Raw genomic sequence first — 288358 nt, 5'->3', positions numbered from 1 at the left:
GCTACAGTGACCAAAGACATAGATCACAACATCCAAGTCTTTTTGAATACCCGAAAAGCCTTCCCCAAAAGGGTGGGTACAAATAAGCCCAGACTGCTTACAATAAATACCTAACTTCAATGCCTAGACACTGACAAATATCCACAAGCATCACAACGATCCAGGAAAACAAGACCTCACCAAATGAACTTACTAAGGCACCAGTGACCAATTCTAGAAAGACAGAGATATGTGACCTTTCAGACAGAGAATTCAAAATGGTTGTTTTGAGGGAGCTCAACAAAATACAAGATAACACAGAGAAAGAATTCAGAATCCTATCAGATAAATTAAACAAAAGATAGAAATAATTTAAAAGAATCAAGCAGAAATTCTGGTGTTGAAAAATGCAATTGACCTAATGAAGGATGCATCAGAATCTCTCAACAGCAGGATAGATCAAGTAGAACAAATTGGTGAGCTTCAAAAGATTAAACCAAAAAAGAGTAGGAGTAGCTATACTTGTATTATACAAAGTAGATTTCAAGACAAAAACTATAAAAAGAGACAAGGTCATTACGTAATAATAAAGGAGTCAGTTCGGCAAGAGGATATAACAATTGTACATATATATGCACCCAACACTGGAGCACCTAGGTTTATAAAGCAACTATTACAAGAGCTAAAGGGAAAGATATACCCCAATACATTAATAGCTGGAGACTTCAACACTCCACTTTCAGCACTGGACAGATTATCCAGACAGAAAATCAACAAAAAATATTGGATATAATCTGCACTATCGACCAAATGGACCCAATAGATAGTCATAGAACATTTCATCCAACAGCTACAGATTACATATTCTTCTGCTCAGCATATGGATCATTCTCAAGGATAGACTATATGTTAGGCTACAAAACAAGTCTTAAAGCATTAAAAAAAACTGAAAATAATATCAAGTATCTTCTCTGACAACAATGGAATAAAACTAGAAATCAATAGCAAGAGGAATTTTGGAAACTACACAAACACGTGGAAATTAAATAATATGCTCCTGAATGACCAGTGAGTCAATGAAGAAATTAATAAAGAAATTTAAAAAGTTTTTAAAGCAAATGAAAATAGAAACACAAGATACCAAAATCTATGGGATACAGCAAAAGCAGCACTAAAAGGAAAGCCTACAGCAGTAAATGCCTACATCAAAAAAGTAGAAAAACTTCAAATAACCTAACAGAGCATCTTAAAGAAGTAGAAATGCAAGAGCAAACCAAACCCAAAATTAGTAGATGAAAAGAAATAGTTAACATCAGAGCAGAAATAAATCAAATGGAAATGAAAAAAATACAAAAGATCAATGAAACAACGCGTTGATTTTTTAAAAAGAAAAACAAAACTGACAGATGGTTAATGTGACTAAGAAAGAGAGAAGACCCAAATAAATAAAATCTGAGATAAAAAAGGAGACATTACAACTGATACCACAGAATTTCAAAGGATCATTAGCAGTTACTATGAGCATCTATACGCCAATAAATTGGAAAATTTAGAAGAAATTGGTAAATTCCTGGATACATACAACCTAGCAAGATTGAACTATGAAGAAATCAAAAATCTGAACAGATGAATAACATGTAATGAGATTAAAGACATAAAAAAAGTCTCCCAGCAAAGAAAAGTGCAGGACCCGATGGCTTCACTGCTGAATTTTACTAAATATGTAAAGAAGAACTAATACCAATCTTATTCAGATTATTCCAGATTCAATCTTACTCAGATTATAGAGGAGGAGGGAATACTTTTGAACTCATTCTACAAGGTTAGTATTGCCCTGATACCAAACTCAGACAAAGGTGCATCAAAAAAAGAAAGCTACTGGCCAGTATTCCTGATAAACATTGATGCAAAAATCCTCAACAAAATACTAGCAAACCAAATTCAACAACATAGCAAAAAGATCATTCATCATGACCAAGTGGGATTTATCCAAGGGATGCAATGATGGTTCAACATATGCAAATCAATCAATGTGATCTACCAACAGAATGAAGGACAAAAGCCATATGATCATTTCAATTGATGCTGAAAATGTATTCAATAAAATCCAACATCTCTTTATGATAAAACTCTCAAAAAACTTGGTATAAAAGGACCATATATCGAAACAATAAAAGCCATATATGATAGACCCACAGCTAGCATCATACTGAATGAGGAAAAACTGAAAGCCTTTCCTGTAAGATCTAGAACATGACAAGGATGCCCACTTTTACCACTGTTATTTAACGTAGCACTGGAAGTCCTAGCTAGAGCAATGAGATAGAGAAGGAAATAAAGAACATCCAAATTGGAAAGAAAAAAGTCGAATTATCCTTGTTTGCGAGTGATAGACATATATTTGGAAAAACCTAATAACTCCATCTAAAATTATTAGAATTGATAAATTCAGTAAAGTTGCAGGATACAAAATCAAACATACAAAAATCAGTAGCATTTCTGTATGCCAACAGTGAACAATCTGAAAAAAAATTTAAAAAGGAATCCTATTTACAATAGCTACAAACAAAATAAAATGCCTAGGAATAAACTTAACCAAAGAAGTGAAAGATACCTACAGTGAAAACTATAAAACATTGGTGAAATAAATTCCCAGCCTGGGCAAAATAGTGAGACACTATCTCTACAAAAGATTTTAAAATTTAGCTGGACATGGTGGTGTGCAGCTGTAGTCCTAGCTACTTGGGAGGCTGGGGTGGCAGGATCAGTTGAGCCCAGGAGTTCAAGTTCAAGGCTGCAGTAATCTATGATCACGCCATTGCACTCCAGCCTGGGTGATAGAGCAAGATTCTGTCTCCAAAAAAAAAAAAAAAAAAAAAAAAGGAAAGATATTTAAGAGGACACAAAAAATTGAAAGATATTTCATGTCCATGGATTGGAATTGGAATAATCAATATTGTTAAAATGTCCATACTGCCCAAAGCAATCTATAGATTCAATGCAATCCCTATCAAAATACTAATGACATTCTTCACGGAAATTGAAAAAAAACAAAAACAAAAAAAATCTAAAATGTATATGGAACCACAAAAGACCCAGAATAGCCAAAGCCATCCTGAGCAGAAAGAACAAAACGGAGGAATCACATTACCTGACTTAAAATTTTTTTAATCACAAAACTAACTTTATTATATTTTTCCCACTTAGATTTCTACGTTAAGAATCATCACTGTCCCAGTGACTTCTGGTTCTTCTTTTCTTGAGGCACACAATGTCCTCAGACTTCTTTGGATTTTCTGCACATCTCTTGACACTCCACGTTACTCTCCACTCAGATTCACTCTCCAAAGTGCCTGCTGCAGACTGGCTTTTAGTCTTTCTTGATCTCTCAAACGCATGGAGTCTGAATTTCTTGCTTCTTCTTTCCCTTTCTGACTCTGCATGTGAACCCCTGCACTCTTGTCCCCTGTGTTCTACCTGACTTAAAATTATATTACAGAGCTAGGCATGGTGGCTCATGCCTGTAATCCCAACACTTTGGGAGGCCGAGGCAGGATTGCATAAGCCCAGGAGTTTGAAACCAGCCTGGGCAACATAGTGAGACCCTGTCTCAAAAATTTTTTTTTAAATTATATTACAGAACAGTAGTAACCAGAACAGCAAGGCATAAAAACAGACATGTTGACAAATGAAACAGAAAAGTGAACCCAGAGATAAATCCATACATCTACAGTTAACTCATTTTCAACAAAGGTTCCAAGAACATACACAGAAGAATGAAACTAGATACCTATCTCTCACCAAATACAAAAATCAAATCAAAATGGATTAGAGCCTTATCTAATCATAATGAGTCATGGGAAAATACTTCTCTTCAAGTAACTTAGAACCTAGAATGATATAGGATGGAGAATTGCTGACATCATCTTACCACCTCAAAGTAAATCCTGCCTGAAATAAAACCAACACAGTGGAAACGTAGCCATGAGATGGAGAAGAGAGACTGCGTCTTAATAGCATTATTTGAGTCCCTGGTCACAGCATGCTTGAGGTCTACTCCTAAACTTTTCAGCCACATGTCAACAAATTCTGTATTTTGATTAAGCCAGTTTAATGTAATTTCATTAAGCCAATAATAGCTTGTTAGACTCCTCTTACAAACAAATACCACATGATCTCACTTATATGTGAAACCTCAAAAAATTGAACTCAGAAGCAGAGAGTAGAATAGTGGTTACCAGAGGCTGGGGGAATGAGAGGCAAATTAAGAGAGGTTGGTCAAAGGTTGCAAAATATCAGTTAGACAAGAGGAATAAGTTCAAGAAATCTTTTGCACCATATGGTGACCATTGTCAATAACAATGTATTGCATGCTTGACGATTGCTAAGAGAGTAAATTTTAAGTGCTGTCACCACAAATAAATGATAAATATGTGAGGTAATACATACACTAATAAGCTTGATTGAGCTATTCCACAGTGTATACATATTTCAAAACATCAGGTTGTACACCATAAATATATACAATTATTATTTGTCAATTATAAATAAATAAATGGCACAGAGAGGTTGATTGTAAATGGAAGAACAAATAAATCATGTAAACAAAAAGTCTAAGAAAGCCGACGTTTTTATATTAACATAAGATAAAATAAACCTCAAGACAGGAATACCAGCTGGGTGTGGTCACTCACACTTGTAATCCCAGCACTTTGGGAGGCCGAGGCAGGAGGATCAAGACCAGCCTGGGTAATATAGTGAGACTCAATCTCTACAAAAATAAAAAAAAATTAAAAATAGCCAGGCGTGGTGGCACACATCTGTAGTCCCAGCTACTTGGGAGGCTGAGATGGGAGGATCACTTGAGCCTAGGAGCTCGAGGCTGCAGTGAGCTATAACTGTGCCACTGCACTCCAGCCTGGGCAACAGAGGGAGACCCTGTCTTTAAAAAAAAGATAAGATCACCATTGTCAAAATTAATAAAATTGCATACTTTAAATAGATGCAATATAGTCTTTGCAAATTATTCCTCAATAACATATTTTTAAGGTAAAAGAAAAAATTATTTTAACTTGGGTACTTTTCAGTACTATGTTCATCATTAAGTATGATGCTTAAGAAAATTCATGATATTTTAAAATGCTTATGTATGTAAATGGAAAAATGAGACACGAAATTATATAATTTCATCTCAATTATGAAAATCAAATCAGACGAGACATAGAAAAATACTAGAAGAAAATGCTGCCAGGTGCGGTGGCTCATGCCTATAATCCCAGCACTTTGAGAGGCCAAGGCAGGCAGATCACTTGAGGTCAGGAGTTCGAGACCAGCCTGGCCAACGTGGCAAAACCCTGTCTGTACTAAAAATACAAAAATTAGCCGGGTGTGGTCGTGCGCACCTAGGCAACAGAGCAAGACCCTGTCTCAAAAAAAAAAAAGAAGAAGAAGAAAAAGAAAGCGAAAAATATTAGAAGAAAATGCATCTAAACTTTAACAGTGGGTAGTAGGTAGGGGGTTATAAACTCTATTTTTTCTCTTACTTTTCTGAGCTTCTAAACTCTCCCCATGACATGTTTTCTGTTAATTTTATAATAAAACACCTTACATTTTATTATAAAACTTATTAAACATATTAAAAATATACCTAGAGAAGAGTAGGATGCACTCCTATATATTTATATCCCAGATTCAATCATCATTGAGATTTTGCCCCATTTGCTGAATCTATCCTTTTTTCCTGAAGTATTTTAAAGCAAATTCCAGACATCATATCATTTCACCTACAAGTACTTGGTAAGAATCTTTTTTTTTTAATGGATATTTTCTGTCATTACCGCAATGCCTTTATAGTACTTACCTAAATTAACAATAATCCCTTGGTTTCCTCTAATACCATCTAATCCCCATAATCCTACTTTCAAAATTGTCTCTAAATATCTTTTTTTAGTTGGTTTATTCAAATTCAGGTACAAAGAAGGTCTATATATTACAAGTGGTTGTTTTGTTTCTCAGATTTCTTTTCATTTAGAGAAAATTCCCCCTCCCTGCCAACACACACATGCGCACCCGAGTGCACACACACACATGCACGCACACACATTAATCATGTCATCGATTTGTTGCAAAAATTGTGTTAACCGTTGTACAGAATATTATGCATTATGGATGTGTGTATTTGCTTCCCTGTGGTATCATTTAACTTATTCCTCTACCCTTTTTATTTCCTCTAAATGGAAGTTAGCTCTAAAAATCCAATTTTATTCTGATTCAACATTTTTGGCAGGAATACTTTATAGGTAATGCTCTGAAAATTCTTGGGTTTAAAATAAATATTTATCTCAACATGCTGGAATTAGTCTCAAATCAAGAAGATTAAATTAACCAGAATAAGATTTTAAAAGACTCTGTTTTAGGTTTAAACATTAAATCACAAAGTACAAATTGAAGACACCTGGATAAGCATTCGGGAAGAAGACCAGAAAATTTTAACTGAACATGAGTTCAAAATAAGAAAACTGTATGAGCCGGGTGCGTTGGCTCATGCCTGTAATCCCAGCACTTTGGGAGGCCGAGGCAGGCGGATCACAAGGTCAGGAGATCGAGACCATCCTGGCTAACAAGGTGAAACCCCATCTCTACTAAAAATACAAAAGTTAGCCAGGCGTGGTGGCGGGCACCTGTAGTCCCAGCTACTTGGGAGGCTGAGGCAGGAGAATGGCGTGAACCCGGGAGGCAGAGCTTGCAGTGAGCCGAGAATGCACCACTGCACTCCAGCCTGGGCAACAGAGTAAGACTCCATCTCAAAAAAAAAAAGAAAACTGTATGATATAATTGGTTAAAGGTAATGTTTCACTGCACTTTTCTAGTATATCCTTTGCAGGTGGTGAAACAGGTTTTTGTTTTAGTTTTTTGGAGAGTCTTGCGTCTTGCTCTATCGCCCAGTGGTGTGGCCTCACTCACTGCAACCTCTGCCTCCCGGGATCAAACGATTCTCCTGCCTCAGCTTCCTGAGTAGCTGGAATTACAAGCACTTTCCACCATGTCCAGCCTTTTTTCTTTTCTTTTCTTTTTGTACTTTTAGTAGAGACATGGTTTCGTCATGTTGGCCAGGCTGGTCTGGAACTACCAACCTCAGGTGATCTGCCCACCTCGGCCTCCCAAAGTGCTGGGATTACAGGTGTCAGCCACCGCGCCTGGCCTTGGTGAAACAGTTTTTTGTTTGTTTGTTTGTTTGTTTGTTTGTTTTAGACAGGGTCTCACTCTGTTGCTCAGCTGGAGTGCAGTGGTGAGATCTTGGGTCACTGCATCCTCTGCCTCCCAGGTTCAAGCGATTCTCCTGCATCAATCTCCCGAGTAGCTGGGATTACAGGCATGTACCACCACACCTGGCTAATTTTTGTATTTTTGGTAGAGACAGGGTTTCACCATGTTGGCCAGGCTGGTCTGGAACTCCTGATCTCAGGCAATCTGCCCCCACCTCCCGGGTTCAAGCGATTCTCCTGCCTCAACCTACTGAGTAGCTGGGATTACAGGCACACGCCACCACACCAGGCTAATTTTTGTATTTTTGGTAGAGACGGGATTTCACCATGTTGGCCAGGCTGGTCTGGAACTCCTGACCTCAGGTGATCTGCCCGCCTCAGCCTCCCAAAGTGCTGGGATTACAGGCATGAGCCACTACCTCTGGCCAATGAAACAGTTTTTTATCCGACTGCTGGAGGCAACCATGTGCTGCAGTGGATAATAATGCAGATGCTGGAGCTGGATATGATAGGTTTGATTAGCTATGTGACCTTTGGCAAGTAAGCTAACTTCTCAGTTTTCTCACCAATCATAGTAATATTACAGTCAGCTCTCAGGAAATATTGACAGCTAGTATTTTGATTACTTCTAGGTCTAGGAAATACTACACTAGAAAAACTTGTATGTGCACAAGTCACATACAAGGATATTAATTGCAGCAAGCTTTGTAACAGTAAAAAAAAATCGAAATGTTCATAAGTTGGGGAAGGGATAAATAAAATGTGACATATTAATATAATAGAATTCTATGCAGTATTAGAGGAACTAGTTCTCTATGTATTAGTTTGGATGGATCTCAAAATTGGAATGTTGAGTAAGCAGGCAAGTTTGCAGAATGACACTTTCAGGATGATACTACCTATGGAAAAGAAACATACAGCAATCAATAGTATGAATTTTATATAGGAACATATATGCATTTAGTGGATACTTTTCAATTTGGCTTCTTAACTTTTTAATAATTATAAATAAACAGAAATTGCAAAAAATAGTACAGGGAGGTCCCACATCCCCTTCATTCAGTTTCCTCCAGTGATAATATATTACATAAGCACAGTTCAATATCAAAACTATTAAATTGACATTGATATAATCCACAACCTCATTCAAATTTCACGTGTTATATGCACTCATTTGTGTGTGTACTTCTATGCAATTTTTATCATATGTGTAGATTTGTGTAACCACCACCACAGTCAAGATACAGAACTGCTTCATCATCACAAAGATTCCTCATGCTACCTGTTTATAGTCACATCCATCCCACTCCCTGCCTCCCACATCCTAATGCCTGGCAACCACTAATTTGTTCTCCATCTCTATAATTTTGTCACTTCAAGAATGTTATAGAATATAAAGTCCCTCTCTCATTTATTTTAACTCCCACCCCCATTTCTATTCCCCGACTTCCCATGTGCAACCTTCCTAATATGTTTGATACGCATCTTTTTGTTTGTATGTATTTTTAGAAAATGTTTATTGTTTTTGTATGCAAAAAAAATTAATTAAAAAAAAAAGAAAAAAAAAAAGAATGTTATAGAAATGGAAGTATACAGTATGTCAGTATGTAACTTTTTAAGAATTAATTTTTAAAAACTTAGCATAATTACTTTGGGATCTATTCAAGTTGTGTGTATCAATAGTTTCTTTCTTTTTATTGCTGTGTAGTACTCCATGGGATGAGTGTATCACATTTTGTTTAACCATTCATTCATTGAAGGACAAAAACCAGTTGTTTCCAGTTTTTGGTTATTGCAAATAGAACTGTTATGAACATTCATGCATACATTTCCGTGTGAATAAATGTTTTCATTTCTCTGGGGTAAATGCCCAATTGTACAGTTGCTGGGTTGTATGGTAAGTGCACGTCAGTTGTACAGTTGCTGAGCTGTATGGTAAGTGCATGTTTAGTTTTATAAGAAATGGTATTTTCCACACTGAGTGTATCATTTCACAGGCTGATCAGAAATATATGAGAAATACAGTTTCTGTATTTGGTATTTCAATAGCATTTGGCATTATTTTTAAAAATTTTAGTTACTCAAATATTTTAATAGGTATGTAGTGGTATATCGTTGTGTTTTGTTCATTTTTTTGTTTGTTTTAGAGACAGAGTCTTGCTCCACTGTCCAGGCTGGAGTGCAGCTTACAGCTCACTGCAGCCTCAATCTCCTGTGCTCAAGTGATCTTCCCACCTCAGCCTCCTGAGAAGCTGGGACTACAGGTGCATACCACCACGTCCAGCTAACATTTACATTTTTTGTAGAGATGAGGTCTCACTATGTTGCCCAGGTTGGTTTTAAACTCCTGGGCTCAAATGATCCTCCCACCTCAGCCCCCCAAGTAGCTGGGATCACAGGTGTGAGCCACCATTCCCGGCTAATTTTTTATTTTTTGTAGAGATGGGGGCCTCACTATGTTGCCCGGGCTGGTCTCCAATTCCTGGGCTCAAATTATTTTTCTGCCTTGGCCTCCTGAAGTGCTGGGATTAAAGGTGTGAGCCACCATGCCCGGCCTCATTGTGGTTTTAATTTGCATTTCCATAATGGCTCATGGTGTTGAACATCTTTTCATGTGTACCTAATGAGTGTTTTTTTTTAAATGGTCTCTAAGAACTCATCACGATTTAAGGCACTACTACTTCTTGGGAAAGTGAGAGGAAACTGGGAGTGATACTGGGAAGAAAAGGGGACTCATGGTACATCTAAAATGCTCTATATGTTAAAAAAAGAACAAACTTGGCCAGGCGTGGTTGCTCACGCCTGTAATCCCAGCACTTCGGGAGGCCGAGACAGGCAGATCACCTGAGGTCAGGAGTTTGAGACCAGCTTGCACAACGTGGTGAAACCCTGTCTCTACTAAGAATACAAAAATTAGCCGGGCGTGGTGGCGGGTGCCTGTAATCCCAGCTACTCGGGAGGTTGAGGCAGGAGAATATCTTGAACCCGGGAGGCAGAAGTTGCAGTGAGCTGAGATCAAGCCATTGCACTCTAGCCTGGGCAACAAAAACAAAACTCCATCTCCAAAAAAAACCAAAAAAAACAGAACTGATAAATGTTTGAGGTGATGGATATCCCAATTACCCTGATGTCATCATTACATATTGCATGTATGCATCAAAATATCACCTGTATCCATGAATATGTACAATTACTATGTATCAAGTAAAGAAAAAGAAGTAATCCCCCAGGGAGGTTGACAACATAGACCTTAGGCTTCCAGGCCAATGAAAGAGGCAGGATCTGAGCTTAGTTTTACTAGGCTCTATTTCTATTTCCACAAATTCACATATTTTTTATTTTAGACGTGTTTGTTAAGCTTCAAGGCCTGAAACAGCTTGTGAAAAAAAGCTCATTCTGCTCCAGGCACACTGCCTTTGGGGGACTTGGCCATGGAATATATTCCTTTTTAATTTTTCATTAGAGATGTAAATGTATCACTGAACACACAAGTCTTCTGTGTACATGGCTATCCAGAACAAGAGTCTCACTGTGTCGCCCAGGATGGAGTGCAGTGGTGTGAGCTCGGCTCACTGCAACCTCCACCTCCCAGGCTCAAGCAATTCTTGCGCCTCAGCCACCTAAGTAGCTGAGACCACAGGCATGCACTGTTATGCCTAGCTAATCTTTGTATTTTTAATAGAGACAGTGTTTTGCCATGTTGGCCAGGGTGGTCTCAAGCTCCTGGGCTCAAGTGATCCGCCCACCTCGACCTCCTAAAGTACTGGGATTACAGGTGTGAGCCACCATGCCTGGTCTGTTCTCTTTTCATTTTTTTTTTTTCTTAAACGGTGTCTTGATATATTGCCCAGGCAGGTCTCGAACTCCTGGGCTTAAGCTATCCTCCCACCTCTGCCTCCCTAAGAGCTGGGATTACAGGTATGAGCCACCGCACCCAGACTGTTCTCTTTTCAATTGCAAACTATTATATAAGATTTTAATCACAAAGTTGAGACTATAGCATATTTTATTTAGGTTAAAGATTTATAAATTCTGAATTTAATCACATTTTATACATCTTATCTAGATAGTCCAAATGATTCTTAAGTTTAAACATTTGCAATTGCTGTGATCATTTACTTTTCTTTTAGTGATGACAGATCATGTGGAGGTCAGAAGTTCACATTTTGATGTTGAATACTGTTGTCAACCTTTTCTTTTTTCCTTAAAATCACATGAAAAGAGAAACTCAAATTTATTTATCTTTAAAACTAGGGGCACTGGACATTTATTGAAAAGTCAGCTACTAGAAGTCAAATTCTGAGAGCAATAAAAATGATACATAATTGTGTAATAGATCCTATAGGCATAAGTTTTATCATCTATGTGTTTTATTGCATATATGTTTATATTTATAGGAGTGATAGACATTTAATTAGTGTAGACCTATTACACAACTTACAATAAAACTTAAACAACAGGAGCATCATTGTTCACTTGTTGGACAGCACATTGGGTCAGCAGGCCTCAAGGACAAAAAAATTAAACTTGGAAACAAAAGCCTAAAAGAATCAACAGTAAGTGGCTGAGTTTTGGTAGCAACACGTATTAAAATGTTGCAAAGGTTTGTAAAAGTGCTGTTGATGAATTTATAGTAGAGTGTCTTCCATATTTTATCCAGAAGCCCAAGGGAGCTCTAGGCTTAACATTTAACTAAACAGGATACACTATCGTCTTGCAATTTATAGTGTGTAAGGTAATGGAGCCTTGACAAAAAGAGAAACAAAAAGCAAAAAATCTGCCATTGTTTATTTAGTACTGAGTATTCCATCCACAACCTACCTACCTACCTACAAATATGTACGCATACGCATATGCGCGCACACACACACGTGCGCGTTAGAAAGTTAAATGGTTTAACAAGATTTAGAAAGATGAGCATCAGACCCCTGCCTTATTCTCTCTACTCCTAATTTCTTATTCTCCCTACTCCTAATTTCTCATTCTCTTTACTTCTAATTTCTGCTCCCATAAGGCAACAACTTTAACTCCTTTAGTTGTTTCTTCTGATATTTAACCCTCTAATTCTAAACATCCTTATTTGACTATTTCTTGATCTTTTCCAGTGTAGACATCGTCTATTAACCATCTACTGTGGAAGATCATTTAATTATCGTAGGACACCTCTCCAACACACATTTCCTTTCCCCTTATCATCCTAACACCAATATATCATATTGGATTAGACCAGTATTCAATATTTACATTCATACTGAGTCATATAGTCCATAAGATGACATTTCCTTGGTATTACAATTTTATTTATTTATTTATTTTTGACATGGAATCTCACTCTGCCACCCAGACTGGAATGCAGTGGTGGGATCTTGGCTCACTGCAACCTCTGCTTCCCGGGTTCAAGAGCGTCTCCTGCCTCAGCCTCCTGAGTAGCTGGGATTACAGGCGCGTGCCACCATGCCCAGCTAATTTTTGTATTGTTAGTAGAGACAGGGTTTCACCATCTTGGCTCGTCTCGAACTCCTGACCTCCAGTGATCTGCCTGCTTCGGCCTCCCAATATGCTGGGATTACAAGTGTGAGCCATATGCGCGGCCTACAGTTCTAAAATTCTTTCCTAGACTTAATCATTTCATAGACTTAATCATTTTTCCCTTAGGTTTTCTTTTCTTTTCTTTCTTTTTTTTTTTTTTTTGAGATGGAGTTTCTCTCTTGTTGCCTGAGCTTGAGTACAGTGGCGCAATCTTGGCTCGCTGCAACCTCTGCCTCCCGTGTTCAAGAGATTCTCCTGCCTCAGCCTCCCGAGTAGCTGGGATTATAGGCATGCACCACAATGCTCAGCTAATTTTTTGTATTTTCTTTTTTAGTAGAAACAAGGTTTCACCATGTTTGCCAGGCTGGTCTTGAACTCCTGACGTCAGGTGATCTGCCCGCCTCGGCCTCCCAAAGTGCTGGGATTATAGGCGTGAGCCACTGTGCCCGGCCCTTAGTTTTTCTTTGTTCTTGCTGTCACTAATTCATCACCAAACTACAAGTATATATTTCTCGAAGTTTTAAAATACATCAGAAAATCTATTGTGTGTGTGAGTAAGAGTGAATGAAAGAGAGAGAGAGAGAGAGAGAGGTTGATTTCCTTCCTTGGGATTTTTGTTCCATCAGCATTCATGGAATTCTTGTCTCCCTCCTGTATTGGATCCCCGGCCTCCTAGTTCCTTTGATTTCATTATTTCTTGAGTAACTCCCCCACTTCCCTTCAGTAACTATCTGAGGAAGAGAGCATATCTAGAAAATTGTTTCTAGACTCTTGAAAATAATATTTTGTTTTTCTCAAATAATTTTTTATCGCTGCTTTCTGCTCTTTCTTTCTAGAAATAATATTCTGATATTGGTCTGATGAGTTTAGGCTGTCATGCCCGTAATCCCAGCACACTGGGAGACCGAGGTGGGAGGATTACTTGAGGCCAGGAGTTCAAAACTGCAGTGAGCTCTGATTGAGCCACTGCACTCCAGCCTGGCTGACAGATCAAGACTCTGTCTCTAAAGAAGGAAAGAAAGAGAAGAAAAAAAAGAAAAGAAAAGAAAAGAAAAGAAAAGAAAAGAAAAGAAAGAAAATAAATGAAACACTAAAAATGAAACAAAACCAAAAAAGCCCCACTGATTGGAAGCTGTGTATTGAATGCTGAGTCTTGCTGACTAGTGGCTTTCACTGTCAGCAGGGGTTTGACTACTTTTGTTAGGGGACCACCAGCTGTCAGTATCTGATGATGTTGTCTCTGAATAGGTTTTTTGTTTTTTTTTTTCCACCAAAAGAGAAAGATGAATGAGGTAGGGTGGAAGTGGAAAATTGACTACTGGCTTATTGGGAAGGAGATAAGGTTTCTCATCCTTTGGATATAGACTTCTCATTACCTCCCTGTTTTTAATAAGGCTCTCATCCTCAGATATGCGTGTCCCTGAGAACAGACTGCCTTTTTCTTCAACTAACCTGAGAGTAAAACTGCTCTATTCCATTACAGAGGAGTGGGTCATTGGCTGCAAGGGCTGAAGGAGGTTATTTAAGGGTCCAACTGATTTGGGCATGTTTTCAACCAGGTCCTTTTTGGGATTCTGCTTCATGAACAGGCTTGCTTTTTTTTCCTCCATTTTCACCTCAGGCATTAAGTTTTCAGCCTTCTAAAGTTTTCTTAGTTAATTATCATTCCTTCATCTGCTCTCCAGTTTATATTTGCTGATCATCTTCTTTTCTCTCTTTTCCATGTCTTTTCCATGTCTTTTTGTCTTCTTGTGGGCTTTGTTTTTTTAAAAAACCCAAAACCTTAGCTGTCATTTTGTTGGAATCAAGGAAAGAGTGGAGAAAATGTGTCATGCTTGACCAGATGTCATTATTTCTCAAAGTCTAGTTTTAAAACAAAACCTGCCAAAGGTATGCCACTCTTATTGGACTAGAAGCTAATCTTACTATGGTTTACAAAGCCCTCCATCTACCACTCTTCCCTTTACTTAGTATAGTCTAGCCCCACGAGCCTTCTTCCATTCCTTGAATGAACACACTAAACTAATTTTTTTTTATTTCACTCTTTCTTTCTTTTCTTCAAAGCAAAGATCACTAGTTGTCCCCCAATATCCATCCTTCCCTCTTTCTTGGAAATAAAACTCCTAATATTATCTCGGCACATGGCTATCCAGAACAAAGACTACATTTTCCAGCTTCTCTGACAGGTAAATAGGACTAGCAAAGTTCTAGGTAGTGAGATGGAACTAGAAACATAGAAATATGGAGCTTCCAGAAACAGTCCTTAAAAGGAAGAAGCTTGTACTTCATCATCTCTATGTCCCAAACCCCACCCTTTCCTCTTTCTTACTGGCTGAGATGTAAAAATGATAACAGTAGCACAAACAACCATTATATACTATGAAGCAGAAGCTGTATGATGAAGATGGCAAAGCCACAAGGACAGGAGGCCAGATCCCTGTTACTGTGGAGTGTCATTCGGCCCTAGAATGTTTACCTACCAACTTCATTTAGGTGGCAGAGAAATAAACATCGATGTTCTAAGACACTGTTACCAGGGTCTTCTGTCGCTCATAGCTGAATCTAACAGTGACAAAATGTTCAGGTTGTGTGCTACCTCCTTAGAGCGGTGTTCCCCATTCGAAGTCACTTTTAATTATTTTTCCTTATAGCACTTCTCATTATCTGAATTTATCACATTTTTTAAGTTTGCTTATTCAATATGTCTCTCCCAACAAGAATGTAAGTTTCATAAAGGCAAAAACCATGCCCAGGTCCTAGAATGGAGCCTGGCATACCGTGGGTGTTCTGTACATATCTGTTGACTAATAACACCTGGTTGGGTCAGAACTCTACTGGTGTTAGGAAGAGAGGGAGATTCTCTAAGCTCTCTCTGCATGGAATAGTTCCAGCCTCTCTGTTCAGATACCACACTTGCCTATCAATTTTCTGATTATGAATTCAACTCTTCAAGTGTTTTAAAACCAGAAAATGAGGCTTCTGAAGAGATGGCTCACATCTGTTGATTAATAAAAGGTATGGGCCAGGCGTGGTGGCTCACATCTGTAATCCCAGCACTTTGGGAGGCCGAGGATGGAGGATTGCTTGAGCTTAGGAGTTCAAGACCAGCCTGGCCAACATGGTGAAACCCCGTATCTACCAAAAAAAAAAAAAAAAAAAAAAAACCCAAAATTAGCTGGGCCTTGGAAATTAGCTGGGCCTTGGTGGTGCCTGCCTGTAGTCCCAGCTACTGGCTGAAGTGGAAGGATTGTCTCAGCCTAGGAGGCAGAGGTTGCAGTGAGCCGAGATTGCACCACTGCACTCCAGCCTGGGTGACAGAGCCAGACCCTGTCTGAAATAAATAAATAAATAAATAAATAAATAAATAAATAAAATGTCTTCCATTCTAAATTGATAAACTGGGATGATTATGTTTATAATTGATTAGGATGCACAGTTTTGGAGGTACATAGACAAAGCTATGAACAGCAGTTTTACTGTTTATGGAAGTGTGAACTTGACCAGTTACTTAAATTTGCTGAGCTTTAGTTTTGTCATTTGTTTAAAAAAAAAATAAACTTTGGGAGGCCAAGGCGGGCGGATCACGAGGTCAGGAGATCGAGACCACGGTGAAACCCCGTCTCTACTAAAAATACAAAAAAAAATTAGCCGGGCGTAGTGGCGGGCACCTGTAGTCCCAGCTACTCGGAGAGGCTGAGGCAGGAGAATGGCGTGAACCCGGGAGGCGGAGCTTGCAGTGAGCCGAGATTGCGCCACTGCACTCCAGTCTGGGCGACAGAGCGAGACTCCGTCTCAAAAATAAATAAATAAATAAATAAATAAATAAATAAACAAATAAAAATTAAAAAAACACAAACAAACAAAAAAAAAAAACGGAGAGGAATAGTAATACCCGCATTTCAGGACCAATGGGAGTATCAAATGAGACAATCCATTAAGAGATTAAGCAATTTCCTCAAGGAGAGAGCTAAGAAGTAGGGGGTCCAGTTTTTAAATTCAAGTCTTCGATATGATGCTGGGTTCTTTGCTCTTAGCCTCTATACTGTGCCACCACTAAAAAGGCCTCTGTGACGTCCTTGTCAGAGTTGGATCATCACTTCAACTGGCTTAAAGAGAATATTTTTTTTCTCTCTAAAAATCTCAGCTTTATTTGGTGAAGCAAGACTCAGCATTTAGGATTTGGAGTTAGTTCAGTCACAGAATCAGAGTATTTGGTAGGAAAGATAACTTTTGGATTGGAAAAAGTACTGACAAAATCAATGAATCAAGTTCTAGTCCTAACAGCGGAGCAGCGGATCCCTGAATGAAGTGCTTTAACTTTCATCCCCAAATTTCTTTTCCTGAAATAATATTAATAGCTTTATTGAGATACAATTAACATATCATATAATTCACTCATTTGAAGTGTATAATTCAATGGTAAAGTTGTGCAACCATCACCACAATCAATTTTAGAACATTTTCATTATCGCAAAATGAAATTTCATACCCGTTAGCAGTCACTCCCTATTTCTCTGCCACCTGCTCCCCTCCCACCCAGTTCAAGCAACCACTAGTATACTTTCTGTCTTTATAGATTTGCCTATTCTGGAAACTTAATATAAATGTAATCATACAATATGTGGCCTCTTGCGACCAGCTTCTTTCCCTCAGCACAAGTTTTGGAGGTTCATCCATGCTGTGGCATGTATCGGTACTTCATTCCCTTTTATGGCCGAAGATAGTCTATTATATGGATATATGAGCACCACATTTTATCCCCTCACCAGGTAATGGACATTTGGGTTGTTTCCACTTTTTGGGTATTATGATGAATGTTGCTATGAATCTTTGTGTAAAAGTTTTTGTATGGACACGTTTTCATTTCCCTTGGGTATATACCTAGGAGTAAAATTATTGAGTCATATGGTAAATCTATGTTAAACCTTTTGGGGAACTGCCAGACTGCTTTCCAAAGTGGCTGCACCATTTTGCATTTCCACCAGCAATGCATGAGGGTTCCAGTTTCTCCACACCCTCATTAACATTTACTGTCCTTTGGCTGGGAGCGGTGGCTCACGCCTGTAATCCCAGCACTTTGGGAGGCCGAGGCGGGTGGATCACGAGGTCAGGAGATTGAGACCATACTGGCTAACACGGTGAAACTCCGACTCTACCAAAAATACAAAAAAAGAAATTAGCCGGGCGTGGTGGCTGGCGCCTGTAGTCCCAGCTACTCGGGAGGCTGAGGCAGGAGGATGGCGTGAACCTGGGCGGTGGAGCTTGCAGTGAGCCGAGATCGCGCCACTGCACTCCAGCTTGGGCGACAGAGTGAGACTCCGTCTCAAGAAAAAAACAAAAAACATAAAACATTTACTGTCCTTTTGATGACAGCCCACCTAGTGGGTATGAAATGTAATCTTGCTATTTTGATTTGCATTTACCTGATGGCTAATGATTCGTGTACTTATCGGCCATTTTTATATCTTCTTTGGCCAAATGTCTGCTCAAATTGTTTGGCCCATTTTAAAATTTTGGTTGTTTGTTTTTTTATTTTTAGAGTTGGGATGTCGCTGTCACCCAGACTGGAGTACAGCAGTGGTGTGATAATGGCTCATTGCAGCCTCAAACTCCTGGGCTCAAGTGATGCTCCCAACTTAGCCTCCCAAGTAGCTGGGATTACAGATGCCAGCCACTGTGCCTGGCTATTTTGTTTTGTTTTTTGGCTGTTTTGTTCACTGAGTTGTAAAAGTTCTTTGTATATTCTACATACACGTCCCTTATAGGATATATGATTTGCTGATATTTTCTACCTTTCTGTGAGTTGTCTTTTCACTGTCTTGATGGAGTCATTTGCAGTGCACACATTGTAAATTTTGATGAAGTCCAATTTATCTATTTTTTCTTTTGTTGTTGTACCCTTGGTGTTATATCTAAAAATCTATTGCCTAACCTGAAGTCATAAACATTTATACCTATCCCTTTTACGTTTATGATTTTAGCTCTTATATTTAGGTCTTTGATCCATTTTGAGTTAGTTTCTGTAGATGATGTGAGGTGAGAGAGAGATAAAAGAATGAGGGGCCAGGCGCAGTGGCTCACACCTATAATCCTAGCTCTTTAGGAAGCTGAGGCAGGAGGATCCCTTGAGACCAGGAGTTTGAGACCAGCCTGGCCAACCTCATCTCTACTAAAAATACAAAAATTAGCTGTATATGGTGGCACACACCTGTAGTCCCAGCTACTTGGAAGGCTGAGGCAAAATGGATCAAAGACCTAATGGACCATGTTGGCGAGGCTGGTCTCAAACTCCTGACCTCAGGTGATCCACTCGCCTCAGTCTCCCAAAGTGCTGGGATTACAGGCGTGAGCCACTGCGCCTGGCCCTTTTGCTTTATTTTCTACTTTTTTTTTTTTAATTGCTTTTTGCCTAAGACAGATCAAGATTTTTTGTTTTTTTTTTTGTTTTCTTTTCTTCTTCTTTTTTTTATTTTTTTGAGATAGGGTCTGGCTGTGTCACCCAGGCTGCAGCGTAGTAGCGCAATCTCAGCTCACTGCAAACTCTGCCTCCTGGGCTCAAATCATCTTCCCACCTCTGCCTCCCAAGTAGCTGGGACTATAGGCACGGCTAATTTTTGTATTTTTTTTTGTAGAGACGGGGTTTCACCATCTGGCCTAGGCTGGTCTTGAACTCCTGAGCTCAAGTGATCCACCCACCTTGGCCTCCCAAAGTGCTGGGATTACAGATGTGAGCCATTGTCCCAGTCTAGATTTTTTGTTTCAATACATGAACTAAAAGCTTTAAATTTCTATTATGTCAATTATCAATTTTTTCTTTTATAGATCATGATTTTAGTGTCATATCTAAGCAAACTTTGCTTAACTTAATGTCAAAAGATTTTCCTGTTTTTTTTTCTGAAATTTATAGTTTTAGCTTTTATATTTAGGTCTATGAGCCACTTAAATCAATTTTTATGTGTGATGTGAGGTAAGAATCAAAGTTCTTTTTTTTCCCTCCCACACCATTCGTTGAAAAGATTACCCTTTCCCCATGGATTGTTTTAGCACCATTGTTGAAAATCAATTGACCATAATGTAAAGGTTTATTTGTGGACTATTTGATTCCATTGATTGATATAACTGCCTCTGTGCCAGTATTACAGTCTTCATTACTGTAGCTTTATAATAAGTTTTGAATTCAGGTAGTGGAAGTTCTCCATCTTTATCTGTTTCAAAATCCCTTTATTCTGGTTCCTTTTCATTTCATATAAATTTTAGGGCCAAACTTGCCAATTTTTTTTTTTTTTTTTTGAGATGGAGTCTTGCTCTGTCACCAGGCTGGAGTGCAGTGGTGAGATCTCTCTCACTGCAACCTCTGCCTCCCGGGTTCAAGCGATTCTCCTGCCTCAGCTTCCTGAGTGGCTGGGATTACAGGTGAGTGCCAACATGCCCAGCTAATTTTTGTATTTTTAGTAGAGACGGGGTTTTGCCATGTTGGCCAGGCTTGTCTTGAACTCCTGATCTCAGGTGATCTGCCCTCCTTGGCCTCCCCAAGTGCTGGGATTACAGGCGTGAGCCACTGCGCCCGGAATCATGTTCTTTCTTTAAAAATACAAATTAGCAATCCCCTTAATTCCACAAAGAGGAAAAGTAAAAGAACACAGAAATGCTTGAGTTCAATTGGCTGAGACCAATGCACTTTCAAGAAAACTGCACAGCACTAGCATTGGAGGCTACAAAAAAAAGATATGGACTCTATACTCAAGGAATTTATGAACAGATAAATTTTTCTGCTGGCTGAGGTACTTCTCTGACTGTTAAAGCAGGTAAAAGGAAGAAATGTTCCTCCGAGACTTCCTACCTATTCTAACCTCTCAAACTTCCAATTGCAACAATGGCAGCTTTATTTTTATCTTAGTATTTATGTGTTGAGGGTTCCATATAAGATTAAATTTGAATAAAGCACTGTATGCCTTTAAAAAGCTTTGAAAGTCACTGGTCTAATGAAAGAACAGTGAAAACTGACAGGCAGCTATATTATAAAAAGAATACTGGATTGAGGGTTCATGATGCCTGTTTTATTCTAGTTGTTGAACATGTACAGCCATGTAGAAGGAAAAGTTCTAGTTCTCACCTCTCATAAAGGATGGCATTTTAAAGGTGAATTTTAATGTCATTCATCTAATAAATATTTGTTGCATGTAATAAGCACAATGTTATTCATATATTCATAGTAAAGTAATAGGGAGAAAGGAAGTAAGGAACATCCTGAGGATATCAGCCGTCATCAGAGATGTGATAAGCTGGGTCTCAGAGCACAAGTTTGCCAATTGACTAAAAAGGAAAAAAAAATGAGGCATCGTAGATAGAATCATAGGTCCAGAAGAACAGAATTAGAAATAGTTACCACTGAATGAACATTTCCTCTATGCATAGACTTTTATCCTTACCACACCTACGGAGATAGAAGTTATTATCCCCATGCAGACAGGGGTATGCCAAAATCACAAAACTCGTGAGTGGCAGCGCCACGTTTGAAACTGAGGTTGTCTGATTTCAAAGCCAAGGCTCTGGGTTCACAGAACTACATGTACTTTAGAGGTGTGATGCAACATGGGACTACTAGAAGAAGGAGGCGGTGGGCCACGAGACTGGAAATGCAGGCACCTGCTCTCGCTCACTTGACCATGGAGCAACTTGGGCAAAGAAGGGGTGGGCTGACATTGGAGTACGGAACAAACGCATGATTTCAAATAAGCATGTGTGTATCCACCCCAGTTCTGTCCGCTGAAAAGGCCTAGAAGCAATGACACACCAAGCCCTGTCGAATGGTGGGGTCCGCCAGGACCTCCAGGCTTGCTCCTCGCCCTACCCGCCAGCTTCTCCGCCACATTCCACTGCCGCAGCAGAACCGGTGTCCTTCACCTGCCTGCGTCTTCTGCAGTTCGTTAAGCGACGCCCTTAGCTCCTGTGACACTTTAGGGATAAAGCCTCAGCACCCGCGATGTTGGCCGCCATTAACGCCCGGCAAAGCGCCGGGAACTAGAAGCAGCGAAGAACCCGGGTGGGCACCGACCGTGACGGCCGAGCCGGAAGCGGAGCTGCGGGCGGGGCCTCGACGCTCCTCCGTCTTTTATTGGAGCTCACCGCTGCCAGTCGCGCTGCCCGCCCATCCCACCCTTTTCGTGCGGGCATTCAGCTAAATGACGGGCGGAGCCCGACGGCGGCTTCCGGTCGGGGGAAAAAAGTTGGGCCGAAGGAGGGGCCGGGAAGACGCAGGAGGAAGAAGAGAAAACGGCCGGACGGCGGTGGCTGTAGGTTGTGCGGCTGCAGCGGCTCTTCCCTGGGCGGACGATGGACAGCCAGGGCAGGAAGGTGGTGGTGTGCGACAACGGCACCGGGGTAAGCGCCGGGCGAGGAGGCCTTGGCGGCTACAGACGCGGGCGGGTACGAGCAGCGGGTGCGCGGGCCCTCGGCCCCCTGGGCTGCACCTCCGGGCCCTCGGGGCGAAGGGGCGCGGGGCGGTGCCTCCCACCTCCGCGGGCATGGGAGCGAGCCGGCAGTTCCCTGGTCTCCCTTGAGCCTGCTACCCATTTAGCCTGCCACCCCCTCCAACCTTCCGGGTCGGGGCGGCGGGCGAGACCGGCACTGGACGCGGAGCCTACTGGCCGCCTGGCAGGGACCTGCTCCGCGCTTATGCGGGGGCAATTGGGCTAAAGCGAACGGAGGGGTAAAAGGCTCGGTTTGTGTGTTCCGAGAAGGGTTCTTTTCCCCAGGGCCGCCGGTTTGTAAAAAGGAGAAAGACCTAGAGGCCTTCCTCTTCCTGTATAGTTGAAGATACACCAAACGAGAAGCAGGAAGCGGGTTTACTTTAAAAAAAAAAAAAAAAAAAAAGGGAAGTGCTGTCATGGAGTGTGGACATCAGCCCTTTCGCTGTGTTTGTTGGGCTTTTTATTAGTTTTTTCGAGGGAAGGGGTCCAGATCGGCAGCGCATCGTTCACTTTTTGTTCTACTTACTGGTGATTTGGCCCAGGAGCAGGCCGGCGGAGACCAGCATGTTCCATTGAGTGGTTTTGGGTGACCTAGGACCCCGCAAGACTCAAGTGTTAATTCCACTGGCCTTAGGGGAAGTTAATTAGTGTTGGTTATCCCACCCCCAGCCCCCTTTTTCCCCTTCGTTTCAGAATACAGGTAATGTTAGCCTTTAAGATTAAAAAATTGTAAAATCTGACTAAAGCACTGATTTAGAAACTATTTGAAAATTGTTTCTGTAATCCCAGCACTTTGGGAGGCCCAGGCGGGCGGATCACCTGAGGTTAGGATTCGAGACCAGCCTAGCCAACGTGGTGAAACCCCGGTCTCTACTAAAAATACAAAAATTAGCCGGCCGTGGTGGCGCATGCCTGTAATCCCAGCTACTTGGGAGGCTGAGGCAGGAGAATCGCTTGAAGCCAGGAAGCGGAGGGTGCAGTGAGCCAAGATTGCGCCACTGCACTCCAGCCTGGGCGACAGGAGTGAAACTCCATCTCAATTAAAAAAAAAAAAAAAAAAGTTGTTTCATTCAGACCTCCCTCTTGCCAGATTTAAAAAAAAAAAAATGTATTTTGGGTAGCAAAGTCAGCAAATTAGAAGATGGAAATATTATTTATTCTGGATGACTTCTATAGTGATTTCTAACCATTTTGTGACTTTTCTCCCCTCCCTCCCATAAATATGATATATGAATTAAAGTACATTTTACTTGAACAAAACACTTTGGAATCTGAATTGTTGAGGGGGAAAAGAGCTGGTATTTACTGCCATAATACTGCCCTTGATTAGATTTGTTACAGAATTTTACAAGCAATAATTATGGTAGCTTCATCTGAACTGTGTTAAAAATGGACTAGAGTAAAAAGAGTGTTAACATACAATGAGGCCAGGCGCGGTGGCTCATGCCTGTAATCCCAGCACTTTGAGAGGTCGAGGCGGGCGGATCACCTGAGGTCAGGAGTTCGAGACCAGGCTGGCCAACATGGTGAAACCGCGTCTCTACTAAAAATACAAAAATTAGCCAGGCATGGTGGTGGGCGTCTGTAATCCCAGCTACCCGGGAGGCTGAGGCAGGAGAATCACTTGAACCCGGTAGGCGGAGGTTGCAGTGAGCCGAGATCGCACCACTCCAGCCTGGGCGACAGAGCAAGACTCCGTCTCAAAAAAAAAAAAAAAAAAAAACACACACCAAAAAATATATTAATGGGACGGTTTTTAAGAATGTAATACTTTTAAAAAGGCAGATCCACTGCTATGGAAACATGTCTAAGATTTTAAGTTGAAAAAGGTTTTAGAATGATTAAGTTTAAGTGTGTGTTCCTTATTAAAGACGTATGTCCACAAACTTGTATCTGCATATGAAAGTTTTGGAGGGATACATAAGAAATGTTCATAATGGTTACCTATGAGACAGAGGATAAGGGAGTGAGGGAAGATGGAGAGGACTTCATGACCTTTCTGAATTATTGGAAAAATGTTCTTTATTTGAACAAAGCAAGTATTATTAAACTATATTTAAACTAAATTAACCGTAAACGCATGTTACATGTGCAGTTAAAATTCAGTTAAATGTGCTTTTTAAAAAAGTATTAGCCTGATTTCCACTATAGTTTCAAATTGGCCTCTAAATAAATTCAAAACTTTAAAAATTGAATTTAAAATTTTTTGTGTTGTGATCGTGTCAGATATTCTTTTTAGAAAGTCAAGCCAGTTATATTTTAATGAATTCTTCTCTTTTAGTGGTTCAAGGTAATGAGCCCTGTATTTGTAGTATATATGAGTTTTTAAATATTAAATTAGAATGGGAATGTTAACTGTAAGCTGATTTTTTTTTTTTTTTTTTTTTTTTGGACACAGGATCTAGCTCTGTTGCCCAGCCTGGAGAGCAATGGCATGATCTCGGCTCTCTGCAACCTCTGCCTCCTGGGCTCAAGAGGTTCTCCTGTTTCAGCTTCTCGAGTAGCTGGGTCTACAGGCTTGTGCCACCACACCCAGCTAATTTTTTCACTTTTGTAGAGACTGGGTCTCCCTATGTTACCCAGGCTGGTCTTGAACTCCTGGGCTTAAGAGATCTGCCCAGCTGGGCCTCCTAAAGTGCTAGGAATACAGGCTTGAGCCACTGCACCCTGCTGTCAGAAGCTAATGTTATGTTACTATTCCATTAGTTAGCTAACATTAGAAAGCTGATTTTAGGCTGGGCGTTGTGGCTTATGCCTGTAATCCCAGCACTTTGGGAGGCTGAGGTAGGAGGATCACTTGAGGTCAGGAGTTTGAGACCAGCATGGCCATCATGGTGAAACCCCGTGTCTACTAAAAATACAAAAATTAGCTGGGCGTGGTGGCTGATGCCTGTAATCCCAGATACTTGGGAAGCTGAGGCAGGAGAATTGCTTGAACCTGGGAGGCGGAGGTTGCAGTGAGGCAAGATCACGCCACTGCACTCCAGCCTGGGCGACAGAGTGAGGCTCTGTCACAAAAAAAAAAAAAAAAAAGAAAGAAAGCTGATTGTAATATGTTATTGGTTAGTCTTGTGTCTAATCCATATTTTTAAGATTCTTTTCCTTAAGACAAATGATCAATTCCTGTCATAAATGAAAAAAGTGAGTGTAATTAATTCAAATAAACTTTATTTGTTCTTATGCTTCTAGTTATTTTGAAATTTTATGCAGATTTTCTATGGACATGATTGGTTTCAAATGAAGAAACAGTGCTGATAAAATACATGAATCATATAACAGGAATGCTGTAATAGTTCTGAGTATGTAGAGGACTGGGAACCGCTTAGATTGTGTATTCTGTTTCTTACCATTTGTAGACATGAATAATCATCTTGATTTTATTTAGATACCTGAAGTTATAATGACTCCTTTATAATTAAATATTAAAGAAGATATCAGATGTAATTTTGAACATTTATGGAAATAGTTGTTATCCTAAGGTGTTTTCATTTGCTCCTTACATGCCTTAGGTTTTAAAATTGTAGGCTGGCTGGATGTGGTTCCTCATGCCTGCATTTCCAGCATTTTGGGAGGCCGAGGTGAGAGGATTTCTTGAGGCCAAGAGTTTGAGACCAGCCTGGGTTAGTATAACAAGACCCCATATCTAGTAAAAACAAAAATAAAAATAAAATTATAGGCTTTTTAAAAAGTTGATGATTCTTTTAACCTCTCTGGCAGACCCAAATTAAATATTCTAGGGCGGGAGTGTCCAGTCTTTTGGCTTCCCTGGGCCACATTGGAAGAAGAATTGTCTTGGGCCACACATAAAATACACTAACAATAGCTGATGAACTAAAAAAATCGCCAAAAAAATTTCATAATGTTTTAAGAAAGTTTATGAATTTGTGTTGGGCCTCATGTGGGCCATGGGTTGGACAAGCTTCCCTGGAAACAAGTTTGTTCTTAACGATCACATGCCCAATGTTGGTCCCGCCCGATTTTCTATCTCCCAGGTTGACCAGTGTCTCAGTAGGGTTGCCCAGAGGAGGAAAACTCATTTGATCCAATAATTTATGTGGATTTTAACCATTCAAACCTCCTTCTGAAATCAAGCCACTTAAAGTGGCCCAGATAGGTGAAAATCTGGAGGTCTGTGAAACTCTAGGTTTAGGTCCTCTTCATGAGCTAGGCCCAGGCCCCTGGTGTTATGTGTCTTGTTACCAGACTAGGGTGATTTCATCCGCATTGAGTTAGATCACCAACAAAATGAACGTTTCCCCAGTGCTTGCTGTGTTGCTGGCACAGTGCTTAATAAGGTCCAGTTGTACAGAGTTTATAGCGCTAGAATAATTGCATTTGCATTTATGTAATTGACATTTGTAGTTGATTGTGGCCTGCTTTATCAGGCTTATGCTACTTTATATGTTGAATTTAGGAGTGTTTGAAACAGAAACAAACCAAAACCAAATTTGGTTTCATCTTGGAAAATGCTTTGGGATAAGTAGAATAAATATTTTGGTGGCCTAAGATCAGAACAGTCACTGTGCAGTTAACTTACTAAATAATATCAGTACCATGAGATAAAACTAGTAAGGGGAAAATAAATATTAAATAAACCCAAATGGGGCTTTATAAATCCCAGGTTATTATTTTTTTGAAGAGAAAAAAATGTACTTTTAGAGCAGATGTAGATAGAATTTTTCATTTTTGCTTGAACATTATACTGTTCATATTCTTACCATTTGATGACTCAGTGGGAAGTAAGGGAACGAGTTTAAACCACACTGCTATGAAGAGGAAACTATATATGGTAAAATCTATTTCTTAAACACAGCCTTACTGCACACAATGAAAGAACGAAGTCACCAAGTCTTAAAATGATTGACATGGGGGAGGAATTTCAAGGATTAAGATGATACCAATGATACCAAATGATAGTTTAGAAAAGAATGTTTTCTTTGTATTTTATCACATCATGGTTTAGATTTTTTTTTTTTTTTAAGATGGAGTCTTACTCTGTTGCCCAGGCTGGAGTGCAGTGGTGTGATCTTGGCTTACTGCAGCCTCCATCTCCCGGGTTCAAGCAATTCTCCTGCCTTAGCCTCCCCAGTAGCTGGGATCACAGGTGTGCACCACCATGCCCAGCTAATTTTTGTATTTTTAGTAGAGATGGGGTTTCTCCATGTTGGTCAGGCTGGTCTCCAACTCCTGACGTCAGGTGATCTGCCTGCCTCAGCCTCCCAAAGTGCTGGGATTATAGACGTGAGCACTGTGCCTGGCCTAGATTTTTTTTAAATACTGATTATTATTATTATTATTATTATTATTTGCAGAAGTAATCAGGTTGTCAGTTTTATATTATTGAAAAATTGGGGCCAGGCACAGTGGCTGATGCCTATAATCCCAGCACTTTGGGAGGTAAAGGTGGGAGGATTGCTTGAGGCTGGGAGTTCAAGACCAGCCTGAGCAACAGCGAGACCCGTCTCTACAAAAAAAATATAATTTTAAAATTATAATTTTTATTTTTTCTTTACTGCTTCTTGCAGAGCAGGACTACCCCATAGGCAGTGTGCCCAGAGTAGCCAGTATAATTTTTTTTTAAATTATTTTATTTTATTATTGTTTTTGAGACAGAGTCTCACTCTGTCGCCCAGGCTGGAGTGTATTCATGTAATCTCGGCTCACTGCAACCTCTGCCTCCCAGGTTCAAGTGATTCTTGTGCCCCAGCCTCCCGAGTAGCTGGGATTATAGGCATGCACCACCATGCCCAGCCAATTTTGTAGTTTTAGTAGAGATGGGGTTTCACCATATTGGCCAGGCTGGTTTTGAACTCCTGACCTCAAATGATCCTCCTGCCTCGGCCTCCTAAAGTGCTGGGATTACAGGTGTGAGCCCCCACACTCAGCCTTTTTTTTTTTTTTTTTTTTTTTCCTGACAGGGTCTCACTCTGTCGCCTAGGCTGGAGTGCAGTGGTACAATCATGACTCAAGGCTCAGCGTAGCCTCGACCTCCCTGGGCTCAGGTGATCCTCCCACCTCAGCCTCCCGAGTTTCTGGGGCTACAGGTGCGTGTCACCATGCCTGGCTAATTTTTGTATTTTTTGTAGAAATGGGGTTTTGCTCTGTAGCTTCAGGCTGGTCTCGAACTCCTGGGCCCAAGCAATCCACCCACTTTGGCTTCCTACAGTGCCGAGATTACAGGTGTGAGCCACCATTCCCAGCCAATTATTTTAATTCTTGTTATTATAACTGTTAATGTTTTCACATTTGAAGTAATGTGAAATAGTGTGATTTTTGCTATCTTGCTGGATTAATAAATACCCTGTATGAAAGCTGGTGCTGAATTCTATGGCAACATCTGCTACCAATAAACTACTGCTCAAGCAGAATAGTTTTATTAATAAGTGATTGATAATCTTTAATTTGAATAAAAAGCCTTTTTTTGTTAAGCAGTAATAGTAGGTTTACAGTTTTTATAGTTTCAGGGATTTCAGTGTTTGTCTTCTAACTTGGGAAATGTTTGTTGCTTAAAATATACTCACAAGAATGTTAAGATACGAACTACCATCTGAACGATTATAATCGGAAGACTTTGAGTGATGTGATTATTTGCCACTTTGCCATGTTGTGTGTCCAGTGTGTGTAGCTCTGAAGGAGAGGGGAGATGTGTCAACCTTAGCACCCTCTTCCCTGCACTAGGATTAGACCTATGCTCCATCCCAGGCTCCTCCTGCCACCTCCAGCTTCTCTTATGATTTCTCACTTAGTAAACTTATTTATTTACATTCAGCATGCCAAAAATGAACCTTACAAACTGGTAGATTCTCTTTTCATTCATTCATTCTATAATTTTTTTGAGATAATTTATACCCATATAAGTGAGCATTTTCATCCTGATAAATGGATACTTTTGACTATATCTGTTTATTACTTGGAGGTAGGCATAATAATTTAATATCAAAATAGTATTTAATTCCCATATTTGAGATATTTGTGTAAATTATGACTGACATTAGGCTGGTGATCATGACAGATGTTATACAGAAATGTGGGAACAATTGGGATAATGACGAGAACAGATTCTCTTCCCTATCATTTAAGTTTGTATCAAGTAAACTGGATTTTGACTTAAAAAAGAGTGTGATTTGGGAGAGAAGAGTGTGTGAGAGCTGTGTGTGTGTGTGTGTATGTGTGTATGTTTTAGTTTGAAAATACTAAAAAATACTAGATGTTATTCTTCTCTGAGGTCGTTTTTCCTCCAAGTCTCAGGTCACATTATTTAAGAAGACATTGAGAAAAAATGAACTAGTACTCCTGAATTCTGTTCATTTTAAGGGTGGGAAGTGTATTCCAGTTCATCACTATCAACCACTGCCAAGGGGAAGTAGCTGTGAGCAACTGGGTTATCTATTGCATATGCTATCATATCATGCTAACTTCTGCCTTAAAAAGTAATCCAGGCTGGGTGCCATGGCTCACGCCTATAATCCCAGCACTTTGGGAGGCTGAGGCAAGTGGATCACGAGGTCAGGAGATTGCGACCATCCTGACCAACTTGGTGAAACCCCTTCTCTATTAAAAATACAAAAATTAGCCAGATGCAGTGGCGAGCGCCTGTAATCCCAGCTACTCGGAAGGCTGAGGCAAGAGAATCGCTTGAACCCGGGAGGCAGAGGTTGCAATGAGCCGAGATCACGCCACTGCACTCCAGCCTAGACTACAGAGTGAGACTCAGTCTCAATAAAATAAAATAGAATAAAATAAAATAATCCAAAAGAATTGTATTATACTTTTAGAAATGGGTAGCTGTATCTGAAAAATGCTGTTACCTTGGTGGCTCAGTATAAACTAAGACTAGGTTTTGGGGGCTTGTAAGAAGACATCTGAATAATATGTTTTATGTAGTTTCTATTAATAAAATGTAAACATGAGGTGAAAGGATAGGAATTGAGGTGGCTTGGGAGTGTGAACCTTCCTCATTTCAGACAAATTTTTCATAAAAGCTTCTGATTTTATGAAATCTGATTGTCATGACTCTAACATATTTGAAAAAACTCTGTTTTTAAAAGACTAAGTGGGGCCGGGTGCGGTGGCTTACGCCCGTAAGCCCCAGCCTGGTGGATTACATGAGGTCAGGAGTTAAGAGACCAGCCTGGCCAACATGGTGAAACCCCGTCTCTACTAAAAATACAAAAATTAGCTGGGCATGGTGGCAGGTGCCTGTAGTCCCAACTACTTGGGAGGCTGAGGCAGAATTGCTGGAACCTAGGAGGCAGAGGTTGCAGTGAGCTGCGATGATGCCACTGCACTCCAGCCTGGATGACAGAGTGAGACTACATCTCAAAAAAAAAAAAAAAAAAAAAAAAAAAAAAAAAAAAAAAGACAAGTGAAATTCTGGATGGCAGAATGTCCTAGGCTATTTATAATTAAATGTGGTTCATCAACGTCATCTCCAACAGGTCTGCTGTAGAGATCTTTGAAAATATCAAATTTTTATGTTTGGAGAGCTACATAAGATCTTGCTAAGTTTTACCACATTAAACAAAAGAGTTTCTTGTAGATAGTAGCTTTCTTTTGTTTGTTTGTTTGTTTTGTTTTTTGGTTTGTTTTGTTTTGTTTTTGAGACGGGGTCTCATTCTGTTGCCCAGGCTGGAGCGCAGTGGCGTGATCTCAGCTCACTGCAACCTCCATCTCCCAGGTTCAAGTGATTCTCATACCTCAGCCTCCCAAGTAACTGGGATTACAGGCATGCACCACCATACCTGGCTAATTTTTGTTGGTTTTAGTAGAGATGGGTTTCCATCACGTTGGTCAGGCTGATCTCAAACTTCTGGCCTCATGTGATTCAAGTGATGTACATAGTAGCTTTCTATCAAGAGGTACATTGCTATTTTCTGTCTACCTTTGTTTTATTACTGTCATGTATCACATTCAGGTTCTATTTTTCATCTTTAATTCTAAGAATGTGTGGTGCCTGGAGCCATAGAAAAATAGACTTTTTCTGAATATTAAATATATTTTTAAACAATCATGGTATCATACTGTTAAGTCAATAGCAAAACTTTTAATATTTATTGATCATTTACTGTGTACCTATTATGTGCCAGACACTGTTCTAGGCAGTTGGAATTCATCAGTAAACACAGTGTAGCTAACATTAAATAAATGCTTGTTAATGAGGGTGCAGACTATGATTACATTTCCTTTCTTATATAGCTTCCTCCTCCCACCCTGAAATTTTTAATTGCCCTTTCCTTGCAATGTCTGCTCTTACTAAATAGACTATATATTATTTATTTTTTATATGTTTTTTGAGACAGGGTCTCACATGATCACGGCAGCCTTGACCTCCCAGGCTCAAGTGATCCTCCCACCTCTGTCTCCGGAGTAGCTGGGACTATAGCATATGCCACAATGCCTGGTCAATTTTAAAATTTTTTGTAGTTTTTTTTGGGGGGGAGTCTTGCCATGTTGCCCATACTGGTCTCGAGCTTCTGGGCTCAAGTGATCTACCCGCCTAAGCCTCCCAAAGTGCTGGAATTACAGGTGTGAGCCACTGGGACCAGCGTAAACAGACTGTACAAGAATTTGTAACTGCCAGGCACAGTGGCTCATGCCTGTAATCCCAGCAACTGAGGAGGCTGAGACAGGAAGATCACTGGAGGCCAGGAGTTCCAGACCGGCCCGTGCAACATAGTGAGACCCCATCTCTACAAAAAATTTTAAAACTTACGCTGGGCATGGCGGCTCATTCCTGTAATCCCAGCACTTTGGGAGGCCGAGGCAGGTGGACCACTTGAGGTCAGGAGTTTGAGGACAACATGGTGAAACCCCGTCTCTACTAAAAAAGAATTACCTGGGGGTGGTGAGGTACACCTGTAGTCCCAGCTACTCAGAAGGCTGAGGCACGAAAATCACTTGAACCCGTGGGGGGGCAGGGGGGAGGCCAAGGTTGCAATGATCTGAGATAGAGCCACTGCACTCCAGCCTGGGCGACAGAGTGAGACTGTCTCAAAAAATAATAATGAAAATAAAAACTTGTTCAGGCCTGGTGGCACATACCTGTAGTCCCAGCTACTTGGGAGGCTGAGGTGGGAGCATCACTTGAGCCCAGGAGTTAGAGGCCACAGTGAGCTGCAGTTGTGCCACTGCACTCCAGCCTAGGCAACATACAAGACCCCAACTCTAAATTTTAAATATTTTTTGCCAGGTGCAGTGGCTCACGCCTTTAATCCCAGCACTTTGGGAGGCCGAGGCAGGTGGATCACGAGGTCAGGAGATCGAGACCATGGTGAAACCCCGTCTCTACTAAAAATACAAAAAATTAGCTGGGCGCAGTGGCAGGCGCCTGTAGTCCCAGCTACTCGGAGAGGCTGAGGCGGGAGAATGGCGTGAACCCGGGAGGCGGAGCTTGCAGTGAGCCGAGATTGCGCCACTGCACTCCGGCCTGGGCGACAGAGCGAGACTCTGTCTCAAAAAATATATGTATATATTTTTTAAATTAAAAAAGTATTAAAAGCTCTTGATTCTCTCAAGTTCTACTGTAGTTAAATCCTGCAGAATATCAGTTTCTTATGTATAAAATGGAAGTTTTATCACAATGATATGTTCTCCTTGGAGCAGTACACAGAGAATGAAATTATGTTACCTGGTATTACTAAATACGTTTATCTAAATATAAAAATGTAAATAGGGCCAGCGCAGTGGCTCACGCCTGTAATCCCAGCACTTTGGGAAGCTGAGGCGGGCAGATCACGAGGTCAGGAGATCGAGATCATCCTGGCTAACACAGTGAAACCCCGTCTCTACTAAAAATACAAAAAATTAGCCGGGTGTGGTAGTGGGTGCCTGTAGTCTCAGCTACTCGGAATGCTGAGTCGGGAGAATGGCGTGAACCTGGGAGGTGGAGCTTGCAGTGAGCCGAGATGGCGCCACTGCACTCCAGCCTGGGCAACAGAGCGAGACTCTGTCTCAAAAAAAAAAAAAAAAAAAAAATTAAATAAATAAATAAATAAATAAATAAATAAATAGCTAGCTAGCCAGGCGCGGTGACTCAACGCCTGCCAGCCCAGCACTTTGGGAGGCCAAGGTGGGCAGATTACCTGAGGTCAGGAGTTCGAGACCAGCATGGCCAACATGCTGAAACCCTGTCTCTACTAAAAATGCAAAAATTAGCTGGGCGTGGTGGCGGGTGCCTGTAATCCCAGCTACTTGGGAGGCTAAGGCAGGAGAATTGCTTGGACCCGGCAGGCAGAGGTTGCAGTGAGCTGAGATCATGCCACTGCACTCCAGCCTGGGCGACAAGAGTGAAACTCCGTCTCAAACAAATAGCCAAAAATGCCTAATAAATTTTATTTTCATAATATAGTGATATTAGTTTAAATGACACTTGGTTTTCCCATTTTGGAAAATGACATTGTCTAAGTGATTTGCCCAAAATGAATGAAAGTCTGTTTTAGAATTGAAGCTTTAGTTCTGTTCATTTTCTCACATTTCTCTTTCTAAAAATACTTAGCATTTGGCCGGGCACGGTGGCTCACGCCTGTAATCCCAGCACTTTGGGACGCTGAGGCAGGCGGATCACCTGAGGTCAGGAGTTTGAGACCAGCCTGACCAACATGGAGAAACCCCGTCTCTACTAAAAATACAAAATTAGCTGGGCTTAGTGGCGCATGCCTGTAATCCCAGCTACTCAGGAGGCTGAGGCAGGAGAATCACTTGAACCCAGGAGGCGGAGGTTGCAGTGAGCCGAGATCATGCCATTGCACTTCTGCCTGGGCAAAAAGAGTGAAACTCCATCTCAAAACAAAAACAAAAAAAACCTTAGCATTTGTTCAGCGAATTTGTCCATCCCACAGATACTTCTGGAGTGAGCACTGTGTGCCAGGAGCTCTGTTAGGTATCGGATTCCAGCACAAACTGATCAGCTTAGCTCCCTGCTCTTACGAGGCTTTTGCTCTAGTGAGGGAACTTAGGCACTAATTTAGAGTAAATAAACATGAACCCTGGAAGTAGGCAATGCCATGAAAGAAGTAAAAAGGAGATGTTGCGATAGATTGAGTGGCTACTTCGGGTGGACTGAAAGCACCAAAAGTTTAAAATGTTATATAAATGCAAAGTGGTATTTTTCAGATGCTGTCTTAAAATATAGTAAATATCCTGATGCTAACCCACTTTTATTTTACTGTTTCATTCCAGTTTGTGAAGTGTGGATATGCAGGCTCTAACTTTCCAGAACACATCTTCCCAGCTTTGGTTGGAAGACCTATAATCAGATCAACCACCAAAGTGGGAAACATTGAAATCAAGGTAATATTTTATTTATTGATAAATGATAATCAAGACATGTGAGGTGTTCTTATAAAAGTAGTTTAACAGTTCTTTTAAGTAGTTTTAAAATATGTTGCCATGAAAAGCAAAGGGGAGGGCAGAAGTTCTCATATTTTTAATTTATATCAACACCTGAACAAGGGCACAAAAATTGAAGTTAATTTCATCTGATTTTGTTTATGTATGGCTTGATGCCATTACTCTTTGGAGTAAAATACTTAAGTTTATTACATTAATGTGAAACACTGTGTTAGTGACTTAAGTCCTATTACATAATATAATTTTTAAAAGAAATTGGCCCGGTATTTTTATGTCTTTCAATTCCATATATTTGTCATTGTATGTGAGTGTCTCTTTCGCACCTTAGACTTTTTCTTTTCATGTTTTTATGACCTGATCCCTCTACTTTTTTATATAGCCATTTAGGAAGACAGGGTGTAAATCTCATTGATTCCTCTTTTCATTAATGTAACTTATTTCCATAATGTGCAGAAGGAAGCCATTCAAGCCTTTATTTGGCCTTGCATTATGTATCTTACCATAAAGAGGAAGGAAAGTTTTCATTGCCTACTCGCTGTATTTAAGATGAAAGACTACATGTAAAGATGATAGATTTTTCTCCCATATTAAAGGGATCAGAAATCAAGTAGGAGTTACAGTATTTGAGAAGAAAGAGAACAGTGAGAGGGCAGTAGTCACCAGTTGGCTTTAAGTTCTTCAGGTGACTGAGGGATCAAGTTATACAGAATGCCGTAGAATTTAGGGTCTTTTTTAGTGAATTATTTGTGAACATGCTAGCATTGTTGGTCCTATCTGGATAGTCTTTAGCAAGCCTTCAGTGTAAGGTTATGAGTCATTTGAAATATGCATTAGGGCGTATCTCTTTGGGACATTTGTTTTATGTAGGTAGGTGGTAATAGGTGGTAGAGATTTGCTATGTAGCCCTCTGCTTTTGGGATAGAGAGTTGAGTTACACAATGAATAAAAATACAAGCTGAAACTTGGGTTCTGTGTTAGTTTTTTTTTTTTTAAGAGTTAAAGTAGCAAATTTTTCTGGCCTCTCCTGTTAACAAAAAAAATAAAATGGGACACTCAATATAAGTTTTTTCTTTTTAAGGAGCTTTTGGAATATTTGTGGGATTCCTTACTTGCTTATTGTGAACTCCTTTCATTCCAAATGAATTCTATCTTAAATGAACTTTGACTGGAAATTAGCTAATAATAGTGATAAGGATAAACTGTTTAATGAAGCTGAAGGCTATACTTTTTATTCAGTGTCAGGTTTTTAAAGAATGGCTTTTTTATATACTGGACAATAAAATTTTTGAGATATGAAGAAATATCATGTATAGCCATAAATTTATTTTCCAACATAGGCACAAATAACTACACATCTCTTCATGCCCACTTTCTTCATTTTTAAGGCCAAGTGATAGAAATCAAATTTGTCAATATGCTAATAAAACATTTTTGCCAAGGAATTCCCTAGCAGCATTTGCTTGTATGGTTTGTCTTTCTGTATTCTATTGGCTCAATTCTGTTCACTCTGTGCAATCTTATAAGCCTATCAAGTTAAATTGTTCTTCGAGTAGAAAACAGCAAAAGATACCTGTGTCAAATAAATTTAACCTGAACACTAGAGCTTGGAAAAACAACCCTGAGCTATCTAACTCTCTGCCTACTCAGCTAGACCTTTGCTGTTATCATTTATTTTTCTTAATTAAAGTTCTTAAGTTCAGTAATGAATTAAAGAAGCTTACTTTTTGGAATTCCTGTGCTTAGTATTTTGACTTATACTTTTTGTGTCTTGTTAGCTAAAATGTGGTAGACTAAAAAATGAAAATTTAAATCGTTTAATGAGTTAATTTGCATTCAGGAATAACTGTCCATGTTAATTTGGCCCTAATTATTAACTCCATTAAATATAGTAGTACTGCATCTGACCTCAACCTAATTGTCTCTATTGCTTGTATGTTTAAACATTTCAGTGAGGATTTTATTTAGGCCTTTTCTGACTCTTACTTCTACCTTCTCTCTCTTCACCTTTCTTGACCCGTTGAAGTAGAATAACAAAAAGATGGTAAGTGAGGTTACACACATGCTCTGTTTATTTTCCACTTTTGCTTGATGGGACAGTAGTTGTTGTTTTGTGTCCCTTTAGTATTGGGGAGGGGGGGTTATTCCATATTTTTATTTTAAGTACTTTGATTTTTAACCTTTTTCATTGCTTCAATTTGATAGCAACTAATTAAGTCCTATACTTTCCTGATTGCGTACAATGGACCAAACAAGAACTAATTACTAACATAGTTTTGAATTGTTTTCCTTGTTTTTCTTGTAGATGAATGTTATAGTTAAAACGGAATGTGTTGTGCATAATATTAGAAACCAAATGGCTTTATATAGGATATGTGTGATCCAGAAAATTCAAGTGAAGTTGTTACATTTGAATAAATTCACTTTATTGACCAGTATTAAATTGAACATTGACTGTCATAGCCTGTATGTATATTTGCATCTAGTATGGTATCATATGTGTACTTAATAAACTGAGTAAAATTTTAATATGTAAATAAACCATAGATAGAAAAAGAGAATTCTTTCCATATCATCCTTACTGATGAGCAGATTTCACAACGTTATCTGAGGATAAATAAGAAAAAGGTAAAGCTTTTCTATAAACAACAGATTTTCCCCCCAAAGAAATAACATTGTGCAGTGCGTTTTTCTTTACAACTATAAGCTTGCTGGGCTTATCTCAGACATTTAACTCTTTCATTGTATTTTTCTGTGATAGTCTAAGTGCTTCTGTAGTAGACACTTTTCAAGTTTGTTTTTAATACTGTTTGTAAGAATCTCTGACAAAAATCAGGCACTTCTAAATATGTTTTCACTAGTAATAGTAACTTTGTGAAGTTTTCTTTTGAACAAACAAAAACATTTAAAAGAGGAAATTTATCCTAAATCGAAGATCATACATTTGTGTTAATATTCTAATGAGATTAAGAAAAGGGTGTGCCTGCTGGGCACGGTGGCTCGTGCCTGTAATCCCAGCACTTTGGGAGGCCCAAGCGGGTGGATCACAAGGTCACAAGTTCAAGACCAGCCTGATGAACATGGTGAAGCCCCGTCTCTACTAAAAATACAAAAATTAGCCAAGTGTGGTGGCGTGTGCCTGTAATTCCAGCTACTCAGGAGGTTGAGGCAGGAGAATCGCTTGAACCTGGGAGGCGGAAGTTGCAGTGAGCCAAGATCACACCACTGCACTCCAGCCTGGGCAAGAGTGATACTGCATCTCAAAAAAAAAGAAAAGGGAAGAGTGTGCTTGTAGAGAACAGTGTAGGCTTATTTTAACAGAAGTTTTTCACCGAGTGAGGTGGTTCATGCCTGTAATCCCAGCACTTTGGCAAGACGAGGTGGGAGGATAGCTTGAGCCCAGGAGTTCAAGACCAGCCTGGGCAACATGGCAAGACCCTGTCTCTACAGAAAGTTTTTTAAAAAGTAACCAGGCATAGTGATATGTGCCTCCCAAGCTACTTGGGAGGTTAAGGCAGGAGTATTGCTTGAGCCCAGAAGTTCGAGGCTGCAGTGGGTGATGACAGGGCCACTGCACTCCACCCTGGGTGACAGAGCAAAACCCTGCCTCTATTAGTTAATTGAACAAACAAATGTTTTCAGTGGAATTTTCTTCTAGGGATTTAATTGTGCTTTTGAACTTGAGTTTACTCTGTATTCTAATTTGAGGTGACATTGCTCAAAATGATTCTTGGCAAATATGATCCCTACTACCCACTTTTCATGAAGTATAAATACCTTTGAAACAGCATCTCAGTTACTGTGATTTTTTTCATTGTTTCAGATAGGTGATGTTCAGTGGTGGGGCAGGTGGTTAAAACCTAAGGTCTGATCTGATCACTTATAACTTGGTTCTGAGTGATGAAGGCAAGTTATATAACACTTAGTAGGATTTTTTGATTAAAATTTTAGCTATGAAAATTTTTTAATTGGATAGCTTGAATAGTCAAACTTTGTACTTCTTAAATAAGTTAATACTCCATTTTAAATGTCCTCTTTGTTCTGAGGAAGGTAAGGATACTCAATTCCAAACATTTCTTTCAGTTAATCCTTTATAGTATGTGTGGTCCCAGAAGTAGATACACGAGGCATTTATTTAGAGTTGGCATTGGGTCACGTAAATGGAAGCCCCTATTCGTACATTAAACAAAAAGTAAATTTCTGTTGAAATCAGATCAGACTTATTTCAAATTGGCTGAAATAATACTGATTATATTATCTAATTATCTAATCTGTTATCTTGTACAACACAAAAGACGTAGAGGAAAGTTAGTAACAAAAATAGTATATATAATTACAGGTATAGATTCCCCCCCAACATTTTATTAAGCAGTATTAAGAAAACAGCAATATTGAAATGATTTTACAATGAAACTTGTATATCCATCACTTAGATTCTGACATTAATATATATCATACTGATTTATTACATATCTGTTCATCCATTCATCAGTGCATCTTGTTTTTTGATGGATTTCAAAGTAAGTTGCAGATACCAGTATACTTCTTCCTGAATACTTCAACATGTGCATGTTATTAACCAGAATTCACAAATACAGATTTTTAGTTTTGCATATTCCTCATAGAAGAATCTAAACGGTTGGGTGTGGTGACTCATGCGTATAATCCTAGCACTTTGGGAGGCTGAGGTGGGTGGATCCCTTGAGCCAGGAGTTCAAGAACAGCCTGGGCAACATGGTGAAACCCTGTCTCTGCTAAAAATACAAGAATTAGCTGGGCATGTAGCCTGTAGTCCCAGCTACTTGGGAGGCTGAGGTGGGAGGATCACCTGAGCCTGGGGAGGTTGAGGCTGTGGTAAGCCATAATGGCACCACTGCACTCCAGCTTGGGTGACAGAGTGAGACTCCATCTCAATAAAAAAAAAAAGGAGTCTAAACATTTAATATTTCAGAAATTTGAGTAGTAAGTTAGTAAGTTATGGTAAATGAACTTCATAAGAAATTGCAACAGAAATTTTTACTGAACATTTCTAGCATCTGTTTTTAACTATGTTATACTTTTTGATGTTGCTTTTAGTGGATTTTCCAGACATCTGTTTGTTTTTTTATTAGAGTCCTCACCTTGGTTTCATCTCTGATATTTTCTTTTTCTTTTTCTTTTTTTTTTTTTGATTTAAAACTCATATATTTTTAAGCCTTCTTTTTAAAACATCTCATGTTGGCCAGGCACGGTGGCTCATGCCTGTAATCCCAACACTTGGGAGGCCAAGATGGGTGAATCACTTGAGGTCAGGAGTTTGAGACCAGCTTGGCCAACATGGTGAAACCCCATCTTTACTAAAAATACAAAAATTAGCCGGGCATGTTGGCAGGTGCCTGTAATCCCAGCTACTCAAGAGGCTGAGGTAGGAGAATCACTTGAACCTGGGAGGCAGAGGTTGTAGTGAGCTGAGATCATGCCACTGCACTGTAGCCTGGGCAGTAGAGCGAGACTCAGTCTCAAAAAAAAATCTTGTGTTAATTTTGCTGCTGCTTTTTTTTTTTGTCTCTCCATCTTTAAAACTTAACATATTGTAGCAAATGTCTACTTCTGATACTAGTTTTTTTAATTGAATTTATCAACATATGTAGAAATTAATATTATTTAACATCTTGACTAGCTGTTTTCTAAAAATAAGTCTAAATGCTAGGACATCCTTACTTATTATATATACAAAATGTGACTTTCAAATGTGGGTCATCTTAAGTATGCTCTCATTGGAGACAAGACTTGTGAGTATTATGCTTCATGTGTGATGGTGTAGTTTTCCAATATACTTTAAGATTGAAAATGTTGCTCAAGAGACAATTTTAAAGGATGGGTTATTTGCCTATATCTTAATATTTTATAACTACAAATTCTCATTCACCTTGGTGAGGCATATGTAGAAACAGTTTAAATTCTTATTCAGGCATATGTAGATAGAAGTTTGTGCCATTTATAAGTTAGTTGGTGTATATATGCGTTATTATAGAGTAATAATCATTTTATTTTTTGCTTCTTTCATTATGCTTTATATTACTTACATTTATCATTTTGATATTTAGTGCAAAGAAATGTGCTGCATGCATTGAGCATTTTTCTACAAGTTTTTTCCCCCGATGTGCTATTTCACATATCACAGGCCTTATTTTTTGAACAATTGAGCAAAAGAAACAGATGAAACCTCATACAAAACCCTCCAAAATATGAAAATGTGGGGTTTATTTGTGCTATTGCTCTTCTTTTGGAAACATTTGTGTTAAAGGTAAGGTCAATTTATTGATTTAAACCACATTGTACGCAAAAATTTATTATCCATGATTAAACTTTCTAAGACATCGTTCTTGATAGAAAAGATTTTCTAACTTGTGGAATAAAAAGATTTATTTTGCAAGTGTCAGAAAGATTAAAATTAATTATTCCCAAGTTTTCTTAAATATTATGCAAAATTTTGATCTACAGCTTTGACATAATTTTCTAGGATCTTATGGTTGGTGATGAGGCAAGTGAATTACGATCAATGTTAGAAGTTAACTACCCTATGGAAAATGGCATAGTACGAAATTGGGATGACATGAAACACCTGTGGGACTACACATTTGGACCAGAGAAACTTAATATAGATACCAGAAATTGTAAAATCTTACTCACAGAACCTCCTATGAACCCAACCAAAAACAGAGAGAAGATTGTAGAGGTGAGTTTTTCTGCAGGATATGCACATGTATTTCTGTGATATTATGTTAAATCAAAAATTTTCTTTTTTCTTACTGTTGCTGTGGATAAAGAGAATAAAAATAATTGTTTTCCTTCAGATCTTATTAAGTATCTACTATGTGCTAGTCATTATTCTAAGTAGGAAAGTAGGATAGATCAGTAAACAAAAAATCCTACTGCCATGGAGTGTATATATTCTAACAGGGTAAAACAGACCAAAAAAATTAAGTTTTTAATTTAGTGAGTTAATTAAGTTAATTTTTTATGGAGGAGCCAGCAGAAGGAGATTTAAAAGGCTAATACAATAAGCAGTTACAGAGTTAATTAAATGGTTTGTTAGAAGGTGAGCGATCCAGTTGACCCATGAGCAATGCAGGGTTAGGGGCACCAACCCTCCCTACTCACGTGCAAAATTAACTACCCCCCGAAATACTTAACTTCTAATAGCCTACTGTTGACCAGAAGCCTTACCGACAACATGATATGTATTGTATACTATATTCTTAAAATAAAGTAAGCTAGAGGAAATGCTGTTAAGAAAATCATAAGGAAGAGAAAATACATTTACTATACCTTAAATGGATGTGGATCATCATAAAGATCTTCATCCTCATTGTCTTCACGCTGACAAAGAAGAGGAGGGGTTAGTCTGGCTGTCTTGGGTGGCAGAGACAGAAGAGGTGGAAGGGGAGGCAGGAAAGATTTATTGACAAAAATGGTGTATAAGTGGACCTGTGTGATTCAAACTTGTTGTTATTCAAGGGTCAGCTGTAGGTATTAAAGGCAAAATAAATCAGGTTAAGGGGGAGTGGGAGGTTGTAATTGTACATAGGTTGTGAGAAGGTGATGTTTAAACAGACAGGGTAAGTGAGTTAGCCAGGATATATAGGAGAATGGTATTCCAGATAAAGGGAGTAGCCAGTGTAAAGGTCTTAAGTTAGGAACAAGCCTGGCATATTAAAGAATAAGCAAGGAAGCCAGTGTGAGGGGAAAGCAACAGAAGATGAGGTCAAATAAGTAATATTGGTGTCTTGTAGGCTCTAATTAGGAATTGGGTGGCTGGACGTGGTGGCTCACACCTGTAATCCCAGCACTTTGGGAGGCCAGGGCGGGCGGATCACAAGGTTAAGAGTTCGAGACCAGCCTGACCAACATAGTGAAACCCCATCTCTACTAAAAATAGAAAAATTAGCTGGGCGTAGTGGCACGCGCCTGTAATCCCAGCTACTTGGGAGGCTGGGGCAGGAGAATCGCTTGAACCCGGGAGGCAGAGGTTGCAGTGAACCGAGATCACACCACTGCATTCCAGCCTGGGTGACAGGGCGAGACTCAGTCTCAAAAAAAAGGGGCGGGGGGGGGAATTGGGCTTTTACTGTGGGTGAAATATGGGGCTGTTACAGGAAAGGGAGATGCTCAGATTTAGATTTCTCTGTTGTGTTGTGAGTTTCCCACAAGGAGGCAAAGATAGAACAGTTGGGGACTTTTTCAGTCATTTAAGCAAAAGATAATGATGGTTAGGGTTGGAGTAATAGTAGTAGAGATAGTGAGAAATTACCAGATTACAGGTCTATTTTGAAGGTAGGGCCAAAGAATTTTCTAATGCATTTGATATGGGTAAGAGAGAGTGAGGAGTCAGAGATGACTCCAAAGGTTTTGGCTTGACTGGAAGATGGAGTTACCATTAACTGAGGTCGGGAGAACAACTGAGAAAAGTAGAGCAGGGTTTGAAGGGGAATGAGCAAGAGTTCAATTTTGGACATGTTAAGTTGGTAGGTCCCTATTAGACATCCAAGCAGAAATGTCAAAACAGGTAGTTATATATATAAGATCAAGTTCAAGAGAAAAGACTGGGCTGGAGATACAAACTTGAGAGTCATCCGGATATAAATAATATGGTTCAACAAAGAAGAGAGGGTGGACGGTGGTGAAAAGGCCAAGGACCAGAGAGATAGGAGGAGCCAGCAGAAGGAGATTGAAAACGCTAATGAGGCCGGGCTAGGTGGCTCCCAGCACTTTGGGAGGCCAAGGCGGGTGGATCACTTGAGACTAGGAATTCGAGACCAGCCTGGCCAACATGGCAAAACTCCATCTCTGCTAAAAACAGTAGAGTAGTAGTGGTGCATGCCTGTAATCCCAGCTACTCGGGAGGCTGAGGCAGGAGAATTGCTTGAACCCAGGAGGTGGAGGTTGCAGTGAGCTGAGATCACCCCACTGCACTCCAGCCTGAGCAACAGAGCGAGACTCTGTCTCAAAAAAAGAAAAAAAAGCTAATGAAATAATGAAATAAGCAGTTACAGAGGAAAGAGAGAGCAAGAGAGCTATGATCCTCATAGTTTAAATAAGTAATTTTTCAAGGTTCTTTTATTTTTGTATATATGAAGTAGAAAATAACTTCTGTAGCTTTCCAGTTACTATTTAATGTACATATTTTATGAATATGTTTAAATGTTGATGGAAATTTTTGAAAGGATTTAGAAGAAAATGTTGTTAGTATTTTTAAAGCCTGTATTAAAACTCAATTTTGTATTGTTTTGAAAATCTAAGATCATGGTTTTAAAGAATCCATATGATTTCTTACAGCTTATATTTTAATATTCTTATTTGTTTATGACTACAAATATGTCTATGACTGATAGTATCCTACCTTAATCTCATTAACATGCTTTCACATTGGTATGTGCATATATATGATCATTCTTCCATTTTCATCCCTGTGGAGGTGGAATAAAGGATGATGGAATAAAATACTATTCAGACTATCTAATTGCTTAATTGATGAGTATGTGTTTCAGAGTTGTAGAATTTAAATTCTGTGTAATTTTCATTGTGGTCAATTGTAAAATTTCTAAATATTTAGATATTCAGAGTGATAGGCAACCCTACCAGTCAAGGAGTGCTCAGTCTAGATCACCAAAAAAAATCATGCAGGATGTTCCCAGCTGACCTGGGCTACAGAGAATGAACATGTGTGTGACCAGTGAGGGCACAAAGGAAACAACTCCTCCTTCCAGGATAGTTCATTTGGAGGTTGTAATTACAGTCTTGATTCAAGTAGGGACTGGGCTCAGCAGCTAAGCCATTTCTGTATCTTCCAGCAATCAGGAATTAACCATTGATTTTTGTCTTTGCCATGCCATTTTACTGTTTTTTTTTTTCCTTCCTTCCTTCCTTCCTTCCTTCCTTCCTTCCTTCCTTCCTTCCTTCATTCATTCATTTTTAAGCTCCTCAGGGTAGACAGAGCTATACTCCTGGCCCAGATTGAGGGAGGGGCTATGAAGCTCTGTAAAGCAATTTCTATATTTTGTCTTTGAATTAAAAGATATTTCCTGTCCAGGCACGGTGGCTCACGCCTATAATCCCAGCACTTTGGGAGGCCAAGGCAGGCAGATCACGAGGTCAGGAGTTCGAGACCAGCCTGGCCAACATAGTGAAACCCTGTCTGTACTAAAAATACAAAAATTAGCCAGGCATGGTGGTGCATGCCTGTAGTCCCAGCTACTCGGGAGGCTGAGGCAGGAGAATCAGTTGAACCTGGGAGGTGGAGGTTGCAGTGAGCCAAGATTGCGCCTCTGCACTCCAGCTTGGGCAACAGAGTGAGACTTCATCTCAAAAAAAAAAAAAAAGAATTTCCCTTAAGGGACGTCAATTAAGAGAGTCTTGTTCAATACAGAGAGCTTTCTTTCACACTAATTAGTTATTAACTAATACACTAAGAAATCTTTGCTTTGTCACGCTTATGAAATGCTTGGGGACTTAGTATGTATCCAGAAATCTGTCTTCAGACTTGGAGCTCTGTGGCAGCAGAACTTTAATAAGAAACAAGAGAAGCTGATGAAAATGGAAGACTATTTCAGGTCCATTTGATTCTATTTTGGGCAATTAATTCACTCTGTGACCATGAAGAAAACATTTATTTATTATGTAATTTTCTAAATACCAGTTTTTTTCTTTCTCTCTGCATTTACAGGTAATGTTTGAAACTTACCAGTTTTCCGGTGTATATGTAGCCATCCAGGCAGTTCTGACTTTGTACGCTCAAGGTAGGTGAAGCTTAACTGTTAGAAAAATCACTTCATCAGACATTTATTATGTACGTTTTATGTCCGAGAATTTGGTTTCTCAGTAAGTTATAAGCCCCAGAAAACTACATTATTTATATACCACACTTTGAAATATTTTCACAGTTTTTAAAATTTGTGAAATAAGATTTTTTTTTTTTTTTTTTTTTTTTTGAGACGGAGTCTCGCTCTGTCACCCAGGCTGGAGTGCAGTGGCGCAATCTCGGCTCACTGCAAGCTCAGCCTCCCGGGTTCACACCATTCTCCTGCCTCAGCCTCTCCGAGTAGCTGGGACTACAGGCGCCCGCCACCACGCCCGGCTAATTTTTTGTATTTTTTTTAGTAGAGACGGGGTTTCACCGTGGTCTCGATCTCCTGACCTCGTGATCCGCCCGCCTCGGCCTCCCAAAGTGCTGGGATTACAAGCGTGAGCCACCGCGCCCGGCCCATAAGATTTTATATACGTTTTTATTTGCTAAATATGGATTTAAGGTTAAAAAAAAAGGCTGAAAGACTTATTTTTTAAAAAATAGGATGTTCTCTCTTTTAAGCTATTTTAATTTTTTTTTTTTGAGATAGATTTTTGCTTTTGTTGCCCAGGCTGGAGTGCAATAGTGCAATCTCGGCTTACCACAACCTCCACCTCCTGGGTTCAAGTGATTTTCCTGCCTCAGCCTCCCGAGTAGTTGGGATTACAGGCATGTGCCACCACACTCGGCTAATTTTGTATTTTTAGTAGAGACAGGGTTTCTCCATATTGGTCAGGCTGGTCTCAAACTCCTGACCTCAGGTAATCTGCCCGCCTCAGCCTCCTGAAGTGCTGGGATTACAGGCATGAGTCACCGTGCCTGGCATTGCTATTTTAATTTTTTATACATGGAATTTGTCCCCAGAATTGGCTTGAGTTAAAAAAAAATACGCAGAGATTTAAAAAGGTAGCATAAAATCATGCCTGTCAAATATATAGTAGATTAAAAAGGAGAAGGTAAACATTTGGGAGTGCATTTCTAACTTTTGAGGTGGGTTTAATGGAGGGGACTACTTATATGTTCTCTTGATATTGCCATTAGCAACTGCCTCCCTCTTTATTGGAAATAAAATATTGGCCATGTTGGGAGAGCTCTTTTTTTTTTTTTATGGCCTTATAAATTCAATGGGAACTTACTGAGAATGTCTGGGCCTGTCAGATACGTGCCAAGGAGTCTTTTAGGCACTTAAGGGGATAATCCAGTGGGAAAAGTGTGTGGCGCTGGAAAGGGGTCAAGTGTGTTTGGAGAAAGGCCAGTATGTAACCTGATGGAAGTGGTAGAAAATAAGGTGAGGTGGGTAGGGAGGGCTCTTTGGGAAATAAAATGTAAATTCTTGGCATTAGTCAGTGTTACTGGGAGTATTTTTGAATTGATGATGGTGTGAATTCCTCTTTTTTTTTTTTTTGTCTTTTTTGCAATGGAAAGCCTCTTCTTTTTAAGAGTACAACATTCAAGGGCTGTATATGAGTTTTATGAGGCTTATTGCATCAAGGAAGGACAAATTATATCAACTTAAAAAGGAGGTAGTTTTAGGCTGGGTGCGGTGGCTCACGCCTGTAATCCCAGCACTTTGGGAGGCCGAGGTGGGTGGATCACAAGGTCAGGAGATCGAGACTGTCCTGACTAACACGGTGAAACCCTGTCTCTACTAAAAAAAAAAAAATACAAAAAATTAGCTGGGCATGGTGGTGTGTGCCTGTAATCCCAGCTACTTGGGAGGCTGAGGCTGGAGAATCACTTGAACCCGGGAAGCAGAGGTTGCAGTGAGCCGAGATTGTGCCATTGCACTCCAGCCTGGGCGACAGAGTGAGACTCTGTCTCAAAAAAATATAAATAAAAATATAAAAAAAGTTTTTTTGACCAGGTATGGTGGCTCATGGCTGTAATCCCAGCACTTTGAGAAGCCAAGGCGGTCAAATGGCTGTATCTCCAGTGTTTGAGACCAGCCTGGGCAACATAGTGAGATCCCTATCTCTATAAAAAATAAAATTAGCTGGGTGTGGTTTCACACACCTATAGTCCCAGAGGCTGAGGTGAGATGATCACGAGCCCAGGAGGTTGAGGAAACATGGGGAACAAAGAAGCTTCTTTGCTGTTCTTTTATTACGAGGTTTAACTGACATTGCCTTTTATTATAAGGTTTCCAGTGAATAATCAAAGTGATGCTTTGGTTAGCCACGTTTAATTTTTCTTAGATTTCTAGCTGTCTGGTATCAATAGGCATTTTTCCAGAGCACACAGTATATGTTATTTGTAGTATATTCAAAACTATCTAAGTTGAAAAAAATAAAGAATTGTACAGAGCTTTAAGAACATGTTTTGCGGCCGGGCGCGGTGGCTCAGGCCTGTAATCCCAGCACTTTGGGAGGCCGAGGCGGGCGGATCACGAGGTCAGGAGATCGAGACCATCCTGGCTAACACGGTGAAACCCCGTCTCTACTAAAAAAAATACAAAAAATTAGCCGGACGTGTTGGCGGGCGCCTGTAGTCCCAGCTACTCGGGAGGCTGAGGCAGGAGAATGGCGTGAACCCGGGAGGCGGAGCTTGCAGTGAGACGAGATCGTGCCACTGCACTCCAGCCTGGGGGACAGAGCAAGACTCTGTCTCAAAAAAAAAAAAAAAAGAACATGTTCTGCTCGGTGTGGTGGCTCATGCCTGTAACCCCAACAGTTTGAGAGGCCAAGGCAGACAGATCACTTGAGGCCAGGAGTTCGAGACCAGCTTGGGCAACATGGCGAAACCCTGTCTCTACAAAAAAATTACAAAAATTAGCCAGGCATGGTGGTGCATGCCTGTAGTCCCAGCTACTCAGGAGGCTAAGGTGGGAGGTATGACTTGAACACAGGAAATGAAGGTTGCAGTGAGCCTAGATTGAGCCACTGTACTCCTCCAGCCTGGGTGACAGAGCCAGACCCTGTCTCAAAAAAAAAAGAAAAAAAAAAAGTCCTGTTTTTCAGTCCTCAGTCTCAGGGTCTGTTTCTTCTCATCTCCTTGGGCAGCACATAATAGTAGACTAAAAGTCTTAAAAGAGAACACTCGCTTTAATACTTATGCATTGGAAACAAACTGCAAAATAAGTAATAAATTCCGGCTTCTAGTTGGTTGCGTTTCTATTTTGGCTTCCCTACTGTATTTGGAACTTGCTGGCTTTGGTTTTTCTGATTTGGCTTTTTATTTAAATCCCCCTGGCTTTTATGCAGGTTTATTGACTGGTGTAGTGGTAGACTCTGGAGATGGTGTGACTCACATTTGCCCAGTATATGAAGGCTTTTCTCTCCCTCATCTTACCAGGAGACTGGATATTGCTGGGAGGGATATAACTAGATATCTTATCAAGGTAAGTGAAAGGAAAATATCATGGAAATTAAATTTTGTAATTTGTTTACCACCCTAACACAGAATTGAATCTGTCGTTTTAGGATTCCAGCAAATCTGTACCACTAGAGAAATTACCCAGTTACCTCCCTTATTTATATAAAAATTCATGTAAGATTTATACACATGAAGAAAAAAAGAAAAAGATACATTAAAAGCAAGAAAAAAAGATGTACACACATGATCTCTGTATACTAATGAGAGTACATTATATCATTACATAATTATATTTGTCATTCCTGAGGAATGAGTAGACAGATATTTCAAGGATAGAAGAGACCCCTAACTTGAAACTTTCTTGGACAGCTCAGGCAGCCTTTTCTGCCATAAATCCTTTCTTTGAGCAGGTGTGTTTTAAGCCATAATCTTGGTTGGGTTGCCTGCTCTTGTCCTTTCCTACAAAATACAGTGATAGCAAATTAATGATAATTTGAGAAAAACAGCCCAAATATGCCAGACTTTAATATTTAGCAGTTTTCATGGAGTAGATCCAGTTTTTAATATTTACTATTTTAGTTCACTTCTGAATATAACTAGTTATAATTTTCTTTAAAACATTACTGGAGAAAGTACATAAGGTGTCTACTTGCTAACATATATCATTTTTAATGTTAAAATAAAATTTAGAAAATTGTTTATACCGGAATTCTATAATCAGTCTATCCTCTCCAGGACAGTGGTTCTCACCAGGGGACAGTGCTGTCCTCTGGGGGATATTAGCAATTTCTGGACACATTTTTGGTTGTCTGAGCTGGGCAGGAATGCTACTGAACATTCTATAGTGAGTAGGGCTGGCTGCACAACAAACAATGTATAGTCTGTCAGTGGTGCTGCTGTTAAGAAACCCTGTCTCTGCATTAAATTGGGTTGCACTGTCTTTACCTTGACATTGGGTTCCTTCAGTCTCATTTAAAGTAATCCTCCTCATGAGGGGAGATTAAATTAATGAGAATTATAATACTCTCATTTTAGGCCAAAATTCAAAGCGTAACCAACAGAATTTCTGGGGTTGTCTTTAGAACACAGACTCAAATATTAGAGGATTTTTTTTTTATTTGTAAAGTCTAGTAATTTTTTTTGTCTCAGTGGGTTTTTAAAAAAATAGTATTTTCTAGCATTTAAGAAATATAACAATGGAGATTATGCCTTTGAGTATCCGAATAATTCCCTTATCATTCGTTAAACAAATGCTATTGTCCTTCTAATATGTGCCAGACACAGTACTAGAAGCTAAAGATAAAACTTTTAAAGACTTGGGGGCATTTCATAAATATGGCATTAATTGTGTGAGCAAACTGCAGGCTACAGGAGTCCAGTACTAAAATAATATTTATTCATTAATATACTTTTGTTTATCAAAACTATCAAAACATTAGTACTCATGCAGTGCTTTTCAAAAACTGACTTTTCTAGTCATTTTACTGACTTATTTATGAATTGTTAATTATTTTACCCTCTCTGAAACTGAAATATAAATCCTTTTATGGCGGGTAAAATCCTACTTCTGAAATAGTAGGAGCTGAGGATCCACTGCCCATTCTGTTTGTTATTGATGTGACATATTTAATGAGCATTATTAATAGCTTTTGCAGAGTAGAACTCATTCAGATGTATTATGAACTTACTGCTATTGTTTTGTACCAGCTACTTCTGTTGCGAGGATACGCCTTCAACCACTCTGCTGATTTTGAAACGGTTCGCATGATTAAAGAAAAACTGTGTTACGTGGGATATAATATTGAGCAAGAGCAGAAACTGGCCTTGGAAACCACAGTATTAGTTGAATCTTACACAGTAAGTGTTTCCAGTGTATAATATATATGTGTTTTAAAGTGGACAGCCATGATTATTGGTGTCAGCTTAAGGAGGTTTTCTTAGAATCAGTATTTTTGTCTTGGGTTGTTGTAATATGTATATGTGTGACTTTTAATGTCTCTTTCTACATTAAGATTCTATTTAATTATTTTAGGGCACCATATAATGCAAATTAAGGCAAGAATCATAAATTACTCTCTATACTAGGATATAAATAGATGCGAGATGTTATTTTGAGATTCTAGTATTTGGCATAGCATTTCTCAACATATGTTTTACAGAACTTTATTTCCCTGAGATGTTAATAAGCATTTCACAAAAATTAAAAAGGATTACATTGTCACATAAGTTTGGGAAAGAGTTGATTTCACTTCACTGTAGAACTCAGAGCCTTTGGTTTGCTAATATATGCACAATTAATATAGTATGCGTGTTTCTCAGACTCATATTCTAGGGCTTTTCAGAATTTCATGGGATTAGTGGTCTAAGAAACATACTTTGGAAATAGTCATTCTAGAGCATTGCTTTACTAATTCAGTAGGTGGCAGCCTTTCCTGACTTAATATTTTTTAATGAGGTATTAAATGTTAACTTGAAAATTGTAACTAATGAAATTTAGGACCTGGTTATAGTTTATAACACCAGAGGAGTTGATCCTACTTGAATTTTTAGTGAATTACCATCTTAAGCCTATTAAATTCATCTGAGTATAAAGTACCTCCAGGTCTCATCTTTGATCTAGTTATTACTAAAATGAAACAGTAATAGGCAATAAAGGCAAGTATTTTAAAACCATATGATTCATACTAGCTCTACATATTCACAAATATGTGCAAAATAGTCATTTTTAAAGTAATTATAAAAAATTTGTTGTTGGCCGGGCGCGGTGGCTCACACCTGTAATCCCAGCACTTTGGGAGATCGAGGTGGGCGGATCACCTGAGGTCAGCAGTTGGAGACCAGCCTGGCCAACATGGTGAAACCCCGTCTTTACTAAAAATACAAAAAATTAGCCAGGCAAGGTGGTGGGCACCTGTAGTCCCAGCTACTCAGGAGGCTGAGGCAGGAGAATTGCTTCAACCCAGGAAGCGGAGGTTGCAGTGAGCTGAGATCATGCCACTGCACTCCAGCCTGGGTGACAGAGCAAGACGCCATGTCGGGAAAAAAAAAAAAAAAAGAGTTGTTAAGATAGTGATCCAAATATTCAGTAAACCCATTTAAAAATTTTTTTAATTTATTTTTTATTATACTTTAAGTTCTGGGATACATGTGCAGAAAATGCAGATTTGTTACATAGGTATACATGTGCCATGGTGGTTTGCTGCACCCATCAACCTGTCATCTGCATTAGATATTTCTCCTAATGCTATACCTCCCTCCCCTTGCCGCCCCCCACCCGACAGGCCCCATGTGTGATGTTCCGCTCCCTGTGCCCGTATGTTCTCACTGTCAGCTCCCACTTATGAGTGAGAACATTTGGTGTTTGGTTTTCTGTTCCTGTGTTAATTTGCTGAGAATGATGGTTTCTAGCTTCACCCATGTCCCTGTAAAGGACATGAACTCATTGATTTTTTTTATGGCTGCATAGTATTCCATGGTGTATATGTGCCACATTTTCTTTATCCAGTCTAACATTGATGGGCATTTGGGTTGGTTCCAAGTCTTTGCTATTGTGAATAGTGCTGCAATAAACATACGTGTGCATGTGTCTTTATAGTAGCATGATTTATAATCCTTTGGGTATATACCCAGTAATGGGATCGCTGGGTCAAATGGTATTTCTAGTTCTAGATCCTTGAGGAATCACCACATTGTTTTCCACAATGGTTGAACTAATTTACTCCCACCAACAGTGTAAAAGCGTTCCTGTTTCTCCATATCCTCTCCAGCATCTGTTGTTTCCTGTCTTTTTAAGGATCGCCATTCTTACTGGCATGAGATTTTGTGGTTTTGATTTGTATTTCTCTAATGACCAGCAATGATGAGCTTTTTTTCATGTTTATTGGCCGCATAAATGTCTTCTTTTGAAAAGTGTCTGTTCATATCCTTTGCCCACTTTTTGATGGGGTTATTTGTCTTTTTCTTGTAAATTTGTTTAAGTTCCTTATAGATTCTGGATATTAAGCCTTTGTCAGATGGATAGATTGCAAAAAATTTTTCCCATTCTGTAGGTTGTCTGTTCACTCTGATGATAGTTTCTTTTGCTGTGCAAGAAGCTCTTTAGTTTAATTAGATCCCATTTGTCAATTTTGGCTTTTGTTGCAATTGCTTTTGGTGTTTTAGTCATGAAGTCTTTGCCCGTGCCTATGTCCTGAATGTTATTGGCTAGGTTTTCTTCTAGGAGTAAACCCATTTTGTAACTTAATCATCTCCAGATTTGCTCTGGAGATTCCTTCCTGAAGTCTTCTTGACAGTTTCTCTAGTTGTCAAATTTTCCATCTACCTGATGATTTTGGAGGAAAGTGGCTGGCACAGGGCAAAAGATAAGCAAACTAGAAATGTAAAACATGTTTTATTTCTTTCTTCTCTCTTTTTCTCAAAGAATTTGAGGTAGGCTACAAAAATATATACAAATAGGCTGGGTGTAGTGGCTCACACATGTAATCCCAGCACTTTGGGAGGCTGAGATAGGAGGATCACTTGAGGCCAGGAGTTCATGGCCAGCCTGGGCAATATAACGAGACCCTGTCTCTACAAAAAAATACAAAGATTTGCCAGGCGTAGTGGCACGTGCCTGTAGTCCTAGCTAGTTGAGAGGCTGAGGTGGGAAGATTGCTTGAGCCCAGGAGTTCAAGGCTCAAGTTTTGAGGCAGGGAGCTAGGATTTCACCACTGCATTCCAGCCTGGGTGAAGGAGCGAGACCCTGTCTCAAAAATAAAACAAAATCCATATATATATATATATATTTGATATATATATACACACACACACATATACACAAGTATAAAGTAACAAGCTGATGAATAAGTGAAGAGGGACATGGGTGGACAAAATACAGAACAGGATAAGATTTGGTGCAAAGAAATGGGATGCCTACAGTTTAACAGTTCATTAAGGTGGTCAGAAAACTTAAACTTGATCCCATGCTGGCCAGCAGCCAGAACATGGAGAGAAGCCACACTATCAGTCTTCAAGTGCTTAAGGAAGGAGGTTTTGCTAATAAGATCTGCTGTGTGAAGTTTTTCCAGGTATTTTGGGTGATTTCATGTGAACCCACCTGAAGGTGGAGGTGGTTTTTTTAAGGGTATAAGTTTTGGTAACCTTTTTTTTTTTTTCTTTCTCTTTTGAGACAGGGTTTCCTCACTCTGTTGCTCAGGCTGCAGTGCAGTGGCATGATCTCGGCTCACTTCAGTCTCAATCTCCCAGGGTTAGGTGATCCTCCCACCTCAGCCTCCTAGGTAGCTGGGACCAAAGCTGGAATCTAAACAATCATTGTAACTGGCCAGGTGCGGTGGCTCTTCCCCGTAATCCCAGCACTTTGGGAGGCCAAGATGGGAGGATCATTTGAGCCCAGGAGTTCAAGACCAGCCTGAGTAACAAAGCAAGACCCCATCTCTACAAAAAATAAAATTAGCCAGACATAGTAGTGTGCATCTGTAGTGCCAGCTACTTGAGAGGCTGGGGTGGGAGAATCACTTGAATCTGGGAGATTGAGGCTGCAGTGAGCCATGATCACACTACTGCCCTCTAGCCTGGACAACAGAGCAAGACCCTATCTCAAAAAATATATATATGTATTGTAGGGCCAGGCATGGTGGCTCATGCCTGTAATCCCAGCACTTTTGGGAGGCCAAACCGGGCAGATCACTTGAGGCCAGGAGCTCAAGACTAGCCCGGCCAACATGCAGAAACTGTCTACTAAAAATACAAAAATTAGCCAGGCGTGGTGGCACATGCCTGTAATCTCAGCTACTTGGGTGGCTGAGGTATGAGAATCATTTGAACCCAGTAGGCAGAGGTTGCACTGAGCCAAGATCAAGCCACTACACTCCAGCCTGGGCAACAGAGTGAGACTCTGTCTCAAAAAAAAATTATAAATGTACTGTTAGACTTGTTAATGTAAAATTAATTCTGGTATCTCGTATGGAAATGTGTCAAATGCCAGCGTACATGGGCGTGCTTATTACTTAAGACAATCCAGTGAAGTGTTAGAGGAAGTTTCTACTTAACACTTCTCATTTAATTAAATATGAACACGATGTGTGACTGACAAGATTTTTTTGTGCAAAGTCGTAGTATGATACCTGATTTGTTTAAATCTTATTTGCTTAAATTGAAATTATATTTATCAGTTATTTAAAATGTATTAGGACCTAGTAGGATACAACAGACTTGCCTAATAAAAAATAGTCTAGATCAGTGTTCTGTAAACTTCTTTGATCATAAAACATTTTTTGGATTAAATGATTTGATAGAAGTGGCATACGTTATAAAGTATTTTGATGGCAAAATAATAGTTTCACAGAGTAATTATTTGATGAAATAAAATTATTTAAAATGTTTAAAGTGGCTGGGTGCAGTGGTTCATGCTTGTAATCCCAACACTTTGGGAGGTCGAGGCGGGCAGATCACCTGAGGCCAGGAGTTCAAGACCAGCCTGGCCAACATGGTGAAACCCCGTCTTTACTAAAAATACAAAAATATGCTGGCATGGTGGCACGTGCCTATAATCCCAGCTACTCAGGAGGCTGAGGCAGGAGAATTGCTTGAACCTAGGAGACAGAGGTTGCAGTGAGCCGAGATCGTGCCATTGCACTCCAGCCTCGGCGACAAGAGCGAAACTCCGTCTCAATCAATCAGTCAATCAATGTTTAACATGTCTATTCTACATAGCAGAAATATCCATAAAATCACAAATATGTTAAAATTATAAAACTGTAGTAACACATACCAGCAATAATCAAAATACAATGGTTGGTCAGTGATGCTTGTTTCTGCTTTGCTGCAAACGTCATGCACTCATGCATCAGTGATTTCTCCAAGAAATTCCTGATATTTGGGGGCGTGGCATACCTTTTTTTTTTTTTTTTTTTTTTTTTGAGACGGAGTCTTGCTCTGTCGCCCAGGCTGGAGTGCAGCGGCGTGATCTTGGCTCACTGCAAGCTCCGCCTCGGTTCACGCCATTCTCCTGCCTCAGCCTCCCGAGTAGCTGGGACTATAGGTGCCCACCACCACGCCTGGCTAATTTTTTGTATTTTTAGTAGAGACGGGATTTCATCGTGTCAGCCAGGATGGTCTCGATCTCCTGACCTTGTGATCCGCCGAACTCGGCCTCCCAAAGTGCTGGGATTACAGGCATGAGCCACCGTGCCAGACCTGGCATACCATTTTTAAAAGCAAAACAGAATGTGATGATAAGAACAGTTACCCAAATCTATTTAATTTACCTTTTTTTCCCCAAAATATATTTTAGGAAAAATTGTTGTTGGTAATGATTTTGGTTAGAGAACAGATGTATTTATAAGTACTAGTGTTCCGGAGAACACTGGGAAATTTTAATCTTTTGCTGATTAGTACCTGATTATTCTTGGTTTCTAGCTCCCAGATGGACGTATCATCAAAGTTGGGGGAGAGAGATTTGAAGCACCAGAAGCTTTATTTCAGCCTCACTTGATCAATGTTGAAGGAGTTGGTGTTGCTGAATTGCTTTTTAACACAATTCAGGCGGCTGACATTGATACCAGGTACATTAGAAATGGTGATTTCAAAGTTATTTATCAGAAAAATAATAAAAAAAGTTTTAAAATTATTTATCAGAAATAGATGGAATTAAATAGAATGACTAAGTTGTTTATAAACTTACTTGTAATTCAGACGTACAGAAAAGTTGCAAGAAAAATGCAGAAAACTTATCTATATCCTTTATCTAGATTTACCATTTTACTAATTCTGATGTTCTTCATGTTTGCTTTTTCATTCTGTTTTTTCTGAACCGTTTGAGGGTAGATTAAATGCATCAATTCTTTACTAGTTGGTGTTTCCTAAGGATAAAGATACTCTCTTACATAGTCATGCTGATTTCAGATCCTTTGGAGATACACCCAGTAGTGGAATTGCTGGATCATGTGGTAGTTCTATTTTTAACTTTCTGAGGAACCTCCATACTGTTTTCTGTAATAGCTGTACTAATTCACACTCCCACCAGCAGTGTACAAGGGTTTCCTTTTCTCCACATCTTCGCCAGTATTTGTTACCTTTCCTCTTTTTGATAATAGCCATTCTAACAGATGTGAGGTGATACCTCATTGTGGTTTAATTTGCATTTATTTCCCTGATGATTAGGGATGCTTAGCATTTTTTCCATTTGTATGTCAAAGGACTATGAAATGTCTGTTCAGGTCCTTTGCCCATTTATTAATTGGGTTATTTGCTTTCTTGGTATTGAGTCATTTGAGATTTGAGTTCCTTATATATTTTGGATATTAACCGCTTATCAGATGTCTGGTTTGCAAATATGTTCTCACATTCTATAGGTTGTATCTTCACTTTGTTGATTATTCCTTTGCTGTGCAGAAACTTCTTTTGTTGTTGTTGTTTGTTTTTTGTTTTTTGAGACGGAATGTCACTCTCTCACCCAGGCTGAAGTGCAGTGGCGCAATCTTGGCTCACTGCAACCTCTGCCTCCCGTTTTCAAGCGATTCTCCTGCCTCAGCCTCCCAAGTAGCTGGGATTACAGGCATGTACCACCGTGCCCAGATTTTTTTTTTTTTTTTTTTTGTATTTTTTAGTAGAGATGGGGTTTTGCCATACTGACCAGGCTGGTCTCGAACTCCTGGCCTCAAGTGATCCACCCCCTTCTCAGCCTACCAAAGTGCTGAGAGAAACTTCTTAGTTTGATGTAAATGCATGTATTTTTGTTAGATATTGCCAAATTTCCCTCTGGCAATTGTATCATTTATCCTTTTCCACCAATCTGATGAGTGAGAAATTATTTCAGTGTAATTTTACTTTTTATTTCTCTCATTAAGAGTGAAGTCAAGCCAGGGGTAGTGGCTTCTGGCTGTAATCGCAGCACTTTGGAAGGCTGAGGCAGGAGGTTTGCTTAAGCCTAGGAGTTTAAGACCAGCTGGGGCAACATATGGAGATCCTGTCTTTACATAAATTTTTTTCAAAAAGATTAGCCAGGTGTGGTGGTGTACTCCTGTAGTCCTAGCTACTCAGAAGGCTGAAGTGGAAGGATAGCTTGAGCCTGAGAGGTAGAGGCTGCAGTGAGCCGTGATTGTGCCACTGCACTCCAGTCTGGGTGACAGAGTGAGACCCTGTCTCTCCCCACTGCCACAAAAAAAAAAGTTACCAAAAAAAAAAAATATATATATATATCTAAAAACATATTTTTATATGTTTAAGGAACTTGTTTGAGATAGAGTCTCGCTCTGTCGCCAGGCTGGAGTGCAGTGGTGCAATCTCGACTCACTGCAACCTGGGTGGAGCGATTCTCCTGCCTCAGCCTCCCAAGTAGCTGGAATTACAGACATGAGCCACCACGCCCGGCCTTAAGGGACATTTTTAACTTTTTTTTTTTTTTTTTTTTTTTTTGCAAATTGTTCCTGGCTTTTTGTCTGTAGATTTTGGAGTTTTTGGTGTTTTTTTCTGTTTCGTTTTGTTTTTTGTTTTGTTTTTGTTTTGTTTTTTTTCCAGTTTTGAAAAGTTTTCTTTTAGCTTTCCGATGTCTTTCACAGATACTTTCTCTGTTTGCCATTTGTCTATTGCTCTTAGTGTTTTGGCCATGCAAAAGTTTGTTTTTATTTAGTCATATAAAAAGATTTATAGTCTTATTACATCTAGAGCTTGAGTCATAGTTAGAAATCCCTTCTCTACACTCAGGTTATAGAGGAATTCACCCAGAAGCATTTTGTACAGCAAGCATTTATTTGTGTAACCCTGAGTTAAATAGCCACCTAATTAATTTTGATGGGATGGCTTTGGAGCCAGGATAGTAATAGAAATTAATAAAAATAGCAATTGACTCATAACAAGCTATAAACCTGGTGGAAGATGATCAGAAATCTAATCTAGCCTTCATAATTATGGTAAATTCTCATGATAGGGATTAGAGAGATGATTTTGTTCTTTGATTTGATGTTCATTCACAGCAAAATTGCATTTAAAAGTTCATGCCAGCTGGGCGCAGTGGCTCATGCCTGTAATCCCAGCACTTTGGGAGGCCGAGGCCGGCGAATCACGAGGCCGGCGAATCACGAGGTCAGGAGTTCGAGACTAGCCTGGCCAACATGGTGAAACCCCGTCTCTACTAAAAATATAAAAAATTAGCTGGGTGTGGTGGTGGGCGCCTGTAATCCCAGCTACTCGGGAGGCTGAGGCAGGAGAATGGCATGAACCTGGGAGGTGAAGGTTACAGTGAGCCGAGATGGCGCCACTGCTCTCTAGCCCCGGCGACAGAGTGAGACTCTGTTTTAAAAAAAAAAAAAAAAAAAAAAAAGAAGTACATGCCTGTTGCTGATTAGAGCTTTGACGTACCTAAAGCGCAGAGTCAGATTCAGTACCTTCTCCACAGAGTTTGCATTGCAAAGTGGAACAACTCAAATTTTGTTTTGTGTGTTCTGCATGTTGAAAATGTACATGTAAATGCTTATGAGGACTTATCACATTAATCTGTATTTCAACTGCTTAGTTTATGTGACATTCACTGGGCTTGCTTTGGCAATTAAATACAAAAGCAATGCTTTGTTAGAGTTGCAGTAGCTTTAGCCATTGAGAACCTGGAAGCCAGGTTGAATAAGGCCAAAATGGGTGCAAATCAGTTCCCAAACTTTACTGTGAGAATTATTCCTCACACCCTCACTCAGATTCTGTTACTTTTACTACATATGCAGTCTTTTTAGATTGGATTATCTGATATCATAGATATCAGAATAGAGGGTACTGCTATCAGTAGATAGCAGGGTACTGTATCAGAAAAGAGGGTACTGCTATAAGAAGCATACACATCAGTCTAGCCAAAAATAACAGCAGACAGCCTCTAAGCAAAGGAACAAAAAAGAGAAAACTACAAAAGATAAATGAAAAATTAAAAAGCAGGAATTCTGGATTAAAGTAGAATAGGGCTAATTATAGTAAACAACCACATCTTAGTGGCTGTAGGGAAGCATGTGATAAAATAGTTTGTAATGTAAATCTTGGTCATTATTAGAAGTCTCAGTTACATTCACAAAAAAGTGTATTATATACTTTTAGAAGTACTTTATTTTCATCAAAATTGTAAAAAGATTTTATATGTAAAGAGGGGTCGTTACTTCACAGTAGTAATAACAGCAAATATTCAGCCCTGTGATTTACATGTGGAATTTTATTTAATTCTCCCAGCAACCCCGAGGCTGACATAAGTAACAGTAACCCTGAGGTACCATTTTCCTAACCTAAAACTCCAAATGAATAACCATTGTGCCTTTCTAGATCTGAATTCTACAAACACATTGTGCTTTCTGGAGGGTCTACTATGTATCCTGGCCTGCCATCACGGTTGGAACGAGAACTTAAACAGCTTTACTTAGAACGAGTTTTGAAGGGTGATGTGGAAAAACTTTCTGTAAGTATTAGCAAATCAGCTATTACTAACATTCTTTTAAAAGGCTATACAGTAGTTTGTGAATCTTGACAACCACCAGAGGGAGCAAGACGTCTTCCAAAACAAATTCCTGCTGCAGTCAAATACATCCTGGAAATGATAGGAAGAAGGAAATAGTTCAAGATAAGCTCTGGTCACCTCTATAGAGTCGATGGATGGAGGCAGTGAGGTCAGGGCCAAAAGTTCTGGTTCATCTGTAACAACCAGCACGGACTCTGAGGCACCTGTATATGCATGAGAAGAACCTGCTGTACTATAGGGAAATAAATGCCCCACTTGAGTTTTGTTCTTTTTTTAAACTTATTTTTTGGATATGCAGTCAGCCTTCAGTGCTTCTCTTGGGCTGTCTCATATTTCTGACTTTATTTGTTGCATATGTTGTCTTCTCAGTCAGATTGAAAAACATCATGCCTCAAATTTTTTTGCATCCCGGTAACTGTCATAGCTCTTGAAACAGACTTTGATTGGTAATTGTTGGTATGTACAGTAGAAAGAAATTTTAAACTAGTAATAGTTGATGTTTCTTTTTTTTTTTTTTTTTTTTGAGACGGAGCCTTGCCCTGTCACCCAGGCTGGAGTGCAGTGGCACACGATCTCGGCTCACTGCAAGCTCCACTTCCCAGGTTCACGCCATCTTCCTGCCTCAGCCTTCCGAGTAGCTGGGACTACAGGCACGCCCGCCACCAGGCCGGCTAATTTTTTGTATTTTTAGTAGAGACGGGGTTTCACCGTGTTAGCCAGGATGGTCTCGATCTCCTGACCTCGTGATCTGCCCGTCTTGGCCTCCCAAAGTGCTGGGATTACAAGCGTGAGCCACCGCACCCGGCCGTAGTTGATGTTTTTTTGGCATAGGTTTTTGTGTTTTTTCCACCAAACTCTGGACTATGTGAAGTATACAGTATGTGCTGTATACTCAACCAAGAGTTATCTAATCCTGAGTTAATCTCTCAGCTTTGTCTCACTGACTTTGATCAACTGTTTTAGATAATGAGATTATGTACAGAGTACTGTATGTTACGTCTTTCATATATGACTCATTGTTGAAATTAAATTGAGTATGGGCTCACATACATTAAACAGATTAACAGACTGGAAAGGAGCCATACTGTCTAAGTACTTCACTCATTTTTCTGATTTTATTGAGTTTTACATATGATTTACAATTAATCTCAGGTGATCATTTATTCAGCAAACATTTCTTGAACTCCTGGGTGCCAGGCATAGGTCTAGGTGCTGGGGACAAACAAAACAATGAAAACAGAATCCCTGCTTTTAGTCTAAATAATGTATTAGTGGTAATAAATGATATGAAGAAAAGTAAGGTGAAGAAATGGAAAATGTTAGTGGTTGGGGAGGTCGTGTGCTCCTTCATAAACTGTGATCAGGAAAGGCCTTTTGGGTGAAGTGACTTTTGATCAGAGACCTAAGTTGAGCGTGAGAGGAGTGAGCCATGTGACTGTCTGGGGGAAGAATCTTCCAGGCAGGAACAATGCAAAAGCCCCAGGCTGGTGGGAGTGTGCCAGTGTGGCTGGAGCAGAGTGAGCAAGGGAGGGGGGCAGGTGGGATATGAGGTCAGAAGGGTAGCAAGAGGGCAGGTCTTGTTCAGCCATGGTAAAGAGTTTGGCTTGACTCCTAGTGAAATGGAAAGTCTGGGGTGCGCGGGCGGTTTAAGCAGAGAAATGATAGGATCTGATGTATATTTTTAAAGGATCATTAAGTCTGGTGTGAATAGACTCTTGGGGGAAGAGGGAACAAAGCTGGGCATAGAGAGACCAGTTAGGAGGCACTGAGAGGAGGGGAGGGGTGGTAGAGTTTTAGAATAGAGGAGGAGGTTGAAATGGTTGTTTTGGAGAATGGAAGAGAGAATAGAGAAATGTAATAGGATTGCCATACAGCAGGAAGGGCTCAATTGAGGTTAGTGATACTTTAAAGCAAGATGTTTTGTTTCTTTCCTATCTTGTTCAGCTGCTTGAGAGCGGGTGCAATTTGTCTGTAGGAATCTGTAGATGAGTTCAGCAAGGAGGGGAATGGTAGATGGAATGATCTGATAGAATGAGTTTCAGTGGGGCTGTGGAATTTTAGGGATGAGCGAGATAGAAGCAGCAATGAAGAGCAAGAACTCATATTACCAAACTTCCAGGATTAAGGTAGTGTGTGAGAGAGAAACAGTAAGCAGTTGAGATATTTACAGAAGCAGTGTCTTCAGGGGCTAGCTAAGTTTCCCTTAGAGTAGAGGTGGGCATCTATAGCCCTTATGCCAAAACTGTTTTTTTTTTTTAAGTTTTATTGGAACACAGCCAAGCCCATTTGTTTACATAATGTTACCTGTTGTCACATATTGTCTGTGGGCACCTTCTAGCTACATGTGGGGTTGGGTACTTGTCACGCCTGCCTCAAGTATCTGGCCCTTCACAAAAAAAGTTTGCTGACCCCTACCTAAGAGCAAGAAAGTTAAAGGAACAATTAAAACAGTCTCAGAATTGGTAAATAAACTGATGTTTTTCTTTATCTTGGATTGTCAGAACCCTTATAGTTCATATATGTGACATAAATATACAAATGATTTAGAATGACGTAGTTACATTGGGTCTTTTTTGCAGGATTGTGACACTGTAAATGAAAAACTTGCTATGTCATTTTAAGGTTTCTCTTTCAGGTGTTGACCAACCATAAAGATAAGGGTGTGTCCTTCCTAGACACTTAATAGTAGCTACAGAGTATAAAACTTTTCCCAATTGCCTTTAATTTTGGTTACTGTGTTCATTTTCTCATAACATCCTGATGATTTGTTTTGACCATATTTGGCCTTGTTTATTTTAAGAACATTTCATTTGATTTTTGAGACAATAGAAAGTAAGCTTTGCTTAAAAGAACTTCAGTTTTACTCTATTGCACTAGACTAGAATCGTAACAGTATGAGACCTTGAAGAAGTCATGCAAGTCCTCTCTTTTTTTTTTGAGGCAGAGTCTCACTCTCGCCCAGGCTGGAGTGCAATGGCGCCATCTCGGCTCACTGCAAGCTCCGCCTCCCAGGTTTACGCCATTCTCCTGCCTCAGCCTCCCGAGTAGCTGGGACTACAGGCACCCGCTACCATGCCCGGCTAATTTTTTTGTATTTTTAGTAGAGACGGTGTTTCACCATGTTAGCCAGGATGGTCTCGATCTCCTGACCTCGTGATCCGCCCGCCTCGGCCTCCCAAAGTGCTGGGATTACAGGCGTGAGCCACCGTGCCCAGCCATGCAAGTCCTCTTATCCAGACTTCGTTTGACAGCAAAGTGACTTTCCCAAGTGGTCATCTGCCAGTGGATGGGAAATTTGCTCTAATTATGTCCCTGATGTTTGGTCTCTCAGTAGGGTGTTAAGTCATGTAATTTACTGATCAAGTTAGGACACTCAAGAATGAAAAGGGTGGTATTAATAATGATGGGACACCACATGTAAATCAGGACTGTTCCAAGCATGCTGGGATGGATGTATTGTCTCCTAAACATGAGCTTTGGGCAAATTACTAAATGTTTCTGTACCTCAGGTACCAAATCCTACTGTTCTACTTAATATCACAGGACTGTTGCAAGGTTGAGCGAGAGCATACATTTAAAAAGTCATTTTCATAAAAGCAGAAAGCACTGTGCACATGTACCATTTCATTATCCTTTCTTTCTCCTTTAGAAATTTAAGATCCGCATTGAAGACCCACCCCGCAGAAAGCACATGGTATTCCTGGGTGGTGCAGTTCTAGCGGATATCATGAAAGACAAAGACAACTTTTGGATGACCCGACAAGAGTACCAAGAAAAGGGTGTCCGTGTGCTAGAGAAACTTGGTGTGACTGTTCGATAAACTCCAAAGCTTGTTCCCATCACACCCGTAATACTTTCTTTTTTCCTTTATTGCCAATCTTTGAACTCATTCAACTCCAGGACATGGAAGAGGCCTCTCTCTACCCTTTGACTGGAAAGGTCAAGTTTTATTCTGGTGTCTTGGGGAAGCTTTGTTAAATTTTTGTTAATGTGGGTAAATCTGAGTTTAATTCAACTGCTTGCCTACATAGACTAGAGGGCTAAGGATTCTGTCTGCTGCTTTGTTTCTTCTAAGTAGGCATTTAGATCATTCCTGTAGGCTTCCTATTTTCACTTTACTGCTCTAATGCTGCTAGTCGTAGTCTTTAGCACACTAGGTGGTATGCCTTTATTAGCATAAGAAAAAAACTTTCAGGAGCTTTTACATATTACTGGGATGGGGGGTGGTTCGGGATGGGTGGGCAGCTGCTGAACCCTTTAGGGCATTTCCTCTGTAATGTGGCGCTTTCAACTGTACTGCTGCAGCTTTAAGTACCTTAAAGCTTCTCCTGTGAACTTCTTAGGGAAATGTTAGGTTCAGAACTAAAGTGTTTTGGGTGGGTTTTGTTGCGGGGGGAGGGTAACAGTGGGTGGTCTTCTAATTTTTATTTTTGAGGTTTTTTCACTGGAGTACATAGAGGAACTTTATTTACAGTACTTTGATTTGGCAGGTTTTCTTCTACTTGTGCTCTGCCTGGAGCTGTTTCCATATGATATAAAAAGCAAGTGTAGTATTCCATTACTTTGTGGCTTAGGGATTTATTTGTTTTTTAAAATCAACCATGTTAGCTGGGACTGGACTCCCTACAATCCTTCAATGTAAAAGCAACATTTAAAAATCCTTTGGGTAATTCAAATTACAGATTTAAAAGTGCTTAAGATCTGGTGTTTTGTTAATGCTTCTGTTTATTCCAGAAGCATTAAGGTAACCCATTGCCAAGTATCATTCTTGCAAATTATTCTTTTATATAACTGACCAGTGCTTAATAAAACAAGCAGGTACTTACAAATAATTACTGGCAGTAGGTTATAATTGGTGGTTTAAAAATAACATTGGAATACAGGACTTGTTGCCAATTGGGTAATTTTCATTAGTTGTTTTGTTTGTTTGTTTTGATTTGAAACCTGGAAATACAGTAAAATTTGACTGTTTAAAATGTTGGCCAAAAAAATTAAGATTTAAATTTTTTATTTGTACTGAAAAACTAATCATAACTGTTAATTCTCAGTCATCTTTGAAGCTTGAAAGAAGAGTCTTTGGTATTTTGTAAACGTTAGCAGACTTTCCTGCCAGTGTCAGAAAATCCTATTTATAAATCCTGTCAGTATTCCTTGGTATCTGAAAAAAATATCAAATAGTACCATACATGAGTTACTAAGTTTGAAAAATAAAAAGAAATTGCATCACACTAATTACAAAATACAAGTTCTGGAAAAAATATTTTTCTTCATTTTAAAACTTTTTTTAACTAATAATGGCTTTGAAAGAAGAGGCTTAATTTGGGGGTAACTAAAAAGAAATGATTGACTTGAGGGTCTCTGGTAAGAATACATCATTAGCTTAAATAAGCAGCAGAAGGTTAGTTTTAATTATGTAGCTTCTGTTAATATTAAGTGTTTTTTGTCTGTTTTACCTCAATTTGAACAGATAAGTTTGCCTGCATGCTGGACATGCCTCAGAACACATGAATAGCCCGTACTAGATCTTGGGAACATGGATCTTAGAGTCACTTTGGAATAAGTTCTTATATAAATATCCCCAGCCTTTTGAGAACGTGGCTTGTTAAAGAACGCGTATATAGGGCCAGTACCTACTGGCAGTTGGGTTCAGGGAAATGGGATTGACTTGGCCTTTGGTCCTTTGGTCATAATTTTAAAATATGGGAGTAGAAAACAACAAAGAATGGAATGGACTCTTACAACAATGAAAGAGCGTTTATCATTTGTCCCTTGAATGTAGAATTTGTTTTTGATTTCATAATTCTGCTGGTAAACGTGACGGTTAAAATGGTGTATTATGTGTATATATTATAATTTAGAAATACCATTTTATAATTTTACTATTCCAAGGTGACATAATGCATTTAAATTTGGGATTTGGTTGGGGTATTATGTTTAACTGGAGTTGTCAAGTATGAATCCCTCAGGAAAAAAAAAATTCTGTTTTAAAAAGCAATCTGATTCTTAGCTCTTGAAACTATTGTTACTTAAATTTCCAATAATTAAAAATTTAAAATTTTTAAATTAGAATTGCCAATACTTCTACCTTTGAGAAGGGTTTCTTAGAAATACATTTAGTAATGTCCCCAAGACATTAGTCTTACATTTAAACTTTTTTCTTTAAAACATGGTATTGGTGGTTAACTTTTACACAGTTCTGAGTACTGTTAATATCTGGAAAGTATCTTGAGATATCAGTGGAAAGCTAAACAGTCTAAATTTAACATGAAATACTTCATTTTGATTCAGAAAATAAAATCAGATTTTTTCAAAGTCAACTTGAATTTTGTCATTTCTTTCTAATAGTTATTTCTTGTTTCATTTTCTTGTTAATACAAGATGAATTAACAGCTTTATGCTAGTCGTTAGGTCAAGTTCATGTCAGTGTTCTATTATTGACAAAACAACTCATTATTTCTGGTATGATTTTATAAATACATAAGAAAATAGAAGAGCGATTTATAGCTACATCAAAGGCTGTTTTCTTCCAACAAACTGTTTTGTCTCCCAAAAGATTTAAGGTGGCTTTCACAGAATTAGAAATGCTAAAGAGACCTGTGTGTAACGTGCCCCCTTTCAAGGACATATTAGCTCATCTGCAGACTTTTAGGCATATTATTTTTAACAAATAAAAGAAGGATGAAAATACGTTTAACTGACCTTTTCTTGTTTTATACTAGCCTTGAGGATGAGGGCTGGAGAGTAGAGAGAGTATTTTTGCCTTTCCTTCTTAATGGACTTGTATGTGCAAACCTCATTGCCCGCTTCAGGGCCGGAGTCCCAGACAACGAACATAAAGGTTGTCTCTGGTGTTTCATCTAGTTTCTTCTGAGTTGCGGAAGAAGAATGTGATGACAGCTATCTCCATATGTAATGGAGGAAGAAAATACCAGGCACTGCATAGTGCCCTTGATGGAATGAATGTCTCTCAGTGCCCTTCATTTTTTTCCTCCACCCACAAACTTTGACCGTTGTACAATTGAGTGAGTTTATTAACTGTATTAATTTTAGAACCATCAAAGAGGGTAGCCAACTAAAGTGAACCAGAAACTCTAGGATTAATCTAAACTCGATTTTTTTTTTCTTTTGAGACGGAGTTTCACTCTTGTTGCCCAGCTGGAGTGCAATGGCGCGATCTTGGCTCACCACAGCCTCCACCTCCCGGGTTCAAGTGATTCTCCTGCCTCAGCCTCCCGAGTAACTGGGATTACAGGCATGTGCCACCACGCCCGGCTAATTTTGTATTTTTAGTAGAGAGGGTTTCTCCATGTTGGTCAGGCTGGTCTCGAACTCCCGACCTCAGATGATCCGCCTGCCTCGTTCTCCCAAAGTGTTAGGATTACAGGCGTGAGCCACTGTGCCCGGCTAAGCTCAATATTTAACATGCTGTCTAACCTTGGACTAATTGGCCAACTACACACAATACTGGGATACTGTTTTCCTCTGGCTCAAAAATCTCTGACCTCTTTGAAGACTGAAAAAATGCTACATCAGAGGTAAGTGGAGGAGGTAAGGGGAAGTACCTGGGAAAGCATGTTTGGATGTGTGAATAACTAAAAGGCTAAAATTAGTGACTTTAACCACTATATTGGAAGTAACTTTTAGTCATAGAAATAAACTTGATTTAGAGGACGTGAAAATAAGGCAGCTATTACATAAATTTCAAGTGATGTTCACATTAATATAACATTTTAAAAGCATTCTAAAGCATTTTTCTTTGTATTAACATCTGAAATTAGGAAGAAAGAAGCTATTGAACCATAGTTACTTTTGTTTAAATTATCTAGACTGGCAGTGACAAAAAGTCTTGTTGCCTATTGTAAGTGTCTCAGTTTGCATTATCTGCAGATGTAAAATATCTGAGTAGGGGGAATTCAAATGATTTATCTCTTCCTTTTGGCAGAATGGAGTTCCTGTCTCTTTCATATCTACCCCCTCAACTCCTCCCACCCACCAGAGGAAAAAAGGAAAGACGGGAAAAGACTTGGCATATAATTTTCCATGAAACATTTGACGTAGGAATAGAAGAATTAGAGAATGTTGGCCGGGCGCGGTGGCTCACGCTTGTAATCCCAGCACTTTGGGAGGCCGAGGCGGGCGGATCACGAGGTCAGGAGATCGAGACCACGGTGAAACCCCGTCTCTACTAAAAATACAAAAAAATTAGCCGAGGCCGGGCGCGGTGGCTCACGCTTGTAATCCCAGCACTTTGGGAGGCCGAGGCGGGCGGATCACGAGGTCAGGAGATCGAGACCACGGTGAAACCCCGTCTCTACTAAAAATACAAAAAAAAAATTAGCCGGGCGAGGTGGCGGGCGCCTGTAGTCCCAGCTACTCAGAGAGGCTGAGGCAGGAGAATGGCGTGAACCCGGGAGGCGGAGCTTGCAGTGAGCCGAGACTGCGCCACTGTACTCCAGCCTGGGTGACAGAGGGAGACTCCGTCTCAAAAAAAAAAAAAAAAAAAAAAAAAAAAAAAAAAAAAATTAGCCGGGCGTGGTGGCGGGCGCCTGTAGTCCCAGCTACTCGGAGAGGCTGAGGCAGGAGAATGGCGTGAACCCGGGAGGCGGAGCTTGCAGTGAGCCGAGATTGCACCACTGCACTCCAGCCTGGGCGACAGAGCGAGACTCCGTCTCAAAAAAAAAAAGAATTAGAGAATGTTGAGTAGATTTTCATGGACCAGTTGAAAGGTTTGGGTTTGGCAAGTGCAGAAAGCAATCACAAAGGTAATACAGAGTGATTCTTATGCCCAGGGTAGCCTTTAAGAACTGTACCCTTTGCCATTCACAGCAAGTGGAGCTTTTGCCTGATGAACGCTTAAAAAAATCAGTAAAAAGAAAACCCCAGTGATTAAAATACTTGTTCTTCCTTAAACATGGGTTTGAAAAAGAGGGCCTCAACTCTCAAGGATAAGGATTCTTAAAATTACACTTTTTGTGCATAAAAGTGTAATTACGACCGAGCACAGTGGCTCAGGCCTGTAATCTCACCACTTTGGGAGGCCGAGGGGGGCAGATAACCTGAGGTCGGAGTTCAAGACCAGCCTGAACAACATGGAGAAACCCTGTCTGTATTTAAAAATAACAAAATTAGCCAGGTGTGGTGGCACAAATCCGTAATCCCAGCTACTTGGGAGGCTGAGGCAGGAGAATCACTTGAACCCGGGAGGCAGAGGTTGTGGTGAGCCGAAATTGCGCCATTGCACTCCAGCCTGGGCGACAGAGCGAGACTCCATCTCAAAAAAAAAAAAAAAAAGGGAAATTGTAAAAGTCTGCCACAATATTAATTGGATCATTTTAAATGAGTACGTTTATGTGAGTGCCTTGATGTTCTGTAGGGGCTGAGATTTTTTTTCGAGGTGTCTGTGCACAAGAAAATTAAGCGATCTATTTTACTTTAGAAAACCAAATCTTGCTGGGCATAGTAGCTCATGCCTGTAATCCCAACAATTTGGGAGGCCGAGGCGGGCGGATCACTTGAGGTCAGGAGTTTGAGACCAGCCTGGCCAACAGCAAAACCTGTCTCCACTAAAAATACAAAAAATTAGGTGTGGTGGCGCATACCTGTAATCCCAGCTACTCAGGAGGCTGAGGCAGGAGAATTGCTTAAACCCAGGAGGCAGAGGCTGCAGTAAGCCAACATCATGCCACTGCACTCCAGCCTGGGCAACAGAGCGAGACTCCATCTCAATAATCATCATCATCATCGTCATAATATTAAAATCTAAGGGTTTCCTGAGTTGTCAATTCTTATATTTTCATATTTTCTTATGTTTACATATATATTTTTATATTTTGTGACAACTTAGTGTTTGAAGAGTAAGAAATTTGGGCCTTAACTGAGGCTCAATTGTTAAATTGATAATACACATTTGACCCCTTTATTGGAAACCTACAATTTACCTCCAAATGTGTTCCCCCCACCGCCCCCAACCCCCCCCAACTTACATCTACATTTGAAAGCTTCTGGCACTAAGTTTTATTTAAGAGCTATTAGGAAAGAGTGGAACCTAAACTATGGTGACAATTTAAAGGACCTTGATTCAAACAATCAATTAAGGAGGCTGTCCTCTTTGTTTTGCTTTTACTTAGTAGTTTAGGTGGAATTCAAGCAGATAATATTCAACCTCTAAGTTCCCTGCTTACACAACTTGGAATTCTAAAGGAGTCTCTAAAATGAAAACATCCCACAGGAAGTGATGTAGCTAAAGTATGATTATCCGTATTTTTAAAACAAATTACTTGTCCTTCAAATGTCTTTTTCAGTATGGGGTCAGAATCACATGTTCCTTTTGTTAAAAATGCAGGCTCTTAGGCGGGGCGCGGTGGCTCACGCCTGTAATCCCAACACTTTGGGAGGCCAAGGCGGGGGGATCACCTGAGGTCAGGAGTTCGAGACCAGCCTGATCAACACGACAAAACTCCGTCTGTACTAAAAGTACAAACCGGGCGTGGTGGCGGTCGCCCGTAATTCCAACTACTCCTGCTCAGGAGGCTGAGGCAGGAGAGTGGCTTGAACCCAGGAGGCGGAGGTTACAGTGAACTGAGATCAGCCACTGCACTCCAGCCTGGGTGACAGAGCGAGACTCCATCTCAAAAAAAAAAAAAAAAAAAGGCTTCCTTGAGCCCCACTCTGGACTACCGAATCGAGCCTGAGGGTTTGCTTGTTTTCCAAGTCTTCCCCCCACAACTCGTATACTCCTGTTGTAGGGGCTTAGAGGACAATCAGGCTTCAAAGTATGAACCACTCTCCTGGGCCCACACCTGCAATGCCCTTCTTTCCTCCTCTTCCTGGGGAAAACTAGAGCCTTTAGCAGATGGATTCAGAAGTGACACAGGAAGCAGCCCTGGGAAGCTGGAACCACTTAGAGACCAACTGTTTTGCCAGTGTGCTGACCTCTGCTCCACCTCCCCCAAATGGATCTTCAGTTCAAATGGATGATAAACACCTTTCATTAAAAAGGCAAATTCTGGGATGGTTAAAGCACCATCAGTCATTTACACATCCATTTGTGTTAAAAGGAAATGCAGAGACTCACTGACACCTAGGGGAGATTAGCAGCTCTTTGTGATGTAAGTGAAAGGAAGGTCTGTAACTTTGGCCTAAGGAGTGCATTGGAGAAAATTGGTAGGTTCCTGAGGAAATTCAGTTTTTAGAGCAAGCTCACTTTTTAGAGCAAGCTCACCTTGGTAGATGAGAGTTGAGTGCTGGAAGTGGTAAAATAACCAAAGCAAACTGCTCATTTCAACATTCCTTTCTCCTCACTTCCGACTTGCAGTGTTCCCAGCTTCCTGAACTCATGCTAGTACAGCTAATGCTACAAGTTTAGCTGCGTGATACATGAAAGTGATTTATAATCAGGCCAAGAAACCCACCTACCATATGTAGCTTTACTTTTAGAGAGCATGTATGTATTTCAAGTTCTATGCAACTGACAAATGAACCTTTGGATGCAACTTGTTCAGTAGTAGAAGTATTGAATTGTTCATGGTGACCAAGAGTCCACACATTAATGACTGCTATAATCATGTTTCTTATGATATCAAAACTGACATGGTCCCCTAATACAGAATGCAGTTCATAATGTGGATTTGGGGAGTGCCAGTGTTCACCATTTGTGTTTTTGAAACACAAGGTATAGGTGGTGTGAGGAAAACTATCTTCTGACTTTAAGCTACTATTTTTTAAATAGTATGACAACTTTATGTTGATTTCTTTTGGTTAATCCGACCAGTCTCAGCGTTGCATGAAAATGATCTTCATCGTTTCCATTTCATAGCAACTCTTTTATGCCTTAAATATTTTTTTTCTGCTCATACCATTCAAAAGAAGCTAAGATTTGTGGTGTGAGCCAACAAAAATCCTCCCTCAGGTGCTTTAATAACAGTAAGACAGGCTTCCTTGAATATCCTAAATGAAAGCTTTGTTTTGTTGCACTTTTGAACAAATATGTGAAGAGAATGATTTATATAATGAAATTCCATGTTTTAAGAGTCTAAAGAGAATTAGATTTATGGTTCTTCCACCCCCATCCCCACCATTGAAACTAGAAAACTTGTGACTTTGGCCCAGATCGCAAAAACCTTTGTTGCTCCCAAGTTCCCTGAACTGTTAGGATAAAATAGAATACTGAAGAGTACCTTAAACGCAAAAGGCATGATTTGCTAACTGGCCACCTAAGCCAAATGGCAGTTCACACCACTAGCTGATTTTATTCAGAAGATAGGGCTAAAGGAGAAACTTTTCCCACTAAATTTCAGTACAGTTATTACTTTCAAGAATACACCCTGTTTTCTTCAGGCTCTGAGCTTGTCTGCTAAAATAATTAGCTGTGAGGCAGACGGGGAAAGAATTGCATCTGCAAAAGGCAGGAAGACAAGGTCAGGAGAAGAGGAGGCAGCTTGACTCACAGCTGCCCACCCTGCAGAGGAGCAGAGCTTGCCAAGAATATCCACATTGATTTATGGAGAAAAAATCAGGAAACCATTCACCCCAGATAGCTTGGATTTGTGACAATATCAGTGTAAATGATTTCCATTTAGACTGAGAATTCCGAGTCTCTGTAGGTGCTCCATCTTTTCCCGCCTTCGCCCCTTCTCCGAGCATTTCTAGCAACACTTGGGCCAGTGATTCTCAAACTTTGGGGTGCCTGAGACTCTCTTGAGCTAGTGACAATGCAGACACCTGGCCCCACTTCCAGAAATTGAGGTGACACTCCTAGGAAGGGGTCTTTTGCACTTAGAAAAACATGGATCAGAAACCAGGGAAATTTTGTAAGATTTAAGCTACAGACTAGATGATATTAATAAAAATCTTGGTATGTTTGTCCAGAAGGTTTCACTTAATTGGGAGTTTCCTAAGAGAATGAAGGCAAAGGCTTTTCCGCCTGGGGACTCTTGAGACTCTTCGGGCTTACTCTCCAGGGTCCCACTGTGTACCTTGAGCAAACTGCTGGCTTTCTTCATTCTTGTGCCTCATCTTGCTCACAAAGGAACATGCTACCGTCTCATCTGCCTCCAAAGGGCTTTGTTTCAAATCCCTTTTGGAAAAGGAGTGCATTTTTCTGCCTTGGTTTACTGCCTTTTGGAGAACAAGAATGCATCTCAAACGTGTTTATTGAACGTTTAAAGTTCCTTGACTTTCAGTGGGCAGAGCCAACCATGGTCTTCAGACCCTGTTAATTAAGAGAGCCAAATAGGAAGCAATGACAACAACAGTGAGGACACGACAAAGCTGTAATGGTCACCATTTATGAGTGTCTGTGAAGTGCCAGGCACTGTACCTTAAGCATTTGCCAGCATTCTCACTTAATGCAAGTAGGAATTATTGCCACTTTATAGATGAGGAGACTGAGACTTAAGAGATAAAGTAACAAGAACAAAGACTCAGAGCTAAAAAGTTGTAGAGCCAGAGTGGAGCTCAAGCATCTTCCTGACTATACAACCCTTGCTTTTCCAACACCCATTGATGGCTCTGTGTGGTGGTCATTGAGCCCTGCCCTACTTCAAAGCCTTGATCAGTTTAGGAGGCTGTCTTGACCCTGCCCTTCATCGCGGGCCTTGGGAAAAGCGCTTGTCCTTTGTGTGCCTTAATTTAACTCAGTGAGTCAAGTGCCCCAAGCCTGGAGTGGTTGGCGTCCCAAGTGCCATTTGAAAAGTGCTTTGATATGAAGTGCCCACAAGGGCTTGCTCTTCTGTTGATAGCAAACCATTTCCATGAAGAAACTTAAGTGGAAGCTCTGGGAGTGAACGAGTGAAAGGAGTGTTGGCCACAGGCATTTGGATCCAGAGGAGCTTGTCGCACTTTTAGGAGTGATCAATTGAGCCTTTTTTCCCCTTGGTAGGTTTAATTTTTGACCAGCAGGTGTACACTCTGGTCCAAGGCCCTGGATTTGGCTCACAGCTTCATAAATGAAGTCAATGGAGTTTACAAACTCTCCACTTGCAAGAGGAAGGCAAGAAATGGAAAGAATGACAGTTACTAAGGTTAGCAGTGGCCCCCGGAATCCAAGTGGCCCTTGAGAATAACACTTGGGGAGGGGAAGCATTTGAATCACCTACATCTGCTAAGAACTTGTCCTGCGTTTGGCGACTACATGAGCTAGCTCTCAGACCAGCTGTCTTCAGACGGGACCACCTAATGGGAGGCCGATGGTAGAGGCTAAAACGTGCAAGTTACCACCTGGGAAACGGTAACAACGCTTCCATGCAGAACAGCTGTGTGTTACTTTAAAAGCAGCTAATTTCACTATCTGAATTCAAGGATGTTTCCCAGATCTCCATGCTGTGAATAGCAGTGTTGTTTGAGATGGCCATTATTGCTTACATCCTCCTCGAGCCAGGAGCAGAGGGAGGAGCCTGGATCTGGGTCTCCTGTCTCACTGCAGCAAGAGGACATGATTAGTGGTTAGCCTATCTCTAAAAGCCCTGGGGAGCAGAGTGTAGGAAGGAAGGAAGGAAGTTGTGTAGGATAAACAAAACAAAGCAAAACCCCAAAAAGCCGCAAGAAAGTACTTCAGATGTGCAAGAATCTGTAATTCACATACTCATGGGATAGTTGAGGGTTAGGACCTGGATTAAATATTTTCACATGGAATGGGAATACCAAGAACAAAGCAACTGAAGAGTGGGGTGACTGGCTTGGTTTTAAAGAGTCCTGGAAACAGAGTCCTCTTATTGTTTCTGGATGTTTAGACACATCAAGGCCGACATATAAATTGTTTTAAAATATATCTGTTCTTCTCAGTCTCACACGAAAAAGAAAAAAGGAAAAATGTATCTAGCAAGTTTTACCATAAGATCATTGCTAATTTGCCTTTAGTTTCCCATGACAAGATTCAATAGTTTGATAATCTTGTGGAAAATAATTCACTTTTTAAGAAAATGTGGTTTAAAATAAGTGAATATACTGATAATTATGAAAGCCTCTCCTGAGTAAGGCAATATTTTAGAGTAACTGGACTGGTTGCTGCATGGCAACTTTCACAATTCAATGAGTTTTTTGTTTGTTTGTTTTTTGAGACAAAGTCTCGCTCTGTAGCCCAGGCTGGAGTGCAGTGACGTGATCTCGGCTCACTGCAACCTCCGCCTCCTGGGTTCAAGCAATTCTCCTGCCTCAGCTTCCCGGGTAGCTGGGATTACAGGTGCGCACCACTGCGCCTTTTTTTTATTTTATTTTTGCTAACTTTTTTTTTGTCTTTTTAGTAGAGACGGGGTTTCACCATGTTGGCCAGGCTGGTCTTGAACTCCTGACCTCAGTAATCTGCCTGACTCAGCCTCCCAAAGTGCTAGGATTACAGGCGTAAGCCACCACGCTTGGCACAATTGAATGTTTTTAAAATAAAAAAGATTTGTCAGGGCTTACTAAACCTCAAAGATGGGTTTTCTCAGTATGTTAATGGTCATTTAGATGGAACCAAACAAATACCTTTAAAAAATAGGAATGGCGGGCATTTTAGTAGGCTGCTAAATATCTCAATATCAAGTGCACCAAGGATTACTAAGCCAAATTGTATGCCGTAGTTGGAAGTGTTAGCCTTGTGCAGCTGTTCTTGTGAAGGGCTTGGGGGCCAGCTCCTGTGGGGGCCAGCTCCTGTGGGGGCCAGCTCCTGTGGGAGCCAAGGATTTTTTTTGCAGGTTTTGTCATCTATATGTGTTAAATTAGTTTGGAGAAGATCTGTCAGGCTTAACTTGGCGATGAATTTTTAAAAAAACAGTTCATGACAATGTTACAGTTTGCGCAAAATAAGCACATTTATAATTTCGTATGTATTAAATTGACTTCGTAGGAGACAAATCTTTTTTCCTCACTGGATAACATTATTTTATCTTGTGTTAGTTACAACCATTTGACCATAAAGCTTACCTGTAAGGGGGCTCTATTGTTTAAAGATTTCAAGTTGCACTTCCTAAGTCAAACGTTGATGGGGTAAAGCAACTTCCCAAGGCATTGCGTTCTCGAGTTAGAGAACTGGAAAGGCACTGGAGTACGGTTCCCTCCTTCCCTTTTTAAAGTAGCCCTCGACTGGGTGCAGTGGCTCATGCCTGTAATCCCGGCACTTTGGGAGGCTGAGGCAGGCAGATCATCTGAGGTACGGAGTTTGAGACCAGTCTGACCAACATGGAGAAACCCCATCTCTACTAAAAATACAAAATTAGCCAGGCATGGTGGCAGGCGCCTGTAATCCCAGCTACTCAGGAGGCCGAGGCAGGAGAATTGCTTGAACCCATGCGGCGGAGGTTGCAGTGAGCTGAGATTTGCACCATTGCACTCCAGCCTGGACAACAAGGGCGAAAGTCTGTCTCAAAATAAAATAAATAAAATAAAATAAATTTTAAAAGTAGCCCTCAACTCATGCCCATGGCTCATGCCTGTAATCCCAGCACTTTGGGATGCTGAGTTGGGTGGATCGTTTGAGCTCAGGAGTTCGAGGCCAGCCTGGGCAAGACGGCGAAACCCCATCTCTACAAAAAATACAAAAATTCACCAGGCATTGTAGTGTGCACCTGTACTCTGAGCTACTTGGGGTGCTGTGGTGGGAGGATGGCTTGAGTCCTGGGGGTGGAGGTTGCAGTGAGCTGAGATTCTGCCACTGCAGTCCAGCCCAGGCATCAGAGCCAGATTATGTTTCAAAAAAATAATAAAGTAGCCCTCAAAAGTGACATTTAAAATTACTTGTATTTGGCCGGCCAGGTGTGGTGTCTCACGCCTGTAATCCCAGCACTTTGGGAAGCCGAGGCGGGCGGATCACCTGAGGTCAGGAGTTCGAGACCAGCCTGGCCAACATGATGAAACCCTGTCTCTACTAAAAATACAAAAAATTAGCCAGGCGTGGTGGTGCACGCCTGTAGTCCCAGCTACTTGGGAGGCTGAGGAAGGGGAATCGCTTGAACCCAGGAGGCGGAGGTTGTAGTGAGCTGAGGTTGCACCACTGCACTCCGGCCTGGGCAACAAGAGCGAAACTGTCTCAGAAAAAAAAAAATTACTTATATTTGCATGAAAATCACTGAGTTTCAATTTGAAGTGTTCTTCTGAGTTCTAACATGCGTAAGAACACAGAGTACTATGATATTTCCCCAAGAGTATTCTGTGAGTCCCAGCTAGATGCCCTACATCCCAAGCGTGCTTTGTGGTTTAAAGAGTTAGAGAAATGCTGGCCGGGCGCGGTGGCTCATGCTTGTAATCTGAGCACTTTGGGAGGCAGAGGCGGGCAGATCACGAGGTCAGGAGATCGAGACCATCCTGGCTAACACAGTGAAACCCCGTCTCTACTAAAAATACAAAAAAATTAGCCGGGCGTGGTGGCAGGTGCCTGTAGTCCCAGCTACTCGGGAGGCTGAGGCAGGAGAATGGCGTGAACCCGGGAGGCCGAGCTTGCAGTGAGCCGAGATTGCGCCACTGCACTCCAGCCTGGGCGACAGAGCGAGACTCCATCTCAAAAAAAAAAAAAAAAGAGTTAGAGAAATGCTGCAGAAACCTTCCCTGCAGCATATTAAAGTCTCAGAGATGTCCTGCAGGGAGAAAACCCAGCCGACTTTATTCAGCAAGGGATCTCTCTCTCTCTCTCTCCCTTTCTCTGCCTCTGTCTGTGTGTCTTTCCTTTCTCTCTCCCCCTCCTTCACTCCATCCGTATCCCTCCCTCTCCCTCTGTGTCCCTCTTTCCCTTTTCCTTTCTCTTTCTTCCCCCACTCTTTCTCCCTCCCTCTCCCTCTCCACTTTTTTACCTCCCCTCCCCCTCCCCCTCCCCCTCCCCCTCCCCCTCCTCTCTGTCTTCCCCTCTTCCTCACACCCTCCCTCTGTGGCCCACTGCCTATTAGCACTATGCAAAGCACATTCTGGGAAATCCGGGTCCTAGCCAGTAGGACAACTGTAGTAGCTATGGTGAAATTTCACATTTCTGGGCCCTGCCTGTTTCCTCCTTTGTCAACAGCAGGTTTCCAGGTGCTAGGAATTGTCATCACTCACACTCCCTTCCTCAAGGGTTCGCTTTAGAACTAACATTCAAGGATTGTCGATGTTTTTAATATAAGAATAAGCTGTAGAACGCCAAATAATAGCAGATAGGAGGAGAGAGAAGACTAAAACTATAACTGACAAATACATTAGACTAATGAATGCAAAGAAAACCTAGAAACTGGAAGGTTATTAGTGGATATTGGTCATGACTTGTGGCCACCAACCATCGTTTGAATTCTCTTCCCATGATTAAGGATTTTTCTACATTACAAATCTTGCTTCCCTGAGGCAGAAGTCCGCAACTCACCCTTCTAGCTTTTCTTGTAGCAAAGATCTGCCCATTAGACACTCCCACTCCAGAAGCAGGTACCCAGAGGAATTGTTTCCTAGCCAGGGGTCACCACAGGCCTGGGGTTTTGAAGCAGAGCTGGGCAAGGCACTTGGTATTCAGTGCCCAGTGTCAGGGGTGTGACTGGCAGAGACGATGTCCAGGAGGGGAGGTGGCAGGAGTCACTGCTGAAGGCCCACAGCATGGTTGGGCCTTGGTCATGACTGGGTGTCCTCCAGCTGGACTCTGCAGCCCTCCTGGAGATTCTGTGAACTCCTACATATTCTTTACTAGTTTATTTCTGCTTAAATCATCCAGGGCAGGGTAGGGTTTGTTGCTTGCAGCTAAGACCCTGACTAATATAGGTAAATCCTGACAATATCTGGCTGGGATGCAATTCTGTCTTAAGGAAGCCAGTGCTTGGCAATGAAAGACACTGGATAGTTCCAAAACATTTAGTTCAGCAATATAGAGTGTGTTTATTCTCTCACATGTCCAAGGTAAGAGCTCTATGTGCCACATGTAGCAGGGCCTCAATATTTATCAAATTAAATATTGAGAGGTGGCATCCATTTGTTCAGTCCCTTCATCCAGTGGAATGAGATGCTGACTTAAGATTTCCATAGGAGCAGACGGTGAAAAGAGCAGACAGTGTGCTCAGCTATATCCTGCCGAGTTTGCTTTTGCACCCCATGAATATGGTAAGATTAATGAAATCCCAAATAAACTTCCAGGAAAGATGAAATAATTTATAAATGGTAATGATGTAAATTCACACTAGGGTTTTCCCCTTTCTTAGAGGAGCTGAGGGTGGGGTGAGGAGGGGGCTGGTAAAGGATCAGGATTTTATTTGTGCCTTCTCTGCAATAAAGCAGAAATGTTAGACACCAAGAAAGCCACTCTGAAAAGTATTTTCCTTGATCTCAGGAAACTGTGGAATTGTTTAATAAATCAACAAGTCCAAGATCAAGGTGCCAGAAAAGTAAAAAAGTATACTGCAGGGAAAAGGCCAAAAAAATTTAAAAAAAATTAAATAGGCAGGCGCCGTGGCTCAAACCTGTAATCCCAGCATTTTGGGAGGCCAAAGCAGGTGGATCACTTGAGTCCAGGAGTTTGAGACCAGCCTGGCCAACATGGTGAAACCCCATCTATACTAAAAATACAAAAATCAGCTGGGTGTGGTGTGCATCTGTAATCCCAGCTACTAGGGAGGCTGAGGCATGAGAATCACTTGAACCTGGGAGGTGGAGGCTGCAGTGAGCCAAGATCACGACACTGCACTCCAGCCAGAGTGACAGAGTGAGACTCAGTAAAAAAAAAAAAATTAATTAAAAATTAAATAATCAACAAATATTTTAAATCCATTACCTGATATGGGCTTAGCTATTTGAGGGTTGCTGTAAAAAAATATTGAAGCACCCGGGCATGGTGGCTCACACCTGTAATCCCAGCACTTTGGGAGGCTGAGGCAGGCTGATTACAAGGTCAGGAGATCAAGACCATCCTGGCTAATATGGTGAAACCCTGTCTCTACTAAAAATACAAAAAATTAGCCAGGCGTGGTGGTGGGCGCCTGTAGTCCCAGCTACTCAGGAGGCTGAGGCGGGAGAATGGCGTGAACCCAGGAGGCGGAGCTTGTAGTGAGCAGAGATTGTGCCACTGCACTCCAGCCTGGGCAACAGAGCGAGACTCTGTCTCCAAAAAAAAATACTGAAGCAGTATTTAGTTTTTCTGAACCATTTGAGAGTAGCTTGAGACATCATGCCCTGTTACCTCTTAATACCTCAGTGTATATTTCCTAAGAACAAGGATATTCACTTACATAGCCACAGTTACCAAATTCGGCAAATTTAACATGGATGCAATTTTTTTATGTTCTACACTCCATATTCCACTTTTGTCAGTTGTCCCATTAGGGCCTCAAAGCAGTTTCCCTATCCTTTGCAGAATCAAATCCGGCATCACATACATTTAGGTATATTCCTTTTGTTTTTGTCGCTCTGGAACAGTTCCTCAGCCTTTCTTTGTCTTTTATGACAGTGAAATGTTTGAAGAAGAGAAGCCAATTATTTCATAGCACAATTTTGGTTCCTCTGATGTTTTCTTGTGATTAGGTTCAGGTTAGGTAGCTCTGGCCACAAAACTGGATGGTGATGTTGAGCAATGGCCATCTGTTAATGCTCATTTTAGTCACCTGGTCAATGTATGGTCATGTTTCTTCATTGCGGAGTTACCATATTTTCGTCCTCGCAATTCATAAGCAAGCTGTGGGGTGATATACTCTTGTTTTTTTGTTTGTATGTTTTTTGAGATGGACTCTTGCTCTGTCGCTCAGGCTGGAGTGTAGTGGCACCATCTCAGCTCCCTGCAACCTCTGCCTCTCTGGTTCAAGTGGTTCTCCTGCCTCAGCCTCCTAAGTAGCTGAGATTACAGGTGTGCACAACCACACCCAGCTAATTTTTGTATTTTTAGTAGAGACGGAGTTTCACCATGTTGGCCAGGCTGGTCTCAAACTCCTGATCTCAGGGCAATCCACCTGCCTTGGCCTCCCAAAGTGATGGGATTACAGGTGTGAGCCACTGTGCCCAGCCATATACTCTTGTCTTTTAAGGGAATGAGACATACCATATTAATGGAGGCTACAGAGGACTGTAGTGAGAACCAGCTCAAACAGTCCTCACTCAGCCGTTCTCTAGCTGTGTGACCTGGACGAATTCTCTAACTTCTCAGAGCCACCATTCCTTTTCTGTGAAATGGGATAATAATAACAATATTTCCTCCCAGTGTTGGAAATATAAGTAAACATATAAGATACTTGGCTCACAGGAGACATTCTACAATGTGAGTGTGCTTCTCATTCTTCTCTGCTTTTTTTTTTTTTTTTGAGATGGAGTCACTCTGTTGCCCAGGTTGGAGTGCAGTGGTGTGATCTTGGCTCACTGCAACTTCTGCCTCCTCAGTTTAAGCGATTCTCCTGAGTAGCTGGGGTTACAGGCACCTGTCACCACGCCTGGCTAATTTTGGTATTTTTAGTAGAGATGGAGTTTCACCGTATTGGCCAGGCTGGTCTCTACCCTCAAGTGATACACCTGCCTTGGCCTCCCAAAGTGCTGGGATTACAGGTGTGAGCCACCGATCTGGCCTTCTCCTCTGCTTTTTTTTTTTTTTTTTTTGAGATGGAGTCTCGCTCTGTCGCCCAGGCTGGAGTGCAGTGGCGCAACCTCGGCTCACTGCAAGCTCCGCCTCCCGGGTTCACGCCATTCTCCTGCCTCAGCCTCTCCGAGTAGCTGGGACTACAGGCGCCCGCCACCACGCCCGGCTAATTTTTTGTATTTTTAGTAGAGACGGGGTTTCACAGTGGTCTCGATCTCCTGACCTCGTGATCCACCCGCTTCGGCCTCCCAAAGTGCTGGGATTACAAGCGTGAGCCACCGCGCCCGGCCAAACTTTGTACTTTTAAAGTTACTTTAAACTCCAAAATGAAGGACAGCAATTTGTTGATCTCTTATTACTGTTTCTAATGCTACGAAGGGACATCAAGGATAAGCGAATCATACAATGCGACCTATGGCAAGAGGCATGAGAAACCAGATATGCAACAGAGGGCCTCTTTGGAAATGGCAGGAGCAGGGGCTGGAGGCAGCAACAAAAGCGTCGTCTTGAAAGGTGTCTTCATGCGCAGCTTGAGAGTCAGCCGTGAGGAAAATAGCCAAGGAGACACAGACTATGAGACTGCTCGTGCCCTAGCGCTCTCTGCAAAATCAAGGTCTCAGGGCTTCACCGCATCCCCTGACCAAAAGCAAGGCATGTGAGGCAGAATCTGCCTTGCTGCCGATTCACTGTGTGTCCCTGGGAAAACCACCAATCTTCTGTAAGTCTCCATTTTCTCATCTGTAAAATGAAGGGTTTTGACCAGATCTGTAGTTCTCCATCTCGGCTGTACATTAGAATCATTAGGGAAATTTTTTGAAAAATTCTAATTCTTGGACCCATCCCCAGAGCACTTGAATCAGAACCCAGATATCAGAATTTTTCAAAAATTCCCCCGGAGGGTTCTGATCTTAACCAAATGTGAGAACCACAGACCTAAATAATCTTAAATAACCTTCCTAGATTTAAGTTTCTATGAATCCATGAATGGAATATTCTGAGGAACTGAGTTTTCTGATGAACTGAGAATTCACCACCAGAAATTCCTTTTTGTTTCTATTTCTATTTTTGAAAACGCTTCTAAAGTGAAAAAGTTTAAATAATCTTGAAGGTCCTTCCTACCTTAAAGTTTCTATGACTACATGAGAAGGATATTTGGAGGAGCTAAATTTTCTGGTGAATTTAGTACTTACTAATTTGCCACCAAAAACTCCTTTTCATTTTTATTTCTATTTTTGAAATCTTTCCTAATGTGTAAAATTCCAACCTCCGTCTAGGGAAGCAGGGACAATAAATTCATAACATGGGGGCCACCACATGCTGTCTTCCCTTGACAGGGCAGACATTACTAATTGATGAAGACACTGACCTCCCACTTGCCATAAAAATCCATCTCACCTCTAGGCAGCCATGACCAATCAGTCAAAGCTGACACTTGAAATGAAACCGATTTGCCATTTTGGGTTTGGTAAATTTAGCTCAGTATTTCTTTCATAATGGGGTATCTTTCAGAGCCTCAAAGGCAGGATTCCAAACAACCCTTCCTCCACTCCATCCTCTCCAAATACACCGGGCTGCAGGACAGGTGGTACGGGGGCTGTGCTGAATGTATACTGAGTTCAGATAAACTTTGGGCATAAATAAAATTTTTATAAAATATGTTTTGCTGCCATTTATGTCTTTTCCTTAAATTTAATACAAAGAAGCCAGTTCTGGGGAAGCAATATGGCAAGTAGAGTAGGAGCATGGGTTCAAATCCTGACTCTGCCACTCACTAGTTGGCCCATTTTGGACAACTTCCCTAAATTCTCCTCTCTGTGCCTCAGCCTTCTCATCTATAAAATGGGGGCTAATAATAGTATCTACCTCATAGGGTTATTGTGAGGTTTGAATGAAATAATAGACCCAACACCCAGGGTCTGACACACAGGGAACTCAACAAACCTTACCTATTTTCCTTGTTAATACCATACATTGAGGACTTCATTAAGTGATTTATGGCAAATCAAAATTGCATAGAAGTTAGAAGTAGTAGCCCGGGCGCGGTGGCTCACGCTTGTAATCCCAGCACTTTGGGAGGCCGAGGTGGGCGGATCACGAGGTCAGGAGATCGAGACCACGGTGAAACCCAGTCTCTACTAAAAATACAAAAAATTAGCCGGGCGTGGTGGCGGGCGCCTGTAGTCCCAGCTACTCGGAGAGGCTGAGGCAGGAGAATGGCGTGAACCCGGGAAGCCGAGCTTGCAGTGAGCCGAGATTGCGCCACTGCACTCCAGCCTGGGCGACAGAGCGAGACTCCATCTCAAAAAAAAAAAAAAAAAAAAAAAAGTAGTAGAAATAATAGTAGAGGAGACAATAGAAATACCTATATTGTGCCGCATTTGCCATCCCTTGGGAGGGAATGAGTCTGCATCCACTCAAAGTGTCTGTGTCCACCCAAAGTGAGTGCCTTGGCAATGTGGTCTTGGGGGGCAGCTCCACATCTGGGGTGTGGTCATGTAAGCTTGAAGCACTTAGCAAGAGCTGTCGTGGCCCAAAGGAGGTGTTTTGAAAATTGGCAGGTGTGCTTTTTTTGTTGAGTCTGCCATTGGCATTTGGGGATGGGGAGGAAGCTAGATGTCCTGCAATGTGTCGGAGAGTCCCAGACAACAAAGAACTGTCTCATGCCCCACAGGACTTTCAAATGTTCCCCTAGGCTAAACTCACTACAAATGTAAATCAGCAGTACTTAGAACACAATGATCCTGAAAATAACTTGAAAGAAGTTACTTGAAAAGCCTGGTAATTTAGAAGACCATTCCATAGAGAGAAACTTTTTGTTTTTTTGAGATGGACTCTCATTCTGTTGCCCAGGCTGGAGTGCAGTGGCATGATCCCAGCTCATTTCAACCTCCGCCTCCCAGGTTCAAACGATTCTCCTGCTTCAGCCTCCCGAGTAGCTGGGATTACATACAGGCCCGCACCACCACACCCGGCTAATTTTGTATTTTTAGTAGAGACGAGGTTTCACCATGTTGGCCAGGCTGGTCTCGAACTCCTGACCTCAAGTGATCCACCCCCTTCAGCCTCCCAAAGAGCTGGGATTACAGGCACGGGCCACTGCGCCCAGCCCATAGAGAGAAACTTAAATGGAAGAAACATCTTGTCTCGAAATGATTAATTTACTCATGCTGTTCTGGTTGCCTGCTCTATGTATTGAGCATTTCTTTTTTTTTCTTTTTTTTTTTTTTTGAGACGGAGTCTCGCTCTGTCGCCCAGACTGGAGTGCAGTGACGCAATCTCGGCTCACTGCAAGCTCCGCCTCCCGGGTTCACGCCATTCTCCTGCCTCAGCCTCTCCAAGTAGCTGGGACTACAGGCGCCCGCCACCACGCCCGGCTAATTTTTTTGTATTTTTAGTAGAGACAGGGTTTCACTGTGGTCTCGATCTCCTGACCTCATGATCCGCCCGCCTCGGCCTCCCAAAGTGCTGGGATTACAAGCGTGAGCCACTGCGCCCGGCCTGTATTGACCATTTCTAATTACAAATTTTACTGAAAAGAGTTTCAATACAGTAGGGAGTTTACTGTACAATGAAACCAACTGAACATAAGAAACAGATTTGAGATTTATTTAAACAAATCTTGAGCCAAATATAAAAGAGCAGACTCATGAAATGCAAGGATCTCATAGGTTTTTTTTTTTTTTTTAAATTTGAGGCAAGGTTTCACTCTGTCGCTGAGTGCAGTGGCTGGAGTGCAGTGGCACGATTTCGGCTCACTGCAACCTCCACCTCCTGGGCTCAAGCAATTCTCCTGCCTCAGTCTCCTGAGTAACTGGGATTAACAGGTTCATGCCACTGTGCCCGGTTAATTTTTTTTTTTTGGTATTTTTTTTTGTGGAAATGGGGCTTTGCCATGTTAGCCAGGCTGGTCTCAAACTCCTGAGCTGTGGTGACCCGCCCACCTTGGCCTCTCCCAAAGTGCTAGGATTGCAGGTGTGAACCACGGCGCCTGGCCTGAGATGTTTTGACACAGGCATGGAATGTGAAATAAGCACGTCATAGAGAATGGGGTATCCATCCCTTCAAGCATTCATCCTTTGAGTTACAAACAATCCAGTTACACTCTTTAAGTTATTTTAAAATGTACAATTAATTTATTATTGACTGTGGGCTGGGCATGGTGACTTACGCCTATAATCCCAGTATTCTGGGAGGCCAAGGTGGGTGGATCACTTGAGGTCAGGAGTTTGAGACCAGCCTGGCCAACACGTTAAAACCCTGTCTCTACTACAAATACAAAAAATCACCTTGGTGTGGTGGTGCATGCTTGTAGTCGCAGCTAATAGGGAGGCCAAGGTGGGTGGATCACTTGAGGTCAGGAGTTTGAGACCAGCCTGGCCAACACGGTAAAACCCTGTCTCTACTACAAATACAAAAAATCACCTGGGTGTGGTGGTGCATGCTTGTAGTCGCAGCTACTAGGGAGGCTGAGGCAGGAGAATCGCTTGAACGCTTGAGTCCGTGAGGCAGAGGTTGCAGTGAGCCGAGATTGCACCACTGCACTCTAGCCTGGGCGACAGAGCGAGACTCTGTCCAAAAAAAAAAAAAGAAAAAACATTACTATTGACTATGATGTGGCCTCTTTCAAATCCATCCTCGTTGTCCTTTGTTTCTCACAGGATGCAGCCCCCAAGTTCATTTTAAGTGCTAGAGACTCTCTCCAAAACATACCCTTATCCCAGGTCGTAAAAACGAGGAACCACAGTGATGCTGTATTTTGTAAATAAGCCCCAGCTCATTCATGACTTTGAGTCTGTAGCTTGTTTTAGTATATTACAGATTGAGTATCCCTTTAATGAAATGCCTGGGATGAGAAATGTTTCAGAGTTTCTGAATTTTGGGATATTAGCAGGTATATAATAAGATATTTTGGGGAATGCGACCCAAGTCTAAACATGAAATTCATTTATGTTTCATATACACTTTATACAGATAGGCTGAAGGTAATTTTATATAACATTTACATAATTTTGTTCATGAAGAACAACATTTTGACTGTGTTTTGACTGTGACCCATCACATGAGGTCAGGTGTGGAATTTCCCATGGTGGTATCATATCGGCACTCAAAAAGATTCAGATTTTGGAGCATTTTGGGTTTTGGATTTTCAGACTAGGGATGCTCAACCTGTATCTCTATTTTAAATAAGATTATTTTATTTTTTTCTTTTATATACAGATAAGTGTTCTCTGTTATTACTTAGCCTAACACTAATTTTTATTTTTTATTCTAATGTCCATTCATACCTCTGATTTTTTTTTTGTTGTTGTTGTTGTTTTTGTTTTTTTTTTTTGAGACAGAGTCTCACTCTGTTGCCCAGGCTGGAGTGTAGTGGCACGATCTCGGCTCACTGCAACCTCCGCCTCCCGGGTTCAAGCCTCCCAAAGTGCTGGGATTACAGGGGTGAGCCACTACGCCCGGTATGTTCTTTTATTTTTTTGTTCTTCTTATAAAAATAGCTTCTGATCTTCTTATTTCCCTTAAATCCAAACCCATTCATTATCAGTAGGTGCAGGCATCTGGTGGCTTCATTGTGTCCTGCTGTGCAGCTATGCCTGAGCATTTATATTTTAAAGTACATGTTATTGGCCGGGCGCGGTGGCTCACGCTTGTAATCCCAGCACTTTGGGAGGCCGAGGCGGGCGGATCACGAGGTCAGGAGATTGAGACCACGGTGAAACCCCGTCTCTATTAAAAAATACAAAAAATTAGCCGGGCGTGGTGGCGGGCGCCTGTAGTCCCAGCTACTTGGAGAGGCTGAGGCAGGAGAATGGCGTGAACCCGGGAGGCGGAGCTTGCAGTGAGCCGAGGTTGCGCCACTGCACTCCAGCCTGGGCGACAGAGCGAGACTCCGTCTCAAAAAAAAAAAAAAAATAAAGTACATGTTATTTTATTATACATTTTTTTAAATCTATCGTTTATGTTAAAGAAGTGATTCTCAGCTGGGGGTATTTTGTCCCACCTTGCCCTGGGACATTCACTTTTGGTTGCCAGAATTGGGGGTGAGGTGCTTCTTGCATCTAGTGGGGAGAGGCCTGGGATGCTGCTGAACATCACACAATGCACAGGACAGCCCCCTCACAAGAGTAAAGTGGCCCAAAATGTCAATAGTGTTGAGGGTGAGAAACCCTGTGTTAGGGTTAGAGTATTACACCTAATTTTAAAAATGTGTGGCCCAGCACAGTGGCTCACCCCTGTAATCCCAGCACTTTGGGAGGCCGAGGCAGGCAGATCACCTGAGGTTGGGAGTTTGAGACCAGCCTGACCAACATGGAGAAACCCCATCTCTACTAAAAGTACAAAATTAGCTGGGCATGGTGGCGCATGCCTGTAATCCCAGCTACTCAGGAGGCTGAGGCAATAGAATCGCTTGAACCCAGGAGGCGGAGGTTCCGGTGAGCCGAGATCACCCCACTGCACTCCAGTCTGGGCAGCAAGATCGAAACTCCGTCTCAAAAAAAAAATGTGTTTAGAGAGGTTATGTAATCCATGAATTTCATCTGGGATGTTAAAGGGAGTTTACAAAATATTTATTATAAAAAGTTATAAACCACTGGCATAAATCAAAATAAGAGGAAGTAGTCTGGGTAGACTTTGGATTCCTCACTTTCACCACAGCCCTTGAACTCATGTAAAGAGAAAATAACTTCAGAAAAGTGTTCTGTCTCTTCATCTCACATGAAAGCCAGAGGTCAAATGTGAAACTCCAGTGTTTCTGAACCGCAGAGCTTCCATCTTTCCAGCTGTGTTTCTCCAGTGTCTTCCACCAAGCGGCCTCATTTCAGGTAATATTTGCTCTCTCCTCCCAGTCTGATGATGACTGTTTAGGGAACACCCAAGAGAGTCTAAATTGCTCACAGGATTTGGTAGAAACCACTCCCGTTTCAGTCACCACCCGGCCCTGGGTCTTTATCACAATTGCTATCCTAGAGGAACACAGCTGCACAAAGTCACCAAGGGCTTCCTCCTCATGCCACAAATATCCTGAGAAGAATGTCTCAGAATTATTTCAAGGTGTGGCACTTAGTGTGGCCAGCATGTGGGAGAAGCGAGTTTGTATACCGTACCATTGAGCACATGCCTTCTCAAGATGCATGAGGAGGTCTTCATTACAAGTGGCGTTAAACAAATGGAATGGAAAATTCCAGAGATTGCAAAACAAAATAGGGGTGAGCAGAGATACTCTCTTCTGATGCAGTATTTAGACCCAGGTTCCGCCATTTATGGGGCTGTGTGGCTTTGGGCAGAACCTTATCCTCTCTGTGCCTAGATGGATGTCCTGTTCTGTGAAAAGGGGATCATGAGGTACGAAGTGACTAGCAGGTGTCGGCACACAAGTTGTGCTGCTAGTTTCTTCGGGTTAATAAATCCACTTGAGGCTGTACTGTATCTCAGCAGGATGCGCCCCGCCCATGTCAGACCTGGAGCTTGCTTTCCATGAGTTACATTTATGGCAGCTCGGTTAGCACTGGGAAAGGGTCCCAGGCCTTAAGCCAGCCATGTACTTTGAGCTACCTGGGGGCTACTCAATTAGGGACTGGCTTTGGACCTTCAAACCACCTTAAGAGATGGTAATTATTAGCACTTGCTATGTGCAGGTTGTCCATGCATCATCTCATTTTATTCTCATGAGATTCCAAAATAGAGTGCCACTGCCCTGCTAATGCCTGAGGGAAGTGGGGCCCAGGGCAGCGAAGCCACTGCCTGGGCTCACAGCGGCGAGAAGCGAAGGAGCCAGGGCAGGACTGAGCCCAGGCACGGCCCTGACCCGCTGCCTCTGAACCTGGTCAGGGCTTTATCCCTTCCTTCTGGAGAAATCGCTGCCAAAGCCTGCTTACACACCTCCTGGGCGGGAGAGGCGAGGTGAAGCCAGGCGGCCCTTCTCCGAGACTTCCAACTCACCCGGCCTGGAGCTCGTCCTCTTCTCAGCGCAGCGCTGAGCCCCCAAGCCTTGGCTCCCGGCTACCACATCTGCTTGGAGAAGAAATGGGTGGGGCCCAAAGAGCAGATTTATGTCGTCCTCAGCGCCTTGGGCTCCATCCCAGCTGCACAGAATTGGATGGATGACAAAGATAAATGTGTTTGGCTCCGGGCTCAGTCACTGAGGATTTATTTAGCACCTGCAATAATAAAAAAAATCGCAATGCTGCAGCGCGCCAGGCACTGCATGGGCATGCGGGGGAAACGGGAGTCTGTAGGGGGGAAGACACTCGCCCGCCTGCTCTCTAGCTGCTTGCAATCTAGCTGTGGGAAAGAGATGAATCCCGCGGCATCTCAGAGGAGGAGGGAGGTGGGATGTCTTTGAGATGAGGAGCCTGAGAGGTTAAGTACTTTGTTTGAGGTTACACAGCTAGTGAGGAACCAAAGGAGAGCTGCCGATTTATTGACACTTAACATGAGTTTTTGTTGTTGCAAACATATGTGAAAAAATAAAATTTAAAAGCACAGCTAAGCAACGCAGGAGAAAAAAGTCACCCCAAATCCCACCACCTAGAGTTAGCCACCAACACCCTCACCTCCATGCGTTTTCTTTCCTTGCGCAGATATGCATGAACATGTCTACAGTGCGTATGCCCTTATTTTATGAAGTTGGATACTGCACAGCATACCGCTCAGGGAACTACTTATCTCCTTTCAGATGCAGATGAGCTATTTTTTTTCTTTTTTAGAGACAGGGTTCTTGCTATAGCGCCCAGGCTGGTTTCGAACTCCTAGGCTGAAGCAGTGCTCCCACCTCAGCCTCCCAAAGTGTGGGATTACAGGCAGTAGCTACCAGCCCACCCTGCATCAGCTATTTAAATCGCTCCCTGCTGCGGCTGTGGAGTTCAGCAGGGGCTGCTGTCAGGCAGGGAGAAGGGGGCGTTTCCAGGATGATTCTCTCCCCTGGAGGCAGCGTTGGGCTCCTGGAAGGAGGAAAACCTCCAAGCCAGAACTCAGGAGGCAGATGGGAGGATAGGCAGGCTTTAAGCGACATCAGAAGGAAAAGCTGGGCCTGGTGAGACAAGTGTTGGGGGGCTGAAGCAAAGAGAGACTGAAGGGAGACATTTCAGGTCTGGGGCATCCAGGGGGTAGCAGAATGTAGAAAGGGGTATGCTTTGGGGTTCCTCTAAAAGATGGGAGGAGCTGGCAAGCCCTGGCCTTAAGGAAGGGAAAAGTCCCATCTCCGGGTTCTTTAGGTAACAAAGCCACTGACCCCCGCAGCTTCCCTGTGCCTGTTCAGAAGGCGCTTCAGCCAGTAAAAAGGCAAAAAAGCAGCGTTTTCCCAAATGTGTCCCTGGAAAGACAAATCCCATAAAAGGACTCACCAGAAAAAAGGCTTAAAACATGTTTGAGAAATGAGATGTACAGTCATTCCATCTCAGAAAATCGCAACACACAGAAACTCACCTGCAGCCCTGAGAAGTAAAAGATCCGCAGAACCTGGGTTTCCCAAGTTTATTTTCTTGGCTAGCTCTCACTGCCTAAGGAATTTCCCTTGTGCTCCCGCCCAGTGATGTTGGAGAAGACACCGCAGAGCCACCGGGCTGGGCATCTCCCCCAACAAGGCAGCCTCCTTAAAATCACAGGAAAGCCCCAGGCCTCGCCACAGGTTTACACCATGTGTGCCCCTGCAGCCCTGTGAAAGGGCAGAAGTCAGTGATCCCAAGGTCTCTTCCAGCTCCAGCACTCTATCCTGTTTCTGCAGCTCATGCCAATCAAATCTCACTTCGGGGGAATATCCATGGAGTGTGGCGGCCTGGGGCAGTCGTATTTGCTGGATAAATTCACTTATTTAATTCGACAAATATTTCTTGAATTCTTACTACGTGCCAGATAACGTTCTAGGCATTGGGGATTCCAAAGTCAGTAAAATAAAATCTGGGGGAAACAGACTACAGACAAATGTAATAAGTATATCATGTATATGTCAGCTAAGGACTATGGAGAGAAATAGAGTATGGTAAACAAAAAGTGTGGGGTGGCAAGGCTGAGACAGGGATACTCTGTTAGAAAAAGTGATCTGGGAAGGCTTTTCTAAAAAGGTGACTTGTGAGCAGAGACTAGGAGGAAGTGAGGGATAAAGCCATGTGGAGACCCCAGGGCTGAGCGTTCAGGCAGAAGAAACAGCAAGGGCAAACGTTCTGAGGCAGGAATGAGGAGGAACACGAGGGGAACATTGTGGCTCCCACCTGCCATGGTGGCAAGAAATTTGATCTCAGTCATATTTCAAGAGGCAGGTCTTCTTTTCACCCATGGCTACACATGAGTCCAGCAACTTACAGGTGCCTGGGAAGGGAAGGGTCTCTGGTCTCCAGTCCCTCATGGATAATGCAACTTTATGCTCATGGTCCAAGTCCATTGGTCTTTTCAAAGGCAAGCAGCTCTATCTTCCACAACCAACAGGGCTTCCAAGATCCTTCTCTTGGGTCCAGGATCCAAGGTATCTACTCAGTCTCCTGGTATCTACTCACCACCCACTGGCAGTCGGGTATTGGTGGATGCTGCATGCATGAGTAAGGCACTGTCACCTTTCCTCAAGCCTCTTATAATCTTTGGTCTAACAGACAAGTACACCAGCATTTATGGTGGGGGAGGCTGGGCTCTCCTGGGGCAATGGGATAGAACGTAATGCTGTTTTCCCTATGAGAAATAAGCCAAAGTAGGATACACAACTCCATGTCTTAAGTGTTTTTATTTTTTATTTTAAATTATTTATTTATTATTATTATTATTTTATTTATTTATTTTTGAGACAGAGTCTCGCTTTTTTCCCAGGCTGGAGTGCAGTGGCGCGATCTCGGCTCACTGCAAGCTCCGCCTCCTGGGTTCACGCCATTCTCCTGACTCAGCTTCCCGAGTAGCTGGGACTACAGGCGCCCGCCAACACGCCCGGCTAATTTTGTTTTTGTATTTTTAGTACTGATGGGGTTTCACCATGTTAGCCAGGATGGTCTCGATCTCCTGACATCGTGATCCACCCACCTCAGCCTCCCAAAATGCCAGGATTACAGGCATAAGCCACTGCGCCCAGTCCTATTTTTTATTTTTTGAGACGGAATCTCACTCTGTCACCCCGGCTGGAGTGCAGCGGCGTGATCTCGGCTTACTGCGACCTCTGTTTCCCAGGCTCAAGCGATCCTCCTGCCTCAGCCTCTCAAGTAGCTGGGACTACAGACATGTACCACCATGCCCGGCTAATTTTTTTGGATTTTTGGTAGACACGGGGTTTCACCATATTGCGCAGGCTGGTCTCAAACCCCTGACCTCAAGTGATTCGCCTTCCTTAGCCTCCCAAAGTGCTGGGATTACAGGTGTCAGCCACCGTATCCGGCCTTAAGATTTTTTAGAAAGATAACTTGAAACTCTGGGTGATGGGAATCAGGCAGGGGCAGGTTCCGACTGAGCCCTGCAACCTCACCTGGACCCTCCGCTCCGCCTGGGAGGAAGACCCAGGTCACCTTAGTCATGAAGCAGGAATGCTGCAATGACCTGCCGCAGTGGAGATTTGTCCTCTTCTGTGTACAACATTCTTTCAGTAAAGGGTACGGTGTCAGCTGGCAGCATTGCTGCAGCACTAATGAAGTTTAGGAAGTGCTTAGCTGAAAAGGGCACGGGCAGGGTAATTGAATTGGTGTCAGACACATAATGGCTTCGAGAGTCTTTTCTCCCTCATTTGATAAGAGGAGCCCTTTCCCTCACATCCTCTGTAAAAGCTCAAGGAGAAAAGGATGTTCACCCAGCTATACATCAATTCTGTCTATTGACTACGAGTTTTGGGAAATCATATGGAGAAGCATACTTTTTACAAACGCTTTGGGGACTGTTAATAGCAGGCTGGGCAAAGCACAGGAAGAGGCTACGAATGAGTGTTTTCCACAAGACGCTGCCAGGTGATAAAATATTAAAACCATTACCAACACTCGCGCTTCAAAGAATGGTCTTAATGATTCTGTCAGATATCTGGGTCCTGTGGTCAAATGGACAGTGAGCTTTTTGGGCCTCATCAAAAATAGCTTACTGGGTGCCAGGTCCTGTGCTAAACACTTATACATTGTCTCCTTTCATCTTCACAACAACCCCAGAGGGAGGCGCTGTTGTTATCCCCATTTCACATACGCAAAAACTGAGGCCTGCCCAAGATCACAGTTATGATGTGGCAAAGCTTGGCTTGAAATCTAAGATTGGGATTCCAAAGCCAATGCTTTCCTTCTTTACTTCTCTGATTAAAAAACGTAAAGGTGGCCTGGTGCGGTGGCTCATGCCTGTTAACTCCAACACTTTGGGATGCGGAGGCAGGCGGATCACCTGTGGTCAGGAGTTCAAGACCAGCCTGGCCAACATGGTGAAACCCTGTCTCTACTAAAAATACAAAAAAATTAGCTGGCCATGGTGGTGGGTGCCTATAATCCCAGCTTCTTGGGAAGCTGAGGCAGGAGGATCGCTTGAACCCAAGAAGTGGAGTTTGAAGTGAGCTGAGACCATGCCATTGCACTCCAGTCTGGGCAACAAGAAAGAAACTCCATCTCAAATAAATAAGTAAATAAATAAATAACCTAAAGGAAAACAGACTATATCCATATATGGTTAAAAAAAAAGTACAAGAGCTTACAATAAAAATTAACTCTCTGTCCCACCAGACCGAAGTCCAGAGGCAATTACCGTTACTGCTTTCTCATTTACCTTCTGACTATAGAGAATACACACACAGATGTGCACACGATTGTGTCTACGTGTATATATATAAAATGAGTGTGCACTATCCACACTGTCTGCACCTTGCTTTTGGCACTTAACATTTCTTGGAAGGCTTTAGCAAAACCTAACAAAGACAGCTGCCTGATTTTAATATGGCTGAATAATGGTTCACAGTATAGATATAGAGGCGCTTAACCAGTCTGCTCCCTAGGAACATTTAGGATGTCTAGATTTTTGCCATCAGCAATAATGCCGCACTGGGCATCTTCAGGGAAATGCCCCTGCACACATGTGTGAGCAACACTGTGCTTTTAACAACAAGAGCAAGATGATATCCCAGGACAGGTGGGTTCACTGGCCTGGTCGCTAGCTCAAAGATTTCACTTGTAGCATCGCCAAGGCATTAAGGATGGCACCAAGAAGGCCATGCAGGCCCTTGGCTTTGGGATATTCCATACGAACGACCCTCCAGGTTTGACAGATACAGACCTGGGCACTCCAGGGACATTTCTGAATGTAAACAAGAATATGGATAGCAGGGGTTCCTCTTTCCAGCCGCCATTTCATCACAGCACCCTTAGCTGCCCTACAGCCAGGAACTGTAAAGGTTGTCTGTGAAGACTGCTGCCTGTGGGGACCTTCATGCCTGGATCACCAAAGGAGGCATGGACCGAAGTCCAGAGAGTTGAAGTAGCTTGCCCAAGGCCACACAGAAGGTGGGGAGGACCTTGGCTCTAGCAGGCCTGCTCAACAGAGGTTTGTCTCGTCTCTGGTTGTTACTAAGGCTCAAGGAGATCCCGATGCCCTCTCTAGGCCCAGGGCAGTGGGTACAGTACCAATGAGTGATGCCTCCCCTGCCGGTAGCAGGCAGTGGTTAGTGTCCTTGTCACTATTTCTTTTCCTTTTTCTTTTTTTGAGGAGTTTTTGCCTGTTGCCCAAGCTGGAGTGCAGTGGCATGATCTCAGCTCACTGTCACCTCCACCTCTTGGGTTCAAGCGATTCTCCTGCCTCAGCCCCTTGAGTAGCTAGGATTACAGGCATCTGCCACCATGCCCGGCTAATTTTTGTATTTTTAGTAGAGATGGGGTTTCACCATGTTAGCCAGGCTGGTCTCAAACTCCTAACCTCAAATGGTCTGCCTGCTTTGGCCTCCCAAAGTGCTGGGATTACAGGCGTGAGCCACTGTAACCGGCCTCGTCACTATTATATAAATTCCCGCTATTTTTTTTATTAGTTAAGATAGTATATGGTGGTAACAAACAAACCTGAAATTGTACTGGCTTATTACCAAAATTTATTTTTCACTTACTCATTCACCCCCGACTCAGGGCACTTCCCTGTCAGCTGTCCTCCCTGTGGTGACTCAGTGACCCAATCTGCTTTCATCTTGTGGCTTGCCACCTCAACGTATGGCCTCTAGAACTGCCCCGGGGGAGGGGCACATCGCTGGGACAGGGTATGGAGGATGCAGGCAGATCACACACTGACCCTCAAATGTCTCAGCTAGGTCACTTACAGCCCACTGGCCAGAATTAGTCACGTGGCCATGCCTAACTGCAAGGGACTTGGAATGGCAGGGAGGGGTCTCCTGGATAGTCTTGAGCAGTATGTGTCTCTGTCAAGCTCCTAGGCTGGTGGGGCTGGCAAACATGGGCTGCTTTAAGCAGGGGAATGACCACAGGTCTGTGGGGGAGGTTGTTAACAGTAGATTTGGGGACCAATATTAGCTTTTAGGTGCTACCCAATTACTAATTCATCTGCAGGGGTCACTTATTTTTCCTAACCATCTTACTGTAGAATAAAACACACATACACAGAAAACCTCACAAAACAAATGTAGAGTTTAAGCTGAGTAAATAAATGCCTCTGAAGGCAAGAAGGACTTAATCGTTTTAGTTTTTGGACTCAGTGCTGTATTTTGCCATAGCATTTCTAACATAGCTTTGGAAAAGTGAAGTTTTGAATTTTAGAGGTATAATATTCCACTTTTAAACAGAGGGCTGTCTAACCTCGACAGCGAACTTGCAATCTGCCTGAGACCAAGGAGTGAGGAAGTCCTCCCCTCGCGGTAAATGTTAGGTTGGAAGGTGGGGTTCCTGGGGCCGGCCAGCCAGTGGCCTGGGAAGCAGCTGAGAGCCTCTCCCCATTTTCCCTAACTGTGGACTTGGTTTCTGGATCATCCTGCTTCTTAGGTCCTGGTGCTCCAAGAGAACATTGAGTTGGCCCCGAGAGGCCACCACACCCACCGTGTGGCCCCTCCTCCAGGCCAAGCTGCAGCCTGGAGGTCAGCCTGACCCTCGGGGACTCCCAGCTCTGGGCAGAAGCCTCATCGCCCCTGCCAAGGTATGCGTCAGCCTCAAGGCAGCACACAATGTTTTGGTAACTTGCAGAGGCTGAATCCTAGAAAGATCGCATGTTCCTGGCCGCTGGACGCTGGCCTTGGTGATGCTCGCCCCCGCCCCGGAAGCCTGATGCACCTGCTGGGAGTCAGCACCGGGCCGGGCCTTCCAGCCAGCTCTGCCAGCACATATTTCTAGGCTCAAGTCAGACTTGGGAAAGCATGGCCCTCTCCTGGCTCCACATCCTGCTCCCCCTGCACCCATGGAGCAGCTGACCCAGTTTTTGGTAGAAAAATGAAAATCTTTACCAGTCAGATGAGAGGAGAGGAAGCAAATGCCACGCTGCCCTAATTTAGCCCAGACACAACCCTCCTTCTGAGGAAGGGACGAGGAGCTTGGGCCTTCTCACTCTCTCTTTTCAGAGCATTTGGAACAAATGCCCAAAATACCAGAGGCTGAGTGCAAACCTCCTTTGCTGTCATCAAGAGGATGAATCATGCAAAACACGCAGTTTCTATCATCCCAAAATACTGCATATATACTTACATTTAGTGTCATTTTACATGTGCGAGGTTTTTAAAAAATTCTTTTCTCTTTCACTCCTTTTTTTTTTTTTTTTTGCTAAACCAAAAACACCAGCTGTAAAACCCACTGCTTCCTTCCCCGCCAAGTCTGCAGTGGCAGGAGGCGGCAGCAGCAGACTGCAGGGCCCCCTGTGCTCTGAGTCAGGCCTCCCTCTCAGTGGCTCTCTGCCTGCAAAACAAACTTAAAAGCTGGTGAATGGGATGTAGGGGCCCGCAAGCATGCAGGGAGGCCTAAAATATTTGCAGAGGCACACACTGTTCGCAGAATGAAAGGCCACTATGTAAATATCTGGGCCCCGGGTGAGGCGAGGCATTCTGAAAGTGGCTTTTCTGTTTGTCGCATCAAGCTGGCGAGGAAGCAAAGGCATTCATTCAAAAACATCATGCAGGAGCCACACCACAACTTCTTGGCCCCAGAGGGTAGACTCGAAAGGGACCACAGTCCTGAGGCCTGTGTTTCAACCTTTCTGCTTTGCTGCACGTTGCACAGGATGGTTCTGTGACAGCCAACAATGTCAGCTTTTAGGGATAGGCAGACAGGATCGATTTTCTCTCCTTTGGCAGGGAAAAGGCTTTTTTGGAAGACACTCAAAAGGCAACCAGTTACTGATGGAGCATGGCAAGCATAAGACAGAGGCAGCTATTACCCAGGCTTGACAAAAGAGGAAAAAACATGGGATGGATTTTGCATCAAGCCCCAAATATTAATTCCAAGGACCCGAGGATGAGTGTAGAAGCAGAGCGGGCACACCTGACACCCCTTGAGGCATCCCCTTCAGATTCCCAGGAAGTCTCACAGAAACATGAAACCTGGCATCAGCTCCCTGACCAAGACGAGAACATAAGCCAGGCAGAATGTTCACTAACCACATTGTCCTGGGGATGCATTTAGAACATTCTTGGATTTCACACCATTCATGTTGCCCCCTCTGAGCCAGAACGGGGCAGACAGGCCCAGGAAGGAAGGAAATAGTTTTGTTTCACTCAATCTCTGTCAGTGGATAGTCTTCCACCTGGGCAGGAATTATCGTCTAGGTCAGACAGAACCCAGTTTCATCTTCTCTTTCCTCCTCTCTCCAAAGCAACAAAGACTGCAATTTCCAGCATACAACAAAGAGAGAGAGAGAGAGAGAGCACTAGCTGAAGACACACATCATCTTTTTCAGGTGTTTAATTGCTAGAGGAAGTATCTTCAACAGTGGTAGAAAGGGGAGGGTGCTAAGAGTGGATGCTCAAAGAAGCTATGTAAACTACATTTGATTCTCTAGTTTAATCAGAGATTTTAAGAGCTGAGCAGAAGATCCAACTGTAGGCTGGCTCAGAAATACCCCAGATAATGCTCACCAGGCATGAACGTCTGAGCTAGACGGGCGTAGATCCACAAGCGGAAGCTGCCAGCACCCAAGTGGGAGGCTTAGGACAAGGCATTTGCCTTGTCTGACGGCCAAGGCCAAGCCTGGATAGAGGGCTCTCCACGCAATGGAAAAAATGCCAACAAGGGGCCAGAGAAAAGAGAGTAGAGCATGAAGGGGAGAAAACTGCCCTCGAGGGCCAGAGGTAGCAGGTCTCTCTGAACATTACTACTCTGCAAGAAACAGAGGCTCATCTTAGATAACTGCAATTTAGGGTCCTCTGAAAGACACAAGAAGATATGGTTTCAACGGAACTGGGCTAAGAAGGAAGGGGAATGACAAAACAGTCTAAGAGATACAAAGGGAGCTGTCTAAAATAAGAAGGCAATACAAAGTAACCAAAAATAGAAGACCAGAGTCAAAGCTGCATTCGAAAAGAATGAGAGCAGAATTGACTACAAAACAGCCTGTTAACCAAAGAGAGGAAGAGGCCACACACTTTGTTCTCAGGATCTCTGTACACTCTTAAAAATTACTAAGAAGGCCGGGCACAGTGGCTCACGCCTCTAATCCCAGTACTTTGGGAGGCCAAGGTGGGAGAGTTGCTTGAGCCCAGGAGTTTGTGGTTAGTGTGCTATGATTGCACCACTACACTCCAGTTGGGGAGACAGAGGGAGACCTTGCTTCAAAAAAAGAGAAAGAAATAACTATATTTTCCAAATAAAAAATATTTTAGAGAAGAGAATTACTGGCTTATATTTTGAAAACCTTTAATTAATAGAAGACAGCTGGGTTCTCATATCTGCTTCTGAGTTCAATCTGTTGTAATATGTTGTTTGGTTGAAGTATATGAAGAAAACCTGACCTTAGATAGATATGTTGTTGGAAAAGGGAAGAGAGTTTAATAGCCTTTTGGGAGATCCTTGTAGGTAGTCTTCCTTGATACTTTGCCAAAACTCATAGGTGATAGTTTCTCAAAGGTTAGTCGTGGGAGCTTGGGCACGGTGGCTCATGCCTGTAATCCCGGCACTTTGGGAGGCCGAGGTGAGCAGATAACCTAAGGTCAGAAGTTCAAGACCAGCCTGGCCAACATGGCAAAACCCCTTCTCTACTAAAAATACAAAAATTAGCTGGGCGTGGTGGCAGGTGCCCATAATCCCAGCTACTCAGGAGTCTGAGGCATGAGAATCGTTTAAATCTGGAAGGTGGAAGCTGCAGTGAGCTGAGATCGCATCACTGCACTCCAGCCAGGAAAAAGAAAGGTTAGTTGTGGAATCTAAAACCACATCACTTGGTTACATCAAAATTCATTATGGGGCCGGGCGTGGTGGCTCACGCTTGTAATCCCAGCACTTTGGGAGGCAGAGGCGGGCGGATCACGAGGTCAGGAGATCGAGACCACGGTGAAACCCCGTCTCTACTAAAAATACAAAAAATTAACCGGGCGTGGTGGCGGGCGCCTGTAGTCCCAGCTACTCGGAGAGGCTGAGGCAGCAGAATGGCGTGAACCCGGGAGGCGGACCTTGCAGTGAGCCGAGATTGCGCCACTGCACTCCAGCCTGGGCGACAGAGCGAGACTCCATCTCTAAAAAAAAAAAAAAAAAAATCATTATGGGGGCTGGGTGCAGTGGCTCACGCCTGTAATCCCAGCACTTTGGGAGGCCAAGGCGGGAGGATCACTTCAGGTCAGGAGTTCGAGACCAGCCTGGGCAACATGGGGGAAATCCTGTTTCTACTAAAAATACAAAGATTAGCCAGGCATGGTGGTGCGTGCCTATAGTCGCAGCTATTTGGGATGCTCAGGCACGAGAATCGCTTGAACCCGGGAGTCAGAGGCTGCAGTGACCCAAGATCACACCACTGCATTCCCCAGCCTGGGTGGCAGAGTGACACTATCTCAAAAACAAACAAACAAACAAGCAAACAAAAAATACTAAAACAAAACCCCAACATTCATTATGGGTCTTTCACTCTGAATGGATCTTTTACCCATGCATGATTTTTTAACAGCAATACATTGGTCATTTGGAAGATATTGACTCTATTGCAGATCTGAAAGTTGACACATATCATTTTCATTATACAATATATATTTTAAAATCACATTTCCTTTGCTCGTCTCCTAGGCTGGAGTGCAATGGCACGATCTTGGCTCACTGTAACCTCCGCCTCCTGGGTTCAAGTGATTCCCCTGCCTCAGCCTCCCGAGTAGCTGGGATTACAGACACCCGCCACCATGCCTGACTAACTTTTGTACTTTTAGTAGAGACGGGGTTTTGCCATGTTGGCCAGGCTGGTGTCGAACTCCTGACTTCGTGATCCGCCCGCCTCAGCCTCCCAAAGTGCTGGGATTATAGGCGTGAGGCACTGTGCCTGGCCAAAATTGCATCTCTTAATATCACCACCAATTTCATGGAAAAAAAAAAAAAAGTCCATTGGGAAACTGTCAAGCCAACAGTAGCAGATACATATTTTACAAAATTCCAATTTTTGCTTGAATGCTCAGATTTTGTCACTGACAACAAAACTGTCTGTTGTCTCTTTGAAGTAATAGGCTCATTTTGCTCATTTTTTTGAGAAAGTGTATGCCAAATACCCCTTCCTGAATAACCATACAACATAACCATAATGACAGTCTGTCACTCTTTCAAGTAAAAGTGGTGTCCCATGACAAAAGCAGCTACTTCAGCTTGCAACTCAAAACAGTTGCACAAAAGCTTTACTTCAAGACAACAATACTTAACTGTGCAACAGAAGTGCTTTACATATATATTCCATTTTGTCACACAAAATATTAAGAAGACGTGAACTCAAGGCCGGGCACAGTGGCTCACGCCTGTTAATCCCAGCACTTTGGGAGGCTGAGGCGGGTGGATCACGAGGTCAGGAGATCGAGACCATCTTGGCTAACGTGGTGAAACCTCGTCTCTATTAAAAATAAAAAAAATAAGCCGGGTGTGGTGGTGGGTGTCTGTAGTCCCAGCTACTCGGGAGGCTGAGGCAGTAGAATGGCGTGAACTCAGAAGGTGGAGCTTGCAGTGAGCCGAGATCGCGCCACTGCACTCCAGCCTGGGCGACAGAGCGAGACTCTGCCTCAAAAAAAAAAAAAAAAAAAAAAAAAAAAAAAAAGATGTGAACTCAAGGGTCAATATGTATTAAAAGTAATCATATTTGTTGCTTCATCAAGTACATTCTTTTTTTTTTTTTGAGACGGAGTTTTGCTCTTGTTACCCAGGCTGGAGTGCAGTGGCGCAATCTCAGCTCACCACAACCTCCACCTCCCAGGTTCAAGCAATTCTCCTGCCTCAGCCTCCGGAGTAGCTGGGATTACAGGTGTGCACCACCATTCCCGGCTAATTTTGTATTTTTAGTAGAGATGGGGTTTCTCCACGTTGGTCAGGCTGGTCTCAAACTCCCAACCTCAGGCGATTCGCCCGCCTCGGCCTCCCAAATTGTGGGGATTACAGGTGTGAGCCACTGCGCTGGGCCTGCTTCATTGAGTACATTCTTAAGTGAAAATGGCATTTTTTTCTAAGAACATGCAATGATTAGACTAGCACAATTTGGTAGTCCGCTTTGACTAGCGATAAGTTTTACCCTTCATTGTTTCTGCACCATCAATGTAAATGTCAACACAGTGGAAAAATCAAACACTGTCTTATTAAGATGATTTTAACCTCAGGGATTCCCAGGGGTCTCTCTGCAGACCACTCTTTGAAAAAGAGTACTATAGCAAAAAAAAAAAAAAAAAAGGAAAAAAAAATCATTTTAAAGAGGACAAAGTTAAGAGTGTAATTTAATAAAAGGGCAAGATGCAAATGATGAGAAAATACAATAGATATGGAAGACTGGAGAGTCAATCTACGAATTACATAACCCAAAGGAAGAAACTTGAACTGTAAGGAGCAGGAGCGATCACTGAAGGCCGGGCATGGTGGCTCACATCTGTAATCCCAGCACTTTGAGAGGCCAAGGTAGGAGGATCGCTTGAGCCAAGGAGTTTGAGATCAGCCTGGGCAACATAGTGCAACCCTGTCTCTACAAAAATAATTAAAAAAAATAATAATAAAAAAAAGAAGTCATCGGCCGGGCGCGGTGGCTCACGCTTCTAATCCCAGCACTTTGGGAGGCCGAGGCGGGCAGATCACGAGGTCAGGAGATCGAGACCATGGTGAAACCCCGTCTCTACTAAAAAAAAAATACAAAAAATTAGCCGGGCGTGGTGGCGGGTGCCTGTAGTCCCAGCTACTCAGAGAGGCTGAGGCAGGAGAATGGCGTGAACCCGGGAGGTGGAGCTTGCAGTGAGCCAGCGCCACTGCACTCCAGCCTGGGTGACAGAGCGAGACTCCGTCTCAAAAAAAAAAGGAAGTCATCAAAGACATACTAGAAAAAAATTCTGAGTTAAAAATCTGATTCTGTATATGAAAGGGCTCACTGAGCTTCAGGAAAAATTAATGCCATACACAAGCCAAAGGGTTTGATGACAAGATCGAGGTTTAAAAAACCATTACTGATGAACAAAAATTGGTCAACACTCACACAGGTCTTTTTCACAACAGTAAATGCCAAGAAACAAAGGTCATCTATATAGGACGTTCAGAGGGAAATGTTGTTGGCCAAGGATTCTGTACTCCACCAAGTCATTGGGTGTGTGTGCATGCAACAAGAAGATATTCTGGGTTATGCAAAACTCAGAAAATAAAAATCACTTTTGTATTCTTCCTGGGTACAAAATCCTCTTGCCCATCCAGTCAACTCATATTCATTGAGAAGATTAAAAATGCTGAGTTCACTGCTGACTTCGGACATTAATGGGAATGCCTTACAACCTTAAGAGGAGAGAACACTGAAGGAATTTACTCTGAATTAATTGGAGAACTCAAGGAAATGGATGAGACATATATCCATTTAACCGAATGGTTGGACTGTTATCTTACCTTTTTCTAACTGGATAAAAAAGTTTTTTCATGTGAAACTGTTAAGAAGAATAAGGTAAATCTGTATGTATTCACATGCAAAGATGTCCAGGATATATTTTTAATTAAAACAAAAGAAACAGGTTTCAGAGCAATAAATATAGGTAGAATACATGACCCTATTTTAGTTCCCCTCCAAAGGGAAAACACACATGTGTACACACACACAAATATACACACACATACATCTGTGTATAAATGCATAGAAAAAAGTCCAGAAGGACACAGAGTGGTTACCTTTTGTGTGACAGAGGAATGTCAGGAGTTGAATTGTGTCCCCCCCTCTACTCCCCAATAAAATTCAAATGTTGGAATTCTAACCTCCAAAACCTCATAATGTGACCATTTGGAGATAACATCTCTATTTGGAGATAACATATCTATTTGGAGATAATCAAGTTAAAATCAGGTCATCAGAGTGGGCCCTAATCCAGTATGACTGCTATCCTTCTAAGAAGGGGACATTTGGACACAGAGACATGCACAGAGGGAAGACGATGAGAACAGGCCTGGAGAAGATGGAGAAGATGTGCAACCCAACGAGGGAGGCCTGGAGCACATCCTGCCCTGGTGGCCCTGCGACACCCTACTTTGGACTTCCAGCCTCCAGACTGCGGGACCACAAATTTCTATTGTTTAAGCCACCCAGTTTGTGGTATTTTGTTATGGCAGCCCCGGCAAAACAACAAGGAGACTGGTATTTTTATATTGTATGACATTTTATTTACTTATTTTATTTATTTAGAGACAGAGTCTTGCGCTGTTGCCCAGGCTGGAGTGCAGTGGCTTGATCTCAGCTCACTGCAGCCTTTGCCTCCCAGGTTCAAGCATTTCTTGTGCCTCAGCTTCCTGAGTAGTTGCAATTACAGGCGTGCACCACCATGCCTGGCTAATTTTTGTATTTTTAGCAGAGACGGGGTTTCACCATGTTGGCCAGGCTGATCTTGAACTCCTGACCTCAAGTGATCCACCCTCTTTGGCCTCCTAAATTGTTGGGATTACAGGTGTGAGCCACTGCACCTGGCCTGTATGACATTTTAATAACTACATATGTTACTTCTATAATCACAACCCTTTCTCAAAAAAAAAAAGACATAATGAGGGGGAAACGGTACCAGGTATGATTATCACATAATAACTGTCTTTTTCCTCCTTTATAAATATATATGCTTTCCCCGACCCCAACAGTGCCCTTTAGGAGCTCAGCTTGCCACCACGGCACCAATAGCACCAGTAGTTGCTCCAGCTGAGGAGATGGGGCAGGCCCTGATTTGCACAGTCACAACTGGTATCTGGTTCTACAAGATGTTAACAGGGTCATCTCCATTCCATGCACCTAGTTCAGTTCTAAACAAAGGAAGAGTGGTTTTTCTAACCATCTCACCCCACGAGTCGGAAAGACCAACGGGCTTCCAGTGAGGTCACCTGCATTGGCGGGCATTTTCACAAGCGTCCTCCCCACACCCCCCACCCCCCGCCATTCACACAGATGGCCCTGTGATCACCTGCTCCAATGCCACGATACATAACTTACAAAACCCAGCCTGTGAGTCCTGTAAAATAGAGCTCCTCTAACGATACTTTTTCCCCTGGGAAGTGTCCTGATTTTCTGGGGGGTGTCCACCGTTCAGGGGAGTGGGTAGTGGACCAGCATCAGGGCAGCAGCAGGGAGGAAGAGCAGAGGCGTGACTTGCAGGAGGCGACCCAAAGGCCAGAGAAGCGGGGTGGGAGGTTCAGGCAGGCAGTACTCTGGAGACAGTGCTCTGACCCAGGGCAAGTGCCGCTGAGCAGGACCCTGCCCTCTCGGCAAAACTGCTCCCACAGAGGCCACCAACCTTTTCCCAGTTGCATGCGTTGGCTCCCAGAAACCCAGCCAGCCTAGTGCACTTCTGCAGCTGTCCTTGGAGCTGTGAACATACCTGGAGGGGTCAGCAAGAAACTGAAATCAAATTCAGATCAAATAAAAGTTAAGAAATAGAAATCTCAACACACAGGATGTAAATCAAAATACTCACAAAAGATTGATAATGCGCTTCAGCCTTCTGTGCTTTGAAAGAGGTTGTTTTCTCGAGTTCCTGATGTTTCCTCAGGGCCTCAGAATAAAAAAGGGACTGAGAAAGGAACTAGCATTTTTGGAGCACCTGCTGCGTACCCCACTGTAACTAAAGCGTATCATTTAACCTTCACGCCAGCTGAGGGTAGGTATTACCCCACTTGTTAAATCTGAGAAAACTCAGAGAGGTGAAGTCACTTGCCCAAGAGCTAATGGCTAGTAATGGCAGAAAGGCTGTCCAGAGACCTTGATGGAGTTAGGTGTAGTCGGTCCTCTGTATCCATGGTTTCTGCATCTGTGGATTCAACCAACCTCACATCAAAAATATATTCATTTAGGCCGGGCATGGTGGTTCACGCCTGTAATCCCAACACTTTGGGAGGCCAAGGTGGGTGGATCAGCTGAGGTCAGGAGTTTGAGACCAGCCTGACCAACATGGTGAAACCCTGTCTCTACTAAAAATACAAAATTAGCCAGGTGTGGTGGCGGATACCTGTAATTACAGCTACTCGGGAGGCTGAGGCAGGAGAATCACTTGAACCCAGGAGGCGAAGGGTGCAGTGAGCTGAGATCATAACACTGCACTCCAGCCTGGGCAACAAGAGCGAAACTCAGTCTCAAAAAAAAAAAAAAAAAATTCATTGAAGTGTTTTAATAGAGGTTAAGAAAAAAACAAAACAAAGAAAGGGCCAGGCATGGTGGTTCATGACTGTAATCCCAGCACTTTGGGAGGCTGAGGTGGGAGGATCTCTTGAGCCCAGGAGGTCAGGATGAGCCTGGGCAACATGGTGAGACCTCCATCTCTATGAAAAAAACTTAAAAACAGTTAGCTGGGCATGGTGATGTGCACCTGTAGTCCTAGCTACTCGAGGGGATGAGGTGGGAGAATCGCTTGAGTCCAGGAGATCAAGGCTACAGTGAGCCATGATTGTGCCACTGCATTCAAGCAAGGGTGACACAGTGAGACCCTGTTTCACAAAAAAAAAAAAAAAAAGGGATGGTTGAACGTGTACAGACTTTTTGTTGTTGTCATTATTCCCTAAACAATACAGTATAACAACTATTCAGCTGGGCGCGGTGGCTCACGCTTGTAATCCCAAACACTTTGGGAGGCCGAGGCAGGCGGATCACGAGGTCAGGAGATCGAGACCACGGTGAAACCCCGTCTCTACTAAAAAATACAAAAAATTAGCCGGGCGTGGTGGCGGGCGCCTGTAGTCCCAGCTACTCGGAGAGGCTGAGGCAGGAGAATGGCGTGAACCCGGGAGGCGGAGCTTGCAGTGAGTCGAGATTGCGCCACTGCACTCCAGCCTGGGCGACAGAGCGAGACTCCGTCTCAAAAAAAACAAAAACAAAAACAAAACAGAACAAAACAAAAAAAACAACTGTTCAACTATTCACATTGTATTAGGTATTATAAGTATGATTTAAAGTATACAGGAAGTGGGAGGTCGAGGCTGCAGTGAGCAGTGTCACACCACTACTCCAGCCTGGGCAAAAGAGTGAGACCCTGTCTCAAAAAAAAAAAAAAAAAAAAAAGGACACAAGAGGGAGGATGTGTATAGGTTATATGCAAATATATCAGGGACTTGAGCATCTGTGGATTTTCCATCTGCAGGGGGTCCTGGAACCAATCCCCCATGCATACTGAGGGTTACTGTTGTTTCTTTACATGTGCTTCCTCACTTGTAAGGTGGAAAAGAATCCTGCATTCCGCAGAAAGTTAAACATGACGTGGTGGTATGCCCAGTTCCTGGCCTAGCACATAGGACACCAAAGACAAACTATACCTGAGGCAGCCTGAGGGTGCCCCAGAGAACCAGACGGACAGGATAAGGCTCTTGACTGCCGCCCACTTGTCAAGGCCACCAGCAGGGAAGGAAGGAACAGAGGCATCAGAGTGAGGCCTGGTAAGGACCTGGGCTCTTCAGTTGGCTAGCCCAGCTCAGCCTGGTTCAGTCCTCGCCTCCTGGGACCGCAGGTTCCCTGTTACTCACCCTTTCTAAGCTTCAGTTGCTCAACTTTGACACAGGGATGACAGGAGGGCCCTGTCTTACAGGGAGCATGGGGGCAAGTGAGCTTGTAGGACTCTTTCCCCACTCCTCCAAGTCCTCCTCTCCCTTCCTAACTTCCATCATCTCTCCATGCTTCTTGCCTTTGCCAGTGGCTTGCGAAAATCACCCCCTTTAGGAAGAGTTAAAACTGAAACGTTAACACTAAGACGCAGGGCCCCTCCTATATATCTCCTTTTAAGGGCCCTATTCCTTTCTCTAGAGAAACTTTTCTCTGTGACCCTCAAAAGACCTCATTCTTTATTTCCTCCTGGGGATTGTCACTGTAGCTCTGGAGCATCCAAAGTGTCCATTTGGAAAGGAAAGTGGGCCAAAGAGAGCTGCTCAGAGGAGACCAAGCATCTTGCAGTGTTAACAATTGTTTTCTGCGAGAAATTGTCCTCCAAACTACACACACACACACACACATCCCTGAGGTTCAGCAGGGATCAGTGGAAAACAACTTAGAGGAAGTACAGCTGTTCCCTCTGAGGAGCGCTCGTTGGGGAAGCCAGGCCTAGGAAGAGGGGGTGTTCCTGGGCGGTGGCCGGCAGCCTTCCTTTCACTGAGGCATCCCAGCCCAAGGAGCTGCAGTCTCCCCTTGGGAATATGACATAACCATAGGAGGAAAGGGCCTTGAAAAAAACAGACCGGTGTCCACATGTCCTTCGGCACAGGAAGCCCTGTCCCATCCTGTATGCGGGAACTCCAAGATCTGCCAACGCTCTAGCATCACCTTGTCTCCTGCCAGACAAATACCCCAAAGCCAGCGATCTGATAGGATGTGTTTATATTTACACAGTACATTTTAAAGCAATGGCTACATTGGTCATACATATTAGAAACCATAAAAAAAAGTTAAGAACTAAAATGTACATCATACACTTGTATATATATTTTTTACACAGAGGTAAAAAGGCTTATTATAAAAAAATCAATACAACAGGGTTTTTAGTATACAGGTAAAGAATGAATTATGCTTCAGGCACTTTAATTTGTTAATGTGAGCAAATAGCTTGGGGGGTCGGGGAGGCTTCTGGACAGAAAATCTTTTGGTTAATGTTTTGTTACCACAGATACAAAAATAAAATCTGAATAATTTCTCTCAAATGATTGACGTCAGTATGGCAAAGCTGACTGGGAAAATACTACACACTGTTCAGCTGCAGTGTGGCAATTAGAGACGTATTTACATAAATGTCCCCATGGCTGTCTTTGTGCCCTTAACCGATGCCTTCACAAACCAAAAAGTATATGTGGAGTAAGATCTGCTAGCATAACTCTTAAAAGGGTGGAAAAGGACAAGGGGTGAAAGAAGAGAGAAACAGGTAACAACTAAATAGAGGTGACAAACAAAAAACAGCTGGGATATGTGCGTTCTTATTGAAATAAATAGGGGCACTCGAACTGAGGTCTAAGGAAACGAACATTAGTGTTGTGCTTTGTAGAGAAGAGACCCTAGAGAAAGACCCCAAGGAGGTGCCTCCGGGTCGGGGGAAGGTGGTCTCTCGACAGCACTGGAGGCTGGCTGAAGGTTTTCTAGATGTTCTCCAGGCATGGATGAGGTTTTCTTTTCTTCCATCAATCCAGATGGACAGCTCTCTGCTCCTTTTCCAAACTGGAAAGCCTAAACCAGTTACTCCAATGAATGAAGACGTCTACTAACTGACTCATAAGCACACTGGGTATTTACACCGGTAATCTACTAAAGAAACGCGATGAGCTTGTGGACGAGCTGGAAACAGCCCCATGAAGGTGAGCACAGCTAGCACTTTCCCAATATGATTGGCAGACTGGAAAAAAGTCCCTTTCCTTGAAGACTGGTGTCCTGTGTGCAATAAAGGAGTGGGGAAAGGGAGTGGGGAGCAGGCCATGTCTTCTGCTGGCCGTTACCACAGAAAGATCGTGGTGGGAAGAACAGCCGGCGTCCACAAGCCCGTCCCCGGTGGTCTCCACGAGGTTCTGATTGTACTATGCTAGGTATAGGTAACCACTCTTCACTTTTCTTCTTTCTTCAATAAGAAGATTTGGCTAATCCTTGCAACGTATTAGAAAAATACTCTTTTCCAGCTAATTAGAAGCCTCCTCCGTGGCAAGGCGACAGGCAGAACCAGTTGGCTGACCTAACCACCTGTGCACCCAAAGTGGCGAGTCTGGGTTTGGAGTTGCAGGAGAAAGACACTTAGGCATTGGAAGGGTTTTTACATATGGCCTTGTTTTTTCCCCAAGTATAAATGAGGAATTTGGTAATGTGAAATTGAGTTCAAAATGAAAACGAAAACATAAACCCATGAAGAAAATGCGACCCACCACTCTTCAAATTTATGACATTTAAAAATCCCCTCTCCCCATTAATATAAAATAGCCAGGGGTTGGGGGGAAGCTCCCTATGGTTTTATTCACCATAACCTTAGTGTTTCTCAACTGGAACTTGTTCGTGGGAACACTGGTTTGTGTTTGAGGAAACTATTTGGTTTGCAAAACAACAAGCAAAATTTCTTACTTCACTAGTATCCTATTCTAATATTGCTAAATTTTTAGAAGTGGTGGCAACACAATTTAAAAAATGTTTTACTTTAGGGGTAACGGGGAGGCTCATAGAAACCTGAAATCCCCATTCTAGCCCTGGTCCAAGAGGATGCAATGCAGTTGAAGGAATTTTCCTGATTCTCACAAGTTAATCTGAAGTTAAGGCTCAATTCTCAGTCTATTACGGGTGAATGTTTTGCATCAGTGAATCATTTCAACAGATTTTGGGGGGGCAGAAAATGATGATGGGCTAAAGATAGAAACTGCAGCTTACACGGGAAATTTGGCTTTAGAAAAGTTAAAGCGATATTGTTTTGTGGTACAAGTTTGTTAACTAGCTCACCTCCTATACATAATAACTGACTGCAGGCTGAGATACTTCTGTCGGGTTTCATCATTCTCACATCCCATTTCCGCAGAACCAGATGCTTGCTAGCGACAGGCAAGGTGAACCAAGAGAAAGAGAGTCTTCGACGCTCTTGGAAAAATCAACTACAAAACCCACCGAAAATCAGCAGTTCCAATTGCAGACTCCTTTGAACTGGAAGAGGCGGGGGAGGAGGAAACAGGAAATCAACACATGGATGAGACAGTTAGCTTGGTTACAGATTGTTAATAGTACAGGAGTCTGTGGCGAAGGTTCCTTCCTCAGAACACTGTGCGAGCGTGTGTGTATGGATGTGGCTGCTGCAGTGTGGGCGGCGGGGGGAGTGGAGAGTCTACCCGGCAGCGTCCCTGGCTGGAATGGTGCCTCAAGGTACCAGGGAGCTGGGAGGCTGCTTGCCCTCCTCGCTCCTTGGAATGGAAGGGAGCGGGGGAGGAGATGAGAGTATGTAAGAGACGAGTTCCCCTGTGGCTGCGGATGGAGGGAGAAGGGAGGGAAACTGAGTCACGCGGCCGCTTTGTGCTTCCCGCCACAGCACCTGCACATCACTCCGCAGTGGTAGCAGGCCCGAAGGGGCAGGTAACAGCACATACAGGGGGCCAGGAAAGACAAGGCAATAAGAGCCATCCACCGGAGGCAAAACTTCTCGTCGCTAGTATCGCACGAGCAAGGGTCTGTATAGTCTCCCTCGGGGTCCGACATACAGTGATAGAGCATGCTGTCCGCGCACCACATGCAGCTCACCCGGCGGATGCAAGTTCTCACGGAGTCGGGCGCGTCCTGGCAGTGGCCCCTGCGGTTCTCCTCGTGGTTGAACATGTCCCTGCAGTACACGCACCGCGAGCGCTCTCCGTCCTCCTTCCGCCGCCGCGACTTGCCCCGGGAGGGCTGCGTCTTGATCACGCTGCCCCCGCGGCCTTTGGGGTCCTCGCCTAGGCCAAAGTCTGAGGAGTCCACGTAGGGGTAGTTGTAGTCATGCTTGGGGACCTCGCCCTTGGCGAAGCGCACGTAGGAGGAGTCAGCATCCTCCGAGGGGTCCGGGTACTTGCCCCTGACGGGTGCGTGCCGGTAATCCTCGTACCCCGTCATCCAGATCTTCTCCCGGGGGTTGATGCGCACGATCTCCTCGTCGTCGTCCGGGAAGCTCACCTGGCGGTAGGGCCTTGGCATCGGCTGTCCCGTAAGAGAGGAGACATTATTTTACAGCAGCGGCCAAAAAACAAACAAACAAACAAAAAAACACCCCACCTTCTCCCTCCCTAGCCATCCAAAATGCACCTTTCTCGATAACTCCATCACGATGCTCCGTGAAGAAACAGACCCCTCCTGAAATTACTGAATATCCTGTCGTCCAGTCAGAGATGTATTTCAAATAGAGTCTCAATCCATTACTGGGCCAGGAAATCAATTTCGTGGGTTGAGACCAGCAGTATTTTCCCTTTCTGGTGACGCACTGCCATACAGGCAGGGGAGTGTGCACATGGCAAGGGCACAGTGTGATGCCTTCTCAGGAGCATGGCACACTCAGATCAAGAGGCAGAACAGGACCTGTGCCCCAGAGTATCTTCCGCCTCCCTCAGGGACCTCCTAGCCCCAGTGTGCGGGCTACACTGACTTCTAAAGGCTTGCATTAGTTTTGCCTATTTTTGTACAGTATGTTCTCTTTTGTAAGACTGGCTTTTTAAAAATTGAAATAGAATAAGGACACTGGAGTGCAATACATGTTAGAAGGTAAGTCCTGTTTTATGAAACTTCATTATCCATATGTGCACAATATGTCCACAAACGTTCACAATAGGAGATGCATTTCTCCCTGTGGGTCTCTCCTTCAAGTGACACGGGACACTAGGAAACACAAGGCCCACCTTGTCATCTGGTGAGATGCAGACAGGAGAAGGATAGAGTGAAGGCTCCGGAAACTGTCTGAAGTTTCACTCCTGCCAGGATCTCACAAATACTGAGCGGCCAGACCAAGAGCCACACCCTCTAGAAACCTGCAAATCTAAGCTGCATTCTCCCTCAGGGTGGAAGAGGCTTTTCTCTGCAGTTAGTCCTGCTACAGGCTGCAACCCTGCCTTGTCCAGAGCAGCAGACACTGAATAAATATTTATTAATTACATGCATATAACCCTGGCTCACCCAGGGCCTCTCAGTGGAGGCAGAGAACAGACTTTTTGCTTTCAAAGTCCTTTGGGCATGAAGGTTTTTCAGGGGTTGAGGAACGTGGCTCTGGAGTGACTCACTGCAGTCAAATGCTGACATTTTCTAGCTAGTACCTAAGGCTCAGGTTCCCTTTCTGTCAAACTGCATAGGACTGTTTTGAGAATGAAGAGAAATAATCTACAGAGGGTGTCAGCTCACAGCCTCGCTCACAGGATGCACTTGATACCTCTCGCCCTCACAGTCATTATCATATTGTTACAGACTTGATGATCATGTGCTTATTAGATTTACCCATCACTTCCTAACAGAGGGCAGGGCCATATCCCACACATTTTGCCTTAATTCCTGTCAAATTCTTGGTATCACAGTTGCCTAGAATTTTGAAAATCATGATTCAGAAGGATTTCAAAACAAATCTCGGAAACTGACACAGGCTTTACTAATTCTTTATTTTGGACAGTAAGGAAAGTAAAAAAGTTAATTTCCATCTACTGCTACCATAATGTGATATTTATTTATTTATTTATTTTTTGAGATGGAGTCTCGCTCTGTCGCCCAGGCTGGAATGCAGTGGCGCAATCTAGGCTCACTGCAAGCTCCACCTCCTGGGTTCACGCCATTCTCTTGCTTCAGCCTCCCGAGTAGCTGGGACTACAGGCGCCCGCCACCACACCCAGCTAATTTTTTGTATTTTTAGTAGACACAGGGTTTCACCGTGTTAGCCAGGATGGTCTCGATCTCCTGACCTTGTGATCTGCCTGCCTCGGCCTCCCAAAGGGTTGGGATTACAGGTGTGAGCCACTGCACCCGGCCAATAATGTGATTTTTAAATAGGACATTTTAATCCCAAAATATTAGGAAGCACAATCTAAAATATTTTTTTCAAAAAGAGTCAAATAAATCTAGTTTTATGTTTAAAAACAAAACAAAACAACTCACTGCCCTTTTTTCTCATTTCAAAGCAGCCTAGTGGCCACAGCACCCCATACAGGCACCAGTCCATGCCCCATGATTTGGGAACTTGCTCTGCAAAGCAGCCACTTGGGAAATATTTGTTGAACTACTGAATTCTGAGCTCCAGCTACATCTGCCTGAGCAAGACTGGGCCTGTGGCCTGTAAGGCTGGGGGCTCGAGCCAAGTGTGCAGCATTCCTTAGTCCTGACTGTGGCTCTGGGCTTCCACACAAAGCCAGGAGGCCCTTTGGACAGAGGAATGCAGGAGGCAGTGTAGCCCCCTGGGTGAGAACAGGCTTGGATTTGAATCTCGTTCCATCAGATGCTCTGCCTCTCTAAGCCTCAGCTTCCTCATCTATAACCAGGGGAGGCTGAAGACTTGCCTTGTGGGGCAGTTTCTGAGGATTAAACCACATAAAGCATATAAAGAGTCTGGCAAGGTGTCTGGCACACAGAAAACACTGGATGAGGCTGAGGTGCTACCACCAATGCCACTTTCAATATGAAGTGGGGGTAAAAGCAGGAGCAGGAGAGGCCTGTGGTCATGGAATTTGGCTGAATAGGAGGGGAAAGAGGCTATTCCAGAATCAGAGGCACCACCCTGATGCCCTCATAGGAACAGGGCTGCTGCTCACCTGATCGAGGTGATAGTGGTCCGTGGGGTATGAGTCGTGGAGGTGGCCCAGGGTATAAATCCTCCGGTGCTCACAGGATGTGGGAGAGGAGATTGTCCGAGTAGGTTGCTCTCTCTTCTGAGAGGAATTAGAAGAACTGTCTGTAGCTGTCTGTGTAGAGGGAGGTAACCAAGAGTCAATTTAAAAACAATAACAAAAACCCCACACAGCAAACCCTGACGTGCACTATTCAAATACTACCTATTCCCCCGTTGTGGCATCTTGCTGCTCTTCCCCAAATCTTGAGTTTGTCTTGGCTACAACAGGAGGACCCCTGAATGGCCAGATTGTCTGAACACAATGTGGCTGGTTCAACAGGCGGAGAAGCCCAGCCACCAGACCCTGGAAAGGTGGGTTTTTCTTAAATGTGGGAATAGTGACTGGGTGCAGGGGGAAAGGCTGGATATACCAGGCTCCCCAAAGGTGTGTTCTAGTTTGATCAAGAATGGTTACCCTGGCCAGGCGCAGTGGCTCATGCCTGTAATCCCAGCACTTTGGGAGGCCAAGGCGGGTGGATCACCTGAGGTAAGGAGTTCAAGACCAGCCTGGCCAATATGGCAAAACCCTGTCTCTACTAAAAATACAAAAATCAGCCAGGCATGGTGGCGGGCGCCTATAATCCCAGCTACTCGGGAGTCTGAGGCAGGAGAATTGTTTGAACCCGGGAAGCAGAGACTGCAGTGAGCCGAGACTGAGCCACTGTACTCCAGCCTGGGTGACAGAGCAAGACTCCATCTCAAACAACAACAACAACGAAACAACAACAACAACAATAAAAAACAGAACATAAATAAAAGAATGGTTATCCCATCTGTGGCCCTGGTTGTGAGGTGTTATGGCAAGCAGGGAAGATGCACATAGGCAAAAATGAAACCCATGTGTTTATATGGAGGGGGGGAAATCTCCACCTGGGAGAGTCTCAGAGGTAAGGATACTTCTGGGGTATCTTGAGTACTGGATTTCCAGGAATACATTTTGTATCTTTGGGGTTGGGAGCAAGACTTGGAGGTCACTTTAAACTGGAAGTGAGATGGATGACTGCATAGAAAAACTGAGGCTGCCTCTGTGAAGGGTGAGTACAGAGCTGTTTTGCCCAGTAGAGATGTCAAGTTAAGACTAGAGTCTCTGTAACCATGTCTTTGGAAGATGATTAGCTATCAGTGCACATTGTACAAGCAGATCCCACAGGCACCCAGTATGCCACCTGATAATGGTTTGGCTGTGTCCCCAACCAAAACTCATCATGAATTTGTGGGAGGGACCTGCTGGGAGGTAAGTGAATCATTGGGAAAAGTCTTTCCCGTGCTGTCCTCGTGATAGTGAGTAGTCTCAGATCTGATGGTTTTAAAAAAACAACCTCTTTTTAAAAAGCTTGTTCCCCGGCACAAGCTCTTTCTTTGCCTGCTGCCATCCGCGTAAGATGTGACTTGCTCCTTCTTGCCTTCCGCCATGATTGTGAGGCCTCCCCAGCCATGTGGAACTGTAAGTCCAATTAAACCTCTTTCTTTTGTAAATTGCCCAGTCTCTGGTATGTCTTTATCAGCAGCGAGAAAATAGACTAATACTCCCACCTGAGACACGACGGAGCAGGCCAGGTGACTGGTGGCCATACTCCACAACCCTCCCGGCCCAGGGGCTATACAGGGGCCTTGTTAGATGCAGCTGGCAACCATCTTTAAAACCAGGACCCCCAGAATCCCTACCCTTCCTTCTGCTTGCTTAGAGTGACATATGTCTCCACCCTCTACCACTCCCCAGCTAAACAGATGAAAAGAAAAGGCTTTTTCTGATCTCTAGACGTTCTCTTTCTGGCAAATCTACAGGAACTTTCCTTTGGCTACTGATTCTTACTTGTATATTCCCCTCATCTCATTTGCTTATATATAATTTTTAAATGTATTTCTTTATGTATTTGGGACAGGATCTTGCTTTGTCACCCAAGCTGCAGTGCCGTGGCATGAACACAGCTCAAATGATCCCCCTGCTTCAGCCTCCTGAGTAGCCGGGACAATAAGAGTGCACCACCACCCCCGGCTAATTTTTGTATTTTTTATAGAGACGGGGGTCTTGCCAAGTTGCCCAGGCTGGTCTTGAACTCCTGGGCTCAAGTGATCCTCCTGCTTTGGCCTCCCAATGTGCTGGGATTACTGCCATGAGCCACCATACCCTGACTTATCTATCACTTTACATGTTTTTGTTAGCTATCATAAATCATTTTAGGGACAAGGTCAAAACAAATAGACTTATAAAAGTTCTTTTTATCCTCCTCTCATTTATAAAGTAGTACAAACTTAGAAAAATAGCACTACAAGAATTTAGGAAAAACACACCCATATTTCTGTTATGCAACATAAGCACTGTTAGTTTTTAAACCTTGGTCCACATGTGCAGCGTCTCTCTGGGGACCCAACCCTCCTGGATGTTTCTCTACTTGGGTTTGGTCTATGCCATGCATGGCTGATGCCTGCTTCTGATCCCCGAAGCCATGGTGACTAATTTCAATATGAACACACAGTGCTCTCTGAAGCAATATAGAGAGACTTTTGACAGAGAGGTCAGAAAAGCAGCTGTCTCCATTTCTGCAATCAAGATCTAAGGGTCCTATAAGCCTTGAATCCTGGCAAGGGTGTGGGGAAAGGACTTGTCTGAGGATAGGAGCAAGAGAAGCCACCCTTAGACCCTTTGAGCTGCTGGATCCAGCCAAGCCTGAATCCTGATCCACTCTAGGATGTCCCAATGATGAATGACACCAATTCTCTTTTGTAACTTAAGCCAGAATACACTGGGTTTGTCACTTGGGTGCACTTTCCCTTCACTCTGGATTCCTTCCAAGGCAGTCCCACAGGCACCACACTCCTGGCTTCTCTCTACCCCTTACTCCTCCCCAGGTTCCCTCCTCTTCCTCGCAAACGACTCTTCTTGGTGTCATACGTGTGAGTGCTTATGGTGTGCCAGCCCTGAGCTACATGTGGACACGGTTCCTCAGCACGGCCAGCAGGTCACAGGTAAAATACCATCTCCATGTCACACACTGGCACTAAGAGACTCTGAGAGATGGTGAATCCAGGCCATGGCAGCACAGAGTCACTGGCAGAGCTGGGACTGAAATGCAGCCTCCCTGACCACAAAGCCCAGGGAGATTTCTTTCTTTTTTTTTTTTTTTTTTTTTTTTTTTGAGACGGAGTTTCTCTCTGTCCCCCAGGCAGGAGTGCAGTGGCGCGATCTCGGCTCACCGCAACCTCCACCTCCTGGGTTCACGTCATTCTCCTGCCTCAGCCTCCCAAGTAGCTGGGAATACAGGCGCCCGCCAACATGCCCGGCTAATTTTTTGTGTTTTTAGTAGAGACGGGGTTTCACCGTGTTAGCCAGGATGGTCTCGATCTCCTGACCTCGTGATCCGCCCGCCTCAGCCTCCCAAAGTGCTGGGATTACAGGCTTGAGCCACCTCGCCCGGCTCCAGGGAGATTTCTAATAGGCCCCACACACTGCTGCCTCTCACACCCAGGTTAAGTCCACTTCCAACTCCTATGCTGAGAGGTATTTTGTTGAGATTAACACAAAACACAACTTCTCCAAGTCACAAGGTACACCCTGCTGTATACAAACCCAAGAGATGAGGAGATGATGTCTCACAGTACAAAGGTTACTACAGATCTCAATAAATACCTCTCAAATGAGTAATCAGGGCCTTTCAGTGTGATTCAAGTCTCAAGAGTTAAATTCTTATCCAACAGCTACGTTACAGTCATCTATTAGGTTAGACGTTACCCTTGTGTTGAACATTGTAATAAGCTCTCAGTACTTAGTTCTCAGAAGCCCATTTAATATACCACGGTCACCACTGCGTTAGTCATCTGTTCACCCTAACCCAGCCTATTTTCTGTGACCCACGTTTGGGTTAACAATGTGTAGAAAGTCCTTCTGAGAAATGAGGCACATCCGGCTTTTCCTAGGATTCATTAGTCGATCAGAAATGCTACCTTCCGATACTCCCATCCCACCTCCCCAACCCTCTCTCCCTGCACAGTCCAGTGCAAAGCTCCCCAGACATTTGTCAGAGGATCTGAGACTGAGAAAGGCCTTATCCGATGAGGAATTTCTACAGTGAAGCAAGAAGGCCAGAAGACCTCGAGAGGCACGTCCACAGTCTACTGCCTCCTGAGGGCAGAGCTGAGATTGCGTCCTAGCCGAGCCTGCAGCCTTCCAGGCCCAGCTGTTCAGGGCTGTCTGAACTCCGGGAAGGTTCCATTGGAAGCCGAGGCTTATTTCAGATCGATACTAACAGACGAATCTTACAAAGCAGCTAGTGTGACGTACAAAGAAAAGGAATGTACTACCAGGGCATCTCCAAGAAAGGCAAGGGGGAAAAAAAATCTCCTTTTACCCTCATGCACCTCTGAACTGGCTCTCCTGTAACTCTGCCCTGGTTTCCTTGTGCTGCAGAAAAGCAGCCCACCTGAGGTATGCACATACCTAGTGCACAAGCAAGATTCTTAAACATCTCTCTGTTATTTCTGTGCACAAGCTACTGACACCTACCAACCTACCAATCTGAGAGCTGTCACCTTCAATGAAAGAGTTGGCAGTCACATGCTCCCAACTGTATCTACACTCCCCTTGCTCTCCAGTGGGGGTCTATGAACTGTTAGGGCTTTGAAGAACAAAAGCAGATGTCTCCTGTGACTACTCTGTGCTCGGGGACTTCAGGCTCCTAGGAGGCATGACTGCAGCATCCTGAGAGAGCAGGTCAGAGTGGGCGTTTAATGTCTCCTGCTGTGGACACTGAGGCTGGCATTGCCATCTGGGCCCAGCTGACACTGGGAGATCTTGTGCCTCTAAAAACACTCTTGCTTCTGGGTTTGACTCTGACTCAATGTCAATGCCTGTTACTAAAAAGATGTCCAGCTGGGTGCAGCCACTTATGCCTGTAATTCCAGCGCTTTGGGAGGCTGAGATAGGATGATCGCTTGAAGCCAAGTGTTCGAGACCAGCCTGGGCAACAAACCAAGACCCTGTCTAAAAAAAAAAAAAAGATGTCCAATTAAGAAGTGTGCAACCTAATATGAGGCACTGAACAACAGAAATGCAGGGGAGTATTACAATGCTAAAAACAACAGGGTCTCAGCCCAGGCAGACTAGATTTGAATAATTCTCTGCTAATTGTAAGATGATTTTGGTCAAGTTAATCTCTAACTCCAGTTTTTACATCTGTAAAATGGGGCCAAAATCTTCCTTGGGGTTATGGCAAAAATAAAATGGGATTTAAAATTTGTATTTTATTATATATTTTTTTGAGACAGAGTCTTATCTGTCACCCAGGCTGGAGTGCAGTGGAGCAATCTCAGCTCACTGCAACCTCCGCCTCCTGGGTTCAAGCGATTCTCATGCCTCAGCCTCCCAAGTGGCTGGGATTACAAGCACGTGCCAACATGTTTGGCTAATTTTTTGATTTTTTTAGTAGAGATGGGGTTTCACCAGGTTGCCCAGGCTGGTCTCCAACTCCTGAGCTCAGGCAATCTGCCGGCCTTGTCTTCCTAAAGTGCTAGGATTACAGGGATGAGCCACCACGCCTGGCCTAAAAATTTCTATTTTAAACTGTGACTGCTGGTATATGAAAGTTACTGATGCTGTATGCTGATCCTGTATCTGGTTGTTTTGCTTAGCTCCCTCATGAAACTAGACTTTTCTCTTTTTTTTTTTTTTTTTGAGACGGAGTCTTTTCTCTTTTGCCCAGTCTGGAGTGCAGTGGCACCATCTCGGCTCACTGCAAGCTCTGCCTCCCGGGTTCACACCATTCTCCTGCCTCAGCCTCCCGAGTAGCTGGGACTACAGGTGCCCGCCACCACGCCCGGCTAATTTTTGTATTTTTTAGTAGAGACGGGGTTTCACCTTGTTAGCCAGGATGGTCTCGATCTCCTGACCTCGTGATCCGCCCACCTCGGCCTCCCAAAGTGCTGGGATTACAGGCGTGAGCCACCACGCCTGGTGAAACTAGATTTTTCTAAGTAAATCATTTTGCTCACAAAAGATAGTTTGGTCTCCCATATATATATATATATATATATATATATATATATATTTTTTTTTTTTTTTTTTTTTTTTTTGAGATGGAGTCTCACTCTGTTGCCCAGGCTGGAGTGCAGTGGCACGATCTCGGCTCACTGTAAGCTCTGCTTCCTGGGTTCACACCATTCTCCTGCCTCAGCCTCCCAAGTAGCTGGGACTACAGGCATTTGCCACCACACCCGGCTAATATTTCGTATTTTTAGTAGAAACGGGGTTTCACCTTGTTAGCCAGTATGGTCTTGATCTCCTGACCTCGTGATCCGCCTGCCTCGGCCTCCTAAAGTGCTGGGATTACAGGTGTGAGCCACCGCGCCCGGCCTCCTTTCCAATATTTATACCATCTTCTTCTTATCTCATTGCATCTTTTGCCGGGGCTTCCAACATGACATGGAAAAACAGAGGGGACAGTGCCCTGCTTGTCTTGAACCTGACTTTGATAGAATTACTTCTAATGAATTTCTATTAGATACAATATTTCTAGGTAATTGGAGTGATTATAAAGTTCCAAAAGTTTCCTTCTATTCTAGATTGCTAAGGATTTTTACCAGATATTAGATGTGATTTATTTATTTATTTTTTGAGACAGAGTCTCGCTCTGTCGCCCAGGCTGGTGTGCAGTGGCGCGATTTTGGCTCACCCCAACCTCCGCCTCCTGGGTTCAAGCGATTCTTGTGCCTCAGCCTCCTGAGTAGCTGGACCACAGGCACGTGCCACCACACCTGGCTAATTTTTTATATTTTTAGTAGAGACAGGGTTTCGCCATGTTGGCCAGGCTGGTCTCCCACTCCTGACCTCAGGTGATCCGCCCGCCTTGGCCTCCCAAAGTGCTGGGATTACAGGCGTGAGCCACTGCACCTGGCCCACTGTCAAATTTTTCTATGGTTACTATAAAAACCCACATACTTTGAGTAGCAAATAACAAGCTTTGTGTGACCTGGTTTCTAAAGGCATTGTGGCTCATGCCTGTAATCTCAGCACTTTGGGAAGCCGAGGTGGGTGGATCACGAGGTCAGGAGATCGAGACCATCCTGGCTAACACGGTGAGACCCCCGTCTCTACTTAAAATACAAAAAATTAGCTGGGTGTGGGGGTGGGAGCCTGTAGTCCCAGCTACTTGGGAGGGTGAGGCAGGAGAATGGCGTGAACCTAGGAGGAAGAGGTTGCAGTGAGCCGAGATCGCGCCACTGCACTCCAGCCTGGGCGACAGAGCAAGACTTTGTCTCAAAAAAATCCACCCCTTCCGAGAAGGGTTTTTGGGTTTGGGTTGGGTGCTTTGTGGGATGTGGGCTCAGACACAGAAAATGACCATGTTGTTGGGGAGATGCCATGTGGCATGGGCAGAGGCAAGGCCAGGTGGGCAGTCCTCACACACCAATGGGCATGGGCCTCAGAGCACTGGTCCGAGTCAGGTGGCTTCCCAGAGGGGTGTGTCTGAGATGGGTCATAGCATTCTAGATGGGTAGACCAGAGGAAGAAAAGGGGGCTCAAGTTTATCGGTGAACATCTGATCAACATCTCCAAAAAAGAGCAGGCTTCCAGTGGCCGGATTCTACAGACATAGGCTGTACTTATTTTGAGAATTCGGATATTTCCCATAACTCTCTACAGTTTGACGACAAATGAGAGCAACTCCATGGAGCTTTAAAACTTGAGACAGAATTTTAAAAAATAATAAGTGACCTTAATGTTATGATGGCTTGACAATAAATCAAAATCTGAGTGCAAAAGACACTGGGCTGAAGCTGCCTGGACTAATGGACTGGCAGTTTCCCCAAGGTCAATGCTGTCTGGTTTGGGTGGGAATCGGCCTGAATGGAGAAAGGAGACTAACAGGGCAACACCTCAGGTTAAACCTGAGCCAGCTCCCTCCTGCTGTATGAGCCTTTTTTGTACAACATGATCTCTTGTTCTTGGAAGCTTGGCTACTCTTCCCTCTCTTATGGAGGGACCTTGAGTTTACTGGGAAATTCATAAAGAAGCAAGTGCAGCAGCTCACATGCCCTGGGTCCAAGAATGAGCCTTCTTCATGTAGAAGGCCACCTCTCTGACCAAGGGAAGCTCAAAGAGGGAGGGAAGGAACAACCAGGCCAGACCAGCTGAGGAGATAGGTTGCTTAAATTGTCCATTCTGGGATGGAATCCTGGCTGCTGACCCAGGAGTTTTTGGGGGCACTTTCTGTGTCTTCAGGATGAGCCGGACAGATTTTAACGTTCACATTTTGCAGGTCTTTTCAGTACTATGTGCATCCCTTCAAGTCCTCTACATTTTGCTGCTAAACCTTTGCTTTCTAAAAGAGGGTAGGGGCAGAGGACAAGAAGGCAGCAGTTGGCAAAAAGCGCTATGGGAAAGAAAAGGTGTGGCTGGGCTGTTTTCTCAAGGACACTTGGGATTATTATCAAGGGGCACCTGGTTCACAGCCTTCTCAAGTAGGATGCTCCCATCCAGTACATGGGTGAGACTATTAGAGGGCTGGCAATGTGTAATTTCTTCCTTCTTCTTAGGGAGGGAGATAAAAGGGACAAAGCCCTCCTCTAGAGAGGCAAGGAAACAAGTACAGCCACTTCATCCTCATGTTCCCAGGAACACAAGGGCTGACTGCAGAAATCACAATGTGCAAAGAGTCAAGCCCTCTCTGACCAGCCCGTTTGGGAGATCAATGGGCCTACGTGTTTTGAATAGGGCCATAGAAAACAATGTTAAGAAACTGCTTAAGGAGCTAGACCACATCATTCAGGAATCATGTAGCACTGCTAAGCAAAAATAGCACTATACAGGGAGATTCGAAAACCTCAATTTCAGGCCAGGCCAGATATCTTGGACAAGTTGTTTAACTTTTGGGGGCCTCAGTTTTCTCTTGTGTAAAATGAGGGGGTTGAACTAGATGATTTCCAAGGTCTGTTTGAGCCCTAATAATTTCATGTGCAATGCTGCTCACCTGCTCCTAAGAACATTACAGGTTAGAGGAGTTTGACTAAGCCCATTGCTTAGTTGGTTCAAGAACTACGGGATTAGGACAGGTGCAGTGGCTCATGCCTATAATCCCAGCACTTTGGGAGGCCAAGGGGGATGGATCACCTGAGGTCAGGAGTTCGAGACCAGCCTGGTCAACATGGTGAAACCCCATCTTTGTAAAATACAAAATATCTTTGTAAAAATACAAAAATTAGCTGGGTGTGGTAGCAGGTGCCTGTAATCCCAGCTACTCAGGAGGCTGAGGCAGGAGAATCACTTGAACCCAGGAGGCGGAAGTTACATTGAGCTGAGATCGTGCCACTGCACTCCAGCCTAGGTGACAGAGCAAGACTGTCTCAAAAAAAAAAAAAAAAAGTTACAGGATTAATTTAGATTGATTAAGTAGAATTTCTGCCTTGTCTACAGATGCTGCTGCTATTTCGAATTTTTAAAGGTAGCTAACTAGTAGTTTGGACTACATTTGCATTATTTTTGCTGCAATCTACCACCAAAATATATCTCAATAGCTGATGTAACTAAGGCAATATGCTTCCTTTTGCAAGAGATTCTCATTTTATATATGAGTATTTACAACTCCCCCCACCCCGTATATAAATATATTCGCTCCTTTCTTAACCTCAGCCTGAGAGTGTCTCAGAAGGCTACTGGCTCAGACTGGATGAGTTGCAAGATTTTCCCCACAATGTCTACTAAGTCTGAGAAACCTATGATTAGTCCTTTCTCCTTTGGCAAACAGGAAGTCGTCTGCCATTTTGTCAACAGGTCTCTGGGAACAGGTAGCTCCGGCTCATCTGTCCTGAGGGCCTACATTGGTTCCAGGTGTTGTCTTTCAAAGAGGCAGCAGATCAGGAAGTAGGCCAGATCTGTGTTCTTTCACAATCCCAGATAGCAGGCGGTTTGAGGCAGCTGCTGGCGGGGCTTTGGGGGAGAGATGACTCTCACTCTGTCCTAGACTCTAGGACATTATCCTCTCTCTAGGACCTAGAGGATTCTTTCATTGTGAAATTAACAACAACAAAAACCAACCAAGAAAAAGAAATAGGGTCTCACTATAGCCCTGGCTGGTCTCAAACTCCTGGGCTCAGGTGATCTTCCTGCCTTGGCCTCCCAAAGTGTTGGGATTACAGGCGTGAGCCACCAGGCCAGGTCAACAAAAACAATTTTGTAAAAAGTTTTGTTTCTTAAAAAAACAATTTTTTTTGAGTTAGGGTCTTGCTGTATTGCCCAGGCTGGAGTACAGTGGTACAATCACAGCTCACTGCAGCCTTGACCTCTCAGGCTCAAGAGATCCTCCCACCTCAGCCTCCTAAGTAGCTGGGACCACAGGAGCACATCACCATGCCTGGCTAATTTTTCTGAAAAAATTTTATGTAGAGACAGGACAGGGTCTCTGTATGTTGCCCAGGCTGGTCTCAAACTCCTGGCCTCAAGCTATCCTCCTGCCTCGCTTGGCCTCCCAAAGTGCTGGGATTACAGTTGTGAGCCACCATGCTCGGCCTCTAAATTTTAAAGTTAGATGATATGTTGATATGAAAGAAAAGGACTCTGATAAACCCACAGTTTGGCTTCACTGGAGGGACGGACTGAGGGGATGGGAGCAGGAAGGCTGGGTTTCAGGTAACCTTGAATAAATACTCTGTATGAATCAGTAAAATGGAAATAAAAGTGTCTCACTGTCCACAGCTTAAAAAGATGAGATGATATATAAGTAAACGAAGCAAGACACAAGTGGTAGGGCTTGCAAAATGCCTTGGGACTTCCTGAAACTGAGAGCATTCCAAAGCTTTTATTTAGATCCTTAGACATCTAATTAATTTAGCCACTATAGGTATTATATGTTGATAAAAAGATCCTCCTCTTACAGAGTAATGTGAGCTTGAGAGTTATTGTCATTTAGAAGATAAAGGAGTCCCCACCCCATCTTCTGAGACCTTCTTCTGACACCCCACCCTGAGTTGGGTCTCAATCAGCAGTAGTTATGGAATGCACTGCTCCCTGGGGTCAGCCAAAACGTGGAGGGCTGCCCTCCCAAAAATATTTTTCTTTTTTTTTTTTTTTTTTGAGACGGAGTCTCGCTCTGTCGCCCAGGCTGGAGTGCAATGGTGCAGTCTCGGCTCACTGCAACCTCTGCCTCCAGGGTTCAAGCGATTCTCCTGCCTCAGCCTCCAGAGCAGCTGGGATTACAGGCATAAGTCACTGTGCCCGGCCCATTTTTGCTTTTCTTGTCCACCATAGATCAGTTTCACTGAACTTTGTAGAAGTAATTTGTATTTTCAAACTATTTTCTCTTTTACTTGTCACCCCTTCCCTCCTCTGGCCCAATCCCTTAATTCTAAAGATAAGGACACCAGAAAATATTTTTGATCAACTGATCTTCTAAAATGAGACTGGGGCTTTCAAGCAGGGACAGGGGAACCTCAGACCTCCAGCAAAGAGATGGCTGAAGTCTTAAGCCAATGTACCAGTTTAAATGCATATCATTTAGGCAGCTTTTCTGCAATAAAAGGAATCTGGTATACTGACCATGTAAAATGTACTGAAACTTAGTTGGAAAACTATTTCCTTTTCTTAAGCTTCTCTGAAAGGCAGCAAGCAGTTTACGGGCTTGCATTCTGGGAGAGCAGAGGGTGGAACTGAGGACAAGTCACTTCATCTCGCTGAGCTGTGGTGGCTTTATCTGCAAAAATGGAAGTGTCAATCTGTACTCACAGGGTAGCTGTGAGGACCAAATGCAGTCACGTATGTAGGAGTGCAGTGCAAAGTGCCAGGGACAGTAATGGTTCCACATCACTATCCTTTTCCTTCCCCTCCCCTTGGGCCAGTGAATGGAGACTCAAAGGAAATATGTCCATCCCAAGAAGGTTTTGAGTCCAAAGCACAGCTAACTAAAAGCAGAATCCAGTTTAGAATGGAGGCCTCTCTTCAGACTCCAAACACAGGGATCACATGCCACCTCACCTGTAAGAAAACACTTAGAAAGCCAGTCAATGAACCTCATTCATTACAAAACTGGTAGATCTGCCCTCAGCTTTAATGTTTGTTGGGGATAGAGTAGGTAGAAAAAAACTCTTCAAGAAAAGGAAGATGTTGTATTCTGTGCCCTTTTACTTCTGTAAATGAAACCTTGATAAGTGCAAAATTCAACAAATTCATTTTTCCACTTAAGAATGAAAAGAAACTCAACTTGCAAATACCCAAAAGCCCATCTAGGACAAAACCAACATTGTCTCGGTGCTTTGGTTTTAACTATGTGCTCTATCCATGCCTTAGACAACACCTGAGGTGGATGGGAGGGGGCTGGGATGTCGTTAGACACAACTGCGCTGAGTTCCAAGTTCTAAATATCTGTCTCACCAGTAAGTTTTAGAACACAACCACACTTTGGGAAGCTGTAGACTACACATGAGCTAAAGCAGTCTCATGTCCCTGGCTCTAGGTCCAGACATTTCATTATCTCAGGACAGAAAATCTAATGACAGGGAGCTCGTAAACGAAGGGGGACCTGGTTTGTAAGCCCCAGTGGACATCCGTTTTCCCATGGAGTGTTTTCCTAAGAGTCAATGGCCTAATGACTGGGCTTTTCTAGGGAAAGGAGGTACTATTGTTAATAGGTCCTTGTTTGTAAACAAATGGAATGAGGGCAATTGATCACAGACACCAGGGTCTATACAGAATACAAGAAATTAAGTGGTGCTCTTTCTGCAGTGAGTCTGCAAGTGCCTGGAAGCAGCAGGGCTGCTTCTGAACTTTCTTCCAGGCATTTGGTGTTAGCCTAGAGTAGCACATGGATCCCCTGTGGATTAAAGGACAAAACCAGGAGGGATTCTGGCTTCCATCATCCCTTTCCCCCTCACCCTCTTCTGATTCTATAAATCACTTCTGGCAGGTAGCTGGGAAGCAGCTGCGAATGACAGGTTTGCTCTGGAGCACAGGAAGCCACCTTTTAACCCGCCTGTTGTTGTTTGTCTCTCAAAACGTGACAAAGGAACAGATGTAAGCAACATGCCAACTGTTGAGAGGATCTGCTCGGAGCACTATAGGAAGCCTGTTTGGAGCCACATCACACCAGCCAATCCAAGGAAGGACAACTGAGTTCATTTCCTGAAATTCCCTCTGCACACTCAGTTCAAGTCAGGTTGGGTCGGTAATGATCAGGCTACGCACCACGCACACCCCTGCTTCCACCTTTGCCCCTATGGCTCCCAGTTCTCAAAGCCCCTTCCTGAACCCCATTCAAATGCAACCGAGAGGTTCAGTCCAGACTCACCCCCAGCGAGGACTTTTTTGATCCCATGTCCCTCCCTCATCTCTCAACCAGACTACTTTTCACAGTCTGTAAGCCTCCCATGGGTCAGTCTCATTTCTGCAAACCATATTGTGATCTCTTTGAGGGTTGGAGACATGGCTCACATACCTTTGTATTCCCAAAGTAATGGTTTTTCAAATCATCAGTTGCAAACCATGAGTACAACGGGAGACAAGTTTAATGGGTTGCACCCAATATATTAAAATATAAAATAAAAACCAGTTTACAAAAGACACTCCCGGGACAACTGGGGAACTATGAAGTGGATATTAGATGACATTATGAAATTCTTATTAATTTTCTAAGGGATAGTAATGGTGGTGTGTTTACACACGGAAATGTCTTATTTCTTTTAAAAATTATTTTTATTAGACTGTTTTTTTGGAGCAGTTTTAGTTTCACAGCGAAACTGAGTGGAAAGTAGAGATTTCCCCTGTCCCCACATATGCAAAGTCCCCCATTATCAACATCCCCATCACGGTGGTACATTTGTGACAATCGATGAAGTACACTGACACATCACTATCACCCAAAGGCTACGGTTTACATTAGGATTCAGGTGTTATACATGCTACAGGTTTGGACAAATGTATAATGACATGCATCTGCCATTACAGTGACATACAGAGTAGTTTCACTGCCCTGAAATTCCTTTGTGAACCTCAGGGGATACATGCTAAAGTATGAGAGGTGACTTACTTTCAAATGGATCAACAACAAAAATATTTGTGTGTGTATAAGCACACACGCTTGCACAGATCAAGCAAATGTGCCCAAATATTATAACAGCTGAATGTTAGGTGTAGGGTATGCAGACATTCACTGTACTGTTCTTTACATTTTTCTGTGTGCTTGAAAAGTTTTTTAATAAAAAATGGAAGAAAATGAAACAAAAAAATCAAGAATGCGAGGATGAAATATGATTTGGTTTAGGTATCTATTGATATATATGTTCTGGGTCACAACATACATATATTTCTTATTGTGGGTCAAGGCCCAGAATTTGAAAATGCTTTCCAGGCTGGGCGTGGTGGCTAAAGCCTATAAACCTATAATCCCAGCACTTTGAGAGGCTGAAGTTGGAGGATTGCTTGAGCCCAGGAGTTCAAGACCAGCCTAGGCAATACAGCGAAACCCCATCTTTGAAAATAAATAAATAAATAAAAAGGAAAGAAAGAAAATGCTGTCCCACGTAACTTGCTGCTCTAAGCACACAGCAGGCAGGCAATGAACTATTTGTTAATTAACTTCTAGAAGCACAGGATTTAACTGAAGCAGCAAGCTGAGAAATCATTTTGTTTCCAGTTACATCCCATTAACTCAAGCTGTGTCAAAACAGCTAAGCCCTTTCCTGCGTTAGCACACTTGGGCCTAACCTTAAGTCAGCCTTCAGGCCTTTCTTATCAGATGTTTAATTACTCATCAGAAAGATACTGCTGGCTTTCCTCCTTGATGCCAGGGAGGGAAGCGTGTTCACAGAAGACTCCAAATAGGGCAAGCGATTGTCCTGGTTTGCCTGGGATTAAGGTGTTTCCCAGGACTAGGGATATTTTGTGCTAAAACAGGGACAGACTTGGGCAAACCAGCGCAGCTGGTCATCCTAAATCTGAGCAAAGACTTTAAGAGAACCTTGCACAGACCTGGGAGAGCTGACACTGCTGTGCTGTGTGGCAGATGACACCACTGCAGCGTGAGCAACAGGGACAAACCCAGCCCAAGAAAAACTGTAGTAAGACAGAGATCGCTCTGATGCCATCCAAACAGCAACAGCAAACGCCACATTGCAAAGTATGCCTCATGCCCTTAAACAAAACCTTTCTCTTGATTATTCCACAACTAATCTGGAAAGCAAAGGACAAAGGAAACTTACTGTAAAAACGTCATCATCGCCAAGCTCAGCTTCATTATGGATGGTGGAAGATGATGTTGTTGAACCTAAAAAGACAAAAATGTAATAAATAGTGTTTCCCAATAGGATACATCAAATCTAACCATTTAAAAAAGGATATTTTAATAAAACCACATTCAATTCTTTTTGCATGTCAATTACCAACAGAAACAAGTTACCTGGGAATTGAGTGCTTTTAATTTACTTTTCTTTAATTGATTCTTGCCAGGATGCTCCCTAAATTAACTTTGCCTGCTGTTGTTCCCAATTAATCTCTCAAACTTCTGCACTGGCTGCTAGAGAATAAGTACACAGAAAGGCACTGTGGAGGAGGTGAGGGGAGAGGCTGCTTGCTCCTCTGAGGGACATGCATTGAGCCCAGCCTCTGTGGTGACCTTGACGTCCCAGCTGTGTAGTGGGAAAAGCACTGGACGGGGAACCCCTAAGTGAGACCTGCCACAATCTCACTGTGTAAACTGGACTTAGCTCCTCTGGTGTTTTCATCTACCAGTGAAGGCATTTTAGCTCAATAGCTTGTATGGCTGTGTCCAGTTCTGAATTGAGATATTCTATTTCTAAATCCCAAATTGTGGGCTCCCTTCTAAGGGGACACCTGTGCAAGGGGGTTTCCTCTTGCAATACCAAGGCATCAGTGAGTTTGCTTTGTTTTTCCAAGTCAAAATTACAGCTCTTGTTAGAAAACCCTCCTTATTCCATCATGGAACCAATTGGACTTTAGAGTTCAATGTAATTACTTGTTCACCTTTTTCTTCATTCTGGTATGCAAATCAGGTACAACTGCCCTATTTCCCCCCATCACGCTGAATAGCAGACAATAATTCATGGATCAACTTAATTGGCCAAAAGAAACACATATTTAAAATTGCATCAGTGACAGATATACAAAAAGGGAAATTTATTCTCTATCTTTTCTTTTTCTTGGTTAGATTTTTTAAAATATGCATTTAGCAAGTATTTTGCTGGCCGGACGCAGTGGCTCACACCTGTAATCCGAGCACTTTGGGAGGCTGAGGCCGGCAGATCACGAGGTCAGGAGTTCAAGACCAGCCTGGCCAACATAGTGAAATCCTGTCTCTACTAAATTTTTGTCTCTACTAAAAATACAAAAATTAGCTGGGTGTGATGGCGGGCGCCTGTAATCCTAGCTACTGGGGAGGCTGAGATATGAGAATCGCTTGAACCCGGGAGACGGAGGTTGCAGTGAGCTGAGATCGCACCACTGCACTCCAGCCTGGGCTGGAGACTCCATCTCAAAAAAAAAAAAAAAGAAAAAGAAAAAGAAAAAAAAAACGAAAAAGAAAATATTTTGCCATTACATGAAATTGAAATTAAAAGAATTGCTCAGAAAGGATGAGAAATACTTAAATTTCCAACAAGAGACTGCAAGAGAAAAAACAACAGTCCCATAATATGTTCTGTGCAACAACTACTGGTCTTTCAGGAGTTCTCTCTACTCTGAATTACTCCAACCAACCAATGTTCTAGGAAAACTGGTGGAAAAAAAAAGCTAGCTAGTATGTATATGGAGAAAAAAATGACAAGTAGGAGAATGAAATGTTGTGCAATTAAGTACATGGACACAATACGGACGTCTATCAATAATAGAGGAGCTGTTTTTTCTCTAAACATGAAAAAGCTATGTTTAATAACATTTTAAATATTTGCCACTTATGTCAGACCTATGATTTGAACACTGGTTTTTATCATCTCTTTTTGGCTATCTCATAGTTGTTTATGGATTCATGTTCTAGCTAGATTTGTCTTACTACTGATTATAATGTTAAGTAATTTGTCTTTTAAGACTTGCTTTTTTTCCTCTTCCCCCAAATCCACAATGAAGAAAATGACTTCAGAACACTTTTATTTCTTAAGCAAATGAAACATACATCCTTTTGTGATTAATTTCCCCAAGATCTGAATTTGGTATTAACATGCCTTGCTTGATATTTCTTTTTTCACAGGGCCCTGTCTATGACTTCTTTAACCCTCTGATTTGATACCTGGATGTGCTGCAGTGGAGAATTTTTGTGTTTGCATCTGTGTGGGCTCTAGCCAAGCCCACCATGAGAACTGACTGCCTAAGGGCCCTCCAGGCCATGATCAGATGTAACACAATGCCTACTACTCACTTACCCATAGACCAAGGCCTAAACCGAACCAGGGCTCCAGAGGTCACAGATCCCTTTCCTTTTCAGTGGCAGCCGTACACCCTGGGCCTCTGATTACAGGAGGACAGTGGGTAGGCCAGGAGCCTTCTGGGCCCGCCAGAATCCATTCTCTACTTCTGAGCCAAGACAGACCAGACCAAAGCCGTTTCAATAGTCAGGACAAGGTGAAAGCAGTAAAAAATACATGCACATGGAAATCCAGAACCTGCCTGTTTTTTCACAGCAGAGTCTAAAAATCAATTGAGATTACTCCTTACTCTGAAACCCATCTCCTTTTCCCTGCATTATCACTTTAATTACTCTCCTTGGATATTCCAAAAGTTTTGGCATCTACTGACATGGTCCCAAACCCTCCCGCAAATAAACCACAAATATATGATGGTAGACTATTGGAATTAAAAAGAATTTGGAACATTTCCATAGTCCCACTAAGAATGCAGCGACAAGTTCAATACCTTCTATAAGGTCTTCGATTGCTTTCCTTACTCCCCTGTCAAAGGCTCGGGCATCAGCAGGGCTTTGGAAAGTAAGTCCAAACTTCCTATTATCGACCTTCCAATGATGAAACGTTGGATTGGCTTTGGTGTAGACCAAGTCCTTTCTTACATAGCATTCCAATACCACCTGAAGGATGGAAACAAACAGGCTGGTTACTAGTGGAACAGCCATGAGGATGTCTGGTTACAGAAGTCTAATTAGGAACCATCATTGGTGGCAACTACCAAAACCCCTCTAATCCCTGCCTTCACGTTATCTGTGAGTCTCTCCAATTGGAAAGGAGGCTTTGCTTGGCTGCTGACCATCCGATCTTCGCTGCTCCCCACTGCCCTGGCTGTACCCCTTCACCACACTCTCTTCATCACACTCATTCCTCTTCCTCCTGGCTGCAAGGCACTAAGCTGATGCCCAGGTCTTGGGTCTTTGCTGTATTTCAGATTACTGCTTTCATGTTGGGGTTTTTGTATTGATGGTCATCTAACTTCCCTCCCCTGAGGCTATGAATTCCAAAAGTTGAAAAATTAACTTTACTCTAAAATTTCTCCTCTCCCAACTTCTGGCAATATCAATCCCTCTCTACTCTTTTTCTCTGGCTCATCATCTCTGTGGTCATCTTTGCCTCTTCTGCCTATCTCCTGTATTATTAATCACCAGGTCCATTTCATTTTTCCTTCAACAGCTTTTATATCAACCCCATTTCAGTTGCTGCCACCCTGATCTGGGTCTCCATTAACTTTATGTTTGGATTAATAGAACAATCCTCAAGTTTCTAGCAATTTAGTCTCAGAACTGGCTTTTACTGAGTTATAATGAGTAGACTGATCTTTTTATCTCTAAGATGGAAAGAACACCAATGTTATCAATGAGAACAAGAACATGCTCTGAAAACACTTAATAAATGAGAAACCTAATTCACACTCATTGTCCAGTATATCTTCCCTGTCAAGTTTTATACGTACTCCAGTTCTCCTCCTTGTCATCTTCACAATTTAGTGACTGATTTCAAACTATTCTCTAACAGTTTCATGTATATTAGTCTTGTTCCCCTAACTAGACTACAAAAAGTCAAGATTATAAAATAACTCCTCTGTGTCTAGCACAGTTGATAGAGATACTAGAATTTATTTAATATTATAGAAAAGAAACATTGCAATAATTTGAATATAAACTTCGTTCTTTATTCATTAAAAAACTCAAATTACTTACAATATTTATTCCTATGGCTTCATTACAAACACCATAATGATTTTGCTAAGTTTTAATAGCCCAAACTTGTTCTGGCAAAGATCTGCATTTACCACAATGTGATCTTATTAATTTAGACTAAATGAAGGACAAGAGTAAAGACCTGCCTAAATTAGTATACATGTAAATTAGAGAATATCTTTAAATAAGTATAAATTCTAAGAATAGATCAAAGCAAAAAGAAGGAGGCCAGTACAGTGGCTCATGCCTGTAATCTCAGCACTTTTGGGGGCTGAGGCAAGAGGATCACTTGAGCCCAGGAGTTTGAGACCAGCCTGGGCAACATGGCAGGACCCTGTCTCTAACTAAAATACAAAAATTAGCTGGGTGTGGTGGCGCACATCTGTAGTCCCAGCTACTCAGGAGATTAAGGTGGGAGGATCACTTGAGCCTGGGAGGTTGAGGCTGCAGTGAGCTGAGAAGGTGCACCACTACACTCCAGCCCAAGTGACAGAGTGAGACTCTGTCTCAACAAAAGGAAAACCGAAATAAATTAAGGGTTGTCTAATGAATGTTCCCTAACTTAATAAAAAAATGAGAATAATATTCAAATTGGTATATCAAATAGTAGTCCCAAGCAGTTAAATTTATTACATTGTATTGAGATCGGACAACGGTCCCCTCCCATAATTCTATTTATGATTAAATTGCTTATTATAGCCATTTCCCCCTAAGAATAGCACAATGATTAAATGTCAGCCCAGCCCCATTCCACACTGGGGAAATCCAAATAATCAAGAATTTAACTAACAAATGTTATCTATTTTAGAATTTAATAGTCTCAATTCAAAGTCTCAAAATAAACTTTTTGTATTCTAAAATACAAATACAAAGACTCCTAGTTTCTCCATATTTTGGGGGTGAAAAAATTAGCTTTGGTTGATATTTTCTAACTTTGAAATTATTCCAAAGGTACATTTTCTTAGAAAAGTTTAAGTAAAATGGCCGGGCGTGGTGGCTCACGCCTGTAATCCCAGCACTTTGGGAGGCTGAGGCCGAGGCGGGCGGATCATGAGGTCAGCAGATTGAGACCATCCTGGCTAACACGGTGAAACCTCATCTCTACTAAAAAACAAAAAATTAGCCGGGTGTGGTGGTGGGCACCTGTAGTCCCAGCTACTCGGGAGGCTGAGGCAGGAGAATGGTGTGAACCTGGGAGGCGGAGCTTGCAGTGGGCCGAGATCACGCCACTGCACTCCAGCCTGGGCGAAAGAGCAAGACTCTTGTCTCAAAAAAAACAAGTTTGAGTAAAATAAGTTCAGCCACCTAAATTAAGCGAGGGGGGAAATCAGATACCATCTCTTTATGTCCTCTAAAGCAAAATAGTATCATATGTATCTAAGTTTAAAGACAAAAATGAAAAAGTTTAGATGCTTTAAACTTCCTAACAGATATAAACTCTCTGGTGAAGTTTTGGCACACACACAATTAGACACTAACTTAAAACTTGAGAAAGGCTTTAAAAAATACCCGTTTAAATAAGATGCATAAGGAGAAAAAAAATGATTATGTTCTTGTTGGAGACTTAAAAAAAAAATAACTACACGAGAAATACATGTTGTGGGAGATTTAAGTATTAGCTGAAGACATGAGGACTCCATTCTTACTCATCTCTTCCCTCCACGGTCAACGTCCCTCTCTGTCGAGTTCCCCACTGTCAGTACAGCGGGCACAATCCCAGTTTCCATTTTGTGGCTTCTTTATATATACACACGTAAGTTTCTGGGTAAGGGTAACTGTGTTTAAATGTAGCCACACCTATAAGTTGTTTTTAACTGGCTTTTTATTTTCCTTAAAAATATGTCATAGAGATACAGGAAGGTAAAAATAATTGTTTAATTTGTCTGTATGGATGTATTAGATTTATTCAACCATTCTCCATACTAACGGGCATTTATGTCAGTAAGAATTGGTGACCTTGAAGACAATGCTGCAATTTACATCCTTATCTATATTTCAAGTATAAATTAGAATTCTAGACAGCTTCCTGGTACTTAAAGACTTTTCTAATGAGTCAGTGGCAATATTAAAAAAAGTAGTTTTTTTTATATTAACAAGTCAGTGGCGATATTAAGAAATGTAGTTTTTTTTATATTAATGAGTTAGTGGCAATATAAGAAATGTAGTTTTTTGATATTACAGAATAAAATGTATCAACATTTGGAAGATCTGCTTAACTCAGTGGAGCATTATTTTTCAGGTGACCAGTGCATGATGTTACAAAATCAGGGATGAGTAAAAGATCTATTGAAAGGGAAAGATAAACCAGTGGGTGGTAATGTAACAGAGTATGAAATGTTCATTGATAGATTTCAGATTCCACATGGTTGAGTTTTAGTGTAGTATCAAAGAAGAATATCTACAATTGTCTGAAAAGGCTATTAAAATATTTCTCCCCTTACTAACTCCCCTTCTCTGTGAGTAGCTGTATTTTCTTTATATACTTCAACCAAAATAATATATTACAGATTAAAAGCAGGAGCCGATACCAGAATCCTGCTATTTTCTGGTAAGCCAGATATTAATGAGATCTTCAAAAACATAAAGCAATGCCACTCTTCTCATAATTACTTTTGTTCTGGAAAAGTTATACAGTTATTTGCTATAAAAATGTCATTTATATTAACAATACTGTTTAATCAAAAGTTTTAAATTTTTTCCATTTTAATTTCTAATATGGTAAGTTATAAATAGCTGTAACTCACCAAACCAAAAGCTCTCTGAGGTCCTGAATAAAATTTTGGAGTGTAAAGGGATCCTGAGACCAAAAAAGTTTAAGAACTGTTGCTGTCCATAAATCTCTGTGTGTTTAAGTCTTTTTCTAAAGGATAGTGTTCTAGATGTGAACTGCTAGGTAAAAAGATATGCACATTTAAAATTAAAATCCTGCCAAATTGCTTTTCAAAGAGCTTTGCCAGCTCAAATTCCCACCAAATGTTATGTGAGAATGCTCACTGACCTACACATGGGCAATGACTGGAATGATCAAACTCTTAGATTTTGTGATTAGTCTCCATAAAGAGGTTTCTCACAAGATTTGTTTCAGGAGTAAACTCTAATCCATCTAAAAATGAGATTCAACTCAGAAAATTTTAATTTACATATAATTTCTCAGGCTTGACTGTCCCCAGCTTACCAAAAAATTATCTGACTACTTGTGAATGGGTGTCTGGAACAGAGACTTTTCCCATAGAAACAATGGTAGTTAAGTTAACAGCCCTCAATATGTAATGAAACAAACTCCCACAATGTGCTGAATTCTAGACCTGCACTACATTGTAAAAACTGACAACACTGTTTCTATCTGAAAGAGTACTTCATGCCCTAGTTGGAATACTGGGAACTCTGATACAATCCATCCAATATATCCTAAAAATAATCTTCATCTTTTCTTTGCCATTCCACCTTTTAGAGGGGGGTTCCTCAATAACTCACCACATTTGCAGAGCTCCCATGTGGGCGCATGGTCTCCAGTGGGCACTAGCATTGCATTAGAGAAGCTTGAGAGGCCAAAGGAAGAGTTATCATATCTCTAAGGAGAGAGAAGGGGGAGGGGGGTGGGGGAGGGCGGTGAGAGAGAGAGAGGGAGACTGTGTACGGGCGTGTGTGTGTGTGTCTGTGTGTGCACGTGCATGAGTGTGCTGGGTATGGGTGTGAGGGGAGGGGTTAAGTACCACTCAGTAGAGAAATCCAGAATTTCCCAGAGTGTGAAACAGGCAAGGTGAGGGATGGAGAGACAGAGAAGTACAACAGGACTTAGGGGTGTGTGATTTAGGTACTAGTGAATATAAAAGCCCAGAAGTGTGGAGTCAAGGAATGTAAAGGTGACAGGAAAAGGGGTGGGGAAATGGAGAAACATGATGTGGGAGGGGATGAGGCACACTTTTAGGATAGCGCAATAACAGAAGTTGGTCCACGACTCAGCAGGGGTGGACAGGGGACTGGACTGCCCTAATAGTATGCCAAGTTAGTGTGAAGGGACAGGCTTTGATTTTGCAAAGAAATGAGCTCAAACGCTGGCTCTGCTGGTGACACTGCCCACCCCATGCCGAGGACGTGGCTCACTTCTTAGAGCATTGAGTTTCCCCACTACAATGTGGAAATAGTAATGTCTTCCTCCTTCAAAATGTTGCAGGAATTTAACTGAGGTTATTTACTCGAAGGACCTGGAACAAATGGTAAAAGTTTACTATGCACTAGTAATGTCTTACCAGTGACTAGATTAGACAAACTAAAGGGCCACTTTAGGTTGAAGTATTCTATGACAAACCATAGAAATACCAGGAAAAGGCCGGGCGCGGTGGCTCACGCTTGTAATCCCAGCACGTTGGGAGGCCGAGGCGGGCGGATCACGAGGTCAGGAGATCGAGACCACGGTGAAACCCCGTCTCTACTAAAAATACAAAAAATTAGCCGGGCGTGGTGGCAGGCGCCTGTAGTCCCAGCTACTCGGAGAGGCTGAGGCAGGAGAATGGCGTGAACCCGGGAGGCGGAGCTTGCAGTGAGCCGAGATTGCGCCACTGCACTCCAGCCTGGGCGACAGAGCGAGACTCCGTCTCAAAAAAAAAAAAAAAAAAAAAGTAGCTCTAAAAACATAACCCTAAAAACAAAAAGACCAAAGAAGTGGAAAAAAATTGCTATATATATAAAAATAAGAACTAAAAGGGCAAGCAACAGATTATAAAAATATACTTGCAGCAAATATGACAGATGGAGATTCATAACTTTATTATGCAAGAGGGCATACACATCAAGGAGAAAAATAAGGCCCCAATAAGTAAATATACAAAGGACATCAACAGATAATTCACAGTTACAACTGTTTAACAAACACAAAAACATTTTATCTCATTAGCAAGCAATAAGATTTTATATGTACATTTTATATACATATATATGTATTTATATACATATATGTATATATTTTTATATATACATATAAAAATATATTATATATACACATATGTATTTTATATACACATATTTATATTTATAAATATATAAATATAAAATATTTATATACATATATTTATATTTATAAATATATAAATATAAAATATTTATATACATATATTTATATTTATAAATATATAAATATAAAATATTTATATACATATATTATGTGTATATTTTATATACATATATGTATATAATATGTATATATGTATATAATATGTGTATATATATGACTTTTGATACGTGTGCAAGGAGCTGCTACCAGTATTAGAATTTCCTTTAACACATTGAGGGATATAAAATATACATATATATAATATATGTATATAAAATACACCTATATGTATATTTTATACATATAGGTATATTTTATATCCCTCAATGTGTTAAAGGAAATTCTAATACTGGTAGCAGCTCCTTGCACATGTATCAAAAGTCATAAAAATATGACCTCCTAAATTATTCCAAAACTATAATAAATGTGGAAAATTCACATAGGTATATTCCTAACACTGAGGTGAGGGGAAGAACCTTAATATTTGACACTAAGGAGGTGGTCAAATAATGAAACATCAAACTGATATCAGCAACATGGAAAATTTCTTTTTTTTTTTTTTTTTTTTGAGACGGAGTCTTGCTCTGTCCCCCAGGCTGGAGTGCAGTGGCGCATCCTGGTTTCACCGTGTTAACCAGGATGGTCTTGATCTCCTGACCTTGTGATCCACCCGCCTCGGCCTCCCAAAGTGCTGGGATTACAGGCTTGAGCCACCGCACCCGGCTGAAAATTTCATATGAGAATGTTAGGGCAATGTTGTTTCATCATAGTCTTGAAAGAAAATGTTTAAGGCAAAATAAATGAGATACACGACTGTTTAAAAATATGGCTGGGCACAGTGGTATGTGTCTGCAGTCCCAGCTACTCTGGAGGATGAGGTGGGAGGACCATTTGAAGCCCAGGAGTTGGAGGCCAGCCTGGGCAACAAAGTGAGATCCTGTCTTTTTTTTTAAAAAAGTACAAAGTGGGAAAATTACATCAAAGGGCTAAGGGTGGTTGTTCAGTTTTGGGGTCAGAGTGACAAGAGAATCAAATACTGGTTCCAGGCCCCCAAAACAGGCCACTAAGAACAAGGAATCTTTCTGAATCATAATTTCTTCAATTACAATTATACAGGCTGCTGTAAGGATACAATGAGAGATCTAACTGAAGGGCTGGATTGTACTTAGTACATGGTACATGCTAGATAAATGGTAGTCATTTTACTTTTTATTGGTAATGTAGTTACATTGCTTTTTATTGCAAAAATGTTATAAACAAGAATGTTTTCATTATTTCACTATTATATAGGGTATTTCCTGAACAAATACTTCTTAAAATTAGCTGTCTTCTCCCTTTAAATTTTCAGAAATGAAATCAAATGTGAAAATAACATTTCTGTTGACCCATATGTAACATTTACAAATTGTTCTGTCTTATCTATTTTGTAAATTTTTTAAACTATAAGAAGTGCTTGCAAAAGAAAGTTAAATTTGTACACTTAACACATAAAACCCAACAGATGCTGCTGCAAAGGGTCTCAAATGTAACACTGACATATTCTTGAGGTGTCTTTGCATTTTCTCTGTGGGATCCTGCACAATCCTGCACATTCTGAATCATCTGTTGGCCTCTGAGTATACACTCCATGATCAAATACAGATAGAAGTAGTGTTCTTCCATGTTTAGGGCCATGAATTTAAAACAGATTTTGGACATTCCATTTTCCTTCCTATCATAGATTCCTTCATAACGCAGAACTGAACATTTGAGTTCCTCCATAAGACCGTATATTATGAAGTATCAATTCCCCACACTTGGGAGGTGATGATTACTCTCCAAAGTATTTATCTATAAGCACGGATAATAATTTATAGAAGTATTGGCCAGGTGCGGTGGCTCACGCCTATAATCCCAGCACTTTGGGAGGCCGAGGTGGGTGGATCACCTGAGGTCAGGAGTTCGAGACCAACCTGGCCAATATGGTGAAACTGTCTCTACTAAAGATAAAAAAACTAGCTGGGTGTAGTGGCGCGCACCTGTAGTCCCAGTTACTCAGCAGGAGAATTGCTTGAACCTGGGAGGCGGAGGTTGCAGGGAGCCAACATCACGCCACTGCACTCCAGCCTGGGCGACAGAGCGAGACTCCGACTCAAAAAACAAAAAAACAACAAAAAAATGAAGTATGATGCCACTACTTCTTGTTACTTTCTTTTTCCAAGCATGTTTTATTCATTAGGGCATGAAATAAAAGCTAGATAAACATTTATTTATAAGTAGCCTAATGTCAGATGACATCTTGCCTTTGTATTTTACCTGCCACCATCCAAACCTCAATGGCATGCTCCATGAATAAACTCTACATTTTTAAAACACTGACTTCACAGCTCAGTACAATGTGATTCATAATAATAAAAGAGTACATTTTTGTTTTGAATACCTTTTTACAGTGATAGACATCTTAATCAAAGACGCAAATAAAACAGCCAAATATACTTCTAAGCATCTCAGATAAAGCGTGTGGTCAAAAGAGACTTTGCTGGAAAGGACAGTCACGTTTTACAATTTGGCACCAGCTCCGGGGTTCTAACTTTTGAAGCTTTTACAAGAGTTTGAAGTCAGAGAAAGAAAGAAAAAAATACGTTAAGGAAAAAGGACTATGATTTAACATAAAGAAAGCAGTTGTCACTAATTTAACCCATGAGTTGTATGTCTGCCATTACCAGTTTGTCTTTCTGTCGTTCACCATGGATGAGAAAGCCACTTCGTCCATTGCCTTCAGGGTGCATGACCTTACAGACCCCGACGCGACTGATCCCGCCTCCTTCTTGTGGGAACCATCCCCCGCTGGAGTCATCTCTGGTCATAACCACAGCCTTGACACGCACAATATAGCTGTCACTAAAACGACAAGAAGAAGAAGAACGGGGCATGACAATGGTCTGGTAGTTGCAGGACACGTTTCAAAATGCAAGATGACCACCAGCCAGCACTTTTTTGGATTTATCGAAAGAAATCTATGCCTGGCGGCAACCTTAAAAAGTGGTCCATCTCAACTTTTAGGGAAAAAACAAAACACTTAAACTCAATATAAAAGTACATTTTTAAAAAGATACCTAAGTAATTAAAAATTACTTGTGATCGAAAGATGTATACAGGCACAATATTCTCCAGTTTCTAGGTGTAAGTACTGATAAATGAATTGATTTCTGTAATTTAGTATCTTTAGGTTGGAAAGACACACACCTATTTTGGTTTTTAGTTGTTTTTTTTTTTTTTTTTTTTTGAGATGGAGTTTCGCTCTTGTTGCCTAGTTTCGCTCTTGTTGCCTAGGCTGGAGTGTAATGGCGTGATGCTGGCTCACTGCAACCTCCGCCTCCTGGGTTCAAGCCATTGTCCTGATTGAGCCTCCCAAGTAGCTGGGATTATAGGCACCTGCCACCATGCCTGGCTAGTTTTTTGTATTTTTGATAGAGATGGAGTTTCACCATGTTGGCATCTCAAAGCGCTGGGATTACAGGTGTGAGCCACCACGCCCAGACTACAAACCTATTAAGAGGGCATTATGGTTTCAACCCTTTAAAATTAGTTGAAAACGAATGACCAAGTTTTAACATTTTATAAAGCCGAGAATCTCATTTAGCATAAAATAGGATAATCTACTTGCAAATCATAAATTCACCATGAAATCACATATCTAGGTAGGAAAACATTTCAATTCCAATAAGCCTTTACACATTTGTAGCTTTCTGTTTATGATTTTATTTCTTCCAGTCTAAAACCTCAATTTCACAATAAGTTCTTCTGCACATTTGCCAAAAATCCTTTTTCTCCCCCAGAGACCAACTCTAGCTTCTTTTCATTCTTCATCACTTTTGGGGGAAATTTATTTGGATTTTTGGCAAGGCCATTACATTCTCACTTGCTGTTTTCTTTCTTTGGATAGAATTCATTTTTACTCATTCAAACATATATTTGCGTGTTGTATATGCCAGGCGTTATAACAGATTCTCAGGAAACAAAGTTGCAGAGTAACAAAGAACCCCCATCATTCCCTGGGCCTCAGGGAAGATGCCCTCTCCTTGGGCACTCAGAACCTGGCCCCCACAATTGGCCAGAGACGTGGAGGCAGTCCCTGTGCCCCATAGCCCTGCTCACCTCACTCACCACTAAAGGCAAAGCCACCAGATTTTCCATGATCCCCTACGGCTCACCCTCCACTGCCACCCAACTGACCTCCGTTGGCACCCCAAACCCAAGGTCTACCATTCCCTTTACTTCCTCATCCCCTCCTCTGATCATTCCTTTCATTTTCTTTTTCATTGTGGTAAAATATGAATGGCATAAAATTTCCCATTTTAACCATTTTTAAGTATACAAGTTCAGTGGCATTAATTACACCCACATTGTTGGGCAACCATCACCCCCTTCTACCTCTAGAATTTTTCGTCATCCCAAACTGAAACTCTGTACCCACGAAAAACACTAACTCCCCCTTCTCCACTTCCCCCACCCCTCAGCCCCTGGCACCCACCATTCTACTGTCTTGTCTCTATGAATCTGATACTGTAGGTACCTCATATAAGTTCCTTTCCCTTTCCTAACCTAAATTAAAATGGCACTCTTGGCTGGGCCTCTGTGGCCCATTCTCCCAGGGCTGCTTTCTATCTCCCCACTGCACCCTGCTGGGCCTAGATGTGGGTATGGTGCTTGCCACTGCTGCAGACTGTTCGGCCTCCCTCCAGTGCTTCTGAAGCTCACACCCTGACCCCCCTCACAACCCTTCTTCAGTCTTCTACAGACCTCACTTCCCTTCATTCCTTGAAGACTTCAGCAACCAGGCTCACTGACTCTCCATCTCTCCACCATGATTCCTGGCCCAATTCTTGATAATTTCATTATCGACATGGAGGATCCCTCCAATTCCCTGGCCTCTCAGTTTCTGGGCCTCTTTCCTTCCAATGCCCTTGTCTTACAACCAACTTTAGCCATTCATGCCCAGGTCAACCGTGAACCTTGTCATTACCAATATCTGCACCACCTCCATAACTCAAATTGTAAGCATCCTGCTCTCTGACCGCCTTGTAACTTTGCAGCTCTCTCCCTCCAGACTCCAATAATTCTTTACCCTGTTGGGGCCAACAATCTATTGTTCTGACCACTTTTGCCCTCCCCCAAACCCCATGTCCTCAACTGATTCTCTACCCCTCCCCTTGCTTGTTGCCATTGCCTGGCATGACCCCGGTGGAGTTAAATCCTACCATCGACCTACTCCGTAACCCCACCCAGGCTGCTGAACATAGTGGGAGGGAAAAACCCCACTCTACTATGCTCATAGGACTAGTTTTAAAGCCATAAACACTACTCTCAAGTGAGTCCTTAAGTGCCACCTGGCATCCTGCTACATTTCCCTGATCTGTCCCCCAAAGACAACTTTACACGGCCTCCTACCCCCTCACTCTCAGATGATGGATGAAGTTGCTTTAGTTTCCCTGAGAAAATAGACAAAATCACAGGAGACCTTTCGCCTGTGCCCACCACCATGCCTACGCTTTGTACCAGCACTCTCTCCGCCCTTCCTCCTGTAACTGTGGTTAAGCCATCCATGATCCAAGCTAGGGCCAACTTCCTCGACTTAAAAACCTTCTACATACCAACAGTGCCCAAATTCACATTTCCATCCAGGTCTTTTCTGTGAGATTCAGGCCAGTAGAACCAAGAGCCTATGTGAGGTCTCTACATAGGCGTCTAATACATATCACCATCAACATGTTTCAGGTTGAATTCTTGGTTCCTGACACCTCCTCATCCTTCTAGTTCTCTCTTCAAAATATATCCAGGATCCACTCTTTACCACGTCTACTGACACTGACCTGGTCCAGCTGCCATCACCTTCCATTGAGATTGCTGCAGTAGCCTTCTAACTGGCATCCTTGCTTCCACGTTTGCCCAACTTAACCCAGAAAATAGAAAGGTAAGTCAGATCACTCTATTCAAACAAACCCTCCACTGGTATCGCCAAGCAGAAGTCAAAATCTGGACCTTACCCTACTACTCTCCTTGCTCATTCCACTTTGGTCCCACTGGCCTCCATATTAAGCATCCTTCTACTTCAGGGCCTTTGCACTTGCTATTTCTTCTGTTCAAATCCTACTCCTCACATACCAACTGAATTCATTCTCTTAAGTCTCTGTCCAAGGTTATTTCAGAGAGGACTTCCCTGCCCACTCTATATAAAGCAGCATAGCACCCTCCACCCCTCTTAAATCTTCTCCCCCTGCTTTGGCTTTCTATATGCTACTAAATCAATGCTTGCTCAATAAAATATCTGCTTGCCTACTAGAATATAAATTCCACAGGAGCAGAAACTTTGCCTTTTTTGTTCACTGCTATATCCCTAGAGCCTAGAATGGTGTCTTATATGTAATAGGTTGTGGAATGAATGGGGTTAAATTCACAATATAAACAGGTTTAAAAAAATTACCTATAGCAGGCTGGACACAGTGGCTCATGCCTGTAATCCCAGCACTTTGGGAGGCTGAAGTGGGCGGATAACCTGAGGTCAGGAGTTCGAGACCAGCCTGGCCAACATGGTAAAACCCCGTCTCTATTAAAAGTATAAAAAATTAGCTGGGCTTGTGTGGGCGCCTGTAATCTCAGTTACTTGGGAGGACGAGGCAGGAGAATATCTTGAACCCCAGAGGCAGAGCTGAGATCGTGCCACTGCACTCCACCCTGGGCAACAAGAGCAAAACTCCGTCTAAAAAAAAAAATCTATGGCTAACAGAATTCCTATAAAAACATATAGTGTTCAATACTTATTTACTTATGAACCACAATTACTAAATTGGGATCACAGTACTTTCTATTCCTAAAAATTGAAAAATCATGTAGAAGTACATATAAAAGCCATAGGACATACATGTACATATATGACTAATCCAACTATTTCAGGATTCAACATGCATATTCCCTTAGATTAAGAACCTTCTGGGCTGGGCGCAGTGACTCACGCCTGTAATCCCAGCACTTTTGGAGGCTGAGGTGGGCGGATCATGAGGTCAAGAGATTGAGACCATTCTGGTCAACATGGTGAAACCCTGTCTCTACTAAAAGTACAAAAATTAGCTGGGCGTGGCAGTGCTTTCGCCTGTAATCCCAGCTACTCGGGAGGCTGAGGCAGGAGAATTGCTTGAACCCAGGAGGTGGAGGTTGCAGTGAGCAGAGATCAGCCTGGTGACAGAGCAAGACTCCATCTCAAAAAAAAAAAGAATCTTCTGTAACATTTATTTAGATTAACTGCATGCAACTTTGGAGAATATCCTTTCCCCCACTCCAACCCCATTTATTTAAAAACAAACAAACAAACAAACAAACAAAAAACCTAAGGGTCCTACGACTTTTAATTCTCCAGTGTGCAACACAGCTTTCTCAAATCTTCTATGAGTATACTATGGGTTCATCTCAACAGGTGATGGCTAAGGTGAAGAATTGAAACTCTGTGCACCTCTTGTTAAAACATGCTTTTAGGCCAGGCACGGTGGCTCACGCTTGTAATCCCAGCACTTTGGGAGGCCAAGGCGGGCGGATCACGAGGTCAGGAGATCGAGACCACGGTGAAACCCTGTCTCTACTAAAAATACAAAAAATTAGCAGGGCGTGGTGGCGGGCGCCTGTAGTCCCAGCTACTCGGAGAGGCTGAGGCAGGAGAATGGCGTGAACCTGGGAGGCGGAGCTTGCAGTGAGCCGAGATTGCGCCACTGCACTCCAGCCTGGGCGACACAGCGAGACTCCGTCTCAAAAAAAAAAACAAAAAAACAAAAAAAAACCATGTTTTTACTTTTTTTGTGTTGCAGCTGTGTGCTGTTCTGTTTCTTTGAGGTGATTAAGTAAACATGAAAAAGAGAAGTTTGCATTACTTATGTTAGTGCCATAAACTTATTTCCAAAAAGTACCCATTTATTAGAGAATTTAAAAATACCATACCCTTCTGTGTCCAGACTACAAGGCTGTTAACTCTGGCCTTTGCTTGCATTCTGAGGCCTCCTCCTTCCTGCCTCAATGCCTCCTATCAAGTGCCTTCTCCAGGGTATAGACTTCTCTGTGATAGGATTGGGGGAAGCGGAGGCTCAGGGGCAGAAGCCCCCTTTGTCTCCTCCGGCAACAGCCCCGACAGCCAGCATTAACTGAGGCATCTGGCTATTTAAAACAAGGCAGGGGGATAAAGTGTTGGACTAAAAGCTGCAAAGGATGTCTGGATAATCCAGCTGCATGGCTGCGTGCCAACTGCTTCCTATCCATGGTGTATTTACGTTAACTCAGGCACTTCACCCCACCCAGCACAGAAATGACAATGAACTCCACTACCAAAAAGGTATAAAGGAGGAAAACTCTCTTCCCACCTTCCCTCCCCCTCTTTCTGGAAAGAATTAAACAACATCTGTTTAAAACAGATGTAAGGTTTGTTAGTGGGGGTGGGGATGGGGCAGGAAGGGCAAGGGCAGATTAGTTTTAAAAATTTGCACAAGGAAACTGCTGCTGGTATGCCTTAGAAAAAAATGTCAAAACATGCTATCTTTGTCAAAAATAACATTTTAAAAGAATGCTTCTGAAATTAACAACTGCTGTAATGGTGTGGATCTAGTGAAGCTCCAGCCAAGGGTCCAAACCCCAACTGAATGGAGCCTGAGCGTCTGAACTTGAGCTGAATAGCCCCAACCATGTTATTACAAATGGTGTTGGACGACCAGCCCTCAATACCATATTCTTTAGGTGTGTTATGAGCAAAATCAGCTGGACTGAGGATCTTCCATTTAAATGTGGTTTCTTTAAGGAAAAAGCTTTGTGTTCCCAACATGTGGACTTTTTGTAAAAACAGGGCTTCCTGTCCCGGGATCACTCAATATGCAAAAGAGGCAGGTGACATTGTAAGGCAGGATAGGAAGGCAGAGAAAAAAACGCTTTCAAAACTGGATTAGCATCTCCACAGAAAAGTTTTAGACCTCAGCCTTTATCTTCTAAGTGTTCTCCAGTTTCAAAGCAGGCCCTGTCTGGGCCACGTTACAGACGTAAACCAAGGAACTGTAGGCGAGGCAGCACTGGGTCTCACAGAGAATGTGTGCTCCAGGGCCAGGCAGCCCTGAAGTCCCCAGCCCTCTCAGGAGCTGAAGAAACCTCTTTTTGAGCTTCAGTTTCCTCCTTTGCAAAATGAATAGGGGATCTACTCTGCTGGCTGAAAGTAGTGTTACAGGTAGTGTCAGATCCAGAAGTTTGGTAAGTTGTAACCATCATCATTTTTGCTGAAAGCCTACCTCAATGACAAAAACAGGTCCTTGAAATACCAGCTTCCCTGGCCACTGAGGAGTGGGTTTCGACTGCCTGCCCTTTCCAGCTATCAGAGAGTGGAGGGGCAGGGAAGCTGTCAGGCTCTTGACAGTAGGAGGAAATTTGACATGGACCTCCAGCAATTGTCAAGAGAAGTTAGGTTTATAAAGACCAGGTTTAGTTGTCCACTGCAGGCATACCTGTAGAGGAAAATAATGCCGTCTGCCATCTGTGAGCTGGCCATCTCCTCCTGCCCCTCCCCATCGGTTTCTTTCAGGGATGGAGACTGGGACTTTTACCTTCCCCATAAATACTTCCCATAGCCAGCCCTTATCTGATTACAGGCTCCTTTATCTCTCCATTATGCTCAACATTAGATTCACTTCCTCCCAGCCTCTTCTCCACTTCACCAGACCTTGAGAGGGATTAGCCAAGAACCCAGCCTCTCCAGTCCAACTCCCAGACGCCAGCTGAGCCAAATATAACACCAACTTCTTGCAGGGAGCCAGGCACACTCACTTTATTTTAATCACATCCCCCGCCCCCAGTCTTCCTCGTGCTTATAGATTTATAAAGGCTCTTTGATTTCATCGAATTATATGTTTAAAATATTATATATGTGTGTATGAAGTATATGTGAATATAAAATACATATGACTAGTGATCTTTTTAAAAAGAATCAACAAAATGCTTCAGTAGAATTAAATGTGTTGAGAAGCTGATGGTACTGGTCATACTTTCTATTTGTTAAGTCGGGTGGTGGTTTTGTGGGTGTTCGTCTTAAGTATCAACTACTCAAGAATTTTTTAAAAGTGGATTGCCCTGGTTTTGGAAGTTTATATATTCTGAACTTTATGGGCAAGGAAAGTTAACATAACGTAATTTTATGCATGGTGGTAACATGATTTTCTGCTCTGTACAAGCCCCTGAAGGTAGAACACTTGCTCTACACACTATAATGTCCCAGAAAATTAGGTCTTTGTGTTAACCACCAAAATATGTACTGTTTGTGTGGTTGGCTTAGGCCATTATAGAAAACGCAGTGTTAACCAAAGCTCATTAATGCCCACAGTAGAAAGACTCGATCGCAAAGATGCCAGATCTGGCAGTAGTTAATTCTGGCAAAGGCCATCAGCTCTTCTCTCAAACATGGATGAGCAGGCACTGTGAGGCAGAGAAGAGATTTTCTGATCATTAAACATTTGTTTCATAAAGAGAACCAGTTTGTATGATGTAAGAATTAGAGAAGGTGAAAAGTGGGCTAAGATCACTTAACAAAAGGCTTCTCCACAGTTACTTAACATCAGTGAAATCAGCCAACAAACACACTCAATGGAGAGTACTTTTGAAACTGCCCTACTCCAGTATCTGCTAGTAAAAGAACCCATGTACTTAAACAGGGACTAACACTTTCCTGTGAGCTCACAGTGCCAGGGCACTATGCTCTGACTATGTTTATCAAGAGGAGAAAACAGGCTCTTCCGTCCAGCCTTCACTGTGTCCCTGCTTTTCTGAGGTGCTGTAGCTAATCTTGCTCATGCAGAGTAACCCCTACCCTTAGAGGACTACAACATAGCTTTGGTTTTTTTTTTTTTTTTTTTTTTTTTCCGAGACGGAGTCTCGCTCTGTCACCCAGGCTGGAGTGCAGTGGCGCAATCTTGGCTCACTGCAAGCTCCGCCTCCCGGGTTCACGCCATTCTCCTGCCTCAGCCTCTCCGAGTAGCTGGGACTACAGGCGCCCGCCACCACACCCGGCTAATTTTTTGTATTTTTAGTAGAGACTGGGTTTCACCGTGGTCTCGATCTCCTGACCTCGTGATCCACCCGCCTCGGCCTCCCAAAGTGCTGGGATTACAAGCGTGAGCCACCGCGCCCAGCCACATAGCTTTGGTTTTTTGTTGTTTTGTTTTTGAGACGGAGTTTCACCCTTGTCGTCCAGGGTGGAGTGCAGTGGCGCGATCTCAGCTCACTGCAACCTCTGCCTCCCAGATTTGAGCGATTCTCCTGCCTCAGCCTCTGGAGTAGCTGGGATTACAGGCGTGCTCCACCACACCCAGCTAATTTTTGTATTTTTAGTTGAGACGGGGTTTTAGCATGTTGACCAGGCTGGTCTCAAACTCCTGGCCTCAAATGATCCACCTGCCTCAGCATCCCAAAGTGCTGGGATTACAGGCGTGAGCCACCAGGCCCAGCCAGCTTTGATTTTTAAAAATATGTTATCTTCATTATCAATTTATGTATTTTTTAAATGGTATGGAATGAGTTTTAGGAATGGAACCCTTACACAAAACATGGTCCCTAAACGGTGTGTGTAGGAGGTGGTGGTGGTAGTCTTTGCTTTACAATGACTGGGGATATAACCTTTATCCAGGAACCAATTAGGCTAAAAGCCAGGGGTCCTGCTTATGTGCAGGAGCCTCAGAGAGGGTATAAATAGGTTTTCCTTCACTCTGTTGGGCTCAGAATCTATGAGTAAAGCCAGTAAGTACTGCTGTCCTGCAAGGTCACTAGCACCCTCTGTGCCCAAGTTCTACCCTCTCCCAAAGAGGGAGGTAAGGGGCATGTCTCCCCTCATGCCTTGGATAAGCCGAGCATCTTTGTTGTTCATGCTACCTAGCTACACTGAAGCATATAAATAAACCTCTCACCCACACACTATTTTCCAGTGCACATATTAAAAGAGGCCATTTCCTCCATTATCATGGAAGACACTGGTCAGCATATAAATAATTATTGAACTTAATAATTTATCAATCATTCTTCAGAACCAGTATTAACAAGTCAAAGTTTGCTAGACTTGGACCTCTAGTATTTTAGTTTTCCTATTGAAATTTTAATACATAAATACTCCTTTAAAAATAAGCTGTATATCCCTATTTTTATAAGTGAGCAATTTTGGTTCAAAATATATGCCCATACCTTGTTTAACATACAGTGCTGATTTAGCATTCTATGTGCCTCTATACTTTCCTTTAAACCTCAGCTTAAAGGAAAATATTATAGATTTAATATTTAGATAATATAGATTTAACTTATCACTGATGTTAAATCCTAATTTAAATATAAATATTTCCCCATCTCTGAGTGCTACCTTACACCTCCAGGTCACCAGAGCCAGAGCAGCACGTATACTGCACATTCTGGCACATTATCTTGCACCTGCCTTGCAGACATCCTTGGGAGTGGAATGGATGCTCTGCCCAGCTGTCCCTAGTCAAGGGTACAAGGCAGTGTGCCATGCACCAGTCTGGCCTCCTTTCTTTCCTGCTGTGTCCTGTGACCCACAAGGGCCAAAAAAAAGGGAAATGAAGCAAAGACACAAAGGAACAAAGATCAGGGCTGGAAGTTAAACACGTAAGCTTTACAGAGGCTTAGGAGCCTTTGAGGAAGTAGTTGGGAAAATACCCGCAGGCAATTAGGGATCCTCTGATATCCCCCCGAGCCTGGGAGCCCTGAGTGACAGTTCTGGTAAGCTTGAAAAACCTACTGTGGCAGATGGAAGTTGGAGCTTCTAGTGCCCCCATCATCTTCTCAGAGAAAGCCTCAATTTTAGGGGCAAATCTACATGGACTGTAAATAGAAGGTAGTGATACCCATGGCATTAGCAATGCCCAGGCACACTGGAAGTTACCTCATAAAATGCTGGTTTTCTGGTTTCCATTTCAGCAAGGTTGACAAAGTTACATTAGACTCATTCCATTGTACTGTGTTTAAATGCAATTTTAAATTTCACCTCTAAGTGTTTATCTCCTGTAGCTTGAACACGTATAAATCCTGCACAGGAAAAGAGTGATTTGGCTGGATTCTATCTACAGTGCTCTCACGAAAAAAAAAAAAAAAAATCTTAATAAAAACTTTTTGATTTTATCAATACTATCAAAAATGTCTTAAGGATACCACTATATTTGTTGTTTTTTTTTTTTTTTTAAAAATCTTTCCAGCATTTTAATTCAGTATTCAAATTTATAAACCACAAGAATACTAAATGTATATACAAGATGACTGACCACGTGTAATGGGACACAATAAAGATAAAGGTTAAGGTTGTTCAACCTAAAACCCTAACATGGGGCAGTTTTAAACATGGGCAACGAAGTGTTTGCTGAAGTAAATCTTAGCTTCGGCACACAGGCAGCCAATTTTAGAAGTAATGTCTAAGACAGATTTTTAAAAAATGGCTCCTGGGCAATTTTCTCTTGTCAATATGGTCTTCTTGTGCAAGTACCTCTTGAGGTGAGTAATGCACCTGGCCCAGGAGAAGGAAAGCCCAACAGAGGGCTGAGGTCAGGCCTGGGGAGACTGGCAGGACAGGCATGGTAGTTTAGTAATTAGATTATAATCAGCGAAGAATGGAACAACTTTTTCTTGAAGTTTGAAAACTCTTTGCTCTAATCCTTACTAATAGCAGAAATCCTAATTTTCTCATCCTGGGGGACCAGGGAACTGGAGACTCCTGGGCATATGCCTCTTAAATCCTTGGTGGGTTTCCTAGTCAACCAGTTAGGGGCCTCTGTATCAGTCACATATCTGTGCACCAGATAAATCACCTTAAAGAAGGCTCTACAATTAATTTAGGAAATTATGGGAAGATTTTACTGTGAAAGATTGTTGACATTCAAGGCATGGGTTGGAGGTAGTTCTGAGTTTTTTCCAAAAACCACGAAAACATGAATGGCTCTGACATGAGTAAACTACTTTAAAAAATAAAATTTACGGCCAGGTGTGGTGGCTCACGTTTGTAATCCTAGCACTTTGAGGGGATGAGGCAGGTGGATCACCCGAGGTCAGGAGTTTGAGACTAGCCTGGCCAACATGGAGAAAGCTTGTCTCCATCAAAAATACAAAAAAGTAGCTGGGTATGGTGGTGGACACCTGTAAACCCAGCTACTCAGGAGGCTGAGGCAGAAGAATCGCTTGAACCTACGGGGCAGAGGTTGCAGTGAGCCGAGATCACGCCACTTCACTGCAGCCTGGGCAAAAGAGTGAAACTCCGTTTCAAAAAAAAAAAAAAAAAAGTACTTCACTCCAACCAAAAAAGAATGAATGAAATGGTCTGTCCTAAAGGTCTGAATTTCAGGGTGATTACATGGCATGAAGTGGGGCTGAGGGAGTACTGGGAGGTGAGAGGCCAAAGTCTGAATCTAGGTTTATGATTTTGCTTTTACTGTCTGTCTGCTTTACTGAGCCTGACTTCTGGAGTTCATAATTAATCAAGATCAAAAGATTACCATCTTAAAGCAAACAAAATAACCCACCCCTGAAGAATCATTTCTTCTACTTTTTATTCCAGAAGCAGTAATTTTCTGACTTTCCCTCTGTTTTACACACCCTTTCAAAAATGGTATTGGTGATATTTGTGATCCACATTTAAACCCCAAAGGCCAGCTAATGGAAATGTCAGATTACTAAACAAAATTAACTCTCACCACATTAAAGTGTACATGTAATAGAAAAATTGGTACTTCAAAAAACAAACGGCAAAGGGGAGTTGTTTAAAGTTAATAATCTCCAATTTAGGGCTTTAAATTGCAGCCCTTGAACTCCTATGCCTGACTTTCTCAGAATACTTTTGCTTTCTTTCACATTATTGGAGAAAACAAAGGAAGGGAGTACTTAATAACCCACCCATTGAAATGTCTAGGAGGAAATGCCATGATATTTGCAACCTACTTTGAAATGCATTTAAAAAAACATAGAATCATGGATGGAGATAGATGGATAGAGATGTGTATGATAAAACAACAACAGCAAAATGCTAATTGCAGACTTGAGGTGGTAGGCATATGGATGTTGAGCATACACTTATTTCAACTTTTCTGAACACTTGAAAATCATAAATGTCAGGAGAGTGAGAGAATTTGTAGTGTTATGGTTGATTTCTAAATGGAAATCAACACTAAATCTGTAAGATGCTGATAATGGTACTAAACAGAATCTGACTACTTTTCTTTCTGCTATTTAGAATGCAGTTCCCTCTTCTTCTTTTTTTATTTTTTTTTTTGTACCTGCTATCTACTACCTGCCCTCCACCCCAAAGAAAACCTAATAAGAAGGTCAGGAAATGACTTTACCAAACTGTTAATACCAAATTCTAAACCTACAAAATCCTTTACAAGCCAGCCCTTAATAAGACCTGTTCTCTGGCCGGGCGCAGTGGCTCACGCCTGTTATCCCAGCACTTTGGGAGGTCGAGGCAGGCAGATCACCTGAGGTCAGAGGTTCCAGACCAACCTGGCCAACATGGTGAAACCCCGTCTCTACTAAAAAAATACAAAAATTAGCTGGATGTGATGGCAGGCACCTGTAATCCCAGCTACTCGGGAGGCTGAAGCAGGAGAATTGCTTGAACCCGAGAGGTGGAGTTAGAAGTGAGCTAAGATCACGCTACTGCACTCCAGCCTGGGCCACAGAATGAGTCTCTGTCTCAAAAAACAAAACAAAACAAAACAAAACAAAACAAAAAACCTGTTCTCAAACGAAAGAAGGTGATAATTTAACCCACAGAGGAGGGAGGAAAATCAGCAGATCATGCTAGCAATAAGCTGACAGGATATTTAAGAGCCTGTTTATATTCCCACAGGTCCACTGGAAATGGATGCCCTCTCAGACGGCAAGAATTACTAATGCATTTAGTTCCTTTTTTTCTAGGATTCTGCCACCTCCCTCATTAGAGATGGAAAGCTAAACACACAGATAAACAAACAACACACAGTCAAGGCACCTGTTCTCCCTGAAGCATGCTAGACGGCTTCACTTCCCTCCTGGAGGGTGGAATAGAGGTCCGCCCGAAGGCAGAGTTCAGGTCTTCACATTAGTTCCACCTCTTAAGCTATTAATACAAAGAACTGTGGAAACCATCTATGCTAGAATCCTCTCTCACGTGGAAAAATTAAAATCCAGACTGCAGAAGGGACTTGTTCAAGGTCACTGACATTAGGGACAGATAAAGGACTAAGATCAGTCTCTGTGACAACCCCCTGATCACACTTTTGAAAGGAGCTCGTGTGGTGGCAGAAGTGCCCATATTCGAGTTAGGTGTTCTGGAGGATAAGTTATTCCTTATCTTGGTCCCTTGAAATTTACTGGTTAGGCAACTGATTGTGAAAGAAATTCTAAGGAGAAATGAAGAGGTAACACTGGCAACACAGCTACATGAAAAAAATCACAGAGCTAGAGGGTGTTCCTACTCATCCTGCTAAAGTTTCACACCAACAGAGGTAATTCCTTTTTGGATCTGTTGTGATGAGTGCCATAAGTCAGGACAAGTGACCTAACCTGACTTAACCTCCATTACACATCTTCTCACAACTGGGTGAGGCACCCCAAACTCTATTACTGAGCTTCAGTTTCCTTATGTGTAAAATGAGGGGTAGAGACCACAAATGACTTCTGAGACTCTTTCAACTTTGGTCCCTTTTCACACTTTGAGTTTTAAAAAAACGGCCTTAAAGTCCTTTAGTTGTGGCAGAGGGCTTAGCAAACTTAAGCCACTAAAATATCCTACAAAAGCAGATCAGAAAACTTTCAGCAGTAAAATGCAACTGAGAGTATATTTTGAGTAGAGAAAAAACTTGAAACCACAAAGACCTGAAACCATGATAGACTAACAGATATGTTCTCAGTGCCAGTGTTATGACACAATTATGAAGTTTCCAGGAGCGAAACTGGTTTATTCAAGTATTTTGAAAAAGCAAGAAAATGATGAAAATTGAGTTTTAATAAGTTTAATAAGATCCTCTGGGGGAAAATAAAAGGTACAACCTAGTCATCTAGCTGGGTTTACGCATCCACAAATGTGAGATTCTCTTTAGCCACATGGAAGAAAAACCCCAAGACATATTTATGGAACAAATGCAGGCCAAGAAGAGAAGAGAGATCTGCCCTTTTTCTCCCAAACAGTTGATTCTATCTGCCTTATCAGTTGACTCAACATGAACTCCCCAGCCCCAATCTTTACTACATTCAGAGTGAAAAGGAGAAATTCAGTTAGGAAAAGGTAACAAAGCAATTGTTTAGCTTAAAAATAGGGAAAGACATTTCTTATAGACCTCTGCTAAAGCAGCTCAGTGCACATCAAGTTGCAACTTAGGTTTAAGTGCTTCAATGTGACAAATAATTTCTGGTCCAAAAGTAAGTCAGTTGTTTGAAATTGGAATGTATCTTCCCTACAGAAAAAACATAAAATGGTGGGCAACCGGGTTCCCAATCCAGCCCATGAAAGCCTATCAACGTGGAAAAATATTCCCAAATGTTTCAACTGTTTACTGACAGTCTCCTTGACAAGAAGCCTCTTTCCCCACTGCCAGCAGGAAAGGCCAGTTCCTCTCAGCTCTTGCTGGGTTTTGGCCAAGGGCTTTCCTATCTGGGGGTGGGGTGAGGGAGAAAAGGTAAGGAGGAGGAATTCTTCTTAAACTTCTGATTTAGGCTTCATTTTGGGGATCCTCAGAATGTGACACCACTGAATCTTGAATGGCTCTAAAAGGATCCATACTGATGTTATTTTACAAATCCCAACTTAAGTGTTACTGGGGAAATTCTTTCCTTTTAGGGTCACAATGACTGTTGGTGAGCAATTAAGGCAAGTGTCAGGCTCATAGGATATAATCATGATGCAGTGGATTCTTGACTAGTTGACTACACGGAGGGACAGGATTTGTCCTACAAGCGCAATTTCCTTCCGAGTTATAACAGAGCCATCCACTCAGTACACATATTTCCCATGTTACTTTCCTGATATAAAAGAACTAGGCAGCAAGGATAATGTAAAGGCCAACTAGCTACCAAGCTTCCTCACAGTTTTAACACATTAGTCTTAAAATATTTTTTCATTTATAAGGGAGTAGTGTAGTTTGAAGTACTTGATTCAGAAAGAACCTCCAGGAAATACTAGAGCTATCTCCACCTCCCAAAATCAACTAGCTTGTGGAGGCACTAGAAGGCATTTTATTTCAAGACTCATGATTCTCACAGATAACTGAAATCCCGTGTGGCTAAGCTGCTGAAGTTGGGCTTTCCTGGCCATCACCAACATGTTTGCAGCAGGGAGCCCAACCAAGCTTTAAGTCATGCAGTCTGTGGTGGTTAAAGACCAGTGCCGGCTGGGCGCAGTGACTCACGCTTGTAATCCCAGCACTGTGGGAGGCTGATGCGGGTGGATCATGAGGTCAGGAGATCCAGACCATCCTGGCTAACACGGTGAAGCCCCGTCTCTACCAAAAATACAGAAAATTGGGCCGGGTGCGGTGGCTCACGCCTGTAATCCCAGCACTTTGGGAGGCCGAGGCGGGTGGATCACCTGAGGTCAGGAGTTTGAGACCAGCCTGGCAAACATGGTGAAACCCCGTCTCTACTAAAAATACAAAAATCAGCCTGGTGTGGTGCTGTGTGCCTGTAGTTCCAGCTACTTGGGAGCCTGGGGCAGGAGAATCGCTAGAACCCCGGAGGCGGAGGTTGCAGTGAGCTGAGGTCACGTCACTGCACTCCAGCCTGGGCGACAGAGCGAGACTCCATCTCAGAAAAAACAACAACAAAAAACAAAGACCACTGCCCAAGACAGTACAACCAAGTGGCTACTGCTAACTTCTTCCACCAGAGAGCTTTACTGACAGGTGGAAGGGCCCTCGACTTAATGTCGGTCAAAAGGAACAACTCTTGGCTCATTTCACTCACTGGTGTGCTTCAGCCACTTCCCAGGACTTACTTCACACAGTTTCATTCTCTAGGAAAGTCACAGTCACTGAAAGCATCCTGGATATGCCATCCCCTGAAAACTGCTGCACACCCAGCAGTGAGTTGCTGGTATATACGGAAGCTCTTGTGTTAACTTTTTCTTGTGTGTTTACATATAGGGAATTGACCTTAACACTTGTGGTCCATACATACAATGGAATTATTCAGCCTTAACAAAGAAGGAAACATTGTCATATGCTATAACATGGCTGAATCTTGAGGATATTGTGCTAAGTGAAACGTCAGTCACAAAAAGAAATACTGCATGATTTGTTCCGCTTACACCAGCTATCCAAATGTGACTAGTCAAAGTCCTAGAAACAGAAAGGAGGACAGTGGTTACCAGAGGCGGGGGGCTGGGGAGGGGAGTGAGTTGTTTAATTGGGAAAGAGTTTCAGTTTTGGATGATGAAAATGTTCTAGAGATCTGTTATACAAACTTGGATATAGTTAACACTACTGTACTGTACACTTAAAAATGGCTAAGATGATATATGCTATGTTATGTGTTTTTTACCACAATAAAAAAAGATAATCTGTGAAACAAAGAGAGGCTACTTGAAATAGGTAAAGAACCCCAAATTTAGAAATGTTGGGTTTAGCTTAGGAACATTTCTGCAGTCCTTAAGAAGTAAACATTCACTTTGGGAGGCCAAGGCAGGAGGACTGCTTAAGTCCAGGAGTTTGAGACCAGCCTGTGCAACAATGTGAGACCTCATCTCTATTTTTATTAAAAAATTCTTTTAAAAGAAAAAAGGAGTAAACATTAACACTATTTAAAAATTTAAGTTTCCCCTAATTACAAAAGTAACATATGTCCCCATTATGCAAACTACATACATCACAACCCTCCCTTAAAAAACATTCTTCTATACTATGAGGAGCAATTAACAAATATGCAAGACCTTCTCAAGGAAACTATAAAAGGAAGATCTTATGCTTCAAATGTAAGTGTAAATGTTGGCTTTGCTTTGTTCCTTGGGGTACCAGGTAAATCATATATAAGAAAAACACAAACATTTCCTTTGATATTGGTTTTACTGAGACAAAAATGGCTTTTCTTACAAAATCATTTCAAAGAAGAACAGAAGAAAGTTAAACAAAATAGATTTTCCCTGAATTGTTAGCTCTGACAAATTCCTCTAATCCTTAGGCAGTTCTACTCTAATAGAACACTTACAATGTCTACAACACCAGCAATAGAATACACCAAAATATTTTTCATGATTAGTCTCTTTTCATCTCTTCTATTCTAACCTCAGTTGTAAAGATTAAACACACAGATTATTAAACACACACACATAATCACAAGAATTTCCTGACAGTTCCATTTCTTCTACATAGGGGTTAAGCGATGTTTTTTAATATTACTCAAAGCAGGAAAAAAGGGGCTGTTTTATTTTTCTTTGGAACAGGTTCCAGCCAGATTTTGCACATTGCAGTTCTCTGGCGACGTGATGAGAACACATGCCCACCCACAGACACTAATTTTGCTCTTCACCCTTCCCAAGCAGCCTTTATGACACATGCTGTCTGTGCTTCATTTAATGGAATTCAAGAGGCCCAGTCAAACAGCAGAGTCCCACAGGGCCAGGGCAACAACAGGCAACCCATCTCCTCCACTGGATGGGTACACGGAACATGTGTTTAAAAGAAAACAACAACAAAAAAAGCCAAATCTAGCTTGGACATCTCTAATCTGAAGAATCTTTACAAATGAATGAATTAAGTCATCTCTTCGATTGAAATCAGGAAAGAGATAGTAATCTTGCTGTAGTTCTTATACACTGAACTCTATGAAGATGATGCAGCTAACTGTCTGAGCTGCTCTCAGATGTGCAGCAAAGAAGGTATCACTCTCATCCCAAGCTAAAAGCTCTTTCTAAGAGGGCTGAAGTGCCAGCCTGCTTCTGCAGCACTTGCTTTGTCTATGGTTATCGTCTGTTTTTGTTTGTTTGTTTGTTTGTTTGAGATGGAGTCTGGCTCTGTCGCCCAGGCTGGAGTGCAGTGGCACGATCTGGGCTCACTGCAAGCTCTGCCTCCCAGGTTCATGCCATTCTCCTGCCTCAGCCTCCCCAGTAGCTGCAACTACAGGCACCCGACACCATGCCCGGCTAATTTTTTTGTATTTTTAGTAGAGATGGGATTTCACTGTGTTAGCCAGGATGGTCTCGATCTCCTGACCTCGTGATCCGCCCGCCTCATCCTCCCAAAGTGCTGGGGTTACAGGCGTGAGCCACTGCACCCAGCCATCACCTGTTATGAAGAAACCTTGGCAAATAAGAATCCAACTGGGTTGGGAGGCCAAGGTGGGTGGATAACCTGAGGTCAGGGGTTCGAGACCAGCCTGGCCATCACGGTGAAACCCATCTCTACCAAAAATACAAAATTAGCCAGGCATGGTGGTGCATGTCTGTAATCCTAGCTACTTGGGAGGCTGAGGCAGGAGAATCGCTTGAACCAGGGAGGTGGAGGTTGCAGTGAGCCAAGATCGTGCCATTGCACTCCAGCCTGGGCAACAAGAGTGAAACTCCACTTCAAAAAAAAAAAAAGAAAACAAAAGAAAAGAAAAGAAAGAAAAGGGCCAGGCGCCGTGGCTCATGCCTGTAATCCCAGCACTTTGGGAGGCCGAGGCAGGTGAGCAGGCCAGCCTGCTTCTGCAGCACTTGCTTTCTCTATGGTCATCATGGTTTTTTTTTTTTTTTTGAAAGGTTTGAGACCAGCCTGACCAACGTGGAGAAAACCCGTCTCTACTAAAAATACAAAATTAGCCGGGTGTGGTGGCACATGCCTGTAATCCCAGTTACTCGGAGGCTGAGGCAGGAGAATCGCTTGATGTTGGGAGGCGTAGGTTGCAGTGAGCTGAGATTGTGCCACTGCACTCCACCCTGGGCAATAACAGCAAAACTCCGTCTCAAAAAAAAAAAAAGAAATTCCAACTGGGAATGCACACGGTTTCCACAACTATGCCACATATAGCTCAAGACAATCCAGGTGCAGTTGATGCAACAAGCTGTCAGCAAACATATACCCGGAAGAATGTTCAGGGTTCACAGAAGTCCATGCTGGTTTGATAAGAGGGTGATCATTCATCCCATTTATACATTTAGGAGTTTATGTCGTTAGAAGGCTGATCCACACTTGTCTCTGGCTTTTCTGAGCTACACAGGAATGTTGCTATTTCTAGATAATGATATAAGATTTACCTACAAGTGTTATTAATCCCACCCAGTACGGCAGAATGACCATAAACTCCAGATGTGGGGAGGACAATATCACAGCAGACAGTGAGCAATGGACAGCAGGCGATAAGACAGGCCAAGCCTCCTGAGGCAGTGATCATCATGACCATGCATCCATAAACCACACATCTGGACAGCAAGGACAGACTGCAGACTCCGTAACAAACAGGTCTCCCTCTACATACAAATAAGGATGTTTAGATGTTGGTAGGTGATCTATACTAATTTTAAATAAACCTGTTTTTATAAAATGTTTACTGAATTCATAATAGCTCTGAGTCTTTAGAATGTAATTTTAGTTAAGGGCTAAAAATCTGCAAGCCAGCAAAGATTGGGAAAAACTGTTCCACTAAAATACCTTGGACACTCTTAACCTTTCAGGATTCAAATGCTCTCCCTGACTCTCACTCTCCCCAAGAAAAAGGAAGAACAAAAATCTTTTGTCCAAGGTTATATCACTCTACTTGGCTCAGAAAACATGGTCACCAAAACTATCAAATGGATTTTTGAGTAGAGCAGTTCTTTCTTGATTTCCATCCAAGCAGAATTAGGTTTTGAAGAACCAAAAAGGAATAGCTCAAAGTTGCTTATACACAATAGCAATGAGTGGCTCTGGATTGTAGACTCCAGTAAATCTATGAATAAAAGAAAACCCAGGGAGGAATTCATCTCCAGTAACAATGAATCCCCACTAGGGCGGGAATTAAGAGAAGAACCAGACTGGGCTCAGATCTGAAGCACTTTTAAATGTAACACTTCCCAGCACATTGCTCTGAACATAGGCAGCGTCTCACTCAATATCTATTGATTGCTTCCAAGTTGAATGATATGAGAACTTTGGAACTGGCCATAGCTCAGTATTCCTTTTCCCTCAAAAGGGAAAGAAGGCATCTAAAAACCACGTGGTTCCTTTGGACTGATGGTTCACAGTGCTTAACAGCAAAGGGGCCTCTAAGGCGTCGCAGCCACAACCCTAGGAGTGATTATCGTCGTCCAGTTTCAATGGTCAGTATACCCTCTGTGTAGTATAACCAAAGCTAACAGAATATGGTGCTCTGGAAAGAATGTGGACAGGACCTGAGCGAGTCCCAACTATACAAATCACAGAAAAACAAGACATTTTCACAGAAAGTGTCACTAAATCAAGAACTTTAAAAGAAATGTTCTTTTATTCCTGACTATAATCATTTACCATAGGCCTCAAGGGAAAAAAAAAAATGGTATCATGAAACCTAATATTTCCGTGAAAGCACAGAAAATTAGCTATTCTGTCTTTAAAATAAAACAAAATTAATTTATATTTTTCTAATGAATTTGATAAAGTGAACCCTAAGTTGACTGTGGCATTCACCAAAACTATAAGAAAAAACCCCGTTTACTATAAGATGGCAAAATATGGGTCTTAGTTCAAGCTAACACTTTTAAAGTAGCCTTTCTTTCACAACTTAAAAAATGTTGTTAATAAAAAATGGCCCTCACTTTGAATCTGAAGTATTTTTTAATGTCATCAAGTGCTATTATTAAATAAGTACTATATATGCATGTATACACATATAAAAATAAGCACTACAGATGTGGGCAGGAAAATTCTTAGCAAAACCCCCACATATTTCAAATACTGTTCTTCCTCATCATTGTCCTCTACCATAATTAGCCCGTTACAGCATAACAGGTGGCTTTCATTTATAGAATGCAAAATTAATGAAATTTGGAGATGGTCTTGTCTCCAAAAACAAATTGGCCATTCTATAAAAAGTACACCCCTTAATCTACAAAACAAACAGAAACAAACTCCCTTCATGCTGGCTTTCCAAATTATAGGAATTTCTGAATGTAGTTAAGTAAGTAAATTGAACGCATTTACTGACAGCTTAAAATTCATACACTTCAAGGAAAACAAGTCATTATTATGGGCTTTATAAGAAAGGGGAAGAGAAACAAAGATTGCCTATTTTTCCAGCTTGGTAACCCCAGATCTGTTTAATGCTCTCTGAGTGATAACAGGATTTACTGCTATACACTGGGCTGCTCCACAAATGCTAAATCTTAGGCAAATTTGTGGGCAGTTGTGTTACAGGTCCTGACCTAGCCATTCTGGACAGACAGACCAGGAAAGCATAAATAGTACTGCTATAAACTAACTATAGCATCTGTCCCTAACAAGCAAGACTCACAAAGTATTTTTTTTAAAACATGAGGAGACACTGAATAGACTGTCAACACACATAGGAATGTTTAATACACTCAAATAAATAAGATATGTGCTTTAACTAGTCAGACATTGTTTAAATTTAGTGGGTGAAGAAAGAGAGAGGGTCAGACAGGCAGACACAGCCTCCCAATTATGCAGAACGATCCTTCAGATCATGTGAATGCTATAATTAAATGTTGCTACCAAATCCCCACTACCCTTTCTCCCACCTAGAAAAAGTTAGTGCATGAATTCAGTATGAGCAAATTGTGATTTATAAAAAAAACAAAACAAATAGAAAAACCCACCCTATTCACTCAGTAGGGGAATAAAGCTTTCTTGCATTAAGTCACGCATCTTGGGGGTAGGAAAAAAGCACAGTACTGAAAGAAATCCAACGTTAACACAATAGTCGTTGTTAGACCACCTCCTTCAGCTCACCTCTGCTTATTCATTTTTTTTAAAGCTCTACACTACCCACCCAGGAGGTATACCATCTCTGCAAGCTGTTTCCTAGGCAGCATCTTTTAGATTCAGGACTTAATAATAAACAACAAAAACAACAACAAAAACAAAAACATTTCTATCAGAATATCTAAGGAGAAATTTGTTTTCAGAAAGAGGGATGAGAGGGTAAGAACCCTGTGTCTATCAACAGGCCAGAGGTTACCTATCTGTCCTTGCACGTGGGCACACACAAATACAAACACATACACACTGTGGTCCTCTACAACTAGGATAATTTTTCTCCTTTAAAAAGAATGCTAAAAGCAGGCACCAGAAAGGTTAAGCATAAGAGAACAATGAAAAAATAAAGTTCATGTAAACAGTAAGCACGTACCTGCCAGGCGATGCCATTTCCTCTACATTGTGGAGCCCGAGTGCTGGGTATTAGCATTATTGCTACTATAAAGCTTCCGATAAAAATGGATCGTCTCTTGCTGACCTGAGAACCAGCTGGCTGCCTGAGAAGTGGTTTCCCCCATATATGATTCAGTCTCCTTGACAAATATACTGCATTGTACTGGATGAGTCATCCGAGGGTTAGTCCGCATTTTATAGGCCTGTTGTGTCATTACTCACATTCAACATCCTGCTTCTCAAAAGTGGAAACTGGAAGCCTGACAGCTGACAGATGCGTTTTCCAATTAAAATATTGTTTAAAAAATTCCTGTAAGTTATGATTATCAATCATTGATGAGAGGATGAGATGCCCAAGAAGCAAATGGCACAGTTCAATATCTGAGATTACATTCTGGAGAACCACAAGTGCAAATTCTTCACCTGCCCCCAGCCCCAAACCAAAGAATTTTGTCGAAAGTTGAGAGCAAGGATCCCTCCCTCTCTTTAAAGTTATCAGCTGAATTCGTGTAGGCATGGACTTGTTGATTCTTGTGCTGTGAGGTTACCCAGCTGCAGAAGCTATGTAAAAAGTACACATCAAAATTTTGGTCCTGGATTAATTTCATAGGTGGGATAGTGGCATTGTGTTTATAAAATGTCTACTTTTTTTTTTTTTTTTTTTTTTTTTTTTGAGACAAGAGTCTCGCTTTGTCACCCAGGCTGGAGTGCAGTGGCACGATCTCAGCTCACTGCAAGCTCCGCCTCCCAGGTTCATGTCATTCTCCTGCCTCAGCCTCCCCAGTAGCTGGGACCACAGGCACCAGCCACCACACCCGGCTAATTTTTTGTATTTTTAGTAGAGACAGGGTTTCACTGTGCTGGCCAGGATGGTCTCGATCTCCTGACCTCATGATCCACCCGCCTCGGCCTCCCAAAGTGCTGGGATCACAGGCGTGAGCCACAGTGCCCGGCCTAAAATGTCTACTTTTTTAGAGAGGCATGTTGAAGTATGTTAGGGGTAAAATGATACAATATCTGGGGTTTGTTGTGAATATTTTAGCAAAAAATAAATAAGGGAGGGGGTAAAGAAATGTGGCAAAATCTTGATAAATGGTTGCATCTGTGTAGTGGCGTACGTATATGCAGGCTGACCGTATTTCTCTTCTTTGAAGTGTCTTTGAAAATTTTCATAATAAAATGTTTTTAAAAATAAAAAAAAATTTTTTTTCAGTCCCTACAATCTAATTTATACCTAAACAAGGCACTTTTCTAGTTAGGTATAGAGCTACCACACATGTGAGTGGAGGGAACCATTTATACAGTGAGGCCCTGTGGGTGTGGGAGCTGAACTTGAAGTTGTTTCTGCCTTCCAGCTGGGAGGTATGATACATGTGTCCTACGGCTGTTGTGAGTGTTGCATCAACCTCCTGAACAAATGCCTAGTGCCTTCTCCTCCCAGGGCGATCTGGTGATCGTTTCCTTATGCATTCTCTGAGGACACAAGCCCTGGCTTCGTGGCTCAGTGTTAACATTATGAAGGACAGGTGACTATATCCAGCTTCCTTATAAGGTTTTGGAAATGCTCCATGAGAGGTTATGTAAGTCACATCCATACTCTTTTAAATCAACGGGTCCTTTGGTAATGTGGCACAGTGTTTGCTTGACTCACTTAATGTTCAAATTGGGTGTCTTAAACCATCTGGAGGAGGAAGAGCTTTGATTTAGTGGCTGACAAAAAAATCCAGATATGGAAGCTCCAATGTATGTGAAATAAAACCACTGTTGAAACTGGCTGTCACTTTAAAAACTATCCACATTGATGCGCTGTGAAAACATGACAAGTCACCACAGGAAACAAAATAGAGGAGTCACTAAAGCCCAGAGCTCCTGCATGGCCCCCTTAGTCCTGAAACTTAAAAATGGAAGCATGTTTCAGGCTGAGGTTCCCACCTCAGCAAACAGCTGACTCTAATTCTTAAAGGACCCTGTCTAATAGGACTTCAAACTGGCTCCAAAATGGTTGGGACGGTCCCATCCAACATCAAATTACAACCTCACTAATCCAGACTGATTAGGATTGTGCGTGGGCCTGAATTGAAGACTTCTTTGGCTTTGACAATTCTTTCCTTATGAGGACTGCAGGCTGCAGCCTTAGAATGGTTCCTTGAAATTTTATAACCTTTCACATACTTGGAAAGCATAATTTACCTTAATGCAACAGGAAGAAATGGGGGAAATTAATAAACTTCTAGTCTAATTTGAGTTTCTATAGTATTTTGGAGAATTAAGTTCAGTTCATTGAAGAATTTTGTAATTCAGATTTCAGTAATGAAAATACAAAAATAATAGCAATAATAATGTGTGCATACACGCACAAACAATGAGAATAAGGCAAAGATAGTAAAATGGTAACAAATGGGGAAATGATAGGGGAGTCCTTCATACTGTTCTTGCAACATTTCTGTAATTATGAACTGTTTCAAAATAAACTTAAACATTCACAAACACACAGGAATGAATATATATAACCCCTATTCCTAAAAAAATAAAAAAAGAGATCATTGGGTGCAGTGGCTCATGCCCGTAATCCCAACACTTTGGGAGGCTGAGGTGGGAGGATTGCTTGAGGCTGGAGACCAGCCTGGGCAACAAAGTGAGACCCTGTCTCTACAAAAAATACAAAAAGTAGCTGGGCATAGTGGTGCATGCCTGTGGTCCCAGCTACACAGAAAGCTGAGGCAGGAGGATAGCCTGAACCTGGGAGGCTGAAGCTGCAGTAAGCTATGTTTGCGCCACTGCACTCCAGCCTGGGTGATGGAGCAAAAGACCATGTCTCAAAAAAAAAAAAAAAAAATTTATGTATTTAATAATCACCACAGTTACTGTTGCTGACATGCCCACCCATTTGAAAAATCTTGGACCATAAAGAAATTTACCAAAGTGTTAACACTGGGAAATGCCTCTGGGTTTGGGTTTCTCAAAGAATATTCCTTATAAACATTTTTATAAGGGGAGACACATACACATACACACACACACACACACATTTTGGGAAAACATCATACTATATCCTTGAGAATATTGTTCAAGTTTTTCTAGGCTTGCATTTTCCAAACTTATTTGGCCACAGAATCCCCACCCCTACCCCAACCTCCACTACCATCCCAATGAGCCTGAAGAAGGAACTTTGGTGGTGATAGCATATGCGATACTTTTCCCCGATCTTTTACTTTTACTCTAAGTTTTCTTCAGAACACATTTTACTCGTTGTAACAACAAAGGCATCAGAACATGGTTCCTGCCGTCTTTAACAGACATTTCTGTTTGGTCGACTTGCATGCTAACGATACCATTATTTGGAAAACAACTTAATTATGCAATTTCTAGTCTCCCCTGACCATACTAGTGTGGTCTGTGCCACCAGCAGCTGAGGAGCCTGCACCTGTGTGCAATGGCTTGGCAGCTCATGCCAGTGCTGGGCCTGGGTGAGGCCATTCCAAGGAGTAGTATAGCTTGCTGCAGGCCTGGCTCCACCTCACTATTTTCAGAGCACAGGGTCTCAGAACCTGGAAACCAGCCTGGATATATATGTCTTCTGCCTCTGAGCTCACCAGGCCTTCATGTATTCATTTCCTAGCACTGATCCTTGGCAGGTAAGAAGCAAAATTAGCTCAAACTATAAAGCAAAACTAGCTATATATGTATATAACTTAAGTCCAAATACTGGCTAATGTCAGGATCTAAAAGCAAATGTGGATATCAGTGATGCAGGTACTGTAGGCTGACTGTATTGTATAGTGGTATAAAGCATGAGTTTGGAGTGAAATTTTCTTGGTTCAAAATTCAGCCTTGCCCACACTTAATGTTATTTAACTTCTCTAAGCCTCTGCTTCCTTACCTGTAAAATGGGTACAATACTATTAACAATCTTACAGAATTGTTTTGAATGGTAAAAATATGACCATTTGCAACAAGTAGTTAGCATAGAGCCTGGCCACATAGAGAACACTCATCAATTTATGTGAACAATAATGACAATGATATTAGTAAATTTTATGAATTTAGACTCTCAGAGGTAGGCAAATTATGGCCAGCCACACATTCGAGTGTTTATATGTTGTCTATGGCTGCTTGAGAGCTACAAAGGCAGGCCTGAGCAGCTGTGACAGAAACCATATGGTCCCCAAAGCTGAAAATATTTACCATCTAACTTTCATAGAGAAAGTTCGTTGACCCCTGGTGATCAACATTTGGGTGAATAAAGAACCAGATCTTTTTCCTATAGAAATGTTGGTTGTTGGTCCCTTATTTTCCTCAATGTCCCAATTTAGAATCAGATACAAGAGTGTTATTTATGGTGATTTGGTCCACAGGAGCTGTAGTTCACACTTTCCTTATAATGCAAACACATACACAGCTTTCTGTCTTGTGGCGGGAGGGGAAATCTACAGTGCCTGAGGTTGCCTGTTGGTCTTTCCATCTCCCCTCTTTCCTGACCAGCCCACTCAGAAACGACCTCCCCTATTTCAGAGTCCAGTGACTCCAGCTGAAGTGTATGAGTCCACAGCCATCCTCCCCTCCCCCCAAGTCACATTTGTGCATTATGTAGAAACCACACATGTCCCCAGAGGTTGAAGCAAGAGGTGAAAGATGATCTGGAAGAGGCATGCAGGAAACTAAGCAAACAGAAATGAAGGATGCTTTCAAGGGGGCTGAATAGCCACACACAGGATTAACAAGGCAGTGAGGGCCGTCAGAAATGAGGGCTACAGCCACACTGTTGCTGCCCGTAAGAGCTCAGTAAGGAGAATGAGGGCCAACCGAGAAAAATGAAGAACATGCCTCCAAATCAGGTCCCAAGACATATGCCTACATCCAATCATAATGCATATTTTCTTTGGCAGGAAAACTTGTTTATTTGGGGGAAATGAATCCACAGCATTAATGGATAATGCAGGTGAAGGAACTCCTGGGACTGGTCTCTGGGAGGGGAAATTTGCACAAAAGAAACCATTCTAACTGCCTTCAGTTATGTTCTCTTGAAAAAATAAGTCTCAGCCAGCTGTTTGAATAGATTAAACTGGGGTGTACTTAGATATACACGGTGTCTTTCTGGTGGTCACTTGCTGCCTTACTGGAAAATATCAACATCTTTGAGAAGTCAATCCAATAGAGAAATGCCTATGTTAAATACTGACGAGAATGATGAGGGCCAGTCAAGGAGGCAGGGGAGGCAGATGATTTCTATTGTTACCTAGTAGAGCGAGACTTCGGTACACACAGTGACAAATCTTACTTGAAGCTAAGTCAGTTTTCAGCTATGTTTCTTAAAGTGTAACGGGCTGGCAGGAGGGGTAAAATAAAGCTCTCTCCAAAGCTCAGGGTTAATTTGGGGATGTTCAGCTTGGCCAGAGCCAGAGCCAGAAGACCTGGCTCTTGCAGATGAAATGCATATGGGCTATTATGCCAAGTAGATTGAAAAAAAAAAAAAAAAAAAAAAAAAAAAAAAAAAGAGGCTCAACCGGCGGGCGCGGTGGCTTACGCCTGTAATCCCAGCACTTTGGGAGGCCAGGGGGCGGGCAGGCAGATCATTTGAGTTCAGGAGTTTGAAACCAGCTTGGCTAACATGGTGAAAGCCCGTCTCTACTAAAATTATCCGGGTGTGGTGGACGCCTGTAATCCCAGCTACTTGGGAGGCTGAGGCAGGAGAATCGTTTGAGCCCGGGAAGCAGAGGTTGCAGTGAACAGAGATCGCACCACTGCACTCCTGCCTGGAAGACAGAGTGAGACTCTGTCTCAAAAAAAAAAAAAAAAAAAAAAAGAAAAAAAAAAGGCTCTATAATGTAAGGATCTTTCAGAGCTAGGACTGTGGTTTCAGCCCAGGTTTCTTTAGGGAAAGGCAAAAGGAACTCACATTCTCCCAAAGCCCACTCTGTGTGGGGTGCTCCATAGGGTTCTATTATCACATCCATAAATTCTGTTCCTGCACTGTGTGGAGGGAAAATAGGGGCTGGATTAGTAGGCAGGCTTTGTCTAGATAGTCTGAGTTTCTCCTGCACAGTATGTTACACAAATGCAGCAGGACCGATGAGGGAGGAAGAATCCAAAATACATTAGAAATATGGGAAAGTCACTCTGGGAAAGTACGGGAAGAGCCGGGGGCTTGATTAGCAATGAAAAGGGAATGGTTGCGGCATTCAGGGTGCTGATTATGTGGCTGATGGGAGGCCAGGTGTCTGAGAGGAGACCAGTCTCCCCTTCAAGTCTGGCAAAAGAGTGTTGAGGACCAACAAGGACAAGGCCTGGCTTCGGACCTGGTTGCAAACAGACCAAGTCTAGATCTAGAGGTGGAATTTGAAGTTCAAGGGATTGCGTTAACTCAAGTCCTGGAAATGAGATAAAGGGAGTTAAGGAGTGACCATTTAATGTATTTAGCACCTGACAGGCTGAACAATGAGGTCTGAGCTTGAAATCAGCTTAAAGTTGAATGACCTATTCCTTAAGGTGCACTTGCACCAAGAGGATCATTAATGGGACTAAGCATGCTAGACCCAAATCTGCCACTCAGGCCAGCTCAACCCATTCTGCTGTTTCCCTACCTCTAAGCCAGAATTAGACCTGAAGCTGCTCTGTATAATTCTAAGAATAGTCTTAAGCGGAGAAATCTATTACTCACCTTGATGCTGGCCACAAAAAACTTATCCAAGACAGCTTCCTAGCTAAGTAAAGCTTTCACATGGAAGCTCTCTGTTTGTCAGATGCCTATACAGCTGTGGACATGGAAATGTCTTCTAAGAACTTTCAACAATACTTTTTAATCATTCTCCTAGGTAAACAGCCCATAATTAATGGAGTTAGAAATCTTGCAAGTTTATTCTACTGAGAGGCAGTAGCTTTGGCCTGGCTTTACCACTAGTTATACAACCTGAGGTAGAGTCACTTAACTTCTTTGTGCTTCAAATTCCTTGTCTAGAAAATGCAGGGTTTAAACTAGTTTAGTACTTGAAGCTCCAACACAGCGAAATGAGAAAACTGCCTAATAATAAAAGCACCCCATAAAGAAGAGGGGAGTGGAAAGAAAGCTGGGCACTGTTGGTGGATCAAGACCAATGGATTGGGAGGAAAGCTATGTCCCTGATGCTGGATCTAAGAGACCACACCAAACTCACACACCAGTCCAAAAGGATGTGGATCTTACCCCAAAGCTAGAACTCACTTTTCCTTACAAACAAACATTAGTCAACAGCAGCAGCTAATGTCAATATTAGCTATGGTTATATAATATGCAAACACTGAGTTTTAGAATTACACTGGACTTTTATCCCAAACAAAGACCCAAGATGGGGAGAGAGAGTCTATAGCACAACCTCTTCTGTCTTCATGGCAATTGGTGCCACAATTACAGCATTTTGTTATGACTTGCATGTCATCTTTGCCACTGGACTTGAGATTCTCTAGGTCTTTTCTTTTTCATTTTTCCTTTTGCAGCTCCGCATTTGGCACATGGTAAACCCACGGTAGACTGGGTTTCTTCATTCATTCAACAAACACAGATTATCCTTTATTGGCTTCTACAGGGGGTAGAGATAAGGATTACATGAGGGGAGGAAATGACAATAGCAAACTTCTGTGATGTGTATTTTTTTCTTCATTACAAAAAATGATAAATTCACTACAGAAAATTTAGCAAATGCAAAGAAAAACATTCACCTGAAATACATCTAGCCAGGGGAATGTAAGAGTCTTACAGGCATCCACAGTATGTGAGGCACGTTTGCTAACTTAACGTACTTTTCGCCACTGAGATCCATTTAAAAAATTACTGGAAAATAACATTCCCCTGTTTTTCTATTTATTCATTCCTGATAAAAACAAGAGATTGTGCACAGGGCTTAGCAAGATTTTATTTTCTTCTGCTTTCGTTCAGTTTCCCAGAGGGGCAAATAAATAATTTATGGGGTTCACACCTTATGAACCTTAGACATTAACTACAGAACTAGAAGAGCTGCCTGGAATTCTAAACTGGACCTCAGAAATACGTAGGTCCAGACCAAGCACACTTGATGGAAGAGAAAATTACAGCTGTTGATCAAGTTCCTTGTACAAATTTAATTGCAGGAGCCAGAACTGGGCCTGATTCTAAATTCATTGTTCTAAATTCTAAATTCATTTTTCGTTACTAAGATTCTAAATTCAGATTCTAAACTCTTTGTTCCTAAGAATTAGCTACCTAACTAAAACCAATCCCAAAACTCTGTCACAGTTAACTTTGTGGTTTCTCATGATTCCAGAATAAGAAAAGTAGATGATCACATCTAGGATATTTACCTGGATGAGAATTCTCAGGTGACAGGTTAAATAAATCACCAGCAGGGCAGCCAAAGTTACTAAATACTTGAAAATTCTTTCTGGCTCTGCCACAAACATTTTAGCTCTATCAGAAATTTTAAAAATAGGCCAGTGAAGGTGAGTCAGGGCTCACTGATTAATAGATGGGAAACTATCAGATAAAGCTTACAGACGACTGACTTGGGGCCCAACTTCCTGCCCATGGCTTACCTGCATTCTGCATAGGGTAGGCATGTGTGAAGAGCACCCAACTTGTTTCGAGTATCTCCTCCTCTCAGGTATCCCCAAGAGTGAGCCTAATACAGCTTGCTGGGAGAGGGGAGAGAAGCAGGTATCCAAAGCACCTCACCAAGAAAAGAAGCTTGCTGTATCTGGCAGCTGAGTGTTTTACAGGGGAGTCTCATAGGTGCACAGTTACCCTTCACAATTGAATAACGCACACTCAGCAAGAGCCTGAGAAAATTTAGAGAGTAGAGGCCCTTCCTCTGAAGAACACGTACCCTGGAGTTGGCTGAGATTTGGGGGCCCCTGTCCACGTGCCTTGCCACCCCTGATGTGCCTCGAGCATTTAAAGTTGCAGCACATACTCATTTGTCAACATGGCTCTTAAATGCCAGCCAATGACTTCAACTGGTACTCCATCACAGGAACATTAACTCTTCCCAGCACTGGAGGAAGAGGCGAAGGCTTGTATGCCGGTCTCAGGTAGCTGTGACCACATGTGATTTCCACTGTGTGTATAGCCCTATTCAAAAGGGACAGAGATCTGCAGGAGAGATAACAAGTCCCTGATCGAATCTCAACTGACCAGCACTCATCCTCAGAACAGTACTCACAGTAGTCCTCATTCAAGGAAGAAAAGGGCCAAAGGAGGAGGGCTTACCCATGCTCTTCATTTAGCTGCCATTAAAAGGACAGCTCTCAAGTTTCATTAAAGTAAATGTCAGCTGGCTAAGGCGAAACAGTAGGGGGAATGGACAATCAATGTGGGCTCTACCTATTTTGTAGGTAAAAACCTAATAGTAATGCACAACCCGGAATAAAATAGAGAAGGTACATTTGTGGCAGAGCCGAGAATAGATCCCAAGTGTCCTTGAATTTCATTTTTCAGAACACTTTTAAACAAGGTTCATTCTCAAAGGTTCTTTGTTTCAAGTCTCCCCAAAGATCTTCTCTGCCTCTTTCTCCACTCAAGATGGAGAAAGGAGTTGCATGGATTTCATTTGTTTGTTTCCCATGAGCCCTGGAGGAATTGCCCCCGATGCTAAGAATGTGCCGAGTGTGAAGAGCAAGTCTTAACATTTGAACATTCCAAAGCTACCAGGGTGGGACCAGTTCAGCTCAGAGAGATTTTGCTACCACTCAGGACAAGCTGGAAATAAACACAAACATACAGACAATATGGTGCACAGAATGCCAACAGGTAAGCAAGAGTGCACTGAGAGACTGGGGTGGGAGAGGAGGCCATGCCCTTGCTCCCTATCCTCCCACTACACCTCCTCCGGAGACAGAAGACAGCAGCCAACTATGCTGTGGGACATAGGCACCTGCCTTCCCTGTTCCCTACAGTTAAACTTTAGAGGCTGTCAGCTCAGTTTATATTTCAGGGTGAAGAAGGGGAAACGCCCATGGGCTCCAGGAGCCAACCATGTATTTATAATCTGTTGTTGAGGAAAGCATCGTGGGAAGAACAGGGCACGGCATTCCATGGGCTGGCTACATGGGTCTGTTTCAGAGCAGATTCTGGACTGTTTAAATGTGGATAAGCAGTGGCCAGAAGCTTACAAAACAGATTAACTGGGGCATAATGAAGCCATTAATTTATCTGTACAATGTAAAAATAGATGCATTTTTCTTATTTTATTAATTGTTCTGTATAGGTATCACATTGGTTTGATTCATAAATCAAAATACAAAGGCGTACTCCCACCATGCCATCTGCCCCATTCCTTCTCCTATCCAACATGCCAGTGGTACCCATTTCTTAAAGGTTGCTTTGTGTATCCTTCTAGGGTTTATGCAAATATTAATATGTATTCTCTCCCAACCTCATCTCACAAAAAAGGTAGCAAGCACATTATTCACATGTTCTAGACCTTGCTGTTTATCTCTTCACAATCTTTCCATATTTTTTTTTTTGAGATGGAGTCTCACTCTGTTGCCCAGTCTGGAGTGCAGTGGCGCAATCTCGGCTCACTGCAAGCTCCACCTCCCGGGTTCACGCCATTCTCCTGCCTCAGCCTCCTGAGTAGCTGGGACTACAGATGCCCGCCACCACGCCTGGCTAATTTTTTGTATTTTTAGTAGAGACGGGGTTTCACCGTGTTAGCCAGGATGGTCTCGATCTCCTGACCTCATGATCTGCCCACCTCGAGATTACAGGCGTGAGCCACCATGCCTGGCCACAATCTTTCCACATTGAAACACAACTAATGCATTTCCTTTTTATATCTGCACAATATTCCACTATAAGGATGTACCATGATTTATTTAACTAGTTTCTTATTAATGAAAATTTAGTGTTTTCCAAACATTTTGCTGTTAAAAATAACCCAGTGATAAATAACCTTATACATTAGAGTTGCCTTTACATATTAAGATGCTTGTTTACTCCTCTGTAACCATCTGACCATGATACAAAGACAGAAGAAAATCTTGCAACTGCAAACCCATCTGAAATCAAGACAAAGCCCTTCTAAAGAAGAAAAAAGCTACAGAAAAATAAAACAAAATTTAGATTTGTTGGGTCAGGATAATGAATGATGCATATGTGGTAGCACTGGATTGGTTATTTGTGGAAGGAGTGATACAGTTGGATTATTTAGGCTGTCCATTCTCCATCCTTATCCTCCTCTTGCCGACCCCTCAAAGCCTCATCACCCATTCAAGCTGCAGCGTCTGACTCTAAGAAATTCTAACAGCATTCGATCTCATAGAGGGGGAACACTGTGGAAAAGCAATGACTGATGAGGTGGTAGGTGTTAACCTCAGAGGGCAGAAACTCACTCCCTCCTTTCCTGGTCATCGTCTGACCTGAACCCAGATGCCCAGCTGGAGATAAGGCTGCACAGAGCCATCTGCACACCAAGGAAAGCAAGGCTGTGTGGGTGTTGGCTGGTCCTTCCATCAAAACACAAGTCCTGGGCAACTCCCTAGGTAACTGTCAAAGCGGCGGTCCTCAGCAGAGACCAAAGAGGAACCCGGGAGGCAGTCCCAGCGCTTCTCAGACACAGCCTCCAGCAAAGGGGCAGGAAATTCTAAGCTGTCCACGGAGCTGACTCATACTGTCTTTCCACACGCATCCTGAAGGTTCTATTCTAAGTTTACCAAAGGGAACATGCCTTCAGGCAGGAGCAGAGCACAGAAGTGGTTGTGGCTGGGGCTTCAATTAGCATTTCCTCTGTAACATGTCAAGATCCCACTAGAAGGGCTAAGGAAGGAAGGAGGAGAGAGACCATCCAGTAAACATCAGCTAAGCCAAATTCCATTTACACCTCTTTTCAGAAGTGCATATGCATCATTACCTGTGTACACAATGACAGTTTAATTACCCTGGGGTTAAAGTCAAACTACTAAAAATGAGTAACACTTGTCTGGGCTTTAATTGGAATAAACCAAATGTATAAAGGTATTTTTCAGACAAATTAGAGAAAATAGAACATGGATTTGGTATTAGATGAGATTAAAGAACTACTGTTAATTTTCTTAGGTGTGATCATGGTATTGCGGTTCTTGTTTTAAAGTCCTTATCTCTCAGAAATACATACTGAAGTATTTATAGATGAAAGTATATGTCAGGGATTTGCTTTAAAATACTGCAGTCCACCCCCTCCATACAAGAAAAAGTGTGTGTGGTGGGGCGGAGGAGACATGAATGACAGCTGGGTGATGAGTACATGGGGTGGGGGCATATACTACTCTATCTCTGTCAATGTTTCATGGTAAAAAGGAAAAAGAGCTGTTATAATGGCTATATGCCACTGAGACCTCACTAGCAACCAGAACAGGCAGTGTGGCCCCATAGGGGTGACGCTTCTGTCCTGTGTGATCCTCAGATGATAAGAGTTGGTGACCGCACAAAAGTCAACCCAGTAAGTAACTGCACTCGATTTTTCATTCCATCAGCTAACACATTGGTTCTCAAATGTGGCTGCACACTGGAATCACCTGGGAGGTTTATTTTTGTTGTTTTAATTCATGCCTAATTTAATTGTTTGGGGTATAGCCTGAATTTCTGGATTTTAAAAAGTTCCCCAGTAATTCTAACGTACAATGAAGTTTGAGAGTTAGTACTCTGAGAACTTAACATACTAGTTCAGGAAGACATCAAGGGTAAGCGAGTGAGAAAGGACAGGGGCAGCTGGATGCTCTCTGCTCGAGCCTTTCCTGGGACCCCCTTGGCCTGATTATCTGTCTCTCTAGGGCCCCCAGGTCTGGGGTCCAGGCTGAGCATCCCTAGATTACCAGTGCAATCAAAGATGACACAACAGCTATAGTAAAAACTAGGGACTTGGCAAACAGGTTAAAATGAGAAGCTGGACCTACTTTAAAGCCAGATGAGAAGTGACTTTTTACCAATATCAGGATTGCAGTGGATACACCAAGTGTTCCATTGACTGTTCCCCCTCACCCACCTGAGCATTAAGTGCTAATGTGCATCTTGCTGAGAGCAGCTTATTTTAGCTACAGAAAAAACTCCTGTTTTAAGAGGCTGAGGGGTCTTAAGCAGTGAAATTTGTCATAGCTGCTGAGTACTTGGGCCCTAACAGCTGGTCTTATTCAAGCAAAGAGGAAGTAGAATTCTCTTAGGAGTGCAAGCCTCTCCTCACAAAGAGACTGGGGCCATTTTCCTGTGGCAGGTGGCATACTCTGACGAGCAATGATGAGCCTCTGCCTACTTTCTTGTGGCAAAAAGATAGATTCTGGTGTCATTCTCAGAGCCTGGGAGAGGTGGAACACTTGCTCTGTTGAGTCCCCTCATCTGTGTAACACCTATGACCTTCCCTCCTATGACAACCCTGAAGTGTAATCATGTTTCCATTTTACAGATGAGTGTAATGAGGCTCATGAAACCTTAGTTACTATGCTTGAGTCAACACTGCAATAGAGAGCAGGGCTGGAATCTGACCCAGCCAAACTCCAAGGCACTACACTTTCTCCATAGAAATGTCCTCTAAGAGATACTTTAGGATAGAATGAACATGGCACCTCTCATTTCCACCTGTAGGAAATAACACAAAGGTTGCTTGGTCACCCATCCTCCTAGATGAACCTATTAGTCATCATGAGCCTTGAACTTTGCTTTATCATGTTCCATGGGGACACGCATTCTTCCTCCACCCACCCCAGCTGGGTGTTGCTTTCCAGCTGCCCTGGCTGCTCTGTCCGTGGCACTATACAAGGAGGCCGAGTGCTTCTCACACACCCAGCTCTAAAGTCCTTGCTGAGGACACCAACCTGAGGGTCCTTCCCTTGACCTGCACTCACATATTCCGGTTTGAATTCTGTATATCATAAGGTATAGAGAGACCTGGTGTGCACGTCAACCTAGGTCAAAAGTCAGGTTTTGGACTCTACTCCTTGGATGCAGAGAACCTTCTCTGTTACTGGCCCCATTCATAGCTATGCAAGCCCCAAAGACAAGGTCAACTCAGGTGCCAGTGTCACTTAATACCGTAGGTGTAAATAAGACTAATTTTTACTCTCTAGACTCAACCTTACAGATCTTAGTCAAGGCTGCGTACTCATCCCAAAACCCCTGTCATTAAAGCTTTTGCCCCAGGAGACTCTACTGGTGTTCCAGAGACGCTGTCAGAAGTCAAAAGCTGCCTGGAACCTTTCTTCTGGAACTGCCTTCGAGGCTAGTCAATCATGAATGAGTCAGCCATTAAAAAAAATTCCATCCTTACTGTTAGTTAAGCACCATTTTTTAAATGTCAGTGGATCAAAGCTTGTTCTGGACTTATTTACCAAACTTAGCTCTAATAAACTTAAAAATCTACCTTTACAAGATAAATACTTACTAGTGCCAAGTATGGCCCCCACTTTCTCTCTTTTTTTCTTCTGAAAAGAGTTCCACAAAGGCTTCTGAAAATGTTTCCAGCAAATGGCTGTGAGATCAAGTTGAGAGAGGAGTCTCCTGAGGTGAGGTCATGGCTTTGAAAGATACAACATTCAAATACAAATGTATGTGTTCAGATGCAAAGGTACATGCTCTGATGTGTTTGCCTTAAAACAACAAACAATTCAAGCCACATGATTATATTTTCTATTACATGTTATATAGGATTATGCTCCATCAAAGAACATTAAATGGCATTAATAATATTAATGACATCGATGTGCCAAGTACACTTTGCCTTTGTGTCCTCTTTAATTCTCATTGCAGTTCTCTGAGGTAGGCGCTCTTAGGATCCCCATTTTAAAGCTGGGGAAACTGCTGCCCAGAGAATGAGTAGCCCAACCTATGAAGCCATTGAGAGGTCAAAGCAAATAGGCAGCCTGACTCCAGACACATGGCTCTTTCTTACCCCTTTGCTCATTTCCAAACCTCACCAAGTTAGCCCAACAAAGCTCAGAGGCGCTCAGTGCTCCTCAACTCGTAGCTCAGCTGGTTTGGCAACCCAGAATTTAACCCTCTCTTGGTGTTGTGTCCCAGCCTGCACCAGCAGATGTCTTGATAATAGACAAATGCTCATGCAGAATGGAACGGTAACATACATGGGCTGGTCTAGGCAGTGCAGAATGACACCTTAACAGTTAAACACTCGGTGGCTCTAAAGCAACACAGCCCAAGTTGTGTTTCCTGCCCACCAGTTTCTAGCTTGGTCAACTTATTTCATCTTTCTAACCTGCAGTTTCTCTATCTGCAAAACAGGGAAATGAGTATCTCCTCTGGGGCATCTTGGGGTTTGTTATGCTAGTTAGCTGCACATGGTAAAAGGCACTTTGCATAGTACATACAGCAAGCCCTTAATACATGTTGACACCTATGGCAATTATTCCAGCAAAAGTTCAGTACATGACAGACAGCAGGGTGGGCAAAATGTGGCAAAAGCAGGGAGGTGCCTCGGTGCAGGGCCGCTCCACTGGCTGATGACAGAAGCCCTCAGCCCCGGTCCCTGAGCAGAGAGATCTCACCATGTAATATCCTCTAGCAAATGGGAACTGTGCAATTCAACAGGTTCTGCCTGGACCTCTGAAGTCAACATGAGACTCCTCCTTGCAACAGGGAATTACTTGGGGGCTTTCAGACACCAGCGAATTCCCCCCACCACACACACCTTTTTCCTAAAATGCCAGCTTGACATTAGGAGGTTGGTTGTGGGTCTGCACTTCTGTACTTCTCAAAGCAGGAGTTTCCTTGGTTTCACATCCACTTTGTGTTTTCCCAATATATGTCTGCACTTGAGTAACCACTCCAAAGGGAGAAGGGAGGGGGAACTGGTCTAAAAGAGTGGCTTCCCAGTCTTTGCTGGGTGGTTTCTGAGATGGTCCTGCAGAGGAAGGGTTAAAAGGCAGCTAGCTACTGGAGCAGCCTGACCTGTGGGCAAAAGAACAATTTAAACAAGAAAATAAAATAAAACAATAGCCCCTCTGGACACCATCACCTCCACAGGTCCCATGTGGGACAGAAGGGAAGAGTTCTGCATTTAAAAAAAGATTTCCAGGAAGAAGGCTGGTCCAGGAAGAAGGCTAAGAAGAAGAAGAAAAGCCAGGGGGGGTGCTTTGGAAAGGATTTTTAGAAATTCTTGCTGCTGCTTATTAAATTATCAACTTTTTGCCCGGAAGCAGGCTGTCCCACCCACTACCCTAGGCAGTCTAGGATTAGGGCTGGATCACCCCCTCAGCCAGGCCACTAAGGAGAGAAGCCTCTGGGAATGTACTGGTTTCAAAGCCACAACTGGCAGCTGAACTCACAGCACAGACTAGCGGCACTGTTCTATAGAAATGGAAACTGAGCGACAGACACAGTTTAAAATTTTCTAGTAGTCACATTTAAAGAGTAATTAAAAAGCAGGTGTCATTAATTATAACATAGTTGACATAAACCAAGATATCTAAAATATTTTTCTTTCCACAGTAACCAAGATAAAATAATCATTAATAAGATACTTCACATTCTTTTTTTTTTTTTTTGTAATAAGGCTTCAAAATCCAATGTGTATTTTGCACTTTTAGTCAGTTTGTACTAGCCTCATTTCGAGGTTCAATAGCCCAGGTGGGAGGACTACATACTTGACAGTGTGGGTCTAGAAGCCACGGTGTGGCGCAGTAATTCTCAGTGGAGTCACCTGGATCTCTAAGGGGGAGGGGTGCTGCCTTGGGGTGGTGTGTTTGAAAAATGTGGCATCCCAGCCCCACCTCGGAAGGCCTCAGTAAAAGGCAGCTGGCCTTTCTCCAAGTTCCGCTGCGGCACAAGCCGCCACCCACGCAGCCCGGTCACCACCGCCTCTCTACAAGAGTCATATAAGAAGGCTTACGTTTTAAAAATACCACCGGCATGCTAGCTTGGCGTTTGTAAGCACAAAAAGTAGGAGAGCAAGGAAGGGCTCCAGAGGCAGGTGGACCGGGCTGATGATTAAAGCGCCCACGCCTGCTTAACCATACTTGTCTATCAGGTCTGAACTCGGCCCAAGCTTCAACAGAGCTTTTCCCTCTTGGTCTGTGCTGTCATGAGCACCAAGTTCACTCTAGTTCCCTTGTCTATGAGGGCCGGGGCCCTGTTTCTAGTTGGAAGATGCTGTAAGAACAAGTGATGGTCCAATGAGGGGTATTTTGAGCTCTTCAAAGGAGCAGAATTTCTTTAGCTAATATCCCCTGTGGTATTCAACAGGGAATTTAAAATATCCTCAAATAGGGCCCTCTTCAGCTATTACTTTATGTCCTTAGAACTCTGGCCAGAAAGAAGCTACCTTTCACATGGAGGAGGGAGGCTGAGTGCCCATCAAAACCCACCAAAGGCTGCTCCCCACCATTACGTGGGTTCCCTATGTTCTGGGATAAGGCTTTCTGGTTTAGCCTTACTTGCTGTGGTGCCGAATCGAAATCTCCCTAAGGAGGAGTCTGACACACCAGTATGGAACAGTTCTCTTATCATTTGGAGAATATAATTTAGGGCTGGGTAGATAAACATGTACAGGAAATACTTCTATAGAGGTCTTGATCCTCTGAAGATTAATAACCCATGGAACTGGAGCCCAGCCTCAAACTCAGAGGAAATAGGCAAGTTATAAAAACAGGAAGAACGGGAAGTTTATTTTTGGATGAATATTTGTTCTAGTGAAGCTCTCGATACTGACAAAAACCTTGATCTGCAGGTCATTTGCTGTAGCTGAGCAGCTGCAGTGCATGTTTCTACAAGCTGTCCTACCAGAGATTTCCGGGTCTTTCTGGAAAGAGCCTTGCCCCACTCCTGCAAAACATCTGCCTCGCTGCCACTGGCTGAGGGACTTCTTTCTCCTGCATTCTGGATGTGCGGGATCTCCAGCTCAGCTAGAAGCCTCAGCCACCTGCGACGGCCCCTCTCGGCCTCCTTCCCAGTGCCCAGAGCCAGCCTATCTCCACCAGGTGTGGGAACTGCAGCTCTTGGTGTCTGTCCCAGCGTGGTGTTATCAGCCTCCCTCGGTGGACTGCCGGCCTCCCTGGTCTCACAGCCTCCAGTGCCCCTTTCTCCCAACCCTGTCAGCATACTTTCCATGGCTCCCTACTGCTTATGGAATAAAGTCAGATGCTCCCAAGCTTGACGGGCAAAGCTCTTCACAATCCAGCCAAATCTACTTTTACAGTCCCATCTCCATAGGCAGGACCAGCTGCATGATTTGCAGGGCCTGGTACAAAATGAAAATAATTTGTTATTTATTAACTAAATAATAATTAGTTCAAAACTTAGTAAGAATTTCAAGGCAGCAACAGCAGAGCATTAAACCAAGTGTGGGGCCCTTCTGAGAGCAAGCCGGTGTGGCAGCATAGGCTTCAGGCCCGTGAGGCCAGCCCCTTCCCCACACCTCCCTTAGACCGACCCCAGAAGGCAGATGCTACTCCCATGGAGAAAAGCCCTCCTTACCTCTTCCTCACTGCAGTGAAACTCATCCTTTCCCTCAAGGAAGACTTCAAGACAAGAAAATCGGTTTCCACCCTGTCAGGTCCCCATTCAGAGGCACTCTCTGGCCCTGATTTACAGTATGCTTATTCATTTGCCTGTCTCTCATGCACACCTCAATTCACCAAGAGTTCCAGGCTCCTTGTTCATTGCCTATTCATTTCTGTGCCCTCCTCTCCACCTGTTCAGAACAAAACTTGACACACAGTAGATCCGCTATAAATTTCTATGGCATGTTCACTAAAAATTTTGCTTTCCACTTCTTTTTTTGAGACTGACTCTTGCTCTGTCACCCAGGCTGGAGTGCAGTGGCGCCATCTCAGCTCACTGCAACCTCTGCCTCCCGGGTTCAAGCGATTCTCCTGTCTCTGCCTCCCGAGTAGCCGGGATTACAGGTGCACCACCACACCTGACTAATTTTTGTATTTTTAGTAGAGATGGGGTTTCACCATGTTTGCCAGGCCGGTCTCAAACTCCTGACCTCAGGTGATCCGCCCACCTCGGCCTCCCAAAATGCTGGGATTGCAGGTGTGAGCCACCGCACCCGGCCTGCTTTCCACTTCTAATGAATACTTACAAAGCCTCTTATGACCTTGCTGACTGATTAAAGGAAAAATTAAAAATTTCCTAAGATTTTCCCTTTACATAAGAGGAGATACCCATGCCCTCTGGGGAGTTGGAGGGCGTCTGAACAGGAACTTCCATTAACCGCCATTGTGAATCGGGCTACCCAGACACAAAGGCTGCCCATGTTGTCTCTGGCAGTTGCTTCACAGGTAACCATGCCAGTGCAGTGGTGGAGGGGAGGCATGGCAGAGGGATGGGAGTTAGGAGAGTCAGCATGACCCTCTTTCACCTTCCTGGTCTGATACAGCAGTGGGGAGAAACCAGAGAGGAAGAAGGTCATCTGATGTTTGATTCCCTACCCACTGCCACCAAGAAGTGGAAGGAGAAGGGTAACCTAGGATTTTCGTACCTAGAAACTTTAAATGAGCTCTCATTTCTTTGGAAATGATGACCTTTTCAGGGAAAATGCTTGTGGGCTCTTAAGTTCCTTTAGAGCAAAGTGGCAGAAGAGACAGACGATGATCACCATTCCCCCTAATAAATGCAGACCCTGCTTTAGTGTTTTTCAAGAGGAAGAAAAACACTGGACATCCCAAATAGCTTCCTAAATGTTCAGGTAAAGTTGATTTTTCTAGCAATTGTTAACTGATCATGCCCATGGGAGATGGTGAGGTAAAGAGGGGGGATGATATTGTATCAGAAAGCACAGGACTGGCGGGTGCGGTGGCTCACGCCTGTAATCCCAGCACTTTGGGAAGCGGGGGTGGGAGGATCGCCTGAGGTCAGGAGTTTGAGACCAGCCTGGCCAACAGGGTGAAACCTCATCTCTACTAAAAATACAAAAATTAGCCGGGCGTGGTAGCAGGTGCCTGTAATCCCAGCTACTCGGGAGGCTGAGGCAGGAGAATCGCTTGAACCAGGGAGATGGAGGTTGCAGTGAGCCGAGATCGCGCCACTGCACTCCAGCTTGGGCGACAAGAGTGAGACTCTGTCTCAAAAAAAAAAAAAAAAAAAAAAAAAAAAGCAAGCACTGGTATCAGGTCTTCACCAGATTTAATCAAGGGACCTTCTTACCCCAGCAGGGCATTCACCAACCACAATAGTAGTAGCAGCAGCTAACAATTATGGAGACAAGTATTCACTAGGTAAGGGCCAGGTCACGTCCTGTCTATCGTACCTCTCATGGCATTGGTACCATCTGTACTCTTTTTGTTTACATGCTTCTATGCATATTGTGTATCTCCCCCTTAAGAATGTAAGGTCACTTCTGATTATGCAAGACCCAGAACAGTGCTGCAAACTTAGTAAGCTCATAATGCAATCATGAATTTGACAAATATATATCATCTTCATCCTTACGGTATGGCTTCCATTTTTATACAGGAAGAGAGATCAAGTAAAGCTCGGACTATCTATATAAGGAAGGAAATTCAGGTTTGGGCTCTTCAGCTGTCATTCTGTATATTCAGAGCACTCCGTGTTTCAGAAGTCTTGGGCATAAAAGCATCTTTTAAAAATAATGTCTACTTTTGTAACAAATCTGCACATTGTGCACATGTACCCTAAAACTTAAAGTATAATAAAAAAACAAAAAACAAAACAAAACACAAAATAAGAATGTCTACTTTAGAGACGCAGCTTTCCCACCACACTTCACCCAGAACTCACACGGATGAACAGTTTTCTACATATGGCTAAGGGCTATTTTTTTTTTAAGTTGAAGCTGGTTCTAATGTTATAGAAAAACACTCAATGTAAAGTATTCAGTGAATACCCTAAACGTCTAAAACCCCAAAGGGGAAGCTGGTGGGGCTCTCACAGTATTGACGGAGTGAGTTTAAGGCACTGTCTAAATGCCTTGTGCGGTGTGGGCTGTGTGGGAGGTGCACAGTGAGTGCTGGCTCCCTCTGTTGGGGTCACAGAACACAGGGGCAGGAATTCTACATTGCTGACCGGAACAATCTCCTCAGCCACCCCTGTCTTGGTCTGTACTGCCGCTCTCGCACTTTCTCTTTAAGGAATACAGTCATTGCTCTCTAGTGATGCCCAACACACAAGGAATCCTATTCACAGAGGTGTCTTGTTTCCATAGCTAAAACAGTCATTTGTAACACGGATCAGCTGGTTTTCACAAAAAAATAATGGTAAGCACACCTAGGTCTCAGTTTACTTAGCAGAGAGCAACAGCTAAATATATTCAATTCTGATACCAATAAATGAAAAATCATAGCAAAATAGTCAAAACATATCTGTAAACCCTTCTAAATTATTTTGGAAGTAACTAGGGCCTACATTGGAAAGGTTAGGTATTTGTGTGCATACTAACTCCAGAGTGAAGATACTATAGAGTTTGGTTAAAACAAATTTAAAAATTTAAATATATAAATGCATTTCCAATTTAGATCTAAAGACTATGAAACTAAAAATGCCAATTTACCATAAACATATAATATATATATATGTATATGAAAGGAAATGTATACACACTGAAAACCTAGGGAGAGCAAATTCTTTTCTTTTTTTTTTTTTGAGAGTTTCGCTCTGTTGCCCAGGCTGGAGTGCAGTGGCATGATCTCAGTTCACTGCGATCTCCGCCTTCCATGTTCAAGTGATTCTCCTGCCTCAGCCTCCCAAGTAGCTGGGATTACAGATGTGCACCACCATGTCCGGCTAATTTTTGTATTTTCAGTAGATACAGGGTTTCACCATGTTGGCCAGGTTGGTCTCGAACTCCTGACCTCAAGTGATCTGCCTCGGCCTCCCAAAGTGCTGGGATTACAGGCATGAGCCACCACGCCCAGCGGAGAACGAATTTCTAAAAGCCACCACGATGCAGCCATGCAGCTCGCGTCTTCAGCTTCAGTACATCACACAGCCGCACAGAGCTGGGCCAGCACCTCACCCACACGCTGTGTTCAGTCCCTTATTTTAATGACGTGTGTATGGGGAAAAGAAAGTTCAACCTGAGTGAATCCAGTGCTTATGAAACTCTGAATATGAGCCCTCAAGGTAAAGATCGCGTGTCTCCTATTAGGGGCTGGGCCAAAGACATTATCAGTGCCCAACAAATGACGGTGAGGTCATGCCAGCCCTAGGCGGCATGTGGGCAGGGCTGCCCTGCCTGCCCAGTGCCTGGCTCCCAGCTAAAGTACCTGCCCCTACTTGATCCTGGGCCTTGAAAAATTAGCCAAGGCCCATGGGCTTACGGCTCCATTTTCAGTGACTTCTTGAGCCCATAAGAGTATAGTGAGTACAGTGAGGGTGGCTGGGAGATGTCCTGGTCTCCTACTGCAGGGTTCACCCTGTGCTCTTAGGGGCTGTTATCAATTGGGCAGGAAGTCCCTCAGTCTCCTCCAATGATTCTTCCAGGGCAGACAAAGGACCAAAAGCAGGAGGGGGGTGGTGAAAAGCAATTTTTCCCCAAAACAGGCGCGTGCACACGCACACATACACACACACACACCCCAACTAAAAACACTACTGTTGTGTTCACGGATGTTTCCTAGGTACCCAAAGCAAAACCCAAACCCTGAGCATGTGGTTTCATATTATAAAGGCCCTATTCTTTAATTAAAATGGTCTTTCTCCATCTCACTATAGCCCACCCCCTCCTTGGCTCAGGGGTAAATTGCTCTCCCAGGCAGCCACACAAGCCACCAATTCAGCCAATATCCACAGGGAAAGCTGGCGAGTCACTGGGATTTGAAAGGTTCAACAGGTGGGGGTCAGGGGAGAAACCCTGTATTGGGAGGGGCAGGCATCAGGGCTGCAGCACTCCTGCCTGTCCCCATGCTCTGGCCTCTCAGGCCCCAGCCCTCTTTCCTCTGAAGGATGAAAGGCCCTTCCCTTCACAGCTCTGTGCCAGTGTGAGGAATCCATCTGGCCAGGCCAGAGAGTTCAGTTCTCCCTTGTTCTCAACCCAAGAGATGTCTCATTTCCTCTTCCAGAGACAGCAATACAAAGATATGCTCGGCCTTTTTTTTTTTTTTTTTTTAAGGGAACACCTTGCCTTGGGAGAAGCACAATCTTTCCTTTGAACATGAAACATTCTAAAGACACCCTACTTTTACAGTGGAAAAACAGTTAATTTTTCTACATCACTTCTCCTCTTACCCCTGAAGGGCGTGTTGGGGGAGGAAGGAGGGTGACACCTACTTTTGAGAAACATATAGATTCTGTGAAACGTAACACACACAGTCCAAATTTAAACTTTGTTTTAGCTTAAGCATCCCAGTCCCCACAAGGAAGTACCCCAAACTTTGTTGTGTTATTTGTTAATTAACAGATTTCTAAGATTTAAAAGCAAAAACATCACCCATAGCTAAAAAGAAATGTAGATGTGGTGCTTCTACCTCATGAGTGAGGAGCACTGGTGCCCTCTCATTGTTCAATTAATGTGACAAAACAAACAATTAACCAGAATTTCTGGCATCGTTCTCAGAAATTCAGACGATAACTAAAGGTATTTCTTTTTGATACAGAAATGTAGTTGCTCTAACTTGAATGATGGTTAGGAAGATCTTTGCCATACACAGACTTTGAAGGAGTGAGAAATTTTGCAGGAGTAAAATGGCATTATTAAAAAAAAATTGAAATACATTTTTAAAAAATGGAAAGTAAAGCAAGTTTGTTGAAGAAGTGTTTAAAACAGGTAAGCAAAAACAATAAACCCACTACCCAGAGATAATACTGTTAACAAAACAATGTGCAAGTGTGAGGGTCTTTGTCGAGCAAAGCTGAGGATGGACACCCCGATACACATCACCCCCTTCCTATGTTTAGATTCTTCCTGAAATTCGCAGAGACCAGAACCCTCACAGAAGCTTGTGACACCTACAGAAATGTTTGATGGTCTGGGCAGAGGAGCCAAAATCACCTTTCTGAGAGGAAGGTGACTGATGAGCCAGACCTGGCAAAATAAAAGAAAAGGAGAAGTGTTTCCAGAAATAACCGAGGCTGCACCTGGACCCAGTCCTTTGCCACAAGACCATGTAGCAAAACTGAAAGAACTCTATCACCAGAGAACAGTAACTCGGCCATGGAAATCCCCGCCCCGGCTCCCTCCTGACAGGTGGAAGATGTTTCCTCTGCGTAAGGTCAAAGGCAGTCCTGGCAATGACCGTGGGGCTGGAGTGAGCCTGGCCAGCCCAGAGGTTTGGCATGGGGAGTAACAGCATCGTTACTGTTGAGAGAGGCAGCAAGAGGAGAGGCTGGAGTCGGGGATCTACAGAGATGCAGGAGGTGGTCAATGACCCAGACTCTGGATCTGAACTGCCTGAGTTCACATCCAGATTCTGTCAAGGGCTGTGTGGCTATGGGTGAATTACTCCATCTCTCTATGCCTCTGTAAATGGGGATGCAACAACAGTATCTACTTTATAGGGTTATGATGATTAGAGTGTGAACCACCAAAAGCATTTAGAGCACTATGGGCTACATGTAAACGCTATTTAAGTCTTTGCACATTTATTCTTTTCCTGTATTTTCTAGAACAAGTCACATTAATTTTATCATCAGAAAATCTATTCCCTGGGCCAAGAACCGTGGCTCATGCCTGTAATCCCAGCACTTTGGGAGGCCGAGGCAGTGGATCACTTGAGCTCAGGAGTTTGAGACCAGCCTAGGCAACATGTAAAACCCCGTCTCTACAAAAAATGCAAAATAAAATTAGCTGGGTGTGGGGGTGCATGCCTGTAGTCCCAGCTACTTGGGCGGGTGAGGTGGGAGAATCGCTTTAGCCTGGGAGGCAGAGGCTGCAGTGAGCCAGGTTCATGCCACTGCACTCCAGCCTGGGTGACAGAGCGAGACTCCATCTTAAAAAAAAAAAAAAAAAAATCTACTGCCTGACTACCACACAGGCCCCATGAGCTTGTCACTTTATCTTTGGCCCTTCCTTTCAAATGGGCACAACCTCATCTTAATGTGTATACACACACACACACACACACACACGAGTCATTAATTGTCCAGAGTAGGACTTCCAGTCCTAAACCAGGGCAGTACCAGGCCAACGGGAACAGGTGGTCACCTTAATATAACATAAAAGAATAAAGAAGAAAAACAAGAGTCATGCCAGTAACACCACAGCTCAGAAATGATGGACCCATGCTAACATTCTGGTGTGGTTCCCGAAATCCTTTTGCTATGCATGTTTTAGGCAAATTTTAGGCAAAATTTGGATCATGTTATGTAGGCAGAATTCTGTATCGGGTTTTCATCCAGTTTTGTATTGCCCATCTTATTTACATTCCTTAAAAGTACTATTTTCCAAGGCTGCATAATATATCAATAGAATGTTCCAGGTGGCTTAACCATTTTAATAGGTTCTTATCAACAGTTTCACTCACAAAACTTTAAACACTGCCCATAAATGTGTTTTCACTTGACTATTATCTTTAAGTTTCTAGAGGAGAAATTTTTAGACAAGAGGATGAATTTTTTTTTTTAAAGAAGTATTACAGGTTACCAAACTGCTTTCCAGAAAGGGTGCACTAAATTCTATTCTCAAACAACAGTGCATGAAAAATGTTCCCTCACCAAAACCACAACAGCATTTTAAAATATTTTTCTTTTTGGTAATAATAACAGTTGAAAAGCTGCTATTATGTTTTCATTGCATTAGTTTAAATTTGTAGGATTAAATATTTTGTACTATATTTATTTAGTCAACTATATTTTTTTTTGTTAGCCTGGTGTTTTTTAAAAAGTATTACGTTATCTGTTTTCTCCTGGTTGTCTTTGTCTCTTTTTATAATCTCCTGAACTCTTCATAGTTTCATATTAACTCATAATGGAGGCAAATTTTACAATTTGTTAAATTTATCTCTGATATTGCACAAACTTATGTTTCGAAATTTATCAGTGATTTCCTCTGTCATTTCTTCCAGTTTTTTTTTTTTTTTTTTTTTTTTTGGAGACAGGGTCTTGCTCTGTCACCTACACTGGGGTGCAGTGGTGCAATCATGGCTCCCTGAAGCCTCAACCTTCAGGGCTCAAGCGATCCTCCCACTCAGCCTCCCAACCACAGGTGACCACAGGTGTGCACTACCATGCCTGGCTAATTTTAAAATTTTTGTAGAGACAGGGTATCATTATGTTGCCCAGGCTGGTCTCGAACTCCTGGGCTCAAGTGATCCTCCCACCTCAGCCTCCCAAACTGCTAAGATTACAGGCGTGAGCCACTAAACCCAGTCTCTTCCAAAACTTTTATGTGTGGACAACCCTTCTTCCTTTAGAGATGAGTTGAATATCCACCTACATGTTCTAGTTTATTTTTTACTTTAAGGATTTCGTTTTTTTAGTATTCATCTTACAGTCTTAAAATGTGAGGTCAAGCTCTATATTAGAACAAAATCATAAAGCCCATGGTACAATGGAGTTGTGTTGAAATGAGGAAATTGTTAGAAATTAAATCCGCAGGACACAAACTAGGGATTTGCATGAGACCTACTCTCAGTAATGAATCAGCTCATTAAAAAGCTGTACTTGACAATGAATAGGATTAATCAGAACATGCCAGGGACACTCAGTCCTCCCCCTCCTCCAAGCCCTTGTCTTCCTAAGGGTTGTCGGGGAAGACTATTGAGAGTGGCAAGGATGAGGGACGGAAGCAGAGGGCAGCACATGGACCAGCACGGGACCATGGATCCGTCAGACCTCCATGAACTAGAGATTCTACCTGCTACTCAATAGCGAGAAAAGGAACTTTGAGGAGCCTGTGAAGAGTTTAAAATAGATCTCTCCTTTTCAAAAGGCAAAAGATCATGGAACTAGCTATTTTTCTTATAAAAAGTTGTTGCTACAGAGATAAAAAAATAAGGCAGTATGTTATTTTAAATAATCCTAAATGTAGCTTTCAACCACTTTTAGACTCCTGCACAGAGATAGATGCAGTACTATTATAAAAACCCAAAGTTGCAAATGTGGCATGTCTCCCCAGCCTGACCCTCCACCTACATTTCCAACCTCTACTCCCTTCCCCAAAATCCCAAAATCCGAGCTGAAAATTGCTATTTTATGCAATACCTGTTTACTGATTAATCGTAAGGCTTTTTTTTTCTTCTTTTTTTTGAGATGGAGTCTGGCTCTGTCTCCCAGGCTGGAGTGCAGTGGCGCAATCTCGGCTCACTGCAACCTTCACCTCTCGGGTTCAAGTCATTCTCCTGCCTCAGCCTCCTGAGTAGCTGTGACTACTGGCACGTGCCACTACCGCCCGGCTAATTTTTGTGTTTTTAGTAGAGACAGGGTTTCATCATGTTGGCCAGGCTGGTCTCGAACTCCTGACCTCAAATGATCCACCCGCCTCTGCCTCCCAAAGTGCTAGGATTATAGGTGTGAACCACCACGCCTATTATTTTTTGTTGTTGTTGTTTTTACACTTTGTAATAACGGTCATTATAAAGTGATTTACCAGAAATGAGAAAGACTTATTGGTGTCTCCTGGTCTGTGGCCCCTTTCTCAAAACAACTATCTCAAGTATTCCCTCATACTAGGGAAACATGAACTATTTTCTTTGGAGAATTCATTTATTCATTCACTCAGTAATTGTTATTGCCAACTGTCAGGCTACTCTTAATAATGGAACAGAAACCCACGATGGAGTCAAAGCTGCATTCCAGTTACAGCTCTGGCACCTACTAGCTGGGGGGTCTTGAGCAAGCTCCTAAACCTTCTGAACCTGGGCACCTCATTTCTGAAATGGGGCTAAAACTACACAAGCAAAAAATGTTATGAGGAGTACTAAGGATGTGTGAAATACTAAGGCAGGAAAATTGTAACATGTCAATGAATAGCGGCTGCTACTTGAAAAAAAAAAAGCTTTCCCTGTGCCCAGTGCATCTCTGGATGAGATGTCTCCCTCATATGTAAATTTTTTAAAGTCCAGCAAACAATTTAAATTCTCATTTCCTCTCAGGTAGCTAATCTGCTAGAAATAGAAGTAGATCAACCACACAGTTCAACAACTATGCAATTACACATCATTTGGTTTAGGAAGATGATGCCACAGATGCATCCTCACTTTTAAAATTCTCAGGTGCCTGGCAAAGGATTCTGCTTTTAGAGACCTGCCCTCCATCAGGGTGGCTGCTGGCGCCCTGCACAGACCACTCGGATAGAGGCAGCTGTGAATGGACAGGAACAAGGGCTTAATGGACCTTCCATTTAAAAGCAGCCTCGGCCAGGCGCGGTGGCTCACGCCTATAATCCCAGCACTTTGGGAGGCTGAGGCGGGTGGATCACGAGGTCAGGGGTTCGAGACCAGCCTGACCAACATGTTGAAACCCCGTCTCTACTAAAAATACAAAAAAATTAGCTGGGTGTGGTGGTGGGCGCCTGTAATCTCAGCTACTCAGGAGGCTGAGGCATGAGAATTGCTTGAACCCGGGAGGTGGAGGTTGCAGTGAGCCAAGATCGCACCACTGCACTCCAGCCTGGGCGACAGAGCAAGACTCTGTCTCAAAAAAAAAAAAAAAAAAAAAATAAGCAGCCTTAATGAACATAAAAACTGAGAATGAGAAAGGCCTCTGGGTCAAATCTAACTGAGGAACACATACTTTATGACAACAGGTTTCACAGACGTGAGATCCAACATTCATTGGACCCACTGGAACTTAGAGAAGAACAAACACATGCCCTGCCCCCTCCCTGGTGCTTACAAACACCCATCAGGACAGGGCTTTGTTCCCTGTGTGTGCACCTCAGTCCCAGGCCTCCTTGCTTTTCTGCTAGGGTACTAAGATTGCTAGGAGCCATGAGGGGTTTTGCTTACTATTTCTATTTCCCGGGACACCGAAGTCCGCTTCCGATCACAGTGAGGCGCAGGGAGGGTTGAATGCAAAGGACTAGATATTCAAGTGCTGGCTAAAAGGCTTTTTTGTTTTTATATGAAGAGAAAATAAAACAACAACTGCATTTTCACATTATGCTACTTCTGTCTTTTTCTTAGGCAAATGTACGCTAATTGTAGTGATTTTTATCTATTTTCTGACCGAGGAAAGTAGGAGACTGCTGTGGGTTGGGGTTGATTCTAGTAGCAAGGGTACAAGAGATGTCTGGTGGCCAGGATTTGCCATCCCCAGTCATTCCTCTCCATCACCCAAGGTAACTCCTCCCGAGGTATCCAGCCCACTGACTGTTCATCCCTGTGTCCCTGCCTGACCCCTGTCATTCCACTGGGCTTCGGATCTAAGTGTTCCACAATCTCCAGCACTTCTCGCTCCGTGGCCCCAGCTCCTGGCCTCCACACACTCTTCCCTTACCAACCATTAACCCTCCACGGATTTTGTCTATCACTAGGTCCAGCCCTGACACCTGCCTTCAGCCCCAGCTGAATGGGCAGAATGTCCCAACCTGACCTTCAAGTCTGTGTGTGGGCTTGAAAAGGAAGAGGACTTTCCCCCTTCCCCTTCTCTCCAGGGTTCTCACCACAGCAGTACCCTACGCAGTGGAAGTTAGAAGCCTCTGCCCCAACTGAACCCCAGCTCCCTCACACTCAACCATTCAGCTGAACCCCAACTCCTTCACACTCATCCATTCCTTTCTACCACACCCCGCATCACCTGTCTCTCATGGTTTCCTGCAGTGTCTTGACTTACCTCTGCCTCTGACCTCAATTCATCTTGCACATCATACTCAATCCACTTGTAAAAAGTCATTTAAGGTCTCTAAATGTGTACTTGGTTTCCTTATGGGTAGAAGTGGGCATCAACAGCACCTATCTCATAGGGCTGTTATGAGAATTAAGACAGATTGGGGTATTGGGCACCTGGGATGGTGTCCACCACACAGTAATGAACTCAAATATCAAATATTTTTGCAGTTACTGCTGGAAGTCCTGCTGTGGCCACGTCACACTCCATCAAAAACCTTCAATTGCTCCCTGCTACTTATAGAGTAATTAGCTCAGGACTCAGGGTCCTTTTTTCCATCTGCCTCAAGTCACTTTTTTTCCCTAAACTTTACCTCTTCAAACTTCTCCTTTTTCTCTTCAAATATCTTTTGCTCTGGCTAAAGCCTGCTCAGTTCAAATCTGGAATTGAAATGTCTTGGGTTCAAATCTCCACTCTAACCACTTGTGAGCATTCTTGGGCAAGTTATTTTAATGCTGCAGGCCTTAGTTTTCTTATGAGGAAAAAAGTTTTCTTAGGAGGAGGATTAGATGGGATAATGTGGGTGAGGCCTCAGTCAAGGGCATGGCAAGGAAGTTAAAGGTTGATTACTCTTCCTCTTTTCCACCCGTTTTGTTTTCTAACTTTTGTGCTATATCTCCGCCTAAAACTTCCCTCTCTGCACAGATAAGCCTGTCCTTCAAGGCTCAACTCAAATGTCACCTTCTCCAAGTGGGTTTACTTGAAACCCACCCACTAATTTCCTTCCCCCACCAAATACCTATGGTGCATCATGCTATTCTTGGACACAACAGCAAAAGCTCCCGTGTGCTTGCCCTATGTCCTATACTTGACTGACAACATTTGTGGACAGGCCCCACGTCTGATTCGTCTTTGAGTTCTCCACACGGTCCTGCATATAGCAGAAACTTCGTAAATATTTGCTGAGTGAAAGAACAAATTTTTGGAGCAAAGGCAAGAGGAGTTCCAAGCTTTGAAGACTACGGAACCAGCACTGTAGTATAACTGAGCAACAGGACAGAGATGGGTTTGTCCTGGGACATACTAGAGAAGTAAAGAATTTTTTTATTCCAAAGGAGCAGTGAAGCCAAACTATACAAAGTGAAGTGAAGTCAGCTTCCCCTGTCTCCTCCAAGTGAAGCATGGCCGCCTCCCCAGAGCCAAGGGTGGCTGCCATTTTAAACAAATAAGTCACCCTGCTCTGATGCAAACAGCCCTCAGTGCTTCAGTCCTGAAGGGAGGGACTCTTGTATACCATGCACTTGAAAAATTAGATCTTTGTTTCCAAGAGGCTATTCTAAACTTCTAACCAGGCCTGTCTGCTTAGCAATTCACTCCTTAAAAGCATGTGCTGGTAGCAAGTACAGCTGCATTCTTAATCACTTACACCCCACAACCAACTAAAGATAGCTTGGGGAGGTCTGCCATATGCCAAATTCTTCTTTTAAATAAGAACACAAGAATCGTTCATGAAAAAAAAATTCAGTCATAGCCATCAGAAAAGGGAAAAGGAAAAAGATTTGACTTTTCTCTCCTTGTTTTGAATGAAACACCAAAGTAGAAAAATTTTGATAGAGAAACAGATACACACTACATCTTGGCACCAGGCTTATGTGTCTGCATGGCCTGGCTTCTGAGACCCCTATCACAGTATTTACTCCTGAGTACCCTGAAAATGACTCAGGCCTGTCAGAAATTAGCCACAGACAGCGCCAAGTAATAAACCCAGCCCTCAGCGCCCCCATCCTGAACAAATGAGCAGGGTTAACTTTTCTCACTGGCAACCAAAATGGGTTGTGGCTTACGACATGTCTCTCTTTTTCCTTTTTACCTAAACCCTACTAATCACCCAAAGCAAAGCTCAATTCCTTTCTCTTCTGTCAAGCTTTTCACAACTACCTAAAAACCAAGATAATTTCTTGGTCCATCACTAGATCCAGCCCTGCCCAGCTGTGGGCAGAATGTCCCAACCTGACCCTTCAAATTTCTACAATCTGTTTCTGGCATCACTTTTTTTTTTTTTGCCCTTTACTCACAATACAAGGTAACATATGTATAATCCACAGACCCAGGCCTTTCTAAATAGATTGCCCACTTCCTGAAGACAGGAGCCTCATCTTAGCTAGACTCCTTTAGACACATCCCCCACTCCAAAATACCTGAGCTACATGGATGAGTAGAATCGATATTGTGAAAATGACCATACTGCCAAAAGCAATCTACAAATTCAACGCAATTCCCATCAAAATACTACCATTATTCTTCACAGAACTAGAAAAAAAAATCCTAAAATTCACATGCAATCAAAAAAGAGCCTGCATAGCCTAAGCAAGACTAAGCAAAAAGAACAAATCTGGAGGCATCCTATTACCTGACTCCAAACTATACTATAAGGCCATAGTCACCCAAACAGCATGGTACTGATATAAAAATAGGCACATAGATGAATGGAACAGAATAGAGAACTGAGAAATAAAACCAAATACTTGCAGACAGCTGATCTTGGACAAAGCAAACAAAAACTTAAAGCAGAAAAAGAACACCCTATTCAACAAATGGTACTGGGATAATTGGCAAGCCACATGTAGAGAATGAAACTGGATCCTCATCTCTCATCTTATACAAAAATCAACTCAAGATGGACCAAAGACTTAAATCTAAGGCTTGAAACCATAAAGATTTCAGAAGATAACATTGGAAAAACCCTTCTAGACATTGGCTTAGGCAAAGACTTCATGACCAAGAACCCCAAAGCAAATATAACAAAAACAAAGATATGGGACTTAAACTTAAAAAGCTTCTGCACAGCGAAAGAAATAATCAGCACAGTTAGCAGACAACCCGCAGAGGGGGAGAAAATCTTCACAATCTATACATCCAACAGAGGACTAATATCCAGAATCTATAAGAACTCAGCGAGAAAAAAAAAAATCCCATCAAAAAGTGAGTTAAGGACGTGAATGAACAATTCTCAAAAGAAGATACACGAATGGCCAACAAGCATATGGAAAAATGCTCATCACTAATTATCAGGGCAATGCAAATCAAAACCACAATGAGATACCACCTCACTCCTGCAAGAATGGCCATAATCAAAAGATCCAAAAATAATAGATGTTGGTGTGGATGTGCTGAAAAGGGAACACTTTTACACTGTTGGTGGGAATGTAAACTAGCACAACCACTATGGAAAACAGTGTGGAGATTCCTTAAAGAACTAAAAGCAGATCTACCATTTGGTCCATCAATCCCACTACTGGGAAAAGAAGTCATTATATGAAGAAGATACTTTCACACGCATGTTTATAGAAGCATAATGTGCAACTGCAAAAATACAGAACCACCCTAAATGCCTATCAACCAACAAGTGGATAGAGAAAATGTGGTATAGGCCAGGCGTGGTGGCTCACGCCTGTAATCCCAGCACTATGAGAGGCCAAGGCGGGCGGATCACGAGGTCAGGAGATCGAGACCATCCTGGCTAACACAGTGAAACCCCGTCTCTACTAAAAATAAAAAAAATTAGCTGGGCGAGGTGGCGGGCGCCTGTAGTCCCAGCTACTCGGGAGGCTGAGGCAGGAGAATGGCGTGGAGCCTGCAGTGAGCCGAGATCGCGCCACTGCACTCCAGCCTGGGCAACAGCAAGACTCTGTCTCAAAAAAAAAAAAAGAGAAAATGTGGTATAGCTGGGCGCGGTGGCTCATGCCTGTAATCCCAGCACTTTGGGAGGCCAAGGTGGGCGGATCATGAGGTCAGGAGATCGAGACCATCCTGGCTAACACGGTGAAACCCTGTCTCTCCTAAAAAAAAAAAGCCGGGTGTGGTGGCAGGCGCCTGTAGTCCCAGCTACTCGGGAGGCTGAGGTAGGAGAATCGTTTGAACCTGGAGGCGGAGGTTGTGGTGAGCCGAGATCACGCCATTGCACTCCAGCCTGGTCACCAAGAGCGAAAATCTGTCTCAAAAAAAAAAAAAAAACAACAAAAAGGTGTATATATATACACCATGGAATACTACTCAGCCATAAAAACGAACAAAATAATGGCATTTGCAGCAACCTGGATGGAACTGGAAACTATTATTCTTTTTTTTTTTTGAGACGGAATCTCTCTGTCGCCCAGGCTGGAGTGCAGTGGTGCAATCTCAGCTCACTGCAACCTCTGCCTCCTGGGTTCAAGTGATTCTTCTGCCTCAGCCTCCCGAGTAGCTGGAACTACAGGTGCACACCACCACACCTGGCTAATTTTTGTATTTTTAGTAGAGACGGGGTTTCACCATGTTGGCTAGGCTGGTCTCAAACTCCTGACTTTGTGATCTCCCTGCCTTGGCCTCCCAAAGTGCTGGGATTACAGGCGTGAGCCACTGCGCCTGGCCTCAACTGGAAACTATTATTCTAAGTGAAGTAACTCAGGAATGGAAAACCAAACATCATATATTCTCACTCATATGTGGGAGCTAAGCTATGAGGATGCAAAGGCATAAGAATCATACCTTAGACTTTGGGGACTTGGGGGAAAGGGTGGGGATGGCAAAGGATAAAAGATTACGCATTGGGTACACTGTACATTGCTCAGGTGATGGGTGTACCAAAATCTCAGAAAATACCACTAAAGAACTTATTCATGTAACCAAACACCACCTGTTCCCCCAAAACCTGTTGAAATATAAAAATTAAAAAACAAAAAACAAAAACCCCCAACAAAGTACCTGAGCTAGTCTCAGCACTGCAGGGTATACACAGGTGTAAACTCTTCTCCAATGAAGCTACTGATACTCAATCCTTCTGACATCAAATTCAGTGATTACCTATTAGCTTTCTGAGGTTTAGCTCTTATATTATTCTGGTCCCTCCACAATCCTCCCCCTCAATCCTTCTTAAATAGTTATATGACACTTTTAACTAAGTCAAGATTTGGTGATAAAACTTATGATTATATAAATATTCAGGGTCAACCTTGGAATAGTCTATGGTTATATTTTCTTTCTTGTAACTTTCTGCTTTATTCCTGCATTAAATATTGCCTCCCTGTTTACTTTTGCTTAGTTTTCTATGTGTGAATTATTGTTTCGTCCACAAATAGGGCCAGAAAAAAACAAGTTGTCAAAGAAACTGAAAAACTATTCTCTCAATAGGATCAAAAACATTTTTGCTTGATGCCATCCCTTCTGAGACCATTGGCCCTCCATCCCCCATCTTTTTTATCCCCATAGGTTATTGGGGTACAGGTGGCATTTGGTTACATGAGTAAGGTCTTTAGTGGTGGCCCCATGTTCCATCTAGGCCAACTGCGCTCAGGGCCTCAGTGTGTGGGCTGGGGTATGGGGCTTCTTCCCTTCCCTTCTGTTCTGTGTTCATCCCTATTTCCTAGATTCTTTGGTGTTCTCTCTCTTTTTCTTTCTTGCTCTGATGGAATGTCCTTTCACGTCCTGTTTCTGGTTCACTCCTGAATCTGGAATCCAGAATTTAGGATTCTGCAGCAAAAACTCCAGCTATGCTACCTTCAGCTTTGCACCACCCACCCTGGAAGGCAGTTTGGTTCTAGCGTTCTCTGCTCTGCTAAATTCATGCGCTGGCCTACCATCTTACAAAATTTGGTTGGTATTTCTCTGGGAAGTTTCTGGGTTTATACTGCTTTTATTCCTCATCGTCATTTTTAAATTTTTATTAGTTTTTTTGGGACAGAGTCTCACTCTGTCGCCTAGTCTGGAGTACGGTGGTGCGATCTTGGCTCACTGCAACCTCTGCCTCCCAGGTTCAAGCGATTCTCCTGCCTCTACCTCCTGAGTAGCTGCAACTACAGGCGTACCACCACGCCTGGCATTTTTTTTTTTTTTTTTAATTTCTTAGTAGAGACATGGTTTCACCATGTTGGCCAGGCTGGTCTTGAACTCCTGACCTCAAGTGATCCACCCGCCTCAGCCTCCCAAAGTGCTGGGATTACAGGGGTAAGCCATCGTGCCCAGCCCCTTATTTTCATTTTACACAGTTTTGGGAGGAAGCAGAGATATATACACTTGTTCAGTTTACCAGAAGCCTGCTGAATGGGAACTTGTAGCTTAGCAAGAAGACCCCCCAGGTGACTCACATGCATATCAAATGTTTACAAACAAGAATTACAGTTAGTTGTCATGTCTCATACCATTTTTTTTTTTCCTGGTAGCATCAAGTACAAAGACTTGTAAGTAGTGAGAGCTCAAGAAGTATTGGCCGGGCGCGGTGGCTCACGCCTGTAATCCTAGCACTTTGGGAGGCCAAGGCGGGCAGATCACGAGGCCAGGAGATCGAGACCATCCTGGCTAACACGGTGAAACCCCGTCTCTACTAAAACAATACAAAAAAATTAGCTGCGTGTGGTGGCGGGCGCACCTGTAGTCCCAGCTACTCAGGACGCTGAGGCAGGAGAATGGCGTGAACCCAGGAGGCGGAGCTTGCAGTGAGCTGAGATTGCGCCATTGCACTCCAGCCTGGGCGACAGAGCCAGACTCCATCTCAAAAAATAAATAAATAAATAAGGAAGTATTTACTATTTACAATTGGTCAATATTTTAGTTAACTACATGCTAACATCTATACTACTCAGATTATACATTGTAAAATGATCAGATGAACACACACACACACACACACACACACCTCTGTTAATTTGTCTTAGGTAATTCTAAAGGAACAGGTTTCATCACTAGGAGGATCAGGTATTTCATACAGGCTTGTCTGTGCAGGGAGGCCAGGAGTTTGAAACCAGCCTGGGCAACATGGTGAAACCCCATCTCTACTAAAAATATAAAAAATTAGCTGGGCATGGTGGCACGTGCCTGTAATCACAGCTACTCGGGAGCCTGAGGCACGAGAATCACTTGAGCCTGGGAGGCGAAGGTTTCATTGAGCTGAGATCGGGCCACTGCACTCCAGCCTGGGAGACAGAGTGAGACTCTGTCTCAAAAAAAAAAAATAAAACAAAATCATGCTATTGGGGATCTGGATCACTGAGTGAAGGGTGGTGCCATCTGTCAAGTCAGGAAAGGCCGGGTAAGTGGGCTGCCCACTGTAGGGGATGAGAAGTTCTCTTTTGGATATTTAAGTTTAGATGCCTGTTAGACAACCATATGGAGATACTGATATAACTCTGGAGTTCTGAGAATGGCCAGGCTGGAGAAATCAATCTGAGAGTCATCTGCACACAGATGGGATGTGAAGTCACAGGACTAGATGCCATCCAGGCAGGCCTGCAGAGGGAAAAGAGAAGGGGGTAGGATTGAGCCCCTGGGGTGCTCCAGAGCCTGAAGCAGGCATAGTGAAGGCACAGGAATTCCTATCAGAGCTCATATGGAATCACAGCATCTCAAAACAAACTAGAAGTTAAACTCACACCTATGTAATTGCCTGAATTGGATTAATATAATTCCACAAAGAGCTGCGTCTGAAGAAATCCTCTGATAATTCAGAAATTTTAAAAATCAATAGGTATGGTACAGACACGCAGAGAATCATAATCAGGGTTTTAATTTTGCAAGACTACAGAAGATTTGCTTCATTATTAACCAAAAAAGGGTTACACAATGATAAGCACAGTTGGTTGAATTGAGAAATATAAATGAATCTATATTTGGGGCATTTTACACTTCTGCCAAAGAATTTATCAGCATAATCTTTCAGCCAACACTGAACTAATAACATTTGATTTACTTCCAGAAGCCAAAATACATTCCCACAAGCCAGCCAAATACAAAGCTTCAGACTTCACTAAAGGTCCACAGTGAATGCTGAAATGTCCAAGCTCAGGAGCGGCTGTAAATTCGGCAGTACTACATTAACCATGTGCAAACCAAACAACAGCCTCCTAAGGAGACAACTATTAAATATTTCCAGAAGGGGTTACGGATAGTAGAGTCAACATTTAGAATAAGATCAGATAGACATCCATTTCCTTTAAGAGACAGGGTCTCACTCTGTTGCCCAGGCTGGAGTGCAGTGGTGCATGCATCAAAGCTCATTGCAGCCTCGAACTCTTCAGCTCAAGTGATCCTCCTGCCTCAGCCTCCTGAGTAGCTGGGACTACAGGTGTGTGCCACTACACCTGGATAACTTTTTAAAACTTTGTGTAGAGGTGGAGTTGCCCAGACTGGTCTTGAACTCCTGGGCTCAAGCAATCCTCCCACCTTGGCCTCCCAAAGTACTGGGATTACATACATGAGCCACTGTGCCCATCTGGGATAGACATTTTTAGGACACAAAGAAATCCTCAAAATACTAAAGACTAATTGAAATTGCATTAGTGGAAATGTAGTCCAAGGAGTAGCATCATGGACAGCACCCAAAAGCTGAAGAAAAAAGCACCATCCCAGGCCCCACCCAAGGCCTGCTGAATGGGAACTTGCAGCTTAGCAGGAAGACCCCCACGTGACTCACATGCATATCAAAGCACTGGTCCGAAAGGCCTAGACCTCAGGTGCTTATTACTGCCTGTTCTGAGCCATAATCAGGTGAATATCATGCTCAAAATTCCATATACAACACTCTACTCTAGAAGCAGCAGGAGAATCAGTTTCCTAAAAAGGAACATTTGTGGCCAGGCATGGTGGCTCATGCCTGTAATCCCAGTACTTTGGGAGGCTGAGGCAGGTGGATCACTTGAGGTCAGGAGTTAGAGACCAGCCTGGTTAACATGGTGAAACCCCGTCTCTACTAAAAATACAAAAATTTGCTGGGCGTGGTGGTGGGTGCCTGTAGTCCCAGCTACTCAGGAGGCAGAGGCAGAGGAACTCTTGAACCCCACAGAGACGAGACTGCAGTGAGCCGAGATCACGCCACTGCACTCCAGCCCGGGCAACAGAGTGAGACTCCGTCTCAAAAAAAAAAAAAAAGAAAGAAAGAAAAAGAAGAAACATTTGTGCTAGTAATGTTCTCCTTAATTGTTTTAAGAATTATGTGTTGGCCAGGCGCAGTGGCTCACGCTTGTAATCCCAGCACTTTGGGAGGCCGAGGCGGGCGGATCACGAGGTCAGGAGATTGAGACCACGGTGAAACCCTGTCTCTACTAAAAATACAAAAAAATTAGCCGGACGTGGTGGCGGGCGCCCGTAGTCCCAGCTACTCGGAGAGGCTGAGGCAGGAGAATGGGGTGAACCCGGGAGGCGTAGCTTGCAGTGAGCCGAGATCGCGCCACTGCACTCCAGCCTGGGTGACAGAGCGAGACTCCGTCTCAAAAAAAAAAAAAAAAAAAAAAAAAAAAGAATTATGTGTAGGCAGGCAACCATGTTAATTAAATAAAGGGAAAGTCTGTAATCAAATATACTCACAAAGTTAACCATATATATTACATGTATTAGTGAACTGCATGGAGACTAGGTATAAGCGCAAGTATATACTACTTGTCTATGCCAAACCAAGTTGTTTCAAAATCTCCTCTCCTCTCATCTCTTTATTGGATGGCTAAACAGTCTCAGTAATGAATTTCTCAGGGAGTTTTCTCTAGGAGCACATAATTTAATGCAGATATTCATTCATACTATACCCTATTCATTCATTCAGCAGATACTTCTTGAGCCTCTATTATGCCAGGCACTGAAGACAGCAATGAATAAAACAGGCAGACACCCTGCCTCCTGTGCAGAGAGAGGGGACCTGGGGTCCCCAGGAGCTGGAGTGTCAACAGACCCCCAACTTTGGGACACAAGATCAAAGAGAAGCCACCTAGCGAGCAAACGGGACTGGCTGTAGGTCTATAAAAGACACGTGCCTGTTTCTTACAAATGAGGGCACAGCCCAGTTATCCATGTACCACCTCCCCAGCATGAACAGACCACCTTTCCCTTCTGCCAAACAAACACCCCCCCAACAACAGCACACCCCTGGGCCCTTTTATGATCTAACCTCACTTAGCTCCAGGCACCTGCTCCCTAACAGGCCTTTCATTCCTCACTTTCCCTCCTGCCTTGTGACTACATCTGGCAAGGTGTTTTTCTTCTGTCACACGTTGTAGAGATATTATAGACAATAATGACAACTTGCTAATATTTACTATGTGCTTTCTTATGTGCCAAGCATTAGCTCATCTAAATGTATATACATCAGCCCATTTTCCAGGAGAGAAAATTAAGGCTTAGCATTTATGTTACTACCCTACATCTCATGACCAACAAATGGCAGAATCAGGACTTAATGACCTTCTTATGGTACTTTTCACCTTGGTGGAGAAGAGCATGGAGATGATATAGTCATTGAGGTGATATATAGTGATAGTGATAGAGGAAGTTGTTATCCAGGGAGTTACTGAAATGTCCTTTTCAACCTTCCTTTTATCATTCAAATAGCAGTTAACAAGGACCAATTGCCGTAAATCATCCTCAATTTTCCCTCTTGCTTGCATCTTACTTTATTCTGATCCCAAATATTCCTAGCTAAAATGTTTAAGGCTGTCTTTCCCCCTCTCATCACGCACTCATTACAAATGCAAATAACTGTGAATGACTGTCCAAATGAGCAGGACAAAACTCCCCCAATTAAGTCCAATACACACACCTGAACTTAATGGGGCTTCAACGCCCCCAGAAGATTAATCAGCACCATGGGGCTCCTGAGAACACAAAGGCTATTTTGTGGGAGTGATACTGCACTGCAATCCTCTTTTCTGTGATTACACCTCATTTTATAACAATGTTCAGACATTTGGTTTGAGCAAGTATAGTAATTACATTTCTCACTTTGAACTAATTTAAGCAGCTACATCTGAGCTCCTCCACAAGTCCTCAGGCTTACCCGCCCTTCTCCTCCCACCCAGAGCACTCCTATTTGAGAAGACCCGGACTTCTTTGCTAAGTGACTGTTCCCACTTTCTGTCAGGCACTCCATAGTTCAAACCTATTTCTCCAAGCTGACCCTCTTGCAATGGGCAGAATACCCCCACACTTTCTTCCTGGCACTCATTTGGAGGAGCCCTGTAGAAAAACAACCAGGCAACCAGACTCTCCCACTATCCAACTGTGTGACCTGGGTTTAACTCCCCAGGCCTCAGAGTCCTCATCTGTTAAATGGTGCTCCTGGCTTCTATGTTGGTGATGACACTTCTTTGGGCTGAGAGTGCTACCATGAGATTATAAAAGCGAACCACCCCATGGTGGCAGGTCCTTCAGAGCCACAAAGACTCTGCTAGAGGCAGAAAATTCTGCGGCGTATGCCCTGCAAAGACAATGCCAAGAAGCCAGGATTTCTTAATACTTGACACCCAAACTTACCATCCACCAACTTTCCAATCCTCCCACCCCATTCTTATAATTTACTCTTTATAGAGGTCAAGAATAAATGGGAATGTTAACAGAGAGCAACACCAACTCTTCCCCCCAAATCAAAGAGCCTGGTTTTGCTAGGCAGGACCCAATATTTTATCCACTCATGTCTGTGCACACAAGTTTGTTTGTAAGACTGCAAGCTTTTAGAAAGGCAGTGACAAGGAGCCTCACTAGTTGCAGAAATAAAGTTGGTCATTATACTCTTCATGCACCACATCTGAGACGTCCTGACATTCCACCTCTGGGGGAGGTTTTGGGAAGTAGGGGTGGAAATGGAAGGTTGGGGGCAGAGAGCAACTCACACTTCACTGTCCTTCTGCTTGACACATCAGCCCACCTTGCTGTACACAAGAGGCAGGCTAAAAATAGTAACATAGTTTTCCTTTCCACCCTTGCAGGGAGCTAACCTGTTCCACCAGAATGGCCTGATAAAGGCAGCCACACTTCCTTAGAGATAAAATCCACCTTTCCTGAGAGCTCAGCCTTGAGAGTGAGGCAGGGCCCTCCACCAAGCTGCCTGCCCTGGAGGCTCAGGCAGGGCTCTGGTCCAAGTTACTGGACAGTGGAAAGTTTAGTCTCTCTTTTTTTTTTGAGACAGAGTCTCGCTCTGTCATCCGGGCTGGAGTGCAGTGGTGCCATCTCGGCTCACTGCAAGCTCCACCTCCGGGGTCACGCCATTCTCCTGCCTCAGCTTCCTGAGTAGCTGGGACTACAGGCGCCCACCACCATGCCCGGCTAATTTTTTGTATTTTTAGTAGAGATGGGGTTTCACCGTGTTAGCCAGGATGGTCTCGATCTCCTGACCCCATGATCCGCCCGCCTCGGCCTCCCAAAGTGCTGGGATTACAGGCATGAGCCATAGTCTCTTTCTCAAATGGGGCACTGGTTTCTTTTTTTTTTTTTTTTTGGCTAAAAGTCCCATGACAGAAGGATTCTGACTTCACAGCTAATGTGAACTGACAATGAAGACTCCCAAACCACAATAACTTAACAGGAAACTGAGGTGGCTGCAGGTGTGTGTGTGTGTGTGTGTGCGCGCGCGTGTGTTGTGTGTTGGTGGAAGGATGATTAACACCTATGCCTGAATTGAAGGAAAACAACATACGCAGTGAAAACCCATCAAATGAGAATTTTGGGGGGCATTTTGATTGTCTTCATCAAGTCAATATTCAGCACGAGGGGGTTCTAATCTATTGCTGTGTAGCCATGAGAGCTGCAGGTAAATCAAGAAGGTAGGTGCATGGCATGCAAACTTCCTCTCTGCAGGGGGTGGGAGGTGCTGCCAACTTAAAGCTTATCTCATTCTGAGTCTTCGTGTCAATGACTGTCATGCACACCCCTGTTCACATGCCTTGGAAATCTAGGTTTGGGTGTCCGGCTTGGTTAAACCAAAAGATCAACTCTCTCCAACTGGATCACTTGTCCTTTCACCCGTGCAGACGCTGTATCCACTCAAGCCTGCACGCACACAGGTAGACAGAAAAGGGTGGGGAAGGTGGAGCACAGGGAACCTCCCGGTAACTCCAACTGGAGGACAGTTCTCTCTTCCGCTTTTGGGAGTGTCTTAAAATACTAACATGAGAGTGCAAAGCTCTAGCTATATTTTTACTTCTCAGAACAAACAACAACAAATATCAAAAGCTGGGCAAGGAAGCCAGAGGTCTAAAGGGGCAGGAAGAAAGAATGTTATCAAAACGATTATGACATGGTCCCTGTGTAGAGAGGCATTCCCTAACAGGCCACCAACCCAGGCTATCTTCCTTTTATCAGTCTGATTTCGGCTCCTCACAAAACCAGTCTCTTGAGCTTCTCTCCTTACCTGCTGGTTCCATCTTCTTAAGATCTTATCAGAGGAGCAAGATCCTTCTCTTCTGCCCAGACCTTGGGTCCTTTCAACAAAGCTTTATGCTGAAACTTCTTTCCAGACACAAGTAATGATCACCCGGCATGTATTAGGCACCTCAAACATGTCAGACACTGTTGCGGACACTTTCACGTGCTACATGTAATTTAATCCTCACAAGCCTCATACTATGAGTCCTATTAGACAGACAAGAAAGCTAAAGTTTGGGAAGATAAATATGCAGTATAAGGTAGTCAGAATTCAAAAACAGCTCCCTTGCCTTTGAGGCAGAAGCTGTTTTTATGACGCCACAGTGATTCCTGTAGGAATTCCCTGTATCCCTTTTTCTCTGAATTGATCATAGAGCTCCAGGCAAATTGCTCAGACCAGAACCAGAGCCCCCTTCCAATGTCTGTATGTACAATCCCAGTCGCCAGCCACAAGAATAAGTCAGTTACATAAGGGGACTTTTGAAGTTCTTTTTTTTTTTGAAACGGAGTCTCGCTCTGTCACCTAGGCTGGAGTGCAGTGGCACGATCTGCAACCTCTGCCTTCTGGGATCAAGCAATTCTTCTGCCTCAGCCTCCCAAGTAGCTGGGAATATAGTCACGTGCCACCACGCCCAGCTAATTTTTGTATTTTTAGTAGAGATGGGGTTCCACCATATTGGCCAGGCTGGTCTCGAACTCCTGACTTTGTGATCCGCCCACCTCAGCCTCCCAAAGTGCTGGGATTACAAGGGTGAGCCACTGCACCCGGCCCTGAAGTTCCTAATAGCCCATAAATATTGCCCTAATTCTGCCTTTCCTCATAACCCTTATATCCTATAGTCCTTAGCCTGTGTGAGAACACAATTACCTGTAGATATCTCAAAAGTCACAGATGTCATTGACAGATCACCTCTTCATCGACCCCAGACCTTTATGCACATAAATCAACTGACTTAATACAACAGCCCAGAAAAGGAAGTATTATGAGCCCTTTTTCTATATTCAAGGACACAGAGGTTTTTGAAAGGTTCAGGTAATTTAACACTGGTCACGCAGCTAATAAGCAGCAAAGGGAAATTCACACCCAGGTCTGTCCTAGTCTAGAGGTACTGTCTAACACAGTAGCAGCCAGCAGCCACAAGTGGCACTGAGCGCATGAAAATGGAGATGTGCTCCAAGTATAACATACAAGCGGCATTTTGCAGGTGTAGTACAAAAAAAGAATGTGAAATACTTCATTAGCAATTTAAAACATTAACTGTTGAAATGATAATTTTTAGATACACTAAATAATAGATTAAAATTAATTTCACCTGTTTTTTTTTTTTTTACTTTTTTAACACCCTATCAGAACATTTAAAATTACATATGTGGCCTATGTTGTATTTCTATTGGACAGCACTAGTCTAAATCCTATGATTTTACCAAGAAGTTCTACTGCCTCCATATAATAACACAGCTTTTGGCAATTTACATCTCATGCACTATTTAAAAATGAATAAAGCCACTTTGACATCCTCACTTCTAGTAACAAGAATTTTGTTTCCTGGAGAGACTGATTTGAGTGATAATAAAACTCCAGTCTCCTGCAAAAAAAAAAAAAAAAAAAAGAATTTTGTCTCCTGATGAAGACTTTCAAGAGAAATTTTAGGCTGGGCGTGGTGGCTCACGCCTTTAATCCTAGCACTTTGGGAGGCCGAGGCGGGCAGACCACGAGGTCAGGAGATCAAGACCATCCTGGCCAATATGGTGAAACCCTGTCTCTACTAAAAACACAAAAATTAGCCGGGTGTGGTGGTGCGTGCCTGTAGTCCCAGCTACTCAGGAGGCTGAGGAGGAGAATGGCGTGAACCCGGGAGGCGGAGCTTGCAGTGAGCCGAGATCGCGCCACAGCACTCCATCCTGGGTGACAGAGCGAGACTCCGTCTCAAAAAAAAAAAAAAAAAGGTTCCTAATCAAAAAAGAACCTAAAGGATGAGGCTTTTATAGATAATCAGTTAGCTTGAAAGATGTAATGCAGAGGGTCTATCGTGAGACCGGAAGGAGCCTATTGTACTTCCAGACTTCTCCTTTGGAGAGTGGTTCTCAGTGCAGGACAACCAACTCAACCAACTGCCATCGGGACAGGGGTCACGGTCTGCACAGGAGGACCTCAGGCTGTTTGCTCGGGGTGCCTTCACTGTGGAAAACCTATCAGAGGATGCTCTTGACCTACTGCAATTGCTAACTCTAAGGTTTAGTTCTCTTTCAGGGTTTTCCATTTTTATATTATAATCATCATCTGCTGCAGCAGCTACCTTTAAAAGAAAAAAGTTTGCTTTACACATACCAGGCGCTGTACTGAGCACTTGACCCACATTATCTCATTTAATCCTCCAGCAATCTTTTGAGGAATTACTTTCTGTACTTTCTGGACCCAGGCAAGACTCAGATTCAACCGCAGGCTCTGATAGCAACATTGAGGGACACCAAGCCTCTCTTTCCTTCTTTCTTAACATTGCTGTGATATCCCTGCTACTTGCAGTGGGAGAGCGATTGAATTGGTTGCAAAAGTGCTAATATGGCATCGTTTAATAGTTACTTAAATTACATGCTTTTAAACAGCACTCTCACATGATGACATGACAAATGGTACTTATTCCTATATGCTGAAACGGGCCACACATGCATAGGTTGTGTGAAGTAAATGGCTTGAAGGGACTTGTGAAATTAAGCTACAACAGGGGACAAAAGTGAGGGATGGAATGTTGGCCTGAACAGCTCACTTCCTTGCTTTAATTGGCTTCTATCTTAGTGTTAATTGACTTTGAGTTAAGTGGCTTTCATACAAATCAAGGAAAGCTGACCTTTGGAACGCTGGTGACTTGTTGGGTAAATATGTCTTTATGGACTTCATAAAATTCAGATTGTGTAAACACATACTCAGGAACTATTAAAAAGCACTGGGTGGCTGCAGTAAGGCACAGAGGTGGCCTTTAGGATTGAGTACTCCGTAGTTCAACATTTAAGAAAATGAACAGCAAGACCAGGCGCGGTGGCTCACGCCTGTGATCCCAGCACTTTGGGAGGCCGAGGCAGGCGGATCACGAGGTCAAGAGATGGAGACCATCCTGGCCAACATGGTGAAACTTCGTCTCTACTAAAAATGCAAAGAAATTAGCCGGGCATGGTGGTGGGCGCCTGTAGTCCCAGCTACTCAGGAGGCTGAGGCAGGAGAATGGCGTGAACCCAGGAGGCAGAGTTTGCAGTGAGCCGAGATGCGCCACTGCACTCCAGCCTGGGCGACACAGTGAGACTCTGCCTCAAAAAAAAAAAAAAAAAAAAAAAAAAGAAAATGAACAGCAAGGATGCAATGATAATTTAGGAAGTAAGTCTCAAACTGTGGATGTAGGCAGAGGAATCACCTGGAGATAATTTCAAAAATGCAGATTCCCTATACCCTATACCCATGGAGGCAGATTCAGGAGGCCTGGGTGGGCAGCAGACACCTGTATTTTAACAAGCCCTCCGGAGTACTGACTCTGAGTAGGTGGCCTAGGACCAGCTTCAAGAAAAAATGATTTTGAAAGCATCCCTACAGGGTTGACAAGAATTGCATGCCAGATTCTGGACAGAAATACAGTTTTAATTAAACAATAATCGGGCTGCACTCTGGCCCATTTCCTTGTTGCTAAAAGTCACCTAGCATTAGATATTGACTATTTGCAATCCCATTGTTCCTAGAGGTAGATTTCTGGCATCAGAGTCATACGACTGTTTAAGAGTGGATTTGCATCCCTGTTGTTCCTACAGACTGGATCTCTGCCATTAGTCAGAGGCTTTTGTTTAATGATCCTTTAAGATATTTTTCAGCAACCAGTTTGAAGACCCCCCTCCCCAAGAGGAATGAGATCAATATGAGAATACATCTTCTTCATCTCCTTGCCCTGAGACTTTATGCTGCACTCTTTAATCAATCAGTGATCTTCACATTTTGGCCCACTCCAAAACTCTTAAAAATCCTAGCCGCAAACTCCACAGGAAGATGGATTTGAAGTTTCCTCCCATGTCCTCATTTGGCAGTCCTACAGTTAAACTTTTCTCTGCTGCAACCTTGTGTCTCGTTGCATTGACTTGCGTGCACATCAGCAAGTAACCTATTTTGGTTACAATTTTGGCACTATAAGCAGATCATTCACCTTCTTCCCTACCGAAGAATACCACCCAGGAATACAAAGACCAGAGTCCTTCACCTAGAAGTGGGCTGATCCTTGGAACAGGAGGGAACTCCTTTCCCCAGCCTTGCCTCGGAGCCAATAAATTGTCCAGCAAGTGACCATACTGACACCAAGAGGACCTTCTTTTTTGCCTACCCCTCTCAAGGGGAGAGCTGTTTCTCCTCTAAGGCCCAGGTGCTGATGGTGACCAACATACTTTTAAGAGAAAACCAGTGGTGCAGGCTCCATAAGGACAGCATGCATTTTCCATGCCAACAACCTGGAGCCTTTACCCTGATGGTGGCCTCAAAGCCACCCTAGACTGCACAGGGAGGCCAATACCCACAGTGTAAGAGGCTGAGGCCTCTGGAAAAGCATCTCATTTCTGGGTTCCTACGTTGTGAAGAGATGTGGTTGTATCTGTCCACTGATCAGGAGACCAGGATGATATTTGGCCAACAGAAGAGAAGAGAGGAAACCCTCTGTGTTGTGTTGTCTGCAGGGTGGTCAAAACAACAGAGAATTGGTTATCGCTGCTGCAGAGGGCAGTGGTTCCACAGAAGAACTCGCTGACGATTAGAGCTGCATACCCAAGTCACTGTGCAAGTGGGACCCAGGCATTCCACATCAAGCACACGTCTAAGCATAAGCTGCAGGGCCAGCCAGTGTGGTAGGACAGGGCATCCTTCTCAGCTCCCTTGATTTGCGTATTTTCTGATCCTGTGTTTCAGTCCCTGGGGGGGTCTGAGTGCTTCCATCACAAATAGCCCTAACTCCAAAGCTTATCAGAGAGTGGTTCATCACGACATTTGTTTTTTCTACTGAACATACAGACTGCCAAATTTGGTGACTTAAGTATTCCCAAGGCCAGAAAGTGTCAAATCTATAAACAGTTTATGAATGAGTATAAATTTTCAACAATTAAGAATGAGTACTTGTTGGTAAGAGTTAGTGTGTGTAGTTTTATTGAAAAAGTCACAAAAAACTCTAAGTTGTTAATATTCCCACTCTAGGGATATACCGTCCCAGAAAATGCTAACAATCCAATTTACACCAACATGCTACTAGTAAAACTACTTAAAGAGAGAAACATTAAGTCTTAAAAAAAAAAAAAAAAAGTGGGGGGCTGAGCATTTTCAAAGAACAATTTGTTTTTTCACAGGCATGCACGACAGCACATACGCATTCTCAAACATGTTTGTTTGAACTAATTGATTCTTAATTTCATCTGCTAAATGCTGAATTGACCCTTCTCCAAATAGGGGAAAAGAGGAAGGGCTGCCTTGCTTGGTTTTTACACGTGTGTGAGTACTACATTTTTCACATTATCATCGCCTATGATCAGTATAACCTCTGAAGCTCATATTTTTGCTGCCCTTGAGAACCATGGAAGCTGTGGATGTGAAGTGCTTGCCCGAGGGCCTATCAGTTGTCGTGGAGGAATCTTTCTTCAACCTTGGTCCCCTGAATGTCTGGGAAGGGGCCATCATCCCCACCACCCACAACTAAGACCCGGCTCTGCTGTTAGCTCTACTGCCAGGTCATTCAGACTTCTAGAGTGTTCTCAGAGGTTTCAACCCCTTGTCAAGACGCATTAGTACTATAGAAAGTAATGTATATGCTTGGTGAACTGCAGGAACCTTAAGGAGATGCAAGACTTTGGCCATTACTGGAGTAATCTCAAAGTTGATCTTCTTTAAATTTCTGTGAAGGGAGCTTTTGGGGCAGGACAGGGAAAACAGAGTTGCAGAGGCGACTAGGCAGGAATTGATTGGGAGCTAAAAATCTATAAATAAGGATGTAAATAGGAGAGTCAGCCTCTGGGAAGTTAGAGCCAGACAGTTGTGTCCAGGATTCCATTTTTCAGGAGGGAAGTGTTTCTCTGAGTCATTAGTTGACTCTGTCCCGTTTTAAAAAAAATTTTTTTTTGTTTTGGTAGAGACAGTCTTGCTATGTTGCCCAGGCTGGTCTTGAATTCCTGTTCTCCTGTCTTAGCCTCCCAGATTGTTGGGATTACAGGCGTGAGCCATCACAACTAGCCTAAACAAAATGTTTTAATCATACTAAAATATACATAACATAAAATTTATCACTTTAACCATTTTTATGCAATTCAGTGGCATTAAGTACATTCACACTGTTGTGTAAGACTCTGTCCCATTTTTATGTATGCCCTTCACATTTTCTCCTAAGACATTAAAACAACTTTTGGGCCTTCCCCACATTTGCACGCAGTGCCACACTTGTGGGTGACAAGATACAATCTTAAAACCTGGCATCAGTCTTTGTTAGAGACATCTGTTTTAAGTCAATGTATTTTCATTTCTAGGTAAAAGCATATGATTTTATAGCTCTGCTTTCCTTTAAATTCAAACAAATACCAACCCTATGTTAACAAAGTTTTGTCAAAAAAAAAAAAATTCAAATATGAGGAATTATTCCTGTTCCCTGTAAAGTAACTGGCCCCCACTCCACCAAAAAGGGGCAATATTTTATTTTTTTTTTTTATTTTTATTTTTTGAGACGGAGTCTTGCTCTGTCGCCCAGGCTGGAGTGCAGTGGCGCAATCTCGGCTTACTGCAAGCTCCGCCTCCCGGGTTCACGCCATTCTCCTGCCTCAGCCTCTCCGAGTAGCTGGGACTACAGGCGCCCGCCACCATGCCCGGCTGATTTTTTGTATTTTTAGTAGAGTTGGGGTTTCACCGTGGTCTCGATCTCCTGACCTCGTGATCCACCCGCCTCGGCCTCCCAAAGTGCTGGGATTACAAGCGTGAGCCACCGTGAAGGGGCAACATTTTAAAACACCCCTATATTTACTGCTTTAACCATTAAAATAGCTAAATTCATATCCTAAAGACATCTGTGTTACATCACCAAGGAAAATTCCTGAAAACATTAATAGACCTTTTAAAATTTCAGCCAAACCTTTAAAAATAAAAATAAAAATGGTTATAATTTTGGACCGCTGTGGGTGATTTTTTTTTTTAATATTTTTTATTCAAAGAGACTCTTGGGATCAACAATTAGAATTTATTTTTTATTGGCTCTTACAATTCGCTTCACATGTAACATCCATTTGGTATATGCCTCCCTGGGAGATTATCGGTCATCTAATTTGAAATGAGAAAGAACAAAGGGCGAGAGAAAAGGAGCAACATTCCTCTCCTCAGCTCACTAACACGAATGTGTGTCACCTTTTAAATACCACCCAGTATGACAGATTAATCGGGATGAATTAATGGGCAGAAGAGAGAGAGGAGGATCTTTAAAAAGACTAAATGCTCCCTGGTTAATACTGCCTAGGTTGGTTGCAACCTTCTAGGTTTGATTGGGTGTTGCCCCTTCTAAATCCCGATTAGCTAAAGCATGTTAGAATATCTTGGATTTTTAAAATACCAACTTGGGAGGAAGGGAGAATGGGAGGATGGGAAGATGGGGGTGACATTCAGATTCAATCGGTCTAGGGATGAGAAAGGTTAAGATGGGAGAGATGAAGAGTGTTGTTTCTCCTTGGTGACATCCCCAAGCAACCTCAGATATGCTCTTCCTTGAGGCCTCTGGTTTTGTTGCTAAATTGTCCTTGTTAAGACAGTTGGGGGGGTGTCTATTTCAGGCTGCATGCCAACCAACACACTGCCCAGGGATGGGATGGGAAATGAACCACACATATCTAGTTCTCCTGGTCACTGTTGTACTGCTCCATCCTCAACAAGAGAGTGTGGAAGAGCGGGTCTACAGGTAAGCCATTATAACCAAACTACCCTCACTGTTTAGCCTCACAAGGGATCCTTTATGCTAAGAAGAACGCCCAGCTGATGGGGATTAACAACAAAAGCAGAGGGGAGAGGGTCGCTGGAAGCCCAACAGAAGGAAATTTTTTAAAAAATACAAGGTTCCTGTCCCACACAAGCAGTATGAATCTTGTTATCCCAATGGGAGTCCTGACGGCAAAATCTACTTTCAAAGTAGGATTGGGAAATGGATCAAGCCTTACCATGGCAAAGCTGGGTGGGACCTCCTAGGAGTCTGTGGGACCCTGGGCTCTCCAGATAGTGTGTCTTGGTTTGGGGACTATTTTCATTCTGTCTCAAGCCTAGGTCTGTATATGCCCTTGGCCATGATACTTACTAGCTGTGTGATTCAGAACAGAGGACAAGCCCCACTTTATTTGGAGTTAACCTATGGTGCAGTGGCCTTAGAAAAACTTAAGAGTAAAAAGCTACCATAAAAGATGCTGGCTGTATGTATGACCAGACGGTCAACTCCTCCTTCTTCTGTCTCTTTGCTATAACAGCACCTGTTGGCTTCTAAGTGCACAGAGTTCTCACAATAACGTGCCAAAACCGCCACCCTTCCCATCCTGGCACCCACCTCCCCCTACCCCAGGAGACCTGCATATCAGATATTACTTCCTGCCGTCTATGACCACACCACCTTGGCAGTTAACATCAAAAGCAAACACATGGGGAGAACAGAAGGTGCTGGAGCAGGGGAGGAAGAACAAGCATAGGTAATGTTTCATAAACATTTTTCTGGTGCCCAGGTGCAAAAACCTTGGAACTTCACATGTATTTCAACTGATCATCTAAGGACCCACCTTCTCTCTCCCAGGATAGTGAGCTGGAGGCCCTTCCTTGCCTCCACTCCCAGTGCTCCTGTACCTGGAACACAGACATGCGGAAACCAAAGCTTAAGACCCCTACCTACCATGTTCAGGAGAGCTACACAAGAACAGCATCTGGGAAGCTCATCTACCTCCACCTCATGCAGGGTGTGACCAAGGCTAGCCATCTGTTCAATGCTGGTGGTTCAACATCTACCTGGGCCACCTTTATCTCAATTAATTTCTACCATCTTTTTCCTATCTCCTGATGGTTCAATAACTCAAAGCAGTTGTCATGAATGTTTAACACAGTACCCAAAACAGGCCTGGAACCAGATTATATCTCACTGATGTAGCCCAAACTAACTAGCTTTGTGACCCTGAGTTAGTCACTCAGCCTCTCCAGATTGCAAATTATGTGTAAAAAAGAGGGAGCTGAGCTTGTATTTTCCTAAGATCCTCTCTAGTTCTAAAAGGTTATGGTCAGATGGAAACCATTTTACTTCAGCGAGAAAGGGCAAAGCATTCACCACTTCACTGATGAGTGCTGTGAGAAGTAACAATACTGAAATCAAGCAAAAACAAAACTTCACTTGGGTAATTCTAGGCTGTATGTCTGATTTACAAAATAAGTTGGCTAATTTTGTTCTGAATTTCACAGTCCCCTTGACCATCTTCCCCAACAATCATCTCTTCAGAATATAGGTTTCTATATCCATGCTCACTGCATTTAACTAAAGTCAGAAAAATCCAGCTGAGATCTGTCAGACAGAATTATTAGTGGTCTCCCTGACTCCAGCCTAGCCTGCACACTCTAACTAATCTGTTTGATTCTACCAACACATCACTTCATCGTCTCTGTTTCAAAGCCTCAATCAGCTCTGTTCTACTCAAAGAACACAAGTCCAAATACATACTTTGTCAGCCTAGCTGGTACTCAATATCCTCCCAAATTTAGCCTCAGCTGACTTGACTGGCTTTCTCTGAGCTCCCCCAGCATAAACTCAGACATGGAGTGTCCCTATCTGTGGAAGAAAGCTTTGGACATGAGATGTCTCCTCTCCACCTTGCTGACCTGTCTCCTCCCCTAAATACTACCATCATCCTTTTCTGAGTCCTCAAAGACTCAAGACTCACCTTGTCGGAAGTGAACTCTCCCCTGGCTGGTGCAGTGATAAATATTTTTTTCTTTCTTTTCTTTTCTTTTTCTTTTTTTTTGACAGGGTCTCAGTCTGTTGCCCAGGCTGGAGCATACTGGCACGACCTTGGCTCACTGCAACCTCCGTCTCCTGGGTTCAAGTGATTCTCATGTCTCAGCCTCCCAAGTAGCTGAGACTACAGGTACACGCCACCACGCCCAGCTAAGTTTTTGTATTTTTAGTAGAGATGGGATTTCATCATATTGGCCAGGCTGGTCTCAAACTCCTGACCTGAAGTGATCTGCCTGCCTCGGCCTCCCAAAGTGCTGGAATTACAGGTATGAGCCACCGCACCTGGCCTTTAATTTCTTATCAATTTTTTTTTATTTAAAACAAGAATATTATGCTTATGAGTAAAAATAAAAGTCTGTTTTTTTAAATATAAATTCTGCTTGCAATATTTAGAATGAAAACAGTCCTTAAATATTATTTTATTATTCAATCCCTTTATTTTAGAGATGAGAAAACTGAGTCTAGGGATGCTGACAATCTTGCTCAAGGCCACACAGCAGGTCAGTGGCAGACCTAAGTTTTCTGACTCCCATCCCAGAACTTACCACACTTGGCAACCGGGTATCTATCTTCTTTAGACTTGGTATCCACATTCAAGAGCTTTTAGTGTTGAGTGTATCCTCTTTTCCACTTGTGCACCTCACAGACAAGGTGTTCACCCAAATGCTAACTCCAAGAGTAGAAAGGGGACAGAGCTGGAAGACAGAAGATTCACTCCCCGAACTCTTCTTCCTTTAATCAGAAGACCCAACTTTATACCTAGTCTGTAGGTTAGACTCACTTGTAACTCCTCCCATCCAACTCCAACTAAACATGTCCTTTGCTTTCCTTCAGACCTTCCACTAAATCCACTCCAGAGTACCAAGTCACCCTCTGTGTATTCATCCCTCACCCCCAAAGAGTGCCCACACTTACGTTCTTATATCCAGAATGTGGTTCATAACAATAATTCCCAACTTTCCAAGCACAAGGACTCAAAGGGAAAAAATTCAGGGAGCGCTTCCCTTCACAGGGATTATAGTTGTGTGTGTGTGTGTGTGTGTGTGTGTGTGTTTATTAACTGTGAGCCAAGAAAAATATATGCCAAACATCCACTGTGAATTCAGTAGTATTGTAATAAGGTTGTATTTTATTATTCTATAAATGTAGCTACATACACTGAAAGACAGTAATACACATACTCGGGAGACATTATGTGTTTGGTTCACAATCAATGCATGGAGTGCATATGGTTTCTGAGACACTTGTTTGGGAACCACTGGGTGGTAGCATCAGTTCAAGACTTGCAGATGAGATATCTAAATGCTGGGGAGAGACCTTAAGTTTTATTCACCTTCTTCTGAAAGAAAAATGTGACAGCCAGGCCAGGCGCAGTGGCTCACACCTGTAATCCCAGCACTTTGGGAGCCCGAGGTGGGCAGATCACTTGAGGTCAGGAGTTCAAGACCAGCCTGGACAACATGGTGAAACCCCTTCTCTACTAAAAATACAAAAATTAGCTGGGCGTGGTGGCGCTTGCCTGCAGTCCCAGCTACTTGGGAGGCAGAGGTGGGAGAATCGCTTGAACCCGGGAGGCGGCAGTTGCAGTGAGCCAAGACTGCACCACTGCACTCCAGCCTGAGCAATAGAGCAAGACTCTGTCTCAAAAAAAAAAAAAAAAGGAAAAACATGACAACCTAATAAAGAGGGTCTATAGTTTATTTCAGATTTCCCATTGCACCCACCTCCGTGTTGGAGTTATTGACAGCACAGGCCTTCGTATTTTTAGTACCTCTTTTGGGGGGAAACAAAGGGGCCTCTCACTTATTTCAGTCCTCTAGTTTATTCTTGTCTTTCTCAGCAAAGCTGCCTCAAGTAGAAAGCCCTATTCCAATTCATATTCCAGTCTCTTCCCGATTTCTCACCAGAATTATCTCTAAAGAGTAAGCACTGACAAGTGATGGATAATTTGCATTTTAACCCTATTCAAATTTGGGTAAATGGTTTAATATGCATGCTAATATTCCATCATTATTCCAATTAAGGAAACTATTATGTTAAAGTGTTTAATCAGGAGAATTAGGGAGAACTCCAGACACCTAAAATTAACCTCTAATAGTCTTGACATTCATTTCATTTAAGTGCAATTTGCCAAGCTACAAGCAACCCCCGCTTAAGACTTCTGCTTAGGCACGTGGGGATTCCTGATAAGACCGAAAAGCAATTCATTTCCTAACTACATTGCTGTCTAAAAGAATAAACTAAAAGGACCACAATACAATCAAATCCCCAAGCAGTCACATTCCAAGAGATTTAAACATCATCATCTTGATTCCCAGTAACAACAATGCTCTTTGCATCAGAAACAACACAACCACTTCCTCTTTCTCTGACCTTCTCTGTTTAATTACTTCCTGTGATTTCTTCTAGGGCTGAGCGCCCAAGCTTCCCAGGGCGGCAGCCTTTCCGTGCATACATGACTGATTTGTCTGACAGTCAGACATTACACATACAGTTTGGGACTTCACATTTCTTTTTAAGTGATGGATCTCATGGGCCTCCTGGCATTCACCAAGAACTTTCTTTCAGCCATAAGAAAAGAAAAAATTCTTCTAGTACATTTCCATCTAAAATCAAGCTATACCTCAAAGCTGGAAGTCCTGCCAAGAATGGGGAAGGACAGGCACCTGATGATACCTCTCAGTGTATGAGCACCACCTTCTTATCTGATGAGCCTCTTCAGCAAACATTCAAAATGCCAAAGATGTGAAGTCATCTTTTTATTAGGGTCTGGACAATGAAGATAAAACCATCACAGCCATGGATAAGCCCATGAACCCTCAGTGGCATCATTCCTGGAGAGTGTTAAGAATGCAGAATCTCAGGATCAGAATCCTCAGTTTACCAGATTTCCCCAGGGAATCCCTATGTAAGCTCAGGTTTGAGAAGCACCACTACAGGATCTTCCCCACAAAACAGCAAGGCTACAATACAGGTCCAGGTGAACACCATGCTGTGTTAGCCATATTGCTCTCACAAGCTTTCCATCAGGGGTAAGTTGGCTTACTCTTTCCAAAACAAGTATTTGTAGAGTTGCTGTTTATATCTCAGTATAGAAAAGGCCACCTGGATGGGCACTGGTTCGCTACTCCATAGAGCTGAACAGGAATGCAAGGAAGAAATGTCACTGCATAGTTCTGAGGTGTTTACAGGATTCTAAATGAGTTCTAATTTCATTTGCTCAACAGTAATATAAACCAAGCTGTTCAGACAACACAATTTTGTATACGAGAAAACTGAGCCCCTGTGAGGTTGTAACACAGATTGTTGTTCTACAGATGTTAAGATTTGAAGTCAAAGGACCTGGATTAAAAATAACAAATCCTGCTGTGTGTGTGAGACCTCAGGCAAGATAGTGCCCTCTCAGAATCTTTTCCTCACCTGTGGTATGTGGACGCTTGACAGTTGGACATATTCCACCCATGTGTGAATGTGTGCGTGCTTGTATGTACAACACACACACACACTCTCTCTCTCTTACCCTCACTCATTCTTTCTCTCATACCTAAAAACGACTTGAAAAGCTTGCTTGTTTGAAGATTCTGGCAAGGGCCTGTAGGTCCTTCAATGCTGTGCATGAAGAGTTCCCCTACCCCAAATATGAGAACCCCAACACGTCACATTTCTAGTTTGCAGCTCCAGGAGGAACCCAGCAGGAAGGAGGGGAAGAAAAAGGAAAACAACTCTAGTTAGTAATCAGTCAGTCATCAAGAGGGCTGTCCTCATACCTTAAAGCAGATGAAACTGTCTAGCATCCTAGAATGTAAGTGCCCCGAGGGCAGGGACTTCCTGAGCCACAGCTCTGGTATTGTATGGCAGGCTAGGTGCTCTCTATTTGCAGTAAGTGAATGGCACGTGGTAGGCATTCAATGGCTAGTGGCTCTCTCTCCTCTGGCTGTACTTCCGCTCATTTATTTTATTCAATACAATAATTTTACATAATTTTGCAATTGGGGCCTAAGTACATTCTAAATTCAAGTTATTCAGATTCACAGTATATCACACTCCAAACCAACACCTATAATCTAGTATCCCCAATTTTCCTTAGTACAAAAGACATCTTAGAATGGACGGTAAGGTCTTTAAAGGTTTTTTTTTGTTGTTTTTTGTTTTTACCAACAGCAGAGTACTGTTCTGAAATGTGCTCACACACAGATCAATGAGAAGGCAACCATTATTAGGCCTTCAAGGCCAGAGGTGAGCTGTTGAGCCCAGGCATATCTTTGCTTTGCGAGTCTGAGCCTGAGAAAAAATCAAACTTGACTTAACCTTTAAGCAAAGGGGAGAAATGTAATAACTATATTAACACTATAGTCACACTTATGCTGCTTTAAAAGATCCATAAAAATGAGTAAAATTACTGGGATGTTGATACATTAAACCTCTAGTCTAGCACTACATCTGTATTCCCACTCCATCGTCCACTTTATTCCTTGGCTGGAAAAATAAAACGAAACGCCAAACATGGCATTCAAGTAGACAAAACATGTCATAAGCCAAGTGACTCCTAAAAGGATGGTCAGTCCCACCCATCCGCACCAAGCCTACTGACTTTCATTTTAGAGACAATTCGAATGCTGTTGGTAATAAAGTATCTAGACCACATATCAGGAATGGCGTAGGGATGGCAGGGGAGCCAAGGATGCTATTACAGGTAGGTACTCTTACCCTAAGAGAACAGACAAGCTATAAAACTCAGAATCTCAAAAAGCACAGCCAACTGGGATCACTGAGTAAAGGGGCCAATGGTCACCTGGGCATTATTGATGATCACAGTACAAAAACTACCAGGACACCATTAGAAAGCCAAAAGAAACAGTCAGTCTTAGAACATGACTTCTAAATCCTAATTATCCTCCCACAAGCTCCCTGAGGAGCCTTGAGCAAGTCATTTCAGCTCTCTAAGGTATAAAGTGAAAATCTCGTTTCCTGCCTTGTAAAGTTCATGGATCTCCTCTGCCTTGTAAGTTCTGAAAAGAAAGAACACCTTATTACATGACGGGGGACAGACCTGAGGTAGATGGATGCCACTGAATCTCAATTTCTCAGGTGCTGTGCTAAAATGTTTTATCTAGGCTACCTCATTTATACTTTTTTTTTTTTTTGAGATGGAGTTTCACTCTTGTTGACCAGGCTGGAGTGCAATGGTGCGATCTCTGCTCAGCACGATCTCTGCTCGGTGCAAACTCCGCCTCCCAGGTTCAAGTGATTCTCCTGCCCCAGCCTCCCGAGTAGCTGGGATTACAGGCATGTGCCACCATGCCCAGCTAATTTTGTATATTTAGTAGAGATGGGGTTTCTCCATCTTGGTGGGCTGGTCTCGAACTCCTGACCTCAGGTGGTCGGCCCACCTCGGCCTCCAAAAGTGATGGGATTACAGGCATGAACCACCATGTCCGGTCCATTTCTACTTTTTAACAGCCTATTAGGTATACAGCAGAATGAACCTCATTTACATTAACCCAGGGCTGGTGGCTTAGGATACTTAGCAGGGTCCCTTAGTGGCGGGGGAAGAGGTATGGTCTCACTCCAAAGCCCATGATTCTTCCACTACCATCATGGCAGCCTCTCCTTTGGTAGTTTTAAAAAAGCAACTCAAAGTCTTTTTTGGATATAGGTATCCAAAAAAGGTAATTGTTAAATTATCTTTAAATTGTGAAAAATTGTTAAATTTTTATACATGGTACAATTTTTTTTCAATTAATGAATATTTACTTCAACCAATTGATAACTGTTTACAGAAAGCCTACTATGTGCTCAGTGTTCTGCCAGGCCATAGGTATGAGGGTTAATAAATTATTCTGAAAGGGCATGGTGGTGTACACCTGTGGTCCCAGCTACTTGGGAGGCTGAGATGGGAGCACTGCTTGAGCCCAGGAGTTCAAGGCTCCAGAAAGCCATGATTGCACCCCTGCACTCCAGCCTGGGCAACAGAGCAAGACCCCATCTCTAAAAAAAAGTAATAAAAATAAAAAATAAAGCTATTTCCATGCCAGGGGTAGGTGGCTCATGCCTATAATCCCAGCACTCTGGAAGGTCGAGACAGGAAGACTGTTTAAGGCTAGGAGCTCAAGGCCATCCTGGGCAACGTAACAAGACCTCACCTCTACTAAAAATTAGCCAGGTGTGGTGGTGCACACCTACAACCCCAGCTACTCAGGAGGCCAAGGCAGAAGGATCACTTTGAATACTCCAGCCTGGACAACAAAGCAAGACTCTGTTTCAAAAAAAAAAACCTATTCCCACACCTAGAAAGACAGATGGGCCAAGCTTCTCTGTGCATTCTCAGTTAGTATGGATGCAAATACAAAATAAACAGTGCGTATCTGCAAAGTCAGTACTGGAGGCCAGAGCCAAAGCAAAGCAATAAGAAAAAGAAACAAGAGGAATAAATAATGAAAATGGAAAGACAAAGATGTCATTACCAGATGAACAAATGAAAGTCAATTAAAAACTTAACTGATAATTAAGTTTTAAGCATTTATAAATGGACCACAGGAAATATATCGAAGAACAAAAACAACCAGATCTGAAAAATCGTTATTTCAGGACACAGAGGAGCCAAAACCATACATTTTAGAAGCTCCCAATATTTGTTTTAATCTCTTCAATCACCAGTGTTAATGCTAAGGGTGAAGTCAAAATGTTTCTTTACCTTTACCCTCTAAGTGCAAGTAAACACAGAAAGTTTGTTTTTAAATAAATATTCAACTACCCTTTGAGAGTAGCAGGAAGAACATAAGCACAATTTGGTAATATGTGTGCAGTATGCCACATGTGAACATAATGTTGATAAAGGTTACCTGAGAAAGGGAAATGGGTAGTTATGAAACAATTGTTACTTAATTTAGCAAACTCCCATGATCCTGGCCTGACTTTCCTTCCATGACATGGGACATATGTCAAGATGTAACAACCCTTCATGTCTATCCAGGGCAAGCATATAAAAAACATATTTTGTTCCACGGGGGCACTGGAGCATCAATACAAAGTATTTCTTCTACTTCAAAGTCACTAAAAGCCCTAGAAAATGCCTTAAAAGCACCATCAATGTTCTAGACTTAAATAGTAATTTTTAAATATTTCTAAGAATAAGTTATCAAGTTTATCGAGATGATGGGGTCTTTTTAAAAAACTCGGCCTAATTTACCTTAATAAAAACAAGCCCAAACAAATAATCACATACACCAAAACTTTCCGGTCTGCCTCTATTATCCTCTTGTTCAATTTCTGAAAATTTTGCTGTTAGACTGTATTTGTGTTCAGCTGGCAATACAGGAATAATGCCAATATTGGAGTTCATCGGCACAGCTGTATCCACCCTCAAGTGTTAAGACTCCAGCAGAACCCTGCAGCTATTGCAAATTGTTAATATTGTGATTTCTGCAGAGATTCTCCTGCAGAGGCATAGAAACAGGCCCTGTCTTATTGTGGTCAAGATTTTTTACTTGTCAGTTCTCGCAACAATGAATGGAATCAAAATGGGTTTTGAGTTACCAATGACAGATCACTACCACCAGATAGTTCTGCATGGAATTTCCACAAAATACCAGAGGCTCAATGTGAACATGGTTGAGTTTCTCAGGAGGCTTATATATACCCTAAGTTAACCAAATACAACAACTGTAATTATTGCATTAGTCAGTAGAGATGAAACAGCACTTTAAAATAATTAAATCCATTATTTTATTCAATAGACATTAAGCAACCACAATGTGCCCAATGGTGTTGGGCCAACAACTAGAAAACTAGGCATTTGAGAAGTAACCTCGAATCCAAAAAGCTCATATTCGGATGCAGAATCTAGCTGGGTATAAGCCCAACTTGAAATAATAATTGCCATATAGTGTAGGGAAAAAAAATAACACACACAGACATTGATTTTGACTTGGATTTTGACTTTGACTTGATTTTGATTGGGAGGAGGGGGTTATGGTGGGAAAGTCAAAAAGGACCACCGAAATGCAATGGCTCAGAGATGGCTGGGGGCATGAGCAGAATGTCACCTACTGGAGAAGTGACGGAAGAAAGAAGAAAATTTCAGAATAAAAGCAAGAGTAAGCAAATTGCTAAGGCAAAATAGTTTTGGGTATTGTGACTGATCCACTTTGTATATATTGTACTGGTTGAAAGGACAGGAAAGCAGAGGGGACCAGCTTTAGTCAGAAAGGAGGTTGCATTTGCTAATATTCCCATGGAAACAAACCCAGACCACAACCAGCTGATGGAGCTTAGTCCACTCCAGGTGAACCACCTCACTAGCTTTCAGCCTTGCACTAGGCACTTAACTTTATACTATGACAGGTCCTAGCTTACAAGCTCCTTAAGGTCTTTCCAGGTTTTTTTTGTTTTGTCTTACTTTAAAGATTTTTTTTTCTTGAGGCAGGGTGTCACTCTGTCGCCCAGGCTAGAGTGCAGTGGCACAATCACAGCTCACTGCAGCCTCGACCTCCTGGCCTGAAGCCATCCTCTCCCTTGAGCCTCCTGAGTAGCTGGGACTACAGGTGTGTGCTACCACACCCAGCTAATTTTTATTTTTTATTTTTTTGGTAGAGACAGGGTCTCACTGTGTTGCCCAGGCTGGTTTTCCTGGCCTCAAGCCATCCTCCGGGCCTGGGTCTCCAGAAGTGTGGGGATTTTCTGAGGAATAAATCAAGATTCTAATTCTGCACAGTCAACTCCATATTTTTAACATTTAAGGGTTCTACTCATGTACAGTAGAACCATACCCCCTGATAGAAACATACCCCCCTTTTTAAGGCAAATACAAGGAAAATGGATCAATACTCACTGTATCAGTTAAATTTCCACAACTGTGATTTCAGTTAACGTAGATCTAACATTCCAATAATAACCAACTCTGAATTTGCACTATTCCCATTATCTTTAAGGTGTATCACAGAATTCTCAAGCCCAAATTTATTTAAATCCATTTTAATTCAGTATGCCCCTCATGCTTCACAGCATTTTCTGGGAAGATAAGTGAAGTGAGAAAAATTATGCCAATGACAGATTGTCACCAGTTCAGAAGAATAATGAACAAGCATGATTGGCAGAAAGGCTGCGAGCTCTGAGTCAGAACGACTGAGGCTGGACCCCCCCACCGGTTCACAGTGGTTAGTTAAGAGCACAGAGCCCTTCCTGAACCAGGCTACTGGAGTGCTCAATTCCCAGCTCCTTCAGTTACTCATAGGATGACCTTGAGGAAAGGACTTCACCTCTCTGTGCCTCACTTCTCCCATTTAATAGGGATAATAATACCATCTACCTCGCAGGATTTTTTTTTTTTTTTTTTTTTTTTTTTTTGAGACGGAGTCTTGCTCTGTCACCCAGGCTGGAGTGCAGTGGCGCAATCTCGGCTCACTGCAAGCTCCGCCTCCCGGGTTCACGCCATTCTCCTGCCTCAGCCTCTCCGAGTAGCTGGGACTACAGGCGCCCGCCACCACGCCCGGCTAATTTTTTTGTATTTTTAGTAGAGACGGGGTTTCACCGTGGTCTCGATCTCCTGACCTCGTGATCCACCCGCCTCAGCCTCCCAAAGTGCTGGGATTACAGGCGTGAGCCACCGCGCCCGGCTACCTCGCAGGATTTTTAAGAAGACTAAATGAATAAAGTGCTTTAAAAAAATGTTTGCTGTCTCGGGCAACTAACTTGACCTTGGCTTTCTCATCAGTTAAATGGGGGTAACACCTTCTTCACAGGGTTATCTGAAAATGAAGCTGAGCCTGAAAGAAATCTACCTCAGTGCCCCGCAAAGAGCCACACAGGGCACCTGTTTTATGCCTAGTCCTGTACTATAAGCTTCACATAGGCTATCGCATTTAATTCTCACAGCAGCTCCACAAAATAGGTAGTGTCTATTCCCATTTTGTCCACTCCATATAAAACCGACATGACATACGAAAGTAAACTGCCCTAGATCACAAAGTGAGCAAATGGCTATACCTTAAGCCTTAAATATATGTTACAAATGCATTTAACTCGGGGCCTTCGATTGGTCTCTGGCTGAATAACCAGTTATAAAAGACATTTTTGCAGACAATTCAGGCAGAGTGTTAAAGACATCAGGGAATTATTAATTTTGTAAAATGTGATAATAGTATTGTGGTTTCACAGAACAGTATTTTTATCTCTTGAGAAGTAAGCTCAAGTATTTAGGTACAAGAGTCCCAATGTCTGCAATGTCTTTGAAATGGTTCAGCAAAAATACTTACGCCTGTTTTATTAATGGGAAATCTTTCAACGTTAGGAAAAATATGACTGAAAGGGAAGCTGCAAATCCATTCCCAGCAAGAAGTGGGTTACAGAGAAGAGTTCATGAAAGGAACAAAAGAGAAAGCTGAATGGCAGCTCGATGTCTCCAGGGTTAGAGCTTGGTTCAGTAAGGTTTATCTTGTCTGCAAATTTCCAAGCCATTCATAGCCATGATCAAATGCTTTAAAGATAGTGACAAAATAGATATGGATTTTAAAAAATTTTCCAACCCTATGCACAGAGGACGACTTACAATAGTTTGCTGATGCTCTTCACTTCTTAAATTATATTTTTAAAAGTCTGTAGAATTGTAAATTTTAACGTGCATTTTTATGTGGCGGGAGGGATGAAAGAGAGAATGGTCAGTGTATTTTCTATATGGAAGATATCTTTTGGGACCATTATCAACAAGAGCAAAGAAACTTTCCTGAATTACCATACATTAGAAGAATTTTAAATTGATATGGAAAACAACATTAGAAAACAAAACATTATTTTTTTAAATTAAGCACAATTTTACCATTTGCAAGATTCTGATTTACTGCATTCTGATGCTAAATGAAACAGATATTATCTGGACCATTCAACAAAACCTTTACTATATGTAGACTATCAAGTCTATTTTACCTAAAGTACAAATATGTCTCTCCTAGGTCTCCAGTTTGATGCCACCAGTTCTCTTAAGTAGCAACCCCTGCCTGGTTCCAAAGGTATCTGAGAGACCTCAAACATAAAATCATTACAAGAAAAAAATAGATCAAAATTCACCCAAAGAAGGAATCTAGCAAAAACCTAAGCAAATATGGCTACCTTAATCAAACAATAATTTTAGCTCTAGACTTAAAGACAGTGGCAGCAAACAACAACAAAACAACAAAAAAGCAATCACAGCAAGCTCTGTAATTCAGGGAGGGAAACCTTACTGTCACTACATTTAAAAGGAATTTTTCAGATGCGTCATTACACAGATACGTTGAACAAAATAATAGACAGTGGCTACCATGGCAGTTTACAGTCCACGAAGTCGCTCTTCTCAGGCATTTTAAGTTTTGTGCCAAGGTCATCACATTAAAAATAATCCCTATAAGCCCATTTCTTCAGTGGCTAAGGTGCCAAGGCTTTCTCAGTCTCTAAGTGAAACTAGAACTCTTCAAATATGTATCCTCTCAACTGGACTTGTGACAGCAGTGGAGGCTGCGGCTTCATGCTGAACTTGCTCTGAGAGCCTAAAATGGAGCTATTCTTTCCTCGCTGGTGATCCCACTCGAAATCCTTCTGCTTTGGATAGCAGATGGAGAAAGATGCAAGGCTAACAAGCTGCCACAAAAAGGGCCAGGTCAGGCCTGTATTCCCAAGGGGTAGAGCCAAGGTAGAGTGGTCAAACCTCTCCAAGAATCTGCAAGGCCAGAGCACAGCAACCAGCCTCACTGCTACTACTACTCTGTGCAGGTACAATCGAGGGCCCATAAAAATATTGATTTATTGGCCACGTTCAAAAGGCAGCAAGGCCCAGCAGCATATTCCTTCTCTGTATTTCAGCCCTAAAAGCGCAACTTTTTTTCATTTTACCATTTTAAAATGCTATATACGAAGACAAAGCAAAACGTCTGAAATAGAAACACCAACAGATGCGGTGGGACGTCTGAGACAGGCACACCAGCAGGGATCCTCTCCTGTGATGGGTGTCTGGAAGATCAGGGGTTACTGCAGTCAAAGTTCCCTGGGGACTCACAGGAAGGAAATCGAAATTCCCTTTCCCAAACACTAGCCCCACTCCCGCCCGGACTGGCAACAGCAGACGTCAAAAGATAAAGGGGGTATATTTAATAAAGTGAGTAGATTTCTTAGAGTAGGGCACAGCACTGTCACCTGCTGCAAGAGACAAGCCTCCCAGTAGCCCAGCCCTGAGTCACTTCCCCTCCCAGCACTCTTGAGGCTCAATGCCTGCGGGGGGCAAAAGACCTGGGGCCTCTGGAGCACGCCTCCCGCAGCCCGCACTCCCCTGCAAAGACGCGCGCGGGGCCTCCCTCCAGGGCGCGTTCCCGCGGCTTGCAACCGGCTCTTTGCGCCCAAGCCCGCGCCGCCGCTACCTTGGCTAATGGCAGCACTGAATGAAAGGAACCGATGCAGGCTCCGGATTTATGAATGTGCAGGGGAGGAGGGGAGGGATATCATGTGACAATAAAGGAGAGCGTCTTATTCACAAAAAAAAAAAAAAAAAAAGTGGCTGGTGGCGGGCACAGCCACTGAGCAGCAGCGGCGGCCGCCGCGCGGTGACCGCTCAAACCCCAGGCAGAAGACCTGAGGCGTCGGGCCCCGCGGCCCCGCCCCCGTCGCACCCGAGACTGAAAACGCCTCGGACTAGGGAGTGAAAATGCCAAACTGGACGCCTGGACCGCGAGGCAGGAGGCAGCTGCACCTCTGCCCCCGGCTGGCGACAGTCACGGGTCCCGCGCGGGGCAGCCCGGGATCCCTCCGGCGGAGCGCCCCGAGCATTGTTCCCCTCGGGCCCGCGGGCCAGGCACAAGCCCGTGCACGCGCACCCGCGAGGACACTCACATACATACACACACACACACACACACACACGCCCCTAGCGCGCTGCCCCGCACGCCCCCGCCGCACACGCCTCGGTCCACCCCGAGCCGCCCGACCCCGTAGGACGCGTGTGCCGGCCACAAGCGCGTGCACAGGCACTCACGCACCGCGGGGCTCCTCGGGCGGCTCCAACACGCCGGCCCGCGCGGGGACCCTGGCGCACCAGACCCCCGCGCAGCCCGCGCCCGTCCTCCTCTCGCTCCGCCGTGTTTTTTATGAATGAAAATGTGGTATGCAAATGAGAGCGATTCAAGAAAACGAAATGGCGGAGCCTAGGCCCCAGTGGGCTCCGGAGCGGACCGCAGGGCTCGCGGGGCGGCGGGAGTCACAAAGTCACTGTGCAAAAACCCACCGGTCCCGGGAAGCCAGAGTGGGGGTATCAGGTCTTCCGCTCCAGCCGCCGAGGATTTCGGGGGCGGAGGAGCTGTAAGTCCTCGGAGAGGGAGCGGAGACCGCCCGGAGGTCACCCGCACGCCCTTGGCCCCCGGAGCTGCCACCACACCAGCCCGCCGACCCTAGGCGTGCGCCCGCCAGCCCGCAGCAGTTTTTGCCCCCTCCTCACTTCAACAAGCAGGGAAGCCTCGCGTCCCAACCCCGACAGGTCAGCGAGTCGCTGCACCCCACGCCAAGTTCACCCAATAAGCGTCCCCGCCCGCATCCTCAGCCCCGGCCCCCACGCTGCCCCCGCGGGGCACCCTCGTCCCACCCCGCGACCAAACTTACTCGTCCGGGTGTGTTTCTTCGGTCATTTTCTTGTTCACCTAGACGCCTGTCCCGCGGCGGGCAGCTTTGCTCCCTTCATCTTCCTGTCCGCTCGCCCCCCTTCTTCACATCTCCGGAGATCGCCTGATTTGGGGAGGGGGGGCGGCTAGAGATGAAGGGGGCGCCGCAGCAGAAGGGGAAGCAGGGCGCGGGGTAAGGTTTGGGGGAAGGGGTGCAAAGGCAGGCTGCGCGGGGACTGAACGCCGCAGCGCCGTGGGGAGAGGCGGGCGGAGGCTCCGGGGACTCGGGAGCGGGCAGAGGGGGCGAGATTTGGGAAGGGGACGGCGGTGGGGGAGAGCGGGAGAAAAACAAGCGCGCCTCAGAGCGGCGGGGACTGCTGCGAGGAGGAGGAGAGCGCCGGCCGCGGGTGGGGGGGCTCGGTCCGGGGTCGCCCCCGGGGGGCCGGGCCAATCACGGTTCCGGGGAGCGGTCGGCGGCCGGGGGAGGTGCGCCTGGGAGGCGGTGCAGGGCGCCCCGTCCGAGCCCCATCTCTCGACTCCACCGATTTACTCCATATTGGATTCTCACCGCCGCCAACAGGAGGAGGAAGTAGGGCGGAAGCGATGACGTCTTCCCAGCGGCCAGAGGTGGTGGAGTGCAAAAAGCTTCCTACTTGCGACCGAAAAAAAAAGGGAGAAGAAAAAAAAAAACTTTGTCCCGCCTACTGAGCACGCCCCGCTTCCTCTCCCCCTCCCTCCTGGCTTCCACTCCCGGGGGAGCCGCGGAGCCGAGTTGTTTGCTTGCGCCGCGACCATCTGGCTCCGAATCCTCCTTGATTAGGGCTCCGGGTTTTAGGAAGCCCGAGAGGAGGGAGGAGGCGGGAGCGGAGGACTCGTACACATCTGGCTCCCGTTTTTGCCCCCTCCCTCCTTCCAAACCCCAAGATTAAAAATCGGGGGGTTGGGCGGGGGCGGAGATGGGAAACTCAAGGGAGGGGAGGGAGTAAAACAGCTGAAGAGGTGCTCAGGCTCAAAGGCACAGCTACCCCCACTGCGGGGTGGGAAGGTAGGGGCGGCGCAGGTGCCAGGGGCTGGCTTCTCCAGCCCAACCCAACCAGAAAGGGGAGGGGGTTCGATTTTGCCAAGGTTCTGAAAGGCAGAGGCTTTTCCGTTTCACGTGAATCTTGTGTTGTTTTTTCTTTTTTGTCTCAATAGAGGAATGGGTTTTTGTTTTGTTTTGTTTTGAGATGGAGTCTCGCTCTGTCCCCAGGCTGGAGTGCAGTGGCGCGATCTAGGCTCACTGCAACCTCCACCTTCTGGGTTCAAGTGATTCTCCTGCCTCAGCCTCCCGAGTAGATGGGACTACAGGCGCGCGCCACCACGCCCAGCTAATTTTTGTATTTTTGGTAGGGAGGGGTTTCACCGTGTTGGCCAGGATGGTCTCGATTTCTTGACCTCGTGATCCGCCCGCCTCGGCCTCCCAAAGTGCTGGGACTACAGGCATGGGCCACGGCGCCCGGCCAAGAAACGGATGTTTTTAAGAATCATTACTCGTGCAAAGAAAAAGGTCAACCCAGCACAGCCCAAAAACGTTTGCATTTCCGTAGAAATTATGGAATTTGTCGCGTTAAGAGGCAGCCCCGGCCGGGCGCCGTGGCTCACGCCTGTAATCCCAGTACTTTGGGAGGCCGAGGCGGGCAGATCATCTGAGGTCGGGAGTTGGAGACCAGCCTGACCAACATGGTGAAACATCGTCTCTGCTAAAAATACAGAATTAGCTGGGCGTGGTGGCGCGTGCCTGTAATCCCAGCTACTCGGGAGCTGAGGCAGGAGAATCGCTTGAACCCAGGAGGTGAAGGTTGCGGTGAGCCAAGATTGTGCCACTGCCCCCCAGCCTGGGCAACAAGACCAAAACTCCATCTCAAAAAAATAAATAAATAAATAAAAAGAAATAAAAAGAAACAAGGGATAGAGTCCCTATCCCTTGCTGCTCTCCAAACACAGTAGACTTTTCCATCCTCTTGAATGTCCATGGGACAATCTAGATGTGATGTTAACTAAATAGCAACCATTGAACAGGTTAAGAGATTAAATATTTGCCTCAGGCTGGGCGCAGTGGCTCATGCCTGTAATCCCAGCACTTTGGGAGGCCGAGGTGGGCGGATCACCTGAGGTCAGGCGTTTGAGACCAGCCTGGCCAACATGGCAAAACCCTGTCTCTACTAAAATTATAAAAATTAGTTGGGGGTGGTGGTGGGCGCCCATAATCCCAGCTACTCAGGAGGCGGAGGCAGGAGAATTGTTTGAAACCACGAGGCGGAGGCTGCAGTGTGCGGAGATTGCACCATTGCACTCCAGCCTGGGCAACAAGAGAGAAACTTTGTCTCTAAATAAATAAATAAATGCCTCAAATGTAGTATTCCTAAAATTTACATGCATATAGGAGCTACAAATGCTCCAAAAAGTTTCACCTTGAGTCAGGGAGAAACTGGTGGTTTACTCCAGGCTTTGTGCTTATCACAGCCATGATCTCTGTGGACATGGAGTGGGGTTCACGCTGGTGATGTGTGGTGGTGGGGAGGGCATAAACCAGGGGATGGAACAGCTTGGTTCTGGTTTTCTCCTAGCAGTCCTGAGACCCCGAGTGAATTTCTTTATAAAACAGGAATAACAAGGCCAAGCTTGTCTTTATCAGTTTTTGAGGCCACTGAGAGTTCCTGAGAAAGTACTAAGCAAAGGCAAGATCTCATTGTCCTCTAAATCCCCAGCAGGCTAAGGAATCTACCCAGGTCTCACCTTTGGCCATGGTTGCTCTTCTCCCTGGGAGTGCTGAAAGAGATCCCACCCTGTTATTCCTGAACTTCCCAGAACACAAGCACTTACCCATGTCAAAATTATTCACCCTATGGGCATCTCTTGGGCTCCACCCTCCAGTTTCAAGGTACACAAATGGCAAGGTGGCAGGTGAGGTGATTTAATTTCTGCAGGTAGGCCAGCTCTATGAGCAGGTTAAAATGGTGTCATCACCACTCACTCAGCCAGCTCTCTGCTTAATAGCAGTGAACGACTGGCCCAGCCTATGGACCAGGTTGCCAGGGGGACAATGATAAATATTCTGAGGTCCAGAAGTCCCCAAGTCCCCACTGGGATCACCTGGTGCCATATTCCAGCTGGGCTATCTCAGGCAGGCCCTTAGGTCCACTGAGCCTTGGGTTCAGTGTCTGTTGTGTAGGAATAGTACGCACAACATAGGGTTGCTGGGAATCTTAAATGGGCTATACAGATTCCTGGTAGCCCTTTCCTCTCTCTGACCAGCTGGTTTACCAATTGCCCCCCTCCACTCTGTCCTTCATGTTCCTTTAAATGAAGCCTGCCAGTTCTCTTCTGCCTTGTTCAACACCCAAAAGGGGCCTTTTGATGGAAACATTACTAGCAGGTCACTTCTTGGTCCTCCCCATCAATTACTGTGGTTGAGGCAAGTCTGACTCCTGCAGCTCCATAGAATAAATGAGGATATTGGGCGAATAACTCAGATATGTCTGTTGATCTGAACATCAGGGTGTTATCAAAGTCCATTGGATTGTTGCTGGAATAGGGGATATCACAGATTTAGGGCTTTAATTGAATGTCACTGCTGAAAGAGCTAAGGACCCATATCCCTGTCTCTCCCCACAATCGGCAGAACAGGGGGCTGCGGGAATCTCTGAACACAATCAAATCAATAGTGTTCAGTCACAATAGGATCGTAAAGCTTCAAAAGTAATATCGATCTGCTCACAACTTCACGCAAACCCAGCGGGGCCCCAGCGGGTCCCCCACCTACAGGCTTCTTCGTTCCGAGTCCTGGGCGAGGGAGCACCCCCACCCGGCTCTTCCCGCGGGCTGCCCGGAAAGCCCGGAGGGCGGAGCCGGAGCGACCCTCCGCGGCCGGGAACGGGCATGCTCAGTAGCCCCGCAGGTCCTGTTTCACTGGGAAGCCGGCCGCGGCCCCCACCCCTCCCGCCTGGCTCGGGCGCCAGGAGAAGCGGACATTTTAGCCTCCTCTGCAATCCGCTCTCTCGTTCGTGTCCTTCTCCCCCTTCTCGTCCGGTAGGGCCGGCAGTGTAGATTTCCCAAGGGGCGGGGGTGGGATCTGAGCAATCAGTCGCCCTCCCCACTCCCAGGGGCGGGGAGGGGGGTGATTTAGGGAGGACTCCACGGGGCCCAAAGGTTCGCGCCGCCCTGCCGCGGCCCAGCCCGCAGAAGCCCCCCGCTGCCGCGGCGCCCCCGCTCCCCGCCCCGCGAGGCGCGCGCAGCTGCGCCCAGGCCTGTCCTCGCTTCACCCCCACTCTGCCCCTTCGGTATTTCTCAATGACCGGCGCTCCGAGGACACTTCCGACGCGGGAGGGAGGGGGTGTCATTAGCGCTCGGTTTATCAGTTCCTTCCGGTCTCCCGGAGCTCAGCTCTGCGCGCGGCCGGGCCGCGCCTCGGGCGATCTGGTGCCTTTATTATGATGTTTAAGTAAGCAGTCGTGTGTGCCAAGTGAGTTTGTAGCCCAGCTGTCTCCCCCAAGCCCCGCTGGCAGGAATGGAAACCCAAGCTCTCTCGTAATGCAGGGGATGATGCAAACTTAGAAACTGACCCGGCGCCCGGGAATGAGGCCCCCCCGCCCCGGGCGTGCGGCGGCCCAGTCGGGGCATGAATGGCTGGAGCCCGATTGCATAATCTGCACGGTATAAATAGCCGGCGGGCGGGCCGCTGACGCGCTCGGTTGTGCCGTTATCGTGCAATGCTTCATCCCCGGTGCCGTTCACTCCCAGGTCGTTTTCCCTTTCAGCTGCAGTGCTGGGATTTTAAATAGCAGAGATGAAAGGCCTCTGCCCCCGCCTCCCTCCTCCCCTGAGTTCATGTATTATGAATGAAACGCCAGCCTCGCTGCCTCCTGAGGTGCTCCACTTCAGGCAGGAGAGAGGCTCAATGTCAAGGCAGCTGGCTACCAAAAGTTGGGTGTGTGCGTGCGTTGGGGAGGGACGGAGAGCAGGAAATAATTGACAGGCTGGGAAACATTCTTTTCGAGAAAATGTAACCGCTCAGGGTTTGCCTCTGGAGTTTCAGTTTACAACTGTACAAGCCTCAGTCAATTTAAGAATGGATTATGCAAAGGGGCTTTCGACTGCGGCTTGCTTGCCCTCACACCGTAGGCCGCTGTCTCTGTGGAAAGTGCTGTTTCATTCAGAGGAGCTGGTTCCCGCCCTCCCAGGGAGGCAGCACACATCCCCTCTCCCCTCTCATCCCCCACTTTAAGATGAGCCCTGAGAACCCTTGAGGATCTCGAGAAAAGCCAATGCTGATCACTGTAGCTATTCTCTAGTTCCAGAACCCCTTGGAAGCCTCAGCGAGGTCCAAAGCTGAGTAAGTTTTAAAACGTATTTTTTTTCAACTGTTTTTCAAAAATAGGTTATCATTTTAAAAATTAAAGGATGCAGCAAGTTTTCGTCTTCTCATAAATACCAGATTTCAACTTAATTTCTTAATATAAAAATGGCCAGTTCTTCACAAATGGATTTCTGACATGTGAAGGACAATGGTCAAGGTCATGATTTTTTTCATTGGATACCCATTGCTCCAGTCTGCCTTGAAAGCACCAGGGCTCTATGAGGCAGTGGGGATACAGGGGTGAAGAAACCCAGGCTCCTTCCCTCCAGGGATTCGGTCAGCTGGGGCAACAGGCATGTAAAAAACACATGAGGCCGCGAGGTAACAGCTCTGAAAAATGGAGTAAGCAGAAGAGAAAGCAGGGGTCAGGGAAAGGATCCTTGAAAGATGCTGGGAGTGCCCTTAGATAATTGGAAGGGGAGGGATCTCCGGGATAAAGAGCCGGGTTACCACGAAGGCCCTAGGTGCGAAATAACGTTGGGAGGAGGGGGAAGGAGGTGCGGGAAAGGGTGGAGAAGGGTAGAAGCCAGGTCAGGGAGGTCACACAGGCCTTGCTGAAGAAGGTTACCCTTTATTTTGAAATCATGGAACCTTTTGTAGTCGATTCACAGCTAATCTTTGTCTAGTCCCAGATCACTGCAGTGGCTCCCAAAGTTATGCAAATATGGTGCAAGTGGGCATCCATTGTTCTGGGATTAGGGCATCAAACCAAATTCACAAACTGACAGCTCCTAGGCCAGATAAGGCCCCAGACAAGTTTTGTTTTGCCTGTTTTTGTTTGTTTGTTTGTTTTTAAATCAAGCTAACAGCTTAAAACCAGAATATTTCACATAAAACTCAATATTTTTGGCTCCTCCTGAAAAAAATTAAAGACTTAGCAACTGTGAGTGCCAGATTTCTGCGGGGTAACAGTCGATGGTTGCTGAGTGGAGGCTGCCCTGTCGGGCTTCTGGCTCCTGGAGGCATTTGAGCTTTTGACCCCTGGCATAACAGGATGTTTTGTGACTGGGTGAAGGCCCCACTCTGAGACCCCAGGCTGGTAGAGCTTGTCACTGGGTAAAAGCAATTTGCATGAGGAACGCTGGGCCTCTTGGGAGGCCAATCACCAATCTCCTTACCAAAGACACTGTATTCTACCTAGGCAGGCAGCCCACAGGCAGGGAGCAGTGAGGCTCCTAAAATAACAATGAACATTGATCCCAGCTTGGGCTCTGTTTCCAGGGAACCCAACCTAAGAGAAGTAGGCTCTCTCCCACCAGGGGAGCTGGAGGGGCTCAAGTGATCAGCTGAGCAAATCACCAAATTTGTGGAACAGGTTTATACAAGTTACATAACCAAATAGTTTAAGCAGGGAATGCTTGGCTCAGGTTTTGTACTTTAATAGGTTATTCTTAGGCCTGAAGGATGGTTTGTTGGGAGCAGAGCAAAGACTGGTTTGGGAGAAATTTTCCTCTTCCATGACAGGAGTAACAATGCATGATAAAGCACAGTGACAAAGGCCATGGAAAGAAGTAACCAATTCCAAAGACACAAATGGGGTCGAAATGACTTGGCTTTATGATCTATTAGATATGGGGGCTCATGGAGAGGTCTAGGATAAATTCCAAGTTTCTTTCCCTTTTCCTTGGGAAATTGGGTGTTTTCTGGTCTCTTAACAGGATTAGGGTAATAAGTGGGGAGTAAGAAGAAGTCTGGGATCACTCAAGATGGAGAGACATAATGAGCAGTTGCTGCCACACAAGTCTGGGACCCACACAATAGGTCAGAGACTGAGGGATATAGATAGGACAAGACTGAGTGCAGCAGATCCTGGAGGTGGAGATGGAGAGACAGTTCCCTGAATACATCATTTGAGCAACTGGATTCAATCTTGCCTGAAGCCCGAGGATGATCTGGACTTTTAAGATGTAAAAGCCAATATATTGTTTTTTGCTTGAGCTAGGTTGAGTTGGGCTTTTGTCACTTGGAGCCCCCAAAATTCTAGCTAACAAAGTAGAAAACCATACTTTGGATAGTGAAAAAGATTGAGAGGAACTAAGGAATGGAACATAAGGGGAATTTTAGAATGTGTGTTTGCAATTTAACACAGGGACATCTGGGGTCTTTGCCAGGGAGTTTCATAGGGACTCTGATTTACTAGAACAAACTTCTCCCAGGAAGTTAGTCAACACTTTATGGGTTGTGCTGTCCTCTGTTTTTAGTCTCAGCATCCTACCATCACTACCTTAATTCACATGTTCACCTCCCTTCTCACTCCTAAAAACATGCCTCATTTTTACTACCTTTATTTCCCATCCCTTCTGTAAAGGCCAAAGCTGGGAAAGGAAGCTTAATAATATAAGACAATCAGAGCTTTTAGAATTGGAAGAAAATGAAGGATTGTATGTTGTGGCAACTGTGACTTCAGTAAACCAAACATCTTACCCAACCTTTTTGGAATGGAGAAAGGAAGAAAACAAAATACAATATGATATGGTCCCTGTATCAGTTAGCTTTTGGTGTATAATAAACTACCACAAAATCTAGTGCCTTAAAATGCTGAACATTTTACTGTTTTCATGAGTCTCTGGTCTGGGCTGGCTCAGCTAGGGCTGGATGGTCTAGGCTGGCCTCGCTGATGTATGTCGTGTTTGGCAAGCTGATTGCTCTGGTAGGGCCTGAGGTGGGCCGGCTCATCTCTGCTCCACGTGATCTGTTATCCTCCAACAGGCCAGCCTGAGCTGCATCACATGGTGGTGGTGGCAGCGTTCCCAGATCAGCAAGAGAGAACAAACCCCAATGTGCATGTACTTGTTAAGCCTCTGCTTGCATCACATTTGTTAATATTCCATTAGCTAAAGAAGTCACACAGTTGGCCAGGCGCGATGGCTCACACCTGTAATTCCAGCACTTTGGGTGGCCAAGACTGGTGGATCACCTGAGGTCAGGAGTTCAAGACCAGCCTGGCCAACAGGGTGAAACCCTGTCTCTACTAAAAATATAAAAAGTTAGCTGGGCGTGGTGGCAGGCACCTGTAATCCCAGCTACTCGGGAGGCTGAGGCAGGAAAACCGCTGGAACCTGGGAGGCGAAGGTTGCAGTGAGCTGAGATCACGCCATTGCACTCCAGCCTGGGCAACAAGAACGAAACTCTGTCTCAAAAAAAAAAGAAAGAAAGAAAATAAGAAGTCACACAGTCAACCCAGAGTCAGTCAAGGAGTAGTGAAATAGACTCTCCTTGTTTATGAGAAGAATGGCAAAGTCATATCACAAGGGATGTGCATACAAGATGAGAGGAATTTGTAGCCATCTTAATTATCTACCTCAACCCCTAACCCAAATTTTACAACGTAGAAAAGGGTATTTGTTTTTTGTTTTTGTTTTTGGTGTTTTTTTTTTTTCTTTTTCTTTTTCTTTCTTTCTTTCTTTCTTTTTTTTTTTTTTTTTTTTTTTTGAGTTGGAGTCTTGCTTTGTCACCCAGGCTGGAGTGCAGTGGTGTGATCTCGGCTCACTGCAACCTCCACCTCCTGGGTTCATGCAATTCTCCTGCCTCAGCCTCCTGAGTAGCTGGGATTACAAGCATGCACCACCACGCCCAGCTAATTTTTTTTGTATTTTTAGTAGAGATGGGGTTTCACTATGTTGGCCAGGCTGGTCTCGAACTCCCGATCTCAAGTGACTTACCTACCTTGGCCTCCCAAAGTGCTGGGATTACAGCTGTGAGTCACCATGCCCGGCCTGTTTTTGGGCTTTTTTCTGTGAGACAGGGTCTCGCTGTGTCACCCAGGCTGGAGTGCAGTGGTGCGATCTTGGCTCACTGCAACCTCAACCCAGGCTCAAGCGATCTTCCCACCTCAGCATCCCTAGTGACTGGGGCTACAGGTGGTCACCATCATGCCTAGTTAATTTTTTTAATTTTTAGTACAGATGAGGTCTTGCTATGTTGTCCAGGCTGGTCTTGAACTCCTGAGATCAAATGATACTCCTGCTTCGGCCTCCCAAAGTGTTGGGATACAGGTGTGAGCCACCGTGCCCAACCAGGATATTTGTAATAATAGTATACATTTATCTCATATATGATACATTGTATACTTACATATACAAATATAAAATATAAACATGCTACATGTATCATGTATTTACATAAGTATATTTTTATATAGATATACTATTTCTATATAGGAGTACTATTGATGAAATTCACTTTTCCCTTTACAGTCCCTGATTTATGGCCAACTAAAACTGCTTAATGTTTAGTAGATTTGTGTATGCTATAAAACTCTTCTCAATTAATTTAATGAATCAAGAAAGAGTCCTTACAAACTTTTTATACTTGCCCTTCTCTGTCAGCTTGAAAATCCTATTTCTGTTATGCTTACATCTTAAAATAGGTATGTTCCTGAAGAGATCTGGGCAATTAAAATGTTTGTAAACCAAAGCACATTTTAAAAACACCAGGGAAGCTTAACTATTTAGGGTTACTTTAAATTGGGTAATTTGGAAAAGCAAATAATCATTCCTGAATTTGTTCATAGAACTCATATCTTTAATTTTTTTTTTTTTTTTGAGACAGAGTTTTGCTCTTGTTGCCCAGGCTGGAGTGCAATGGCACGATCTCGGCTCACCACAACCTCCGCCTCCCGGGTTCAAGCCATTCTCCTGCCTCAGCCCCCCGAGAAGCTGGGATTACAGGCACGCACCACCACGCCCCGCTAATTTTGTATTTTTAGTAGAGATGAGGTTTCTCCATGTTAGTCAGGCTGGTCTCGAACTCCCAACCTCAGGTGATCCGCCCACCTCGGCCTCCCAAAGTGCTGGGATTACAGGCGTGAGCCACTGCGCCCGGCCTAGAACTCATATCTTAAATATAGTTTTGGGATTAGTTAAAGCAAGGCTCACCTGTGTGCTTTTTTGATGATGACAGAGGTGGTGCTCATGGTGATGATGGTGGTAGTGGTGATGATGATGGTGCTGAGAGATAGCAGTGGAGATGGTGATGGGAAGGATGAGGGTGATAGTGGTGATGGTGGTAAAGGTGATGGTGGTGGAGATAGTGAGGGCGATTTTGGAAATGATGGTGGTGGAAGGATCTGAGATAGACACTTTTAGTTTGCCACAGTGGTTTGCCTGTGGTCCGTCTACCAGATTGCAGACTATACAGATAGCTGGGGCAAATGCATTAGAAAAAGGAATAGAAGGCCAGGCAAGGTGGCTCACACCTGTAATCCCAGCACTTTGGGAGGCTGAGGTGGGCGGATCACAAGGTCAGGAGATCAAGACCATCCTGGCCAACATGGTTAAACCCCGTCTCTACTAAAATAAAAAAAAAAATTAGCCAGGCATGGTGGTACATGCCTGTAGTCCCAGCTACTTGGGAGGCTGAAGCAGGGGAATCACTTGAAGCTGGGAGGCAGAGGTTGCAATGAGCCATGATCACGCCAGTACACTCCAACCTGGAAACTGAGCGAGACTCTGTTTAAAAAAAAAGAAAAAAAAAAAGGAATAGAAAAACAGCAAGTCAAAGAAAAGAAGAAAAGCAGGTAAAGTATATGATGACATGCCTGCTAGGCCAGACAGTTCCCCACAATGCCAGGAGAGGCAACCAACTACTCTTCCTTCAGCCCTCATTTGGATATAACTTCCTCCAGGAAGGCTTCTCTCATCTCACCTCAACTGGGCGAGGTGCAAGGCATGTACACCCTCTCCTCTGTCCCAGTCCTCTCCATATCTTTTGGTAATTGCTCTTCTACATTTCCTTCCCACTGGACTGTAAGCCTACTGAGGGCAGGGACCACATCTTATTCTCTCTTATTCAATCTTGATCCACTACGGCACATACTGCATGCCCTGTGATGTTTACTGAGTAAATGAACGACAAGCCAGCACAACTTGCCTTCTTCTTTCCCTCTACAAGTGCATTTTGCTCCACGGCATCAGAGAAAGTATCCTGAATGGCTTCTCAAGTGTCCTTCCCTAAGGCCCTGGGCTTGCTGGTGTCAGGTGGCTGGGAAGGTGCTCCAGCTGATTTTATAGCATATAACCATAGAGTACTAGAGTTCTAAAGGACATTAAGGAACTACCTGTTTTAAGATGAGGAAACTGGGGCCCAGATAAGCAAAGTAACTCAATTATGTCACACAGATAGTCAGAGTCACACCAAACCATGACTCGAGGAACTCAGAGTTCAAATTTTATAATCAAGGTGACTTTGTTGGAATAATGCTGGATACACCTTTGGCACCCACTGCTAATTATGCTGGTGGGAGGCAGTGTTGCTTATCTTTGTTGTAACTCATTCACATAGGAGAAAATGAAGACTTGCTTTTAGGTTTCCAAAGACTGACTCAGGGATATTTATATGGCTTGCATTTGTGGCTCACATTAAATTCTATTGGACACTGCTGGTCTAGAGCAATAATGATGATAATGGTAATCCCCTTCACTGGGCCAGTTCTTGATTTAGGGATGGCTGTGTTTCTTCTTTTAACCGAGTGTAGTTTTTTTCCCTGTGCTTTTCCTTACACTGAACTGTCACAGTGTGGCCCATAAAATGTAGGAAAATGTCTGCTAGGAAGAGACATTTTGGGAAAGATTTGAATCCCTGAGAAAAAGAAAGATGAGTGAGCAGAAATGCCACCACCCACCCCTTCCTGTCTTTAGAAGTTCTTGTGTGAAGTAGTGATGCCAGGAGCTACCGGGAGGGGAAAGCCATGGAAGTCAAAGGAAAGCTGACCTAGAATCCTGAAATCGTCAAGATAACTGACATTAACGAGTCTTGGAAACCACTTATATCTGGACTTCACATTATGTGAAGTAGTAAGCGTCTATTATTTAAGCCACCTTTATTCTGTGTCTTGTTACTTTCAGCCAAACTAAGTGATTCACACAGCATGGCTTCATTGTGTGCATTCCCTGCTCTGCAGGGTTGTAAGTAAATCTCAGCCTTCCAGCAGTGGGTGCCTGGGCTTGGTTTGCCACCTTGCTGAAGAGGACTAAGCAGCAGTTTTTTTTTTTTTTTTTTTTTTTTTTTTTTTTTTTTTTCACTTTTATTTTTTTATTTTTTATTTTTTTATTAATTTTTTTTTGCATACAAAAACAATAAACATTTTCTAAAAATACATACAAACAAAAAGATGCGTATCAAACATATTAGGAAGGTTGCACATGGGAAGTCGGGGAATAGAAATGAGGGTGGGAGTTAAAATAAATGAGAGAGGGACTTTATATGGATCAGTGATAATAACTCAATCCTCTATTTGACAAAGAAGAGGGAGAAGGAAGAGGAAGAAAAAGAAAGTGGGATAAAGGATCAGAAAGGGAGGAAAATAGAAAAAATTAGAGTATGACTCCAGGGTAGACCTGTTTTGTTGTCATTGAGTTGGTTGGTTGGTTTGTCTGTTGTATTCTTCATGTTTCGCCAAGTTGGCCAGACTAGTCTCGAACTCCTAGCCCGAAGTGATCAACCCGCCTCGCCCCCCAGAGTGCCAGGACCACAGGCGTGAGCCACCACGTCCAGCCCCCACATTGCTTCTGGCCTCCGTGGTAGACCTCCCAGACGGAGCGGCCAGGCAGAGGAGCTCCTCACTTCTACCCAGACACGGGGCGGCCGCGCAGAGGGGCTCCTCACTTCCCAGACGGGGCGGCCAGGCAGAGACGCTCCTCACTTCTTCCCAGACGATAGGTGGCCGGGCAGAGGCGCTCCTCACTTCCCAGACGATGGGTGGTCGGGCAGAGGCGCTCCCCACTTCCCAGACGATGGGTGGCCGGGCAGAGGCGCTCCTCACTTCCCAGACGATGGGCGGCCGGGCAGAGGCGCTCCTCACCTCCCAGACGATGGGTGGCCAAGCAGAGGCACTCCTCACTTCCCAGATGGGGCAGCCGGGCAGAGGCGCTCCTCACTTTCCAGACGATGGGTGGCCGGGCAGAGGCGCTCCTCACCTCCCAGACGATGGGTGGCTGGGCAGAGGCGCTCCTCACCTCCCAGACGATGGGTGGCCGGGCAGAGGCGCTCCTCACCTTCCAGACGATGGGTGGCCGGGCAGAGGCGCTCCTCACCTCCCAGACGGGGCGGCCGGGCAGAGGCGCTCCTCACTTCTTCCCGGACGGGGCGGCCGGGCAGAGGCGCTCCTCACTTCTTCCCGGATGGGGCGGCCGGGCAGAGGCGCTCCTCACTTCTTCCCGGATGGGGCGGCCGGGCAGAGGCACTCCTCACTTCCCAGACGGTGGGTGGCCGGGCAGAGGCGCTCCTCACTTCCCAGACGATGGGTGGCCGGGCAGAGGCGCTCCTCACTTCTTCCCGGATGGGGCGCCCGGGCAGAGGCGCTCCTCATTTCTTCCTGGACGGGGCGGCCGGGCAGAGGCGCTCCTCACTTCCCAGACGGGGCGGCCGGGCAGAGGCGCTCCTCACTTCTTCCCGGACGGGGCGGCCGGGCAGAGGCGCTCCTCACTTCCTCCCGGACGGGGCGGCCGGGCAGAGGCGCTCCTCACTTCCCAGACGATGGGTGGCCGGGCAGAGGCGCTCCTCACTTCCCAGACGGGGCGGCCGGGCAGAGGCGCTCCTCACTTCCCAGACAGGGTGGCCGGGCAGAGGCGCTCCTCACTTCCCAGATGATGGGTGTCCGGGCAGAGGCGCTCCTCACTTCCCAGACGATGGGTGTCCGGGCAGAGGCGCTCCTCACTTCCCAGACGGTGGGTGGCCGGGCAGAGGCGCTCCTCACTTCCCAGACGGTGGGTGGCCGGGCAGAGGCGCTCCTCACTTCCCAGACGGTGGGTAGCCGGGCAGAGGCGCTCCTCACTTCCCAGACGGTGGGTGGCCGGGCAGAGGCGCTCCTCACTTCCCAGACGGTGGGTGGCCGGGCAGAGTCGCTCCTCACTTCCCAGACGGTGGGAGGCCGGGCAGAGGCGCTCCTCACTTCCCAGATGGTGGGTGGCCGGGCAGAGGCGCTCCTCACTTCCCAGACGGGGCGGCCAGGCAGAGGTGCTCCTCACCTCCCAGACGGGGCGGCCGGGCAGAGGCGCTCCCCACCTTCCAGATGGGGCGGCAGCCAGGCAGGGGCTGCAATCCCAGCACCCTGGTAGGCCAAGGCAGGTGGCCGGGGGGTAGAGGCTGCCGCGAGGCCAGACCACACCACCGCACTCCAGCCCGGGCAACACCGAGCACTGGGTGAGCGAGACTCCGTCTGTAGTCCCAGTACCTCGGGAGGCTGAGGCGGGCAGAGCACTCGGCGTCAGGAGCTGGCGACCAGCGTGGCCAAGATGGCGAACGCGTGCCTGCATCCGAAGGAGAAAAGGCAGGCAGCGGTGGCGCGCGCCGGCAGTCCCAGGCAGTCCGCGGCGCGGGCAGCAGCAAGCCAAGTAGATTGTAGCCTGGGCCAGAGAGGGAAAGAAAGAGAGAGAGAGAGAGGAGGGAAGAAGGAAGGAAGGAAGGAAGGAAGGAAGGAAGGAAGGAAGGAAGGAAGGAAGGAAGGAAGGAAGGAAGGAAGGAAGGAAGGAAGGAAGGGCAGCAGTTTTTAGACATATCTCTTTGAGATGTCATCTGCTGATATTTGTAGGCTGAGAAATTTTTGGTACTTTTTGTGTAACAACTTAACATTGGGCAATCTACAAAAATGTAAAAACCTCTAGCCTATGTATACTTACAAGCATGTGTTATATGCTTGTAACTTATTGTTACTTTATAAAACTCAGTGGTTTTGTTCCATTGTTATTTGTGCTTATAAAATAACATAAGCCTTAATTAAAAAAAAAAAAGCCTTGGCTGGGCACGGTGGCTCACGCCTGTAATCCCAGCACTTTGGGAGGCCGAGGTGGGCAGATCACGAGGTCAGGAGATCGAGACCATCCTGGCTAACACAGTGAAACCCCATCTCTACTAAAAATATAAAAAATTAGCCGGGCATGGTGGTGGGTGCCTGTAGTCCCAGCTACTCAGGAGGCTGAGGCAGGAGAATGGTGTGAACCCGGGAGGCGGAGCTTGCAGTGAGCCGAGATGGCACCACTGCACTCCAGCCTGGGCGATAGAGCGAGACTCCGTCTCAAAAAAAAATAAGCCAGGTGCAGTGACACACATCTGTAGTCCCAGCCACTCAGGAAGCCGAGGCAGGAAGATTGCTTGAGCTCAGGAGTTTGAGACTAGCTGGGCAACATAACAAGACCCTGTCTCAATTTTAAAAAAAGAAAAGTAAAAAGAAATGTAAGCCTTGTTCACTGTATAAACAGTTGAAGTGCAAAAAAGTATCGAGAAAAGAATAATGTCCCAGTAATCTCACCACTCAGATATAACCCCTGCTATTAATGGTTGGTTTTTCTTTTCTTTCTTTTTTTTTTTTTTTAAAGAAGTTTTGAGGCCGGGCGCGGTGGCTCACGCTTGTAATCCCAGCACTTTGGGAGGCCGAGGCGGGCGGATCACGAGGTCAAGTGATCGAGACCACGGTGAAACCCCGTCTCTACTAAAACTACAAAAAATTAGCCGGGCGTGGTGGCGGGCGCCTGTAGTCCCAGCTACTCGGAGAGGCTGAGGCAGGAGAATGGCCTGAACCCGGGAGGCGGAGCTTGCAGTGAGCCGAGATTGCGCCACTGCACTCCAGCCTGGGCGACAGAGCGAGACTCCATCTCAAAAAAAAAAAAAAAAAAAAAAAAGAAGTTTTGCTCTGTCGCCAGGCTGGAGTGCAGTGGTGTGATCTCAGCTCACGGCATCCTCCACCTCCAGGGTTCAAGCGATTCTCCTGCCTCAGCCTCTCGAGTACCTGGGACTACAGGCACATGCCACCATGTCCAGCTAATTTTTGTATTTTAGTAGAGACAGGGTTTCACCATGTTGGCCAGGATAGTCGCAATCTTTTGACCTCGTGATCTGCCTACCTCGGCCTCCCAAAGTGCTAGGATTATAGGCGTGAGCCACTGCACCGCACCGGGTTTTTCTTTTTTGAGATAGGGTCTCGCTCTGTCTCTCAGGTTGGAGTGCCATGGCATGATCTTGGCTCACTGTAGCTTCCGCCTTCCGGGATCAAGCTATCCTCTTGCCTCAGCCTTTCAAGTAGCTGGGACTACAGTTGTGTGCCACCATGCCCAGCTAATTTTTGTATTTTTTGAAGAGATGGGTTTTTGCCATGTTGCCCAGGCTGGTATTTAACTCCTGGGCTCAAGTGCTCTACCCGCCTTGAACTCCCAAAGTGCTGAGATTACAGGTGTGAGCCACCGTGCCTGGCCATGTTTTTACATTAAAAAAAAAAAAAAAATTGGGGTCTGGGCTCACGCCTGTAATCCCGGCACTTTGGGAGGCTGAGACAGGTGGATCACCTGAGGTCAGGAGTTCAAGACCAGCCAGACCAACATGGTGAAACCCCACCTCTACTAAGAATACAAAATTAGCCAGGCATGGTGATGCATGCCTGTAATCCCAGCTAGTCGGGAGGCTGAGGCACGAGAATCGCTTGAACCCAGGAGGCGGAGGTTGCAGTGAGCTGAAATCACACCCTTGCACTCCAGCCTGGGCAACAAGAGCGAAACTCCCTATCAAAAAAAAAAAAAATTCTAATTTTTAATTTTTGTGGGTACATAGTAGGTGCATATATTTATGGTGTACATGAGATATTTTGGTACAAACATGCAATGCATAATAATCACATGGAAAGTGGGGTATCCATCCCCTCAAGCATGTATCTTTTGTATTATAAACAATCCAATTATACTCTAAGTTTTTTTTTTTTTTTTTTTGAGATGGAGTCTCGCTCTGTCCCCCAAGCTGGAGTGCAGTGGCGCAATCCCCGCTTACTGCAAGCTCCGCCTCCCGGGTTCACGCCATTCTCCTGCCTCAGCCTCCCAAGTAGCTGGGACTGCAGGCGCCCACCACCACCAGCTAACTTTTTAAAAAATGTACAATTAAATTATTATTGACTATAGTCACCCTGTTGTGTTATCAAATAATAGGTCTTATTCATTCTTTCTAACTATTTTTTTGTACCCATTAGCTATCTCCATCTCCCCGCTGCCACCCCTGACTACCCTTCCCAGCCTCTGGTAACCATCTTTCTGCTCTCTATCTCCATGAGTTCAATTGTTTTGATTTTTGGGATCCCACACATAAGTGAAGACACGCGATGGTTGTCTTTTTGTGCCTGGCTTATTTCAGTTAATGATTTTCAGTTCCATCCATGTTGTTGCAAATAACAGGAGCTCATTTTCTTCTATGGCTGAGTAGCACTCCATTGTGTATATGTACCATATTTTCTTTCTTTCTTTTTTCTTTTCTTTTCTTTTGTTTTTTTTTTCGAGACAGAGTCTCACTCTATTGCCCAGGCTGGAGTGCAATGGCGCGATCTCAGCTCACTGCAACCTCCGCCTCCCAGGTTCAAGTGATTCTCCTGCCTCAGCCTCCCGAGTAGCTGGGATTATAGTTAGGCATCATCATGCCCGGCTAATTTTTGTATTTTTGGTAGAGACGGGTTTCACCATGTTGGCCAGACCTCGTGATCCGCCTGCCTTGGCCTCCCAAAGTGCTGAGATTATAGATGTGAGCCACTGTGCCCGGCCTTGTACCATATTCTTTATTTATTCATCTGTTAAAGGACATGTAGGTTGCTTCCAAATCTTGACTATTGTGAACAGTGCTGCAACAAATATAGGAGTGCAGATATCACTTTAATATACTGATTTCCTTTCTTTTGGGTACACATCTAGCAGTGGGATTGCTGGGTCATTTGGTAGTCATATTTTTAGTTTCTTGAGGAACCTCCAAATTGTCCCCATAGTGGCTGTACTAATCTACATTCTCATCAACAATGTACAGGGGATCCCTTTTCTTCACATACTCGCCAACATTTATTATTGCCTATCTTTTGGTTATGAGCTGTTTTAACTGGGGGTAAGATGATATCTCATCGTAGTTTTGATTTGCATTTCTCTGATGATCAGTGATGTTGAGCATCTTTTCTTTTCTTTCTTTTTTTTTTTTTTTAAGACAGAATTTCACTCTTGTTGCCCAGGCTGGAGTGCAGTGGCGTGATCTTGACTCACCGCAACCTCCATCTCCCGGGATCAAGCGATTCTCCTGCCTCAGCCTCCTGAGTAGCTGGGATTACAGGTACACACCACCACACCTGGCTAATTTTTGTATTTTTAGTAGAGGCAGGGTTTCACCACGTTGGCCAGGCTGATCTTGAACTCCTGACCTCAGGTGATCCACCCACCTCAGCCTCCCAAAGTCCTGGGATTAGAGGCGTGAGCCACCGTGCCCAGCTGAGCACCTTTTCATATGCCTGTTTGCCATTTGTGTCTCTTCTGAGAAATGTTTATTCAAATCTTTTGCCCATTTTTAAATTGTATTATTAGATTTTTTCCTATAGCATTGTTTGAGTTCCTTATATATTCTGGTTATTAATCCCCTGTCTGATGGGTAGTTTGCAGATATTTTCTTCCATTCTGTGGGTTGTCTCTTCACTTTGTTGATTGCTTTCTTTGTCATGTGGAAGCTTTTTAACTTGATTTGATCCCATTTGTCCGTTTTTGCTTTGGCTGCCTGTGCTTGAAGGGTATTACTCAAGAAATGTTTGCCCAGACCAATGTCCTGGAGACTTTCCCCTAATGTTTTCTTGTAGAATTTTCATAGTTTGAGGTCTTAGATTTAAGTCTTCAATCCATTTTGATATGATTATTCTATATAGCGAGAGATAGGGGTCTAGTTTTATTCTTCTGCATATGGATATCCAGTTTTCCCAGCACAATTTATTGAAGAGACTGTCTTTTCCCCAGTGGATGTTCTTGGCGCCTTTGTTAAAAATGAGTTCACAGTAGGTGTGTGGATTTGTTTCTGGGTTCTCTATTCTATTCCATATGTCTATGTATCTGTTTTTATGCCAGTACCATGCTGTTTTGGTTACTATAGCTCTGTAGTATAATTTGAAGTCAGTAATGTGATTCCTTCAGTTTTGTTCTTTTTGTTTGGGATAGCTTTGGCTATTCTGGTCTTTTGTGGTTCCCTATAAGTTTTAGGATTTTTTTTTCTATTTCTGTGAAGAATGCCATTGGTATTTTGATAGGAATTGCATTGAATCTGCAGATTGCTTTGTGCAGTATGGGCATTTTAGCAATATTGATTCTTTCAATCCATGGACATGGAATATGTTTCCTTTTCTGTGTGTCCTCTTCAATTTCTTTTGTCAGTGTTTTGTTGTTTTCATTATAGATATCTTTCACTTCTTTGGTTAATTCCTAGGTATTTAATTTTATGTGTGGCTATTGTAAATGGGATTACTTTGTAAAATTTCTTTTTCAGATTGCTCAGTGTTGGCATATAGAAATGCTACTGATTTTTGTGTGTTGAGTTTTTTTTTTTTTTTTTGAGACAGGTCTGGCTCTGTTGCCCAGGCTAGAGAGCAGTAGTGTGATCTTTTTTTTTTTTTTTTTTTTTTCTGAGACGGAGTCTTGCTCTGTCGCCCAGGCTGGAGTGCAGTGGCGCAATCTCGGCTCACTGCAAGCTCCGCCTCCCAGGTTCACGCCATTCTCCTGCCTCAGCGTCTCCGAGTAGCTGGGACTACAGGCGCCCGCCACCACACCCGGCTAATTTTTTGTATTTTTAGTAGAGACGGGGTTTCACAGTGGTCTCGATCTCCTGACCTCGTGATCCGCCCGCTTCGGCCTCCCAAAGTGCTGGGATTACAAGCGTGAGCCACCGCGCCTGGCCTAGTAGTGTGATCTTGACTCACTGGAACCTCTGCTTCCTGGGCTCAAGGCATCCTGCCATTTCAGCCTCCCTAGTAGCTGGGACCACAGGTGTGTGCCACCATGCCTGGCTAATTTTTTGTACTTTTTGTAGAAATGTTGTTTTGTCATGTTGCTCGGACTGGTCTTGAACTCCTGAGCTCAAGTGATCCACCCACCTCGGCCTCCCAAAGTGCTGGGATTACAGGCATGAGCCACCACTTCTGGTTCTGTGTAGATTTTGTATCCTGCAACTTTACTAAATTTGTTGATCAGTTCTCGTTTTTTTTTTTTTTTGAGACGGAGTCTTGGTCTGTCGCCAGGCTGGAGTGCAGTGGTGCGATCTTGGCTCATTGCAACCTCTGCCTCCTAGGTTCAAGCGATTCTCCTGCCTCAGCCTCCAGAGTAGCTGGGACTACAGGCACGCACCACCACACCCAGCTAATTTTTGTATTTTTAGTAGAGACAGGGTTTCACCTTGTTGGCCAGGATGGTCTCGACCTCTTGACCTCGTGATCCACCCACCTCGGCCTCCCAAAGTGCTGGGATTACAGGCATGAGCCACCATGCCCAGTGATCAGTTCTAATAGATATTTGTGTGTGTGTGCAGTTGTTAGATTTTTCCAAATATAAGATCATATCATCTGCAAACAAGGATAATTTCACTTCTTCCTTTCAAATTTGGATGCCTTTTATTTCGTTCTCGTGTCTGATTGCCCTAGCTAGAACTTCCAGTACTAAGTTGAATAATAGTGGTAAAAATGGGCATTTTTGTTGTGTTCTAGATCATGGAGAAAAGGCTTTTAGTTATTCCTCATTCAGTATGATACTAGCTGTGGGTCCCTGCTAATGTTTTAAGTGTGTATTTTTATAGTCTTTTTCTGTATAGAAAGTATAATTTTAATAAAAATAAGATCATGCTGAACATACTCCTTTGTAGCCTCTTAAAAGAAAAAAAACTCAGTGGTAATATGCAGAGGTCCTAAACGTCTCGTGCATGTTTTCTAGAAAGCAGCTATGACTTGATACCATTCTCTTTAGTCTTAATGCCACAGATGTGTAGAGCTTTCCACAGATGTGAAAATAGTTTTAAATACATTATTTTATTATTTTGTGCCCCCACCATAACCCATCTACACTTCTACAAATAGTGAACTTATTTGCTTAACTGATTTTTTTTACCAACTAAATCATGAATTTCTGGAGGGGGTGGGGAAAGCAACTATCAAATAAACTAAGTTTTATACCCACATAATTATATCTGTCAGAATGCCTAGTGTATATAAAGTACTCAGTACAAATTTATAGAATGAACAAAAATATGCTTGTATAGTTTTTGTTTTGTCATGACTGTAATTGTTCTGTTGGTAAATTTACACTACTATCTCCATTGAAATTCTCATTTCAAACTAGTTAAGATCACACAATGATTAAGATCACAAAAGAAAGAAAGAAACATTATCATCATCGGCATCATCATATGCCTCACCATTATTAAACCCTTTAATGGTTCTGGACTTTAAGGTTCTGCCTCCTAGTTCTAGACGTGAATTTTAAGCATTGAAGTTTTACCCAAACCCAAACAGCTCAAAGATAAGAGGAAACTTCATCAGATATTCCAATATTTCAGTAAGCCTGATATTTTTTGGTGAGCCAATTTAAAAAATTCAGGCAGCAGGCCAAATGTGTTCATTTTTATCTTGATACTTGCCATCGTATAATCTCCACTTCCTATCTCTTCTTCCTCATTTCCATTTCCTCCTAAACCTGTTGCAGACCAGCGCCTGTCCTCACTACTTCACACAAGCTGCTCTTTGGTCAGGTCACTTCATCTGATTGCCAAATCTGCCAGTCTTTCTTCAGTCCTTGGCTTGTTACTTAACAGGGCTGACCACTTCTACTATCTTGAAACTCTTCCATCAGTGACTTCCGTAACCCCAACTTCTGGTTCCTCTTTACCTCTCCATTCATTGATTTATCCAGCAAAAAATTTAACTGAGTACTGGTGTTAGGTGCTACAGTAAAGGAATGCAATCATATTAATAAAGCTGGTATTAATTGAGTGTCTTACCAAGTGCTAGGCAATGATTCAAAAATTTAAATGCTTTACATGTTTACATGTGTGAACTACTTTAATCTCACTAGAACAAGGGATAGCAAACCTTTTCTTTAAGGGCCAGATAGTAAATATTTTCAGCTGTACAGGCCATATGGTGTGTGTTGTAACCACTGAACCCAACCTTTGTAGCATGAACGTGGCCATAGATAATACATAAACTAAAGGGTGTGGCCATGTACCAATAAAACTTTATAAAACAAGTGACTAAGTTTGGTCAGGAGCTGTAGATTGCCAACCTCTGCACTAGAATCTATCTAAGTTCCACCAGGGCAGGAATTTTGGTCGGTTTCAACATAGAAAAACAAATGCTTAGTTAATATTTAATGAATGAAGGCTCTCCTAAGATAGAAACTATTTGAATCCCCGTTTTATAAATAAGGCAACCAAAACACAGAGGTTAAGTAGCATGCCCAATGTGACCAACTGAATTGGCAAATCCAGGATCAAAACCCACATAGTTTGGCATTAGAACTTATATTCTTAATCACCGTACTGTACAGTGGCGACACAGAGAAGGTCATCAACTGTTCTCTTGGAAGTGGGAGTGGGAGCCAGGAGAGGTAATTTTAACTGGATCTTGAAGAATGAAGAATTCACCGGGAAGAAAAGTAGAGGAGAGGGAGAGGCTTTGCATTCTAGCATGTAGAAACTGCAGGTATAAGAAACAGATGTCTGATACAACATGGTATTATGAGCAAATTGGCAATAAAGGAAAAACGTTGCTTAGGGAATGCACTCAATTTTCAGCAATTCACATGTCTGGACATAGGGTTTGAGGTGGAGAGTGGCAGAGATGGGCTAAAGAAATATGCCGGGGGCCTTGTGTGACATGTGGATGAATTTGGATTTTAACTTGGTGGCAGATGGGCTCCTGAAGTGTTTTGAGCATGGGAAAGAATGACCATATTTGCATTTTAGGTCAATTTTTAAAATTACATTTTATTTTAAAATTAGATGATACATGCATATTGTACAGCCTTCAAAAGCTGAAAAGGTCTTCTTCCTGCTTGTTTCCACTATCCAGTTCCGTCTTCCAAAGGTACCCACTGTTTCCAGTTAGAAAGATGACTTTCGGCCAGGTGCAATGGCTCACGCCTGTAATCCCAGCACTTTGGGAGGCCAAGGCGGGCGATCACCTGAGGTCGGGAGCTTGAGACCAGCCTGACCAACATGGAGAAACCCTGTTTCTACTAAAAATACAGAAAATTAGCCAGGCATGATGGCGCATGCCTGTAATCCCAGCTACTCGGGAGGCTGAGGCAGGAGAATCACTTGAACCTGGGAGGCAGAGGTTGCAGTGAGCCGAGATCACGCCACTGCACTCCAGCCTGGGCAACAGAGCAAGACTCTGTCTCTAGAAAAAAAAAAAGAAAGGAAGGAAGGAAGGGAGGGAGGGAGGGAGGAACGAAAGAAAGGAAAGGAAAGGAAGGAAGGAAGGAAGGAAGGAAGGAAGGAAGGAAGGAAGGAAGGAAGGAAGACAGACTTTCACTATAGTGTGAAGAATGGATCAGTCCTGGGGCCATACCAATCTCTTGACAGAATGTCAGAGCTCTCAGATGTCTCCGACTTCCAGTAATACCTCCCTCCCTCACCACTTCTGGCCTTGAGATGGTATCTCAGTCGCTAGCCTGGAGGGCTGTGCTATCACTGTGGTTTCCCTCTCCATGCATTCTTACATTCTAAATGGGGGTAATATTGCCTCTAAAGGGGTGAAAATTAGTTTGGGGGAGCAAAACAATCTTAGATATGAAAATGGTTTGTTGGCCTCCAGAGCTCAACCCCACTCACCAAAATTTTGTCAAGGGAAATTTAAATTTTTCTCTTTAGGATGAAATAAGGAGATAATGACAAAAGGTTGAGCAACACTGCTCTACACCTTTGCAAATAGTTCCTTGACTAGATCCTTTTCAAATGACTCAGGCTGAATGTGCACCTGTTTCCGCCCAGGTACCTAACTGATCCAGGAGATAATGGAATTCAGAGGCTTGAATGGAGGATGGTGATCCATGTGGTCACAGAGAAAAGGCGGTGTAACATCTTGGGAGTAAGTGTGGACTGCTGGGATTAGATCCTGGCTCTGCCATTTACTATTGGCTGTGTGACTAACCCCTCATTGCCTCTGCAAAGTGGGGGATGACAATGGTACCTGTCTCCTGGTTTTGCTCAGGATATTGCTCAGCATATGTTAGCTATTGCTCCAAGACTCAGATGGTAGAGCATCAAAGGAGGAGGGAGTTTTGCAGGAGGCTGGAAGAGCTAAAGGTTTAGAAGTAGAATTGAGGAATGTGGAGAGCGCCAATACCACTTTCCATGCCCATGGGTTGTGGGGCATGGGAAAATGAGTAGCATCCTTTCTAGAATTCAGCATGGAATCATGTTCCTTAGGGATTATAGTCACTTTTCAGTTAAAGCAAGGAATGAGCCAGGAGGTTAGAAGTGGAAAGAAGTTTATATACAATTGAATGAAAGCAGGGCACAGAAGAAAGATCTGGGAAGGAAGAAGGTAGAAGGTGGAGAGGAAGCCCAGAGCAGGATAGCAGATTGGAGATTAGAGTAAGGGAGAAGAGACCTCCGGAGGCAGGAGCACCGCACAAGACAGCTCAGGCTGAGCAGCGCAGGAGGTGGTGAACTATGGCCGGATCTGGCCAGCTGCTTATTTTTGTATAGCTCGCAAACTAAGAAGAATTTTTACGTTTTAAATGGGTTTTTAAAAATGAATATGAGAATATTTCATGATACATGAAAATGATATGAAGTTCAATGTCAGTGTCCATAAATAAAGTTTTTTTGAATCATAGCCATGCCCGCTCAATTACACATTGTCCATGGCTGCATTCCTACTACAACAGCAGAAATGAGTAGTTGCAACAGAGATTGTGTGGCCCACACAGTGGAGACTATTGGCCCTATCTGGCCCTTTATAGAAGTTTATTGGCCGGGCACAGTGGCTCATGCCACTGTAATCCCAGCACTTTGGGAGGCTGAGATGGGCAGATTGCTTGAGCTGGGAAGTTCAGGACCAACCTGGGTAACATGGCAAAACCCCATCGCTTAAAAAAAAAAAAGAAAAAAATTAGCCAGGCATGTCAGTGTGTACCTGTAGTCCTAGCTACTCAGGAGGCTGTGGTGAGAGGATCGCTTGAGCCCAGGAGGTAGAGATTGTAGGATTGTAGTGAGCCTTGTGTTCATACCATTGCATTCCACCCTGTCTCAAAAAAAAAAAAAAAAAAAGAAAGAAAGAAAGAAAGAAAATTTACTGGCTCCTGTTCTAGCACATCATTCATAGTCTGCAATATGAATGGCACCTCCAGGAGTTGTGCAACACAGATGACCTGGCTCTAGGAGCACTCAGTTTGAATAGTGATAAAGGATTACAGTGAGGAGAAGAATGGACGGAATTAAATGGCCTCAAGGCTCTTTTTGGAATGTAGGCACAAAGTTGTTTTGTTAGAACAAAGCAAGGCTGTCAGCCTGGATTCAAGCCACTACCTCTTGGCTGGTGAGGAGCTAGGTGTGGTAGACACTTCTGGTTGCCCACACAATTTTTGTTTCTCTTTTTGTTCCTTATTAACAGAAAGCTGATTTTATCAAAGTAGCAATGTACCCTGTTAAAAATAATAATCTCAATAAGAAAAGTCCCCAAAGAATGATGGGGACATGTCAATAGGACACAGAGCCAGCTTAAAGGGGTTCCTAATGGCCAATCTGGGACAATTCCATGTTAAAATAAACTCTGATAGTAATGGGTTGTAACTTGTCAAATAGAATAAAAACATTTGAGTCCACACGGAAATAAATGAAGAAGTGGAGAAAGGAAAGCTTTCCATATGGTACAAGGCAAACTAATACATGGAAAGACAGAATTAGAAAATTACCATCTTATTGTTTCAGGCAAGAATTATCAATGGATGCTAAAACTAGTGGGTGAAGTTTTGATGAGAAACATATTTATATCATCTCAAAGGCTCTCTCACAGATTCTTATTAATTTCAAAGGGTAAAATAGGGACTTTATAGTAGAGAAATCTGACAGATACTACCTTACCACCTTAACCAAGTGATCAAAGCTAATACATTAGTAACAGAACAAGTCAAAATAGGGTAGCTTCTGCTATGATGCATCAAGAAGGGTGCAGCATCACTTCTGTGGTATTCTAGTAAAAAATACCTAACCTGAATCATGAGGAACTGTCAGACAAACCCAAGTAAGGGATGTTGTGCAAAGTAATTGGACTTCGGTTTTCAAAAATACCAGCAACATGAAAGGCAAAGACAGATTGAGGAACTGTTTCATATTAAAGTAGACTAAACCAACATGACAACGAAATGCAATGTTTGGTCCTGGATTGGTTCCTGGACCAGAAAAAAAGCTTTTTCTTTGTTATAAAGGACATTAGTGGGACAATTGTCAAAAGCTGTAGATTAAATAATAGCATTGTATCAATGTTAATATTCTGATTTTGATCATTGTACTGTGGTTATGTAAGAGAAAGTCTTTATTTTTAGGAAGCACATACCAAACTAGAAGCAAATGAGCATCACGCATGCATGAGAGAGAGAAAAAAAAATGATAAAGTAATTGTGGTAAATGTTAGTATTGGGAAATTTTGGGTGAAAAAATACAAGAATTCTTTGTACTACTTTTGCAAATTTTGTCTGTTTGAAATTATTCCAAAGCAAAAAGTTTTAAAAAATACTCATTTTCCCCTGGTACTCATGCAGTGAGATATTCATATACCCAATCTTGGCCAATGGGTTGTAGATTTTAGTCTAACTTATCAGAAAATGATTGTTTTTCCTCATAAAAAGGGAGAGACTTGGCAAATGCCTTTTGCCCTTTGTCCTTCCCCTTCCTGCTTGGAATAAGAGCTTAATACCTGGATGTGGAGCAATCATCTATGATTATGAGGACAGAAGGAGCTGGAAGTAGAACGGGTCTTGATGGCTTCTTTGGGCATCAGCCTTGGACTGCCTGCCTCTGGATAAGAAGTCTGTTAGTCCACTGTAGTTGGGTTTCTGTTATATATAGTCAAATCCAACTCCAACTGAGCTAGACTGTCTAAGGCTCGCAGTGGTGTTTACAGTTTTGAGTTTGTGTGGCTTGACTCCTCAATCTCCTTCACAGGCAGCTGCTTTTGGCTGCCCCTCACATGTGGGTGTTCTGCAAGTTTGGTCCTCGGCCTTCTCCTCCCTCTGTGGTCTGTCTACATGGGCTGCCTCATCCACTCCCACTTACCATATAGACTCTGATGATTCTAAATTACCATCTTCACCTAAAATTTTCTCCTGATTTGCAGACTACATGTTCAGCAACCTAGTGGATATCTATGTCTATGGTCCATATTCACTTCAACAGTTACAAAGCTAAATTGCCTTTTCAGCTACACACACACAATCACGCACACATCCAGCCCACAATCTAACCACTTTCCCAAGCCAGAAACGCAGGAGTCATCATCCTCTCTTCTTCCTACTTTTTTACCCCCTACATGCAATTAGTCATCTATATCTTGATGACTGTACCTCCTAAGTAGTTTCTGAATCCATCTCCTTCTCCGTTCCCATCAGGTAGATGCCTCATCATCTGTCACTGGTATTTTTTGTTAACGTTTTAAATAGTCTCCCTGTCTCTGTCCTTTGTTCCCCTAACAAACTGCTATCCATTATTTTCTAAAATGCAAATATGATCACCATACTCTCCTATGTAAAAATTTCCTACCACTTCAACTGCTAATGGTAATTCCCGCCCCCCGCCCCTCTCCCCCACTCCAATTCCTACTATGGCATAACAATGCTCATAGGATAACCTTTTGGCTGCCCTTCTGTGCCATTTCTCGATGAAGGAAGGACTGTTGACTGCCCCTGGCTGATTTATTTTATTCTTAGGAGGCAGATTCTCCCAAGTCTCCATAAACCAGTGATCTTCCTTTGGCCCCAGCTGTCTCTTACCCACAGCAAGTTGTACCTCACTTTATTCCATGTCAAAAGACCTGCAGTGTTCTTTTACTTGTCACAAAAATAAATTTTATACATTGATCAAAATGAAGTGTTCGGGCCACTCTGTGTGATAAGTGAGGGTTGAACACTGCCTGAATCCAACAAACACCATTCATACTACACTTGATCTTAACCAAAAGGCTGAGAAGCAATAACAAACACCATTCATATGATGACATTTTAATCAGTTCGTGGTAGCCCAGGTAGGCAAGCTCCAGGGATGTTTATAATGCAACCTGGCCCCATATTATGAGTCTCCTGTCTTGGCTACTTTTGAGTTAAGCAATCCTGGGCTCCTGGGACTGATGCCTCCATTTCCTGAGGCAAGCTGCTGGGGTTTGGGTGGAATGTGTGATTAAGAATCTTTAGCCACAGAGCAGGAAACAAGGGTACCGAGCTTTGGAGGCACCAGCCGTTCACCTTTTCCCTTAATAACCTTCCCCATCCTGTTCTAGCAATACACTTTTTTTTTTGAGACGAAGTCTCACTCTGTCACCCAGGCTGGAGTGCAATGGAGCGATCTCGGCTCACTGCAAGTTCCACCTCCTGAGTTCAAGCGATTCTCCTGCCTCAGCCTCCCGAGTAGCTGGGACTACAGGCGCTCACCACTATGCCTGGCTAATTTTTTGTATTTTTAGTAGAGACGGGGTTTCATGGTGTTAGCCAGGATGGTCTCAATCTCCTGACCTCGTGATCCGCCTGCCTCGGCCTCCCAAAGTGCAGGGATTGTAGGCATGAGCCACCGTGCCTGGCCTACTTTTTTTTTTTTTTAAACCCAGATCAAATGGAAACAATTAAAGGCAGAGTTGGACATTCCTCCTATGAGCAGAGTTAGACAGTCCTCCTAGAGCTTCTGTGGTATTTATTACACTCTAATACAATTATGTGTTTGCATGTCCGTTTCCCTGCATTTGGTTTCTTTTAATAGCATCCAAATGCAAATCTTACCTTTTTTTTGTTTGTCCTTCTATCAGCATACGATAGAGCCTGACATAGAGAATAATCAGTAAGTATATATTGATTGATTAAATGAATGGATTTTTTTGTTGTTGTTGTTCCAGGTAGAGTGTAGTGGAAAAAGCCTAGACCCTGGTACTATTCCCAGTTTCTCTGCTAACTTGCAATGTGACCATAGTCTCTCAGCAGCTCCTTCACCTCATCAATGAAGTGGAGTCAGTACCACCCACTTTGGAATAATTGTTTTGAAGATTAAAAGAGTTAATGATCATTTATCCATTCAATTGTAGGGATATGCTGAATGCTTCTTATGAGCCAGGCACTGTGATAGGTACTAAGGCTATAACATTGTCTTTTCCTCATAAAGCTTTTCAATCTAGCAGGAAAGACAAGTAATTAAACAAGCATCTACAATAACATATAGTGAAAATTGGAATAGGAGAAGAATAAGGTGCTATGAGAACATACAACAGGGGGCCCAACTTAATCGAGGGGTTAGGAAGAACCTCCCCAAATGGTATGAAAGAACTGTAAAGTACTATACTAATGTCAGGTAGGATGTTATTACTATAGATGAGACTGCCGTTGAGCTCATAGGAGGAAGCCATCACACGTGGAGAGTGAGGCTTCCTGGAAAAGTGGAGTGTTGAGCTGGACTCAACTTCCTTTGATGTTGCTGACTGATCTTCATTAGGAAGATGTGCCCTTCGAATGGTGTTTCCAGGATCAGAGATGGATCTGTCTTCATCTGTCCATACCCTAACTCACCTTGTTGCTGTAAGAAACTGAGCCCTCCAGCTCAAGAATACACACCACAGAGAGGGGAATATTGAAGGGAAATCTAAAAGGTCAGCGATGTTTTTAGGCAAGGCATCTGTGGAAAGCTGACTTCCGCCTTCAAATGCATCTGGAATCCAACCACCTCTCACCACCTCCTCTGTAACCCCCTGTCTAGACCACTCTCATTGGTCACTAGATCGCAGAGACCTTCAGACTGGTCCTCCTGTTTCCACCCATGCCCTCTTAGAATTTCTTCATGCACATTCCAGCTCCAAATGTCTGTGTTCCTGCTTTGGGCACATTGAGGTGAAGAAGACCAGTGATTTGCCAAGGAAAGAAGGGCTTGTCTGAAAGAGTTGGGAAGGAAATTTATGCTCCCTTAGAGGATGAGAAAACAGGGATAGGGGCTGCTCACCTACCCCTCAGTGTCAACCTGTAGTAGGTAAATAAACAACACCAAATAAGTCTTCCTCTGTTGTTTTTGTATTGAAGGATTTTCAGATAAGCCACTGCTCATTGACCCTTTCCCAGCCTCCCCTCCTCCACATTTCCCAGACATTCCCTAAGTTGTCTCCTGGCTACAAACATCCCATCTCTCTGCCCCCTCATCTGTTTCCCAGCCTTTTTCTGACTCACCCTTCACAGTCTCTTCCAGCAGTGCACAAACATCCTCTTGTCTATCAAAGTCAACTTCCAAACAGTCATCATGGTGCACCAGACTGGAGGAAGGAGCAGGGGAGCCAGCACCCTCTTTGGTCAGCTCCTGAGTATGCTGAATGGACACTCAGTGTGGGCTCGCGGGGAGGATTGTTAACTTGACCCAGGCTTTGGACAGGGCTGCCTCCTGCGAGGATGATCTATTTCAGGTTGTGGCAGTTTTCTCTCTCTCTCTTTTTTTTTTTTTGTAGACAGAGTCTCGCTTTGTTGCCCAGGCTGGAGTGCAGTGGCGCAATATTGGCTCGCTGCAACCTCTGCCTCTCAGGTTCAAGGGATTCTCCTGCCTCAGCCTCCCGAGTAGCTGGGACTACAGGCATGTGCCACCACACCCGGCTAATTGTTTTGTATTTTTAGTAGATACTGGGCTTCACTGTGTTAGCCAGGATGGTCTTGATCTCCTGACCTCGTGATCCACTCACCTCGGCCTCCCAAAGTGCTGGGTTTACAGGCATGAGCCACCACGCCCGGCTGGTTGTGGCATTTTTCAAATGACAGCAAGGTAAGAGACAGAGACACTATCTTTTCCAAAACCTTCATTTTTTTCTTCCCTCCAATTTTTATTCTGAAAATATTTCAAACCTACAGTTAAGCTGAAAGAAAAACCCCACAAAATTAATATATTCTTCACCTAGATTCAGCAGTTGTTAACATTTGCTTTCTCTGTCTGCCTTTTTTTCTCTTCCTCTTTCGAGATAGCTGTCTGCCTGTCTATGTATGCATGTATCCATCCATTTCTATAAGCACACACACAACACACACAATGTGACAATCCCTTTGAAAGTAAATTGGCCGGGCGCGGTGGCTCACGCTTGTAATCCCAGCACTTTGGGAGGCCGAGGCGGGCGGATCACGAGGTCGGGAGATCGAGACCACGGTGAAAACCCGTCTCTACTAAAAAATACAAAAAATTAGCCGGGCGTGGTGGCGGGCGCCTGTAGTCCCAGCTACTCGGAGATGCTGAGTCAGGAGAATGGCGTGAACCTGGGAGGGGGAGCTTGCAGTGAGCCGAGATTGCACCACTGCACTCCAGCCTGGGCGACAGAGCAAGACACCGTCTCAAAAAAAAAAAAAAAAAAAAAAAAAAGAAAGTAAATCGCAGAGAACTTGACATATCATCTCAAACACTCTATCATGCATTTCCTAACAATAAGGCCATTATTTTTCCTACATACCGTGATATGATTATCACACTTAAAAGATTTAACAGTGTTAAATATAGTCCAGACTTTTGTAGTTGTCCTGAAAATGTCTTTGAACACCCCCCTGCCACCCTCAAATCCAATTAAGGATCAAGAATATCTTTTTTTAACCTAGAAATTTCCAAGGCAATACCAAGTTTGGGAGAGGCAATATGGTTCCCAGAAACGGCTTTGTAGCTATATACGATTGGGTTCAGATGTCAGATTTTTCCCAGCTATGTGACCATGGACAAATTATTTCACTTTCTCACCTCAGTTTCTTCATATAATGGGAATGCTGTTACCCAGTCTAAAGATTTTGTAAGGATGAAGAATGATGTAGTTTTCATGCTTGTCAAGTCGTAGGCACTCAGGGCAAGTTGCTCCTCTGGAAAGAGAAGCAGAGAAGGGAACTCAGTTGGGTTATATAAATGACTGAGAACTTGTGTAGCTAAACAAACGTAAGTGAGCTTACTACATCAAGGTTAAGACATTTTAAAACTATTTCCCCTGCTCAACGTAAGCCTGTAGCAAATGCCTCTTGCGTATGGGAATACAAACTTTGTGGGGGCAGGGATTTCCTCTGTTTCATTCAATGTTTTGTTCCCAGTATCTGAAACACAGCTCATTAGACAACTTTTGAATGAATGAACAAGTGAATAAATATATCTTACTAGGTAAGTTACCACTTTTATGTAGCTCAAAAATGTGAGCCTCTACTCTTCACTCCCTTTTCTTTTTTTTCTTTTTTTTTGAGATGGCGTCTCACTCTGTCACCAGGCTGGAGTATAGCCAGGCTGGAGTGCGAACTTGGCTCACTGCAACCTCCGCCTCCTGGGTTCAAGTGATTTTCCTGCCTCAGCCTCCCGAGTAGCTGGGACTACAGGCGCGCACCACCACGCCCAGCTAATTTTTGTATTTTCAGTAGAGACGGGGTTTCACCATGTTGGCCAGGATGGTCTCGATCTCTTGACCTTGTGATCCACCTGCCTCAGCCTCCCAAAGTGCTGGGATTACAGGCGTGAGCCACTGTGCCCAGCTTCTTCACTCCCTTTTCTAGAGTTGACTTCCTCTGACATAAGGTGGTATCTCTGTCCGTTATTACCACAATTATTCTAACAAATTATTCTGAAGCTCAGTTACTTAAAACAACAATCATTTATTTTCATGCTCAAAGGTCTACAGGTTGGGCTACAACTTGGACTGAGCTAGGCTAGCTCTTGGCTTTGAGCTTCAAACTCCAGATTGGATCCAGTTGTGTTTCGTATGTCCCTCACCCTCCTTGGACCAGTGACATGCAATCTCTTCCCTGTATCTCATTCTGGGGCCCAAAGTGAAGGGTGCGGGTGTAGGGGTGTAGATATGGTCTCTCTAAGCTGAGTTGACTTTTAGGTTTCCCTCATCACATAGCTGCAGCATGAATAGTCATTCTCCTAACAATTTCAATGGGCGATTTTTGAACTTGCTAGACAGACATATGCATACACTTCACATTCCCTTCCCAAAGACAAACACGATTTCTTACAGGCATTATAAGCTACTAGGAATAAGAAGGGAGTGATGCACCTCTTAATGGATGTTCTCTTACTTCCTGAACTTTCTGGAAGGGACTTAACTAAATTCTTGGCCAAGAGCTCTTGTTCTCAGTTTTCATGGAGATAAGAGCAGGGAGTGGTTTATTCTCTAAATTAAACCTGTGTAACAAATCATGGTAGGATGAAGAAAAAACAGTGTGACTACAACAAACCTTTACAGTCCTTCTTCAGCCCTCCATCCGCATCCAGACTTCCTCATGCCACCCAACAGTGCTATGTCTTATTGCAGATGACTTTGCTGCTGAGACTATTAGACAGGAGTCACTGCAGCCTATCTGTGCATGCCCCATCTGCCATCTTGTCCATGTCTCCATCTACCTTTGCTTTCTTCCATTTTCCTGTCCAAGGCTAATCCTGATATCTCTGTTAAAATATCATTCCAGATTTTCAATATACCAAATGACTCCCATTCTCTCTTCTATCTTCAATCTCTTTCTCACCATGTGCTTATTTCTTTGGTCACTTAAGCCTCTTCCCTCTTAAACAAAACAAAACAAACCCCAAAAAACCTAGCCGGGCGTGGTAGCTCATGCCTGTAATCTCAGCTACTTGGGAGGCTGAGGTGGGAGGATCACTTGAGCCCAGGAGTTTGAGGCTGCAGTGAGCCATGATCACTCCAGCCTGGAGTGACACAGTGAGACCCCCCCTCTATAAAAAATAAATAAAGGCCGGGCGCGGTGGCTCACGCTTGTAATCCCAGCACTTTGGGAGGCTGAGGCGGGCGGATCACGAGGTCAGGAGATCGAGACCACAGTGAAACCCCGTCTCTACTAAAAATACAAAAAATTAGCCGGGCGTGGTGGCGGGCGCCTGTAGTCCCAGCTACTCAGAGAGGCTGAGGCAGGAGAATGGCGTGAACCCGGGAAGCGGAGCTTGCAGTGAGCCGAGATTGCACCACTGCACTCCAGCCTGGGCGACAGAGCGAGACTCCGTCTCAAAATAAATAAATAAATAAATAAATAAATAAATAAATAAAAATTAAGAATACCATGCTTGATTTTGTATCTCCCTCTGGATTTGGCCATACAGAGTTGTCTATGGGAATCTAACTGAAAAAGGAAGAGGACTCCTATGGGAAATGGCAGTTCTTGGGAAATAAAGCTAGTTGAGAAAGAAGTTGTCAGATAATGAGACAAATGTATTATTGTTTGATGGTGAAGGAAACAACCAACAAAGAATTAGATCTAATACATGAGTTCAGGAAGGTTGCTGGTCAACATATAAAAATTAATAGCATTTATGTATATAAGCAATAACCACCCAATAATGTAATTAAAAATATGAGAGGCTGGATGTGATGGCTTAGACCTATAATCCCAGCACTTTGGGAGGCCAACATAGGAGGGTTGCTTGAGCTTAGGAGTTCAAGACTAGCCTGGGTAACATGATGAGACCCTGTCTCTATTAAAAAAAGAGAGAATGAGAGAAAGAGAAAAAAGAGAGAGAGAAAGAAAGAAGAAGAAAGGAAGAAAAGACAGAGAGGGAGAAAGAAAAAGAAAGAAAGGAAGGAAAGAAAGAAAGAAAAGAAAGAAAGGTTATTAAAAAATATGAGAACATTCAAAAATGGTCATCAAAACCCATAAAGTATGTAGGAATTAGCCTAACCAAGTGTTATGAGCTGAATTATGGTCCTGGTCCTCCAAATTTTGTATGTTGAACTCCTAACCCCCAATACCTCAGAATGTGACTATATTTGGAGGTAGAGTTTTTACAAAGGCAATTAAGTTAATGTGGGGTCATTAGGGTGAGCCCTACTCCAATATGACTGTTGTCCTTATAAGAAGAAGTGACTAGGTACACAAGCACACACACGGAAGATCATGTGAAGAATCAGGGAGGAGAAAGTCATTTACACCAAGGAGAGAGGCCTCAAAAGAAACCAACCCTGCCAATACCTTGACCTTGGACTTCCAGCCTCCAGAACTGTGAGAAAATAAATTTCTATTGTTTAAGCCACCCAGCCTGTGGTACTTTGTTATGGCAGTCCTAGCAAACTAATATACCAAAAATATACAAGACCTCTGTTGATGTAGGTTTGAAAACCCTCAGCAAGCTTCTTTTTCCTGTTTCTTGTCCTCCCTTCCTGTGCTATTTGGTCTTTAGCCATTAGATGGGGCAGAGCAAGGTGGCCTTCTGCTGGGCTTGGGGATGGGAGCTGGTGACAGAGTGAACCAAACAAGAAAAGGTAAAGGGTTGTAGAACAGCTGTGTTCTGTATAGAGTGGGGTGGAAACCCAAGGAATCTATGTTATGGATGAGCTTTGGGGAATGGCCTCCTAGTTTCCTTTTAAATTTTCCTTGACTAAAATATAAAGGCACTTATAGGTTGTATAATCCCCACTCCTTCCTTTCTTCTGGTGGCAATAATACAAGTGAAAGTGCATTTCTTCTGGCACCTACTTTCTCTTTGTTACAGGGCAGGGAGCCTTCTCATTCAATTTGGAGCTGTGTTCCTGTCACTCTAAACAAAGTATATTGTTTTCCTTCCCTATAAGCAGGGGCCATCTGGTGAGGGGGCATTTGGCTTGAGCTTGGAGAAGGAAGCAGCCACCCAGGCATCCTACCTTATGCTTGAAATGCCATTGTCAATGATAATGACTAATATTTACTGAGCACTTATTATGGTGTCAGCACTGTTTGAAGTATATCACATATATTACTTCATTGAGTCTGCCAACCATCCTATGAGATATGGCACTATTAATATCAAACCTTTTTTAGGGATAAGGAAAACTAGATACAGAAAGGTTAAGTAGTTGGCCTAAGGTCTCTCGCTGGCAGCTAGGGATAGATGCAGGATTGGAACTGGGAAGCCTAGCTCCCGGGTCTAGGCTGGTGTTTACTACACTGCACTGTCCCTGGTATTTAGACCCTGCACTGGGAATTTACTTCTCTAAATGTCTTTTTTTTGTCGTTGTTCAGCCATCCACACCGAGAAGTTGATAGGGAAATCCATTTTCAGTCATTCACACTGCCGTGTAAGTTAGATTCTCAGATGATTTCATGTCCACTTGAGAGTAGATTACCAAGACACCAGAAGTTTTGATATTGAGGAGAATGTATTTCACATACGAAATTAACATTCCCTGGGCGCCAACTGGGATTTGACAAGTGTTGTTTTATAGAACCCTCCCAAATGGCCCTGCAGGGTAAGAATTAATTACCTTCCTTTTATGTTAGAAGGAAATGGGTGTCTCAGAGGTTGGATCCCAAATCTGGTCCCTGGGCATTCTCAATGGCTGCTTGAGACTGACACCTGTGGCTGGCTGGGAAGACACAGAGGTTTCTGGAGGGGAGTGGCAGGATGCTAAGGCCAAACGTCATAGTTTTGTGCAGTTCCAGGTCTACGAAACACAGCTGGTTTTATTCAGTGAAAATAATTGCTGCAGGCCGGTGTCTCCCTACCTCTCATGGACTTTTGTGGTAGGGTGAAAGATGGGTATGTAGCAATATGTTCTGTAACTGCAATTTAGTGCCACTGGCCTCCTGAATCCTCCACCTCCCAAGCAGGGGCATTTTAATAGTCGAGGACAGAGAAGAGAGAACTAGAGCTAATTTATAACTTTAAAATCTTGTATTACCTTTCCTACTTGCCTCCAGTCTTTCAAATACATATATCCCAAATGCATCAATTTCTATGCCTCTTGAATCTGAAATCTACAGCCCGCCACCCCCTACACAGACCATTCTTCGTTTTGTGAATTAACTTTATCTGCTGTGCATTTCAGCTTAATCTGGAAACCTCTGCTTAGGATTGCCAGCTTTGGCTTTTTTCAGAGGTCTAAAGAGGTGGTTCTGGCAGGTGTAAGCTCTCTGATGTTTCAGCCTACAACTATGTGAATCGAAGTCATGTCGATTTGCATTTCTGGATTAGCAACAGATGGTAGTTATGAACTAACTGACTATCTGACAGGCCCCATTGGAAGCAGTATGGGAGCAGATCCAGGCTCTGCTGTGCAGTTATCAGTTGGTCTAACTCTTCTTTCAGAAAATATTCTCTCCAGAGGAGAGGCCTCAAATTGCAAATCCCCATCTAGGCATTGAAAAGGCAGCATACAACCCTCCTTTTGTAGGCACCTCCCAAAATAACTTTCAACAGGATATGGCTTGTTATATTAGTTCTGTAATTTTATTTTCCAAATGATGCTTTTCTTTGAAGCTTGGCTAGGAGAACTGTAGCTAGATTAAATGGGGTCCAATGTTTTGTGACAATACTTCCTTAGATTTACATGACTTTTAAAAAATAGAGTTTTTTATCTCTTAAAATCTGTGACAGAGAATATTGGGATTTTCCGTCCTGCCATTTGTTTCCCATATTTTTTATAAGTAATGAGCACCTCTTATTTGTCAGTCCCTGCATCGGCTCTGGGGAAGACACAACAGTGGGCAGAAACCAACCAGCCTCTAATTGTAAAAAATTTCACAGCCCAGTGAGGAGGCTGACGTTAATCCAAGGATCACATAATGCAACTACAAAATGTGCTAAGGAGGCAAGTGTCTGGTGCTAGGAGAGTGTGCAATTTGATATAGTCTGAGAGGTCAGGGGATGGATGTGTAAGCCAATGAGGAGAACAGCCTGTGCAAAAGCCCTGGACTGTGTCTGTTACCAGGACTTAGCCAGTTAGGGTGAGCAGAGCAAGGGAGGGGTGGGCGGTGGAGCTGAGACTGGAGAGGCAAGATGTGCCAGACCATGAGGCTTTTGCAGCATTTAGCCCCTAGGTGCCACCCACAAAGATTCTGATTCAACTGGAAGAGAGGGGGAGAGATATGGGTAGTTTTTTTGTTTTGTTTGTTTTGTTTTGTTTTGTTTTGTTTTGTTTTGAGACGGAGTTTGACTCTGTCTCCCAGGCTAGAGTGCAATGGTGTGATCTCGGCTCACTGCCACCTCCCTGCAACCTCCACCTCCCAGGTTCAAGCGATTCTCCTGTCTCAGCCTCCCAAGTAGCTGGGATTACAGGCATGTGCCACCACTCCCAGCTAATTTTGTATTTTTAGTAGAGACGGGGTTTCTCCATCTCTCTACTCAGGCTGGTCTTGAACTCCCAACCTCAGGTGATACGCCTGCCTCAGCCTCCCAAAGTGCTGGGATTACAGGTGTGAGCCACTGTGCCAGGCCAGATATGGTAGTTTTTTAAAGTTCCTGAGGTAAAGCATCCAGGGTTAAGAATCATTAGCCTGGACTTATTTGGTCCATATTCTAAGAGCTGTGGGAAACCACTGAATTGTTTGTGGCAGGACAAACAATTCAGATGTACATCTGGTATCCTCAGGATGCCTGCACATATATACACCGAAAATTACTAGGGTGGACCCAGAAATCTGTATTACCTTGCTGCATGATAGTATCAGAAGCACTGTCAACCTCAGCATTGTTTGATCAAACAGGAAGTAAATAGATAAACCCCAAAAGTAGACCACGAAGATGATCCCATTTCAATTTTCTTTCTTTCTTTCTTTCTTTTTTCTTTCTTTCTTTCTTTCTTTCTTTCTTTCTTTCTTTCTTTCTTTCTTTCTTTCTTTCTCTTTCTTTTCTTTCTTTCTTTCTTTCTTTCTCTCTCTCTCTCTCTCTCTCTCTTCTTTCTCTTTCTTTCTTTGTCTCTCTCTCTCTCTCTTTCTTTCTTTTCTTTTCTTTTCTTTTTTTGAGACAGAGTCTTGCTCTGTCACCCAGGCTGGAGTTCAGTGGTGCGATCTCGGCTCACTGCAAGTTCTGCCTTCCGGGTTCATGCCATTCTCCTGCCTCAGCCTCCTGAGTAGCTGGGACTACAGGTGCCCACCACCATGCCCAGCTAATTTTTTGTATTTTTAGGAGAGACAGGGTTTCACCATGTTAGCCAGGATGGTCTCGATCTCCTGACCTCATGATCCGCCTGCCTCGGCCTTCCAAAGTGCTGGGATTACAGGCGTGAGCCACCGCGCCTGGCTTCAATTCTCTTTTTTTTAAGACAAGTTCTTGCTCTGTTGCCCATGCTATAGTGCAGTGGCGCAGTGAACTGTTGTTGTGTCATTGCTCTACAGCCTCGACTTCCTACGCTCAAGTGATCCTTCCACCTCAGCCTTCTGAGTAGTTGGGACTACAGTTGCATGCCACCATGCCTGGATCATTTTTTAATTTTAATTTTTTGTTTTTGTAGAGATGGATTCCCACTATATTTCTCAGGGTGGTATTGAACTCCTGGGCTCAAGTGATCCTTTTGCCTTGGCCTCCCAAAGTGTTAGGATTATAGGTGTGAGCCACTGTGCCCAGCCTTCAATTTTTTTTTTTCTTTAACTTTCTACTGTTACTTCCAATGCTCCCATTCTTGCTCAGAACCTCCACTTGGAGTGGTAAAGAAGGCCTGGTTGTCACATGGATACATATGTAACAAACCTGCACATTGTGCATATGTACCCTAAAACTTAAAGTATAATAATAATTAAAAAAAAAAAAAAAAGAAGGACTGGTTGTGTGCCTCTTACTACACCCTGTGGCTTCAAAACTTGGAAGACTTGGTTTATACTGAGGCAGTTTCCAAAAAGCACTACTTTCAGCAACAGCATCACTTCATATTTACTGTGCACAATGGGCAGAGTAAATGAAAGAAATACATGAGTGAGCCAGAATATGCTATGTATAGGCCCATGAACAAGAAGATAGCATTAATACTTGAGAAAAGTGTCTTTTAGGAAGGATGTGTTCAGGATTTTCTCTCCTTACACTGCCAGATTCCCAGAGACCAGACCTAACACCTACCTCCACATCACCTATTTATTCAAATTCCTGAAACATCAATGATTCCAAAATATATTAACCAGGCATTTTGGTGGTCTCTGCAATACTGGACACTTTAGTTAGGATTCTTTGCATCTTCAGAGCACTAGTTACACAGACACTGTAAACTCTCTAGGGTGATAAGGAGGAACAAAGGGCGCTGAATGCTTTCTTTTTTGTGTGGATATGGAAACTGAGTGGTTAAGTGACTTCCTTAGATGGCTTTTTAGAAGGGGCGTCAGAGTGGAGAAGGGAAGTCAGGGACTCTGGGCTTCAGCACACAGCTCCAGCCATTTGGCCTGATAAGCATTCATCTTTAAAGACCTGAAGATGGTGAACTTTTTTGAATGACTTGTCAGACAGTTGGAGTGATGGCTTCCAGCCATGGAACTCACTTTTCGTGGATGGCCGTCAGGGTTAAAAGTTGTATTTGCAGGCCTCTCCCATCAGGTTGTTTTTTTGTGTGTGTTTTATCCCCCACTAGTATGGATCCTAACTGGCTTGGTTGGCTTGGATAATGGCATTCATCCTCTGCTCCCTGGGGCATCAGATCACATAGGGGTAAAGGTGTGGGCACTATGCCGGAGCATAAGCTCAGGAATGGTGCTAGCTAAGAGCAATTTCTGTTGACTTATCTAGAAATCATGCCCTAGCATCCGTTAGGATGCCAGTGTATTTTTCTAGGGCAACAAATTGACCAAATAACCGTACAAACCTGCTTCCTCCCTGTTTCCATTTTCTTGCAATGTTGTTGCTCCATCCACTAGGGATGAATGAAATATCCTCTCAATAGATCTCTAAATAAATAAAAACAGAATAGGAAATCCATGTAGTGCTTACTCTGTGCCAAGATCTCTTCAAAGTGCCTTATATACATTCTTAACTCATTTAATCCTTACAATTGCCCCCCTGAGATGGGTACCATTACGATCCCTGTTTTACAGATGGAGGCACAGAGAAGTCAAATTATTTGTCCAGGATCACACAACTAGTAAGCAATATAGCTGAAATTTGGATCTAGGCAGTTTGATTCTAGACTTGGTGTTCCCAGTTACTTCCCTAATTATCCTCTTTATAAAGGGTAAATTAAACTGAAATTTCATTAGGCTGATCATTGCGGAACCGTAAAAAAATAAATGAATAAATACACTGAGATTCCAATCTTAACTTCACTATACATATATCTACAACAGGTTATCATACTGACCACAGCAAAAAATTCATTTGGATGTTTCTAGTACAACTAGAAAGTGCACTGCTTGAGGGCAGGGGCCTCTAAGTCCTCCTTGTAGACCTAATACCTTACATATAGTAAAAGCTCACTAAGTATCCCTTGAATGTTATGCAAAAGCATTTGGAAAACTGTGAAATACTGTGAAATATTACTACACATGCTTACATATACCTATATCTCTAAGCCAAGCAGGACTACCTATATTAGTATCTCTACCATTTCCCTCTCTCTCTCTCTCATGCATGTTTTTTTGTTTGGGTTTGCTGGTTTGGTTGGGGTTTTTTTGAGATGAAGTCTTGCTCTGTTGCCCAGGCTGGGGTGCAATGACTCGATCTTGGCTCACTGCAACCTCTGCTTCCCGGGTTCAAGTGATTTTCCTGCGTCAGCCTCCCAAGTAGCTGGGATTACAGGTATGTGCCACCACATCTGGCTAATTTTTTGTATTTTTAGTAGAGATGGGATTTCACCATGTTGGCCAGGCTGATCTCAAACTCCTGACCTCAAGTGATCCGCCTGCCTCGGCCTCCCAAAGTGCTGGGATTACAGGTATGAGCCATCATGCCCTGCCTTATAATGCATGCTTTGTACAGACATTCCTCAACCCACCAAGCTTTGCCAATTATTCCTTAGTTACCCCTTATGGCAGCTGTATGTAGCAGAATATACCCAGCAATAGTGGCGGGCAAGTCTCAATTTGCTGATGTCCTCCCCTCTGCCCTTCCTTCCTCCCCTTTCTCACCAGCTTGGAATAGTCCATGCTTTGAAAAAAAAAATTTAAACTTAAAAATTATTTTCAGTGATTACAAAACAGTTAAATCACTTTAAAACAACCCCACTGTCATTACTGCATTAATTGGCAATGATTTGAAATATAAGCAATACAGAACTTTCAAGCATTTAAGAAAGGGACTCTCTTATCAACATGATTTGTCTTCAAACTTATGTTTCAAATGGAATTCCAGTATTTATTTATTTATTTATTTATTTTTTGAGACCGAGTCTCACTCTGTCACCCCGGCCGGAGTGCAGTGATGCAATCTTGGCTCATTGTAACCTCCGCCTCCCACGTTCAAGCAATCCTCGTGCCTCAGACTCCTGAGTAGCTAGGATTACAGGTGTGTGTCAACACGACTGGCTAATTTTTGTATTTTTAGTAGAGATGGGGTTTTGCTATGTTGGTCAGCTGGTCTTGAGCTCCTGGCCTCAAGTGATCCACCCACCTCAGCCTCCCAAAGTGCTGGGATTATAGGTGTGAGCCACCGTGCCTGGCTGGAATTCCAATATTTATAAAATTAATTTTATAACCAAAGCCAGGACTGGGCACAATGGCTCATGCCTATAATCTGAGCACTTTGGGAGGCCAAGGCAGGAGGATTGCTTGAGGTCAGGACCTTGAGACCAGCCTGGGCTACATAGTGAGACCCTGTCTCTAAAGAATAAAAAATAATAATAACTAAAAAAGAAAAAAAATACCTGAATCCAGTTTTTGTTGTTTATGCAGCCATTTGTAAGTGGATCAACCCACTTGTGAAGGAACCAGATTTTTGCTAGTACGTGGTGTATGTATGACCATGAGCCTGATATTTGTATTGTCCAGGATAATCATTATAACCAGCCATCTCTTACATCAGTTAACAGTGCCCCCACTGAAAACTTAGCTCTTAGGGCTCTGGCCCCAGACCTTATAAGGAACTGACCTCAACCCTGTGAAGCTGTGAGAGCCAGGAAGGTACCTGAGCAGGATGGTGGGTGGTTCCATGGCCTGAATGTCTTTGTCCCCCAACCCCAACATTTATATGTTGAAATCCTAATCCCCATGTTAATGGTTAGGAGGTGAGGCCTCTGGGAGGTGATCAGGTCATGAGAGTGGAATCCTCATGAATGGGATTAGTGCCCTTATAAAGAGACCCCAGAGAACTAGGCTTACCCCTTCTACCATGTGAGGATGCAGAGAGAACCAGGAAATGGACCCTCACCAGAATCTTCTGGTACCTTGATCTTGGACTTCCTGGCCTCCAGAACTGTGAGAAATAAATTTCAGGTGTTTATAAGCCACCTAGTCCATGTTATTTTGCTATGGCAGCCCAAACGAACTAATACAAGTGGGCTCCAGGATTAAACTTCATCTGCTCTATGCTGCCTGCTTCATGCCCCCAGAGATAACAGTGGCACCATCCTGAGGCTATTGGGGAGCTGTGAGAAATGGAACACAGCCAGGAACAGGGGAGACAAGCACAGACAGGTAGGCCTGACACCTTTCAGACTTGGAAATGTCAGCCAGCAGAGACCAACATCATCTCAGCTAAAAGATCAAACTTGCTCAAGACAGCTTGAAGACTTCCCAGTTATGATCTTAAGACTTCATCTGGCTGGGCATGGTGGTTCATGCCAGTAATCTTAACACTTTGGGAAGCCGAGGCAGGAGGACTGCTTGAGGCCAGAAGTTCAAGACCAGCCTGGGCAACATAGCAAGACCCCATCTCTACAAAAAATTAAATTAGCCAGATGTGGTGGTGCGTACCTGTAGTTCTAGCTACTGGGGAGGCTAAGGCAGGAGGATCATTTCAGCCCAGCAGGTGAAGGTTCCAGTGAACTAGGATTGTACCATTGCACTCCAGCCTGGGTGATAGAGTGACACCCTGTCTAAAAAAAAAAAAAAAGACTTCATTCCAGCTGTGTCTGTCTCCTCCATACCCTGCCTCTGATTTCCCCTTGCTCATCAACTACAGACAACCACATTAGTCTCTGCCTCTCTGATTTTTGCCTGCTTGTTTGTGACAGTTTTGGGTCAGCCCTGAGGCTTCCACTCAGAGATCTTTAGTCCTCTGCCCATGCCGTTTGCTCCAATGTATATACCATCACGATTTTACATTTACATAGGCTAATTTATGACAGCCAGTACTTATGTAGCATTTACTTTGTGTCAGGCACTTTTGTAAGCACAAAATTATGTTTACTTAGAGCAGAGGAAAGTCATGTTTCCTTAGACCAGTGCACCAATCCTGGACAGCTTGTTAATTACAGAAATCCCAGGGTTTCTGATTTAATAGGTCTGGAGTGGTGCCTAAGAATTTGTGTTTATAACAGTGTTGATGCTTCTGGTCCAGGCACCATACTTTGAGAACCTGTGTTACAGAATGTCAGAAAACCTGTAGGTGGGCTTGTTAGAAAATGCTGTTGTATGGGCCGGGCGCGGTGGCTCACGCTTGTAATCCCAGCACTTTGGAAGGCCGAGGCGGGCAGATCACGAGGTCAGGAGATCGAGACCACGGTGAAACCCCGTCTCTACTAAAAATACAAAAAATTAGCCGGGCGTGGTGGCGGGCGCCTGTAGTCCCAGCTACTCGGAGACGCTGAGGCAGGAGAATGGCGTGAACCCGGGAGGCGGAGCTTGCAGTGAGCCAAGATTGCGCCACTGCACTCCAGCCTGGGTGACAGAGCAAGACTCCGTCTCAAAAAAAAAAAAAAAGAAAAAAGAAAATGCTCTTGTATGACATTGGAAAGGCATGTAGTAAGCTTTTTTGCTTTACTTTCAACTTGGATGGTTTTCCTTAACAGAGGAAAAGCTGAACTGAACTATTCATTGTAGTTCTCTTTCAAGGGTTGGATATTGATAGATTATAGCACTCTGGAACTGGAATATCAGGTGTTTCTTAGGGGCTTCAGCAGTTGGACTTTACAGTGGAGGGAGAGGCTAGGGAAATGCACCACCATAGAAGAGTACCTGCTATGTGTCAGGCACTGTATTGGGCACTTGGCCGCCATAATTATCTCATGGAGTCAATCACCCAGTGGTGTTGGTATGATTCTCCCATTTTGCAGATGAGGAAACCATGATCGTGGCTTAGAGGGCAGAGGGTCTCCAGCAGAGCTTCCCAATTGGTATGTTGGAATACATAATGAATGTATGCTGAGCTATTGATCTCAGCACTAGTGGTGCTGGGATGGGGCCCAAGGTGCCTGGAGCACCCTGCCCCTTTCAGTTTACCCCCAGGGTACTTTGGCCACAAGACAGACCCTCAATGAGCTCAGATCCAGGGGTAGACACTGCTCCTCTATCCTCTGACACTCACAGCTCTGCGGGTGAGGGGCAGGACTCAAGGAGTCCTCGGGATCCTGCTCATGGTCACGGGCAGCGTTCCTGGAGGTGGAAGACACTCAGGATTAAGGCTGAGGGGCTACACTGGCAAAAACCTCCGGGTACCTTTGAGGAAAGCAGACCGCCTTTCAGGTATGGAAACAAAAGTTCTCTGATGATGCTTGTGCACCACACCTTAGGCTACAGCTAAGAGAAGGCAAAACAGGACCCTCAGTCATTCCAACTCCATAGAGCTGCCTCTCAGTGAGGACGAAAGGTTATCAGACTTTGTCCTTGGTGAACTGTGACAGAACTGAAGATTTATGACCAATATTTTAATAGTTTCTTGATTGGATGGTTAGAGCTCCCTATATCTTTATCTGCTAGCTAAGTAGTTTTGTGTCTGCACAAGGCCCAAATGCTGTAGTCAGACTCCTGGAGAGTCAATGGCCATATGTGTTGGGGGAAAGCTTAAGTAACTCAATTGACATTCAGTTGTTGAAAGCATTGATTTTTTTAATTGCACTTATGGTTTAAGACCCAAAATAGCTTTGGACGATAGAGCAGAGGTTGCACTATTAGTTCTTTAGGCAATTCTTGACATATTCTGCCCTCTAAAAAGGGCCAGTTACTACATCGGTTAAATATATTAGGAGCTTCCAGTTCAGGCCTAAGATTTTCATTGATATAACTTAAGGACAATTGATGCTTAGATTCTTCCATTGAGAAGGTAACTTTAGGAGATTCTCATGTCTCCACCAAGGTTCCAGGAGATACTCTGCACAAATAAGACATGTCTGGGGAGGTGTGCAGCCTCTTCTGTTTTGAATGTGATCTGTGATCTGCTGGCCTTTTCTGTTTCCCTAGGGACTTTTGCTCTCAGAAACTTGCTACCAGCTTGTGCTGTGGGGAAAGGAAGGCATTTTCCAGGGAGACCAGTCATTCTTCATGTTTGTATAGTGTTTTCCAGTCTTTAGTGTTACAGAGAACATTAAAATATTTTAGGCTAATCCTGCTTTTAAAAATGAAGAATTGAGGTCTAAGGAGGCTAAGTGATTATCTGAAATGTCACAACAGGAGGCAGGGCCCATGATTATAAATCCAGGGTTCTTGCAAGGATGCAAGACTAATCTATTTATGGGTAGGGGATACAGGCTCCACTAGGTCCATTGAGAGACGCTCTTATTAAGTTTATACAGGTATGTTACTTCTCTGCTATCTTCATGTGTAGGATTGGGGTGGGGAAACAAGGTCATACTCAAATGAGAGTGTGGGAGAACAACCACAGCTCCCCTGCCTCTCCTGTGGCGGGTCCGAGAAGGCTATGGAGAGGTGCACCTTTTCCCATCATCTCCCCAGTTTGGAAAGGAGTTCAGGAAACCAAAGCTAATGGAATCAATGTTAAATAGATTAGCTCTTTCATTGGCTTAAGTGGTCCAGCTGAAGAAATGTTTGGGAACAAGATACCAGAGAGGCAAGGTACTTCCACAATTAAAATATAAAGAATAGAAAGATTGTGACTGAGTGGCATGTCTTTTTGAGGTGACTCTTAAATGAAGGGCAGCCATATGTACTGACAAGGTAAAACCAGAGCTAGACAGTAATTGAAGTGGTAAAAACAGGTTTCTGTTTATGACTATCTCACTAGGGGAAAAGAGACCACAGTACAGAACTGGATTCACTTCTGAATACAGTGTGGGCAAGTGGGAATTTATAGCCAGGAGCAGGGTGAGGGTTGGCGGGTGGAATAAGGGAGAATCTGGCTAAACAGGATTTTTGCTGAAGACAGGGCAGGGTGATCACACATCACCTGGGGATGGTGGAGGATGAGGAACCCAATCAGATATGGAGAGGGATCAGATATGGAGGGTGGGGGATTCTGGCTAAACCAATTTAGCCGGGTTCTTGCTAAACTTGTCTTTACAAGGAAGTGTACAGATAAACTTAGGAGAAGATTCAGGAACCTGACTAAAGTTTGGTCAAACAAAGCATCTTCGTCAGACCAAATCTGGGAAAGGAAGAATGTAAACGCTGGACGGCATTCGTTTTGACCCAAACATATAGGCCATAGTACTAGCACTGATTATACAGATCCACCCTGGAGAAGAGAGGAGGGCATTTAATAGCTTGCCGTAAATGAGTTCTGTAAAGGTTTACAGAACGTGTACGTGTGTTCCAGGTGTGGGTGTACAGACATCAATGAGGCCTCATGGCCCAGTCTCTATGTGTTCTCAGTGCAACAAAGAGATGAGAACATGTGAGCTGGAGGGGAGGTAGTAGCAGGGTGAAAGCTGGTACTGTGAGCTCAGTGGGGGTTGAGAGTGAGTAGGGCTGTCCCCTGGGGCAGGGCAACTGTGATCTCATTACATCTGCAGCCCACAAGGCTCAGTTCTGCTGTGGTCTCAGAGGGATCACCCTATAGTATCTCTTGGATTCACTCTTCCCTGTAAATGGATGTCAGGTTCATAAAGGTACTCAGTTGGGTTACAGGAGTCAGTAGGCTTTACCCCATACCGCTCCCATGCTCAGAATCTAAGACATTGTTTTAGAGATCACATTTTCAGCCAAACATCAATATAACTGGTCTGACATCTGAAGATAATTTGAAATCAATGGCAATAATTTTCCCATCCTTGGAAGTATGGTTTTAGACATTGTTACCTAAAAAGTCTTGCTTAAATCAACCTCCATCCAAAGTCTCTTTAATAAGAAAAGCAGCTGACATTTCTTGATCACTTACTCTGTGACAGGCATTATATATGCATTAGCTCATTTAATCCTCCCAACATCCCTATGAATAAGTCCTATTATTACCCCCATTTTACAGGTAAGTAACTGAGGCTAAGAGGCTATATAAGTAGCCCAAAATCACACAAGGGGGAGGTGCTGAGTGGGAATTTGTAACTCCTGAGCCCATGCTTTGAGTCCAAGCTGCTTATCACCACATTAAACTGGGTCTTTACCTGAAATAATGCAACACCCAAAGCAACTTCATGTTTCAGGGATTCTCAGAGGAGTAGAAGGGGCTTCTCAGCCTTACAGAAGGGTGAAGCTTGGAGGGAATTATGCTTACCATAATGTTTATTATATACTTTATAGTTTGGAAATGATAATAATAAAGATTCTCATACAGTCTTCATGAAGGGAAGGCACACATTCATAATGTCTGAGGTGGGAGAGGCCACAGGCCAATTGTAGTACATCCTTGGGTGTCATTAAAGGAAAGGCAGCAATGAAGTGGAGAATAGTTTCCCTATCTATGAGGTGGGAGGAATAACAGTATGGCATCTCGCTCTGTCACCAGGCTGGAGTGCAGTGGTGCTGTGTCTGGAGTTTGTTCCTGCTGGTGGGTTTGTGGTCTTGCTGACCTCAAGAATGAAGCCACGGACCTTCACGGTGAGTGTTATAGCTCTTTTTTTTTTTTTTTTTTTTTTTGAGACAGAGTCTGGCTCTGTCGCCCAGGCTGGAGTGCAGTGGTGCCATCTCGGCTCACTGCAAGCTCCGCCTGCCAGGTTCACGCCATTCTCCTGCCTCAGCCTCCGGAGTAGCTGGGACTACAGGCACCCACCACCAAGCCCAGCTAATTTTTTTGTGTGTTTTTAGTAGAGATGGGGTTTCACTGTGTTAGCCAGGATGGTCTCGAGCTCCTGACCTCATGATCCGCCTGCCTCGGCCTCCCAAAGTGCTGGGATTACAGGTGTGAGCCACCGCGCCTGGCCGTGTTATAGCTCTTAAATGTGGCATGGACCCAAAGAGTGAGCAGCATCAAGATTTATTGTGAAGAGCAAAAGAACAAAGCTTCCACAGCGTGGAAAGTGAACAGAGCGGGTTGCCAATGCTGGCTGGAGTGGCCAGCTTTTATTCTCTTATTGGCCCTTCCAATATTCCGTTTCTGTCCTACTAGAGTGTCCTTTTTTTCAATCCTCCCTGCAATTGGCTACTTTTAGGATCCTGCTGATTGGTGCATTTTACTGAGCGCTGATTGGTGCATTTCACAATCCTCTTGCTAGCTACAGAGGCTGATCCGTGCGTTTTTACAGAGCGCTGATTGGTGCATTTTACAATCCGCTTGCTAAGACAGAAAAGTTCTCCAAGTCCCCACTTGACCCAGGAAGTCCATCTGGCTTCACCTTTCATTGAGATCTTGGCTCACTGCAACCTCCGCCTTCCAGGTTCAAGAGATTCTCCTGCTTCAGCCTCCCGAGTAGCTGGGACTACAGGTGCCTGCCACAATGCCATGGGGTTTCACCATGTTGGCCAGGATGGTCTCCATCTCTTGACCTCGTGATCTGCCCACCTCGGCCTCCCAAAGTGCTGGGATTACAGGCATGAGCCACTGCGCCCAGCCGTTTGTCTATATTTTAAAAGATATAGATCAAACTTCAAATAATTTTGATGCCCATTATGGGGCCTTTTCAGGCTCTGCCTCAGACATCTCTCTTGCTTGCTTTTGGGGAGAGCCCTTTCTGAGTTTAATGGCTTCAGTAACTGGAAAGGGGCTCAGCTTATTTCCCTCAAGATGTAAATGAAGCCTTTGAGACCTGGACACCTAAATTGGCCCATTTCGAGGTTGTTGTTTTTTTAGGACTCTTTTGTCTAATGATAGTGGGAAGGTTTCAGACAACCCGGAGAAGGCAGGTGGGAGGGGATTGGTCTCCAGAAACCATCTAGAAAGAGGGCCCCACCCTCCTGTGATCTTTCTAAGAAGACTGGCAAGGCTGAAGAATCCTGGTCGCTTCCTCTTGTATGTTGTTTGCTCATCTCCTTTCCATTTCCTTTAGAGATTAGCGGTAAAACACAAGCAAGCACTTTTGAGAAACAGGCTGACCTAATACCATTATTTATTTTCTTCAGATCTGACATCCAGAGAGATGGTGCTAGTCCTCACAGTCACATAGAAAATTGGGATGTAGGCTCACACCTGTAATCCCAGCACTTGGAAGGCTGAGGCAGGAGGATGAGCTGAGGCCAGGAGCTTAAGGATGCAGTGAACTATGATGGAGCCACTGCACTCCAGCCTGGGTGACAGAGCAAGAATCCATCTCAAAAAAAGAAAAGAAAGAAAATTAGGATGTGATCTAGAGATTCAAACACAAGTTTTCCAAGGTTTGTCCTTGTACCCTTTCCACACTAGACCACTTGCATCTCAACAGAGCGCTTCTGGACATCATGGTTACCAGCTCTGGTTGTAGAGCTAGACAGACCTAAGTTTGAATCCCTTTTATGGGTTGCATGACAGTGGAACCTTTCATGACTCTGTTAAAACCTCAGCCCACCACCCCCAACCCCCAACTCCTGTAAATGTGGGGACTGAAGGAGGTGGTCTATTTAAAAGCTTAGCAGAGGTAGAGCCTGGTAGAAAGTAAGTCTTGAGGAGATGTCAGCTGTTCATATTCTTTTTTGTAAGTAATTCAAAGAATAAAGAAGTGTATTTTGGGATTTAAGGGGGTGGAATCTGATGGTTTTTCAAGTCCACATCCAGGGAGTTTACTGCCTTCTCACCTCATATGGAAGCTGCTCAGAACCATCCTGACTCGGAACGATCCTATGGAGAACTTGAAGTGTTTCTGCAGCACATAAAATCCTGGCAAGTATGTAGCAATAACACCTGGGTTAAGGAAGCTGACTCCTTAATATACCTTTCCAACCAACGGAGGTGGCATAGTCACCAAGAAAAGGGAAGTGGCTATGTGGCAGCCTTGTGTCCCACTGCGTGAGACTTCTGTGTTGGAGGGTGGCTAGGCTGGAGCCAGTCATGGTGTGCAGTTCCACACACAAGTCATTGCACTTAAGAAGACCTAGTTTGCAGGGAAAAGGTTTTACTCAGCAGATGAAAAGGAGCAGAACCGCCCATGTTGCTTACTGCCTCAGGGAAAATTGCCCAGTCCAGGAGCCCGTTAAGAGTCTGTAGCTCCGACATCCCCAGGTGCTGGCCAGTAAGTAGGTTTCCTGGACGGTCTCTAACCTGGTTTATAAAGGAAGTCAGCCCTCTGGAATTTCTGACAGGTTTACAAACACCCAGGTTCAGGCAGGGTAGAGAAGCATGCTGGGCAGCAAGGAGTCCTTGTCTTACTGAGAGAAGTTGCAGAGCAGGAGTAAAGGAAACCCAGTAAAGAGAAAACTCCATCCGTGGCACACAGAGCAAGCTTGCATCTGACCATAGGAACGCTGGAACGCCGGAATGCCACTTGGATTTGCTCAAGGAGGGTACAAGTATCTCCTGCTCATTGTCTCCTTTGTTATGAATGTATTTAGGGGATCAGCCCAAATGACCTGAAAAGAGATAGGATTCTGTGCCCATATAGGCCACATATCCAGGCTCAGGTGCATGTGGGGACACAGGCTCCAGGGAGGCTGACTTGCATCCGGTGCCTGTCTGGGCTTTTCTCTAAACTGTGAGACAAGAGACAACAGTGGGACAAGGCAACAGTGGGAACCCACCTGGCTCCTTCTAATTGCGTTTATTACAAACGAGATGAGTGATGAGTTCAAGTTATAAGAAGTAGACTTGGAAGACAGGCAAGGATGAAGGTTCCCTTTTAACTCTTTTCTGACAAATACATGCTTAATAGTTAGGACTGATGCAAAGATCCCACCCTTTTCTCCCTTCCTCCCGTTTTCCGGGCCCTGAGTAGTTGGAGGGAGAGTCTACAAAGCCAGATTATTTTTAGCCTTTGAGGCGAGGCTGATTCACCCCTCCCCTCGCCCCTTCCTTTGAAACGCACAGTCCTTTTTATTCCCTGGCCCAGCCAGGGCACCGGAGTTCTCTCGGGAGCTGCCCTTGAGCAAAGCTTGCTCAAAGCTGCTCCGTCAGCAGGATGTCGGCCCCGGGTCCAGCGAGGAGTATGGAGGCAGAGCTGACCGGCTAGTATGAAGGGTTTAAAGGAATTTAAGGCCGGGCATGGTGGCTCACACCTGTAATCCCAGCACTTTGGGAGGCCGAGGCAGGCTGATCACCGGAGGTCAGGAGTTTGAGACCAGTCTGGCCAACATGGCAAAACCTTGTCTCTACTAAAAATACAAAAATTAGCTGGGTGTGATGGCCCATGCCTGTAATCCCAGCTACTAGGGAGGCTGAGGCAGGAGAATTGCTTGAACCCAGGAGGCAGAGGTTGCAGTGAGCCGAGATTGTGCCACTGCACTGCAGCCTGGGCAACAGAGCAAGACTCCTTCTCAAAAATTAAAAAAATCAAAAAGTAAGAAAATAAAGGAACTTAAGTACCCGTCAGTTCACTCGTTCATCCAATCATCGGTATAGGCAGGATCCTGTGCAACATTCGGAGGGGAGAGGGAGAACGAATCAGCGGGGTGTTATTTCCAAGGAATAATTGATTGCTCAGCTAGACACAGAAATACCCTTTCTGTGATGAAAAATGCCCTGCACCACAGTTTTCATGACTACTTAAGAAGGGATGGTGTCTCTTAAAAAAATGATTGAGAAATATTTCAAACATGTGAAAAAGTGCAGAGTGCATTATAACTCCTAGGTATGGACTCCAAACACCCCTATTTAACTTTTGGCTTTATTGAATTGACTTACAAATGTTTTTAAGGAATAAAACCTTAAAAATATCAGTTGAAGCCCTCCTGTGCTCTCTCCCTATTCTCCTACCGCATTCGAGGGGCTGTGTATCTTTCTAGTCCTTCACAAGTAGTCTCAAAGCAGCAAAAGGAATGGAAACTTGTAAATTAGCTACTTCCATTAAAAACACTCCTTTAACTTCTTTTTTTTTCAATTAATAACAATTATTATAGAAACGGGCCTTGCTCTGTTGCCCAGGCTGGTCTTTAACTCCTGGGCTCAAGTGATTATTCCACCTCGGCCTCCCAAAGTGCTGGGATTGTGACATGAGCCATCGTGCCTGCCCTCCTTTAACTTCTTCCTCTTCTCCAGGTTGGAAGCATCCTCATCTTCACCACCACTGTCGCCACCGTTATCAGTTCCCATAGAACTATCCTCTAGCCACCACCAATTACAATGCAATTTCCAAGACATAGACCCCTGGAATGGGTCCAGAATGGGCCTTTAAAATCACAGTGGAGAGGCCAGGCATGGTGGCTCATGCCTGTAATCCCAGCACTTTGGGAGGCCAAGGTGGGTGGATCACTTGAGGTCAGTAGTTTGAGAACAGCCTGGCCAACATGGTGAAACCTTGTCTCTACTAAAAATATAAAAATTCCAAAAAAAACCCACAAAAGTAAGCCAGGCTTGGTGGCTCACACCTGTAATTCTAGCACTTTGGGAGGCCGAGTTGAGACCATCCTGGCCAACATGGTGAAACTCTGTCTCTACTAAAAGTACAAAAATGAGCCAGGCGTGGTAGTGGGTGCCTGTAATCCCAGCTACTCGGGAGGCTGAGGCAGGAGAATGGCGTGAACCTGGGAGGCAGAGGTTGCAGTGAGCCGAGATGGCACCACTTCACTCCAGTCTGGCAACAGAGCAAGAGTCCATCTTAAAAAAAAAAAAAAAAAAAAAAAAAAACCACAGTGGAGAAACAGAGACCCCAAGAGGTGGGGTGTCTGCATATTGACAGCATGTATACTCAGGTTCAGAAGCTGGGAAGGAGCTGTGTGACTACCTAGAGGTCCAGCACTCCTGGCACAGACAGGGTGCTCCATAAACTCTAACAGCATGATTGTCCCTGTCAAATCCTGCCCACAGTGCACATGTGGTTAGTGCCCCAAACTTCATCCTAACCAATGAAAATATATCAGGAAGGGTTCATCTTGTTACTTAATATAATGAATGGGACATTTCATATAACTTCCTAACTATGAAAAAGTCTGCTTGGGATCTTTAAAACAGTTAAGTTGGACAGAAAGTTTTCAAGCGAAAGTGTTAGCTAGGTGATATGACACACATACTTGCCCCCCAAACTAAAGAAAAAAGAGTATTAGAACCTATAATCAAACAATGTTTAGTGTAGTCTGATAAAATGCTAAGAAGCTAGCTGCCCTGGGGTGGTACTTCCCAGGAATCCAGGCTGGGCAGAGGGCCACTTGGAGGGAGGTGGGGGATAGAGCACAGGGCAGACAGATTTTTAGGCCCACCTGAGAAGGGACTTCATGCTGTGACTCTTGGCCGGCTAGTCATAGTGAGCTCTAATGCAGAATGGGTGTTGGACACTGCATTACATATACACATTCACTACATCCTCCTAACAAACCTATGAACTGTTACATCACCATGTACAGATGAGGATACCAAGGCCCAGAAAGCTTAAGGAACTTGTCCAAGGTCACACAGCTAAGGAAATGGTGGAGTTGAGGTTCTGTAACAGGCTACTGACCCCAAGGCCCATGTCTTTTTTTTTTTTTTTTTTTTTTTGATGTATATAACCTGGGGGCAGTGGCGTGCGCCTATAGTCCCAGCTACTCTAGAGGCTGAGGCATGATTGGGCAACATAAGGAGACCTCTGTCTTTAAAAATAAAGAAATTAATTTAAATTGAGGCATAATCTACATAAAGTAAAATTCACTTTGTTTTGGCAGTGTACAATTCTGTGAGGATTGACAAATGAAATACAGTTTTGTAACCTCCACCACCATAATAAAGATATAGAACAGCTCCATCACCCTCAAAAATTCCCTTGCATCCTTTTGTAATCAATCCTTTCCTTCTAATTTTTTTTTTTTTTTTTTTTTTTGAAGCAGAGTCTCCCTCTGTTACCCAGGCTGGAGTGCAGTGGCGCAATCTCTGCTCACTTTAACCTCTGTCTCTCCAGGTTCAAGCGATTCTCCTGCCTCAGCCTCCCAAGTAGGTGGGACTGCAGGCATACACCACTACACCTGGCTAATTTTTGTATTTTTGGTAGAGACAGGGTTTCACCATGTTGGCCAGGCTGGTCTCAAACTCCTGACCTCATGTGATTCTCCTGCCTGGACTGCTCAAAGTGCTGGTATTACAGGTGTGAGCCCCTGCACCCAGCCTTGATCCCTTCCTTCTATTTGCCCCTTACCCCCTGTATACCCAGCAATCAGTTTTCTGTTTGCTTTTTCTAGAATGTTATACAAATGGAATCATACAGCCCTTTGAGACTATTTTCTTTCATTTAGCAAAATCTGCATACATCCATCTTTTGTTCCTTTTTGTTGCAGGGAAATATTACATTGTATGGATGTACCACAGTTTGTTTATCCATTCTTCAGGTGAAGGACATGTGGGTTGTGCCCAGCGCGGGCAGAATAAAGGTGCATAAACATTCGTGCAGGTTTTCATGTGAATGTAACTTTTCATTTCTCTTGAGTAAATACCTAGGAGTGGGATTGCACAGCTCATGCTTCTAGCTAGCCTTCAGGATGTTATATAACTAGATACTCAGGACTTTGGTAGATGTCAACAGCTCCCTGCTGCCAGAGAAGGACATGGAGAAAAGGAGGCTTTTTTTTTTCCCACACACTTTCGAAAAACTCAGAAATAACTTTTTGTTCCAGCGTTCACATTTTTAATATATCAAAATGATAAGTCTATAATTTATAAAACAGTTAGTTTTGAGTTTAAAATGTGAATTTTGATCTGTGATGAGTGCTGAAAACTGAAACACTACTTTTTTTGTTTTTTTAACTATTTGCAGTCTTAGTTTTCCCACTCCAGATAAAACTCAACCTTTACCACACATGACACATATCTTTCTGGATGTTTTCTGTCGCTTTGAAAACGATTATGGTCAGACCTTGGTACTCAAACAGAAGAAGGTGTAGAGGAGATTTTTCTTTCCTTCTCTTTAGAATTCTGCTCTTTCCTCTCGGGTTTATTTTAACTCGAATCCCATCTTTCTCCCACTTTCCCAACCCCCTCCCTTATTCTCGCCTATCATCTGCTTTGGAAGAGGGAGCTGGATTCTCAAATTGAAGACTCCTTGCTATATTTGGTTAAAATCTCGATGTTGGGTTGAGGGCACTTAGACATCAGCCAAACCACGTCACCCCACTTTGTGTCCTGATGTGTGTATGTAAGAAGCGTGTGAAACATCCCACTTCTAATGAAACTGATCTTCCCATTTTTGCATGGTGAGTCAGTGGTCCTCCCACAAGATGAGTTCTAGTGAATCAACGAAATGAAACAGGATTTAGTGGAAAGAATTCACCTGTTATGCCTATCCACTGTAGATAGAGGGATCATCTTCTCCTCTTTCTATGGGTTGCATGAGGACTTCTCAGAGTCAATGTCTGACTGGTTACAACAGAAAAGGTTCACGTGCAGCACCAACAGAAGACGGGATCTAAGGAGACCCACACCACTGTGCCCTACTGGGTCACTTTCAGAAGCCAAGTGGTATCTTTTGAGATTCCTAAGTACCTTAGTTGAGGCACCTATAGTAAAAGACAAGTTAACAAGAAAGAAGCATATTCAGGCCAGGCGCAGTGGCTCACGCCTGTAATCCCAGCACTTTGGGAGGCTGAAGCATGTGGATCACCTGAGGTCAGGAGTTCGAGACCACCCTGGCCAACATAGTGAAACCCCATCTCTACTAAAAATACAAAAAAAAGTAGCTGGGCATGGTGAAACCTTGTCTCTACTAAAAATACAAAAATTAGCCAGGCGTGGTGGCACTCGCCTGTAGCCCCAGCTACTTGGGAGGCTGAGGCAAGAGAATCACCTGAGCCCTGGAGGCAGAGGTTGCAGTGAGCCGAGATCACACCACTGCACTCCAGCCTGGGCGACAGAGCGAGACTCCATCTCAAACAAATAAACAAATAAAAATAAGCATATTAACTTATTTAATATATTTGATGTAACATGGGGCCTTCAGAAATGAAGAACTGGCTGAGTATGGTGGCTCATGCCTATAATCCCAGAACTTTGGGAGGCTGAGGCAGGCAGATCACCTGACGTCAGGAGTTTGAGACCAGCCTGGCCAACATGGTGAAACCCTGACTCTACTAAAAATACAAAATTAGCTGGGCGTGGTGGCACTTGCCTGTTGTCCCAGCTACTCGGGAGGCTGAGGCAGGAGAATTCTTTGAACCCGGGAAGTGGAGGTTGCAGTGGACCGAGACACACCACTTCACTCCAGCCTGGGCAACATAGCAAGACTCCATCTCGAAACAAACAAACAAAAAAACAAATGAAGAACCACGAAAGAGGGAAGCTTTTGTGTTTTTTTTGTTTGTTTGTTTTTGTTTTTTTTGTTTGTTTTTGAGATGGAGTCTTGCTCTGTCACCCAGGCTGGAGTGCAGTGGCACGGTCTCAGCTCACTGCAACCTCCACCTCCCAGGTTCAAGCAATTCTCCTGCCTCAACCTCCCGAGTAGCTGGGACAACAGGCAAGTGCCACCACGCCTGGCTAATTTTTGTATTTTTAGTAGAGACAAGGTTTCACCATGTTGGCCAGGCTGGCCTTGAACTCCTGACCTCAGGAGATCTGCCCGCCTTGGCCTACAAAGTGCTGGGATTACAAGTGTGAGGCACTGCACCCAGTCAAGCTTGTGTTTTTTCATGTTTAGGTTTGATGAAGAGTGGACAGTCATGGAGAGGTATGATTGGACAAAGGAGGTATGACCTAATAGTAATCAACTGGGGGGAATTTAGCAAGGTTCGTTTGTTCAAATTCTTCTCTGTG

The 288358-nt window shown here is 43.4% G+C and overlaps 2 protein-coding genes and 2 long non-coding RNA genes across 11 annotated transcripts; 1 reads left to right on the top strand and 3 right to left on the bottom strand.

Moving 5' to 3' along the window:
* Positions 1–19227: 19227 nt before the first annotated feature.
* ACTR2 (actin related protein 2) lies at positions 19228–66527 on the top strand. Of its 2 annotated transcripts, XM_055241142.2 has the most exons (10): positions 19228–22154; positions 34421–34531; positions 36618–36632; positions 41091–41306; positions 45294–45366; positions 48614–48750; positions 50433–50582; positions 56142–56287; positions 60018–60150; positions 63860–66527. In XM_055241142.2, exons 1-10 carry the CDS (start codon positions 22107–22109, stop codon positions 64028–64030), a joined length of 1200 nt encoding a protein of 399 aa, XP_055097117.1. In that variant the 5' UTR covers positions 19228–22106; the 3' UTR covers positions 64031–66527. The 2 variants fall into 2 exon arrangements, with proteins under 2 accessions (XP_055097117.1, XP_055097118.1); XM_055241143.2 differs by lacking the exon at positions 36618–36632.
* Positions 66528–88350: 21823 nt separating this feature from the next.
* Positions 88351–106901, bottom strand: LOC134732481 (uncharacterized). Its single transcript, XR_010115701.1, has 3 exons — positions 105483–106901; positions 89624–89841; positions 88351–88541 (listed from the first exon to the last, which is right to left on the bottom strand). It is a non-coding gene; the product is annotated as an uncharacterized lncRNA (long non-coding RNA).
* Positions 106902–108524: 1623 nt separating this feature from the next.
* SPRED2 (sprouty related EVH1 domain containing 2) lies at positions 108525–231359 on the bottom strand. Of its 6 annotated transcripts, XM_063617911.1 has the most exons (8): positions 230894–231183; positions 230327–230449; positions 178312–178398; positions 141335–141512; positions 132334–132502; positions 129672–129736; positions 114418–114567; positions 108525–111838 (listed from the first exon to the last, which is right to left on the bottom strand). In XM_063617911.1, exons 2-8 carry the CDS (start codon positions 230350–230352, stop codon positions 111170–111172), a joined length of 1344 nt encoding a protein of 447 aa, XP_063473981.1. In that variant the 5' UTR covers positions 230353–230449; positions 230894–231183; the 3' UTR covers positions 108525–111169. The 6 variants fall into 6 exon arrangements, with proteins under 6 accessions (XP_063473981.1, XP_055096694.1, XP_063473980.1 ...); XM_055240719.2 differs by lacking the exon at positions 178312–178398 and having other exon boundaries at positions 230894–231359; XM_063617910.1 differs by having other exon boundaries at positions 230327–231183.
* Positions 231360–238193: 6834 nt separating this feature from the next.
* Positions 238194–258255, bottom strand: LOC134732488 (uncharacterized). Of its 2 annotated transcripts, XR_010115710.1 has the most exons (5): positions 258037–258255; positions 257391–257491; positions 255612–255719; positions 240598–241170; positions 238194–238440 (listed from the first exon to the last, which is right to left on the bottom strand). It is a non-coding gene; the product is annotated as an uncharacterized lncRNA (long non-coding RNA). The 2 variants fall into 2 exon arrangements; XR_010115711.1 differs by lacking the exon at positions 255612–255719 and having other exon boundaries at positions 257750–258255.
* Positions 258256–288358: the final 30103 nt, after the last annotated feature.

The sequence above is a fragment of the Symphalangus syndactylus genome, chromosome 14, assembly GCF_028878055.3.
Source record: "Symphalangus syndactylus isolate Jambi chromosome 14, NHGRI_mSymSyn1-v2.1_pri, whole genome shotgun sequence".
Classification (NCBI taxonomy): domain Eukaryota; kingdom Metazoa; phylum Chordata; class Mammalia; order Primates; family Hylobatidae; genus Symphalangus; species Symphalangus syndactylus.
This window is presented reverse-complemented; position numbering and strand designations above follow the sequence as displayed.

Excerpts from the sequence above, each read along its gene's own strand:
- ACTR2 (XM_055241142.2), top strand. The coding sequence starts at position 22,107 with ATGGACAGCCAGGGCAGGAAGGTGGTGGTGTGCGACAACGGCACCGGG. Across the intron at positions 56,288-60,017 it reads GCGGCTGACATTGATACCAG|ATCTGAATTCTACAAACACA; the intron begins GTACATTAGAAA and ends GTGCCTTTCTAG. Across the intron at positions 60,151-63,859 it reads GTGATGTGGAAAAACTTTCT|AAATTTAAGATCCGCATTGA; the intron begins GTAAGTATTAGC and ends TTTCTCCTTTAG.
- SPRED2 (XM_063617910.1), bottom strand. The coding sequence starts at position 230,352 with ATGACCGAAGAAACACACCCGGACGA. Across the intron at positions 141,513-178,311 it reads GGGGGCCATACTTGGCACTA|TGACAGCTATATTGTGCGTG; the intron begins GTAAGTATTTAT and ends TTGTCGTTTTAG. Across the intron at positions 111,839-114,417 it reads ACCACTATCACCTCGATCAG|CCGATGCCAAGGCCCTACCG; the intron begins GTGAGCAGCAGC and ends CTTACGGGACAG.